This window comes from Pteronotus mesoamericanus, unplaced genomic scaffold (genome assembly GCF_021234165.1).
Source record: "Pteronotus mesoamericanus isolate MK-2021 breed Mesoamerican mustached bat unplaced genomic scaffold, CSHL_Meso_final contig_169, whole genome shotgun sequence".
Taxonomy (NCBI): domain Eukaryota; kingdom Metazoa; phylum Chordata; class Mammalia; order Chiroptera; family Mormoopidae; genus Pteronotus; species Pteronotus mesoamericanus.
This window is the reverse complement of record NW_026555068.1, coordinates 20,599,356-20,871,838: the sequence shown is the minus strand read 5'-3', so window position 1 is coordinate 20,871,838 and position 272,483 is coordinate 20,599,356. Positions and strand designations below refer to the sequence as shown.

The window sequence follows — 272,483 nt, the reverse complement described above, 5'->3', positions numbered from 1 at the left end:
TTTGTTAGTTGTAATTTTTATTCATGCGCCTCTCAGCAGTGCACACTCTGTATGATATTCACGGGGCGCGTGTGCATCAACGCCTGACCGAGGGTGCAAGAAGCGCGGTGGCGGCCGGCAGAGCACCTGGGGTTTGCGTGCCTGTGTCATGTCAATGTGCAGAGAAGGAAGTGCAGAAACCGGCACCAGGAACAGTGAAGCGTGTAGAAAAGGAAAGATTTTTAAAACTGGTAGAGGGACACACACACGTATACTTTTATTTGAGGGGTGCATTATTTATGATGACCATTGATTTTTTAAAATCATTATTGACTCTTTAATTTTGACAATACAGTACATTAGGTGGTTTCCTGTGAAACAACCCCTCCCGCCCCCCAACTCAGACATGAGGAGTTAGGAGTTACTGGACACTGGCATCCTATCTTGTGACAACTCAGGCATCGCGGTATCTCCTGTCCCATTATGGTGCCTGTATGACTTGAGTAGTTTCCTGCACCCACCATGAGGGAATAATGGAAGAAATAAGCTTGCTTAGCAGCCGTTAGAGTCTGCCGTGAGTCATCCAGCCATGCCTCTCTAGGCTCAAAACTGAAACCCAGACCGAGGATGCCAACCCGCTCACGGAGGAAAGGCTTAATGTTGAGAGAGACCTGGACTGACACTGGGACTGGAGAGGAAGTTGAGCACCAGCACAGCATATGTTTTAGAAATCTTACCTTGCTTCTTCGGGGGCTAATTTTTGAAGAAAGCAATAAAATTGATTAAACGCTCCTAAAACTGATAAAAAAGGAGACCCCCCCCCAAATTACCAATGTCAGAAATTAAAGATGGGATATCATCACAGGTCCTCTGGATATTACAAAGATAGTAAGAAGCATTATGGACAACTTCATGCCAATACATTTGAGAACTTGTATGAAATGTACAAATTTCTCAGAACATGCAAATGATCAAAACTGACTCAAGAATAAATAGGAAATCTGAATTGTCCATATCTATGCATGAAATTGATTTTGTAATGTAAAACCTCCCCATTTGGCAGACTCCAGGGCTTTTGATGAATTCTATTACATATTTAAGGAAGAGCCAATAACCAATAGTACCAACCCTACATGGGTCCTTTCAGAAAATGGAGGATGAGGGAACACTTCCCCTCCAAATTTATGAGGCCAGATTTTCCTGGTATCAAAACCAAATAGAGACATTACAAGAAAGTAATATTGAGACCAGGATCTTTTTGATCATAGGAGAAATCCTTAACCAAACATTATCAAATTGAACCCAGGAGTGTATATTAAAAGGATAACACATGACCTGGTGGAGTTATTCCAGCAATGCAAGGTTGGTGTGATGTTTCAAAAGCAATCAATGCAACTACCATATTAACAGATTAAAGGGGAAAACATACCTCAATAAATGCAGAGAAAGCATTCGATAGAATCAACAAGTTTATGTAGTGGGCAGTCCTGGAAGCTCGGGCTAGCATCTCCCCTGGAGCAAGGGCAGACCTGCCAATGTCCTACGTGACACAGGTAACATTTCCGTCTAGAGCCGAGGGCAGGCGTGCTCACTGCACTTATGGGTAAGACTTGGGTTCCCTCACCTCAGAGCTCTCCCCTGTAATCTAACTGACGGTGGCCCTTTTCACGTTCCCTATAGGAATTGGGGCTTGGAGAACCAATGCGGAAAAGAAAAGCTAGCATTCTGGCCACTGCCGTAGCTGCGACGAACCATCCTTTATCTCTGGCCCGGGCGTCTCATGTCTTCCACTGGAACTCATGAAACTGTTAGGCTCGCATAACGGCTTACCAGTGGGGTGAAATCTCAAACTGTTTACAGCTCTTGACTATATATATATATGTGTGTTCTTTACTTACAGCTCTTGCCTATATATACACACACATACACATATATATGTATGTATGTATATATTAGTTTTTTAATTAGAAATGGGAATTAGGTATATATACTTAATTCCCATTTCTAATTAAAAAACATCTACTCATACATTACAGAGTACTTGTAATCATATGTAAAGGCAAACTTAAAATTATTTTGTAGAAGAAAAGTTCTTGGACAAAGGATTTTGAAACATTGATTTTTGAAATTTATTTACATATCTTGGATGGAAGCAATTGATACAGTTTACTTGGAATTCCTGGGGGAAAAGAAAGAATTTATTTTAAGGCAGGAGTGCTAAGTGTCATTCAGAAAAATAGTAATTAAAAAAACCCCTGCTCCCTCCCAAACTTGCTTTGTGCATATTCAATGTACAGAAGTAATTATAAATAAAACAACATGAATTTTATTAAAACAGTAGAATCTCTAAGTAATTCTACTATATAATAGATTGGATGCAAATTTTACAAAACTGTATCATATTCATCTTAAAAGTTTCCATCTTATTAGTGTCCTCTGACTAGTGCCCAGTAGGCTAAAGGGATCTTAAAAACTTTCTACGAATCCTCCAAAGTATACATACCTTTCACATCAGGAGCTAAAGGCCTGTACCTGGGACTAGAGGTATCTTCATAAGTATCATAGTTGTCAAAATGGAATTTCTCTCTTCTTGATATGTAACCCATTTTTGATAGGTCACCATGCTGACCACAGATTTTTTCACTTAGATTTAAGTATTCCCTTCGAAGATTCCGCATCTCAAATTCCAAGGTATCCCGTTCATTCTCTATACTTCTTACATAGTTTTCTAAAAGTATTTTGTCTTCAGCTAGCCTACTGATGCTGTTTTCAAAGTTTATATTTTCTTGGCTATGTTTTTTTAGTTCTTCTTTTAGAATCTGATTATCTGCTTTAATTTCCATTACCATTTTTGATAACATTTCACATTCATTGCTCATTTCTGATAAACTATTCTTATAAATACTTGCTTCTGATTTTGCATTTTTTATTTCATTCAGAAAATTCTCTTCTGCAGTAGATTGATATGTTTGAATGTTCTCAATTTCTCTTTCCATCATTTGTCTAGCAGCAGTAGATTCTTGTAATGTTGTTTCAAGATTAAGTTTATCATTTTTAACTGTTTCTATTATTTGAAGAAATGTCTCTTGTTCAGTTTTTGCCAATCTTTCTTTCTCCTTTAGCTGCATTATCTCTAGCTGATTTTCTTTCAGTTCATTTTCAAGTGAGCTATTTTCCTTTAGAAGCTGGTGTGTTTTCTGCTCTAACATTTCTTTTTCTTCTTGTATCAAGAGAATATTTGTTTTCATTGATTCCATTTCTATACTCATGCGGTTATTTTCATTATTGACAATGGCCATATCATTTTGAGTTTTGTGTTCTTTACTTTTTAGTTGATCTAATATTTCTATCATTTGTTGCTTCTCCAATGAAAGTTGACTATTTTTTTCCTCTAGAGTTTTATTTTGTTCTTGGAGAACATTATATTTACTAATTATTTTTTTCAATTCTTTAAGACATTCTTTGCCATCTTCTTCTGTTTTAATTAATTTGGATTGAATAGTGTTCTTTTCTTCAAACAAATTCTTAAGTTGCTTTTCATATATTTCGATTTTCTGTATCAGAGATTGTGTGGTGAAGACAAGAGATTTTATTTTGGCCTTAAGGGTTAGATTTTCATTCTCTAGTTCTGTTACTTTTCTCTGTATCTGCATAGATTCTTTTAGGTAATTCTGTAAGTACTGGATTTTTGCAACACACTGCTCAGGCACAGAATGGACTTGGGATGCTTTCTCATTTTCAAATGTTATTGAGCCTCGTTTGGCTGTAAATGGTTGTCCCTCTTTGTCTGTCATTTCATATTTTGTTGGGTCAAAGAACGGCAGTGTATGTTTTGGGAGTCTGGAATGGAATTTTAAATCTGTAGTATTCTTGCTGGTGATAGACATTTCTTTATTGTTTTTCTCATTCTTCTTTCCCCTGTGTATTTCACTCCTAGATAATTTTTTACATTTCCTACAAAAATTCAAATGGAATTTTGACACTGTTCCCCTGAGTGGGAGTAATTTGTTTACTAATGCCTCTAATTCTAAAATTCTTTTTGATTTTATATCTTCATTTAAGTTACTTTTTATATTTTCTTCTTTAATAAAGTTAGTATTTTCCTTGTGAGTGGGGGGCAGGTCATATGTCATATTACTTTGAACATTTGTATCTATTTTGAAAGTTTGAAGTTCATTTGTAAGCGCCAGTTCCTTGTCATGTGACTGCTGAAGCTCTTCCTTCATTCGTTTGATAGAATGGCAAATTTCGTCTAAATTTTCACAAAATCCATGCTTGAGGAAAGGCACAGTAATTTTGGATTTATCCAGAATTACTGTATCAGCTTGAGACATAAAATTTTGAGGTGAATTAGGTAGAAAACTATAAATGTTGTTGTAATTCTTCAACACATCAGGATTTTCTGAAGGGTTCATAATTATGTTTGAAGCTGAATTATCTGTTGAAGTTCTTAGAGTTGATATGTCCTTGGAATGTATCTGGGGTGGAATATTTATTCCTTGAGAGAGACTGTTAACACAATCACTACTGAATTTTTCTTCTATTGAATGAAGAGTCCTTGAATCCTCAAAATGATGAATTTTCTCCATAGAAAGGATTTCTTCTTGATTCTCTATGGGCTAGTAACAATAAAAAGCACACTATAAATGTATTGTCATTTGCCACATGACCAAAACAATTAAGATAATGTTTTGTGGAGGATTTATTTTTGCAAAGAAGTGAACATTTTAATCATTTCTACAGTGAAGGAGCCAAACAAGTATGACTGATTTTCTCCAGGAGATCTAACAATAGTTGAGGTCTGTAACTCTGGCCTTCACAATATGCTTAGAAATTGTCCTTATTTCCTTAGCCAATGAGATACATGGGCCAACCCCTCAATTTCAGAAAGAGACATTGAACATCTCTCAAGAGACCATCACTGATAGATGGGAAAGATAGAAGCAGTGGGCCAAATGGAGGTTTAAGGAAAATGGATATTTGCACGTCTGCGCTAGCCGTCAACCTTTGCTTGCATTCCTAGTTTCAGATGACTCCAGGGCTGTGGCTGCCCTGGAAAATGTGGGTCCTAATCATATAGACACAGTGACTCTGCTGTGGACGTGTCCTAGGGAATTCGCTCCAGGTCTAAGTCAGTCCTAAAGTAGAAAAACTCAATCAAAAGTGGACAGATAGGCTATAAAATTGCCTTGTATGTCATTTACTTGGGAATCTTTACTTGGGAATCTGGGTGAAGTTAAACCCCCTCATACACTCTCCTAAGGGAAATGGGGTGCTGCAGAGGTATGGGGGTAAATGCATGCCTTTTAGGGTTTTCAGGACAGGAATTTCCTTATTTTCATCTCTGACAGTCAAATTGCCCTGGGAGGAGGTGGAAAATGTAAAGTTGAAGATGAACTGGTTGTAGTAATATTTTTGAAATTTCTAAATATACAATGATTTTGTACAGAACAACATACCTTTTCAATGTGTGTGTCAAATACTAGATTTCTTTCTGAGCTAAATTGTGGGTTTTCTACTTCAATAATACTTTTGTTCAATATTTCACTGATTTCAGACTGTACCTTTAAAAGATAAATTGAGAATGTTAGAATTTGATTTCAGGTTTATAAATTTATGAAGGTCAAAGAGTAATAGATATTATAATTAAAAGATACCTTTTAATTTCCTGCACATAATTCTTTCCCATCACATAAAATATAAAATAAATTTAATTTGTTATAATCTCTATAATTAAAGATATCTTTAAGAAAATGATACTTTTATTATGTGATTATAAAATTAGAAAGACTCAACTTAGGAAAACAATAAATCTTAATGCAATTCAAATAATTTTATATGTTTGACTTCTACATTGTTGAACACATCAGAGACCTTTGATCTCTGATATCAGAAAGGAACCTATTCTGTCACCTTCAGGAGTTTAACTTCTCTTCCCACTTCCTTGCAATTGGTTTTAGTACAAGAATATTGGGGTGGAGTTTATATTGGGTCTTTAGTGAATATGTGTGGTGTTCTGCCCCCCACCCCAGTATTCATACCCTGACCCTGTCTTAACACCACCCTGTATTTCTCCTGGAGTAAGTCCGTGGGCCTTTGGTGACACTGTCCCCACCACACTCCTAGCTCCAGTGTGGTAGGTGGCTCAGCGCCAGCCAGGCATAACATTGCCTCCCTTTCCACAGTGATTGGTCCAAGCATTGTGTACGACCCGGTCTGGGGCAATCTGAAGCAGGCCCAGAACCTCAGCCTAAACTGGTGAGAGAGAAAAGCATGGGCCCTCTTCTGTCTTCCCAGAATCTGGAGTGATAAAGGCATGGATGGAACTTCTAGCAGCCCCTCTGTGACCACATGGGGCCTGAGAATCCATTATTGGGGAGGGCAGATGGGACTGTGGCTGGTTCCTTGAGGGCATGGGTGTTTCCTATATGTTGATTAAGGGAAACATACCATGCTGACGTTCTGCAAAGTCTGTATTCGGAGAGCCTGAAATGATTCCAGCTGATGCTGAAGGGCCTATGACAAAATGGAGCAAGGTGCCAGGCTGAGTATGTCTAGATAGGTGAACATATACTTCAGTTGTTATATTTTTTTCTATATCCCCAGATTTGCCATTGACCAGAAAGGACCCCATTGGGAGTCAGATGACTCATATTCTTAATCATTCTTGCTAACTCTCCATTGCATTTTCATGAAGTTTTTTGTGGAAAACCCATATGCATTTAGGAAGTGTTTATTCTGAAAAACATCAGCCTTTACATAAACTTTCAGAGAAAATAAAATGAAATATACTCACTTTTAATGCTGATTGTGGTTGAATTTGATTTTCTGATACTGATACGCAGCCATATTCTAAAGAGAAAATTGGAACAACCATGTGATTTAATTCTTAAGCTTTGTTTTTAAACAACTGCAATGGAAAGCAGGCTCCTAACTTTTTTGGATGATGGTGAGACAAAGAGATGACGAGACTCTGAGGTTCACATTAGGAAGAACCTAATGCTAGTCACATAATAAGTTTAAGAAATAATTATTTTTCACTTAAAATATCTAGTTGAGGTTGTAGCAGTGGTTTTACTTTTAGAACTGTTAACTTGTAACACCAAACTTGAAACTTTCAAAAATTCAAATATCTTTGTTTCTAGGATTTTTTTTTTTTTTTTTTTTTTGTAAAACTACTAATAATCCTCACGCTATGACTCTTGGCAAACTTCTGATTAGGTCTTAGTGTCTATGAAACAGCCGTGTAGTGTGTTATCTCCTTTCCTGGGAAACAAGTAGGATAAACAGAGCATAATTTCTGTTATGCTCTTAAAGTGGTATAAACATCCATGTTCCTTCCTACGCAATAGATTACAGAGCTGCTCCAGGGGAGAGATGGTATGGATTTGCAGACTCCCATCCCTCTTTGTTCAAATGTTTGACTACTTGCTTTGTAAATTTTTATTAAAGAATTAAAAAAAAAAACATGCAGTGTCCTGAATGAAATGAAAGTTAGGATAGAATGTGCCCTTAGGCTGACAATTTCTGCCTTAAGAGATGCTTTGAAAGAGGTGGGACTGTCCTCTTCTTTGGAATGACAGCCTGCCAGATCTTACAGAAGTCGGAGGCAGAGTATAACCTGCCTGCCACCTCCGGCCCTACCCGGCTCCCCTCCCTGCCACCAGCTCTTCTCACTGAGAGGCCAACTCCGTTCAGAGCCTGCGGTTGGGTAGCCAGCTAAGAATCCCACCTTCATCGCAGGGCAGGGGCTGAGGGGCACAGTGAGTGCCCTTGGGTGTTGCTCAGCTTTGTCCCTCACTGGGGAAGAAATGGGAGTCTGAACTGCCTGTCTCAGAGGGAGAGAAGGGAGTCCCCATGAGCTCTGGGCAGCGCAGCAAAGCTTCCCAAAGCTAGTCCGACTCCGGACAACCTCCGCTGATGAACTCAAGCAGCTCAGACTGCAAGTCACAAAGAACAGATCGCCTGGAATCCTATGGCCCCGAACGAGCTGTTGTTAATTTTGTGCCTCGCCCTCCCCTGTATATGTGGGGGAAGAAAGGAATGATTTTAGAACGGTGGGACCATATTATGCATGCTGCTTTTAAACAAATTATATTCACTTAATAGGATAAACACTGCAAATTAATGCTGTATTCAGATGTTTTCCTCTACATGAGAGATTATTTCCTATGAGATTAAACTAACAAAAAAGAATCATGAAAAGGACTAAGAGATTGGAATTTTAATAACAAACATTTCTATTGTATTCAGTGTTGATTTACTCCCTGCCAAGAAACGGAGTAAGTTATAAGGAATGAGCATCATACTTCCTCCCACAGCGCATCCCTGCTCTTCGCGATATTTGCTAGTGACAGTTTCACACCGTGAAGTTTTATGATGTTTAATTTTGTTCTGTGTCCATAATTCCAACACAGCTATTTGAGCACAAAGGTGGAATATTATTGTAATTATTTTCGGCCCCACTTTATTCTTAACGGAGTTACTGTCCCGAATTCCGCCCCCTTCCTGTACCCGCAGCCAAAGCCTCCGTTGCTGCACAGATTCCCTTTGTCTCATAAGGAGGACCTGCAAGTTCAAGGCTCACCGCAGGATTTCTTCTGCGGAAACCGAGTAAGAAATGTTGGGCCAAAAGAAATCTAAAGGCGTCGTCAAAGAATATAGTAGATAAAAGATTGTAAAGAAGGAACATGGAATTCATATGCTGGCTTAGATTTCCCGTCGCTTCTCACGGGAGAGCCTCCCCATCCCTTCTCTCGACCACGGTGCTTGCACGGCGCCCTGGCTGCGGCTGTTCACAGGGCGCCTGGCAGCCTCAGCCCCCTGCTCGGGGTCTCTGTCCTCTCGTAGTCCTTCCTGAGCCCCTCTGGTCACAGGAGCCAGTGTGTTTTCCTTTGCACTTTTCTGTGGCCTCACCGTTCAGTGGGGGGACCTGGGGGAGGGGTTTGGGGAGGGGAGATGCTTTGGAGCCTTCGTGGGAGGGGGTGACCTCGGCTGCCCTGTTGTCCTTCCCTGAGACTTGTTAGAAATCTAGTGGGAGGTGTACCCTGTTCCCACAGGGGCGCGCTCCCTTGATGGGGATCATCCCTCGGTACAGCAGGGAGCCCAGGGCCTGGGATTGCCCCCAGTCATCCTGCAGGTTGGTCGCGCACAAGGGCTCCAGGCCAGCAGGGCGCGCGAGCGCTGAGATTCGTCCCGCGCTCGGCTCCACTCCGGCAACTGCGCTCTGCGTGGGTTTACCTCCGCTGGGGAAGGCTATGCGTTCCCCGAACCACACAGAGGGCCCTCCGCGGGCGGGTGGCGGCCCTGCCCTGAACCTTTTCTTCCCTTCAAGCCAGGCAAGCACCTGCTGGTGAGCCTCTAGCTTTTCCCGTCTATTCTAGCAGCAGCTCCGCTCTACCCACCCGAACCCCGACCCACCGAAAGACTGTCCTTCATTTGTTTCGTATCCACACGGCGCGGGGTGGTGGTGAGAGGCGCTCACCAGTTATTTTCAGGATTTCCACTTGCTTTATTGTTCCTGGAGGTCAGAGGCCGAGTTAGGAGCCAGGATATAGTTTGCCTGGTTACGATCTTTTCTTTTTATCCTTGGCTTCTGGGTTCTAATTTTATGTCCTGCGGGGGTACCCCCTTCCTTCTTCAGTTGCTACTGGAGATGTTTTTACTGGTTTTCTAGCTGTTCCCCCCTTTTTTTTGGTGGTTCATTTCATTTGGTACTGGGGGCGGGAGGCCTGGGATCTTGCGTGGCTCTGAAATCTCTATGTGAAAGTGTAGAAAAAGTTTTACGAGTTAATGATTTAGCCTTAAGTCATGTTTTAGTGGTTTTGCGTGGCTCTAAAATCTCTACATGGAAGTGTAGGAAAGTTTTTATAAGTTCATGATTGAGCTTAAGTCATGCTTCGTGCTCTCGCGGGTCATTCCTTCACACGCCGAGCGGCCCCTCTGCGGTGCGCCTGCTGCGGGTGCCGCCGGCATGGCAGGAAATGAGACAGCCAGGGCCCCTGCCCTCACGGCGTGTCCTGAAGGAGCAGAGGGGAAAACACGCGGACAAAGAATCCAGCCAGAAATACTCAAATAGCAGTAAATTACCCAGAGAAAATGAGCTAATGCAACAGTGAGTAAGGATGGTTAGGAAAGGCCTCTGTGCTTATGTGACTCCTGCGTCCTCAGAAGGGGCCAGCTGTGGGAACATCTGGAGGGGAAGACTGGGAGCAAAGGACACAGCCAGGTCCTGAGCAGAGCAGACTTCTGCCTGCGGACCAGAGGAAGGCTGGTCTGGCTGCCACTTACCGAGGGGATGGGAGCTCGGTGAGGTAAGGTCGGGGGGAGCTGGCCCAGGCCACGCAGGGCCTCGCAGGCCAGCCCGAGGGGCCTGGCTTCTATTTTCAGTGAAAGGGAAGTGTTGGGGGTCTCAGTCATGAGGGCGACTGGATCTGACATGCTGGGCCTGGGCAAGGGCAGTTCCTTTGCGGTGACAGGGGCAGAGCCCAAATGGAGTGTCCTGAGAAGAGACTGCCCTGTGAAGAGCTGCTCAGCGTTGGATACAGGCAACTCTCTCTTGTTTACTGTGGAAGGCAATACAGTGCCTACAGGAATAAGGTGCCTGTTGGACGAGATGTAAGGTCAAGGCTTTTTTAACCCTGGGAGTTCTAGCTTGCCTGCTTGCTGCCGGAATCCCGCGGTAGAAAGGAGAAGAAGAATTCTGGAGAATGAGGGAGGCTAAGTGCAGAAGCTGAGGACTTGAGAATGCCCCAGAGAGAGGATCTGGGGACCGTGACCTTGGATGTGGGTCCCTCGGTAGGTAGGTGGGCTAGCAGACCTGAAGGCTGAGGGCGAAGGGGTGTGAGTCGACTGCTTTTTTTTTTTCCTCTGGTATGAGATCATGTCACAAGTTGAGAAGCAGTGGCGAGAGGTGTTGACACAAGAAGAGTGAAATAGTATCTTGGAGAGGGTTTGAAAGAGCATTTTCTGGGAAATAAAGTAAGTTTTCCAAACAGCGCTGAGATCCATGGTGTGACTCAGAAGGGCGTGTTTTTCCCAGCAACGTTCAGATGATTCAGAGAAGATACAGAGCAGGCAGAGAGGTAGACTTTTCTGCTTTTGAAAGCTACTAAAATGATTGTTTGGTTTTTCTTAAGAGTTTCTTATGATTGCTGCTTATGCCCAAAGGAAAGACAATTTTAAAATTCAACAATACTGAAAAAACCACCTAGAATTATGGGACTCTAGAATGGGAAGATAAAGTATCAAAGAATCACAGGAGAGAGAACACAACCCCATGTAGCCATTTGCTAATTCCCTGCTACACGTACAATATTGGGAGGTATACAGACTAAGTAGAGGACTAGGTCCCAGCCCTGAATGCAGGAAATATTACTCATATTAATCTTAAGTTTTCTAAGCTGTTTCCTATTTAAGAGTTAGAAGTGGAAGATAAAATGATCACCAGTGGAATGGCTTTTGGGGGACTTATGCAGAGGTATGGGGAATTTATTTGGGAGCTTACAGAAGGTTGTCATCTTGCGTGTACTCGGGAAGTATTAAGTGCTCACATACAGCTGTCAGATGAGTTTTTAAAATGGTGCAGTGTTCTCTGATCTGAAGACACACTGTAGCCAAAGCTGTGCCACCCTCAGGTTCAAATACTGGGGTTTTGCTAGGACAACTCCGAGTCATTCCAGGGGTAACTGTTTTGCAAAGCCGTGGGAGGTGGGGCGCGGTCTGCCCTAGGCCTTGCGGTGGGCCCCATGGGCTTGAATCCTGGCTTTGCCGCATATGCGCCATGAGGGATAATCCCTGGCAGTGGCCAGCTTCTAGGTGGACCCCTTAGCACGGGGCTTGGTCCATAGCACACACTCAACCAGCGTTTCATCGTACTGCAGAGGCAAGGGCGTTATCAGTACGATGGTGCTTTGGTAAGTTTAAAATTTCCCCTTGACGTGGAGAGGAAGATGGCGGCTCAGAACTCTCAGAGGCACCCCATTCTGCTCAGAGAAAAACCCCAAATCCATGTGTGGAACCACCAAGCTGCTCTCCAGCTTGCTCTCTGACCTCTTCTCCCTGCCCCCCCCCCCCCCCCCGCCGTTCTGCTCCGGGCCCCTGGCTGCTCCCAGACATGCCAGGCACTCCCGCCTCAGGGCCTCTGCGGTTGCTGTGTGCTGCCTGGGCGTTCGCACTGATCCCCCTTCCCCTCTTCCTATCTCTGCTCACATGTCGCCTGTTCAGTGAGCTTTGCAACTACCCTATTAAAAGAGAGTTGCACACTGCCAACCCACCTCTGAGTCCCCTGTCCCCTCTGTGCCTTACTTTTCTGATAGGATTTACTCCCTCTTACACAGAGTATCCTTTGTTAGCCCCTCCAGAAGGTGAGCTTCGTGTGGACGGGCGTTTTACAGATTTTGTTCAGTGCTGGATCTCCAGTACCTGGGACAGCGCCTGCTCAAAAATATGTGTTGGATAAATGAACAAATAAAGGCTTAGGTGGACCAAGGGTGCTCAGAACAGCACATTGGACGTCCTGAAGTTCAAGAGCATCTCACATCCCCGCTCCAGTAAGTCGAGAGTTGGTTAGGCTAAGCTCTTGTTCTTTTATTTTTGTTTGTTTATTTTTATGATGTACATTTTATTTTTTTGCTCCTTTAAGATCAAAGAGACCTCAGAAATGTTATAAAACCTCTTGTGACTTGGCATTATATATGTGAATCAGGTCAACATTATGTTGGTCGGTACTCAGGACATGGATTGCTCAGTGACACTGAAGCATAAGTATAAAAAAACAGAGAGGCAGTGGGGGGGGGGGCAGGCAAAGGCATACCTGCTGATTTGGCCCTTAGTTGTGGGCAGGAAATCACTGTTATCCTTGGCAGCGCCTGGCGCAGAAAGTGTATCAGTTATTGGACCTGCCCTGCAAGGTCCAATGCTTGCAACCACTGTGCTCTGGCACAAAAGGCTGTAACTCTTAAGCTTGGGTGTATTTCGCATGCAGCTGCATTTTCTATAAGTGCTGGCATCTTTCTCCAGAGCCTTAACTCTCCCTCACATTGGAGAACACGCAGTCTTGCCAAATTAGAGAACCTCAGCCCCTTCTGACCTTAGATGCTCCCTTTGAGGTAAATGTTGAGCTGACTCAGTGTCTAAACTCTCGATGAGGCCTCTTCCTCCCTTGTTGACAGGTTCCCATTACCCCGCCTGGCTGCCTGGGATGCCTCTACGTCCTCATGGGTGCCGGGGTGCCAAGGAGCTGAGAGGGTGATGCCGCCGGGGATCCCTGGGCACCCAGCTGTCTCTTGTCTACCGAGGCGTGGCTGAGCTAGCCCCTTCTTCCAGTGCCCTTGGCAGGGCATGTGCGAGGTTCCCAGGTTCAGGAAGGTGCAGAAGTCCTGTGCTGACTGACCTCTGGCCTCTGGTTCATCAGTTTGCTCAGCGCCACTGTGTTCGGATTTCCCAGGCACCGCAGGCAGGCTGTGTGCACCGGGGCGTCCGAGCTGGGCTCTCAGAGTAGGTAGCACCTTCCCCGCACAGTGCTGCGCATTGTCCCTGGCATGTCACACTGAGCGCCAGACCCTCTGAGAGGCTTCTGTCGATGAGAGGAGACGCCGATGTCCTCCCATTCCCCCAACTGGATTTCCCCTCCACAGCTTATTCGTGGTTTTATGGGTAGCTTGAAAACTGGAGCTCTTGGGTTATTTCAAACACACTCCCACAGAATATCCTATAGTCTGCAAATATTTACTATAAAAAGTATTGCTTTGGGAAAAAGCATGTATCTTTTCGGTGTCTCTAAAATGTCAACAGTTCTTATTTGGTGTTGAGGGAACCAGTATCGTCTGGTGTGGTGCTCAATGCCTGGACTCTGGGCCTACCCTGCTGAATACCGGGTTCTCTCACTTGCTACCTGTGTGGCCTTGGGGAGTTTGTTAACCTGTCTGAGCCTAAGTTTCCCCACTTATAATGTGGGGATAATGGTAGTACCTACTTCATAGGGGTGTTGTGAGATTAAATGAGTTGATACATTTAAATGCTTTGAACATCTGGCACCAAGTAATGCGTCACCACATATTTGCTATTATAAGCACCATATAATCGTAACCTGAAGCATGTGTGTGTTGGAAGGCCACCAAATGAGCGAGCGGACTTGGGCAATCTACCCGTTACCTGTAGTAAAAGGGAGAACCGTTTCTCACCGCCTTCGGAGCTTCGGTCCTGGAGACTTTACCTGTTTCACTGCCACCGCTTTCCTTTATGCCCTCAGGGGAATTGAGGATCTTGGACGCTGAGAGGAGGACGCAGTCAACTTCATCCTTGTCCTGATGATGATTTTCTATAACAGAACCAGACCTGGCTTTTGGTTTTGTTGGGGGAAGGGAGGCGAGGCATGGGGATTCGGGACGCCGGCTCCGTAAGTGGCCACGGGAGGGCGCGCTGGGGCCACGCAGCGGCGGTTGGGCCAGTGGCAGGAGGCTGGAAGCTCTAGCCGGCGCGGGGACGGAGGTGGCTCCTTTTTCCGGCCGAAGCAGGTGTGCAGCTAGTCTGGAAGACCGCACTCCAGGCTGGACAGGTCTGGGGGATGGAGGGGTGGGGCTGGGGGAGGCGGCGCCCTCCACCGCCGGCCCACCGCCCGCAGGTCCCCGTGAAGGGACAGCACCTCGTCCGGGCTCTTACCGGGGCTCATTGCTGCTGCCCAAGCTCTCTTTTCTTCCCAACTGCCTTCCCCCCCACATTCCGCTCAGTTGCTTCGCTGGGGCAGTCCGTTGCCTGGTAACGGGGTGGCCAGGATGCCACGAGCCACGTGGGCGCGAGCCTGGGTGGGGGGTGGGGGTGGAGGAGGAAGGTGCGCTGGAATCAGGCCCTGGGTCGGGGTCCTGGGTGCGGGGTGCCCTGCCGGAGCCGCTCCCGGGGGAGCCGCGAGCTGAGATGGTCACACCCTTTGCTAGGCCCCGTGGAGCCCAGGGACAGCCTCACTAGGGCGCGTTCCTCGCCTGCTGACCCAGAACTTCCCTCCCCTGTCGACCGAAGCTGTGCCGGGAAGGGACTGCTCGGAGACCGGCGAACAAATACCTAGGAACTTTTCGCCTTCTTTTCTTATCACAGTTTTAATGTTTGCTTCACTCTCATTCCGTCCTCTACTTTCAACCCATCCATCCTAGAGAGGACTTTTGTTCGCCGTGGTGAAAAAGAAGACCCCTATTTCCAATAATAGATGTAAAAATAACGATGTACTAAAATACACGCATGACAGCTGTCCCAGAGGCGCTGGCCTGCCTTTGGCAAAGCGTGCAGATTGCCCACGGGCCTGGGTAAACCCCTCGCCAAAGATGGATGTTGCCTTGGCAGCTGGTGCGGCGGTTCAGCTGAGGACTGGTTGGCCCGCAGCCAACTCTGCGCTGCTCAGAAAAAGGTCTCTTTAAGGAAACATTTTAAATGAGTGGATGGGTCGTTTTGTAATAACAACCATCACGGATTTTGAAGGGAAAACGTAGACAAAAACCCCCCGCTACACAATGTCTCATTACTCCTGAATACATTAATGTGTCTCTTATAAGGACTCTCTTCAACATGGGCACAAACAGCCATTACAATTTGGAAGTTAGTGCTGACACATTAGTACCATCTCATCCTCAGACCTCACTCAAGTCTCACCCATTCCCCCAATAACGTCCTTTATAGGAGCTAAAGGGCTCAGTCCCAAATCGTGCATGCATGTAATTGTCATGACGTGTCACGTCACTCAGTCTTGTGGACCCAGCATTTCCGGTTTTACTCAGTGGGTTGCCTTCTGTTGTGAGCATGATCCCATTGCTGCTTAAATGTCCCTCAGTCCCTGGGGCCGCGGGAGTGTCTCCAGCTGGCGTCTGGGGAAGGCTGACCCGCTCCTTCGCTACCAGAGCGTGTCTTCCTTTCCTCGGCAGACGCAGGTGCCCAGGCTCCCCCTGTGCTCTGCCGGCCCTGCCTGGAAACGGCCGTTGCTCCAGGGAGCCTGTGTTTCCTTTACAGGAGAATGGCCTTCGGCAGCCAGGACGTGAGTGCTCGGCGTGTGTGCCTGTGGCTGTCGGGGCCTCCTTCTTCCCCGGGGGTGGCTGCTCTCGGCCACCTCCGGGGGGCGGCCTAGGGAAGGCCTGCACGTGTGTGTATGTACATTTACACATACAGACACACATGCGACCTGTGTTATTTCTGTATCTATCTATACTGAGTTCCGTGAGTTCACCATGCCTCCCATTCCCATCCAGCATCCCGGTGCTCGCTCTTGTCTTCTCCATTTCCACGTGTGTAATTTCCCTACCAACAGCAAGAAAGTGGATTCCCATTATCCTTTGTGTGTTTACTTGTATGGGCCATGCCCCCATCTGGGTTCATTCTCCCACCGCCAGCCTCTCGCCATGGCCCCCACGGGGGTGCCTGGGCCCTCCCGCTCGGGTCCCAGTGCACTACATCCTACCTGCCCTTCCTGCCCTTCTACTCCGTTTAGACTCTGGACCCTGCGTTGGGCCTCCCTCCTCCCAGAACATACCGGCCTCCCCTCTTGAGCTCTCTTACCCTGTGCGGGTCCTCCACGCGGTGTAGAAGACCCGCACATCCCCGCTGGGCCTGAAACCACGTACCAGCCGGCCTCATGCAGGCGCGCTCCGCACCTGTCCAGCTCCGCACACGGGTGCCGGAGCGCCCCACACGTGGTGCCCTCCTTTCCCTCCTGGGGACCGGACGCCCAGCACCTCCTCTCGCAAGGCCATGAGGTGGCTCTTCCATGCTTTTTTATAAGCGCCATATTGTTTTACTCTTCACGTTTAGATTTATTATTCATCTGGAGTTGATTTTCATGAGTCTGAGGCAGGTGTCAATACCCATTTTTTATGGTTATTCTCTTGACCCACCATTTATTATAAAGAACACGATTTCTCACACCAGCTCTCTACCTGAAGACATTGTAAAATGTATTTTCTTATGTGTGCGCTCTCCTTCTACCACCTTGACCCTCAAGCTCCTCATTGCTAAGTTGCTCAAGTCAAGTAAAATGATATTCGCTTGTCAAGAGCATACATTGGAATTAGTAAAGGGAGCAGTGTAGTGAAATTTCTTTTCGATTCTGACATGGAGGAAACCCCATCCTGCGGAGGGAGCCCAGGATGGCCGGGGTCCTCTGGGACCCTCCTGGGCTCTTTGCCTACCGTGGGGCGCTCAGCACCTTCGATAGCACGCGGGCATTTCATGCACGGAAAGGACGATCTGGCAAAATGTGCGTTACACTTGCCGGGACCACCTGTCCCTGTCCCTGCTCCCAGGACACTGACTGGGTCATCTTTCCACTTCAAATCAGTAAACAAAGTTGAGAAGGAAGGTGCCCACTCTAGGGGATGTTAATGTTCTTCCCTTCGTAATGCAATTAGGATCCAGTATTTAAGCTTTTAGTGAACTATTGTTGCTTCTACTTAATGGTGTTGAGATTGCCCCACTTTGTATGGGGAAAAACTGACACATGGGAAGGCTAGGAACTTTTGAAATACTCTGGAACTGACCAGTGCTAGACTTCCTGGTTCTGAGACCCTGGCTTTGCCCAAATCAGTTCATTATAATGTTTTTTTTCCTCCATAATGAACTACAGTTTTAGGAGATAGGACAACAGGTCATCTAAATTTTATAAGAGTATAGAGGTAAATATAGTTAATGCTAGAGCTAAAAGTTCCTGTTTCTGGAAGTGACATCACACTCTGCCAGCACCGCCTTCTCAGTGTGGAGAGGCTGTTGCTGTTTCATCCAACCTTGTAGCAGGTGGACGGTGGGGTGTAGTTAGTCCGGCCAATGTGCCTGTCAGTCCAACTGCTGCCCTGACGGTCTGATTTTTGATTGTGAAGTTCATTGCAAAGGACAGAATTAAAGGCTGTACTGCCAATTAAAAAAAAATCTCTGAATCACAATATTTCAAAATCTTCAAACAGTAGCTCTCCTTAGAGAATGCGCTTTCACCTGTTGACCAACAGCTGCTGATTCAAGAATCTGCAACCAGTTCAAGGGCAGCGCACCCAAACAAGCTGGTCAGGGCTATTCTTAGCAAGGCGTTAGCCGGTTAAAAGACTTCTGCATTCTTTAGCTTCGGAAGATCCTGAATGTTGAGATCACAAGGTTCGGATTAATCGTAGCTGAGATCTATAGTCTATGCAAAAATAACCAAACTGCCCCTGGGATATAACAAATTGGGGCCTTTGTCCTAAGGCTAGTGCTTTGGTCAGGGAGGGGGACCTATGTGCCGGTGACTAGGAAGTCTTGGGTGGGTGGCGGGCCCCCGGCCGCTGGAGGGCTTGATTGAAATGCGACCCCCTCCGCATCTCGCCTTGTTTCCTCTAGTGTTCATTGCAACTGCTTATGTCTGAATAGGAGAATGAACCCCACAACTCACCAAGGATAGCCACTAGCTTCAGCTCTTAGGAAGCTGACTGCCACTTTAAGAAGACTTGTTAATAGCAGTATGGTGGGGGTACTGAGAAAGGCGAGCAGGCCTAAGCCTAAGGCCCTGGGTGTGCTAAAGGGATCCACACAGATAGGAAGGGAGCTTGAGAAGGCATAGGTGATAGGGAGAGAGGTATTTTTTAGCATGGCTAGAGTTTTTGAGCATGTTTGCAAGCTGAGAAGGCTGAGACAGAGAGAGGCAGAGTGGGGAAAAGAAGCTGGAGAGAGGACCTCGGGAACAGAGCAGTGAGCCTGATTCGCGCCGAGCAGCCAGGGGTGACCGGTCTCAGTGCCACGGGAGGGCTCGCATTCCGCGGAGGGGAGGCGTTCCGGAGCTCTCCTCACTGGGACAGGGCCCGAAGCCACGGGAATGCCCTTGCTCCCAAGCGAGGCTCTTGGGTCAGATGAGGGCTCTGTTTGTGAAGCTGACGGAGAGCAGGTGAACGCTTTTGTCAGGAGCCAGTAATTCTTACTTAATGTAGAGCCCCTTTCAATGGGGTACACGAGCCCTCCACTGGGCTTCCTGCCTCCAGGACAGGGGTGCTGGGTTAGCCTCTGCAGATACTACGGAGCTGCTGGCATGCGCCCTGGGGTGTGACCGTGTGGGGCGGATGGGGACACCCCTGGGGCGAGGGGCTCCTCCCACAGCTACTGCCGGAGCCTCCTGGCAGCAGTAACTCCTCCTTCACCCTCCAGCCCAGAAATGCGTGGTGCCCTCAAACACCTTCTCAAGATTCAGGAGAGCAAATTGGGTTGCTTTTCAGTTTCCTCTCCCGCTGCTTTGGGTGTTAACTTTCTCAGGTTTTCTAGGTCAGTTACCATTCATTTGCTCTCTGGCTTCCAAGTTTTTAAGTTTGTATCTTTCCCACAGCAAAATACTTCCAAATACCATCGGAACCCAAAATGTAATGTATTTTGGATCCATTCATTTCTCGGACCTCAAAGTTTCTTTCTTTTTTCTTTCTTTCTTTTTTTTTTTTTATTTTGGGAGCTGTTAATGAATTTAGGCTTTGGCGCACGAGTTTCCATTGTAATCTCAAGTGCCTGGAGCTGCAGACAGGTGTTCTGGCTCCTCTCACTGGCCAGGGGCGGTGGTATGAGAGAAGTCTGGGCGAGTCCCGGAGCAACGCGACCTGAGCGCTAGCTCTCATTTCAGCGGACCACGGGAGAAAACCTGCTCCAGGCCTGTGGACAGCGGCTGCAGTGGGCTAGAGGTGACTTTGTGATGAGGTCGCGAGACAAGGGGGCGAGAGACAGGCTCCCCACTCTGCCGGTGCCCCATGTCTGTCCTTGGAGGGGGCAGTTGCAGAAGTTCCCACGTGTCCCCAGTGAGGAGCATGGGAAATAGATAAGACACGCCAGTCAGGGGCATTGTCACAGCCCCGCCATGGGACAGGCCGGAACTCCCCTGGTGGCCATGTCTGGCCCTAGAGAGGGCTGAGCTGATGCTTTGGAGGTGTTCGTAGAGGTGGCGTTATTGCCTAGACCCAACTATGCCAAGAAGAACAGACCACGGGGAGGCACCTTGAACCCCAGGGGACCAGGAGCCCCTCCCTCCCTCAAGAGGTCCCCTACACTGTCTCCTCTTGGAGGTGCCATCTTGCGGAGGAGGAGGAGGAGGAGGAGGCAGTGATCAAGCTCTGGGCACGAAGAAAAGCCTTGATGGAGTCGGATCCTTGAATTGGACTGAATATTTATCTGAAAGAGGCATTTAAAATCAAAGAGACTATTTCAACGCAAAAGAAACTGTTTTAATCTGAAAGAGACTGCGTTACCTTTAACTAGCAAATTTAAATGCCCCGCCTATCAGCAGGAATTGTGAGCACCCAAGAAAGTGCCAATGAGTATTAAAAGCTAAGGAAGCCACGCTTTCTTAAAATACCTGAGTCAGCACATACGATTGGGTCCTCTCCCTGGAATGTTGATTTTAGCTGAATTCATTGAGTGACACTGTGTTAGGTATTTTTAAAAATGTTTTATGTGTTTCCTAGGCATGTTGCATCCAGTGGTATAATTGTTGCATATGAAACTAGAGAAATCCAGGGACCTTCTCCCTGACATGCACTTTAATTGTTAAAGCAGATAACAGATGGCTGCAGGTTGTGTTAGGATACAAGGTGATCACTTGGTATTTAATACAATTGCTAAATCAGCTTGTTAAGGAAAGAAAATTAGTCTCTCCCCAATAGCTTGACGTTTACATGGTTGATGGTCATCATATAAACTTAAATTGTGAAACACGACATACAAAAACATTATTGGTTTAAATGCCATTCGGTTACTGCTAGCTCCAAAGAGTAAGAGTTGCAAAACATAGCTGGCAGTATGTTTGCGCTATAGCAAGAATGTGCCTCCCGTCCCTTCGCTTGAGGACACAGTAAGATAAACATCTAAAAGCCTTGGTTTTAGATTGGGACTCAGCAGTGTGCTATTTTTCTGCCCAAAGTCATTAACGTCTTCCTGTGTAAGTGCGCGTGCGTGCGTGCGTGCGTGCTGCGGTATGCGTAAGACTTAGGCTTTGGGGTAAAGAGTGACGGTGTCGTAGCCCTCCGGCGGCCTCGTGCGGGCTCTCGCGTGCGTTTCGCAGTACAGCTCCCCCTCCACGAAGAAGTAGCCCTTTTGCTTGAGGTTGAGGTTGCAGTCAGCACACACGAAGCAGTGGGGATGCCGGTACTTATCGCGGGCCTTCACCACAGCCCCGCTGGGGAGAGACAGGAGATGGGGTCAGCACTGCAAAGCCCCGACCCCGGGACGGCGGTGACAGCTACAGATACGGCAGGTGGTATCTGTTTCCCGCTCGGGAAACAAGAGCCTCCAGACGTCCAGGGGTGACGCTGATGTAATTGTCAGGGAGTCGCAGGACAGCCAGAAGGAACCATCCCACGTCTCTCTCTGATGTGACTATTGTTTGGATTTTTCAGACAAGTCGTTGACATGAAAATTATGTGCTCTTTGTGATCTCTCCCTATTGTCTCTTTGGAAGAGGGGGATGTGATTCTGCAGTGGGTTTGGATTCTGACCAGGGTTATTGTCTACACCAGCGGTCCCCAGGCTTTTTGGCACCAGGGACTGGTTTTGTGGAAGACAGTTTTTCCATGGACTGGCGAGGGGTGGGGGGAGTGTGGTTTTGGGATGATTCAAGCGCATTACATTTAAGCTCCCTCCTGCTGTGCATCCTGGTTCCTAACAGGCCAGGACTGGTACCGACCCACAGCCCGGAGTTTGGGGACCCCAGGCCTACACAACTAAAAGCCCCTCTGATTGCCCCCTGCCCTGGCGGCCCAGCCTTTGCTCTGTGCAGTAGGGAAAAAACAGATGGAAGAGCCGAGGTGCCATTCACACAGCGGGGGTGGGCCGGGACTCGCGTGTACTGCCCCCGCAGTTTGTCATCACTGAGGAGCGACAGCTGGTTTTTGCTGACATCACCAACTGTCCTGTTTGAGAGCGTCCTCTCTGCTCCTGAGCTTCCTGTCCGGCCTGTTTCTCTCTGTCCCACATCCCTGCCCCCCTTTGCTGTGACCAGGCTGGCGGCCCACTGCCCTCCTGGGATGGACCCTGGGTAGTGGGACAGGTGCTGCCTCCGTGGGTGCTCACGGCAGCAGCGAGGAGCATAGGGACGTGAGAAGTGGCCCCCTGGGGCACCTGCAGGGGAGAGGTTGGGTGACCGGGTTCACCTGAAGGTTTGAACTAGCAAGTGTGGGTTTTCAACCATACAGGCCCTTGAAACAAATGGAAGCTGCCTGCATTTTTAAAAGTTATGTTTGAATATTTCTGCAGCTTAAGAAACTGGGCAAAGAGAATGTGTTTCATGAACAACCTGATGGCCTCGTATTTGTTTCCCTGGTTTATATAGAAAAGGAAATACCTAAAGGCTGTGTACCTTAACAACGGGAGGGCTTCTGGAAGGAAAGTTTTGATTCTTGGAAAGGATTTTTAAAATATACTCTGGGCATTTTTTTTCCATGAGAATAATCAGAAATTATAAGTCAAGACTGCTGACGCACATTATAGGCCACTATCTACGGAATTCTGGTCAAAATGATGTGTAGTGGATGTAGTATCTCAAATCAATGACTAGAAAGGAGAGCTGCTACCGAGGTTTATAGGGAATTCCTGGGAATTCATTAAAAATGAAACTTAGCTCTGGCTGGTGAGGCTTAATTGGTTGGGTGTCGTCCTGCCAAATGAAAGGTCACCCGTTTGATTCCCAGTCAGGGCACGTGCCTGGGTTGCGAGTCCCCAGCTGGGGCGCACGTGAGAGGCAACCAATCAATCTTTCTTTCTCCTATCGATGTTTCTTTGCCTCCTTCTCCCCCCCTTCTCCTCTCTCTAAAAATAAATAAATCAAATCTTAAAAAAAAGGAACTTACACAATGCCACTCCCACATTTGTCACAGAGTGGCATCTTCTGTGTGCTGCCAGCACCACCGTGGGCTTTTGTAACTGGAGCCCTCACACTCCGAGTCCCCGCCGGACGGTCATCTGAAAAACAAAGTGTTTCCATTTATGGCGAGGGAACAGCTGGCTCCAGTTTGCACTTCGCTTCTATTTCAGGGCGTGCACTTTAACCTAAGGAACTCTTAAGCTGCAGCCGTAGTATCATTTCAAAAGGAGTAGGAGCAGCTCAAGCACACCCTTCTCTGAAACAGGGCCTTAGAAAAGAGAATTTGGTCAGGATTTTTGTTGTAGGAGCTGTTACAAAATGCTCAAAGGAGCAGAGAACATTTGCAATTTCCTCTACTGTGGTAAAATATACATAATATACAATTGATCATCTTCATCGTTGTTAGGGCATAATTCGCTGGCATTAAGCACATTTACAATGTTATAAAATTATCACCTATATCCATTTTTAGAATATTGTATCATCTCACACGGAAACTCTGTACCCGTTAATAACTGCCCATCACTGTCCTCGCAGACCGTGGCAACCACTATTGTACTTTCTGTCACTATGACTTGTCTGTTCTAGGAACCTTGTTCTCCCATAAGTGGAATCACAATATTTGTCCTTTTGCGTCTGGCTTATTTCACTTAGAAAGTTTTGAAGCTTCACCCATATTGAAGCATGTGCCAGAATTTCATTCCTTTTTAAGGCTGCGTAACATCCCATTGCCCGCATATTGTTTGTTCTTTCATCTGTCAGTAGCCATCTGGGCTGTTCCCACCGTTCTGCTGTGGGCGATAACGCTGCTACGAACGCGGGCGCACACGTGTCTGCGTCCCTGCCCTCAGTTCTCTTGGGTGCACGCCTAGGAGTGGGATTGCTGGATCGTGTGGCGACTCTCTGTTCAACTTTTTGCGGAACTGCCCCGCGGTGGACCCCCTCTTTTACATCCCCATCAGCAACGTACAAGGGTTCTCGTTTCTCCACTACCCTCACAACACTTGTAATTTCCCCTTTATTTTTGATAATAGCCACCCTAAGGGGGCATTTTGCATTTTTGTGCGACTTGAAAGGACGGTGTGTATCTTTGCGGGGTGGGAAAACATTGGTATGAGACCCCAAAACAGCAGGAGGGGCTGCAGACCCAGCTCTGCTCCTTGGTGGCTGTGTGCCTTTGTACAAATCCACCCCCTCTATGCCTCAGTTTCTCATTTGTTAAACGGAAAATAAGAGCTCCTGTTTCAGAGTTTTTGTGAGGATTAACTGATAATGCACGCAAGGTACGTAGCATAGAATGTGGAACATACTTAAGGGCTTGTTGCGTTACTTGCAAATTTTTATGATGATACGCTGGAATATGGGGAGGCTGGGAAATTTTGCATTGTCTACTTAACACTGTTTAAAATTTGTAGGCTCAGCTAGCCTTTGATAACTGCGGGTGGAATTTGTGTTTGGTACTTTTCTACCAATTTTGTGGCTGCTTGGACACGTTCTGGAAGCTCCTTTCCTAAACCAGGCACCACCCAAAGCCTTCAGGCCAAGATGCATTTGGTTTCTGGATAAAACCAATATTTAGACTTTCTTCCCCAGTCTGTTTGCTGTCCTCCCCTCCCCGCAGCCTTCCAACAGGCTCTGTCAGGAGCGTGGCAGCAGGCGTTCCTGGCGACTCACCGGGGCCGTCGTTGACTAATTCCTGGAGCACCCGGAAGGAGCCCGACTGGCGAGGCTGCGAGGGTTCACCCCGATTGTCATGGAGCATCCGGTACACATCCGACTGTGGGGGCACCGAGGCTGTGGGCTCACTGAAACGCAATGGCAGCAAAGCGGCATCAGGAGCACGTGAGGCAACACACGTGCAAAAAGCCACAAGACACCCATGAATAGTGATCATTATGTCCGCAGTAACTCCTGAGCAGAGATTCAGTGTTTTCAAGTTAATTTCTATTATAGTTAAAAAATAACATTTATTCATATGGGCTGCCTTAAAAAATGCCATTAATTAACCTTGGGGCCGCATCAGTACTTCTGCTTTCAGCAAAATTCTTTAGAGGGCAACTAAAATGTTAGGAAATAGTAATTTAAAAAAAGACTTGTGGCTGATGGATGTATAATTATCACTAGGAAAAAAATAAGCTTTTTCTTAGAAAAAAGACAACATACACACGATAGTGCAGGAGTGAGGCCAGTTCAGTTGTTCTCAGTCATAAAATTGTCATTAAGTTCAGATTCTTTTCTGATATTAAACCGAAAGTATATGGTTTAATTTTGTCTTTAAGATTATTCTGCTTTGTTAACTCCTGGAAACCAAGGTTATCACTTTGCTTATAAACTGAAGAAATTCAAATTGTCAGTATTCGAAAGCACATAATATAGAAACTTACACATATATGTAAGTTATATTAACTACACTGTCTAAATTGCCACATTATAATTAATTTACTACAACAGTAGAAGCTTTATTTTAATAAACTTTCCACAAATATATTCATGATGAGCAATTAAAAATGCCACAATAAAACTACATGTCAGGCACTAAATGCTTTATTATTTTATGTTATTTAATTGCATTGTCTAAAAAAGGTAGTTGCTATCCATACATAATTTTATAACCTACATCATATGTGGAAATAATTATCTTATATCTCTGAATTTCCTTGAAAAAAGGCTTTGAGCTACATTATGCTATTATTATCTTATTGTATTCATCCCAAGAGATAGCTGTGGGATATTGTTGCATAGCACTCTTAAGCATTATACTATTTTAATTTATAAAAAGTGGTTCTGTAATATTGAAAAAAGTAATGGTTTTCTTAAAATATTTTTTTAATTGGAAAAAACCGGATGGCAAAAGTACTTTGAACAAGTATTTATAATAAAGAAGAAATTAGTCAAAATAGAGACCTTTGGAAGTTAAATATCTACATTAATAGCTTGAGATATTCATTTATAAACCCTTATTCATGGCAGAAATTTTAAATAGAAAAGTACCTCTCCACTTGATGTCATTAGAAAAGAAAAGTATCATCTCTTTTAAAACGTCTCAGGACCTCCCATCCCTGCCCAATTTTTGACCCCCAAAGGAGAAACATAGAGTAAACTAGATTATTAATCATTTTTGAGAAGTATCATACCAGACATTTGCAAAGTTCATTGTAGCTTTTCAAAACACATATATCGTACATTTGGTCCTTCCATGATTTCAGTTTATTATGATAGGTCACATAAAGTGCTACTCAGTTAATTCTTCAAATCAACTTTATCATTAGGCCTAGATATTTGCCAAAAAAAAAATCCTTAGTATTTTTTCTTTAAAGCTTCCCACATAGCTTTCTTTCACGTAAGACAATGTTAAAAGACACCCGCCAAGTCGACATCGCGCACGTGTTTAGTTCGCATGCCCGGGGTTCACCAAGACTCGCATTACCTCAGTGGGGGGACTTCCCCTAGCGCTGTTGAAACCTGACCCTGCAGGGTTTCCATAATATTGTCATCTGAGTACAACTGCATAGGTGTATTAAACTGAGCGTGTACAATCTTCACACCAGGAAGTTCCATTTCCAAAGGAATGTTAGGGGCCATCTTAGCAGCGACTTTCAAGTCACCTGGGCAAATACTACTAATGGTGCTGACAGAAGAAGGGGTGCTACGTCCGCTGCCACCGTCAGTGCCAGACGGCGTGCTGCATGCACTGTGTTGATGACCGCGTTACACAGGGGTGGCCCAGGAAGCAGAAAAACCGGACAGGAGAACACAGAGAACAAGTACAGAGGGGTTAAAAGGGGTGGAAGACAAAAAGAAAGAAGTGAGTTAGATCAGAATAAAACAAAATGCCGATTTCTGGCTACGATTTATTTGAAAGAGGGAGGACATTTAAAAATTCCTGCTTGAAAAATGTTTCACAAAATTAAAAGGTACAGGTGAGTTGCATTTTTGGTTCTGTTCTACCAGGTGATATGTAAGGTCAAGGTTACATGTAAACAAGTTGTATATAAAGTAGAGCTTTCACTTTTTAAAAATAGGCCAGATAATTTTAAACTTGACAATATCACAGACAAATGATACGGAGAAATTACACTGGCTGGGCATCCTTTTACATTTCTGAGGTGCAGTATTTAACATTGAAAGATTAATGAATGATCCGTATGTAACTGAATATGCCATGTGAAGATTCAATTAAATATTTAGGCCAAACATTTCAAAATATGTATGTTTCAGAAATGCAGTTTAGTGTAATTGAATAGTAATTAGAAACATGTAGGTTATAGGATAAAGATTATGTTTTAAGGCTATCTCGTCAACATTCTATTTTGACTATTTTAATTTTTCCTACTTTCATTCTTTAATTTTGAGAGGAATACGTTTTTAAAAAATTGTTCACTGATTTCCTACAGGCTCTAGAACAGCCAACAAATGCTTGTCACCTTGAAATTAAAGATTAGAGAGCAAATCAGGTGATCTCGAACTCTTTGAATGCCACCTGGGGCTCAGATATATTTCTTCTATACATAGCTATTTCAGGTAAACTTTTGGAAACACTCATATATTCATGCATATGTATCATTCCCTTTTACAGACAGGTTGAGGGGAGTTCTAATTAAAACATCAGAAAGGTCAGTCATACCCCTTTCAGAACAGCTAGGAAGATGTCTTTTTCTCTCTGAAGCTGGATAGGAGGCTGGTCGCAACCGACAAGCCAAGGACTAAAAAGTCATTTTTCCACATGCATTTTACGTGCAGCATGAGCAATGCATTTTGCAAGAAAATGAAATATACAGAGATTTTGTTTTTTTTAAAAACACAGTCATTTAAGGCAAAGCCAAAAGCAATTTTAGTATTCAAGTAAACTCTGTCATGCCTGCAGGTTAGTGCTGCTGTTAAACTCCAGCCAGGAGATGGTTTATAGGGTGTATTTGCGTCGACGTCAGCATTCTCTTAGGGCTCACGTATGACCTGCCTCTGCATTTACCGTCTAGGGCTGCTCATCTAACCTCAGCTCCCTGCAGGGAGCACAGAGCGAAAGGCTCGGGGCCCCGATGTTGCTCACTTCATCAGTGTCTGCCTCTGCATTTACCGTCTAGGGCTGCTCATCTAACCTCAGCTCCCTGCAGGGAGCACAGAGCGAAAGGCTCGGGGCCCCGATGTTGCTCACTTCATCAGCGTCGCCGCCTGAGTAGCCTGGGCAGCCCTTGTCACTCCATGGATGAGAATTTTGGGTTTGTCTGGCTTTATCCAATTCAACCACCTGCAGAGCCTAAATTAGGCAGGTAAATATGGACTCGCTCATCCACTCCTTGGATTGAGACCCTGTTGAAAATCTGTGAATTGCTTGATCGCATGCCAAAAGCCAAGTGCCTTGTTCACCATTTCTGGTGGCTCAGCACCACACTGGCTCCTGGAATTGACTTCAGTTGGTAAAAGGATAGAGGTAAAATTTCAGTTGTAATGCAGGTTAGTCAGGATCGTATTGATTCGGTCTGAGTGTAATGAAGCTTACTAACTTGTAATTTAGGGATTTGAAAGGAGTTAAATCTTGAGAGACTTGGGCTTAAAGTAGTGAACCCTTTCAACAAGCATTTATGACTACTCTGACCTTCCTGTGCACCAGGCAAAGTGCCAGGCAGTGGATAAGTTACGATCAGTTCAGAACTTACAGATGTTCCTCTTTTTATAGTTGTAATTAGTCATCTTTTTCTGTTGTTAGTATTCTTTATACATGCATGCTAATGTACGTGCCTTTAGTTCAGCAAAGATTGTATTCTATTTCCTAATTTCTTTATCATTCTATTTAGGGGCCCCTCTCTATTAAATAGATAGGAAAGGAACTCTAAGCAAACAAGAAATCTTCTTTTTACCAATTTCTGGGATAATTTTAAAAGTTCTCTTGAACTGACGCTTAAAAAAAAAAGTTTTCATGGACTGCAGTCGCTGTGGACCTCATCCTGGGTCACCATGACCTATTCCTGTGACTTGGGAAGGTAGATGCTAATGAGATTTCTTGACGTTGACTTACTGACTTGGCAAGCCCACCTGTGAGGCTGATGATACCCTCAACCACTTCACTTGTGGGTAGATCATTAAGGAGAGAACTAATTCCTCCGGCATGTGCACAGACTTTTTGGGGCGTGCTTCTCGAAGGGACTTGTCTGACACCATTCACAGGACTGTATTTTATCATTTGGATCTACCAAATGTCTTGTATATATTTTTGATGATAGTTTGGCTTTAAAGATTTACATGTTTGCATATGAAAATACTAGCTTTTTAGTATGCTTCAATTATGATGAAATAATTAAAAGAACTGTAACTAGTAGTAAGACCCTAAGGAGATTAACGTACGAACAATTTAGCCTTTCCAGCTTACTTCTGATTAAAAAGTTGGTCATTAACGGTGTAGTTAGAGCTTGGTATGTAGCCACTCAAAATTTCCCCTTGATGAAGAATCATTTGGTGAGACCCAGAAATGCAGAAGCTAGAGCAAATACTGAGGGGCACAGGAAGAAAGGAAAGATAGCAGAGGCATTTTTATAATTCTTTAAGATGTGTGTACTGGTACGTGTTTTTTTTAAGCAAATCTCTCTTCCTTGTTTCTCCTCTCCCACTTCCAATTTCAGCTGTATTGAAAAGGTGTCTTACAATGGCAGAATTATGAGTGGCTTGTTAGTATGACCGTATTTGAATTAAAATGAAATACAGGGTGAGGTAAAGAAGATTTACAGTTGTTCATATGGAAAATAATACAATAATAAATAAATAGTAATACAGGAGTAAACTCTGCTTCACATCCTCACAACTGTAAACCTACCGTTGCTCCACCCTGTAGAAAAGAAGGGCGTCCCGTACCTGAATTTCCCTGAAGTTACACAAAATTAAATGTTACTGGTCTTTCGCAAAGGCAAGAGATATGTTACTCCAGTGTATCACTTTATCTGAGCTTCTTGCAGTCCTATAGCTCAAGTTGGTGCACTTCAGTTATGCTGACCTCAGAAGAATGCAGGTCTATTCCGTGAACTATGCTTCTTTAGGAAGAGGTATGTGTATATTCAGTAGCAAAATAGCATTTAACTTTTAACTGAGTATGGTTAAGTTATCGGGAGAGGGTTGGGAAGCTGTTGAATGTGGAGAAACAGGGAGAAGCTGCAGAGGAAAATGGAATGGGGACAAAGGGAAGGGAAGAAGGATTGTGTGGAGTTGCAGGCGGGGGTGGGCGCGGGGTGAGGGATCATAGCTGCTGGTCCTTCTCGCCACTCGGGGAATCGTGGGCCCCCGTCGGGTTCTGTTCCTGTATCCAGTGGACACTTGGGAGCTGCTCTCTGTGCCAGCGCATTCGTAAGTGGCGGGCAGGACCTAGCGGCGCGCTCCCTTCTAGTGGGGGGGCAGATTGTATTTTGTAGCAGTTGCCCTTTTAGCACCTGTCTCCTGCTCTTTCTGAGTCTGAGATCACGAAAGTGTCTGGCTTATTTTGAGGTAACCCTCTGCTCCTGACTCCAGCTTCTGGAGAGGTCAGCGTGCGGACATCTCATGGCAGTAATGACTGACCGGTCACCGCAGGCCTCCTAAGCTCAGATGTCTCCGGAGCCAAGAGCGTCACACATACGGGGAAATGGCCCAGGAAGCGTACACGTGGGAGTGACGGGCATTCATTTGAACAAGCTGGAGCATAGGTGTTCATCTTAGAGGCATTTACTGAAGTTCAGTTAGACAATCGGAGGGTTAAACAAAACGTCGTCTGCGCACGAATCCACCGACGGCCCCCCAGGCTGGGCAACCTGACCCGTTAGGATAGCGTGGCCTCACCGCCACCGTCTGCCTCTGGGCTGCCCGATGCGGCTGAGGACAGAGGAGTGGGTGTGAGGTTCCCGAGGCCCCATTTTCCGATGCAGGAATACAGGGCGTTCGTTCCCTCCCTCGGAGGGTGGGGGCAGTTTCTAGAGAACACTTTTGAACAGGATCATCTGAAGACGATCCGTTCCCCTGGCTGACAGGCAGCAATGATGCGCGCTCGTTACTCCACTGTGTACAGTTTTCCATGGAGATAAACAGTCTATACCCCTCCCTCCAACTCCGTCTGTATTACTTAGTTTCCTCCAGGTGGAAAACTTCCTTCTCAAGGAGCCCCTCTTCCTTTGCAAGTATCCAGGAGTATGCAAAATGGTTTTTACTAGTGGCCATAATGAATGGGCCTGCGCAGGGGACTCTGATGGTGGAGTGAGCAGCGAGCAGCGAGCGGGTGGGAGGTGGGCTGGTGAGCGTCTGTCTAACCTGCAAGTTACGCCAGTGTCCCCACCTGTGCCGCGCCTGCTTCCTGGCTCCTGATGGGGGAGCTGGTTGCCACTTTTGGTCCTGCTGGCTGGGCCTTCCCGGGCTGGGGTAGCGCACACCTGCCTGCCCAGAGGTCGCTGTGTTCCGAGCCGGGTCCTCAGGGGTATTCGTTATAAATAGACCTGGCGACCAACTCACATTTCAAGCCTTCTACTCTTGTCAGTGTTTACTCTCAGAAATGGAGGTTAGTTGGCGCTGTACCCGGCTACATGAGTTTGTTTCCTTTGCTTTGGAAATAAGCTTCAAAACAAGGAAAAGTCACTCCAAACACCTCCAAGCTACTTTCTTTGGCAATTAGTAGGATTTATTAAAGAAGCATGCACTCCAAACTTCACAATCTCAAAGCTTATGACCTGTTCCGGCCTGGAATTACGAAAGGTTTGGGTCGAATGTTGTGCTTGTGTTCAAAGTAGTTCACATCCTGTGAAAACAAACCGTTAAAAAGCCCCTCAGTGGAAGACTAGTCTCTGCTTTTTGGCACAATGCGATGAACAGCGAGTCCACAGAGCAGACCGTTTACCACCAGGTGTCGACAGGACTAAGAAGGGTGGCCAAGGCGCCGGAGCGGGTTCTTCCTTGGACCATCTGTTCGCTAACTGCTTGGGAGCTGGCGGATGGGAACCATGATCTAGGTGCCTGTCTCTAAAATAAAAATCTGATCGTGCCTTCAGGAAAGTAAAAGCAAAACAGCAAGAGCTGGACTTTTGAAAGGAAAAGAAACTGGGCTATCACGGTGAAGGACACGTGGCCAGAGACGGAGTCCGCTACTTACCTTTGAGGCGAGCTAGGAATGAGACCCCGCAGTTGTCCGTGCAGCGCGTCTTGTATATTGCTAGTTGAATAGAGCCCAATGGGTGAGTTATAGGAAGCGCTCACTACCTGTCTTTTGTCATCAATGTTTGCTGCTGCTACAAAAGGCTGGGCCCTTCTGTTGTGCGCGGTACCAATGGGTTTGAACTCCTGTACAATGGCAGACAAAATACACAGAGCCACAGAGTGCACAACAAAGCCATTAGTGAGCAAACCGACAGCATCGCTATTGTTAACTCAGGCTTCTTTACCCACTACGAGACTCAAGGCAAGGTTAAAGGAGGAGTTAGTTATAAATCTTTCGGCATTTTCCGTGAAATTTACATGGGCTGTATTCATTTACCAAATGTTAAGGTGCAAAGGAATTGGCCGTATTTAAAGTAGTATAAAATAATTCAAACACTGTATCTTTTGTCTGCCCCCTGTTGACTTCTGTATCTTTTAGAAAATCCTCATGACTCATATGAATAGAGAAGTTTTGTGTCAGAAATGAGGTTTTCAGCTTAGAAAAACTGTTCTACTTAACATTTTCTCAACTTACATTTACTTTATCTCATATTACTATTTTAATAAGATTCTCTCCCATTTTAAGAAATGAAGGAATAAAACAGAAAGGGAGTGAGCATTTGTGAATAGCTATGTTGCATCATTTTAACTAATCTGAGTAAAAGTCCTGTTTTTTCTTAATACCCACAACAACAACAAAAAAACAAAACCCCAAATTCTTAATGTGGATTAAGTTACAACTTAACTTTAGAAAAAATAAGAATTAAAAAATTCTTTTTTTCTTATGAAAGTGTCAATAACATTTATAGAGACCTCCTTTTTTTATTGCGATGATTTCATTGCTGTGTGTTTAAAGAACTCTTCTTGTTTACTCTAGCCCCAAAAAGACTAAAGTCAGTAAGGCAAAGGCAGCTGATGCATCTGATTCACAAAAGGATGTTCACTTTATTGTTTGGGGAAAAGGGTAAAAAATCAGAGTCCTAAACTTTGAATTTAAGATAGGCCTGAGTGATCTGAAACTCTATATTATTACTGTAATGCAGGAATCATGTTTTCTAATTCTCATACAGATTTGTAACTTCATAAAGTTTTTTTTCCTAAGCAAGAGAAGAAAACCAAAAGCGAATGCTACAAGACACATGAGCCAGTGCTCCCTTCAAATCTTTTCATCTGGCAGACTTAGTAAGATGATTCTTTGCTGCCCTATTTTCACTCACACATTCACATCAACTTCATTTACTTTTGTGAATGTCTCACCAGCATTTCACACACATCTCAAGTAGTAAAAACATTTATGGTTATTTGAAATGTTATTGGAAAGAGATTTTTTTAATTAAAAAATAAAAACATCTTGCAATAATTCTTGTTCATGTCATTTTTCCCCCCTTCTTGTCATTATACGTGAGTAAGTTGTGGAACGGTGCTTTATTTTGTTAGAAAAGTGACTGTCTCCCTTTTTTAGGGCGGGATCAGAGTTTTGCATAGAGATTCCTGTGCCGAGAACTCCGGCCGCTTCCTGTGGGGACCCAGGCAGCATGATGCTTGCCTTTGGTCCTCCTGAGCAGACAGTAGCCACACGTACTCAGGCCTAACGGCAAAGCCCACTTAAAAAAAAAAATAGTAACAAGGCAAATGGGGCGTAGCATCAAAGGAGCTTTTGACTCTGGCTGCCCCAAACATCACTGTACCTAAAGCAGTGATGTGGACGTGGCTTCTCTCTCATCAGCCGTGGACAGCGTCTTTTAACAGCCTTCAGCCTCCTGAACTAGACAAAAGGTCTGAGTGGAATACATTAGTCTATGAGTCTATAGAATGCATTACCACTAGCTTATCGATTTCATTCTTTTTCCTCCAGAATAATGGCTCACTGCCTAGGAGTTGTGACATTATAGTCGCTATGTTAGGCAGCAGAATGACTGAAAACAACCAAAGGTGGCTGTAGAGAAAATGCTGAATCCCAGAACATGTGAAAATGTGTGTAGTCAAACACTATTCAGTGATATAATCTGACTGTTTTGGCTGATTTAATAATGAATTAAGATGGGCTCTGTTTCATGATGCACTATTACGATTAGCCATTATGAGGGCATGAAATTGTGACCTGGAAGTAATTTTAAGTAATGACAGTGGCCATGACTAGGCCTCTGTTACTCTTTTTAATATGAAAGAAGACAGAAGGCTAATTGCCTAATTGCCTAATTTAGTTTTGGTGGATTATAAATCTCTCAGGCTAATTAAGAGTGAATCAGGAAGGACTGAAGGGCTCAGGCTATTTGCAACTTAATTTTTTTTTTTTAACAAAGAATGACACACTTTAAAGATCTTGGTAAGTACAATTGAATTTATAAAAATTATTTAACATAGTGTGATGGCTTTATGGGAAAAATCTCTGCCCTTATTTTATGTTTTTAGTTCTTAAAGTGGTAAATAAACATGGATGGTGATTGTCCTATAAGTGAGGGAACTTTTCTGATGACATTTAAGCACTAATGGTCTCTAGTGGTACTTTCAAATAGCAGCACGTAAGTTAATCAGCTCCAAGCTTTTTCTTTGCCATTTTCAGTTTTGGTTATATATTGCAAAGGTTGCAAATGTATAACGTATTAAGGGAAAAATAACCCCTGTATTTTCTAGTCAGATCATAAAAGGAAGTTTTTCTAATTCAGGCTCTAAACATCCATATTTAGGCTTTGCAAAGCATTAGTTTATGGGATGTGAGAGTCATCCCCCCAAAGCGCCATGAAACGTGTACACTGTAGATAAACAAAACATTTAAGATGACACCAAGAGGCAACATTCTCTCCAGGTCTCAGGTCACTGTTGATGGTCAACAGAATCGAGGGGCAGAACCAATGAGACATTTGCTATTCCACATTAATGTCTTTTTATTTTATAGTGGAAAACCATTAGTAACGGAAAGTACCAGTAAAAACTTCATGTAACAGTTAATAGAGTCCAGCTCTTGTGTTTACTCCACCCAGACAAAAGCCTCCAAATGGTTCTTATCTCTTAGGCATTCAATAAATAACCATTGCAATTAATTACATTTTTAAATATTATTTTTAAACGTTAGGAGCTTATATTAAGGAATGCCATTTTGAGCTAAGGAAATGTGAGGGCTGCCAGTGCATAGCAGAGACATGCTAACACCAGGGAGGAAGCAGCTCATGACAACACTTCCCAAGCCCTGGGGTGACCTTGGCAAGGACAGCAAAGACCCTTCACCTTTCAGCTCCTCACACGGAGAAGTTGTCACAGGGAAAGCCTGGCTCTGAGAACTGAGGTAATCGTCAACTCCAACAAACCACTTTTGGTAATATACGCAAATATTTATTTATAAGAAAAAAGGTGGGGGAATAAGGGAAACACGAAGTCAAGTGATCATACATTTGACCAAGCCACACTGATTGAATGGTATTTTATAACGTTCGGAATTTATGAACTATTCCTCCCCCCACCTCACCCTCACCATGCAAATGAGAAATGAAGTCACCCTTCTGATTATTTTATGCAGTGATCTGTGAAGTTTTTCCCATTTCTCACTGGAAGAATTGGAGTCAGGGGCTATGAAAACTTGCTTTGTGTAAGCTGCCATCCAGTTATCAAAACATTGTAGAAGGTTATTTGATGAAAATAGGAAGAACTTCAGCTCTTATGCTGTTTGACTGTATATGTAGTTCGTCCTTACTATCAAATCTTCATGATAAGGATTCAGCCCTCCATATGGAAGTGCAAACAGCTATTTTCTCATTTAGAAGAGACATCATCTCATTTTTTTGTTTTGGAAAAACATCTTTCCTGTCTTGTGATAGCTACATCATAATTTTGAGTTGTTCAATTAACATTAGCCAAGGATGAGGGTGATGCTTTATCTGAGCATGTAGGCTTTGAAGGAAGGAAGGATGTGGGGCTCTGACCTCACTTTCGTCTAGAGTAGCGCCTTGTATAGGAAAATGCGCATGTCTGCTCCTCATCCGGGGTCAGGACTGAATTTGTATGGTCAGTGGCTGGGATCGATCTAAATAACCCTTCAGGTTTTGAGGCTAAATTCATAAAAACAAAGTTTAACCATTTAATAATGGTGTGGAAAAACTTTAAAAAACTAGATATTAAAAATTTTGTATTAATTATTACTTATAGCTGTGTAAGAAAAAGTCTCTAAAGGCTATGCACAGGGAAAAAGACTAGAAATAAATACACTGACATTTTGCTATTTGCAGCTGCACTTGGATGGTAGGATATACAGTAGTAGTATTTTCCCCCAACAACTGTATATTTTTTTTTAAATGAAAAAGAATATTTTATTCCAGTAGCAAAGGCCACATAACTTATAATAAAAGTTTAACTTGGGCTGGGAAACAAGAACTCAAATTGTGTGTTGCTCAGTGGTGTTCTACTATTCATCTGCAAGGGCATCTTAAAGCCTGGTGTAGTAATAGCACTTGTTTCTGAGACTGACACACCTTCGTTGTCCGGAAGTTTGCAGAGTTCTCATTTTGGGGGGGCGGGGAGACATCTCTTTGCATAGCTTTGTGTTAATTAAAAAAAAATAAAAGAAGTTTAGACTACTCAACACCCCAGCTTAGCTTTTCTCCTGTCTCATTGTACAAGTTACAGTCACTGCTTGGCTTGTGTCGCGCATTTTGTTCTAGTCTGTGCTAGGGGATTTCAGAGAGCAGAGGCTGTGCTGGAATTCCGCGGCCTCTCCTGTAGGGGCTGTCTGCCCTGAGGTGGCGACCTAATGTGAGCTGACCATGCAGAAACCTGGCCCGGGGGTGTAAGGAGCAGAAATCCTTTGGTCCATTAGGAAGAGAACCGAAATGGCTCTCATCTCGGAGGGTGTCAGTAAGAATTACTCATGACTCACACTAAAGGAATGTTCAACGGCTCCTTCTGTCTGGCTTCTGTAGCGCTTAACCCAATCTTCACCTAAAACACGCCCCCCCCCCCCCCCCCCCCCCCCCAGTTTCCTTGCCTATCTTTCCCCTGGTGTAGTATCTTTTCTTCTATCAAAGTCAGCAGGCTGCAGGTATTACTCACCAACCCACCTGGGAGGCCAGGGTAAAGCCCCGTCCGCGTTCAGATCTCTTCCTGCCACATTTCGTACCTGTCTCACCCTCTTTATCTTTTCCTCGCGCACCCTGAAGAGCAGAGCCCTTATGTGGCCTAAACATCCCCCTCACCTCGCATGGTCACTTTTCCCTGCAGCAGCCGGCGGTGGCGGCAGAGCACTGTTCTGAGGACTGGTTCGCAGGATCGGGCCTGGGCAATGTCAGAATGCGCAGCCTGTCTTTAGCACCCCTCCCCCGCCCCGTCCTTCCATGTTTCAGTCCGAAGTCGTTTGCAACGACTCTCCGGACAGTAACGAGGAAGGCATCCCTGGTCTCTGGGAAGTCCTGACACGTGGGCAGCATCCTGTGTCGTTGCTGAGAACTGGCCCCAGGGACTTCTGATCCCAGCCTGGCGGGGGGTCAGGGAGGGTGTTACTGTACCAATAGTTACGAAAACTCCCGCTTAATTCAATATCTCTGTGAGCAATTTGATGTGCCAAGTTTTTTTTTCTTTACTCTTTGAGAAGCCCTATGGGATACATGTGCCTACACTTGCTACCTTACGTACTTTACGGAGAAGAGATGGGGGCTTATGGAGACACGTGGGAAACCTGAAGGACCAATGCAGGGGCCGACGAGCCCCGGGGGAAGCGCTGCTGAAGCACCAGTTACAAACACGCTTTTACTCCATCCTCGCTGGATGCCTAGAAAAACTCCACCTTGGGCATGTCGACTCAGCTTAGTAGAAATACTACTTTTGAAAGGGGTATTTAATGTATATCGGTGTCTCGTTCAGTTTGGGGAGCTTCTAATTAGAGGTTCTGAAACCCTTTTATTAATTATATTTCCCGTACAGCTCACTTGAGGGTTGGTTTAATTTCAGATTTGGGGGGCTTTTGAGACTAGACATAGTCAGACAAGCATCCGATTATTCAATTAATTTAGCTCAGTAGATAGAGTTGTGGCAAAGGAAAGTCCTTTATCTTTATAATTCATCTGCCTGAGCAGAGTATCACCGTGATTACATAATGCAAGACTTTTCGTAGAGCAAACGGAATTACAGAATGCCCGAACCGAGAATTAAAGACGGACACCAAATAAGATCTGGGTGAAGACCACGGAGGACTGAAGTTCAAGTAACAGCTTAGAGACACCTGTTCTAAATGGTTGTTCCTCCTGCCCTTCTGTTATAGCATCTTAACTTCCTTGGATTACCTCATGGTCATTTGGCAGAAGTCCACCATAAAAAGTAAAAAAAAAGTTAAGCAGATTGTATGTAGATATAGCCAAATTTTTCCTGATGAGAACATATTTCTGTTTCAACAAGGTGTTTGGCTAGGCAGCCCTCTCTGTTTTCTTGATGTAAGAAAACATGGGTAATCAAAATTAATCTCAGATAGTAAAGACTTATTCCAGTTTTTTATATTTGCCACTTCTTCCTCTTGGAAGTCACCCATATCATTTAAAAGGAAGTGTAATGCGAATATCGTTTACTCTAAAATTCATACCTGTGGTTCTGATTCTAAGTTGATTTTGAAAGGATGCGCCTTCCCATCTTCAGAAACCTGTGGAGACCATAGGCGAGTTTCCGCCCTGAAAATAAAAGCCAGTTCGTGAGCTCCGAAGTCTAACAATACTTCCAGTTCTAGTATCCTTCAGCTCCCAATAATGTTTGTGGAAATACTATTAACCCTTGATAGCTGTAGCAAAAGCAATCTCTCTTGCTCATCACTCTGTGCCCTCCCACCTCGCTGGTCTCATGTATTCAGTGTACTTTTGGGGAAGCGTGAATGGATCAAGTGGACTGAGTGTTTGTGCCTCCCCTCGAATTCACATGGTGAACCCCGCCCCCCCCCGCCCCCAATGTGATGGTATTTGGAGGTGGGGCCTTTGGGGGGAAATTAGGGTTGGATGAGGTCACAAGGGCAGGGCCGTGTTGGTGGGATGCATGCCTTTCTAAAAAGAGGAGAAGCACAAAACCCTCTCTCTGAGCACGCTCCCGGGACGCCAGGCTAGGGCGCACCCAGGAAGGGCCTCTCACCCAGGACTCGAGTGTGCTGGCAGCCTGACCTCAGACTTGCCGCTCCAGAACTGCGAGAAATACCTGTATTTTGCCGTGTATAACACACACCCACGTTTCTGGGCATATCACACACAGGATTATTATACCCATGGTATGTAATCATTATGCCCATGTATAATGTGCATCTTTATTTTTCCCTTAAAAATCTGGGCAAAAAAATTGCACGTTATACATGGCAATATACAGTAAATGTTTGGTGTTTAAGTTCAGTCCATCGTATCTTTGTTATAGTCACCCGGACTGATTGAGGCAAAGACATTGCATGATTTCTGGAGAAAGGAGGTCTCCACATGTGTGGCAGGAGCACAGGCGGGAGGTTCTGCAGGGACCCCCTGCCCGTGACCCCAGGCGAGCTCCCCAGGCCTCCTCTGCTTTCCCCAGGCCAGCCCAGGGCAGCAAAGCAGACAGCGAGAGACCGCCCGGGGCTCGGCCATCGCCCCGAGGAGCTGAGCTGTGTCCAGGCCTCCTATGTGTCTGGGACGGTGTGCTTGACAGAAACTGGGGTCATGCATAGACAGGGAGAGAGTCCCTTTCAGCCCGTCATAGGGCAGGTCAACCGCCTGCCTTCTGTGCCCACAGGGGACATTGAGACCACAGCAGGGACAGGGTAAACACACTAACAACCACTGCAACACAACATTATGCTCACAATTGTTCATACAAGGGCTCTGATGGCAAGACGTCGGGTTCAGTTCCCTAATGTTGTTTTTGGTCAGAAATGTCTCATGACCTAGTGCGCTCATGCGTACACACATCCTCACACCTCATGGGATTCTTCTGGGCTGAGCTCTCTGTCCAAAACGGCCAATGGGATACAGCATATTAGCAACCGATTTTTAACATGACCACATTTTGTCAAGAGATTCTTTTGGGAGAACCTTGAATTCCATTTTCTACCACATGTAGAGCAGCAGGACCGCTAGCTGTGCTCTGCCGTGTTCCTGTAGCCATTACCTTTAACGCTTCTATTTTCATCGTCAATTAACTGGATTAGCACACGACAAAAACTTCCATCAGCATCTTTCACTCTTCTGACATTCCTGAGAATGCCTTTTAGAAATGGTTTGTTAACAACTATGAGGTGGCCTGACTTCAGGAAAGAACAGGCCGGAGTGGCTGTTCTAGAAAAAAGCCAGTGGAAATTCTAGTTTCTGTGACCCACTCCTCGCTGGGAGGATGAAATCATTTGTAGTTTCGGTTCAGGTTCCCCTGCCACACAGATCCCATTTCAACACCATTAGTTAAGCAGCACCTGTCAATTTTGAGGCACAGCTGGTGTGCCGCTGCTTTGATCCTGTCCTGTGCGTCCGCGTGAGTCATGGACTCCGTCCCGAAGCCATCAATGGCCAGGATGACATCGCCAGGGCACAGGTTGGCAGCTGCCGCCTTGCTTCCTGGAGTAATCTGGAAGAAATCACGGCGCCACGTCACCGTCACCATCTTGCGAGAGCTGGAGTTTTCTGCCTGACATTTGTATTTTAGCTGGATAGCGTTTAAAATGTTTTACGGGGCAGGAAATTCTAACTCTAACTCAAACTAACCCTTAGCTGATCAACTGTGGTAGCTCTGTTTTCCCATTATGTTAAGTAATTTTGTTTCTTACTAACCACATTTCATTTATCATGACGTCTCTTATTCCTTTTACACCACCTTCATATCTCCCTGTTTGAATCATATTTTCTTTGCTTTTGACAAAACAATTTGCTTTTTTAGGTTTCTTTTGCCACCCCCAAACTCTCTATTTGGGAATCAAACTTTACTATAGGTAGGGAGACTTCATATTTGAATTGAAACTGCTTTAGCATCCCTATTAGTTATGATTCACATGACGGGGTAGTTGGGATGTAGAGAGCTTGAAAGAGTGAATAAGAAGAAGCCATGTGATAAATAAAATGGTAACTTTTCAAGAACTCTCCAGAGAGCTGAAGTTGCAGAGCAACCAACTAGCCCGGAATTTGAGGAAAGACAGACAGGTGCCTGCAAGGAAAGACAAAACGTAAGCACAGGGTCACCTGAATCAGAGCGAGGAGGAAGGTGGCACCACCAGACTAGCTGTGAAGAAGAATTAAATTATAATTATGGAAAAATTGTTCAAGGCTGAGTGTGAATTAGTATTTGGAGTCTAGAACCTGTGGGAACCTCAAACACAACAAGAATTTATATCCACTTAGTCTCTTCTCCATGAATGGAGGACAGATGGAACAAATAGAAAACAAGATGCAACATTTTAAACTCTATCAGTAGTAATTACATTAAATGTAAATGGTCTAAACACACCACACTTTTTTTAAAACAGAGATTGTCAAATTAGGTAAAAAAGCAAGTTCCATTTTTATGCTATCTATGAAAGAAATCCATGTTGTTTTCTTTTGGGGGGGTGATTTTTAGGAATACTTAAAGATACAGGGAAAATACGGTTGTTACATGTTTAATTTAAAAGAGAAGAGGTTCGTAATTATTATCATGTTGAGTGCTCCGTGATTCTTTGGACTGCTATGCCGACTCTCGGCTTTTCTGGGCAAATCCCACCTATTTACCGTTGCCTGAGAGTCCTCCATCAGTCTTCCCTGCCTGCTTCTCCAACCTCGTCTTGCTCCATTCGGGCTCCCCACCATCGACCGCACTGCAGCTGTTCTGATTTCCTGTTAGCTCTCACTGAGGCCGAGCTGGTACCCCTTTGGGGGTTTGCATGCATCGCTACTTTTGCCTGGAATGCCCCCCTACTCCTTATCCAGTCCTTCCTTCTCATCCTTTAGGTCTAAGCTTAAAAGTCCCACTTTCAGAGAGACGTCCCTGAATATTTGAAGTAGTTTCTCCAGCTCCTACCCCATCCTTCCCCACTGTTCCACCCTGGTCAATTCCTTCATGAAGACAATGTGCACCTTTATGCTGGTTTATTTACTTGCGTATTATCTGTCTTCCTAACCAGACTGGCAGTTCTTGAGACTAGGAATGATATTATGTATATTCTTAATGCTTCGCAGTGTATATTCCAGTATTCGGAATTAATGAATAATTGAGAAATGAATGAAGAGGTCATTTAACTCAGAGTTTATGAAAAAAAAAAAAAAAGCTAGTCTGCTGAACGTCAAGATTCCACGCCCCTCGGACTCTGGAGTCGTGAGTCAGAAGCTCTAGGAGGGAAGTGGGGAATCTGTGTTTTTAACAAGTGCCTCAGATTTTCAGCATGCGCATCAACCTGTTACTTGGGTCTGTTTGAGAAAAAATAAAACATTGATGAAGCATCTATAACGTTCTGTTTACTGCAGGAGACACAAGGGAAGTCCAAGATAAGGCCCTTATGGGACTTTTATGTTACGAATGAAAATGATTGGAATAGTCAGGCAGCGAGCGGCACAAGCGCGCACTGAAGGGCATTGCTGCGGGGAGCGGATCAGAGTGGTGAGAAGCCCCATTGCTCGGTTGTTCTCCATTGTCTACAGATAAACGCGCCTGGAGTTAATCCTCCTAGCACCTGCCTTTCTAGAGCCCTGCCCACACCAGGTAAACCAGAATCTCTGTAGGTGGCACCTGGGCACAGGTATTATCAAAAGTTATCTGGGTGAGTGTAACGGGCAGCCCGAGGTGAGAACTATTTTGGTATTATGGTCGCCATCAGTGGGGCTGTATTATCATCCAGAACTATGATCTCAATCCTCAAGACAATCTTTTACCGTGAGAAAGCGGATGCTCGGAAAGTATGAGAAACTTGCTTAAGATCCCACACACAGTGAAAACCGGGCCTTCCCTCAGGGGTGTGTGGCTTCCCAGCTGAAGCCCCTCCGCTACCCCACCAGCCCCCTCCTGCAGGCGGCCTCTCTCCCAGCGTCTCCGATCTCTTGGTCACATCTCTTTTCACGGAAACCTGGACAGCGTGGACCACAGTGGCTTATGTATGTGTCCTTTCCCTTCTACTGATCTATGAGCTTCTCAGGGTGTAGAAACCAATGAAGTTATAATGGTATCCCCCACAGTGCCTCCCACCTACACTACGTTCTGCACTTCATAGAGACTCATGCGCTGTGTGAATAGGAACCAGCCCTTCCATACAGACGCATCTTTGGTAGAACAAGACTAAATAGGTTTTTATTCACATCAACCTTCTTACTATACTTGAATCCTGGAAAAGGATTATATTCAGCAATAAACATTTCTTTAAAAGGTCAAATTTCAACTATAGTTTATGTTAAAGTAATATACATTTCTATGTTAGAGCCTGCAAAATTTAAGAATGCACTAACATTTTCTACCCAAGTCTAAATAACATTCTTGGTTACAGTGATCTTGAACCTGGGTGTGCTCTCAGTAGGTAGGAGGGAGGAGGCATGAGGGTAAGAGGACCTGAGTGGGCCAGGACACGCTAGCATCAGATGTATACAAGAATTCTACATCATGTGCATAAAAGAAGCTTGTACTTTACTCCAAATTGGGCCATTTGTGAAAACAAATGATCTGTAACTTGGCCTTGATAGCAGATCCTCCTCCTGGGTGGTCCAAACACATCAGAAAGAAAGACTCCTTGGAACCTTCTTGCCAGAAAAAGGAAAGCTGTTCATTTAGAGATGTGAACCTTAAGCTTTACTCTGTGAAATACTCAGGCCAGTCACACACGGTGTTTGCAGAAACGTCCCACTCCCCCAGACTGAACACCACAGCATAATTTTTATGGCATGAAGCCTAAAAATTGCTTTCCTAAAAACTGTGTGTATCACAATCAATTGCTCAATTTTTTGAGACTGTCTTGTATTTGCTTGACCTTACTTCTGGTGTTTTTTATGATGCGAAGATTAACCTGGCTGATGAGCTGGATTGTAAGCAACTAGGGCGTGCCACTTCGGGTGATGGAGAGAGTTACCTTGGTAACCCTGCCCGGCTCTGGCGGAGGGGAGGCCCGCCCTCCAGGAGCTCTGCTGCATCTGGGCCTGCAGAGTGCGGGCCGGGAAGGGACGGGGAGCGTGTAGGAGCACAGAAGCAGGTTTAACTGACTTGAGGAATTGATCTCATTTATGGGACTTTCTGTGGCACTGAGTGCAGGCACTGGTGTTTTAATTCTTTACACACTTAAGAACTTATCTAAAATAGATAAATCAATTCACAAAATAATTGTCATTAGTCTTTATCATGGAATATATTTGAGGACACAATCTGTACTTATTTGTGATAGTTAAAAAGAGAACAATTTAGTCAATCATTCACATTGTGTCATATTTATTCTGTAACGTATATGATGCACAAGGCATGGTGCTGGGCACCGAGTCACCCCCCCCTCCCCGCATTTGAAAGTTCCTGCCCTTGGGGAGCATGAGATTTGTGCGATACAGATGGACGCAAACATCTGTGGTCGAAGGAGGAGAGGTCGTAGGTCAGAAGTGATGGTCATCGAAGGGATCACATGCCATTTGACTGGGTGTCCGCTGGCATAGTGGACAGGGGGGTGGGGGAGGCAGGAGTTCTGGAGAAGCTGACGGCGGAGCGAAGCTATGTGAGAAGAACTGTGAGTAGCCCCACTGCCTGGGTGCGGGGCGGGGGAGGGGAGGGGAGAGAAGAGCCAGAGAGGGAGGAAACGGAGTCAGAGCCTCGGGCTGGGAACAGAGGGCCGAGGCTGTGAGTGTGCGAAGGCTGCCCATGTGAGTCACTGTAATCTGGTGATGCCGTCGAAGGGCGTGGAAGCATGGGGAAGACAGGCGCAAACTTGCACTTCCAAGATGTCTTGGAAGAATAGGCAGGGTGACTTGGAGAGGGAGGCCAACAGCCAGTGGGACATAAGGAATTCTTGAAGAGGGACAGCGGTGGGAACAAAGAAAAGCGGTAGATCTTAATGGTGGAGAATCAGCCCGAGAACCATGTGATGAACTGGATGGCACAAAACACCTGTTTGGGAATAGCTGTATGATAAGCAGCATTTTTCACACGTGTGGAGGCAGGCAGACCCACCATCAAATTGTGTCCCACCACTCATGGTCATTGGCAGCGTAATTCATGAGTCTCTAGAAGCTTTCTGTAAAAAGGGATAATAGTGCCACTACTCTAATTGGATTGTTGTGAGATTTAAGCGAGTCCGTGCATATCAAGGGCTTAGAGGAGACATGGTGAGCAACCTTTTACACTTCTTTTTCACATAATATAAAGATTATCAAAGTAATAGAATCCTCCTACTACCTACTTATAACACTGATGATTATTTTTGTGCAGTATCTTTTAGTCTTTTTTCAAATGCTCTTTAGTATTCTTACAGTTTAAGTGGAGATAATCTCAATTAGGTGTTCACTGAGCAACAAAGCTCAAGTGAATGTGTTTGCATTTGTTCGGCATGAATCTACCATGTGCACGGTTGGGGGGACACCAGAAATCCAAAGCAGTTCATTCTCACCTGCTCTCCTTGAGTTAAATTAATGGAAGTGAAGAGGCATGGTCAGACGCAGTAATCATATATGGTCATGCACTGTTGTTGAATCAAGTGTCAAAGCGAGTCATAGGAATTAGTAATGAGTTAAAAATTAAAACCGGAATTGGCTTCCCAAGTAATAATTGCCATCAAATCAAATACATTTACAAAGAGCGCCTGCAGTCCAATCCCAGCGCATAAGCACAGCTCTAGATAAATGTTGTTTCAAATGTCAACAACTCAAATTTCAAACATAAGATGAATCACAGTGACATGATACATAGTAAAAGCAAGATACTTCCCTTGTAAATCACTTCATTATTTCTTTAGGATGTAATATAAATAATGATTTATCTTTTGTTAGAATTCAAACACTTATTTCCTATAATACAAGCAAATGAAAAGTTTACTTCAGAAACTTAAAAAATATTTCTTAGTAGAGATAATGGAAACTGTTTTCTTTGGTAAACCCATAAAAGGCATTGCTGGCCCAGATCACGGAGCCATTTTCTGCTCACTTTACTTAGGGACATTTTTGGGGATATGTTAAGTTTTCATGTCGCATACAAAAACACATGTCAGATGTGTTTATATGTTTTTGAGAAATGTAAACCAAAGCTTGAAATGTTCCATGGTATGCATCTGTATGATACACGCTTGGAGATATTTTTATAAGACATTGGTTCCCAAATCTCATAGATGTATAAATAGGATGGACTTTAAAAGGTGTACCTTGTTCAAAAATCTATGTGAACCACTCAGATTATAAGGTACAGTATAAGCAGTAAGAAAGAAAAAATAAAAAATATTAAAATGTATTAGGGTTAATATGCTTTATATGCAGTTATTGAAATAACAATTTTCTTTTAAGACAAATACTTGTTAGAAAGAAATCAACCAAAACAACTAGAAGTTTCCTGACAGGACAGAAACCCTGAAGTTTCCATTTTCTTTTTCCCGAATTAGACAACACTTGGAAGACTATTAAGTAAGGAAAGCTTGACTTCAATAGCAAAGCATCATTTTCGGAGTTATTAGGCCAAATGGTGACTTTACGTCAGATAAACTAAACTATCTGACCCGTTTCCTTTGTAGTTTGAGTTATAGGTGATAATTCCTCAGCCAAGTTCCCAGCTGTGGAAAATATTTATTCCAAATGCCTGGAAACGCAGGACTGCAGATTAGCAATACTTTCCCCGTCTGGGCCGATACGAGCGGCTCCAACTTGGAAGGCCCAGCTCGTGCCCCTGAACAGCGCCCGGCTGAAGTTTTCATCCAGGCAAGGACAGCGCCTAGCGGCGCGTGTGGCTCCAGGAAACAGGCGCCAGCGACAGTCCCTTCACTCTCCTCCTCCCCGGCCGCGACAGCTCCCCCTGAGCCCCCAGCACCATTGTTACTGGAAGGAGCGCCAGCCTGGGCAGCCTGGCCTCAGCCCAGAGGAATCGCGCTGCCGCTCCTGCCAGAAAGTTGCTGGGACCTAGGGGGTTGCACACACGGTCAGTTCTCTAAGCTGCCCTGCATCCTCTAGACCTCCCTGTGCCAACGTGCCGCAGCCCCTCCAACTGTGAGCCCCAACCCCCGGACCTACCCAGCGCGCCCACGCTCACTGGCCACTCTGTGCTCCAGGGGGACCTGCCGCAAGCCAGAGTCCCCGGCTTGTAGCAGAAGAACGGAAAACACCTACCCTGGTGATGACCAATGGCTGGTTGAAGTCTATGCCCCCCGAGAGCCTGAAGCCCCAGGGCGCAGGGCCCGGGAGGACCACGTTCTGGGGCATAGCGCCTCCTGGCGCGGCCTTCTTCGGGTGGGGGCGCAGCAAGGGGCCGCCCTGTGCAAGGCGAGTGTTCCTGAGCTGGAGAGCCCTCTGTGCTCCCCGGGCACTGTCCTCGCTGGGACTGTGTCCTGAGAGCTTTATCCCCGCTCCCCAGTGACGTCACCAGCCTACCCTCCTCCCCACCCCCTCCCACCAAGGAGAGCTCCAACTTTGGAAGAAAGAACCGCGCCAGACCCAAGGGAGTTTACAGCCGGGCACCGGCTGGGTGCAGCCTCCAGACCTCCGGGGCGGGGGGCGCGGGAGGAGGCTTCGGGTTACAACTTCCATCGCTCTCTTTCACACCTGTCCTCCTGTTTATTTTCTACTTGAGCTCAGCAGTGCGCCTCATTCGAAGTTAAAAGCAGTTAAACCACAGCCTCCGAACCTTCAATTAAAAGAAATCGCAATCATCATCAAAACAATGAGTTATTTAGCAGATTTGAGTGTGATAATATTTACCCAGTAGCCCTGTGACTTTGCCTAAGTTACTGAAGGTCCTTCGGCCTCATTGTCTCATCTGTAAAACAGGAGTAATAAGTACACTTACATCATAAGGTTGCTGCGGAAATTATTCCTCTGCACAATGAAACGCGGTAAAAACGAGCTACTTCTGCATAGTGCTTGGCACAGCCTAAGTGCTCAAATATGATTACATACAGTCTTACAGTCTATTTGTGGGTATATATGACATAATATATATACAAATACAGTCAACATTTATTTTTTTAAGAAATCTAAAAGTGACAGTGTCATGCAAACATATCCCCAAGCCAACGAATCTTGCAAAAGTCAATAGACTCAACATAGATTTTTCGTTTTGATTGGAGCAGTTGTCACCCTTTTCCAAAGCAGTCCCTAAACTCGTGTTTTTGACACATGAGAAGTGAGCATAACAGAAGCCTAGGAGTTGGGTTGGGACTGTCCCGGGTGGACACGGTGGCCAGGTGAGGGTGGGAGCGGAGGGCTCCAGCCCGGAGGCGCCTGCGCAGGGATGAGGCGCTCGCTCCTGGAGCGCCGCGGTCCACGTGCTGTAGTGAGTGCCTTATGCGTGTGTCCGTCCTTCATTCTCACAAGTCCATCAGATTGCTGTTATTATTCCAATTCCTTTTTTTCCGAGAAGGACGTCATTTCCTGGAAGTTGAGTGGCTTCTGTGAGATCACAGGGCTCGTAAGTAAGTGGTGGGATCAGCGACCCCGGCCTGACTCCAGTGGCCGCCTGGCGTAGGCGGAGAGGCCAGTGGAGTCCGGGAGGGCCTGCCCTAGTCCAGCGCGGATCAACGCTTTCCAGTGTTTGTTACACCCCAGATGCTCCGAGTCCCAAGGAGCGGGGAAGGAGGGGGGAGAGAAGTAGGAAATGCTTAAAAACCCAAGGAGGGTCTTGTACTTCATGCCGAACATGACCAGGGCCTCATGGGTCCAGGACAGCAGGGCTGCAACATACTTTTAATAGAAGAGTCTGTTGGAAAATGGTTTTAAGACTCAAAGAGAAAAGAGATATAGGAAGTTGCATCTCTTCCTATTTGCTCTTGGAGCAAAGCGGACCAGCCTGAGGATTGTGTAAATCACAAAACCAGGCTTGCTGCTACTTTGCCCACTGTGGTGGGGTATACAAAAGTCCCAGGGGATAGATGTTTTCTGGTCCCCACCTATGTTGGGTTATCAGAGACTTAATTCTAATATATTTGGGCTGGTTCTATTATTGTAAAGCACATTTTCTTTGTTAGCCACTATTGTATTGGCTCGGTACAAACATATACACATGCACACACACAAACACACAAAGGCCAATTCAGAAGAAAATCAGACAAGTGATTTGGTATTGTGTAATTGTAATTGCTTATACCTTACCTCATGAGCTGGCTTATAGAACCAGTCAATTACATGTCTTTGCTTTTCTGCCTTTTTGTCATTATTTGGTGGGAAGCGGTATCTACGTACCATCAGTATAACAGCTGATGAACTCTGAAGGCCTCCCAGAGAGCATGGGAGGCGAGTGTAGCAGAAACCTAGGAGCCGAGACCGTCGGGGCGGATGCCGCAGCCGGGGTGAGGGACCTGCTGCCGGTTTGGGTATTGTCCTAGAAGTTCTTTTTGCATGAGTCTTCCATTTCTTTTTATTCTTTCCTTTTAAAAGGATTATGCTCAACTCTTCATGATTCCATGAAGTATTACTTTTGTAATTATTATTTTAAACCATGTTTAGAAAGTTCTTGAACTTTTTTCCTTTTAGAAGAGGGTCTACTGTTCCTTCTACTCTGATAGTACTGGACAATTTCTTTTGTTGTTGGTTAAAATAATCATTTCTCCAGTTTTAATTCTGAAATCTATAATTTTTAACCTTGAATTCTGATCTCTTTTCTGATCCTGTTTTTCTAATCATCTACGGGTGCAAGTGCGATTCTATCTGCGTTTCACTGGACCCGCCATTGTTGTGACTCACACCAAACTGATTTCTTGGCCCCTGTGCCTTTCAATTTCCTTATTTCTGTTCCTTCTTCTACTACTGTTCTGGGTTTCTAGGATTGTGAATTTTCCTCCTATTTTATTTCCTATATAGCCAATGTCGTCTATTGTGGTTTCTTCCTCTCTCCCTCCCTCCCTCCCTCCTTTCCTTCCTTCCTTCCTTCCTCTGCTTCCTTCTCTACCTTTTATTTTTCTTCCTGCCTGTCTTTAAGAAAAGAACATGCCTTTTGTTTGAGTCTGAGATTACCTTAACCAATGGTTCTGGACTTTGATGAGCACTAAAAGAGCCTGGCTGCTTATTAGAAATGCAAACTCCTGGGCTGCACTCTCAAGAGATTTGAATTCAGTTGCTGGGGCCAGAATCCACCGTGGGTGGTCTGTGGACCACCCCTTAAGAAATGGTAATTCAAATCAACACATAGGATTACAATTTCTTATGCTATGTCTTTATATGCGCTGTGCCTCTTTTCTGGGATGTTCTCTTTTCTCTATCACTTCTAACATTCTTTCCACATTTTCTGAGAAGACACTCGTGACCACCTGTATCTACATCAAACTTTCTCTTTCCTGAGCTCTTATTTCTAGTCAATATGTCATGATTTTGAATTCAGCTATTTTCCAGTCTAACCGAGTGCCTGGCAGTGGGCTAGGTGCTAGGGTTAAACAAAGCCGCAAGGCATGGATCTGAACTTTGAGAGGCACGTCATTTTACAAGGATGACTTTTTCATGAGAGCTATTTTTGCATTTCCAACCAGACAGTTGGCTCCTTCAGGACAGAGACTGTATTACTTCGGAATCTATCACAACTGCTATCCAGTGCTGGCTCCGAGGACATGGTCAGTAATTACTGATAAGTAGAAACAGGCTTTGGTCTTGCGATTCATTGGATTGGGGAAGCTAATTGTCCCTTCTCAAGTCTTCCATCCACAATAGTTCTACCAGGAAGTACCTTCCCTGACAGTCGCGTTATACCTGCTGTTACAGCTTCATCTCCCTCACCTGGCCGTGCTGTTGCTGTGTTGGCGTGTACTTGCTGGCCTGGCTGCGCAGACCAGCCTATCCGAGCCCAGGGCAGCCAGCCAGTGCCCCCAAGCCTTTCCTTGCATTGTGTCTAACTTCCTCTTTGGTGAGAGCCCGTGTGACTTTCATGCTCTGGAGGATTTGGGCCCTTGTGAAATCCCTTCTTGGGAATTAGCCACAGTGAATTCCACGCTTTGTCTGCCCTACATGCTGGCAGGGTCCTATACTGTCTCGTTCCCACGTCATCACGCTCCCTGGGACGAGGTGATGGTTCAGCTCGAGTTCATTTGGTATTCCCCTGCGAAATGGCACTGAGTTTGTACTGAATTAACGAATAACAGTCAAGGGTTATTTGTTAGTATGCTGGAAACAGGAACTGAGACATTGGGGGCTGAACAGCAAATAGGGGCCTCTCCTGGCTGCTTCTTTCCCTGCTGGTGGCTGCCATGTTGGTGCTGGTGTGTTTGCGAATAGAGACATGGCACTAGGGCCTTTTCAAATAGAGACATGGTCGGGGGGAGAAAGAGAGAGGGAGAGAGAGGAAGAGGAAGAAGGAGGAAGAGGAGGAGAAGAAAGAGGAGGAAGAGGAGAAGGAGGAGGAGAAAAGGAGAAGAGGGCAGGAGAGAAGAGCAGAGAAAAGAAGAAAGAAGAAGACAAGAGAGGAGGGGAGAGAAGGGGAGGGAAGGGGGGGCGGGAAGGGGAAGGAGAGGGAGTTGGCCAGGTAGGAGGGATTTCAACATGTTTTCCCACTGCAGCAGCTCACCTGGATTATTTTCATCCTTACTGGGTTGTCTTCTGGGCGGACTTCAAGTGGAATGAAGGCATCTTGGTTTCTGCCACTGCAGGCTGAGAAAGAGGCTTCTTTCTTTGCAGACTAACTACCTGCTTCTGATTCTGTGAAGGTGGACTTGATCAGAAGACCTGCCAAAATATGCCTGGCATTGTATTAAGCAATTAATGTGCTGTTTATCTCTAGTTCTTAAGACAGTCCTGTCACATAGCTATTAATATCCTAGGCTGCAGAAGCTGTTAGAAGATGAAGGATTTACCTGAGATCTTACACTGGTAAGTGACAGAGACAGATTCAGACCTAGATCTGCTCCTTTCTGTTGCTTCCTGATTCTTCTATTCCATGTTGCCTCTTAATGCACATTTGCTAGGGTTTATTGACTCCGAGTGCTTTTAACAACCTCTATAGACTGCTCAGTGCAATGGTTTGAGGTCTATTCAAACCGTGGTTGAGTTCTCGTGGTTGAGTCTGGCAACTAAGGGAGAGCCCGGACCGCTGTGGGGAAGGGCTCCTCAGGCGGTCGAAGTCGAGCTCACTCATTGCGGCCCGTTAATGCTGCTGCCAGGATCCTGGCAATTCCCGCCTGAACGTGTCTTGGGAAACCCGAGACCCCATCTTCAGTCCTGTGGGATTTCCCTTGCTCCGGGTAACTGCCCTCCGATTCTCTCTGGACGTATTCAACACCTTCACATTTTTAAAGACATGAGAGAGCAGGCAGAAGAGCCGGGATGCAGAGCTGTCCCGAGAACACATCTGAGCCCCTGCCTCAGTAATGGAGACCATGTGTTTCAGGGCTTTTTTATTTGGAGTCCGTTTATCATCTCTATAAAAACATGTCAAATGAGAGTGGAGCGGAGGAAACTCCGGGAAAGTGCACAGGGAGCTCTCGGTGTGGATGACTGAATGCCAGGCCTGGGCTTAGTCACTCAGAAGGTTTGGGGCAAAGCTCCACCGCTGGGATTTAATCCATCATGGATGCCTGGGCCGCGTCCCCGAGCGTTTCCATGTGCTTCACCACTGGGACCCACGGCCGGTCTCCTAACAGATAAAATGTGTGTGTTCTGCACTTGACGTGTCAGTTATGGCGAGAGAGAACTGAGTTCCATATATAGACATCTTAGTGGTGTCTTGTTTTCTTTTCTTTTTTAAAAAATCCTTTAAGTGACGATGAAAAATGTGGATAATAACTAAAGACTAGTCACTTTATATCATCCATATTTACATGATAGGGAAACTGTCATTCCTATTCTAGAACAATGGGCTCAGCCTCCTCTTGTGTGGGAGACACGTTCAGGAGTGAAGGGAAAAGGTCCTCCTGCCCTGTTTCTTACAGTTACCTGGCGACACTGGGCAGGAAATGAACACGTTAGGTTCCAAGGTTTGGCCAGGTGGTGGTGGTCAGAGGGCAAGTCTTCTCGCCTTAGGAAAGGCTGCCTGCGAGGAAAAAACGCTTGCCGCTCCCCTAGAATAATGAAATTGCTACGCTTTAGGTACAGACTCCAACATTCATGGTACAAATTAAAACCAAACTCAGCAAAGGCTCTGGGTCTAGCCATTCACTTACAAACACCAACCCTTGGATCCTGTCCTACCCGACCTTCTGGGGTTTCCCTGGCAAGTGTCCCTGGACGTCCATCGTAGCTCCTTCAGCAGCCCCTTCTTTGCCTCTTAAATGTCAGAGATTCTCACACTTGTCTCATGATCTGGAACATCACTTGGGGTTTCATTAAAACCCATGGCTTTTTCTACTGAAAAATTAAAGCCTGCCTTTCCCAATCAAGTCTATATCCCATTATTACTTGCTTTTCCTCTCTCTCTCTCTCTCTTTTTTTTTTTTTTGATGGATACAAGCTCCATATATTGAAGTACCTCTTCAACTTTTTGTCTCGGAGGAACTCAAACTCACCTTGTCCAAAATCCGTATCTTTTGCTTCGTTTCCTTCCCTTCCCGTCCGTGCTGGGGAAGGGCCAGAACACCCGCCCTGACTCTTAGTCAAGGCTCTGGCCTGACCGTTGTCCTCCACTCCTGCCCTCAGCCACCCCAATATGTGACTGCTCACTGAGTCTCGTCGATGACATCAGTACTCCACTGGCTCTTGGTCCCCGTGCCCACGCCTGTAATTCAGGCACCCGTGGGTCCTTCCTAGGATGACAAATAGGTTGTCCTCACTTCTCTCCTGGCCTTTGGTTCCCTGCCTCTGGCTCCGTCTGCCTACTGCTGCCAGAACGACCTCTTCTATAATATAAGTGTAATCACCTACCTGACCTGTTTAAAATTCCCCACGGGCTCCCTGGTTGCATTCAGGATGAATATCCAACTCCTTAGCTGAGCCCTCAAGGCCTCTGTGCTCTGCCGTAAACCAGATCTCAAGCCTCAACGTCCATGTTCCTGACCAGACGCCCCATACGACGCTTCTTGTGGCTCCAGGGCTCTCTGTACCGATCAGTGTGAGAGTCTTTGAACACAATGCCTGTATGGCCTGGAATTCATTCATTCATTCATTTATTAAATAATTTATTCAACAAATGTTTGCCAAGCATTTATTCTGTACCGAGCAATATTCTAGTCACTGGGAACATGGCAGTGAACATGACAGACAAAGGTTTTGCTCTCAGGAAACTGACACTCTGGTGGGAGAAGGTAGTGGGAAGCAGACAATGAGTTGCAGGTGCATCGTTCTGAAAGTTATGGAGCCAACGAACCAGGGCAACGAGAGAGCAAGTCCTAAAAGATATACATAGGGGCGTGGGGACCTCTTTAAATAAGGCTCTCCGAAGATGGCTATTTGAACAGAGATTTTTGCTGGGAGAGAACAGCCACCAGGTCTGGGGAACAACAGGCAAAGGCCCTGAGGTGAAATCACCCTTTGCGTTTTCAGGTGGCAATAAGAAGACCAGAGTGACCATAGTTCAGGGATGGAGAGATTCGGTGCTAGGAGGTGAGGATGAAGAGGCAGGCAGGCACCAGGCAGTGTTAGACTTTGTAGGCCATGGCAGGAAGTCTAGGTTTTATTTCATGCAGGACAGTGATAGGGTCAGATTTGTGTTGGCAGGATGTAAAGAAATTGGAAGGCTCATCCACTGCTGCTGGGAACGTAAAATTGTGCAACTGCTGTGGAAATCAGTTCGACGGTTTCCCAATACGTTACCTCACAGAGTTACCATGTGATCTAGCAATTTCAATCTTAGGAATATGCCCAAAATGATTGAAAACAGATGTTCAAGCAAAAACTTGCACAAGAATGTTTGTAGCAACACTATTTAAATAGCCAAAAAAGTGGAAATAACCCCGCTGTTTATCACCTAATGAATGAATAAACAAAATAGTATTCTGCACAAAAAGGAAGACAGTACTGTTACCTGTTGCAATATGGATGAACCTGGAAAATATGCCAAATGAAAGCGGCCCTATGCAGAAGGACGCAGGCCGTACGATTCCATCTATGTGAATGTCCAGCATAGGTAAGTGCATGGAGACAGAAAGCAGATCAGTTGTTGCCAGTCAGTGACTGGGAGAAGGTGAGAAATGGGGAGTGACTACTTAGATAGTGTGGAGGTTCCTCAAAAAGTTAAAAGAACTACCATGTGACCCAGCAATCCCCTTTCTAGGTGCCTATCCAAAATAATTGAAATCTGGATCTCAAAGAGATATGCCTTTCCCTGTTCACAACAGCACTATCGACCACACCCAAGCTGTGGAAACAACCAAATACCTATCAACAGGCGAATGGATAAAGAGAATGTAGTTTATAATACAATGGAGTATTGTTCGGCCTTTAAAAAGAAGGAAATCTTGCCATATGTGACAACATGGATGAACTTGAAGGACATAATGCTAAGTGAAATAGGCCAGCCACAGAAAGACAGATACTGCACAATTCCACTTACATGAGGAATCTAAAATAGTCAAACTCAGCAGCAGAGAGTAGGATGGGTGTGGCCAGGAGACATGGGGAAGAGGAAATGAGAGACTGCTGTTCAGTGGGTGTAAAGGATCAGATATGCAAGATGGATGTGTTCTGGAAATCTGCTATACAACATTGCGCCTCTAGTTAACAATATGCCATTGTGCACTTAAAATTTTCTTGAGAAGGTAGATCTTATATTAAGTGCTCTTAGCACAATAAAAAAAAAAAAGTTGACTTGAATCATGGAAAGATCGGATCCATAATTCAAATGTCATTAATTCAACTTAGAGAAGATGTCCGGTGAGGCAACTGGACTTCTTTCTTGTTTTGATAAACTCAGGGCTCTGATACTCAACTGGAGTTTGTAGTCATCTTGGAAGGTTTTCCGACCTCCCATGGTCATGGAGTGATATCTTTTTGGAGATGATTGTCTGAAAGGCCGCCAAGTACATCAGGCTGACGTGAGCTTTCAACCCTGGGGATAGTGAAAGATAAGCTATGTTCTTGGGGCCATCTATATTCTCAGAAAATTGGAAAAGGTGTATATAAATTGTAAGTACAAAAATGAATGCCTGAGGAGGGGCCTTGAGGAGTTTTTTACCAATGGTTACGGGTTTCTGCTGTTCTGTATACGTGTTCTCATCTGGTTTCTCTTTAACTAGGGACCTCATTACTTTTGGTGGTTGGCTGTGCTCACAGCTGTAGTCTGATGGTGTGAACTGGATTGCAGCCAGCTTGTTAACGTGGTGGTTGAATTCTTTGACTTGCATTTCTTTAGTTCCCTTTCTCCAACTAGCAGAATGACCTGCCACAGATTGCAAACTTTCTAACACTTAAACTGTAAAAGATACTCTGATTTAAAAGATATTATGAGATGTTTCAAGTGTCTTGAACAATATTAGTTGTTCATGTCTTTTATAAGATATCGTGATACCTGAAAGTTTACGCAAAATAGTTTGAACATTATGCTAGTCTGCAAATGATGAATTGTACATTTTCCTGGCTGTATGATATTTAAGAGAAGCCAAGATTGAAAAGAAAAATTTGCATCTCTAAGTGTCAAAGACAAGCTACTTTAAAGACTGCGTGCAATTCATGTGCTATATGTTAACACGTTTAGTGGAGATAGCCCACTAATTTTGCTGTACTGTGTCTCTCTCTCATGGGTTAAATTTATGTCCTTCCCCAGCTGACAGTGTACTTTTAAATATTCCAGGGACTCATCAGAAGCAAGATACCTTTTTGGCTACTGTATTTTGCTGTATATAACACACACCCACATTTTTGTGCTCATCACACAAGGGATTATTATATCAATTATTAGACCCATGGTGTGTAGTCACTATCTACATGTATAATGTGCCTCCTTATTTTTCCCTCAAAAAATAAGGCAAAAAAGTGTGGATTTTACACAGTAAAATAAGGGTAAATATTTTTTGAAGGTAGATGGGATGGTGATTGACTCAAGAGGTTGGTGGGAGGCTTAGTGGGCATCCCTAGAATTGCAGGCACGTTTGATTTTATTTCGCAAAGCAGTTTAGAATAGAAGACACAGAATTAGTCTGTCTAGGGGTTTTGATCCTGCCTGGTCATCCAGCTGTGGTGGGGAGGCCAGGCAGTGGCAACCGCGCACTCAGCGTTGTGTCTCCTTACGGGTCTTTGGTTGGGGCCTGCAAATTAGAAAAGCTCTCTCTTTATCACAGAATTATCTAAGAGAGTCTTCGGGTGCTCACTCTGTTATACCAAATATAATTGAAGTTCAAGTATAAATGATTACTGCAGTTTTAACTGAATTGTCAAGAATGTGGAGCTTCTTTTATTGATGTTAAAATCTTTACCATCTTCTGCTAAGGTTTTGATGAGCTCTCTCTTGGGACTAGGGCACAGATTTTTAACCTACCCAGAGAAAACCATGGTGTTAGTCTAGGGACATAAACAAAGACAACAACAACAACAACAACAACAACAAAACAACCAAGGGGTCAAAATGGATCTGAGAGCTGATGCTGTTTGCAGCTCAAGTTTTGAACTCGGCCTCTCCACCAGTTGGCGTGAATAAAGATAAGACTACTTCTCATTGTCTTGGAAGTAAATGCTCTCAATCAAAGATATTTGCAGCAGGCACATCCTGGAATTCAAAATGACCTGGGCATGTGTGGAGGACTTGTGAGCCCACAGGGGACTAAGTGGCGATTTAAGCGAAGAGTAGTTACTGTACATGAGAAACCCCTTCTGAAGACATTGATCCGAAGAGAAGAGAGGAAGAGAGGTTGGATAAACACTCGAAGGTTGGTACAAGTCCATGGACTGATTTAAAAGGGGAGGACTGAACCCAGTAGTTACCGTTCCAGATCAGCCCTATCAATGTGTTTCTAAACCCTAAGGCAAGAACTTATATGAATGAGAAAGACTAATTTTATCAAAATATCTACATGATGTAAACACACATATGGCCAATTCCACAGGGGCCAGCAAACTGGCATCTTCAGAGAGCAATTGCCTTAGCCAGTTGCACCCTCAGCACTGGGCGTGGCCAGCGGCTGGGCGTGGGCGGCCCTGGCACATGCATAGGTAGACGTCAGCGGCAGTGTCATTGCCTCCCGTGTAGCCATGTTGCCCACTCTCCTGAGCACTGTTATCAGACCAGGGACTCCAGGGGGCACAGGGAGGGAGATGGGAGCTCCCCTGGGCGTTGGTGACTTTGACTTGCATAGCAGCTGGGCCATGATAAAAGGCCTGGGGAGGGAAGTACATGGGAGAGACCTGGGGGGGTGCAACGGAGAACTGGGCAGGAATCCCGGGGATCCCCCCAAAGTTGTGTGGAATTGTGGGGGCAGCCAGTGTCACAGTCTTCTGTCTTTAATGGTGGCCCCCTTTTTGTTTTTTAATCCCAGATTAGAACAACATGAGAACGAGATTTGACTGATTTGGGTCAGGTATTCAATTTAAATTTTGATATTTTGATGTTTTAGGTGTTTAGAGGGAACCCCTGAATAATTGAGAAAGGAAATTTGTAAAGCACCTCTTTTCTTTCCATTTTCTTTCTGTCTGTGTTAAAAATGTTTAAAATTTCCTTAATTTCAAGATTTCCAATTGTATATTAAAAGAAGCTCGGAAAAGCATTCTGTTTACATTCTTCCTACAAATGTAAAAACAACCCAAACAAGGAAGAGTTTTATTGAAGCCCTTCAGGTCAGAGCCAGCTAGACAGATCCTTTAAAAAGATGTTATGGCTGTTTCCCTGGAAACTGAGCATCATCATTTCCCATTTTGCCATTTACTCCTCAGTGGCTCAGCTCCATGTTGATTGTCAGAATCAACATCACCTCAACAAGCAGCTGCTCTATTTGGTTTTGGGCAAAAGGCTCTTCTGGTGAAGAAGGTGGATCTGCTCATTGCAGACAAGAAGGTTTGGATGGCCGTCGGCCAGGGATCGGAACGAAGGGCGTACAGCGCTTGTTCTCTGCGAGCCGGCCCGGGAGCACCGATGAAGTCTATAGACTGGGGTCTAAATGCTGTGTGCTAAGGGATCAAACAGCGGGCTCTCAAGCCAGAAAAACCCAGTCCTAGAACAGTTGCACAGTCTTAGGTCTGGGTGTGTTGCATCATAGCCCCTGCAAACACTCACACACGGAAAAGGTCAGTTATATCTCAATGTCCTTATAGGAGGAGTGTTAGCCTAGTTCCTCATAAAACTCCCTGTCCATATATCATGCTTAATGACCATGGTAAAAGAAATAGTAATTTATTATTATTACTAGAAATATTTTAGATAATATTGTATTGAATTAACCATTAATTAGCCTCTGTGATGTTGCCAGCTTCCAGCTTATTTGTTTATTTAAAAACATCTGTAGGTCTAGCATTATGTAACGACAGATAAAAATAAAACAAGTAATGAAATTCCCTGACTTTGAGAAGACAAGATATACTATATAAATAACTTCAGGGTAGTGCACGGGTCGAGTGAGTGTTAGAGCTTTCAAAAGCAAAAGACAATACTGCCAAAAGGTAAAGGGTAGGTGTGGGAACCAGCCAGGGACGCCTACCTGAATGTTTTGCACATCCTGAGGAAAATGTTTGATCTCAGTTGGCAGAGAAGAGAGGATTTAGCTTTGCAGGCTGGTAAACATTAGCAAAGCTATGTAGGTAGGAAAAAAACATCTTGTATGGATTTAAGGTAATGGGAGAGGAGGTGGGAAGCGGGGCTAACAGTTGGAGTGGTGGGAGAAACACTGAGTAATGAGAAGACCAGGCAAAACTCCTCTTGTTAAGGTTATGGGGAGGAAGTGTTGGATAGGTTAGGTGGATCCATTTCATGGGGGCCCTTAGATGTCTGACAAGGGCCTTTGGGTCATCCGCCGTTCGTTTATTTATCAAATGTTTATGTGTTAGGCACTGGACTAGACCTTGCAGGTGAACAGGACTGATGCTTGTGCTAAGGAATTCATATTAAAGAAAAGAGGCAGGTGAGCAATCATCACCGCAGAATCACGGCACTCAGAGAGGTCTGTAGGAAGTAGCTGGTAATAAAGCCAGGAGGATTAATTTTGCCTGGATTGGAGGCAGGGCTGAGAAATCTTGGGGATAATAAATGTGCTTACACTGAGGGAATGGATGCAAAAAATCGAAAGCAGATGAAGCAGGGGGTGGAAGCTGTGATGGATCAACCCGGACGCAACGAGAACAGAGTAAATGCTGCAACGCAAACTGCAGCGGGTGCCACCAACAAAGAGGGCAGCGGAGATACCTTAAAGGCGCAGCTGAGATAGGGGTGCGCTAGACCCAAGCAAGCCGAGCCTGCAACATCGCAGGAGACAAAAATGACAAAACTGAAGCTGTCCCACTTCTAGCGCCTTCTGAGTGGTGGGGGTTCTTTGGAAGAGACAGTAATGCTGGGAAAACTAGCAGGAGGCTGGGGAAGAGGGAGCCCAACCGTGAGACGCGGTGACTCCATCAGAGAAGGTGGCGGGCATGAGTCTACGGGAGCCCAGCAGGGCTGTTGAGGACGTGAGGACAGGACGTTGTAGGCGTCACCCATTGATAGGGTTGCCAGGAGTCAGGCGTTGTGGCTGACTCAACGTCATGTAGCACACAGACCTGGATGTGGGCTGCTGGAAAAAAAGGCAGTGACACAGAGCAGTTTGGCACTTGCGACGAGAAGCTGCTGACTTGTTGGCAGAGGCGAGGAACTGGCGTCATGGCAAAGAGCAGCTCGCCTGGCTGGAAAAGGCTGTTGGACTCTCAAGTTTTTGTTCACGGAGATGGCATTTTTGGTCCTTTTTTTTGCTGGCCCTCCAACACTGCAGGCATTTGTGTGTGTGCGTGCGTGTGTGTGTGTGTGTGCGTGTAGGTGCTTCTGAATCTGTATTTTACGCCCCTCAACTTTCCCCTGAATACCCTTGTTCTTCTGGGAGAAATTTTATTCACCCAAGGCATTCCTTACTCCCATAGGTAAATATCTCCCCTTCGTCTATGGCTCTGCTTTGGCACTTCTATCTTATTCTGTTTAGTCACGCACATGTAGGTCTTCACTGTAGACTTTCATTCTCAAGGACAGGGGTTGTGCCTTATTTATAATGAAAGCAGGATTGAGCATCCCCTTGGCCTCAAACCCCTACTTTACCACTTACCTGCTCTGTGACCTTAAGAAACATGGTTAGTCTTTTACCCACATCCTTTATTTGTAAAATAGGGCAAATAATAACTACCTAATAAGGTTACTAACTAAAAATTTAGGTAATGTAGGCTAAGCACCTGTCAGAGTGATTTATTCAGACAGTAAACATTAATTGTTTTCTCCTTCCTTTCTCGCCTTTTATATTCACAGTGCTCAGCACAGTGCCTGATGTGTAGTAGAAAGTCAATAAACTTTGGCTGAATTTACAAAATTTACTGTTCACTGAGTGCTTGCCACGTTCCAGCTGCTGGTCGAAGGGCTCTAAATGTGTTAACTCATTTAGTACTCTCCCTAACACTGGGAGGAAAACACTGTTAATAGCCCCATTGTATTTATGAGGCAACCGAGACAAACAAGTAAAGCGCTTACTCAGGGAAGCCCAGGCAGGGCAGAGGCCAAGTCAGAATCCAGGCAGGTGCCACCCTGAAGTCTGTGCTCTTTGTTCCACAGGCTGACTCCATGGAGTTTTCATCTGATGCGGAGCTTCCTGGAAATTTTCTGCTGCTGACGATCTGGCCCATACAGATTACTCCAAAAGTAGGATTGCCATATTCCTGGAACAAATCCATTCCTAGTATACCCCTGCAAGGACTTCTGAATGCTCTTAAGTTCCTAAGAAGTTATTTCCCATAAGAAAAAAGAACCTAGTCTTTCACGGGAACTTCTCCACTAGTGTAACATCCATTCAAATCAGTCTATGAATTAACTAAGTAACACATTCATCAGAGTCCTACTCAGAAGGTGCTTAATTGTTGCACAGCTGGAGAGGTATAAGGCATGGTAGGCGCCTTTGATGAATGACCATCACCACCATGACCACCAACTACAACCTACTGAGCGTCTATATGGCAACTCTATGGAAGAAAACCGAAGCTCATAGAGGTAACCAGTTTGCCCAACTGGCAGCAAAGGTTTATTCCCAAGTCCTCCTGACTTGGGTTCAGTTGGGGAAACAAGAGCAACACAATTGGAAAAGCCGATGATGGCTCCCTAGTGGCTTGTCCTTGGTTTGTCTCAAGAGGAAGAAGAGAATACCTGTTGTCAGTACCCTGGGGGGGGGGGGAGTTTTTGCTCTCTCTACGGCACTCCCGGGACCCTCCTGTTCCTTCAGGTTTGCAGCAGTGTGGAAGAGGAAGAACGAGCCAAAGACGCAGAGCTGGATGTCCTGGGTTTGAGGCTGGCTTCGCTGCTCAGGTCGCTCACTCCTCGATTTATTACAAAAATGAGAATGATAATGGCACTCATCTCCAAGGCTCTCATGAGAACTTGTTGACGTTATGAAGGTGCTTCAGTAAGACAGGTGATCACATGGACATCGATGGTTTTGTCTTTATAAACTTCTATGAGACAGAGAGAGGCGTTCACTTATGTGTGAACACAAATAGAAACGACACATAGTTGTGAGGCAGGAGGGTCCTGAAGAAACTCTGAGGGGCCAGGAGTATGAGGAGCCAAAAGGCACAGAATGAGGATGTGGACTGTTGTCACCAGAATGATAGGAATTGTCATATTTCTGTCCCTGGGGCAAGAAGGTAGCTCAGTGTACTGGTTTTCTATTGCCGAATAACAAACGACCACAAACTTAGTGGCTTAAGACAAATACATATATTATCTCTCAGTTTCTTGGGTCAGAGTCTAGGCCCTCTGCTCAGGGGCTCACAGGCTGGGAGGGCCAGGTGCTGGCTGGGCTGCTGTCCGAGGAGGCTTGGGGTCTTCTTTCAGGTTCACTGGCTGTGGCAGAATTCAGTTCTTTGTGGTTGCAGGACCGAGGGCCTCAGCTCTCGGGGCTGCCTGTCATTCCCTGCCACGCGGCCTCTCCACACCACGGCAGTTTGTGTCTTCAGGGCCAACAGGGGGCTCTCATTCTAGTCGTTGACTGTGGTATGTTGCATAACACGGTAATCAAGTGTTATCGTATATAGGGGACCCCACTTTAGATGCAATATGGCGCCAGCAGCAAAGGCATCTGGGAAATGTTGCACTCTCTGTTGAACTCTCTGTGGCCTCAGACTTGGCTGACTCCCCAGAAAACCGGAATGCGCCCAAAGATACACATCATGCCCCAGGAAGGAGGCTAATGAATGTATAGAGTGTGGTAACTACCTGATGGAATCTGTTAACTTAGGAATGCATTGTTCTTTCTGGTGGGCAAAGTGACTACCTACCATGTGGTTTCACTATTAACCCCCTATATAAAGGGATCCCGTCCTGGGAGGGGGTGGGTTCCTCCCTGGCCGCCACCACTGGGAGCAGCCGCTTTGCCCATGTGTGCGAGTTTCCCCTATGAAACCGCTTATGAATTTGAGTAAGGCTACATGTCAGTTCTTCGGAACCGATCCTGCATTTAGACTTTTGGGGCTTTCCCCCAACAAGTGCCATGCTCAGCTGTTTCCACGCTCAAGGGGAGAGGGTGATTCAGGGGGTGTACGCCGGGGGTCGTGAGCTCCAGGCATCTTAGAATCCTGCTGATCACATCCGGTCCCAGCGCGGCACCGGAATCTTCAGTTCTTGAGCCATGTTCTGGATTCCTGCGCCACTCCTGTCTCTCTTATCGCTAGATATTATAATTTCCCGGGTGAATCAAAACATATGTAATGAGGAAACATAAAAGCTTTCTTCTGATCTGAGAAATGAGCATTTCTAGTGAAAAAGAAAAAAGTATGCTTCGGACATTTCCTTGTACTTATTCCTGATTTAAATATTAGCACTGAAATTTGGACTTGAGTAAAGGAGTGCGTACAGGGCCCAAAACTAAAGTTACTTTAAAGGCAGGCCTTTTCTTAAAAAAAAAGAGGAAATCTTCAAAATCAATTTATTTTCTGACTATTTAGATGGAGGAATATTTTTTCTATAATAAACTCCACTTTAAAATTAGCTAATGAGACTGCAGTTGTTTTCTCTTTTTTACTAACTCACTGTGTAATTTTTCAATTTGTGGGCAAACCAGAAGATGAATTCCTTTGTAGGAAGTGAAAAGTGTGTAAGTATTTTCTCAGAAGGGGCCTGCACAGACATTATTGATTACAAGTGATGAAATGGTGTACCCTTATGACAGCTAATTGTGGTTGTGTTTTAGTGCATTGACTGATGGAGTCCAATTTCCCTTTTATTTTATTTAAACCGCTTATGGTTCATGAGCAGAAAGCTTAAAGCTGAGCAAATGTGATAAATATGATGAATGTACATTCCCTTCCAAACTGGAAAGTGCATACATTCTTCTTTTTTTCTTACTTGGAGAGCTAAGCACAGGCTGTACTTGTGAACATGTCAAGAATAAACTCATAAATGGCAAATACGCAGGGTTGAAAATTAATTGATATGTGTGAGATCGCCTTTAGACAGGATGCCCGGGGAAGTCTGTACTGATGCCAACTAGGCACAGAAATGGCTGCGCCTCTCTGCCCCGGTCCAGGTCTCCTTGTGGCCCTACTTCCCTGTGGAATTAATGTGCTGCAAGAGTCAGCTGCACAGAGATGCCACCAGACCTCTGCCATTGGGAGGACATGGGGAAGGATACGTTTCGAATTTTTTTTTTTTATGTTACTCTTTTTGCAATGGGCCTGTGCCTCCGTCCCTCAGACATCAACTCTCAACACAATAGGGGCCCTCTGCCCCATTTGGTCTTTCCCAGCCTCTTCCTTTCCACCTGAAGGCAGCCCAGATCCAGGTGATGGGAGAACAGCTGCTTCTATTTAGTCCCAGAAGCCCTGGTACTTAGCTGACGGCATTTCCATGACAGGCAGACTCCCAGGGCTCCTGGGAAGGTGGCGGTCTGAGGTGGACGTGAGCACCTCTAGCCCGGTAAGGCTGGCCCTGCACCTGCAGGTCTCCCGGGCTGCCAGCATCTCTCCCTCCCTGTGGGTGGCTGAGGGCACGTCCCTCATGCTCAGGCTCAGCCAAGAACATCACAGAACAAAACTCCTGGGTCCCCATCCTTACCGCTCTTGGTGACGCCTTCTTGCATCACCACATGTGGCCTTTGCCTTTGAGCGCCTGCACAGTGGCGGAGCGGCTGGAGCGAAGGGCCCGGCGCACACCTGGCCTGGGACAGCAGCTCTTCTCCGAGGCCCTGCTGCTGTGGCTGGATCCCCCCTCCAGAAGCCCCTTTGCCATCACCGTGGCGATGTGTCTCTGTCCTTTCCCGTTCTGGGGCCTCCCATGGGATCATGCTCGCTCTTTGGGTACATTTTGAATCTTTGGCCCTTAAACAGAAAGGACCAGGCTCCAAATCCCTCTTCTGTTTGGTCTTCTGCCCCTTTGTAAATTCATGGTTGCAAAATGATACCCAGGGAAAGGCAGCAGCCAGTCATGTCAGCGGCTAAAATGCAGACAGATACGCTGATGGAAAGTGCCACCTGTCCCGTGGGTGGGGCCCAGGACGCCAGTGCTTGCTCTGCCCTGCATTCTGCGAGGGCGACCAAGGGGTGAGCGACGGACCCGTGCGATGACAACGCCGTGCTCCCAGCGTTCTAAGAACAGGGCCACGTTCCTTCAGTCCCAGCGTGCCTGCTCCCAGGGGTGCTCTCCCACTCCACCCCATTCATTTCTCTTCGCGTGTTGGAGCCGCTGGCAAAGGCCAGGAGGCGTTGTGTGGCTCGCTCATCCAGAGGTGTGGTGACTGAGGGACTTCCTCCCCAGCTCTGCCACGAGACACGGGGCTCAGTCTTTCTCCCACCTCCAGGGAGATAGCTTCACATTCAAGTGACAGTTCTCCCTGGAATGTGCCCTCAGTGTCTCCTAAGGTAGGGACCTCTTCCTCAGAGGACAAAATTCAGGCTCTCGGGCCTCAGCAGCATCTTCGTCCGTGTTTCCGTCCCGTGGTCCCAAAGCTCCTTCTGGCTCTTGAGGGGACCACGCAGGCCCTCTGTGCCCCAGGGGCGGGCACTCCTTGGGCCAGGAGACAAGGCGCTGCAGAAGTGTGGCCACCTGGGGCCAGAGGGCTGTGGCTGGAAGTCTCCAGGTAGCTCTTGGGAGAAGAACTGTGCTCAGCAAGGGTAGACTATTGATAGTAGTAGCCTGTCAGTATCTCTCTCTTTTTTTCCTAATTCTATACATTTATTTTTTCTAGACATTTTACATAAATACAATCATACAATATACAGTCGTTTCCCCAATGTTAGAGGGAAAAACATTCAGTCTTTTACTACCAGCTGCAGATTTTACATAGAATCCCTTTATCCGGTTGAGGAAATTCTTTGTCATCTCTAGTTATTGAGACTATCATGAATGGATGTTAGATATTATGAAATGCTTTTTTAAAAAACAGGTATTGAAACGATGTAGTTTTTGTCCTTTATTCATATTAGTCTATTAAAATTATTTTACATTGACTGACTTTTATGTACTAAGCCAAGTTTGTATTCTTGGGATACATCCCACTTGTTGGATGGATTCATTTTGTTACTCTTTTGCTGAGGATTTTTGCATCTAGACATATGAATAATATTGGCCTGTAGTTTTCTTTCCTGTGACTTTTTTTTCTGGCTGTAATATTAGGGCTCTACTAGCCTCATGGAATTAGTTGGAAAGTGTTCTGTCTTACATTTTGTGGAAGAGCTTTGAAGGACTGCTGTTACTTGTCTTTTAAACATCTTCTAGAACTCACCAGTGAAAACATCCGGACCAAGGCTATTCTTGGGAGGAGGGTTTTCAATTACTGATTCAAATTCTTTGCTTGTTGTGGGTCTATTCATGTTTTCTCTTTCTCATTCAGTCAGTTTTATTAATTTGTATCTTTCTATGAATCTCATTTTACCTAGATTGTCTAATTGGTTAGCATCAATCTGTTTATAGTATGCGTGAATCCCTTTTAATCTTATTATAATCCTTTTTATTTCCCTAAGGTTGGTAGTGAGCTCCCGTCTCCCATTCCTGATTGCAGTAATTTGTATCTTCCCTCTTTCTTTGTTGGTCAGACAAGATCAGGTTTCTCAGCCTCGGCTTTTTTCGGGCCCAGTAGTTTTTACTGTGGAGGCCCATGGTTTTTACTGCTCGATGCACTACGTCTAGCACCATCCATCCCTGGCCTCAGGCAACCACTCCTCTGCTTTCAGACGCGGTGAGCTTAGTTTACATTTTCTAGAATTTTGTATGAATGCGATCATGCAGTATGGACTCGTGTGCCTGGGTTTTTTAATTCAACATACCAATTTTAAGATTTACCAATGTTGTTGTATTGATTGTCTGCTGCTCCCCTTCTTCTGCCCCCTTTAAAAAATGCTAAGCGGTATCATAGGGATGTTCCGCAGCTGGTTTCTCCATACTCACTGGTGAATATTTGGGTTGTTTTCAGTTTTTGGTTGTTGTGAATAGTGCTGCTCTGAACATTCACGTGTAACATTTTGGACTTATGTTTCTCATATCTTCTGGATGGATACCTAGAAGTGGACTGGCTGAATCCATGGAAAGTGCACATTTAACTTTTTAGGAGACTGCCCGGTAGTTTTTCCAAGCAGTTTTACCACTTTGCGTTCCTACCAGCAGCGTATGGGAGATCCAGTCACTCCACATCCTTGCCAGTGTTTGGTATCGTCAGTCAATATCACATTTTCTTATGGTGTAAGTTGATATAAATGAATGGCTGCAACTGTACACAGTCATGGATATTACAAATAACCCTGGATAACTTTTTCTTTTTAGTGACTAAAGCAGTTTTTGGAGCTCTGCTTTCCCTTTTTTTTTCTTTTGTTATAGTAAATTGAATACTTAGGGAAGAAAATTTACATTCTTCAAGTCACTAGGGGACCCTTTGACCCACGGTAGCTGAGGTTAACAACTTTTAGTATCCTGACAGGAAAAATTTTATTTCTTAAATCTCCAAACTGCAACTTGGGAGAAATGGAGAAGGAAAAAAAAGTGATAAAAAGTGTGCGTGGGAGTTTGGAACGTGGTGATGTCCACCACAGTTCCAATCCTATGTGGTCACGTCGCTCTTCTGAAACCGTGACACCTCCCACAGGCTTCAAAGCCTGGGCAGGCGCATTGAGCCATGCCACACCTCTGCACCTCTGGCGTGCTTGCTCTCCGGTCTCTGTTTCCCACCTTTCCTCTGGCCACATGAGCAGCGCCTCCAAGAAACCAAAGGTCATGAGAAGTTGGCAGCAGCGCGACCAATTCCCCACTTGGCCCTGTAGGCCTTGATGTTGTGCATTCCTGACTGTGTTATTAAGTTATCAGCAAACAAAGCAGCTGGAGCCAGGGAGAGGGATGGGAGCCTTGAGTGCGTAGGAGGATGTGGGGGGTGGGGGTCCTTGAAGTCCCATGTGGCCACGGAGTGAGTACCGTGGGACGTCTTGAATTCATGTGAGCTCCCCTGGACATGCTGATGGCGTATCAGAATGCGTGAGGCTCCGATGTAAGGTGAATGCACAAAAGAAGAAAGAAAAACGAAAGAGGGAGAGGACAAGAAAACAGAAGCAGCTTTTAGAAAAATATAATATACAACGGAGTTTCCTATTTTTCCATGAAAAATGCTACGACCTCTGCTTGTTTTGGGAGTGGCGTCTTTGGTGGGGTAGGGGATAGATCAGCACCGTACGATGACCTGTTCGACCCGGACGCGTCGGTGCGTCCTTACCGGGGCCACAGTGCGAGCAGGGTGGAGGCTGGCCGAAGGGCTCTGCCGCCCCCGGCCGCAGTCCCTGGGCCTCCGTTTCCTCCTCTGTAACACAGCGGCGAGGGCGCCCTCGTCACAGGGCTGCTGTGAGGATCAAAATGAGACGATGTGAAAGCTGACAAGCAATGAAGGCTTTTCGGTCACAGTATTTTCACATTTTCCAGCTTTGAAGCAATAGTCAGGAGAGTTCAGTTCTGAACAGTCTCTTCACAGGTCTTCAATGGCACAATGGGATTAGCGAATTAAACAGTCTCTTCTGGGTGCCTTTCATTTTTATTGTTTTGATTATTAACAACCCTGATGCTTGCAGCAGGCAGTCCTTGAAGGACTGGGGCTCAGGAAAGTTTAATTCTTTCTACTCATTAGCATATTTTAGTTACACTCATTTAAGATTTCAAACTCTCTAGCCTCCCGAAATGGTACCAATTTCAGCCTTCACTCCTGAGCCGTCTCCACGGGTTTTCTCCAGTAAACCCTGTGCTGGGTTTCAACACCAAGTTGCCTGCTGTTTCCATGCCTACGAGTCCTGTTTTCCAAGCTGGCTGTTCTCAGGCTGGCGAGAGTGAACTGATTTAACTCCAGAAACATTTTAAACTTCCTGAAAGCTGCAATGGCCGGCGGTGCTCCAACGCATCCCCTGCAGCATTCTTTTCTAAGGTCAAGGTTCCTGCTTTCTTTACAAATGTGGTGACTTTCTGTAGTTCTGTGTCGGAAACGCAGCACCCATCAGAGGTCCTGCGTCTGTCAGCGAAAAGCCTGTCTTCCCATTGCCCCTCCTTCCCAGACCCCCTTGAATGCTTTGATCTCCAGCTGCCTTTTTTTTTTTTTTTTCTTTTGGGTCATTTTGGTTTCTAGAACTTTTACCTGTGCCGGAGGAACACGGAATCCTTGAACTGCCTTGTGGTGGCTTCCCAGGACATATGACATAGAAGACTAAAAATAGCCTGATGAAGTCCAAAGCATTCTCCAAGGAAAGAAAATCGAGTAACGTAACTCGAGTATTCTTGGTTATCTTGCAGATATCCTTGTGACAAGATGTCTGCAAATGGCGCTGAGATCATTTCTAGTCGCCTCTTAATCTGCTGGCAGCTGGCTTCTGAAAGCTTCTTGAGATTCTTTTTGCCCCTAAGCCAAAGGCAGGCGTTTTGAAAGTTCCCATATTGTACTGTCATCCTGCCTTTCACCAGTAACTTTGCAAGGTTCGTTTTCCTTTCTTTCCTCGTTTGGGGAGGAGGGGGAGGCAGGGTTCTGCTTTCCTCGGTGGTTGCTAAGAAAGCACCCTCTCTGTTTATAGGCCCCTAACAAACAGCGACAGCTGGAAGACAAGCAGGGTGCAGTGTTCGCAGAAGGTGGAAGGAAGCCAGACGCGAGCAGCCCCGGGCATCCACGCTCACAAGGAGGCCTCTGAGAGCACAACCTGGCGTTCTGCTTCCACAGGTTGCTTGAAATGACGTTAAAAGGTGTTTGCCTCATGCCTTTAAGGACAAGTGCATTTCCAGAGGTCAGCCAGGATCGTGGAACTTGACAGGACTGTACAATGACGTGGCCTTTTCTTTCTCAAAGATGCTTTTGCTGCCCGGGAGCCAAACCTCAGCATGATTTCTGTCCATTTTCAGAACAGGATTCTTTGACCTTTGGGTCACGGGTCGGAGGGTCACAAACCAATAAAGGGAAGCCAGGAGTGTGTCGCCTGTGTTCGCCTTTCTTTCTTGCCCCTTTGTTTTGGGGCATTTACTTCTTGGCCATATTGCCCCAAGGCAGGATGGTGTTGATTCAGCTGGAGGTAGGAAAGATGATGCTGTGGAAAGAGAAAATCAAGTCATCCTTCTATCTAACACTAATGCATAATTGGGTATTTGGCTTCTTCAGTTCATACTTGCGGTATAGAAGGATATCACCTGGGATACAATGGAAGGCCCTGGAACGATATTTTTAGGAAAGGCGGCCTCGTGGATGTGGATGAGCATGTGGTCTTCAGTCAAGGAAAACAGAGAGAGGGCGGGGCGGCCGTGACCAGTGGCGAGGATGAGGATGGCGCCCGCGCAGGAAGGCCCTGTGATTACCCCCACTCACAGGGACACAGAGGCCATCAATAACTTGTCCAGAACCGGCGGTGACTGGGGTCACTGTGGTCTGGCCCCAGGCCTCAGCTTTTGTTCTCCATCTTTTTGTCGGACCAGCAGCACCTCTGGTTCTGGGGTGACTGCCCTGAAAAAGTGTTTTCACCGCTTCGTTGTGAGAATATCTTGCTTGCCTCTCTCCTGCCCCCTAAATGCCCTCTCAGGAAATGTGCGCACGGCCTCCTGAACTGACTTTGGGGGAACCAGGGGGCGCTTAGATCGGTAAAAAGGATTTAATGTTAATTTTCCAATTGCGCAGTATCACTATTCCACGTTTTCTTTTTTTAACTCCAACTCGCCTGCGTGTATTTAGTCTGGAGTCTCAACATGCCAGGAGCCCTAACTTAGGCACATGGTGTCAGGGGCCCAACTCGTCCTCAGTGGAGCAAAACTGGAGTTCCTACCGGAGGGCTTTCCATCCCGATGGAGAGTAGAGCTACGCAGGTGCCAGCAGAAGACTGGTGGAGCTGGCTGGCCCTTGCCTCCAAGACGCAATTCCAAGTCCTCGCCAGCAAGGCCGCCGCTTGCCTTGTCGTGCTGATGGGAGATTCTGCAAATGGGGTTCCTTCTGCAAAACCAGCAGTTAAGAGCATCGCTTCTGAATCATCCTGTCTGCATTCAGACCACAGTGCCATCATTTATTAGAAACTTCTAGCGTGATGTTTCTCTTTTACTAACTGAGATACTTTACTTCCTTATTTAAAAACTTGAGGGAAAAAAATAAAACAAACTCAAAGAGCAAAATACTGGACCAACTAAATGTCCATAAACAGGAGACAATTTAAAATTGTTTGTGGCTGAAGAGACACTTCCTTTTCATTTTATTCCAGTTTGTACCATATGATTATTTAGTAAAATTTGCCTATTACTATTTTAAAAAAGAGATCAAGCTCATTAGAAATATGAAGCCTTCTATTACTTTTAATACATATTGAGCATATTGTTTATGACCTGAGGGAAGCCCCAGAACCCCTCACCTGGGCAGGGAGGGAGGGGGGGTTTGTAACCGATGCGAGGTGGCCCGTGCACGTCAGGGACAATGCAGCCCACCGAGGCTCCGCTTCCAGCCAGACTCACTGTTACAGGTGCACAGAGCAAGCGCTGGTGGGAAAGCATGGGATTATTGATGAAAGGTTTACAGAGGAAACAACACGTTAGCTGAATTTTGAAAGATTTATTCACCTGCTCAAAATATATTGTTGAGGTTCTGGCTGGGTAGAGCGTCATCCCAATATGCCAGGGTTGTGGGTTTGATCCCCAGTCGGGGTACATACAAGAAGCAACCAATGAATGCGTAGATAGGTAGAACAACAAACCAATGTTTCTCTGTCTCTCCCCCTCTCTAAAATCAATAAAAAACCTGTTGAAGGCCTACTGTATGGCAGGCTCTGCGACAGGTGCAGGCGCATGGTGGGGATGAGGGCCCCGGGCCCACCCTCGGGTGGCTCTGAGGTGCTGCGAGGCGCTGGCAGGGGGAGGCGCCGAGGGCCGCGACCTGGGTGGAAGGATGCGGTGTCAGGCTCGGGTGTCAGCGGCGAGGGAAGCCAGCACCTGCCGAGAGCCCAGTCGGGGCCAGCTGCCGTCAGGGGCACCGGTCCAGAGCCCAGGGCCCTCAGGTCACCGCCTCCCACCCTGGCGAGGAGGACACACAAGGTGTCCCCTGTCCCCAGACCAGCTGGGAAAGGATGAAGGGAGGGGAGAGACAATCTGTTATTGAGTGTACTTGAAGCTGAGTGAGCCTTTATCAGAATTAAATTGCGCTAAACTGCAAACCTCAGCGATATTACTGGTTGCTAAATGTGAGCTAACAAATTTTTACTGCCACCCAGCGGGGTGGGGGTTCATAGGGCAATTTGGTTGCTAACATAGGGTATGATTCCATTCATAAGAAATGTCTAAAACAAGCAAATCCATAGAGACAGAAAGTAGATGAGAGGTTGCCAGGGGCTGGGGGGAAGGAAGGGAGTGACTGCTAATAGGTGTGAGGTGACACTTTCTGTGGTGACAAAAGCGTTCTAGAATGAGATAGTGGTGATGGTAGTACAACTACGTGAAAATACGAAAAATAACTCAATTGTACATTTTAAAGGGATATAGTATATGAATTATGTGTTGATAAAAACTACATGAGGAATACAAGATTGGTTAAAGAAAACAAGGAAAATATGATTTTCTTCACACATTTGAGTAGTAGCACTACTACTACTACAATAAAAAGTCCAATCTGTATAATTGTTAATCAGACATGGATATTCCAAACCTTTTAATTGCATACTGTATTGGTGAACAGTCTATAGGTAGCTTTACATTATTTCTACCAAAATAATATATTTCATTTAAAAACTCATCTGGTAATCAGAATTCAACTCAATTACCACTTGGAGAAAAAGTACTTAGATAACTATGCCAAAATAAAGCAATCCCCAAGGTATATAAACTCAGTGTGAGCTGATGCAGGTAAAATACTTTCCAAATACTTTTGGTTAAGTCAGGATTTTACCTTTGGTTTCTTTCATACTTTGAAAATGAGAAATCATACCTGTTATTTTCTAAGTCAGAGTACTTGTTAAAAACATATGCTTTGTCCTTAATGCCATTAAGTGTACTTGTTTAGTACAAAGTTTTGAATTTCCCACGTTTTCTTCCTTTGCTTTAAGCCTACTTACACTGCGGTAACAGAAAGCCTGTATGTGGGAAACACAGCCCCGCCCTCCCATCTCAGGAACAGGCCCGACAGCGGGCCGCGTCCTGTGCGGTTTTTATCATTCCTGCCGCGGCCTTGGCTTGAAGCCCCGTGGGCGTCATGGGCGCCACGGTTTCCTTTGCTTCCTAAAGCCAGTCGGTGGCCGGGCCTTTTTATTTTATTTGTGTCACCCTCCTCGTTTGCGTTCCATTGCTGCCGCCCAAATTGCGACTGTCTTTCCCCCACGGGGAGCAGGGTTGCTTCTGGCTCCTGGGCGTCCCTCTTGCTTCTCCGACAGCCTCCGGAGCCGCGGCGCTCCGGTTTCGTGCTGCCCGGCCGCTTCCCCGCGCTGGCTCGGTGCTGTCTGTGATTAAGTCGCCGTTTCTTCCATACGCCGGTTGATCCCCTTTACAGAGCTGTGTCATTTCCAACTTTTCATTCTTTTCTTAATTCTCCTTTGCCTGTATCGACTACAAAATTTACACCTTGAAATGCCTTTTTAGAAGAATGTTCTTATTGTTTAAAAGACTGTATTTATTTTTAGAGAGAGGGAAACGGAGGGAGAAACACCAGTATGAGAGAGAAACGAGGAATCGAACCGGGGACCTGTTTGCCTTACAGGACCACGCCCAACCAACTGAGCCACACCCTGAGTCAGGGCTTTCTTTTTTTTCTATCTTTTTTTTAAGCTTCTCTATCATTTACTATTCATTTTTCCTGTGGAGTGAGAGTAATCCCCGTCACCTGCCTGAAATCCGTTCTGGAACAAGGTGGTATAGGAGTGAACTAGGGACATTTGCGTTTTGATGGTTAATCTTGGGCCCCCACAAGTGTTGTGCCCATGGCAAGAAGACTGTGTGTGTGACGGTTGTTTCTCTCTGAAGCAATTTGAACAAGTAGAAGAACATCACATATCACGCATAAAATACACAGGACATTTTCATTCTTAGCTCTCTAATTTTCTTTATATTTCTCCCTTCATCTATTTCCGCATCCCCCAAGTCTCAGTTTAAAGCCCTCTCCTCTCTCTCATGGTGTCTCTCTGTTTCGTCTATTTATCGAGTTAGGCTGACCCTCTTCTTTAACTTTATAATGGCAATAAGATTTTTAAATGTTTTTTTTTGTTTTTTTTTTTTGTTTTTTTGTTTTTTGAGTCAAAGCTCTTCATTTCTTCTGCCCTCGGTACTTATTTAAATAGGATTCTCCTAGGGGAAAGGCCAAGAGAAAGACCAAGATACTATTCGCTATTAATATTTTGTGATTCAAAACCAGAATGATGCAAGCTATTGCCTTGTAAACTCTTTCCTGAGAAAGGCCTCCTGTGTCCCTTCAGCCAGTTGATCCCCGATCACAGAGGGCTCCTTCAGAGAAGGGACCTCCGCACACGCAGCAGGAGGAGGAGGAAGGGGGTAGGGTCTAGTGACAGCAAAAGAAAAGCCGGGTCCTGGTCTGCCCTTGGCCGCGGGGGAAAGATGGAGAAGGAGAGAAAGAGTGAAGAGTGTGGGGTGTCTCTTGATTTCCTCTCTGGAGGCCTGAGCTTTAAGGGGAAGCACTTCTAGAGCGCTCTGCACCGCAGCCACCTCAGCGTAAGCTAGGGAACGTGGGTGGGCAGGCAGCAAGGGGGCTCGGGGGCTCCGTGTTTCCAGGCCGTCCCCATCCTTTACCTAATGGGGTGCAGAACTGGGAAGAGAGGGGTCTGCAGGGTGCGCATGGTGGCACCGTGGGGCAACCCCTCCTGTCGCAGAGGCTGAGTGGGCTGGCAGGTGTTGAGGAGGCTGCCGCCTGCAGGAGCCAACCTGAGGCTGAGGCAGCCAGGAGGTGACCCTCCTGCCCCCACACCAAGGGAGATCAGGTAGCCAATTAGACCTTCCTCAGATTTCAGCCCCAAAGGGCAGGAGACACCCAGGGGTCAGGCACTTGGCCCTGGAGACCAGAAGAAGTAGAAGATATACTGCCCACGATCCCAGGTCTTTCCCGCTACCAAGAGGATGTTAAACTCTCCTTCTCACTCACCAGAACTGCCTTAGGGAGGAAGCACAGGAGGGGCAGCTATTCTGAAAGACCCTGTGGTTTTTACCCTGACGAGTGATTCTTTCCTAACATGAGTGCTTACATCTTTGGAATGGATTCTATTAAGACAGGATGAGCTATTGGTTACTTTCACATATATATGTACATAATATATAAGTATATGCTTATATTTTCCCATGAGGCATTTTAAAATGAATACACAGTATTTCATAGTAAAAAGTGCCACAATTTACTTAATCATTCCTCTCTTATTAGATATTTAGTTTTTAAATAATTATTTGATGTCAGAAATAATATGACAATGCATATTTGTAGCTAAATATTTGGACACATTCATAATTATTTCTGTGAATAAATATATATAGAATAAACCTATATAAATAACTACAGTGTGATTATGTAGAAGAAATATATAGAAATGGTATTACTGGATCAATGAGTATAAAATATTTTAAAGTTTCTGTTATGAATGTCAAATTATCATCCAAAAATTTTGCCAATTTGCATTCTCACAAAAACACTATGGAAATGACATTTGGCATGGTTGCCAACTTACTAGGTGAAAAATGACAGTTTATTTTATTCTATTTTTTATTCCTGGGGTTGTATAATTATTTAGATGCTTAGTAGTTCTCTGTTGCTTTTGTTTTTATCTTTTAACAAATTGTCTCTCATGCCCTTGGCTTTGTGCTGTGCTAGAACTATATCTGCTCATGCAGGCGCCTGGCCCACTCTCTGGTTCTCTTATGCCCCCAAAGCAGGATTTTGAGCCTCTGACCCAGGGTTTATGGGTTTCCACGCCTTTGAGATCCATATCCAGTTGTCTCAGACTGCTGGTGTTTTTCACGAATTACCTCCTGTAACTATTGCATGGACAGTTGAGAAATAGAAGGCTCTTCATGATTCAGTTGATTTTCTTCACTTTTCCAATGAAGACGTTGACTCTTGGCCATTCTAGTAACTTCTTAATGTCACGGATGTCGTGGGTGTGGAATTCAGGGCTCCATCATGCTGGGCTGTAGACCTGTCACCTCTCAGTGCTGATGGGGTTTTCTGATGTCTGTCTCACAGATGAGATCTCTGTGTGGGGACCATCAATGCAACCGACGGCTAGTAGCACCCTATCTGATGATCTGCTCTGTTCGCTCCCCAGTTCTAGCTTTCAGCTCTGTTTTTAGGTCATTTCCTTCTTATGTGCTGATTAGTTTACTATGAAAAATGACAGAACCTATTTTATACAAGACAGTATCTGCTTAAAAAACCATATTGATTTAAAGTGTATTTGTAAATCTATATTCTGATTTTCCCTTTTAAACACCTATGCTCTGAAATTTGGCTGAACAGTCTGAGGAGTATCTAATAAGTAAAATTAAATGTTTGATGTTACTTAGAATCAGCCAAAATGGTAACTTTAGAGAGAAAAGGACAGGGGACTAGCCTTTACTTAGTGCCAACTATGTGTTAGATTCTGCTTGTATATTTTATCTCATTTACTCCTTAGATAAACTTACGTGATATTTTTTTTTTTATTGTACTCACTTGACAAATTAACTGAAGTTATCACCAGGTCAAGGCCAGGTTCCTTAGAAAACGAAATGAGCCTGAATTTGAAAAATTATGTTCATTATACTGTTTTAGAGGGTTTGCATGGGCAAAACAAGACATTTACTCCTTTATACTTTTTTTTTCTGGTAAACCCTGAATTCCAGGATGATCCTTAAATATGTCATTATCAGCACTCACATACAGTCAAAAATGAGGCTTAGATGCACTTGGATCTGAAGTTTATACAGTGTGTTCCTTCAGTCTTTTGTAGCAGGGAAAAATGTCTCCTGAGGTAAGAAGACCATTCGTGACCCTTTTAGAACATGGACCATCTCATCTGTGCATGACCGGTGTTGAGAAGTATGCTGTGGTTTTCATACAGCTGTCTAGCAATTTGTCTTTGATAATGAAACACATACCAGGCCCACTAATCCACGGGCAGATGTCTGCTAAGCTTGCGGTGGTGGCGTCGGACAGCTGACCAAAGGCTCCGCCCGGTGTGTTGAGGGACGCTGGGTGCACGGCAGGTCTAGGGAGCACCAGCTGAGTTCATGAGCACTTAGAGCTTTCTCCATTAGGGGAGAGAAGGGGAGAAGGAGAGTGAGGGCAGAGAGAAGATGATATTTTTAGAGGCCCCATTATAAATACTTTGGACAAATAGTCCCAAGGCTTTTCCTAGGGATTATGTCAAAGGTCACCTTGCTAGTTCCAACTCATTTCTGTCAACCATAAACCATCTTTGCTGAGGGGTTTGGAAAAAAAATTGCCAGTAGTTTTAAGGAGAAACCTGTGCTATCAGTAACTCTGAGGAGCTAACAAATAGTTTGTACAGGAGCAGCTGTTGAAGCAGATATTCTTTTTTTTTATAAATTTAAAAGTTATTTTATTTAATTAATGGTACAAAAATCCTTTATACTTTTACTATTTAAAATTTTTTAAAAAAATTGTTATTCAATTAGTCATCCCCACTTTTGCCCCTCTACTCTCCCCTGCCCTACCCGCCCCCCACCTTCCACAGTCAATCCCCCACCCCCACCCCACTGTCCTTGTCCACGGGTCCTTTATACACGTTCCTTGACCTGACCCTTCCCCTTCTTTCCCCCGTTACCCCTCTCCCCTCTCCCCTCTGGTCACTGTCTGTTTGTTCTTTATTTCCACGTCTCTCGTTCTGTTTTGCTCGCTTGTTTATTTTGGTGATTAGGTTCCGCTTATAGGTGAGATCATTAGGTATTTGTCTTTTGCTGCCTGGCTTATTTCACTTAGCATAACACTCTAAAAACATACTTTATTGATCTTGAGTCACTAAGGTGAGCTCAGTGAAATTATCAAAAAGAATCCTGTCTTGCTGTGTCAACAGCTCCAAGCCTCAGCCCCCCACGGAGAGGCGGGCGGCGCTCAGTCAGGGATCTTCAAGCCAGAATACCTTGAGTGCCAAGTTTGAGTGGAATTTTGGTCTTGATTGCACAGTCCTTGTATCAAAGCGCATCTTCAGAATCGAACAGTGGCCCTGGCTCAGATATAGGCTAGTGTCTTTTAGCAATGACAGCAAAAAGGTGATACAGGTTGGCATTGCATTATAGACCCAATAAAATCAATATTTATGCCAACTTAATTTTGAGAACCAATTTTACTTGATGGTTTACAATATGGTTAAAGAATGATGAGTGTAGAAAAGATATACTGATTCCTTGCCATTTTGTCTGAGAGAATTTTTCCAGGATAGGTATTTTCTATACATTTTGAGCTTAGACCTCATTGTGGCCTTACCAGCACTAGCATTCTGTGGAAGAACAGTGGAATTTCATGATTATCCAATGAACAACTTCTGATATTATTAGCTTTCATATTCTGTCTTTTAATGCTTGAACACTACCCATAAATGTACACACACACACGGGGTGGGCAAAAGTAATTTTACAATTGTTCATATGGAAAATATACAATAATTAATCAATATTACAAGAATAAGTTTTCACATACAACTGTAAACCTACTTTTGCCCACCATGTATATGTATAGGTATAGGTGTAGGTGTAGGTATAGGTATAGGTATATATGTATATATATCACACACACAGACACCATGGCCAGCTCAGTTGATTGAATGTTTCAGTGCCATCTATTGTCCCTTTTGGAAGGGAAACTAGCAGACTGCTGACACTTTCTTTGAAAGCTCCTCTGACTGTGTATTTGAGATGGCTTCTTAAAGCAAGCGATTGAGAACAGATGGTGAAGCAAAGTTACTCAAACCATCTGGCCCTGTGGATTAGGTGCTAACTGGAGTTCTCAAGTCTGAGGGCCCAAGACATTACCTGAGGGGATCCGGGCATCCTTGGCTGTTTCTCTTTTGCTCCCTCAGCGCACCCTCCTGTGTTGTGCAGTGAGCATTTAGAAATGTGCTGTGCCTCTCGTGGACGGTATGGCTGTCAGCGAAGTAGCCCTTGCCAAGCTTGGGGACCTAGAGTTTGAGGGCTAAGAAGAGAATACTCCAGAAATCCCCCGAGTCTGTGGAGACAGAACAAGCTTTGGATAACTTCTTGATAGACCCATACAGAAAGCTTCAGCCACCAAGATGAGCTCAGCAAATGTGCCCAAAAGAGATGGTACTTCAGTACCTACTTCAAATCTAAAGGTTCTGCAAAATGTTGTCCAATGACGTCAGGCTCCATAAAGTATTTTATTACTGAACCTTCCAAATGCACTGGAGGTACTTACCAGGCTCTGCCTGTGTACAGACATGCAAGACAAGGGAGGAAGTTAAGATCAGAGATAGGGGCTCATGTCCCAGAGCCCCTGCTGTAGGTGGATTGGTGGTGGGCGTCCTCATCTATGCAAGTTTGGGTGTAATTAACAGCAAGTAAGAAGATCTTGCTAAAGTTTTCCTCCCTGGGACCTAGAATTTAAAAAAGTTTTTATCGTTGATACTATTACAGATGTTCCCCATTTTCCATACCTTTTCCTCCATCCACAAGCCCCCCAACTCTGGCCTTTGCCCCACTGTTTTCTATGTCAATATACTTTGCATATGTGCACATACATTCTTTGGCTAATCTCTTCCAGTTCTCCTACTTCTCTCCCCTCTGACCTCTATCAGTCTGATCCACATGTCCATGCCTCTGGTCGCATTTTGTTCATTAGTTTATCTTGTTCATTAGGTTCCACATATGAGTGAGACCATATGGTATTTGTCCTTCTCTGACTGGCTTATTTCACTGAGCATAATATTCTCCAGATCCACCCGTGCTGTCGCAAAGGGTAAGAGTGCCCTCTTGTTTTCACAGCTGCGTAGTATTCCACTGTGTAAATGTACCACAGCTTTTTCATCCACTCATCTACTGATGGACATGTGGGCTCTTTCCAGACCTTGGCTATTGTATTTTCTTCTAACATTGCTGAATTTTTCTTACATTACTATTTTCTCCTGTTGGGGCAGCTCCTTGTGTAGGTGTGTGTGCAGGCAGGGGAGAGCGGGGAAGGGCATGAGCTGGCCTACCCAATGGTTACTCTGTTCTGTCAGTTTGGAGTCAGTACTTGTGTACTTTGCCCGCCCCCCACATGGTCTGAATGTTGTGCCCGGTGGCTCTGTGGTTCACACATTCCTCAACATCTCTCTCCTGTTAGCCACTCCTTAGCTGGAAAAATGTCTCATGCATGTGATGGCTTATGGTGCAGAGATAATAAATATTATTTTCCTTTCCCTCTGTCTTTTCTTTCCTTCCTCTACCAGTTCCTCAGATTGCAACATTATTAATGGCACTTCTATAATTTTTGTCTCTTGGTTTTTTTTTTAATTAGTTGCATTTCCATGAGTCCTGTGGATTGACTTTGACTTTCCCTTACTGTTTTTATAAACCTTGATAAGGTCAACTTGACTTGAAAACTTGATTTAGTCACTATTTACTTATTTGAGAATTTTTATAAGAGTTTGTTTGCCTCAAACTGACAACATATACGAGGGAGCAAGATCTCAGATGCTCTGTCTGCAGGTTATAAACATTAAGTACGGGCCATAAAATACTGTGTTCAGTTTGATTCCGCTTTTTCCTGCATGCCACACACACGTGCACACACACACATGCGTACATGTGCATATCTATGCATATGCATGAAAAAACTTTGGAAGGATATGTTCTGAACTGTAATCTTTAGTCTAAAAAATGGGACTCTTAGTGATTCTATATTTTCTATTTTTTCGTACAATCTGTTGCTTGTGTAATTGAAAGACACTTTAAAAAATCATCCTCAAGTTTTCTGTGATATCAGTGCAAGATCTGATCCCCGCCCCATTGTCGTTAATGGTAATTTATTTAAATGGTTTATTTGAAACAGCACTTATTTTTGGAAAACACTGGGACTACTGAGTCACCCCTCATATTTTCGGGAAATGGATGAAACAAGAAACCCCAAAGGAACAGGTGAAGATTTACTGGGCAGAGGCCTGTCTTGCACTGAAAGGTTTTTGGGTCAAGATATATGCATGTGCATGAGCTCAGATGGAACTTTTCTGAGCTATGGCTGAATTTAGCAGTGAGCTGAAGCTCCCGGTCACTTAGTGAGTCACCTAGCAGAGAATGGCTAGTATCTATGTCCTGGGCTTTGTAGCGCGCAAAGCTGTCCAACGAGCACACTGTGTTCCTAGAGCACGCTGGCCTTGCCTGTCCAAGGGACTCCACGTTACCAAGCGCTTTCCAAAGCCGCCACCAGCTGCTGCGCCGACTCCCTGCCAACAGCCTCTAGGGCCTTCGTGAATAACAGCTCACCGACAAGCTCAGCTAAAACAGGTCGATGCTTGAAATTATATCCTCATGGGTCACCGTATACTTTTAAAACCGCAGTAGCTCTCCCCGGGAAGACGCTGTTTTACTGGATTGAGCATATGTATATCATCCCATGCACAGCAAGGTGCTGTCGCGCAGGGGTGGGTCTTCATGATGGCAGCGTTCGTGAGAACGGAGGAGAGGAAGGAGGCGGGTGAATGTAACCATGTGACTGGGAACGTGGCTTGACCAGCAGTGTGTTCAGTCCTGAGTGGCTTGGAAGAAAGGATCCAGGCGCAGGAGCCAGACGCACCAAATTCTTAATCCTGCTCCCATCACCTGGTTTGTAATAACCTCACAGCATCAGTTTTCTCATCTCTAAGGTGGGCACAAAGCAGATTTCCTTTTCGATTTGTTGTGAGGATAAAGACAAAGAATGCATGTCAAATAACAGTCTGGTATATAGCAGAATTTCGATATTCCTTCCCTTCTAGTGAGTTCCCAGTTGCTTCCCTTCTAGCCAGGCCAGTTGCTGACAATGAGCATAGAGCAGGGGTTCACAGGCTTTTTGCCTAAAGGGACAGATAGTAAATGGTATTTTAGGTTTTGTGGGCCAGGAAGCAACATTGAGGATATTATGTTTTTACTTCCATAACAAAGAAAAAAACAAATTTCACAAATTTGTTGATGATATTCAAAATGCAATAATAATAGGATAAAGTTTCTCTGATACAGCTAGGCCTACCAGTGAAAAGAAAGGGGTTCTTTTTCTGGGGAGACAACATTTCACTTAACTGGGGTTCAAAGTTAGTCTTCCCTGTCATCCAGCTGATGCTGGTGCTCTTCTGTGTGAGCCATTCGGAACTTGCAGGCCGTAAGAAAACAGGCAGCGGGATGCAGCTGGCCCACAGGCCACACGGGCCAATTCCTGCTGTCACCTGTGCAGTAACAACGCCAGCCGGCTTGTGCTCCGACCCCGCCACCCACGGTGAGTGCACAACTGGCGTCATAACTGAGACACAAACAACTTGGAGGCCTACAATCAGAAAGGAAGACGACTCAGTCTTTCAGTAACGGGGCTCTTGGAAGCTGACAGAGTGCACAGTCTGTTTGATCAAATGACTCTCTAAAGAATCTCTCTCTTTGTGGCTGAAATCTGGAAAACAGTAGGAAGAAATTATCAGTCTCATAAGCTGACCACCTGTGCAGAGATACCAAGCAGTGAATGGGACAGCTGCTCAGAGAGGGGTCTCTCTGCTGTCCATCTATTACGAGGTGGCCATGCCTGTTTTTAGTGAGGCTGTAGTTGTGGGAAGGTTTAAAACTTGGCACATATAATATCAGAGGACCCCTTCCCGGTGAAACCTCTCTGACCCGCATGGCCAGTTCCTGCACAGATGTGAGCAGGTAGAAGCTGACGAATAGCGGCAGTGACTTACCGGCCTCGTTGTACTGTGTTGCCAACAGTGGATCCCACTCCGCCTCCCAAGGTGGTTTCAGTGACGTAAACGGGATGCATTAAGTAATTTTTGGTGTGTAATGATGAGCATGCATTGGCATAAAACCAAGTCAAATAGCTTATTAAGCATCGATTCTGAGGCAAAAACCCCCCAAAACCCTAGTAATTTGGTATTCTACCCAGAACCCCAGCATTCCCGACGGGGAACAGGGCGGGAGGGTCACCGTGGCGGCCGCTGCCTCGGGCCCACGGCAGCGCCCGGCGGCTCGGAGAGCTGGGCGCAGCGCCGCGCTGGTGCCCGCTTCCCCGGGGCAGGGCCGGGATCAGGCTGCAGCCGCGCCTCCGCGGGTTGTGCAGGGAAGCTCGGGTGATTCGTTTCCAGGTGGGACATGGGAGTCTAGATGTTGATGCACGTGTTTTCAGAATCCCAGATTTTCACTTGTAGGGTGCGGATGATTTCACAACAGAGTGCCGTGAAGAGAGAAATGGGAAACAGCCCCTGAGGGCACCAACACGCACCTCACAGTTTATCCGATTCAGGTTTACGTGGTTAATTCCCCGAGCAGTGCGCTCATGAAAACAGGAGCAAAGGAACAGGAGGCATAGTCTTCCCAAAAAGGAAATGCTCATATCTGTGTATACGAGTAAAATGGAAAGCTAGTATATAGAGGAAATTTTCCAGTGGAATAGAGTGGATCAGGGTGAGCATTAGGGTTAAGCAATGTGACCAGCCGTCTTGGACAACTGAATTGCGAACCGAGGAGCGCCAGGCATTTCTGAATATGCACACAGTAGGTGTGGACCAGGGTTGGAACACATAGAGCCAAATGGGACCAGATACGGTAGAAAGGGTCCAGGGAGAGCTCGCTAGCAGTGCACTATTTGTGCGAGAAAAAGAAACCATACCTACCTACTGCCCGTAATTTGAAAGGCTTTGAAAAATTGTGGGTGTTAACGTGAGTCTGACATACCAGTGGTGATAAAGCTTTTTAGGGTGAGGATTTTAAATTTTAAGATTGTTGAGTTGGGAAAGTGCTTACACTCTCTTGTCATTAACTTCTCCTTGGGGGGAAAAAGTTGTTTATGAGGAGGAACTATTTTAATGTGTTGTTTTAGCTGAAGAGCAGTTTTTAGCCAAAGTGTATGTAGCAAATGAGCTTTGGTGGTGGGTTTAAAAAATATCTCCTCTCTGAGCTGACACAGATACTTCCCTCCCCCCGCTCTATTGGCACGTCTAGATAACACAGAGCAAATGCATTTTCTCTTAGTTCATCTAACAAATTGGGATAAACCATACAATTTGTTTAAGGGTAAATGGCAAGAAGAAAGACTAAAGTATACTTCCAAGCAAAATTTATTAGATGTCTATTCAAGAAAAACACAATGACCTTTGCTTGTAAGAATTCAAAGTCAATTACCTGAAAGCCAGGTATGAAGATTTTCCTTTTAAAATCAGATACAGAGAGTAGAAACAGTCATTTTTCTTAAATATGACAGGCAACAGATATTGATATCTTTTCCCATAAATGGCATGGAAGATAATTACTCATTTATCAGCAAAGCCGCATGCAGTTGACCTAATTTCAAACCCAAGGACTTTAAAATAGAAAGCTGGCTGTGAACTTGACAGTATTCAAGGTAGGCTACTCAAAGGTGTTTATCTTCTTCCTGCTGAAATTCCTCTGTCCTCGATATTTATGTCCATTTCAGTTTGGCTGCTAAGATCTTTTAAGTCCGTACACTTTTGCAGAAATGCCATCTTACAGAATCACAATATCAAGGCGTGCTTATGATCTGTGGGATTTGTAAAAGTTAGTCTTTAGCTCAGTTTAAGTAAAGGATAGAGACCGAATTAGGAAATTCCCTTGTTTTCTCAACAACTAAATAGTCTGTACAAAAAAAAGAGCAAACATATGTACAAAATTGTAGAACCTACGCACATTGTGAAAAGATCAATCACTGTCCACAGAAGAAATATCATAAAAAGTTTTATCTATAAGGTGCTCAAGATCCAAATATGAATAGTTCTTATGCAAAGTCATAAGAAATACAAAGCTAGTTCTCAGGGTGTGCGTGATTCAGGCACGATTAGCCCCGTCAAATCTTTCAGGTCCCAATACCGTTTTGTAAATTTTGACTTCGGGGCAGAAAATACAGCCTGAAGGACTCAACATTGTCTCTAAAAGGTGCCTAATGTATTCCAGGGAAATATTGTACACACACCGGGAAAATCAGGCTCAACATATTCCTGTCCTCAAATGTAGCCAGGATTCTGAGTTCCATAGAAGAAAAATAATTATCATAGTAAAAATAATTGTATTGATCATAATCCTTGCTAAAACCAGCCTTAATACTTGTGATGCTTCTAAAGTACTCTATTTCTAGAAAATAATGTGTGGGATTCTTTTACATTTCCATAAACTGTACGACATAAGATGGATTGTCCTCATACAATCGCAAATGTGTATATGCACACACAGTGAAATCTTACCTATGAATATTGCTTACGGATACTTTCAAGTGTCTATGTTAGAATAACTTTTCGCACCTCTCACTAACACTGCTTTTATTTCAATTTTGTCAGATAAATAAAACACTAAGAGCTCATTGTTCATGATGCTGATTATTACATTTTAATATAAAATAGCAATGCAACTTTACAACACAATATTTTTTTTGTAGCCTAGCTAAACTTCTTATATTCTCATGATTATTACCAAAAGCTCTTATTCACTTACTGTTTGCACTTCTAAAAAGTACAAAAGAATTGCAGGAAAAGACTGCTATTGAAAACTCACATTCAGTCAACAAAAATCACACTCATCCGAATTAACTTTCCTACCCTCACTTTAGATTTTTGTTATCACTGTGCATATTACAACATGTAAGTGCAGGCAAACAATAGCTGAAGTACAGTTGTCATGTCGTGTAAACGAGGACACTAGGCAAACTCGTGAAAGGAAAATACACTGCCAAGCTAAGGGTGTGAAAATGCACACCGCCATGTATTTAGTGAAAACCCAACTTCAGCTCGCCTGAGGGGAGGGGCGTACTCCAAAGCGGACCAGGAAGTCTCCTGTTTTGCCTCACCTATTTAACCCTTTCAAGTATAATGAATTTCTTTCTGAACCCAACATGCAGGTTTTCAGTGTAGAGCAGGAAGCGGGAATATGCACGTTCACACAGAACCAGCCTGCCAGTCTCCCCAGGGCTCGCCCCTGGCAGTTACTTTGCTGGTGGTTGGGTGGCAGGTGGGGATGGTGATGGGGGGGGGGTGGTGACTTCTATTGGAAACCATAAGGCATGACAGCGGGAGGCCTGCGGGGACCTTTGAGGGCAGGTTATGCAGATGTGGTGCTGAACCACAGCTTAAGTAGGTGTGAGGGTGGTTCACAGCCTCTTGACATAGTTCCCAGGGAAGGTACCAAAGAATTTGGTTCTTCTCGAGGTTCCTGTGAATAGAAGCGACAAACGAAAGCGGGGTTATGGCCATGAAATATCAGTTCATATACATGGGCTTGAAAATCTTCCTGTCCAAGGCTTCACTGAAGGAGCCATCCCTGTGGGGTTTGGAGAGGAAAGAGCACTCGGAGACGTTAGGCAGGTGGTCAGCGTTTTCTCGGTGCTGCTGGTGGCAGTGGTAGTATTTTAAGGTTAAATGCTCTGCCTCCATCAGGCCAGGCTGGGCAGAAGAGCTCAGCCTCCCGGTCTGGGGGGAGCCCCTGCTGCTGGGAGGTGGATTTTTAATGTTCTCCCGTCTCAACAGAGGCGTCACATTGAGGGCACCGGAGGCAGACCATCACAATCCAGTTTCATTGTCTCACAGAAGACTGTGCTGAACGCCCCATGATTCATTTAGAAATAGCACCGCCAGAGTCCTTAATAAAATACAGAAAATTTGAGCAATTTACAAAGTCACTAAAGGAAGAAAAGATAAACCACCGTTTGTGGATGGGGCTCTATCATTGGGCGTGATTTCTAACATGAGTGAAACCAAATGCACAAGTGGCCATCGATAGGACTGCCTTTGGTCTCCAAGAATGTTAATTCTTTTGAAACTTTTGTAACCGTTGGTGCACTGAATTCATCCTTAGGGTTTCCAGCTCAGATAGAGTGAATGGAGTTGTCATGGTTCCACGTCTCATTTGTGCTCTGTCCCTGTGTAGGTAAGCCTTTTGACTTCTATTTTAAGTGGCGAGTTACTAGAGAAAGAGATAGAGGCTTGTGGCTGCAACATGGCTCTGGTCCCTTTATTATTTCCTTACCGATTGCCTGGCTCTAGAAAGACCTCATTCCCTCATCCGTTGTCTCCTCCGGCCTCTTATGCTCCTTCCTATGTGCCTGGTGTATGAGACTCTTGTCTACAAATGTTCTCTCAGACAACGCCTCATCTTCTTACAGACGATAAGAATGAGGTTGTCTTTCCAGTGGGTGGAATGGAACGTCTGTCTACTTCCCCCACAGATGACAGCCAGGTTGAACCTCTGGATTTGTAGGGCAACTACAACAAACCTAGTAAATGGATGAGTTGTTCACTGGGCTTTGTTCTCAAACTGATCCTCACCGGCGACAACTAACATTCTCCACAAAACAGAGTATTAGTATTTCTTATCTAGGGAGCATTTTTGTTAGTGTTCTTAGATCTTAGTCTTTCCTGGTTACTGCTATTTAAAGAAATCTTCTTCTCCCAGGTGACTGGGAAAGGGAGCTAGCAGAAAATCATATCTACCTGAAGCAGTCAATACTAAACTACATTAGAAGTGCAGTTGCCTTGGAGTTACACAATGCGTATGAATGTATGGAAGGGCAAAGGCATTATAAAACCAAAGAAAGCTCGATTGTCATGTCAGACCATGCCAGAGAGCAAATGCAAGCACGTTTAAAGTGGCCAAGTGTGTCTGGAAAGAAATGCACACATACCCACAAACCATCCATCGTCACACTTTTCCATCACATCGATGACATCGCTCTCTCTGAGCTCCAGCTCATCTTCATTCCGGGGAGTGTAGTTGTACAGAGCCTGGAACCTTCAACAGGACAAATGGACGTGTGTAAGAAAAAAAATCCTTACACCTTTGCAAAACTATAGGAGATACACACTATTAATTTTACCTTTAACATTTCTATTATTGTTAACATATTATAATTAGGTAATCTAAGTCTTTGGTAAACATGTGAAGAGAAGTATTTAGACTCTTATGAGACTGAAATCACTCTACTAGCCTTTCAATACTCACAATGAGAAATATCCATGGCGGATTATAATATCTATGAGTTGGATTGAACGTTCTAAAGTTTGTAAGTCAGACCTGCATTTCAATTGTCCAGTCACAGATATCTAGCATTCAGACCGTTAATTAATAGTACAGAATATGAAAGAAGTGCCAAATGCATTATTCAGCTATATACACATTGGGAATTACGGTTTTAGCTATCTACAATCAGAAAGAAATGATCGCACCGTCCAAGTCGAATTTTCAAATTATTCTAAATTGAGTTGTATGTAAAAAAATGTCTCAGACACATGCCTTCTAAATCACTATGTGGAAATGACTATGAAACAGAATATTATTAGTTTTTCACCAGGAAGAATTCTTTAAAGCAGTTTAGTTTCCTAGTTTGAGTCAGTGTTTGTTGAGGCTTTGGAATTTGAAAATTTGCTATTATTCACCCGTGAAATGAAGTGGATGTATTCTTTGTTGTTATCTCTGACCAGATTTCAAAGAGTATATAGATTATGGGCATATGTTCCTTTCTAATAGGTCCTGGAGGAATTGTGTTGGATGCGAAAACTCTCTCTTGAAATAATTTTACATAAAAAATCCCGGTAGAATGCTACCACTCTCCATTCTCTGTCTGAATTCTTTGAGAGCATACATTTTGGTGACATTGATTAGTAACAAATTCAGGCATTGAATTTGTGGTAATAAAATAGCTTGTAATTAGTGCATATTAACATGAAAAGTGAAGACACACTCTAGCTGCCGAGGAGGTTGGGAAACCCTCGACATGTGGCGAAGATGAAAACCTCACCGCGTTCCTCAAGGATTATCAGCATTGTGAGGGGAGTTTTAAAAAATCAGTGACTGGGTTCTGCTGTTTTCGCAACAGTTATGGAATTCTACCAGCGTGAGAAACTAGGAACCACATTTCAGAGCCTTTTGGATTTTTTTTAAAGTCAACTTTAAAAAGTCGGTGATGTTGACTACTGCTCAGGAATTGGAACGCTTTAGTCCTAATGTCTTTATTCATTTGGAAAATCGTGTTTTGGTCAAACAAAACTATCCTATCACTTGGACTCAAACATCATGTCGTAAGCCGGGGGCATAGCTCCATCGGCATTCTTCTCCGTTCCTGCCCAGTCCGGGACCTTTTTCAGGTTGGGGACCTGGATGAAGAAGGCCTGGGGGGTGCCTGGGAAAGAGTTGGGGCGATGAGGTGCCCAAAACCTTCTCCTAGAAAACGTGTCTTCCCTGGCCTGGGACCAAACCCTGAAGTTGGAACACCGGAGATCTCTTCCCCTGTTACTATTTGGCCTTCCTAGGAAAACTTCACAGCCACCTGTGCTCTTTGAGATTGGGCTTCTGCACTCATCTGTGGAGAGGCAATTCTGACTGTGGGAAGGGCAGAGAAACGCGGCCAGAATCTCAGAACAGTGGCAGAAAAAGCCCAGGAGGGGTTGAATACCAACATTACTTAGGTTTGATGAGTGTGTGGGGCCAGCCCTCGTTGGAGTAGTGGAGTTATTTCGATGTTTGCTTTAGGGCCATTCGCGTGAAGGGATGATGCGTTTTGTATGTCCGTGGGGAGAGTTGGTTTCAACATAGTCCCTTTTGCAATTTCACCCTTGAGAGTGACACCCACCCCCGGGCTGCTGTGTTCAGTGGATAAACATCGCAGGATCTCTCCCACTGGACACACTGGTTCTCTGATTGAGCTTCTCAGGGTTCAGCTGTCAGCCGGGCACAGCTCCAGCCACTTAGGGAGACAGGCCTATTTAAGGCCACAGACCCCGGCTGCTTGGAGAATCTCAAGGTCCCAGGAGCCAAAAAAACCAAAGTTGGCATGAGCTCCTACTTCGCTTTGGTGTGACAAAACCCAGGGCGCTTGTCAAAGTTTACTTACATCCCAGTTCAGTTAGACCACAAAAGTCGGGGAGGGTTGGGGAAACGTAAACCGACGCTTCGGAAGCCCTCCTGCCTCGCCGGGCTTTCAAAGCCAGCGTTGCATGACAGGAAGTGCAGAGGGATTACACCCAGCGTGCGGCTTGTACAGTGTGTCTGTGTCGATGTGTCGGTGAGACGGAGGATGGAGGTGGCGTTCGGACGCCTCGGCGGGGCGGATGTCTTGACTGGAAATGCTCCTCCCACTTCATGCTTTCTCTAACTTGGAACTTTTGTTCTCAGGTGTTTCACCCTGATTCTGAACTGCAGCAATGTAACGCAGTGTCCCTATTTTCGCTCAAAACCTATTTTTTTAAAGGAAAGAGATTAAGTGACACCTCATTACCCCATTAATGGGGGTTGCAAATCCAATAGAAATTTAATAAAGAATGCTTTATAATATCCAAAGTGGGACTTGAAAAGTGTGCCTTCCTCCTTACCTATGAGCTCAGAGTTTCCATAAACATGGAAATGACCCAGGTTGGAAGCCTTAACTCCATATTACATAAAACATTGCACCGTAATGTGCCTGTGAATCCACAAAACCCTTGAAAGCTTCTACTGTGATCTGATGGTAATGCTATAAACCTAAACAGCCCTGGAATTTATTTTTTTGTGATGCAATCCTACCGTCATTTGTGTAAAGAAGGAAACAAACTGAAATGTTAGAATTACAGGTCATATTTAAAATCTTCCCAGTAAAGTGAGATTTTGAATGATTCCTATCTCCAACTCGTTCTTTTCAGTCTTTCTCTTAACAAGACCTTCAGGCCGTATTTGGTGACAGCCAGTCTCAGGTGAGGGACGGCTTCTGGAGAGCATGCTTTTAGCTAAGTTTCAGGCCTGTGATGGGTCAGAGGGAGGATGAGGATGAAGGCACCAGGCCCACACCAGCCGGACTCGCTCGGCTCCAGGTGAGCGGGGCCTGGGCGGTGGGCAGGGCTCGGGGTGTGGGCTCAGGTGTGCCTGACACGCCTCCCTCCGGGGGCCCAGCTCCTGACTCACGGAGCAGGCGGGCGCCAATAGGAGACAGATCGCCTCTGAGCATCTCTCATGGGCAACAATGGAGCAGAAAAAGACACACAAAATATGAGTCTGAAAGACAGTGTCTGACACCTTCAGGATGATTTGACTTATGTATTGGCAAGGAGAGGGAACCTGAAAGTGTGGAAAGGCATTTGACTGAATGGCAGTGCATTTTTAACACTGCCATTTCCAGAGACCCTTCCTAGAAGGTAGCTTTGGAATGGTCACTACTCTGTCACTTTAGGTCTACTATTACACTCTCCTGCTCTCTAAAGACGTGCAAACCCAGTATTAGGGAGTAGAATCTACCTGGCGAGTGAACAGAGAAGGAGAGATTCGTCAGTCTTAGGAATCTCTCTCGCACCTAAGTCAGTCTCCGCCAATCACTGGCTTCTTTATAAAATTAGCTGCTTCTCTCTGTTTTGAAAGATAGAGACTATTGCAATCCCTCTACCCCTAGGAGGTCTCACGCCAGTTACTTTACTCTCTGGCACTGGCGTGCTTGTGCCACCCTCTCTTTGGGTACGTCAGCCGTCCATGTTGTGGGCCAAGGTTAGTCTCAAGTTTAGAAGATAAGAAGAATACTTACGGTTCCCCCCCACCTTGGATGTTTTCATGCGTAAACACAGGACGCTGTGGCTGAAATGAAATGATTTTCAATGTAATCAATGTTTAAACTGGTACGACTTAAAAGATAATCTGGAAAATGGCACTTTTCTTGACATTTAATACTTCCTGTTGTAAAAAACCAAGAGGAAGAAAAAAAACCAAAGGGTTTCTGCAGGATTAATAATTGAAATATTTTGAAGGGTGCTTTAAATTAATTTAAAACCACCAAGGTTCAACATATGTTTTAAACATATCCACAATCTAGTCTGCTCAAGTTTTAAGGAAAAGTCAGGGTTTTGTCCCATTGATTTTTCAAAGGCCAGGAACATGGCAAGAACATAGACGCCAAACCACTTGAACGGGAAGTCTGGACACCTTCATACAACCTTATTCTTCAGCATTTTCTCAGACAAGCAGAAAATAAACCACATTTAGTCCAACAGCAAAGAGTCCACATTCATTCTTATATACTTTTCCTTCACAGACAACATTTTCACATACAGTACAGATGAAAATATCGATAGGCAGACATCCCATGCTACATTTGAATTAACACTCTCTGTTCTCAGTGTGGATAAAACACATGCATTTTTTAAAAAGAGAAACAGAGAACTTTAAATAGAATGCAACAAACAATATCCAGGTAACATGTAACATTTTACCTTAGAAGAGAAATATTGGTGGGAATTCCCAGTGCACTGAACTCTCAAAAGAGTATCCTTTCTTTTTAAACTAAGCATCAAGACCAGTATCTGTAATAGATACTTATAATATTGGAAATGACAAGCCTGAGCATCCCATATATCCACATAAATATTGCAATGAATGAAAGTTAACACATTTGTTGAATATGTAAACTTACTGTCGTTTACACCAACCACCTAAATGTTACCTTTTAAAGAGAAAACTGTTCACAATTTTCACAACAGCTTTCAAAAGCATTCTCTTTTAAATGATGGCTACATGGTGAAATGAGGCACATGGGAGTTTACATGACAGATGACCACTGAATTAGTTATTAGTCAGGTCCACGTGCTTAGACACCAGGGCCAGGGGCAGCTCCTGGATCCCAGAGTTGTGAGTGGGTCCCTGGCAGGCTGGGTGACTTCCCCTGCACATTGTCCAGAGAAACCCCATTGGTCCAAGACGAGATGGGGACTCTGGGGTTCCTTTTAGTATGTCTTACCCTGCTCCCTCCCTAAATTCTGTATCCATTCTCTTTCCATCTAAGCTGTCGGTCTAGCTGAGGAAGAGTAGGTACTTACTTTACTGAATTTTAAGCTTGGACTCTATTAATTGGAAGTTGCTGTTAACAGTAGTTTTAGAAATTTCAGTCCACAGTCTGTGCATAGAATATATAAACATAAGACTGGAGAATGGATAACAATGATTGGACACATGTATGACTTTATAGTAAAATACTTTATTCCTATTAGTCAATATAAATTTACTAACGATGTATTATTAAAATGATAAAATATACTCTTTTAAAAATGATGAAGACTAACCTGTTTTTCAGCTATTTTAAGGTCATTTAATTTAACATTATTAAACCAGTTTAAGTATATGAAAAGAGACAAATATAAGTCATTTATAAGCCTATATGCTATTATATTTCTTCAATTTCTTGTCCAATCATACACATATATGTATATATATAAAACTTTTAATGCAGAATTAAGATATATATATGTTAACTGCTATTAATATTTTGTAATAATTTTCCAGTCTCCTTCCTCATTTTAAATCACTACAGAATAACACTCCCTTACATATGTGTATATATATTTTAGTTCTCTTAACTATTTTACTCTCTTTTGTTTTGAAGTGGAGATTGTTCTAGACTATTTTTGTTATCATAAATAATAGTGCTATGAACAGTTTATACAAAGAACTATTTTCTCCTTTTGAACCATTCCTGAGAATACAATTCCAGCAATGAAACTTCTGGCCAGAGATTATAAACTAATGCCACATCCTATTGAAAATGCTTACATTAGTCACTCAAACATACTATATGTAAAAATATAACTTAAAAAAATCTACACTATCATATTTCAAATCACACATCAAGGTAGGTACTGTTCTCTCACAAGAATAGTCAAAGCACCATTTCCAGTGTGTAACAAAGTTATAAATAATAATTATTACTTATTCTTTCCCAAAAAGAAAATGTTTTGTAAAATATATTTCATTGTGCTTGAAAAAGAGTGTGCCTATTTTCAAATATTTAAATCATTCTAATACTTCTAGAGTAAAAATTTGACTTTTACCTGTGGCACCCAGGGCTTGGTTAAAGTCATTTTATTGCTTCCTTCTGCTAAAATGTGACTGCCACTTTAAAAATCACATTGTTCATTAATATGAAACAATCTGCTCTTAAAATCAATATACACTCCTTTTTTGTTATCGTCATGACAATTTTGCTAGTTTAATTCAATTCATCTCATCTTATGCACCATGTAAATGAATCCGCCCTTCGACGATTATGAAGGTCGGGTTATTGCCAGAGGTCTGCGGCCTCCCCCCCAGTTCCCCCCCCGTCCCTTGTCCCACGGGCCTCCCTGTCTCCAGCCCACGCGCTCCTCGACTGGTAGCCAGTAATGTCTTTGCTTTCACCCACCCTCCCCACTGTGTTTTTTCCTTCATGTTCTTTAAAAGGATCCTCCCTTACTTCCCCCCGCCCCCCCACGAATCACTAGTTTTCTGTACTGTTCACATTCGCAGGCCAGGATTTATCACAGCTTTTATTAGCATAAAAGTTGTGTATCTATTAACAATGGTGAGCTTTAGAGTTTCTCTAAGGTTACCTTTAACAGGAATCATTTCCATGGGAATGTGCATAGCTGGGAACAAGTTTTGAGGAAAGATGACCATTACAGTATTCGAATTAATTTATTTTAAAAGCATTTGGTCAGGTCCTGGCTGGTGTGGCTCGGTGGGTTGAGTGCCAGACTATGAAGCAACGGCTTGCCGGTTCGATTCCCAGTCAGGGCACAGGCCTGGGCTGTGGGCCAGGTCCCCAGTAGGGGGCAGGTGAGAGGCAACCACACATTGATGTTTTTCTTCCTCTCTTTCTCCCTCCCTTTCCCTCTCTCTAAAAGTAAATAAAATCTTTGAAAAAATAAAAGTATTTGGTCAATGGAGGAATACGTAGCATTAATAGATACATTTATGTCTTTCTGGTGTTGGCACTGACTGTATGACGTTGGACACCCACACCTGAGCTCCCTGATCTCTGAAATCAAGGAGTTGGAGAAGACGATGATTAAGATCTTGCTTGTCCCCCGCAGGGAGTCCGTAAAGGAAGCAGCATTTCCATGGGCATGTTTCCTGTGTTATATACCGGTACCATCATCAACCTTAGTGAGTTGTTAGAGAGCCACGACACTCGACATTTACTGGGTCATTCTCAAGTGTCTCAGTCATGTGAAAAAAAATAATAGTAATAACCCAACTTCATTTTGCAAATCAGTAAACCAAAACCCAAAGGTGACTTCTTAATTTCACAAAGAAGTGGAAAGAAGAAACTGAATTATGATTTTGACTCTCACTGTTATTGCATGAAAGGTTACTATGATGGAATAGAGGGCCTTAGCTGGTTAAAATCACCATCTTTATTTTCTCCTTTAGGCAGCTGTTTATGTTCTGTGTGACTCAAGCAAATTATCTTAAGGCCTGTCTTTTGCCTTTCCTCCCCTCGAGGAAGAGATCTGTAATGCGTCTGCGCTCTACTGCCACCCCATGGTGAGGAGTGGCAGCACCATGCTAAGAGTTGCTCATGCCTTGAGTCTGCTCTCACCAAGTTCCTTCAGCCTGCATTCATTTTGGAAGGTATTTGAAAGACCACAGAGCAATGTGAAATTGATATTAATCTGTCTTTCTGACCATGCTTTTCCCTTCCCATGTTTAAAATTCTTGAGACAGGATCACTTTTTAGCCACCAGAATTTCTGGTCTATGATCATGTCTACTCTATCTACTCAGGCATTTCTATTACTCATAACTTCTTAGCAGTTCTGCAATAAATACAGAATGATCTACATTTGTGACATTCAGAACGGCTCACATGAACTATAAAATCATGAATGTGGTTTTACGGTTAATAGATTAGAGACCCCATGCTGGAAATTTTGGGTGAGAATGACATCATGCTTGTATTGTATTATCCTGATGAGTCTTAAGAGTACAATAAAAATTAGAAAACAGAGCATCATGCTATTTTCATGGAAGCCTAAATATTTAACCATTTCTCTTTAGTGTAGCTATTTTTAATGTCAAAAATGGATACAGTTGAGACAAGTTTTAAGCACATGATAATTTTCAAAGCCAGAACCAAATCACAAACCACTGATTATACAGGAAGTTGGTTTGAAATATCCTAAAATCTCTGGCATCAGCCAAATATAGACTTCTGAAGCTCAGAAAGTGAGATACAGTCTGTCCAAAACCCATCTATTCATCTGTAGAGGCATCTTTGGAGTGTTAGCTATATCTAGTGTATAGATGAACTCTTAAATAAGGATTGACTGTTATTTGAAATACTAATGTAGAAAAAAGTCTTTGAAAGAGTTATAAACAGTTCTAGAGCTCTTAAATCAATTCCTCCGCCCCCCGCCCCCAGAAAATGTTAGCTGTAGTACCTGCTAACCAGGATTAGAAGAGATTCTCCTTTTAACAGTACCATGTTTATGCTTAAAGTCTTCCTTTTCCTTCTTAAATTATGACATTAAATCAAACTTTGCATAAATCTAAAGAATATAAAATATTTATGTTCCACACAAACACACATAACATACACATACTGTAAAAATCTGGTAACAAAAGAAATTTAAGGTGACCCAAAGTGGGCCATGTTAGTGACGATGGGAAATTTGTGGAGGGCCATGTATTAATTATGGGAAAAGATTTTTTTTTGGCTCTGAAAAGCCCTTCTGTGGAGTCTAAGAATTTCTTCAAATCAACATTTCTCTTTCTCTATGGCAACACAAATCTCTGCCTTGGAAACAAAAGGTCTTATTTTGCAAAACAAAAAGCACAAAAATGGCATTAAACACAGAGAAGTCTCTGCATTTTAAAAAGCAGAAAAGGAAATTTTCTTTGCAATGGTGCCCTGAAACACTCTCAGACCCACAGTCACGTGACAGGTCATGTGAGGTTAAGCGGCCCCTGAAAACAGAATGGCGAAAGCACCGGCTTATTCAGGGGAGACACTCCCCACCCCCAGCTGCCTTCCTCAGAATTCGCAGGACCATTGAGACCCATTCGTTGTAAAGTGCCATCCATGTTACAGAACTAAGGAGTTACAGGGGAGAAAGCAGTTGGACCCCGAAGTTCAATCCAGGCTGTCGAGAGACTGGAGAACCTGGGTTCCAGAGCAGCAGCGTTGGCTTAAAAAGGGTCACGGGCGAAGGGAGCACCCATCACCAGAGCAACAAGATGTTTTGCAACAAGGGTCATGGATTTAAAAATAATCCAGATAAACTGAGCGACACAGAAGCAAACATTATTGAAAGTAGATGAGTTCAGTAGAGGAGGAGCAAAAGTAGGTTTATAGCTGTGAGTATGCGCAACACAGAGTTTATTCTTGTACTGTTATTTATTAATTGTATTATTTTCCATACGAACAACTGTAAATCCACTTGTGCCCCACCCTGGGGACAGCTTTATCCTCTGCACTGCACACGATGACTGGGAAGTGGTGATTATTTATAGAGAACATTGGCACCGGAGCGTGAGACTGTGTAGAAAGCATAAGCTGCATCTTTATTTGTCTAGTGGGGAATTTGGCCATAATTTTCTGGATCTGGGGGAGCTTACACACACATAAAAGGGGAGCGCATGATGCAGACACTTAGGATAGGAGTTTTGGGTTGATCTGATATCATAGCTCATCATCAATTGGTCTCTCTACCCCAAGGTTGCCTCTACCCTACTTTACTGGCAAAGAACAGGAAGGACAAGGGAGGAGGAGCCAGCCCCCTGAGAATGTGAGCGTGGGGCCAGGTGCCTGGCCCAAGGGTGTCTGTCCCTACCCTGTGGGAACCGCTGAGCCCTCTGACAGGCGAGCTGCAGGATCTCCTAGACATCACTGGGCTACGCGGAGGCTTACCCAAGACAAAGATCTCGCTTTTTAAGTCAGCCTGGAAAAGCCACGAGAAGTCAGTTAGTTCCCGTCTTTGCTTTGCAGCCTTTGGGGAGAGATTTCCTGTTTTGGCTTTCATGCACACACAGCACGCCAGACTGCAGAACACTGGCAGAGCGGGCGGACCACCCCTCTGCAGGCCAACTGCCCTTGCGTACCACAGCATCAGTTCTGCTTCAGTTGGAGCTCGCAGGCAGAGCAGAGGAAGATTATGGGGAAGGTGGCCTGGGAAAGGAGCTTGAATGCAAGGCGCATGGCTCAGAACGCATGCAAGGAAACTTCCGCCTCTAACAGAATGCCCAACAAGTGGGTTCAAGGCACCCTCAGGTCCAACCTGTTTTCTTTGAGCTTATTTGAATAGATGCAAAGCAAGAGAGAGGGAAATTTTGGTTACTCGCCATTCAATTGCATGGAAAGTGCCAATCTTTTGTCAGGGGGAAATATTCTTACAAAACACATAAGAAGAAAATGTGACTTTTCTGGGGAAAGGAATGAAATATAATTAAGTACTGAATATTGTCCTAACTCCAAGCACCTTGCCACTATTTTGGTGTTCTTCCAAAGATTTTAATATGACAGTGAATAAGCAAACTGTTCTTGTGTGTGAGTATGCTTTCTTTCCAATAGTGGATAAGAACTAGCAATGTATCATGTGGTATTTGATTTGGTTGATGAAAACTTCGGCAGGAATAAAGGACTTTTAAATAAAAGCATGGTTTTCTCAACTCCAATTTATGAGAAATTTTGTAATAATTAGAGATGATTGACCCGAAATCTACAGTCTCTGGGGGTGAGATGCATTAGGCATTTTTCTTTTAGGGTTGTGGCAGAGAAGGCTTGGTGGCCTGCAGTATCCCTTCTCTTCTTTGTCCGTCCTCAGTAATGGAACCCCGAATGTCAGGTAGGCACACGGCCATTCTGAATAAAGTCTGTGTCCAAAGCTTTCTTGCATTTAGATGCACTCTTGACTGATGGGATATGTGCAATTTCTGGGAAGTGGGCTTCAAGAGGCATAAAGCCCCTCCCTCTTTTCTCCTGCTGGATGAGGAAGAGACTGACGGAGCTGGTGCAGCCACTTTGCAGCATGCAGTGGGAGCTCCTCTTTCAGAGTGGTGATGTGCCCAAATAAAATGGAATCTCCTGGGCCCTCTAGTGCCTGTGGAGCCACATACCAGTTTGGGATGCTCACATTTATGCATAAAAGAAATATACTTCTACCTTGTTTTAAGCTATAATTATATATTCTGGGTTTTCTGGCACTGCAGCTGCCCCAGCCTTGACTCATACAGGGGAGAATGTCTATAAACATCAGGGCTCATGGGGAAAAAAAATACCATTTAGCTGTTGGAATGATGTGGATAAATAGCTGGTGAGCTCATTTGAACATTTTAGGGAGAATCAGAGCTTGATTTTATGTTGAAAACTGTTCTCAAGGGAATCACCTTCTGATGGGATGGCTTCAGGGGGAGGAAGCTTCCTTCTGGGACCATGATAATGTGTTTCTTAGAAGAAACCAAGAAAGGGCCTTCCTTACCTCTTCATAAAGCGTTTCCATTGAGTCCTCACGTTATCAGTCTCTTTTACAAAATATTCTCTTAGATGGAATTGGAAGCTCAGCTTATAGAAAAGCTGAGGATTATAATAATTCTTATGAAAAACCACTATTTAAAGAAAAAGTGCTCAAAAAGCTAGAGAAAATCCTGGATTCTGAGTTATATATCAAACTCATTATTTATATGTGCGTTTCAGTCTTCTGTCACTTATAAAATGGTGGTAAATTTCACTTCATGGAAAATTTTGGATCACATGTGACAAACTTAACGTGTCAGAAAATACTTTAAAAGAATAATATTGCATTAAATTGAGTTAAGTAAAAAAATTGTATATAGGGGTTGCTAAGATTGTTGTAACGATTTCGTGCATACTATATTATGCCTATTAAAATTATTAAAATTTTATTTTCTCTTAGCTTTTACTGCTTGGTTACTTTCCTTTCCTTGAGATGGAAGAAATGGAAAACCTTTGTAAAGGGGCCAAATCAGCACAGTTTGTTACTATGTCAGCTGTGGGGTTAAAATATAACAATGGTTTAAAACTTATAGTTGATTCCATTTGTATTTATATTTACTAGCACAAATGACTTTAGTCGACTTATAGTCTATGAAAAAGAAATTTATAAGGTTTCAAAAAATCTCAGTGGAGGATTAAAATTAACATTTGCTCTCAAATGGAAGATAAAATAGAGGAAAAAAACTTCATTTTTCTGGAGGTGGTTACTGGATGTAGCTATTAAGGTATTCTTTTAAAACCTCTTTATGGTGAATACCTCTGTTCTTTCCTAGCATTCTGCCAGCAACTGTAACCTCAAGTGTATATGAGGTGAGCTCGGTTCTTGCAGGAGAACAAACCTGTCGAAATCCTGGTTTTGTTCTTTAAACTACAATGCAGAGACCTCTCTCAATTATAGAACCCCGATTCTATTCTAAAGTTCCCTTCCCCATTATTGACTAAGCTGAAAGGCTGGAGAACAAGTAGAGAAAGGCAAGGAACAAATATTTTGGCCTTAAAAAGAAAACCACAGAAAGAGGAGAGAAAAAGCAAATTCTTAGTCTTTGACATTACGCAAAGTATTATTATTATGTTAAAAATGTCCTAATTGTTTCCTGTCTGCTAAGATAAAACCTCAAAGGGCAAAGAGCAATTAGGCTTCAAGTGCTGCCTTTTTTTCCAGGCGTTTCGCCTTTGCCGAGTGAGAGGGATTCACACAGCCGGGCTGGTCCGGTGCACGGAAGGCCGCGCTGCCTGCCCGGAGCCCGGCTGCCCTCGGGTGGTGGTTCTCCCTGGAACAGGGACTCGGCTGCCCCAGAGCCAGTGCTTAGCCGCCTCTCTGCAGGGGCGGCCCTTTCAAGTTCTAAAGGCTGAATGTGAAGGTCACTTATTAGTTAAATCCATCACCTTTTGTAGAGAGGGGAAAATTGGGGGTCATTCTGATCGTAGAAGCCACACTTTGCCATGATGGAACGATTTCATTCTCTGATTGTCCTTAAGGCTCTTCCCAAGGCCAGCCATTCCGTTTTTAAAATCTTTTAAAATGACCTCCTCGGGGAGTTCAACGCCGGCGGAGCTGTCAGGCCTCAGGTTTCAGAGACGGATGCTTTGTGAGCTCCCGCAGAAGGCGCTGCAGCCCTGCATCCGGATACACCGCCTCAGTCCCGTGCGAGAACGAGCCTCGGGGACAGTCAATGCCGCGGGGCACCGCGCCTTCGGCCTCCGCTCACCCCGCTGGTGGCTGTGAAGCACCGGAGGCAACGAGCTCACTAAGAGGTGACAGAGAATGACAGGCACAAAGCTGACGCCCTCGAATGGCAAGGTTCTCCTGCTCACCCTCAACTAGAAAAAAAAAATCTAACGATTACTTCTTATTCTTTCATAAATTTTAGTTTGTTTTTCTCCTTGATATGGGCATAGCTGCTATGCAAATATAGCTTTTAACTTTTTGGATAGAGGCCATGCTGATGGTGTTAAAAGTTAGCAATCAGTCTTTACATGACTTGGTAGATCTCGTAAGATGGCACAAATCTCAAAACATATATCTAATTAAGTCCACTTGAAGACATGCAAGAAACCACACGCAAGATGCAGTTACCTTTGATCTGGGTGAATTTATGTCCTGTTGATAAGAGTACTGGGGGAGGAGAGGAGGTGAGTAGGGCTGGGCAGGCTGAGAAAGCCCAGAGACCAGCTCAGGGACAGAGGACAGGGGAGAGAGGGGGGGAGGGGAGGGCAGACAGCTGGGCAAAGGTGCCGACGATCCGTCCCCCGGAGCAAGTGAAGATGGCTTAAATATTGAGGAAAGACAAGATGAGGTTATGCCTGTGTCCAGAATGAGGTTACCTGGTCTTGAGATAATATCCCCCATATTTAAATAATTTTAAACTTAACTGCCCTGGAAAGTGACATTTATGACAAGTTCTTGCTTTAAAAGCAGTTACTTTTTCTTTTGAGTTTCATTCAAGATTTCCAATGGGTGGGGCCAGTGTAATGTTTCGGATGTGGGAGGGAAGAACCCCGCTAGCCTGTAGGCAGGTAGACAGTCCTGCCCAAGCCCCATATTGGATCATGTTTTCAAATTGAATTGAAGAGAAAATGTGTTATTTAAGCAATCGACTTAGAGCCATACTTGACTGATTGCAATGAATGATCTCTATTATGAAGTCGTGTGTTTAGTTTATACAGATGCAGGTGTGGGTGGGTTCGTCGTCGTTCAGGTGCTATTTTCTCTCTTGGTTGGAGAACGGCCCCAGCCATGCCTCTGGGTTTTGTGACTGTCTGGGGGCCACATGGGCACTGACCGTTATTTAAGCCCAGGAAGACCCTGTGTAGGCCAAGTGCCTCTACGTTTGTTATGAGTAAGATCTTAATAGCACACTATTGGATTTAAAAATGATTTTCATTTTCAGAAGATTTTTCCATAGAAGACCCGTGGGGGATAGTGACTTGCCTAGTGACATAGTATGAATGATTCATCCTTTTTGTTTCATACTTTCAATATTTGCCAGTAATCCTATTTGCTGTTTAATTCACAGGTTACATATTTGAGATGTCAAGTTTTTGTTTTTTTAAGAGAGAGCTTTACAGGCTAAAAAGTCAGGGTATTATCCCTTTTTACTGATTAAAATTATTGCCCAAGTTTTTTTGTGTTTAAAATGAAAATGCAGAACCCAGTTCTTAAGTAGTCAACAATTTGAAGAAAATTACTTCTTCAGAAAGAGTCGAGAGGGAACCCTCCTTTCCTTCCTCCCTCCCTCCCTCCCTCCCTCCCTCCCTTCCTTCCTTCCTTCCCCCCTCTCTCTCTCTCCCTCCTCCCATCTCTCTCTCTCTCTCTCTCTGCCATTATATAAAAGATATGGTAGCTTTCTCATCTGAAATTGGACTAATCTATTTTGTATCAATTTCCTCATTTTTAAAGTGGAAAAAATCATGTAACCCATCTTTTGAAAAGTAAAGATGTGGAGTTCTTAGAATAGTGTCTAACAAAGAGGAAGAACTTACCTATTAGCTATCATTATCAATTTTGGAAAATTAGACAAATTATAAAAACTTTCAATATGAATTTATAGTCGTGAATAAATAATGGAATTATATTATACATCTACGTCATCTTATTAAAATTTGGTGAGTTTCCATACACCCCTCCACCCCCATCTCATGTAGTGCTTGTTTCTTATATGGAAAACTTCCAAAGCAGTGCTGATTAATAGGATTAACGGTACTGGCTAATCGTCATGAGACTGGTTAGCCCTTCAGGGATTAGGTGACAGTAAAATACCTTGCGACCGGTTTGAGCTGCACTGCTGTCTTCCTTCGGGGCTCTAGGGTCTGTGAGGGAGGCTGCCGCACATTGAAAGCTGTCAGACTTCCTTTCCTCCTCCTCCTCCTCAATGTGCAGGCTTGGTGTCACCTCTGGGTCACCAGGGCCCCACCACAAGGCGTCTGGCTCTTGAGATCCTGGCCCTCTTCGGGCGCCTGACATAACCCCCTCACAGCTTTCCTCGTCTTCCTCTCCAATGGCAGGGAGGGTTTGGGGCAGGGGGCCCATGGTAGTGTGTGCGGAGGCCACAAACTTATCGCCTAGGACTTCAGGCACCTTTTCAGGGCCCGCAAAGCCTTTTCTCATTTTTGCCAAATCCGCACACTTGCTCTGAGTTGTCTTCCTGGGACCCTGGGGTGGAATTGCCTCATAAGGCTGTGCTGTAGTTGAAGTCACACCTGAGCCAGGTAAAGGTGGCTGAGAGGAGGGTGCTTTGGCAGGGACACATGCCAGAGGCAGTGGCAGGGGATCTGAGGGTTCCTCCTTAATTTCCAGGGGGATCTCCTCTAGGAAATTTGGTTTGGCTTGGTCAGCTGACAAGGTTAAAGCGCTGAGCTTCTCTAATTCTTCCAAGAAGTTGTCCAGAAAAGGAGGTGGCGATGGGGTCAAAGGGTTTGCTGGCGGACACGTCGCCGTCAGGGACAGCCACCCCTGGGAGATTCCCTGGAGAGCTCCGTTTTCAGGACCAGGGGACGCTTTGGGTGTGAAAGAGGGGCCTCGTTCACCGGGAGCCGACTTAGAAAGGAGCAGGGATTATGAAGTAAAAAAAGAAATAAGCCACGAGAATAATAACAATGCATCAAGACACAGACAGAGAAATGCAGAAATGGGATGGTAGTGAATACAAAAAATATTTTATGCTATGGAGTAGATTAGAAGATATTTTGCTGAATTTAAATACATAAAATCATTAGCACGTTAATTAGAAAGTTATCTGAAAAATGAAATGCTCCTAGTATTTGGAAGAGGTCTGAAGTGTCAAATGACAAAATAAAGATGTCATAGGGATTATAAGGACAGATGGGGAAACCTTGAGATTTAATTTAACAGACTATCTCTTTTAAACTAGGTTCCCAGATATTGACTTTGTAGTAAAAATGACTTTGAAATAATATTAATGTGGAATGGAAATCAATCATTAAACCTCTTTTCAATCTCTGAGCATGTTTAGTGTTCCTGCTTCCTGCAGCAGAGCTAACAGCTGGATGTTTTATGTAAACCTGGGGAGGTGTAATTTATGAAGCTTAATCTTCTGAAGTAAAAATATACTTCTGTGTATCTTAATATTATTGCTATATTCTGGATATATGGAACAGAACAGAATTTTTATGTAAATGTACTTGAAGTTCTAGAAGCACTGCCTAGTGATGTTCTACTATATGAATCTATTGTTTCTGGACTGGAACAAATGGTACAAGCCATACATATGAAGGCCTTGAGAGAGGCTGGTGGGTGGTATCTTACTTTAGTAACCTGGGGCGGTATGTGTGCCAGACCCTGTGTGCTAACAGGTTCAAAGTGCTTAGCTGTACAATGGGCTTGTTTCTACTGGAAGTCAAATTAAGGATTCTGGGATACCCATATCACAGAAATATACCCATGACACAAAAATCATATAATTATCTTCCAGAAGCATTGGAATTGGATTCTAAAGCAGGAATATCAGAAATATTATCAATTTATATTTGAGTTGTCTCTAAAATAAGTATACTGAGAAACGTGATTTGAGTGTGTCAAAGAGCGATTCATAAATCACTCAATAAATTCCTCCCTTTATTTGCAAATATCAGTTAGAAAATAGGATATGTAACATATTTTGGATGTCATCATTTAAAAGTACTTTATAGTTCTTTTTCTGAAACTGAAGGAGCTCAACACTACCGAGAATTGTCTTTCATGAAGCCAATCACATCACAGCGTAGATTGTCAGATGGAATAAAACTATTAAGTATTTTTTTTCAAATTATATATGTAAGCTTTTCAACATATTTTTCCCCAGCAGTGAGAATAAAACACTAATTAGTTATTAGTGAAATGTGTACATTTCTCTATTTATAAAATATAAAATCTGATATTCTAAGAAAAAACTTGGGAGATTCAAAATCCAATTAAGTCATATTCACAACAAAGATTAAAACATTGTGATCTAAAATACTACATTGCCAATATTAATTAGGACATTACGGATGAATTTCTCAAATATTAAAATAAGCCTTTGTAGTTACATGCTTATTCTTATAAAATTTTATTTGAAGGTAGAGTTGCTTTGAAATTTATCTGGTATTTTGTTTAAGATGGCTGAATGGTGGATAAGCCAAATACATGAATGAAGGTTCTTACTTTTCATTTATTGGTCGAATTACTAAAGGCAGAATGTTGATCTCTAAATGTTAAGCTCTGGTGGTAAAGTAAATATATTCAAGAAGATTATGGAAAACTTTGTTACCAATGAACCAAAACTGGATGGTAATGGTCCCATTATTCAATGAGAAAGAAGTGAGAGTAATTACCCCACAACTGAGCCTCAGTCTTCAAAGCGAAGTAGAATAAATACAATGCCTAGCCTTAGCCCTTTTAGAAGAAAATGCTTCTCTTAAAATAGGAGATCCTTACATTATTTGCTTTTGTAATATCCTTCAAAGACTCATTTTCAAGGAGTAGTTTAGGTCACTGTGGATATTATCTTGAAATGACCTTACACTGGAACATGAAGTGATGGTACAGTTTAACAATGTCTGATATGTTGGTATTATTTTGCTAGCTCTAGATGGTTTATTTTCCCATGTCCTTGACTTGATCTTAATTATTTATTAAAATAATTAATAAATTATACAACTTCATACTTTTTTTAAATGTTGGGAAGTACTTAAAATATGTTGGAACTAATTGCTTTGGTAACTTAAAGTTTCATACTTGGAAGTTAATGAAAAAGAGAAAGAAATCCCTAAGTATCATTCATAAGAAGGACACACTATATTATAACTTAATAGAAAATTAAGAAAAAAAATTTCACATTATGAGTAAAAAAAAGTAATAGAACAGCCTTTTCTAATTAACCAGTTCCTTTTTTAGACTAGATATTCAGAAAGAGAATTATCTTTAGCCACTATCTCAACTTAATTAATTAACTGGCACTTAATTAACTGGCACTTAATTAACCTAAAACTAATAAAATATACATGAGGACTTCTAATGACCAATAACATTTCCATTCAAACTCAAAAACAAACTGACTCACGTATCTGAATTCTAAAAGTTTACTCTATTTCTCTTTCTATATTGAAAAACTCTAAGACTTTTATAGAGTTTTTCAACCTAATTCCATGTATTGTTGAAATATACCATTTTGGGGTCTATTCATTTATTTATAGATGCGTATGTATGTACATATACATATATACACACATGATCTATATAAAATATACATATATAAATAAAACTAAGCTTTAGAAAAATTCAAGTTTCAAAAAATTTGAGTTTTTCAGAAAGTAAATATACTTACTCAGTATGTGTGTGTGTATATATCATATAGGGTCTTATGATACTAACGCTCTTCTCTTTCAGTCTTTTAATTCAAAAATGAAATTCTCAAAATCAAGCATTAGACTTTTATGCCAGCACCCATATGAAAAATTAAATTATATTGTCTTGATTTGTCACTCACACTTATAAGCATACCATGTGAATCTTTTGCTTTGCAATAAGGATGATGTTGCAGTCTAATGCCCTAAAATCACCTACTGTGTGTCATGCTCCAAGCTCCCAGATGTTATCCTAATATGTTAAATGTCTTCTTACCTTATGTGAACTTAAGCTGTGGATTCTATCACTCGAATAGCTGTGGGGTATTGGAGGGTCAGGGTAATCCTCAGCACCTTTGCTTGGATTCCTCTTGACGACTTCTACATAGGAAACAGGGAAGATGCCTTGTCTGTTGGTTCCTGGAATTTTACCTTCATACCAGTTTTGATCAACTCTTTTGAGAAGAATAACTCTATCTCCCTGTAATGAATATTAGGAAAATGCATTATAAATAGAGATGTGATAACATTAAAAAAATATAATTGTCAGTGTTTTCTAATACACAATAGTTTTCCATTTGGGAAAGTTTTATACCTCCAGTTTTATTTAGTCAGAAGAATGCAACTAGAGTCTCAGAGTTCATCCCCAAATCATTGCTTATGACTTAATCATCTATTCACGACATCCTTCCCTAAGGCTGCTCCACTAATGCGAATGGGCTTATGTGTGTTCATACTGGTACTGTGTAACGTGACTGTGTAAGTTTATGTCACAAAGCAGAACGGTTTAATAGGCAACAGGTCAGAGACAGCAGTGTCCTCCTGTTGTCTTCTGTTGGGAGAGCCCCAGAGAAGTGCAGCTCAGCGCTCTGCCATGCGGTGCCTGGAAAGTGCTGCAGAAACCCATCTCTAGAGCGACGAACTGGAATGGCACACCGTTTTCTTACTTAACCTCCATGTGCTGCCTAATAACGGAGAGTGAGGCTCTCTGGCGCTCTTCCTGTGGCCGGGGCTGACACCCGCGGGGCCTGCCTCAGGACAGCGGAACACCGGCACCCATTCCGAGTGACGGGTGCTCAGGCCACGGTGGCCATTAAGCATTTTAGTAGGGCCCCTGTCTTGGGGACTGATAGAACTTTCTGCAACTGCTGTTCCTCCTACCTGCAGTGGTCAAGCCAAGGCCACTAAACACAGTGTGCATTTTAACTCAAAACCACACGTGGCCCAGAAATAGATAGGCAAGACGTGCTTAAACAGCAAAACTCTGCAGCTGCATCCAGCAGATAATACAGACGTTTGGGCAGCTGCACTGATAGGATGATGGAAGTGACCCAAGATCAAAGCTGCAGTAGAGGAGGGAGGTCCTTTCCAGGTGGCACTCAAGGTGAAAGTTCTCTTTTTGCCAAAATGCTGGATGGTTTACACAGACCGTCCCACTAAGCAGAACATACCACAGCAAAATGAATCTCCCTGTATCTTAAAATTGCACTGGTTTTCTCTGAAATACACCAAGATGAGGTTGTTGGTAGGCTTTTGCTTGAGCTATGAATTGCTCAATTGGCAGAAGCTTCTCTTTTAAGTATGAAGCATCTGCTGATACACCATGTAATGCTGTGTTGCAGCTTGGAGGGTAGAAGAGGATCAGCTGATGATGTGCAACCAGGATCCCAAGGGAGGAAGGAGATGAGGGTCCAGAGCCAGGACAAGAATGCGCTATTTCCCTTCATTGCTCCTGGCCAAGCACTCGCCAATAGCTGCGGGTGGTCCTGGAGCCTCCCTGTGTGCTATTGCTATCTAGCGTGGGTGGGGGGCACACACACAGTACCCTCAAACAGACACACGCGATAGCTTAGCAAACAGCGAGAATGGCCGTGGAATCATTCTTGTCTGTGTGAGTGGCAAGCTACACGGAGTTGTTCTCCATATTGTGAAGAGGAGGACCTGCAACTGGGCAGGTTGATAGTGAAACCTGGGTCAGCCATGAGGCGTAGAGAAGGAAAAATGCTCCCCAGGAGGAAATGTCTTCATTACTTTATAAACTTTCCTTGATTCCAGGATAAAAGTAAATATTATTAATTTCAAAAATTAAAAGAATTGAATGATAAGGCAGTAGAACAACAATATTTTGGAACATATTAAAGTGCATTTCCTTTTGATGACAAGAATAACTCCATGATATTCAGGTTGAGGCCCCCCTTGGAGAGCATTTCCCCCCCACCCCAGCTACACCATGGATGGGGAGTCTCTCTGAGAAGCTTGGGGTCCCACAGGGACCTCATCTGGACACAGGGAGCGAACAGCAGGAAACAGTGACTCGGGGCAGCCTCAGGAGGCCTTTGCCCTTTCTGTAGGGGAAAACACACAAATGTCTAAGAAGAAGAGAGCCTATTTTGGTTTTGAAAACATGCTGCCCTCCTTTCAAGGCACCAGCAAAGGAAGCAGTCAGGTTACCTTTCTCAGCGATAGCTCCACGTTCGTGTCCGCGTTGAAGTTATATTTGGCGATAGCTTCCCCGATTTCTCCTGGCTGAGCTGGCGGAGGTGGTCTTGCAGGCTGTGCTTTCTCAGGAGGTGTGAGTTTCTAGGAGGAAGATAGTTCTTTATTCTTGACCTGGGAGGGCATTGGAGTGAGCAGCCATGTAAGCAGGAAGGGGCAGGACTCACCTCTACATAGGAGATGGGGAAGATGCCCACTCTCCCGTGGTGTTCCCCCTCATACCAGTTCTGATCGATTTTCCTGAGGATGTAGACAGTATCTCCTTTCTTAAATGACAGTTCCCTGGAAGACACGTGTGCAAATGGGTTTTGCCTGAGGTAGAGCAATTATTCTTAAGACCACTAGACTTGCATTTGGCTGGGGGAGATGTACTTCCAATATAAAAAAAAAAAATCCGTGAAGCCCAGTTGGATAAGGATTTTCCTTACAAATTCTTCAAATTCACTTACAACATCATGACTTTAGAAATGATTTCAAAAAGAACAGGTATAAACATCATGTCTGCTATAAATCCCAGGTAGATTAATGTGAAGTTTAAAGGTAGGGACAGACTGTTGCTATCTAGTCATTAGTTTATAGCAAATAAATTGTAAAGCTTGGCATAAGAATGGATTAATTTTGTACCGATGTTTTTTCTTCTGAAGTTGGTGAGCTGGTGAGCTAGTTAGTTACCTCTCTCTCTCTCTCTCTCTCTCTCTCTCTCTCTCCCTTTTTAACATGTTAAAGCTTACAATAAGGAAAATAAATATCATTGACCTTAGCACAGAAATGCCAGCACCAGAAAAATTTTTACTTGTGGATTTTTAAAGATGATTGATAAGCCTTTAAGAAGGCTACCTTGATGAGGAATTTATTTTGTGAAACAGAAGAGATCTTATATTCTTATTTTTCAGTGGGGCATGAAGATAAACTTATTTTAAGTGCAAAGACACACACAGATTGCTTGTTGCCTTCCTCATATTTTTTTTTCAAAGAATAGAAATGTTTTCAAGGTACTGTGCTTTTCCATTTGGGCTCTTCTAAGAAGACATTAGGTATATTTGGATATTTAGTTTTAAGTTATAAAGATGTTACTCATTTCAAGTAACCTATGACTAAATCCTCACCTTGTCTTGATCAGTTTTTCGTGGCTTCATCATGCAGGTGATTGTGTCTTTGTGGTATTTTGCCTCCACAATTGTGTTTTTGGTAGAGGTCGCTTGTTTCTTGGATTTTCCCAAGATCCCTACTTCCCTACACATCTACCTTCCTGCTCTGAATCCTCTGCATCGTTTAGTTCAGACTTTTGAGTTGGATCATTTTTGTGTGTGAAATATTTCATGGAGAGAGGTATATATCACATGTGAAATATTTTTATTGATTAAAAGAATGAATTGAACTAGCCATTGCACATTAAAAGAATTATTACACATTTAGAAGTGCTAAAATCTTCACATTGAAAGGGCATTACATTTGTAGTAACCTTGAAGATAAAGAAGATTCACAGAGCCTTATACTCTAACACTGTACTTCTGCCTTTTAAGAATGTTCCTGATGTAGAAAACAAAAAACAAAACAAAATATTTCATGTTTATAATCCAATAGTTTTCTTTGTGCCATTAGGTTTTGTTTCTGTAAATGAGAGTAGGAAGCTCAGCTTTTAAAAAGAAAACAAACATGTAAATTAGAGACAGCTGATTATTCTTCTTTTGATTATGAAGAGAAATCGTTTCTATTTGTAAAGTCTTAGTATTTAAAATTTTGAAGTCGCCTTGATAAAGGATAGTAGTCTCACCTAACACTTTTCAAAGCTGTGGTCCTCCTGGGGCTAGAATTCCTAAGTCCCACTTTGATAAGTTCACTCACCCCACGCTCACCCGGCCATTTTGAATAGTGGCCATTGATTGGTAAGACTCTCCCATTTGAGCTTACTCATGTACTTAGCACTAACTTCCCTCAGACTCTTGTCCATCTGATGAACAAGGTCCTAAAGAAAAAATGTAAAAAAAATTTACAACACAGGAGTATGAAAACACCAACAATAAAAGACCAGAGGAGAGAACCTTGCTCAGAACCTCTGAGCTTTGAGTGCTGAGACGTGGAGATTTTACCACAGGCATCTTTGTACACAGTCTAATCTTAAGCTCCACAAACCATCCTTGATACAGTTAGATAAATAAATGTAATCAGATTTTCCCAAGAAGTGTTAATTACTCCCCAATGCTTTATTTTTAATTCATTCTTGACATGAAAATTCCAGAACCAAAGATTCTTAATTTCCCTGTTGTTTAACCTGTCCTCTTGAATTCATTGTGCTGTAATATGTTTAGTGTAATTTAAAACTCGATGACTCTCAACTAAACTCAAAATGAAAATAAAATCACCCACATCCAATTAATTCAGAAGGAACCCTTTAATTAGAGTGGATTGCTGAATTATTTGTAGCACATCCCATTGCAATAGTTCTCTCTTAAAGTATTAGAAAATATTTAAAGCCAACTTAAATCATATGATAAATACTTCTCTTACTTACTTAGACGTCTGAGCCTTAAAATCATAAACAGCTTTTGCAGGCAGTTTCTGAAAAGGAAGACAAATGATTAGCACTAACTTAAAATTTGGTTTCCCTACAAGAAAGCATTTTATATGAATTAAAGAGAAGTGAAACCTCAAGGAATAGGAAAAATATATCATGTAAATTCTACATGCAAGTTATGAATAAATCATTTAGTTCTTCATTAAATATTTGAACTATAGTGGGACTATAATAGATGCTTATTCACTATAACTATTGAAATATCCTATTTCATCTTAGTAACCAAAGCGGGTGGATGGCAGAATAGGAGAACGAAATGCCTGCAGAGGACTCTGTCCTAGGTATCATTTTGGCCATAACCAAGGCATTTCTTGGGATAGCTGTGAAGAGTCAGCTGGCCTATGTCTTGTGGAGTGACACAGCTCCTCCTGAATCATTATAAAAGGACTGGTGAAAGTCAGGAAGTCAGAATCCTGTTTTCTGAACACTTATTAACATGGTAGCAAAAAAATATTAGTCCTGTTGTCACTGGGAGGCTGGCCAGTGGCCAAAAGCATAGGCTCGGTGATCTTGCATTCCCTGGAGGGTTCAGGGATTCTTTGGTGCCCCCTGTAAACCAACACCTCATCTTTTAGCCATGACGGGACACACGCTCCCACCAAACCTCGGGGCCTGCAGGTCTGACTGGGGCGCCCATAAGCGAGTTCCTCCAGCTCTTCCTTCCCTCCTCCCCAGTCATTCCCTTGGCCCCCTCTTGCTCCCTGTGATTCTGGTGGACGTTGGCAACTGGGGCCATGCTTGACTTCTCTGGGGGTCTTGCGGGCACAGACCTCTATCCGACACATATAGAGACACTCCTAGAGGGACTTCTGGTCCAAGACCAGCTTTCAGACTCCGTCAGAACTTTGTAGCTCCAGGGTAGCCTGGCTCAGGGCACTGGTCAAAGAGCCAGTCGGTAGGTGGTTCCCAGGGACAGTGGTTTTTGAGGGATCCTCTCCATCAAAAGCAGGGCAGCAAAAATTATTTATGGAGACTGTATTGCTTTGCAATACAATTGACCTAGTGCTCTCGCTTACATCACTTACATCATCCCTTACATCACTGACATTATTACAGTACCAGGGTGGAACTTCCTTCCGCCGCGAGCGGCCCAGCTCAGGGCTCTTTTAGCTGTTGATTCATGGGAGTGAGGTCAAGATGCAGAGAGGCCTCCCTGCCACGACTGGACCCCAGCTGCGGAAGGTCTGCAGCTGCGGTCGGAATGCGAACCGCTCTGGCCCTTTGCTCAGGCTCCGAGGAAAGCATTTTCAGTTTTTCTGTTGTCATTTTAATGTTTTTAATCTGGGTTCTTTACCGGTTTTGGATGTAACTTGGACTGGCAAGTGCTTTATCAAGTATCGTGTTGGGGAAAAAACTCAAATGCTATTGAACTACCTACCTCTTTTTCTGGAGTCCCTCTTCTCTCCCTTGGCGCACTTCTCCCCAGGTCAGTTAAAGTGGAGTAACTCCTAGGGGACTCGCGGTCTATTGGAAAGGACAGGGCCAGAGTGAGTATCCACCTATTAAAAGCAGACTTGCTCAGCCGTTTTCCCAGGTGGCAACTGATTTTCCCCTTAAATATGGAGACACCACAATGGAGAGCATGGGTATCAAACTCGCAGGTGACCACAGAGTTGATATTAGACACAAAAACAGCATTTCTAAAGGAAGCATACGTGAGGTTGCAGAAGTATTAAATCGTACATGTAAATATACTTGCTGCATTGCTGTGTAACTATACAGCAGCTTCTGGTTCTGACAGTTCAGAGCTGGGAGGATTTTTCATCTCAGACTTTGTAATTTTTTTATTGCTATTTTTTTTGCCTCCAATTTGTAATTACTATTATAAGATCTAAAGAAGATGGAGAATAGCAATAATGTATAGAAACTGAGCCATTTTGTGGAACAACTTGAGGATGTAGTAAAAAAAAAGGAAGAGAAAAATAAAGTAGGACGGTAAGAGAACTGTGGTCGCGCCCGTTCTGTCTCCGTCTCTCCCTGTTGTTAAATATTTATTAGGTCTTGAGATGTCATCGTGAGGCCTAATGCTTCAGAGGCCTTATCTCTGTTCTTTCTTTGTGCTTAACTGGCTATCAGAGAGTAAATATTTATTCCAAGAAACAAAGGGATAAAAATTCTCTAAACAGTAAATCACCTCTCAGTTGCCAAATTGCTTATGAAATATGGAATTGTTTTCAGTCCCCTTAAGACGAAGTATAAAAAATTAATTACTTTACAGAATTATGAAGGCAAGGATCTCTTCATGGTATCGTATATCTTCCACATTTACATGTGGAAATGTAACTAGAGGCGAAAAGTATTCCAGCGGCCTATGTTATAAAATGGTACCAGCGTAACTGGGTCAAAACTTGTAAATTGTCTCTTATCCATTTAATAAATTTAGTTATATTGAATAACAAGGAACATTAAATATAAGCTTAATCCATCTGTAAAAAAATGAAAAGTCCTGATTAATTAAAAAAAACACATCTTTTAAAGGCTTTGACTACTTTGATTACTAGGAAGAATTGTGTGCTCCAGTGGCTGGGATATCAATTACATGACAGGTAAAGATAAATGTCTCAGGAAGGTAATATGGCCATAAATATTTAAGGTAAACTTAACCAGTTATTTTCATGAATGCTAGGGGTTTATGTGCAGTCTAATTTTTCATTGTAAATTAATCTACTTTTATGATCACAGGGCTCTCATAATGATCAAAAATTTTAAATTACCTCTACTAACCCATGGAATATAAACTATTTTTCACTTGGGGTAAACACAATTGGAAAAGTAAATATTTTATTAACATATGAAATACCCTTTAAATGTGTTTCAAAGACCTCTCAAATGATGTTTCTATCTGCACATAAAGTTGAGAAGCGGTTAAACTAGGATTTTGAAAAATTGCACAAGGTAGCCTTTTAATTAAAAAATTAAGTTCTGACATGTCTCAGTTAAATTTTCAAATTAAATTGTTAAATTGTAGAAATTGATTTTTAAAATTCTAATTTATTGTTTTTGAATCATGTTGCATAGTATAAATGGAGCAAAGATAAATACTAATATAGTAAATTTGTGCAATAACAATTGAGCTATATATAATTTTAATATGAAATTTGAATTGTCTCTTTTTTTTGCCTGTAGAGATTATATTCCATATTACAAATTCTGAGGTATTAGGAGTTTGAATCTGTCACTGCTACCTTCTTTCTGAGTGGCCTTGGCCAAATTTCCCATCTTCTCTGGATCTCAGTTTCCTTAATTGTAAAACAGTGTTTATAATAATACCTATAACCTCGGTTCATGCCAGTGTTGATTAGATAATGTATGTAAAACATTTTGCATGTCTGGTGCATAGAAGACTCTCTGTTGGTGATCTGAGTTTCAGCCTGGAATGTTTATTCCAACTCTTAAAATTTACATAGGAAACAGAGGCACCTTAAGAGTTAATGAAAATGACTGTATAAAGATATCAAAACACCTTGTACTTTTCAGTTATGTAAACCTCAAAAAAATGTTCTCTGCATCTGAATTATTATTTGCCTTTGTGCTACCACTTCAAAGTGATAACCTATCTATGAAAGTAGAGTCGAGAGTCACTTTTAACCTACATGGTCTAATTCAAATATCAGTATAGAATTGCTTTAGCTGAAATAGAAAATAAATAAATAATAGAATGGAAGAGAAAATGAATACAATGAGTGATGGAAATGAGACTTTTATATATAAACAGCTTAAAGATACATTCACAAAAATTTTATCCCAATTGTGTCCTTTAAATGGAGAAAATGATAAATCCTAGTCTCTTTTAATTGTCCATCAATTCCTTACATATTTCAGTTTTGCTTCCTGACTGTTTTGATATAGTATCTTCTATACAGACTATGAGAAAATTATTTTCGAGTTTAAAAAAATCAAGGAAAAGACTGTTTGTTACACTGTTGGTTTTGACTCAGTTTCCAACAATAAAAGAGCTAATGTGAAACTGGTAATCTTGTAAGGATACTGACATTCAATTCTAATTGGCCTTGAAATCTTTTTTAAATTGGCCAAATGTTTAATTTCCTGTGTGTCATGACTAACAGTCGTTTCAACCCTAACATTAAGCTACAAAATCGTTTTCCCTTTCAATTTTGAAAGAGGAAATTTTTGTGAATTGAGGATCACTTTAAGCCACGCATGACGCCCACGAATCACCTGGGCAGATGAGAACGGTTCAGTAAGACAGGTTTGCAGGACAGTGACACCGGGGGTCTCCCGGCTGGGGAGTGAGGAGATGCAGGAATGGGCGATGAAGGAGCTGGAGGTGGGGGAGGGGGTGTTTCTGAACCACAAGGAGAAACAAAGAAAGGTTCATCCACCTTGGAGACTCAGGGCCCGCTCGGGGGCTTGGTGGGGGTAGTTGTTGTTGGCGTCCATGTCTTGGAGGGAGGCACTGTGAGGCAGTCTCCCACAGTCGTTTGGGTACCACGGGCAGTGAGTAGCACCATCTTGAGGCAGGGGGTGGTAGTGCTGGTGCCTGGGGCTCCTTTTTAGAGCCTTAAGCGATGAATTCCTTTCGGGGACGTCGGGCATCAGCTCGCTGATCAGACGGTGCAATATGCTGTTGTCTGGCAGACTCCCCCTTCTCTTTTCAGCTTTGATTTGGTCACAAATGTCTTTCAGGGCGGAGTCCAGCGCCTCAAACACAGACTTTTTGCATTTTGCCTTTTGAGCCTGCTTTTTGGGGGCCGAACTTTTTTTCCTCCGGAAAGGCACGGGGCTGACGAGAAACGCAAGTTTGGAGAGGCCGGGGTCCAGTTCCTGTCTTCGGGGCCCCTCCGGGGTCTCCTGCTTGGCTCTTTCGTGCTTCAGCATCGTGGTGAACCGAGTGTAGGAGGCGGGGCACCTGCCTTTGCAGGAGCTGACCAGGTGCCGGTGGTGGTGGTGGTGGTGGTGGTGGTGGCCGGACCCGTAAAAACTTTCCGAGGACGTGAAGGAAAAGTGATCGAAGTCGCTCTCACTGCAAAAGGACGACCCCTCGACGTGGATGCAGTCGCTGTGGTCGGACACCACCCCGTCTTGGTCGCTGTCGGAAAACTCCACGCGAGGCCTCGGGTGGTCGTCGCTGGTGACTTCAATGTGGATGGGCACCAGGGCCGTCGCCGCGTAGCTCTGCTGCGCCCGGCACGGGCGTCGGCTCTGCGTTTCTTCCTCCAGCAAAGACTCCATGGAAAAGCGCCGCTGCGGGCCCAGGCCGTTCTGCTGCGGCCGCAGGCTGACGGGAGACAGCGCGTCGTCGCCCAGGTTCGGCAGGGACTTGGACTTCTGAATCAGCTTCTCGAACTCGGAGATGCGCGTGGGGACCATGTCCCGGGGCACCTCCTCGGCGGAGGGCTGGCTCCAGGCGGGCAGCAGGCCCCGGTCCCGCGGCTCGCTTTCGTACTGCAGGACCCTCGACTTGACGGAGCACATCACCTCGGAGGCCATCAGGTCCCTGCGGTTGATGCGGTGCATCTTCTTGTACAGTTTGAGGAAGCCCGGCGCGTCGTGCGCTGCGCGGTGGCGGAGCCGCGACCGGCCGTCGCCGCGGCCCTCCGGGCGGTAGGGGGACGCCCAGGGGACCGGGCAGTCCGCCTGGGCGTCCTCGGCGCAGAGCAGCGAGCCCAGGCTCTCCGACTTGGCCTGCGGGTCCGGGAAGCCGTCGCAGGCGTCGTTGAGCAGGTCGTCGCAACTGCGGGACTTGAGTTTGGGGGAAACCGTCTCCTCGGTGCTGCTCCAGACCTCTGCGTTTTGCCGGGCCATCTGCCAGCCGTTTTTGAAAGCGGCGGCCCTCGGCGAGTCCCGCGGGACGTCCAGGTGCTGTCTGTAAGGGTTACAGTCATCGGCCTCGTGGGAGGCGCTACTGCGGGGCCCTGAGTAACTGCAAAGGGACGGACACATTTTGCTATCATCCCCACCTTTTAATCCAGAGCAGCGTGGTGGAAGAGAGACATGTGAAGAAGTTAAGAAGTTTCACCAAGAGGAGAGCGCGTCAGTTAGCATCAGAGAGCACAGCAAAGAGAAGGCAGCACGGGCTAAGCTAGACACCTGTTGTTACGTGGGGCGGTTCCACGTGAGAGGAAAAGGTCTCATTCTAAAGCACGATGCTATTTTTCAATGAATGTAGCTTTGCAGATATTAGAGTCTACAAGACCATGTATCAAAAGTAATGGGTGTAGTTAATAAACCTATTTCTATTGAATACTTTATACATCTTTCTGTGAATATTATACACCCCAAATACAACGGCATCTTATAAGCTAATAGCATGACCTGGTAGTAATTAAAATGCTGAACAATTAATGCCAAAAGTGATATAGGTTAAATCAATTTAATAAGGTTAGGATTTGAATCTCATTTGAAATATACAATAGGGAGGCCAAGTGTAATTTATAAATTTCCATTTCATTAAAACTCCCACAACTATATTAATTAATTTTTCATGGGCATTAGATAGAAAAAGGCAAGGTATTTTCTAAAACTGCAAAATCAAGATGCTGCGAACTATTGCTGCTAATGTTTTTCCAAGAAAACAATAAATAACTAGCATCTCTTTAAACAAAACTAATTTACCTCTTTCATTGCTCTACATAGAACCTTTCCTTAGTCAGGTTCTCTTAAGGATAACTGAATATAATGTAAAACTTATATCAGAGGTAGAGGCATCTCGTTTTTTTCCAGGGAGGCTCTTTTTAAAAACTCATTTGCAATTTCACAATAGAGAGCTAAACACGACCTCAATTTGGAACATGTATGGAAATACTCTTCTCTTTTGCTTTGCTTGAATTAACTTATAAGCAAGAGGCCAAATAAATCTAATGGGACATTTTCTTCTTAGAAATCCACCTAGCAGAAGAAAATATCTCTATTAACAGCTCCTGCCTTATAATCTTCCCCAAACTCTTCAAAAGTAGATAAGCACATCAGCAAGTGGATATGGAGTGTTTGGGAGAGGAGGTTGGCTTAGCAATCCCTAAGATAAAAACAGATACCTAAATCAAACAGAATTCTTCTGACTTCTGGGTGGTATCCAAGCATAGTGGATCAATGGTGTTTTATCACCCATGTGTTACCTTAAGCTATTTGTTTGCATAAAGTAGTAGAATCTGATAAAAGCATCCTTGTTAATTTAAGGAAAGATATCATGAGACAGTATTCACAGCTTTACTAGGACATGGAAGAGAGTTAGTGTCTTCCATTTATCCAGACTCAAAGCATCAAAACCAGCCTGTCTTCTGCACACACACCAGCTACCTCTCACCTTGAACTACCATGTGGCAACACTTTTAGTGCCTACATTTGATACATGCAGCTGAATCTGGGCTATTGCATGGGAACTTCTGTTAAAGTTTGCTTCCTTTGCACATTTCAGATTCCTTCTCTGTTCTGTGTGAACCCCAGGAGGCTGAGGGGACTGTGGAGCCCCACATTTGGTATGGGCCCAGGCGCCTAGGGATGCTGGTTCAATCCTGTCTCCTTAGCAAATGTCTGTTCTGGTGCCAGCAATGCAGTCAGTAGTATTTCAGGGACTTGAAGGAGTGACTTGCTCTGGATTTCCAGAGGGGATAGGTCATAGGACAAGGGCTTGGTGATATCTAAATTTTATAGTCGTGGCTAAAAACCAGGGAGTTCTTACTACTGTACTGTCATGGATTGAACATTATATTACATGCAGAACATGGATATTCTACTGTGTATATGACTACGGACCACAATATGCAGCTGACGAGTCAAGAAATGACTTCACAGGTTAGACAAATTTTATCTAGAATTAAATAATTATAAAAAACAGTTTATGCGTAAGGCAACAGTGTTGTCTGTTGCTACTTCTAATTCGTATACTAGAAATCTGATTAATTTTACTAGTTGTATACTATTAGAAAAACTTGACAATATGCGAATGTTTATAAATGTAATCGTTTAATTAGCCTGATGATAAATTGTTTGAGACTTTGAATGTGTTCCCTCACAAGACCACAAATGACATATTTAGAAGGAAAAAAAGTATCAACAGATGATAGTCCTTTATGCCATTCAAACGGCTCACCAGCCTGAGTTAATCTGTGTGGGAAGAAAGTTACTGTTCCAAAGCTATGTTTAAATGCCATCTCAGGACAGTTATCGCTGCACCTGCCCTCACAGGGAACTCTAGGGTAAACCTTAAACTAGTAACCAGTTGACTCTTCCGTTTATCGCTGTTTACCTTTTGCTCTGGATGGGGAGGAGGGGGAAGAACTAATGAAAGACGGCGAGAGGGTGGTGCTGGACCCCAGGAGGTCCGCCCGCACCGGGCTGGTCCTGCGCGCCCTTGGGTCCCCCAGGCCCCGTGGCTGCCCCACGGCGGGCTCGCTCTTCCTCCTTTTCCTGAAGTCGCTGGCCAGGCTTGCAGAACTGAAAGAAAGAATCGGCTTCAGTTTCGTTGGTGCTGGAGAAGGTCAATGTGAATGGGAAAGACCGGTGGAATGTGCCAGTAACAGGGTTCTAACTCTTATCCCCCACCCCTCAAATTGCATTTTTAAGAGTTCATTCCTTGATATGAAACACTATTTCTTTATAATCATCTCTTCAAAAAAGTAATAGATTTTATTCTTTTAGAGCAGTTTTAGGGGACTGGAAAGGTGATTGGAAAGTAGAGAGAGCCCCACCTAGTCCCCTGCACACAGCTTCCCCTATTATTGACATCCTCTATCAGCGTGGCCCATTTGCCACAGTTGATGCACTATACTGATACATTACTGTTACATGTAATTAAATTTCCATAGGGTTCAAGTTTTCTGTGGAACATTCTGTGAGTTTTGACAAATGTGGAACAACATGTGTCCCATCACTCCTGTATCCTATAGAAACTTAGTGTCATTGCCATACCCCCTCCGCCCACAACCAGGTGCTCTACCTCTTCCTCCCTCTCTCCCTGGGAACACCTGGCGACCCCCACTCTTTTCACTGTCTCCATGGTTTTGCGCTTTTTGGGATGTCATGTAATGGGAACCTACAGTATGTAGCCTTTCAGATTGGCCTCGTTCATTTAGCAATGTGCCTTTCAGATTTCCTCCTGTCCTCTGTTTTTTGTTTTTGGCTGATAGCACATTTCTTTTTATTATTAAATAATATTCCATTATGTGGATGTACCAGCGTGTGTTTACCCATTCAGCTACTGAAGGACATCTTCATTGCTTCCAAGTTTGGGCAGTTATGAGCAAAGCTGCCATAGACATTCATGTGCGGGTTTTTGTGTGGATATGAGTTTACAATCATCTTTTAAAGTAAAAATTCTCCATTTAGTGTAATATGTTATAGCTGACAATTCAGTCTTATGATTTGTGTCAGGTATCTGTTGTCCCTAAGGAAGAGTTCTCACAATGTGAACGCGTCCAGAGGAGCGATGCAGAGATGGAGGAAAGGCTTGGAGAAGAGGAAGCCATCACGTAAGACGAATTTCTTCCCTCAGGGCTCCCCTAGGGCTCTTCTTAATACTCGTGGCAGCTTTAAAGACCTTACGCTGGACTTCCAGATTTTTCATGAAATAACGAATTGTCAATGACTGGGTCAGCAAAGAAACTATTAGAGAGTCCTTTCACCCAGTTGTGTTAAATGGTGTCGACAGTCTTAACGGCAGGACATTTTTCTCACGGTCCTGTGTCTGAGTATAGTATCAGAGAAGGCACACGGTAGTGGAGGAAGGCGTGCATCACGCAGCCTGCTCTCTGTCGAGCCCTTCGATCAAATGGCAGCAACAGTGGCAGCAAACGCACACCAGCCCCTGGGAGCCAGCAGGAGGCTGTTGGCTTTACTGACACCAGTGTCTTCTGTACCCCAGTGTCGCCCCTGTTCCTCAAACGAGTGAGTGGAACACACCCATGCGCACGTGCAGAGGCAGGGCCAGACCTCAGGGTCTGGCTGCACCCTTCGAAAGGGGCGCCCCCTCTTCTCCTCACGCTGCTTTGCTGTCATTCTTCTGTCACGTGAGGGTCCGTGTGTCTTTACAGCAACCCTCAGGTTAGAGTAGAGCCCTGAAATGCACACATTTTAGGTGCATATATAGACGGAAAATTATATAAAAGGAGGCGTTCGGGGAGGTCCTTTCCTAGTGACATTAATGTTGTTGGGTGGCACTCCCGAACCCAATTTGCAAAGTCTCCTACTTACGTTGAAAGAAATCTATACAAGGGAACATTAATGTTATGTGAATCTGAGTATGTGTTGATGATACAGTGTGGCTGGGAGTTGCCGAATTATTCAATATTCATATACCGTGTCTGAATTTCTGTAATATTTTAAAGTATGACGTGCGAAGCCCACCAACAGAGCTTACCGTGGCAGACTTTTAAGGCAGGACCAGTAGTCAGTTACCAGCTATTTTTGGTTCGATTCTCCTTTGTATCTGTATTTTTGTCAACTGTGCAAACTTGGTAAGTTACGCAGCCTAAGGGTCAGCTTACTCAGAGATAAAATGGAGGGAATGGTGCTTAACTCACTGCGAAGCCTTAAGGATTAAATATGTTTATGTTTTCAGAATACCTGGTACATAGTAAACCCTCATTTATTAGTAGTAACTGTAATTCTGATTTGTGTGGACAGAGTATAATGAACAAATATGTGGAGAACATAATGTAAAAAAATTTTCAAATATATTCCATGTGCCATATAACAATATTGAAAATTAAATGTTTACAATCTCCACTTAAAGGAAAAAAAATCTGGTTATAGAAAAAGGAAGAATTTCTCAGTCTGTAAAGTAATCCAAAGTTATTTCACTTGACTTTTACAAATTCTTGAGTATGACCACATAAAATAAGGCAGAAACAAAATAAAACCACTTCCTGAAGTATGATGCTGAAATAAAAACACGATATGAAATCCTCATTACTATGTCGCTGCAAAAGAAACCACTAGTATGCAACATTCTAGCTGCACAATGTAATAACATTCTTACCTGCTGGGTCTTTCCAGACTTCTATCTATCGTGGATTGATACAAGGAGGCCTGTGAAGATAGAATGATAGTATCATGAAAATTTCTACCATAGCAACATTTCTTTTGTCCACGAACATTAAATTAGGTATGCTAAAAAGAGTATTGTAAAAAGTGAGAATAAAATGACCATTTATTATGATCATAAAAAGTGTCTTCTGTCAAAGAAACTATGCCAAGCTGGTTTCTACTTTCTTCCTATCTACTCTCTCTTCTGATAGACTGTGCTGTATCTCTCTATTTTACTTTAATTACCTACAACGTAAACATTGCCTGGGGGAAATAAGAAAATCAATAACTCCTCCTTCGTGTAGGACATTGATTATAAATATAAATTTCCTACACAAAGGAATGGTTTGATTTTTAAAAAAATTTGAAGTCATTCGATCGTTATAAAACATAACTCCATAATTTTTGTCATGTTGCCAGGTGTTATCTCTAAAACCTAATATTTAAGCAGGACTTGAAACACCTTTCATCTGTCAACCTAGGCATGAGATTTCAATAAAAACCACAACATTTGCTTTGAAATTAAACTAAATTACTGGTACTTTAATCAGGTGCAGATTATATCTTTCAAATAGTTACATTCCGGGTTAATTTAGAATAAACGATTTAATGAACCAACATATAGCCTTTTTTTAAAAAAAAAGTCAGCGTTTTACATTTTCATTAGAAAATCAACTCTCAGTTGTCCATGGTTGTAGGACCAAAGAAAAATAGAAAATACAAATTGGTAAATAATTCCAAATGCTTCTTATACACAGCATTTTCATATTCCTTTATTCTGAACAGTACAGTGAAACAGATATTAAGCAAAAGTGCTACATAAGGATGTTTTACTTTTTATGGCAATCTACTGGAATAATTGCTAAACTACCTCAAAGGCAAGAGGAGATCAATATTGAACTATAGATTGTTGGAGGTGACTTGATGTCTAGAATATATATGGAAGTGTATACTAACTAGTTTTGGCTTTGATCATATTTAGTGATTACTACTTCATCACAAATGTGCATTGGTCAGATGAAGAAATTCTAGTTTGAAAATGCTCTTCCATATGAATGTCTAAATGTCAGCCAGAAAGGCAGAATTCGACGCAGCTTATCTTAAGTTCTTACCACTAGGAAATATTTTACCAGAGTGCTAGTAAAATTAAACTGCACTTTAAGAACTCTTTCGAAAAGTTCAGTTGCTGTTTTTAAATTAGCACCAATTAACCAGTTAAAATATTAGTATATAATTTTGAGATTATTGATGTAGGTCAGTCTGACAAGCCCCTTTATACAGAACTCTAAAATTGCTTCTATTCAGTTATATTTTCATTTAATTCCATCTTATTAAATGAGAATGGAATCTGGCCCAGAAACAAACGAAAACGTCCTCTGTAAGAATATTTCCCCCCGGGGTTAGACAGAAAAAGCATATTCTAATAATTTTAGTTCCTAGAAGTATTTAGATTTTTAGGTTTTCAACAAATATAAAGTTAGGAAAACTTTGGCCTGCTGATCTGGTAAGTTTACAAGATTATTTTTACCCATTGAACTATGAATCAGACACTGGAAAGGTGGAAAAATAAATACTAAATAAGAAGGTAGGCAAGCAAGGAAATAAATACAACCAGATACTTATATTTCAATTCAGAAGTATTAATTGTACATGATTGCAGAAGGGTAAAGCCAGAGAGCCCTGGAATACTCCATCTGTATGGATCCCCCCCTGTCCTAGGACCCCCAAATGCAAAAGACAGCTGACCCTCCAGAGGTGTCCATTTCCGAGCAGTCTTTGAGCGCCCCTAGAGTGATCAGAAAGTCTGAATTTCCCGCTAGGGATGAGCCTCAACAATATCGTAACATGAGTTAAAACATCGTATGTGAAATGAAGGCTCTACATTTCCTATTGTCTTAGACTTAGGCTAAGAAACTACAGTAACTCCTCCTTGTGTTAGTTTCCACAATCTAAAATAAACTGAAATGAATTATGTGATTTTATATATACTCAAAAGAAAAGGGTCAGTATTAAATTCTAAGAAAGCAGTAAAAAATCTAGATAGTTTTTCTAGTTAGTAGATAGTAGAGACTTCTAGATAGTTGAGACTAGGTGCTCATCCTGAAATGGGAACTGTCCCCAGAAAAGAGGTAACCTATTTTATCTATTATGATCTATTGAGTTTCTACATATTACCATTATTTTAACATTTAAAAGGCCCTAAACAAAGGCCATTTAAATAAAGTGTAGACACTTAATAACTCTTTCTGTTAAGTGATCATGTGATTATATTTTGCTTAGAAGTCCTTAGTTGTTCTTCATTAATGACAGTTTCTCAGTTATATTTATGGATTAGAAAATATGTTGTTCATGGCATATACTAGGCACTTGCTACTAGGTTCTTGGTAGCTAAGGTAATGTCTAATCAGTTATAATTTTTACAAAATACAGTATTTTACCAAAGTATATTTTTTACACTCTGAAGATCCATGATGGGAAATTAATAACATAGTTAATATGCTATCATAATCCTACAACACCCCTCTTAACCCCAAAGAGAATAGCAAACCAGTTTAATCATCAGCAAAGTGCTTTTTCATGTGATTTTTGTTGCCACTGCCATAACAATATAGAATGCACAGGCTGAAGTTTCTACTATTGTTAGCTCAAGAATTTAACAGAAGTCAGTAGTTAGTAAGGAAAAGTATTAAGTACATAACTTGTTTTTAAAAGATTTGAGCACTAAACATATCTCTTGGAAGTGCTAAGAAGTGTGGTATAAAGGAAATAGCCTGGGAGGGAAGGTGAAGAGACCTATTTTATTTTTAATTTGCCACCATCTTACCATGTGATTTTGGACATTACTTCCTAAAATAATTGAGCTCTACTTTTCTTGACTGAAAAATAAGGGAGTTGGATATGGTGATCTCCAAATTCTATTTCAGTTTTCAATGAACCAACTGCCTTAAAAACAACCTAGAAATATCTGACCAGAATATGAAAGAAATATCTGATGAAATTGAATTCCAAAGTAAATAGAATTGCTTGTTGTATTTGATTTTCTTTACATGCCCATCTACAAAAAAATAAGTGTGTAGAAATGCCTGAATTCACAAACCCAAAATGTTCCTGATTACCCTACTTTACTTTTAATTTAATACCTAAATATTTTGGTTATGTCTATTTAACATACACTCTGATACATAGCTCAGGGGAAACATTTGGAATTGCAAATTGGATCTGTAGCAAGTTGGCTATTTCCTTGAGACTGTGCTTGCAATTCCTGTTTTCACCACCATGTGTTGGTAGTACTTCCTGCAGCATAGGCATTCTACTAGCTGCATTTTATTTTCTAGTTGCACATATTTAACTGAGTTAAGATTTTCAATGAAAAGGAAATATTTATGAAGTGTTTTTGTACTCAGAACCACAGAGAAACTGCTGTTCAAACACCAGTTTATTCGTGTCATCCTAGCTGTTTCTAAGAATTCCTGCAGGGAGGCTTTTACATAGCTGATATTTAGCAAAACTGTCACTTTTGCTTGTTACTAAGGAGGCCTAACTCTGTCTTCCAAAATATTTTATAGTTCTTTGTTAAGAGCAGGATAGAAAGATTTGACTCCGGATTATTTCTGCCTTTTTCACGCTCTCTGACCAATTCAGATAACATTTTACATTGCTCGGCATAATTTTGTTTTAGCAGCTTGCCATGAACATTTTCTAAGTAGAGGTGGCCAATGCATTTCATGTCACACGCCAGTCATAATCGATCACAGCGGCTGCCTGAACTGCAGCGTGGAGGAGGATTAGTAATGTCTGTCAAGGATGTGGGACTGGGAAGCTGAGCTATATGTCCCAGTTATCTATCAGCCCTGTTCCGTTTGTGCATTCAGAATTTTTTTCAATTATAGTTTATACTCAATAATATTTTGTATGAGTCTTAGGTATACACACCAGCCCTATTCTTGATTTTATCTGATGCTAAAATGTACAAATTGTGTTTAAGAAAATGAAAGGATTAACATACGTTTTGGGACTTTGTGGGGCATAAACATCTGATTATCTAAGAATCTAAGGGGTCATTCTGCACCTCCATGCATGAGGCTAAAATGGCTCGGAGAGGCCTCCTAGGAACATTTTAGTCTAGTGAAAACAGGTGGTTCCCATACCCCCTACGGCTCCTACTCTTGATTTTTGATGATCACACTCTTGGACACCAGGACTGCACCGAATCATTCAGCTCAGTTATGGCTGAAGTGATTCTTCACCCGTGAAGAAAGGATTTCTGAAGGAGCCCACGCCTTCGGTACAACTAATGTCCGAGGAACGATATCGGCTACAACCCAACGATGCAAACGTCGATTTTCAAAAACAGCTGAGACACTATAGTGCATTGCCAAACACAGATGTTCAGAATCACAGTAACAGGTCCTAAGAGAGAAATCTGAAAAAAAGAATAATTTGTTTTTACCTCATTGGAAACACCAGAAGAATGATCTTGCACATAGTCCAGAGCCTTTTTAGGAGGCTGGGTGTCGGTGCACCACATAAGCAGAGTGCAGAGATGGAATGGAGGAGAGTCAATGGCAGCAAGGAATGAACATGTGGAAAAGGCGACAACAGTTAGAAACCGAGTGACGACAGCATCAGATACACACAGAGTGACGCGCGTGGAGCGCCCTGGGGTGGCCTACGAGGAAGGGTGCCGGGTTCGTCAATATTCTCAAGCACCGGGCAAAATTACACGTGATTCGATTAGTGTGTTTATCAATTCGTTCCATCAAATCAAATTAGCACTCCCAGTTGCGAGCCACAGAGGAATGCAGGTTTATTAAAGGAACATTAAAGGAGCAGGCAGACAAGGAGACAGGCATGCTGGTGAGTTTCTGTGCGTGGCTGAAAATGATTATAGAAAAATGCTGGTGATTTAGGCTCAGAGTAGGAATGGGTAGAGTCCCTATAAGCTGTCTAATCAACAGTAACAATACCTATAAAATCAAGGTAAGAAATTTGTTTTCTCTGAAATCAACTACATTTATGTGATGACTTGGGTGCAAAGTAGAAAAAAAATGGGAGAAAATATTCCTCCTGTAAGGCACAGAAAGTTTAGGGAAAGTTCTTTGGTTTATATTCGTTTACAGTCACTTTTGGTCCAGTTCAATAAGATAATGAATCTAACCAAGTCTCCTTTGCATTTTAATGGGTAGAAGGGACTACTATAACCACCCAGTAGAGAAAATGTGGTTTAGTATACGAGCATATAAATCAGCCTAAGATATGGCAAAAGAATGTTTGTACTCGCTGATTTTTAATAACATTCTGTGCAGTGTAATAATCAGTATGTCCTCTGAGAGTTTAAAATTCAGAAACACCAGTAAAATATAAAAAATATGTAACCGACACTCCTCCGATGCTCTGCTGTTGGTGGATAGAGTTCCCCAATAAAACCCGAGTGGATAAAGGAAACTGTTATTTGAGGCCCGGGTTAACTCTTTCCGCGGAACAGACTGAGTGATTCTCATAAGGCCCGCCTTGGGTGGCGGTGTGGGGATGAGCGTTGTGGTGACTTTTGGGAGCGAGTCGAGAAATTAAGGTCCTGAGTGTTCTTATCCCCGCCCCCCGCCCCGCTCCCACACCCCCTTATATCCCTAAGGTGTTTTAAACAAGGTGTTTTATAGTGGGAGTACTCTGGCAGTATGTTAGAGTGGAAATTGCCCAGAGGTGTTTTTGTCTGTTTGATGGGACTGCGCTTAATACCTGACCCCTCTGGTCTCGGGTTTCCTCTCATTGGAGGGACACTGACCGGGGACCCAGCAGCCTCCAGGCGCTTAGGGAGTGTTCAGCCACAGGGAGCTCTAATAAGAGTGATCGTTATTGTTACAAGTGTCGCAGTGCTGTTCTGAGTCAACTAGACCAAAATGGACTGTAAACAAACCCAAACCTTCTCTAAGTCTGTAATTTTGAATTTGCTTCGACATACAGTAATCCTAGTGCACGACTGGTGGTCAAGGAAAACAGTCTAGCAAGCGTCTGAGCAGGTTTCACCACTCGGCACAGAAGCGACCGCGGGCTAAGCTGTTCCAAATTTGTGTACCTAAGTACACACTCAATTTCTGTGCTCGGGGCGACACCTATCTCCTCTGATAACGGTGTGTCTCCTAAGTCAAACAACATTCTCCTGCTTTTCTTACATGAAGGGGCTAGCCTCACTTACCGGGCGTCCAAACTCCAGTTCTGAAAAGAATTTATACCAGGGCTCATTCTCTAAATCTATGTCATCTGGTCGTATGCGATCAGGCTGGCGCAGACGTGGAGGAAGAGGGAAGGAAAAGGCACACTGAGCGGAGCGAGGGCGGCGCGGCCCAGGCCAGCGCGCACCCTCGCGGGGAGCCGGGGCGGCCGAGTACACCGGGCCGGCTTGGGAGCGCAGGCGGGCTTCGACGGCACCGCTTAGGCCCCAGGCTACCTCCTCTGCCCACCATTTCTCCCGTTTCTCCTTAGCTTGGGGCATTAACCATGCACGACTGCCTGCGACAGCGAGAAGGGGCGCCGACAGGCCACCAGAGTGTTGAAACAGGCTCAACTCGGTCACCGGGAGCCCTTGGTACGGGGACGGGGGGCGTCACCGCTGCGTCCTGGTCTGCAGCAGGTGCATGGAGGTGGAGGGCCGGGGAGGCGGGAGGGACAGGTGGGGAGAGATGCACGGTGGGGAGGAGTGAGAGGTGCTGGGGGCGCTGTCAGGGGTCGGCTGGCGCGAAGAACCTGGGGTCCAGGAGCGAAGAGGAGGGGCAGCGAGGTGGGGGCGGAGGGGAGGAGCCGGCCCGGAGGGTCTCGGAGCCTCGGGAAGACCAGGGCTGCGCCCGAGCTCCCGACAGACCGGCGTCAGGGGCGTGGGAGAAGGAAGGAGCTCACCCAGGTGGGAGAGAGAGCCGGGGTGCTCGGGCCTGGCGTGGGGAGCCCGCTCCTGGGCGGAGGGGAGGGGCTCCCAGCGGCTGCTCCGTACGGTGCCAGAGAAATAGGCTTCCGGCCGGGGTCCCTTGGAACAGGTGTCGGAGCTGTTGGGAGGGGGGGCTGTAAGAAAGAGGGGGAGGCAACGCTGACTCCTGGCGCAGAGGTTCCGGAGGGAACGGAGGAGGCACCACAAGCAGCCTTCGGCAAGACACAAGGGTCCCGGGGGTCGCTCGGGAAGGTCTGGGCCACTGAAAAGATGTGAAGGCAAGGAACCTCCCAGAAAGGGAAGAAGGGTCACGTTTTATGAGGGACCCCAGACATCACAGTCTTCCTGTCGACCTGGGGCTCGGGAAGGGGATTTGGGTGGGGTTAGGGTGTTTTTTTTTCCACAGTCCTGCTTAGGGTAGCTTAGGGTTGGGGAGAGGGTGAGGGAGAAAAATCCTACCCTGGTTTGGGTAACACTCTGATTTAGAGAAAAAGCCAACTTTTACAACGGACTTGCTCCCCTCCAGTGATTTCTGAATATTGTATTTAAGGAAAACGCGGGGTGTTGATAGAAGCAGTTTGAAAAAATACATACAATTACTTCAGTAAGAGAGAAAACAGTCACGGAGGGAGGGTTTACCCAGCGATAGTCTTAGTGCTTTCCAATAGTTCATGCCTGACCAGGTTGATTTGGGCTGTTTATTTTCTCTTAAAAATGGATGCTTAGAGCACTACGTAAGGGTCATTACTTCTTCGATAATTATGACATGGCTCTAGTTAAACATGGTGCAACTGGGCAGTAGTATTTTAAGTCAGAAGAAAAGCCTTTCAGTTCCTTAAAAGCCATGCCCCCTGGCCAGGAGAGGACATAGTGTTTGTAGTACTGGGTGTTTTGAGAGAGCCCACACTCAGACAAAAACCGTCGTTTTGAAATTAGCTTGTCAAAGTGTTTCATTGATCTTTCCCAATAGTTTTGTTAATAATAAATAGCCTGTATTTATTAACCAGTTATATCCGATGTATTTTTAGAGATGTGCTTTTTATTTCAATATTTTATAGTATGAGGTTATAATGGTAGCTACAGACAGTAATAGAAGACTTGAGATATCAGAGCAAAAGAGTGAAAGGGTCTAAGTTATCCAACACGGGTCGTGCTTATCATGATCAAAGCTGCTTGGGAGCCTGGGGGGTGTTTTGGATGGGGATGTTAAGTGATGCGGGCGTAATATGACTGTATGTTTGTACTATAGTTTGTACAATAGTCACAGAGCCTGTGCTTGGTTGAGCTCAGTAAGAAAACACACACATTTAAGTAGTAGCTGCAGTCTATGACTATTTCACGGGCTAGTTCCACTGGAGCTGATTTTTAGGGCAAAAGATACCAGAGAGAATTGTTCAGCAATTTTTGTTCTGTCTACAGAGGCCTAGTAATTCTTTTACAGAAAAACTAAACTTTAGCATTTTTAAGTCTCATAGTTTCTAATGTTACATACTTTAAACACATTATTAATTCTTGGTTTTATCATCTCTGCTTTCAAGCACAGGTTTTGTTTTGCTAAGGGGACACAGAAATTTCTTAAAGGGAAATTTATTTTAAAAACACTGAACAGCAGAGGGCAGCACATTTACTAAACAAATACATGTATTTGCCCATGGCTACAACTCTGTATTGGTGCTCACCTTAAGAAACTATATAGGCAGATATACTAACTCCTGGCTTATAGAAATATATTTCTATTATACAACAAAGAATGGGGGGCAGAATATCTATCACCCTGCACCCCACCTTACAATGGTATTTTCCATGAGTTATGATTTTGTAGATTAAAAATTCAGTTTGTAGTCACAATGGCCAGCTATCTAGATGCCATGCCAATAGGAAATAAAGGAAAGGCCCAAAACAGTGATAATTGGTAACTATCTAGAACTTTGGAATGTAATGAAAGGCACACCTTCACCAAGAGCCTTTCTGGTACAGAAACTGGCAGCAGCAGGACAGGAATGTTCTTTTTGCTGTGGCTGAGGGATGGAATCCCCTTCGGCTGCAACAGTTACCTGCTTTTGTAGCAACAGTTAACTGCTACCTAGCAGCCTAGACCCCCCCGCTGAGGGACAGGGAGGCCTCGCCCAGTCAGTGATACTCATGCAGCAGGTCAGTCAGCAGACACACCCATAGTCTCACTAAATCAACACTTTCTGCAGTAACTTGAAAGTTCCTTTGAGTTGTTTGACATGAATATTAACGCCCAGAAACTCATACAGGAAGCCCTATTTGCTGAATTTGTTTGCTCATAAAAGACAAACGAGAGCAGAGATACTGTTGCATAGCTTTCTACACTTATGCTTTGACTTTTCCTGCTTTGAAACATCTAGCAAACCTGTGCTTAAAACAAAACTTGGGTCATCAGTGCAGCAGGATGTGCTTCAGAAAGTCTTAAGATGATAAATCCCACATGATTCTTATATTAAGGCAACCCCGGGGGAGCGATGTTCAAAGTCGTTAGGGTTTCTACAGCTTAAAAGCATTTAGTTGCTTTTCAGGTTATAAAGATCCCACTGTTCTTATTGCCAGCACATAATTTCTATATGTTGTTCAAATGAGAAGTGCCAGCATCATTTGGTTCTTTATATTTTATGTTCATTAAATTTTTAAGCTTTAATGGCATTGGCTATTATGTTTTATATTTATTGTGTTTCTGCAATAAATACTATACATGTTGTTAGTTGGGGTTATTCTTTATGGTTTAAAACACCAGATGAAAACTCCAAAATTTTTAGAATATAAGCTTTGAATAACCATTTTCATGGATAAAGAAGCTTAAGTTCACTGAGGGTTTAATTGCATTTCAATGCTACACAGTGTTTTCAATGATTATTCCTTTCTGTTTTAGTGATTGCATAGAAAGGTAACATCTTCATATTATTTTCATTTTTGTCAAGCATAGAGAGATCCTAAATAAGTGTTTTATTTAAATATATTTTATTTTCATGTGGCTCACCTATAAATATATCTGATCCAGATGGGAAAAAGTTCCTATTCATGTAACCCTAGTAAGGGTCTGATTGATTGTCTTGTGGAATAAGTTGTGGTTTAAGTCAGTTGAGAATAGATTCCTGGTGATGGAAAAGTCCTTTTCAAGATCAAACATTAGGCCCATTTAATCAACATCGCTAAATATATAGTCAAAAGAGTATCTGTGCACTCTAAAATTTCCATTCACTTTTACTTTAGTGTTAAAGAACATAAGTGCATATTCCAGGAATTTCTAAGGAAAGAAGCCTCTTCCTTAGAAATCATTTTGGCCAGAGTCTAGGGAAGGACTTGTATTTACACAGCTCTGTCCCCCCTATGCCCTATGCCCAGGGACTCTTGGAATTAGTGGACCGCAATTATTAAAACCAGCACATTGACTCTCTTTGTGTCTGTTTTGATGTAGACTTCACAGACAAGCGCCAGAACAGGGAGTCGGTCTCACCAACTTTATCCACTCACGGCAAGGGTAAAGCCTGTGTTCGTTCCTTCCTTCACTCATTCCCTTATTAATTCAAGCAGGATTCGCTTAACACCTATGATGTGCCAGACATTGTGCTAGGTGCCGGGGATACAACTGGTGCACAGGGCATGGTCCCTGCCTTCAAGGAGCTTAACGTCTAGGGAGGGACACTGTCAAGAGGACATTACAATTCAGTGTGGTGACAGCAGGGGGTGCTCTACACCTGGAAGTGAGGAGTCCATGGTGTGGGAGGAGGAGTGAGAGGAGAGGAGGTGGAGGAGAGGCTTTCCTGGTGGAGGCCCGGGTCTGGCAGGGAAGGGATTGCTAGCTCTCCGTAGAGCTGGATAGTAGTGAGTGAGGCAGGGAGGAAGGAGGAGGCGTGAGCCTGGGGAGGTCTGTGGGCCAGTAAACCACAGGCTTTCTGCAGATTATGTGGGATTGCTCTAAAGATACTTGAAGGGCAGAAGGAAGTTTCAAGCAGGGGAACTGATAAAGATTGAAGCATTAGGGAAACGAATCAGGCTGCCAGGCATGGCAGTGCCACTGAGGACCCGCGGGGGTGGGGTGGGGGGGTCAGCCGCATTTCCCTGGGGGCAGGGCTTTGAGATGGGGGAGGGAGAGGGGACTCCAAGAAGACATTTGGGAAAACTGGGAAGAAGGAGGAGTCACCTAAGAGTTGAAAAGGGCAACAGAGAATTACCTCGCTGCTTATAGTTTACATAAAGTGAAATATGAAAAGAGCAAAAGCCTGCTCCTAAACCACCTTGGTGCAGAATGACATGAGAGGGCGTTTGGGACACCTTGAAATCCTTAAGTGTTGTCCGTTTTGCTGAGACATCACAGTCACTAGCAGAGCTGCTGTTCCTCCTCTGCATCTTGTGTGTTGAGACACCTCAGATGCTCCCGTGAGCTGTGTCAGTAACTAGCCAGTGTCTGCAGCACCACTGTGCCCTGAGCTTACCCTCCCCCCGCCCCCATTGAGAGAGGCAATCAGAGTGAATTTAGGGTGCACCACAGCAAGAACAACACAGAGGTAATAGTCTCGTCCTGTAGTAAAAATCCTGGCCACGATGGTACAGAGGACTGGCTCAAATCATTTTGCATATGACTGGCCCTCGGCAAAACTATCCCTTGGGAAGGATAAAAGCTCTGGTTCTTCCCATCCCTTCATAAGACAGCCGTTCCTGTCCCACCTGCCATTTAGGTCCCTTCCGTGGCTGCAGAGACTCAGACACACTGGATTCTCCCGCTAAACCCACGCTCCAGCTCTTACTCTTCTTAGAACAGGGAAGCACCTGGTCTTGTGGCTCAACTATTCGGGACCCAGGTTTCTGGTTAAGTCAGTCAAGTACACTAATTTGGTATGAATTAGCAAATAAACTCAGTTATACTGCAAAATCATCAAATAATCAAGTTGAGGTGATGATGGCGAGCAGCTAAATGTGTTTCCTTCTCAGCAAATCCTGGTGATGCAGCAGTTTAGTTGTGATTAAGTGCACCAGGCCCCAACCCCCACCAGCAAAGTGACCCTGGGCCAAGTCACTCACTGTACAATGGAAGTGCCACATATCTACTTCCTAGGTTGTCAGGGTCATCACACGAGATAAGGCATCTAAGGATCGACGACTAATTACGGGGCCTGGCACATAATGTAGTAAGTGCTCAATAAAGATCTACAACTATTGTTATTATTATTGTTGTCATTGCTATTTTAAAACTAAGAACTTTCAAAGCTTGAACCCAAAGATATGAGCAATGTGGGAATTTCAGTCTCAGTGGCAGGGCCCCCGAATGAGCTGTTAAGGGGGCAAAGGATGGATTCGCTGGGTGTGCCTGTTTTAACCATAGAGCAGATGGTCTATTTCCAGAAGTGCGGGTTTGCCCCGCACATCCATGAAATGATAGGCTCCAAGTTCCTTGAGGTAGAGACTGTGTCTTGTTTACTATTGTGTCCTCAGCATCCAGTACAATGTCAGGCACATAGTTGGTGCTCAATAATTTTGTTGAATGGGTAAACAATAGCAATATCCTGATGGGAAAGCTTCTAAAATCAATCCTATTTCCTGACAGCACATCTATCACAGCTATCAATACAATTACAACATTCGTTATCCTAGGAGCATCATACATTGTCAGAACGATCATTAAAGTATTGGTATTTACATTTAAATGCAAGACTCATTATTTTGCATCATTATGCTGCAATTTTCGATTTTATGGAAGGGTGGCATCATGATTCACTCAGTTCCCATCCTAGAAATCATGCTATTCAATCACATCTAGTAAATAAGTCTGCAATGGAGCCTGCAAATCAGTGATGTTCCCTTTTCCCCCCTGATTTTCTGCTATTCTAAAAGATAGGAGCTATTTGAAGGCAAAAAAAGCTTAGCTACATACCACGTATGAATTATGTGATTATAAGGTTTTTGAACGTGTTTCTCAAGAACATAACCATAAATACAGGGTTTCAAAAACTAAATCAAGGGCTCTTACGGTGGGCGTGGCATGGCCAGGGTTTCTAAGTCAAGGTTCAGGGCCGGCCTTGCATTACAGATGATAGCGTGGTTTCTTGGACGCTCTTGAAGGAGCTAACCAAGAAAACTCCTGTTCACTACAATGCTTTTTAAGGCAGGACAGAGAGCACATGCAAATGACATCAGCTGTTTCTCTGGAGGCAGATTTTGACAGACGCAGAGGAATTAGTTTCAACGAGATCCTGAGCGCACTGATCGAGGAGGGCAAAGGGCTCGGGAAGGAGCACCGGGGCCCTAGGAACAGAGGGCTGAGGAGCCGCCTCGTTGTTAAATTGCACTTTGGGGAAGCACATGGTTATTTTCCAGCTTATGTATCTTTGTTTGCACATGATTAAATCATTGTACAATACTGCAAAGTTAAGTATAATCTTGATCCACTAGATTGACAATCAAACAGGAAGCTTGAGGCTTGGTAACCTGAGAGAGATTTAATAAAAATCAATTAAAACAACTTGTTATAAAAAAAGGCATTTGGAAAATTTCCCTTGATGCTGAAGAAGTATTAATAAATCTATGTGGAAAGGGAGGGAAGGAATTGCCAGGGTCCATTTGGATCGAAGAGAATATTGAATGGTTTTTCTCATTAGCAACGTAGACTAGCAATTCAGTGTTGCATTTATGAGTGTTGTTCCTCACTTTTTAAAAACTAAACTCAGGGCCATGATTAGACATAGCTATAGTTACATGTAAATAAGTCCTATATTTGGTCTGTAAGGACAGTACATATTAGAGATTGCATCTTCCCTTCTGAAATAAGATGCACAAATCATGATACCAAATAAAACATGATTTCTAAATAATGCCAAATAAATATTACCTTTGTGACAAAAATTGTTAAGCGATACAACATTTGGGTTTATTTAAGAACCCAGGAAGCCTAGAGAGCTGGCATTGTTTAATGACAAGTGCTTACTGGTCTTTCATGCTGCAGAATTGATGACTTCCCGGGTTCATATTCAAAAATACTTCTGGGTTCAGAACGAAATCTCCTTGTGTCGACTTTTCTGTCTGGAGGATCCCAGTCATGTCTGGAAATAACCAACAAATCACGCATGAAAATACTTCTCTATGTTTAAGACAGCTGTGTATAACTAACTACTCGCTGTTTTCAAAGTTAATTTAAGTTAAGATTAAACAAAAAAAGTCTCAGGTTAAAAAGCTCATCTGTCCAAAATACCACGTTTTACATAAGAGAGCTGATGAAAGTCCTTTCTTTTATTTCATATTATGTTTTCTTCTTCTTCTTTTTCATGCAATGACTTTCCTCCTTGGGCTCAAACACTCACACAGGGGACTTGTGGCTATGTGGCCAGTGATCTGCGAGGACACCTGGGGCCCCACGCTGAGGCAGCTCTGTGTGTCTGCGTTTAGCGTAAGTGGTGGTTATGCTCCATGAAGTTGTGTGGGTTTATCCCACCAGTCTGACCTGGCATCCTTGATTCAAAGTGACAAGCAGTCGCGCACATGCCATGTTTGGTCTTGTTCAGCTTGCAAATGGCATCAGAGCGTGTGAAAAGTACTGAAGTATCACTGGGGTCACTGTCGACAGGAGCAAGCTGGGGGGATGGGTGAGCCTTCACTGGTGCTGCTTTTGAAGAACCAGCGTCACAGGAGACCCTGGAACCAGCTCTCCCCTGAACTAATGTCCTTCAACATGTGGTCACAGAAGGACTACGAAAGTAGAGCTTTTTAGGCAGCTGGGGCTAAAGAATGCTTCCTGAGGAGGATCACTCTTGAGAAAGAAGGATTTTCTGACTATAGTCGGGGGCAATTCTGACCCATGGAATGGGGTGGAATTTGACTCCATGGCATGTTGGAAACAGAGGTGCCCTAAACGACAGGAGAATTAGGGGCTAGGACTGGCTTTCTAGTAAACAGATGAGTGATGTTGAGAAGACGTGTTTTCAGTGTGATACAAGACAATGTATATGAAAGCCATCTAGAAATTATTAAGAGATTAGCACATTTCTTAATGAGAGATTTATTTTTACGAAACACATAGAGCAAATGATACATTTAAATCTGAGTTCATTTCGGTTCTTTTTTATGGCAGAAATGCCATTTATGGCTAGACAATTATTTCTAGATAAATTTGACAAAGATGTCAAATTTAAGACATCACAGTTCTAAACTATATTTCATCACGATAAGATTGGTATTAAAATGAGAATCTTCTCACATATAATTTGTGTCCATTTTCATGATATCTTTACCCTATACAATATCATCAGTTACTCTTAATGGTGCAATGTGGAGTTGAATATAATATTTTTGAGGTGGGTATGATAGATGAATGACTAATAACCAATATTAATACTGAATAATTCTTATATCCTTATTTATTAATTGTTAGCATAACATGAGCTATGATGTTAGGCAGAGGTGAATTTCAGTCCTGGCGTGGACATACCAGCTGTACAAGCTGGGTAAGTTGCTTTAACTTTCTAACTCACAGCTTCTTTCTCTCTAAAATAGGTTGAAAATAAAACCTATGTCATTGTATTGTTCTCAGAATTAAAAGATATAACAGAGGAAAAGTGCTTCGCCTAGTGCTTGGCTCATAGCAAACTCCCAAGAAAGATTACTTATAAGTAGGATTATTAGTCATAATAACTTTTAAGTGGCACACAAAAGTGTGTTTATTTTTGTCAAAATTTTTGTGTTTATTGTTGTTGTTAAGTTTCCATAAAAATATTTCACTGGGGAAATGAAAATTAGTATCTCTAAACAGCGGTGGAAATGATTCACAGACAGACACTAACTAATGCCTTATCTATAACTTAGGAATAACCTTCCTGCTTTCAAAAAGATATTTTTGTATATCAAAGGGAATTTTTACATTGTTAATAGGTCTAACATCTCAAATCAGAGGAGACTGAAAATTAACTGCATAGTCTCTGACCTGCTTTGTGAAAGGGAGTATGTCAGTTATTTCTATATATTTGCCTTCTTATATGCATTTATTGATTAAAAAGTAGAGCTTGCGCCCATGTTACACCAGGTCTAGCTTAGGTCACTTCAATACTATGCACCAAGCTTGCGAAAGGGTTTACTATAACCTCAGTACATGGTACATGTATTGACTAATAAGATTATACATATACTATCTCCACCAATTCTTCTTCCGAAATCTACGTGTCTTTTTTCCTCTTGATCTGAGTATAGGCCACTGTGAAGGGAAATGACTTACTTTTCTGCTGAAGACCGATCTCTTGGTCGAAGTGGTGGGACGGGAGGGGGAACGTGCGGGGGCGGGGCAGGGGCAGTGGCGTCCTTAAGGACGTCTGTGCCGTTGTCCGAGTGGCTTTTGGCGAGGGGTCTGTATGTCTGCGTCTTTGCAGCCGGGTGTGACTGAGCGCTGTAGGGTGAGTTGTACAGGCCTGTCGTGAAACACGACACAACAAAACAAAACAGGAGCAAATGACATTTTAAAAGTGTGTTAAATTATTTGTAACCCATAAAATATCCAATGATTTTTCCAAAATTAATAATCAATAAGCATATTCACAATGCATGCGTTGGGCAGTATGATCTTTATTAATATATTAATATTATTAATTTATTAACCTTTATTAATATATTAATTTGTTATTGCTTTATTCTGTACACAAGCATTGATTACAGTAAATCTTTGTCAATTACTTTAGAATTATCAGCAATTCAGACTAGTACTAGGAATAACTTACAGTTACTCATCAAATTTTTTCCTGTATAACATAAACTAACGACGTTGTTAAGGTTCCAGAGGAAGATTAAAAATACTTAACAGAATCATTTCCAGATATCTTCTAGGACTTTAAAAGCTCTGATTTATGCATGATAATTGACATGTTAATTGCAATCAAACAAAATACTGAGCAAGTTATACATGTGCTGTGCAAGGCGTAAGGAAACAGACTCCCTCAATGAGCTTATATAGCACATGTGGGAAATGAGACACAAATAGAACTATGATTGGAAATAATTGGGAACATGATAAAGGCCAAGTGAGGAAAATGTATGCTGGGGATTAAAGGATTTTAGAAGATGGTGATGGGTCAGAGAACACATTATGGAACCAAAGGCCCTCGAGGGCGCCCTTAGGGGCTGGTTTGGTGGGTGGCAGAAAGGGGTTGTAGAGATGGCGCAGAAACCAAAAAGAGGCAGAAAGAGCAAGGCACACAGCAGTGGGAGGGAGGGTTAGTAGAAAGGGAAGAGAGGTTGTAGCTGCTTTGTCAACTGATTAAATGGTAAAACTCTCTCTAAAGAGCTCTGCAAGGTTATATGCAACTTTTGTTCGACTTACTCATAACTAATGGATACAAAACATCAATCTTAAAGACAATTACAAATATTCTGTATTTCCTGCAACCTCAGGCTTTTGAGCTAAGTCTGTTTTCACTTATCTTCTTCTCCTGAAGTTCCAGGCCGATTGCCATGACAAATAAGAGATGATGCCTGCGTTTATTGTTTTGCCTGAACTCTACAGCCCGGTTTCAGCTGTAAAGCTTGGTAGAGACAGGACAACAGGCGCCAAATGGAGTTGCTGAGGCAAAGCCCACGTCCCCACACCAGGCTTAATTATAGTTTAGGCCTCTCCCAGAAATGGAATCTTAAACCGGCCCATCAGGAACCACCTGGTCAGCGCTAGTTAGGTCATCTGCCCGACAGGACCCTGCTGTCCCCTAAGGGAAAGTTGCCTCAGAAACCGATCCGCCTGTTCACCTAGTATCACTTCCTTGTCTTTGTAAAGTGTTTCGTTTTGTGCAGTTCCTCAGAGTTCCTCGCTGGGTTGCTGCCCGATTCATGAATCATTGACCAAAGCCAATAAGATCTTTAAAATTTATTCAGTCGAGTTTTATTTTTTAACAAGAAGAGTTTGGGGTACCTGTGGCCAGGAATAAAAGTTGAGGCAACATCCCAGTGGGTCCCCTGCTATCACGTGAATATTGGGGACAGAAAACCAGGGGTCTTGTCACTTCTAAGCTTGGTCTGTTCGTTTTTGTTGTTGTTACTACTGCTTCGTTTGTTTTCCCTCTACTTGACTTTGGAGACCAGTAGCGGAATCCCTAAGAGGTCAAGGGCCTGCGTGCTGGCCTTCAGGTGTCCCAGAGGGGAGACCCTTGTGCAATGTTGAGCAAGGTAGGAAAAGGGACCCCAAGCGGGGCTGCCACTGGGTAAGGGGTTTGCGGGGGAGGGAGACAGGCCTACTGAGCCTGTCTAAAGAAAGGAAACACAGATACCATGCAGCGGTCTGGAGCCTGAGGCTGAGCGGGGCCAGGAGCCCTGTGTGGGGTCCTCCTATGGGACATTTAGGAGAGAGTGATGATGAGAAACATCTTTAAGGGGTTCCCTCACGGTAGCCTGCAACCACCTCCCAAGATCCCAGGACACTCTGATACAAGCAGAAAGGCCCGCAATTGAAGTCGGTCCATTACGACCACTGGCAACTCTGAGTCAGAACAGGAGCCAGCAAAGTGGGATTTTCAGAAACCCTTCAATGAATGGTCGCATTCTGGAGCAAAAGCATGGACAAGGTCACAGAATACTGTGCTGGACTTGTCTTTTGTGGAGTGTATCTGAAAGATCTTACGCAATGGTAATCGCTCTCTGCGCTGATAAAAGGAGATCTTTATCTTGTTTTGTGCCCTGTACAGTATGTTCTTTCAGGCCGGCCTTCACACTTGGGTTAAAGATTCCTGAAGCTGAGAATGAACCAACAGTGGGAATGAATGAGATAAAAGAGTATTAGTTCTCATTTCCATGAGAAAAGATCAATCCTTTTGTGAAGCATGCTCTGAGAAAAAAAGGGGGGAAGGCATCCTCCTCATTGTGGAAACGAAGACATGCACTCAGAGTGGTGGAGAAGTGGCGTGAGGTTCTTCCAAGCACGGCAGGGCGTGAGGTATGCATTGGGAGCAAGGAAACCCGTCCTACCTGCATTGTATGTATAAGGAGTATTATACATGTCTGTGTCATCATCTAGAAAACGAAACATAAATATTACGGTAATACAGTTTCCGTCACCATATCATAAGAAGACAGGACGTCAGAGACACAACAGAAATTTGTTAGGAAACAGGCGTATTGTTCTTTGCTGGGCCTTTGCAGTTTGGCCTCACTTGTCTGTAACGTATTTGCTCTGTGGCCCTCTTCACAGAATCCAAGGTCAGTCCCTCTACCTCCCTTCCCTAGGGAGCCTTTTCTCCTGGGCTGTGGTTTTTCTTTGGTAAGTGCTTTAACTATCTCTGTCAACTCCGTGGGACCCTGCTATGGCCACTCTCTGGAGAAGGAGCAGACACGGGTGGACAGAGGAATCACGAGTGTCTAAGCAGCAACGTGCCACGCTGGTGCAGACTGCGGGTAAAGAAGGATGGAGGGAAGAGACCAGAGCTCCCGGCACCTCTGCAACGTCCCCTTGTAAAGGGCTTCTTGGCAGATGGGACGGGGGAGGAGCACAGGTGCCGGTGATTTGAGGGGTGTGGTAAGGAGGAGTGTTCAAAAGAAGGGGTGGGAGCCAGGGCATGTGCTAGGGTCTTGACATTTTGGGTGAAGTAACACGGTGCAGAAGGGGAGGATACATGCACATCCTTCAACCCACAGGGACCTGGTCAGAAGGCCGCAACAGACGTACCCGGCTTGTGCACCATGTGAATTTGCTTGAACATCGTCTTGTACCAGTCCTTCGGTCTGTCCACCGTCTGTAAGAGAGAATGTGCGGCAGTCACAGACTGCTTCCAAACAAACGTTGTTCCTTAATGTGTTTCTTTCTATATTTTATCTTTTTTAAATAGCAAATTTCTGGTCTATGATAAAAAAGTCTATTTTATGATGACAGTACCAATAATTTGTCCAGTTATGCATGCCGTGCATAAATATATTACACATTTTTTTGAGTTGAGGCTAAATTGTAACATTATACATGCTATGGTTTTATTTTATCCAAATCATAGTTTTGCCCAGCACTAGGCAGTTAATATTTGCACAAATGTATTTATATAAAAATCACTGAATAAAAGTTATAGTGTTATAATAATGTGTTCTACTCCTTTTGGTGATAATTATTATTCTCCTTAAAGAAGTTTTTAGTGAATGTTCCGTTTAAGCATTATTTTTGACTCAAACAAGATTCCGGTCAACTTAGACTCAGAGAAATAAAAAAATGGATATTTCCTAGTCAAAGTTACTAAAGCACCAAATATAGTGAGTGGCACAGGCCAGAGTCTGAGAGCAAATCTAAAAATGTAGATATTGTTTCAAACAATGTTGAACCTGGGAATAAAATGCATACATCATTTGCTTTGCTAGATAGTAAATCCCTTGAGAGAAGAAGCTTCTCCGAATGCAGCCCTGGCTCTTGACATGACAGAGACCGTGGGCTGCAGTGTGAAGACAAAATCAATGTCAGAACAACCTCGATTCAAAGCTTGGTTCCCTCAAGTACTGTTTCCTAGCAAGATGAACTTGGATAAGTTAGGTAACCTTTTCCACATCATGTTAAGTAACAATTCCACATCATGGAATTGTTATGGAAACTGAATGAGTTGATATATACAAAAAGGTCTAGAATAATGCCTACAATCTAAGAAATGATCAATATATAACAACCATAGGGAGTGTCACATATTTATGGGATAAAATAATCAATGAATCCAGGTTATTGGATGGAAGTCTACTGTGTTGTGTACCTGTGAAAGTAGATAGGCACCTTTATAACCATAATTAAAGATTTTTCTTGGAAAGGTCTTTATCTCAACATTTTCAGAGCTGCTAGGGCAAGAAGCTCAATCATTCTGTGTACGGTAGCTAAATATACCAGATTTTCCGAGGCAATTCTCTTGATTCAAAATATTCTGTTAGGACTGCCACAGAAATATTCTTATACTTGTTAGGCCGAGCTTTGGTTGCCATTTTCTATCTTAATTTCTATCTCAGAAATGCGGTCATTGCATTTTTCATCCGGACATTGTGGGTTTTGTGCTATATCCAACTTTGTTTTGGTGTCTAGAAACCTATGATTCTGGTAATGACCACAAATACAGATGAATAGTAAGGGCTACTTTGTTGCAAATCACCTCTTCATTTATTCTAGGCTCTTTCTACAATGGAAAAGTGAGGGGGTTTTTGGCTGACCTTACAGTCAGATGGTGGGAGCCGGTGGGACGGGGCACAGTGGCAAAGCAGGAGTCCGGCTATTATTTGCCCATCAAGTATCTTTAAGGGGCATTTCTTTTCATAAAAGACTGACTTCTCTTTCATTAAGCTTTATTTCCTTTACAGTGTTCAGCCACAGAAAATAAGGCACCACCTTGTGCAGAAATGTTTTCCAGCCATACCTGGACACAACCAAAGGCAACGAGGATGCCTAATGAGTAAGTCACATCCCTGTATATGGCAATGCGTCCTGACAGACAGGAGTTTTTTCTTCCTTTGCTGGAAGGCACGTGCCAGGCAGGATCTCAATTCTGCCATTGGCTCGCTTTATATGGCTAGCACAGAGATGCCAGAAATGCCCCGTCAATTGGCAAAGGGGAACGTGAAACTGGTAAAAGGGTTACAAAAACTCTGTCCCGTTCTAAATGGAGTCCTCTGCGCATTTCAAGTTCTTTCTATACATGCCAATGTGGAGACTGTTATGGCTAATACTGGGATTAAGTAAACAGAAGTCTACTCATATTTGAAGATGTTTACTTTTGTATGTTTCCTTCAAAAATTATCTTGCACAGACACTAACTACTCGAAATTCACTATGCAGTTGGTTTCTGTAACTTCAGCTGAACATACCTGGATTTTTACATTGCTACAGTTTACAGAACATCAGGACTCTACATCAATATATCATGCAGGGATTTTCAAAACGGGGAAATACACATATTTTCTACATACCAGCATAGAGCTATTCTATTCTATTTTTGCTCCTTCCCAGCTGAAACATGTTGTATTTGAACGGGAAGAAAGGAGTCTTGTATTTCACCTAACTAGCTGGCCGTAATTAGACAGTCTCCTGGGATCTGAACCCTAGTGGTGGTGGTTGTTGTTAAGAATGGCAGTAAAAGGCTAACACAGACGGCCCAGGTCACGTGAGAGAGGGCAGTCGGGGGGGGGGGGGCTGCTTCCCGTCGGTCAAATAACTCAAAGGTACATTTGTCGACTCTTGGCTTTCTAGAGCTTCTGGGTTACTTTACACAATTTTGTTTCCTCAGTATATGCTGGTTGTCTAGAATGAGGCTCTTAACACAATACATTGCTGCCTTTGGTGTATAACCCAATAGAATGTCTGTGTGAGCAATTTGAGTCTGATAATCATTACTTTCTATGTGGGTGAGAAAGAAAAACAGCCCAGGAGATTCCTGGCCCTGCTTTAGCTCAGAGATGGCCTGATTCGACATTTATAAACACAGCTATACTTGGGGATGTGCTCAGCAAGGCTAAAAAATAGGAAGTGTGAATAAGTCTTCGCAGGACTATACCTTCTTTGTCAAGTTTTCAAAGTCCAGCTAGAAGCACAGCTGTGCCTAAGAATTATATTTTATTTTCTATTTTATAGAAGGGAAACTAGCATCAAGTGCTTACCTATGCATGTCTAAACCTGCTTTGGGTTTGGCAGCACATAAACGATATAAAACTTTAATATTACTTGATTTTCACTATCTACAACATCTCAGTTTTTTTCCTTTTAAAAACTAATAAACAAGACCTTGCTTTTTAAGAAAATTATGTTTTGTGGATTAAAGAAAGGATTACATTGAACAGTCATTTTTACAAGTCATCTATTGACTTAGAAACACACCCAGAGGTCTCAGATAAAACTTTTTCAGACAGAATCCATAACTATATAGAATCAGGGAGCTCCTAACTTGTGTGTGTATTGTGCCTCAAGGACCAATTAAACCAAACCAGTGACACCGTACCTGACAGCACACCTGTCTGACACATGAGTAGGAAAAATATTTAAATGTCACCATTTTATGTTAGAAATCTTAAAGGGGAAACAAACAACAAAACAGCATCACCAGAACCATGTAGTCACCATAAGATTAAGAATGTCAGTCATGACCCCTGAACTTTTCCTGTCCCTTAAATATGACAATCATCAGTTCCAATATAGATTCTTAGGACTTTCTAATGAGTGACATTCAGTCTTTATAGAATCTGACAAGTATGAAACCCACAGGAATGGCTGTACAGATTTACTTTTTGGCTTCTGATACAGAAGCTTGGAATAGTTAATTTCTAACTCTTCTGTCTGTGTATAGAACACATAATCCCCCCAGAATACATGCAAATTCAGAGAGAGAAGAACCCCCCCACACTGGGTCTTTAGTGCAGTTTGAGTGTGTCGTCCATCGGACCGCTGCTTTTTTTTCTGATTTTTTCCCCATTCTTTTGCTCTGTCCACTATTGCCTGTGGCCCCCCAGGTTCGCATCCCAGGGCAGTAGCCCTTGGCGACATCCCAGCCAGGTCCGCGGGAGTCGTGCGCAAGCACAGGCCGCCTGGGCGCCGCTCTCCAGCCGCCCCCCAACATCACCTGCAAAGGCGCTGCCGCCCTCATCCTGGCTCCCACGTCCTCCGTGCGCGGCCCGCGCAGACCTCGTCAGCGAGGGGACTGGCTCGGCGAGCAGCTGCCTGCCCCGCCAGCTCTCAGTCCTGCCTCTGCGACTGCTGCGCTTTGCCAGAAGGGGCTGCCCCGGCACTCTGAGCAAAGCTTTGGCAGAGTTTAAAGACCAGAAAAAAACACACACACACACACACACACACACACACACACACACACACACACAGAGAAAAAAAAAAACCCCAAACGCTTTCACTTAGCATCCCCAAGAGCTCTCAGCAGACACAGCTGAAGAGGGACACTAAGCTGTGGGTTTTGCATCGGCTTTTTTCTTTCCGTGACCTTAAGTCCTTTCCCTCAATCCTCTCGCCTCCCGGCTCCCAGTTCCCAGCTCCCCATCTGCTGATGTGAACACACATCCACTCCAAGCAACAAAATCCCCGGGCTATTGCGACGCGGAGGGAGTCCAAGGCAGCCCCGGAACTCCTGGGTCCCCCGTCCCTGTCTTTTCTCTCTAGCGCCCTAATGCTCCTTGGTACAAGGTAAAACAGAACGTACTTTGGTCGTTTAACAAAATCACCATTTCCATGATGTTTAATGAAGCTGGAAAAAGCAGATTGTGTGATGCTCTCCAATTGACAGTCCTCTCTCTGCCACACATAACGGTCATGAGAACTCGGAGGGCACCGAGGACGATCCTCGTTAGCTAAGACCAGGGGGGCGCCCGAAGCGCCCGGCCAGCCCACCCTCGCGGAGTCCCTGCCCAGGCGAGGGGCGCACGCTGGCGCCTCCTACCGTTCTGATTGCGGTGGGGATTCCGGATTCGTCCACGGGCCCGATCCCCGGGTAATGCGGCGCCTTGATGACGGTCACCCTCTTCTCCTCCTCCGAGGACCTGTACAGCGGTATGGAGCTGCCCAGGGTGCCGTCCAGAGATTGCGCATGCTGGGGGTATGCCTCTGTGGCATCTGGGGGGACACAGAATGCTTGTGATGCACAGGGGATCGCAAAGGAATGGGGCCTCGGGCACAGTTACGCCACATGCGACACAGTCTGCGTTTCCATCCCTGTCTCTTTTAACTCATGGACCTTACACGTCAGCCGCTCGCTGTTAACCTGGGAGTGTGCACTGAACAGACCTATAACAGGACCCTCGCGAGTTTATGAAGGTGGGGGAGGGGATGTAAACATTTTGTGAACGACCTTGTGACCTGGGGCGAGCCTCTGGAAGAAAGCGCTTTACACGCACGATCTCGTCTCGTCCTCCTATAGTGATCTTGAGGGGGCAGAGGCCGAGCCGCGTTCACATTGATCCTATAGTTGTGAAAGTGTGAATTCCTCACTGCCGATGTGTAAACGTTCTGAAATGTGCTCTTAGGATGAAAGATACAACTGTTGAGTCCCTGACCGTGATTTTATAAAAGTGAAGTGAAAACAAGAACCACAGTAAAACAGCTTCATAGCCAAACATATATTTGGATGTGAAGGCTTACTGGTAAATAAATGATTTTAAATTATTAGCATTAATTTTTATTTATGTAGCCATGATGGTCATAATATTTTTTTTTATTTTAAAGTACCAAAAACCATGACTTCTTGAGTATAAAAATTGCCTGAAGTGTATAAATTAGATGAAATTTATAATGTTTCTATCTTCATGCTATGTTTATTAACTTTTGCTATACTTTCACAAAGAAGGGGAAACTTAGTGTACTATATATTCCACTTACTCTTAGTTCACAGATATTTATGAGAATGAACACTATTACCATTCATCTGGTATAACTGATGATACAATTTCCTATTTTTTCTTTTTCATTTTCACAAGAAATTTCAAAACTTTGGTGGCCAAGAATGATTCTTTGCCATGATTTGTCAGATCTGTCGCTCAGAAAGATCTTTTTTCAGGTAGCTGCTGAAAAGTCCTAATATTTCATCACACACACACGTACAGGGTGCGGCAAAAGGTTTACAGCTGTTCATATGGAAAATATACACAAATAAATTAATAATAATACATGTTTCATGCACTCCCAACTATAAACCTATTTTTGCCCCACCCTGTATATATCTCCAAAGATATGACTGTATTTTTGTAGGAAATTTACATAAAGCATCATAAATAAGATTAAAAAAATTTAACGCATCATTATAAGGTTAAGTAGAGATAAGCTAAAATCCATTATAACATTTATTACCATAATTGCTATTACTATTATGGCTATTTTCTATTTAGTTTGCAACAGAAAAGCACTTTCAGTGCACTTGTGGTGAGGAATGAATAAGGCTAGGAATAAAACTGCTTTATGTACCATTGTATATAAAAGTAATCTTCTCAAGCAACTCCAAATGAAGACGCAGTGTGATATTTGACTCTGACTTGCCATTTGATTCTAAAAATATTTGAGTAGTCAACCATGATCTAGTGTTCCTATCAAAAAGCAGATTTTTTGAGCACCTAGTATGTGCAAAGTCCCAGCATAAGCAAACACTATTGACTTCTGCCTTCACTTATGGCTCCTGAGATTCTATGACCTTACAGCTCATTTACTACAAGTTAGCCTCTTATTTTATTATGCTCCTACATGGTCCACTAACTCCCTAGGGCAGGATAGATTTGTACATTCTCCTCAGGAGCTATCTCAGCTTGGCCAGCTGAAATCTGTTCAATGTTTATATAGAGAATTTCTCTCCATATATAGTTTACGTGTAAAATCTACCCATTGGTATGTTCTAATGTAAAACCCTGTCTACATTCAAGTATTTACATATTTTGTTTGTTGAGGTGGCAGGAAAAAATTGTGTTCATTAAAATAGCAATTGGGGAGAAAGAGTCAGACTTCGACAATAATTATTTGGGAAAATATTATGGCTAGAATAATTTGTAGAGTTTTGCTGCAGCTGTGTGATAATGCATAGTTCTGTAAAAAAATCTAGATATAATGGACTCCCATTATAATTCAACACCTGTAACATACTGTTTAAGGGCCACATTTTGGCACAAGGACGTTCTGCTTTCTTATACTCTAAAAGGACATCATCGTAAGAGTTACAGGTGATCCCAGGAGCAGCATTAGAAAAGGTGCAAGTACATTTAGACTTTCCTTTAATGAGTCTCCTGGCCACGCGTGAGTTGTGTAGAGGTTTTGTTGACATGGAAGTTGAGTACCACAATGCACAGGCTGACTCTCCCTGGGTGAACTAATAGCGTCATGTCCTTTCAATACACAGCCAGCGTTGGGGAAGAGAGGACGCTGCCTGCTGGCAGTGAGGAATGGAGTTAAAGCCCTGTGTTGCAGTTCCTGTCTCTCTGTGCTTGGCTGGTGGCAGGAGACTGGGTCTCCTCCCACTTTTCGGGGAGCTGTGCTGCGATCCCGTGTTCCCCTGCCTCCCTCGCTGCTTCCTGCCGCCCAGGGAACCCTTGGTCAGCCTCATGACATCATCTTCAGCGTGACTTCAGATGATGGTTTGATTTAGTCTGTTTTTTTTTAAATGTTCTGCATTAATGTTTTACATTTTTAAAAACTAAGAAATATTTATGATGTTATTTTCTATAGTATCTTTTGCCACATAAAAATGTTTCTATCATTAGATAGCACAGTTTCTTTTCCGGGAAGCTTTGAAGGGTTCATGAGCCCCGTGAAATTACATGCTGGAAAAGTTTTTATAAATGTTCAAGGGTTTATTCTGTTTCTGGAGGAAAGCTGTATCTTTCACCCAATTCTTAATTCCCAAAAGATTAAGAACGATGTCTCTTTGAAATTCTGGAATCATCACTTAAAGGAACTCCCATCCCTGACTGATGGTCTTCTGGCTTCAGTTCGAACAGTTTACTGCTTTGTGAGGCAGTCCGCCCCTCATCCCCCATTAGACTGTGTTAACTGTTAACCAAGGCTTCTTTATATACATCTAAGGACTTTTCTATAATGAAAGTTTTCCGTCAAAGACCAGGGTGCCTTGAACATGGGCGGTATTTACTGTGTGAACTGCCCCTGGCGCTGTGAACGCTCTTTGCCCCACAGGCCCACCCTCTCCTTTCCACCCACACCCCAGGCATAGAACAGCCTTCTCCAGAGTCGGGTACAGAAGAAGCCTCATTGCCTTGAATAGCTGGGTGCCTATTTCTTCCGATGCTGAATTTACACAGTACCTAATTCCTCCCCGAGAACAAGGTCATTAAATAGTGATGTGTTGAATATTTCTGCCTCCTTTTTAAAAATTGCTTGGGTGCTTTCTATTTCTCTCATGTGGTTTGTACTTGCTATTTTGAAGTTGTCATAAAAATCATGGCTATCAGATGACTTACCAAGTGACCGGCCATGCGGCATGATAATGCTGGAATTGAGTGAGCCTGGTAGAGAGTAGGCTGACGGGGAAAACGGCCTTTGATAGTAACTCATTGGACTCACGGCGCCTCCAGAGCTTCCATTCACTGTTATCTGGCTCTGAGAAAAGTGCAGAGACACCTGGTTAAAACATGGTCCCCCTGCAAACATCGTTCTTTCAGGTGACAGTAAAAGGCCTCATCCAAATGACAGTAATCAGTTGTCAAATTTTTACTTCCTTTGAAAAGTGAGGTCTAGAGGGGCAGGGTGCATATTTTCAGTGTCTTCTTCAGCTTCCTTTATTTCTGAAAATCACTCTTTTGTATGTCAGAGGGCATAGGAGGTGATTAGGAACAGCTGGCTAGTGGGCATGCCTCTCTGCCAACAGAGATGCCAAAGGTATCAGTAGGCGTCAGAATAAAATAAACCGGGAGGGCAAGTTGTGCTACAGCCCTGAGTTAAGCAGTCAGAACGCTGTTGTGCCGCTCCGTGTGTGAGACTGGCAATGAATGATCTTTGACAGGGGGAAAGGGTTGGTTCGCAGCCTCAGTCAGGGATATCCTCTATGGAATCAATGCTTCTGGGGAGCGCAAGGTGATCATTAACATAAGGAACACACGTGTTTTGATTTAGGTATCATAAATTAATCTATTCTAGAAGAATCATATACCTGGGAAAGCATCAAAAAGACACGTTAAACTGCGGGCTTCTCCCCTCTCCAGTTGCATTCAGCACTTGATGTGCCTCTTGTTTCTTAATAATTTATTGTTTTGACTGCTTTATGTTTGACTATTTTATAACCCCGAAGGTATTTCAAGCTTCTTGTTGGAGATGGCCATACATATATATAGATATCTATATACATCATGTAATAACATGCATCCTGGTGCTAATGACATAGTAGATATGCAATAGATACATATTCTATTTGAATTGAATCAGATTAGTTCACAGAGGCGGAGCTCAGCACTGTGATACATGCCTGTCTGTCCACAGCACTGCTTAGAGCACCATGGAGGTTTCATAATGCTCGCGGATGGGACAAAACATTAGTAAGAGCATTTAGTTAAAATGGCTTCCAAGCTGAGTACACACACACATATACGCATAGATAAAGAAGTAGAATTTGTGAATGTTTTCTACTCATTTTAATACAAAACAAACTTCTATTATACAGGCCTGGCACATAAATGCACGATTAACTGCTTATTTCCACGATTTTTTCACTTTAAAACAGATGTTTTCCAATGACCTAGAATAAACCTAGTTTCATTACTTTATAGTGATACCACATCTGGCCGAAAGTCAATAACCATTTCATTACCACAGTCGTGCTTATTGATTAAGTACTTCTCTAAGCTGGTAGGGGAATCACTCCCACAGCATAATTATCTGAGGATCCTCCACCCGAAGGGCTGTGGGTGTGGAAGTAAGTGGGAGGCTCTGGCACACCCCGACGCTTCCGAGCTCCCATTTACCTTCGGTGAATGATTTGAGGATACCTTTCCCCCTTGCCCAAATCGAGTCTGGTTGATCTTCGTAAATATAATTTGAATACTGTTGTTATCGTTGTGTCATAATTATTGTTAAAAACAGGAAAATTCTTATTAAAAGCCATCATGTTACAATGTTGCTAAACTTAGGAAAGTTGCTCTAAATCCTACTTTGTCTATAACAATGCTTATTTTAAACTCCATTATAAAATCAATTTTTAGGGAAAAATGCCCTTTTTTTTGGCTTTTATAAAGTTATATGCCTTTCGAATTGAAGTCATTATTTATACATTAGATGCAACTGAAAACCTGTGTTGAAAAATTTTGAAGCATTTTAACCATTCATATATTTTCTGTTAGAGACTGCTTGTCATATAGACATAGTTAAATCATATTATATACATGAGAAAGATATATCACTCTAAGTGGAAGATAAGTTATCAATATATAAAACAATAAATATATTCATAGATTTCTATACTGGAATGGCTCAGGAAAAATAATTTCAAAAAAGCATGGGTTCACTTTCTGCAGTGTAGGTTAAGATTGCTTACATCATTCAGTCCTGTAAGACAGATGGGTTCAAAAGACGTTGAGTGTTAGTGAGAAGGGAGCGGGAAGAATTAGCATGACATAGTCAGTAGCCACGTATGTGAGAGAGGAGGATATGCAAACTACTCACGCAGGGCAGTTTCACGCGGCTCTCTAAGTTAAACTGTTATCTACCAGGATTTAATATCGGGTTAAAATTTTTGAAAAAGTTTACTTTCTCTATAACCTAAGCATAATAATATTATATGTGTACTTATCTAAGTTTCTGAGATAACTTCTTATGAAGGCAAATCACCGTCTAACCCATTAGCTAGAGCAACCCAGTGTAAACAGAAGCGACTCTGAAATGAATGCAGAGAGTGAGACTTTTTCAGCCCAGAGTGGCTTTGTGAGGATATCCCCGGCAGACTATGGAGAATGGGTTTACTGCTAGTCAATGCCTGTGCGAATGGAAATGCTCAGCAGCAGAATGAGCTGGTAGGCGATCTCCGTCCTTTTGGCCTTGGAGATCTGTACAAAAAATGATGGGGTCAAAGGGCCGGAGGACAATGCCATGCCTGGCAGCAGGGCCCACGCAGGGGCTGCCCTCCATCGCGCAGACCTCCGACCCCAGCCCGGGAAGGTGTCTCCGAGGTGCCCGCGCCAGCTGTCCCCAGCTCCTCTGGGGTGTCTCCAGGAGCCCTGGCTGGGGCAGCGGCGGCGCCTGCAGTAACGGGGCCGGGGGTGCCGCGTGGCGGCGGAGGTCAGGAGCAAGGGCAGGGGTTGCTGCACCGCCGGCAGGCAGTGGCAGGCTAAGGGCTGCCGGCCTGGAGCCTTGGTTTGGTGACTGTGTTTCGGTTAAGAGGTACCACAGACCCGGGCGGGAAACAGGCTCATGGCGTGGCGTGCGTGTGTGTCTGCGAAGCATTTACCTCCGGCACACTGGCAGCTAAGCTCTGGCTTCCAAGCTGAGTTTGAGGAAGAAATAATAAGAGGAGATATACATTATCCAATGAATAAAACATCCTTTTGTCATGTGGCAGAGAAGGCAAATCATTGGTTTCATTTGCAAGCACTTTAAGGAAACGCATTCAGAGAGTTAGGTGCCCACCACACAGTACAGAAAAAGCATGAAAACACGAAGAAAGGGAATCCAGTAAGTGTGGTGTTTTTTGTTTTTTGTTTGTTTGTTTGTTTTCTGAGATGAGACCAGGCTTCCCAGAGCACTGCATTGTCATTCTGGGTGGGGGCTTGAGAGTGTTGGCGGAACAGATTGTTCCCCCCCCCCCCCCCCCCTGAAGTCTCAGGTTTTGCATTTCTGACAGTAAAATGATGTCAGGTTGCTGTCTGTTGCTCAGCAGAATTGGTTTTCCCTTCACTAGAAAAATCTTTGCAGCATACCTACTGCCCCCTCTCCCTGGAAAATGTCCCAAAAATATAAGTCAGTTTGCCTCATTTTTTTAATGACTTACAGATAGAAAGCCTGATCAAAACTAAAAACAAGTAAATGGAAAGGGAATCTTGCTTTCTTTCCACTCACTGCATCTCTTTCTTGATTTCTCTACAACATACTAAAAGGGTTACACTTTAAAATACCCTAAGCATGCAAATCGTGGTACCTTTGTGTGCTGATGAAGTGGAAAAAAAGCAGCCACTGATGATGGTTAGACTACCCCCTAGCTGGTTACAACTACTCTTGGTTTACCTGCCAAATCAGAGGCAAAGGAGAAAGAAACCGAAGGAGAAGGAAGAGGTTTCATTCCCCCCCAGGCGGTATAACCCGGGAGGCTCCGCGTGGTGCAGGCCTGTCTGGGGAAGGAAGAGGGGCGATGGCGCGTCCGAAGTTCGTCGCTGTGGTTCTAACCGCGATGCTGTCTGTGCACACGTGTCTGGTAGGGTGATAAGCCTCAGCCCCGACACGAGTGAATGAAACGCGGCACCTTCAGAACAGAGGGTGTTTTTGAGGGTTTGGTGTGGTGCCAGTGGTGAGACAGACAACCGAGAGCGGGACAGGATGGTGCCCCAGGATGGGGAGCGAGCCGAGGAGAACAGCGGCGGCTCGGGGCGCCCGCCTCGCGCAGAGGTCGGGGGCGCTGTTCGCCGGTCTCTGCCCGCCGTCACGTTTTCCTAACAGTTGATGTCAAGCAGGCCGTTGACCGTATACAACGTCATCATTTTTTCCCTCAGGCTTTTCCCTGAATACTTTAAAAGAAATCCACCATATGAAAGGTCTCTCAATGATGGACACCTGAAAAATCTGATGGAAACTATTTATCCTTCTGTTAGGAAAAAACGCACAAATTGGTATAGGTATACACAAAATTCTGCATAAACTTTGGGGGTTCACAGATACTCTAAAGCATGTCCTGAATCTAACAGGTTAAGAAACTCTAACTCTGGATAAAAAGATTTCCTTATTCTATTTTCATTTAATAAGATGTTGTTGTTTAATCATACTCCTTATTAATGTGATATCTTTTTTTTAAACTGTACATGGTTTTAAAATCTCGAGACCTTAAAAATATTTTTGTAGCATGTATCTTTGTTATTAGTCAGTTTTAATAATAATTCCAGATTTTATTACAAGTAAAATGATAGTAGCATGGACCTGTAATAATTACAACTTAACAGGTCGGAATTTTGCTGCAAGTCTGAGTGTATAGAGCAGTCCTGGCCTCCCAGTGAAAATGGGATGCTTCCTAAGGATGCAGTTCCACTGAAGAGGTTTCCATAGGACATGAATCTCTTTAGTTTCGCTTCTGTTGAGTGAAAAGTCTGTTAAACAAGACTTTTAAAATCATGCAAAAGGTTTTATCTTCTCAAAGGAGTTTTTCCTTTAAAATTAAAAGGAAAAAGTAAATGCTTGTCATTTTCATGGGATTGGCTCGCCCATGTCCTTTGAACTAGAGAGATGTCAAAAGCTGAGGCCGCCTGTAAGAGCCATCCATGCGGCGCGTGATACGATCGGTTTGTGCAGAGCCGTGTCCATGAAGGGTCTGTGTCCATTTATTTGTCCTTCCAAAGAGACAGTCTACAGAAAACAGAACCCTTTCAATTTTTAAATTTCTCTCACCACCACCTGATATGCTCACAATTTTGAGTCTTTGTGTGTGTGTGTGTGTGTGTGTGTATGTGTGTGTGTAAGAGATGAAATCCTTCCAGGGGAAACATACCACACTTACATTCTATAGATAAAACTCCAAAGTTCAAATCTATTGGTCATCTGCACAAAAGCTTTGAACTATTTTGGGAAAAAGATGTAAATGACCTCTTAGGCTAGTTTGGGGCTCCTTTTATATAACCCTAAGGGCCCCGTTGCAGAAATACCCTCTTAGACACAGGAAGAGAGAGAACCACAATATATATATATTTCCCTGAGGGCAATGTGAGAGGAGTAGGAGGAAAGAGGAAAGCGTGAAAAAGGGAAGATGGAAAGATTTTCTCAATCTGGACTAGCTTGAGGTAGGAAAAACAAATTTAAAACAAGAAGAGGGTTTTGTGTGCATGTATTTGCCTTCCTGGCTGAATTGTCAGCAGATAGATCACTGCTGAAAGTCATCCTGGTGGTTTGTGCCTCTGTCTTTTCAAGACCAGATAAGGTCAAGGTGTTTGGATGGAAGCCAAGTGTCACCAACTTGCGGGGAGTTTAGGTTCCTTTTTACTGTTGAACCCCAAGGGAGGGAAGAGCTGGGAACACCAGGAACACCAGGAACACCAGCCTGCTGCTGTCTTGTCTCTGCAAAGGAAAAGGCTGTGCTTCAACCTCAACACGCGAGTGTTCTAAGAAAGAGCACCTGGTTATTCATTCAAAAGAGCATTGAGCCTCGTGGTCCAAGTGGATTTAAGCCAGAGTGCCAAGGAGCACCTGTGAGTGAAGGGGTTCACTAAATTCAGGTGGAATCGGGGTGCCAGGGGACTCAGGAAGGGTGAGTAGAAAATGTATTTTGGGTTGGAGGCAGGCATCGCAAGCTCCAGTGCCTGCCCTGGGCCAAGGATGGGTCCGGAACACGCAGGCCAGGACTTAGACAGAGGGAATGAGAGGGACTGAGGTTGAATGGAAAAGCACGGCCCTCCTTAAGGTGGTGAAATTAAAAATAAAGTCAGCGGAAACGAACAAAACGTATCTGTCATCATAAGCCCCCAGACCATCGCTCGGTTGATCCAGTAGCTGTAAAGGTGGTGGGGGAGGTGAGTGAGGCACTTATCGTAGGGGCAAAATTTAGTGGAGGGACTAAAACTCAGTGAGAGAAACGTTATTTTAACATCATCGTTAAAAAAAAATCAGTGCCCAAAATATGGATACTGAACAAAATCTCAAAAATTTAAATAATGACCAGTGCCATATCAAGCCACACTGAAGACAGAGGAAAGGGAAAAATTTGTATCCTGGATTTTTAATGGAAGCAATTATATTATAATAAAGTAGTATTTTCAAAATCTGTGTTTTCCTGGTCTTATTTGAAATGGAGAGAAGAGCCATGTTTGACAATTTCCCCTTGACCAATGATGATCTTAAACAATTTTTAACTAATATGATGAAGTAAAATTATAATAAATTCTGTTTTGGTATAAATAAATTATTTAAACTTGAAAGTTCAGTTTGAATATGCCTACTTTTCAACTCTTCAGGATTTTTTGAACTACTGAAATGTTCCAGGAAAAAAATTAACAATACATAAATATACATATATATACATATATGGGATACTTTTTCTTTCTGTCTCGGGTTCCTATTGGCTTAACATGGTACTGTGGTCTGGGATCTTAACATCCCCCTTCTAACCTTTTTGATGGCTGAGCTTCCAGGCCTCATTTCTCAAGGAACATACAGAATATGCTAAATATCAAACAAATGGACTTGACAGGTTTTATTCTCCTTTTCAATAAAGTTGACAGTAATGTACTTAAAATACCTAGGAGGGAGTGATATTTAAAAATAAAATCAACCTTTGCATTAAGAAATTATTTGTATTTAATTAGGTGTCATAGTGGTATTATCATTATTTTTTCTCTTCACCTGCTAGGTATAGGTATTCCAATTTTGACAAACTTAAGGATTTTATGTTGCCTTTACTACCAAGATAACTGGAGTTGCCAGTTGAAAACAAATGACAAAATAATAAAAATTGCTGAAGCCTCGTGATGGATAGTTATAATGGCTTTTATTACAAAGTTATCCCTATCGTTGTTAAGATTTTAGATCTCCTTGATAATTTTAAGCAATTTAAGAATTTTTTGTGAAAAAAAAAATCTTTTCCTCCCACCCCGCCTCCTTTGTGACAGCGCCCTCTGGGGGATGAGGTGAGGTCTGGCAGCCCCGTGTGTACCGGGCGACTCCGTCCCACCAGCCGCCACTGAGTGTTCGGAGGGGGATGAACGGACGAGCCCGGGCCAGGGAGGCACTGCCTCCTACCCGGGAATGTGAATCGCAGATGCCCCAGTCGGGTAGTTTTGTGCCCCACAACCCCAGGTGCATGTTGACATGTAACTTGGAGGCAGAGAATGCTATGGAAATTCACAGGCAGCTTGAAGTAATAAGAGAGCAGAAGCTAAAGAGGAGAATGAGGTCAACTCACAGAGAGGAGAGACAGGACCCAGGCGGCATCTGAGATGGAGAAAGAGGGAGTAGCTAAAGTCCTTCTCCGGTTCCCCTAAGGCCTGGCTGCTCCGCCTGCGTTTTGTGATACCAGGTTGGCCTGTACCCTCATAATAAAAACCCTTTTACCAGAGGTCCGAACAGCCTTATAGTGTCTGCCCAAGGCCTGAGTGACAAGTGATCTAAAATGGTCACATGGATTTGGGTATACTGATGGAGTGTGGTGTCTGAATCAGGCGAGTGAATATTTAAGAGATTTTTACACATGTAAATAAAGTAAATCTAGGTGCTAAACGACCTCGCATGAAATGCATTTTTTTAAACACTTGAAAGTACTTTCAGCACCTAAATATTTTGCAGGATGTTAAGTGGTAATTGACCATTGATGGTTTCTAATAAATACCTAGAAGGAAGAAACTTTTAGAACATAATTTATGGATAAGAGAGCTGTCTACTTATATATTCTTTAAACTAAAAGAAACCTAGGCATCGATTGATGAATTGATAGGGTTTTTTAAACAGGGAGATGGTTTCTTTCTCCTTTCCCTTCCTGATGGGGCACAGACAAAGCAGTGGGTTACGCAGGACGTCCAGAGCAAAGGAGTTAGGGCCTTGCAGGACACCTGTGAGGAGAGATTGGAAAGTGTAATGTATCACCCGGCAGTCTGGGGACTGAGAGGTCGCAGCAACTGCAGATTTTTGTCTCTCTGGCTGAGGCGGTATCTTTGTCGTCTCTGGAGAAAGCTCAGGTAGCTGTTTGTGGCTTTCAGGATCCTGTCCTGGAGGGGGAGCTATCTGAATGGAAAGAGATGCTGTGTGTTTCCCAGGCGCTGGGTTAGGGGGCGGGGAGCAAGGCCCTTTGAGAAATGATGGTTCAGCAACAGATTTGGAAAACTGCGGGCTCTCAAAGGGGATGTTACTTCCTAGGTCCTGGTTATGGATTAGTTTCAGTGTAGAAATTTTCCGAGTTTGAGAATCTTGCGTGTAGTCCTCTTGTAGAAATGGGGTGCTCATGTCAGCATTAGGTAGGGGACCTGTGCCGGAAGCTGATGGTAGCAGATTAGTGATTTTCTGTGTATACGACACAGTTGTGTTGGATTCTTCAGAATATACGATTGTCTGGTTGGCGTTGTCTTCATTAGAATACATAGTTCCCTGAGGAGGTCTTTTATTAGTGAAGTACTGTGTATAGGAGGGACCTTGTGTGTTAGTTACTAATTGGTCTAAAATGTCACCCTTTGTGTGACTGGTTATCAAAGAGCTACCAAAGCTGTCTGTTCTGGGTGGTGGAAGGGGTGCCTGGATTGCCAAAAGCATCCGGAGAAAGAAATAATATTGAAGGAAAAACAGAGAGAAAGTCAGAGTTAGTCATTGAAGAAACCAGTGGTAACTCCATCCTTAAAGAGAATAAAGCATGTCATACTTCCTTCTTATGCTATACATTTTGTTGGCTAGGTTGATCAATTTTATTCCATTTAGAATGAGTTTTATTTTATTATCAAAAGCTGCCCTCTAGGGGAAAATAGTTTTTAATAGAGAATACATTACAAAGTTTGTGTCAATTTACATCCTGGGAAATGATGTTAAAAGTGAACAAACGGTCTCTTACATATTTTTAGACCCTGAAGCATATATATAGTTTTGATAACACTTTTCATGCCACAGCACAGTTTTGCTAATATCTCCAACACAGAATCCCTTTAGTTGATATAATGAACAGTTGCATTGCTCATATTTATTAAGTATATAATGTGTTGCTGACCTCATAACTTTGAAGTCTAGATCATCAGCTGACAACTTTTTAAGAATCTAACCATTTTGTTAGAAACTAACCTGCTTTTATCAGATGACTCAGGAAGAAAAAGAACCTGTTTTGAACTTATGACTTATCTTTCATGTTATAAATACAAGTCTGACAAGCAATACAATACAAAAGCAAAAATGTATTAAAAGAAAATGTATCAAAATAGGCCTATATTACTAGAAAAGAGACACAAAAAGCAGTGTTCTAATAACTTTGCTTTAAAACAACACAGGAGACAAGAGCGTGCAAGAATACCTGGGTTGGTGATCTTTTTTCCTGTAGGTTTGGTCGGACGCTTCTAAAACCTTTTGCTGCAAGAGAGGAATATGGAGCATCTCTGTTCAGTGTCTCTTGATTTTGCTCATTGTAAGATCGCCAAGCTTTTATTAGGGGAACACAAATTGGATACAAAAATATCTACATTCACTTTTAACATTGTTTGAAATAAAAGTAAATATGGAGTTTTCTTTAGGAATTTTCTTTAATATGCAAAACAGTAAACACAACTAAACTTTATTGTGAGGTTAACAATGTGGTTATGAATATGTTTTAAAAAACAGCTCACAACAAATAGAATGGTTATACAGAATAGCTTTTTGGTACCTGAGTCTGGTGACTGAGAATCACGCCCTAGAAAGAAAGAGAAATGCTGAAATTAATATGAGGGTAAAGGAAATGAACATTCAAGTAAAGACCACTTGCCAAAGAACTACATACATTTTTTTTGGCAACATTATCTCAGCTCTAAAATTCTGGGTACATAAAATATGCCAAAGAGAAGTTTGCACATTTATTTTTTACTTCAATTAGAATATTATTCAGTATGTAACTGTAATGTATAATTAACACACATATCAAACACTGATCCCCCCAATGTTATTGCAACCATGTAATTTTAACTTATTATTGCCCAAGCTGAATGTATGAATTTCTAAATATCAGATTAAAGCATCCAAAGGTATCTGGTTTGTATATACAATCGGTGTTTCTTGTAGCATTAAATCAAACCTCCAGATCCTTAGCTTTTGATGTCCTGGTGTTCTATACTCAACTCCCATGTTAGATAGCAATCCATTTTTTTGTTGTTTGCATTTTTTTAACTTGAAGAAAGTGTAAATGTGTCTACCATATTATGGAGTATTTCAAATCATTCTCTAGACTTTGAATTTTTTTCTTATTGCCATTGTAAGTCCTTTTATATTCAAATACAGAAGAGCCGTTATGATATATTCCATTGTCTTGCAGTAAGCTGTGGAAAACAAATTTCAGTACTGAGAAATTGCTTTTGATAATGCAGTAAGAAAGTAGCTCAATGACATGTTTACTCTCAGTTTTATAGGACTTATACTTTCGTGAATCTTCTATAACTTATGCACGTTTGAAGTAATCAATTTATATTGCTTGGTTCCATTATACCATACGGCCAGCCTCACCTCAAATCATAAAGCTTTGAATTTGGAATGGACTTTAGGGGTCATTCAGCTTAACCACTGTCCTGGTTCTGGATTCCTTCTAAATGTTCCTTGATACCATCCTTAAATTGCCGCTCTTTCAATGACTAGTAGAACATGAATGTTACATGTAAAAAGGACTCTGTGTTCTTTTTCCTGCTTAAGGAATAGTTATTTCAAAATCTAAACACATGAATTTGGAATGATAAAAATTAGCTGAGAAGTGCAAGAGTTTGAATTTAGATAAAATATCTGATGTAGATTTTTTCCGAATCAGAGGAAGAAAAATAAATGTGGCTACACCAGAATGACTCCAGCTCCAGTGAGTTAGAGAAGAGTAACAGAGCTTCGTTGTTTATGACAATTGCTAATTTAGTATGGATTGCAGCTCCAGTGAATTCAAAACCAGAGTAATGAAATGGGCATCGTAAAGTGAAAATAGCTTTGAAGAGTCGTTGGAAATATTTACTAGACTGTATTTCTAGGATTTGATGGAAGCCGAAATGATTGAGAAAACATCCTGTAACGCGAGTTCTGGGACCCTGCTGCGGGGCAGTCGAGGGGGGAGTCTGTAACCACCTAGTTACCACGCACTGCGTGTGGACAGGGAACAAGCTTTGGGACGTGGGAAATGGCGACGGGAAGACAAGCGGTATTAATAGTCATAATTATTAGTTGTACTATAATTATTTGCACGAGAATAGGGATTTTGTGTTACTCTGGTTTGATAACTGAGCTCTCGTAATGAAGGGTGTGTGGGGAGGGAGGTTCCAGGAGCCCGGTGCTTGGGGGTGCGAGGGTAGAGGTGTGGCGAGGAAGAGGAGGGCATGCTGAGAAGAGCTGAAGGACACTTTGAAATAAACATTCTCTCATTGAGAGTTTGCAGCGGCCAGTTCTTCTTCTTACTGGTGACCACATTAGAGCTTTTGGAGACTTGAGTGGGATAAACATTAAGTGTGAGAATCAGGGGTCAGGCATTCTAAGCTCAACTCGGGGCTCCCCCCGCCCGCCCCCCACACTCTGCCCAGGGATTGCCAGATGACGCCGTACCTCTGCTACAGGAAAATGTAAGATATTAATTACGGTGTGTTCTACGGAAAGGTCCTGCTTAACACAGTAGACATGAATGCATAGAATTACGAGAAAGGAGAAAGGAATAAAAGTGGCCAAGGATTAAAACTTCAGAATGGATCCATATTTTAATGAAGTTCGTTTTAGTGATTAAAGCCCACACCTGAGAGGGTGGTCTCTTTAAGACACTCAAGTGTCCAACATTGTATTTATTTCTTTAGCATAAATACAATTATAGTATTTGACATGCTTGGTTCTACAGAGGCTGAAAGATAAATTCCTTCTGCATGGACACTGTTGACCTCGGCCCAGCTGTCCCTTGATCTCTGCCAGGAAAGCTTAGGAAAGGGAGTGTGGGTGTGGTCAGCAGCAGGTGGCAGAAACCATGAAGGCTGCCTGGATCCATGACAAGTAACAAGAACATAGGCTTAAAAAAACATGGAGCAGGTAAATGACTTGCCAGATGCACGGGGAAAGTGGTTTTGTCCAACATCTTGAATGTTATTTATGATCATTCACTGTGAAAAAACAGAGTGAGAATTCTAGGGACCAGAGCCCTAAATGTCTAGTGTTCTTTAGCAGATGGTCATTGCTTGTCTGAAAATTTTAGAACAGGTAAGCGGGGCAGATTTATTGTTCGCTGGTTTTTATTTCGCCTGTGAACATGAATCAGGTCTTTGAGATTTAGGAACTGTCGCCTCTCCCGCTGGAACAGGGAGCGCTCCCTGGGCCCAGGTGGAAGGGGGCCCTGGGGGAGAGGCTGTCTGGGCTCCTTCCGGGCTTGGCGTCAAGGGTTGGACTGGATGTCCTCGGAGGTCCTTTCCGACTCTGTGATTCCAACACCTGAATCCCTTTCAACGATGTGCTATGTCAGACATTGCGAACTGTACTTTTCTTGAAAACTGTGATGATTTTAATTCTTATACCTCCTTCCTTTAGAGGGTTCAATTACTCTGCAAGAATTCATTTAAACATATTAATTAAATTCCAGTCAACTAACTGTGTGCCTACAGTGTCTCTAAGTAGTGTGGCAAGCCTCTTTATTTATTTTGTTCATTTACCTTCAGTTTAATTTTGACAAACCTTTGGGAGTCCAGGAAATGACTAAGTTCTCAGAGAGATAGGAAATGACACATTCTATTTTTATGGAAAGGGAACCCGAGTTACAGGCAGACGAATTTTCCTAAGGGCGTAAAACATGCACGGTGTTTGTTGGCACAGTGGCCGGGTCACTGCAGCACATCATTGTTATCAATGTTACCTCAGATGGCCAGGTGGTTTCGGTACGAGCACGTGTCCTTCAGAAAGGCTTATTGTATCTCTAGACTCATTGTTGTTGTTCTAGCTTAGATCGAAAATATCAGTGTGTGTATGAATTGTCCAGTGGGACTCTACTTCTTGTAAGAGGAAAAGAGGAAGACCGACTCAGGGGACAGATAGGTGCTGACTAGAAGCTTGTAGGGACTTTCCATCTAAGAGGTGGGAGAGGGAACCCTAAAACCTTTTGTGGAGAAGCCTTTCATGGAAAGGCTCTGCTGCTTTCACATTATCTAATACAATAAATATTTATGAATCCCTGTTTGATTCACAAAAAGACACTGTGTCAAATAAGTCCTTATGAAACCTACCGTATAATGTGAAGGGCATGAAAAGAGGGTGATTTCTTTCTTCAAAATGTAATTAAAACATTAAAGGAATCATAACTATGTGTCTTAATGCAAAAGAGGTCTCTTTCTGATATAACAATTGAGTCCAAAATTCAGAGGACTTCATTCTCTAGAAATCTTTTTCCTAATAATAAAAATTTAAAATGGCCCATAGCCACAGCATACTTATTACTGAAGATTTATTTCATATTCCTAAAGTATCGAATGTTTTCTATTATTTTGATTCTGAAGCATTAAGTGTTTTCTTTTATGTTTAGTGATATGAAATTGCTGATGTTCTGGTGTTGACTCTCCAAAATGGCAGTCTCTAATTCAGTCACTATTATTGTGGTTACTTTTATAGATAAGAGTTTTATAGATAAGAGAATATGGCATTGTTGAATCAGTGCCACATTCCCTATCAGGTGCGTCAGCGACTGGTCCACATCTGGGTGGCTTGGGCTAGAATTTTACTTGGTTGAAATGTCAGTGATATTCATGGTATAGGCATTTCGATTGCCTGATGGCTCTGGACTTTATTTGATTAATTTCCTTATTTCCCTTTATTCCCATTTGCCTCAGCTATTCCACGTAAACATACTTGTAGTTTTTCTAATATCTTTTCATCCTCATATACACATGAGCAAACATGTACAAATACAAATATATATAGATAAAGATTTTTTTAACCAAACTGAAATTGCACTACATACATTGCAATGAAACTAGTATTTAAAAAAACCAAAACCCTCTAGGAACCATGTGGCCTGGTGTGAAACCTGGACCCTGAAATCCATTTGTGGACTGGAGGTGGTGCGCAGGGGTGGAAGCTTGTTTTTCCTCAGCAAAGCTGGGTAGTTCAGGATCGAACTACCCAGCTTTGAAAGGCAAGGATGTCTTGAGCATTTAATTAACTACTAAATGTGCATGTGCAAAAGACAGTGGCATGCACAGTGAGAATTACAATAACTTAAACCCCCTCCATGCCTTTTCCACTTCTGCTCCCAAACCCCACAAATAGAAATAAAAACGAGGAACCACCCAAATAGCCAACTGACGATCAAACCAATCAGTCACCAAAAGGGGCAGGTGGGTTTCTGGGCCTAGAGTCACGGGGTCGGCAGGCCCACTGAGACCCTCCCCAGCAGCTTCCCTCTCGGAGCAGGCTGTGCCTGCAGCGCAGGCAGTCACGGCAGACGTCATCGTGACTGATCCCCACCTCAGGAGGGGCTGAAACAGCGTGCCGCCAGTTACTTCCCACAGTATTTTCTACCTGTGGTTGCATGTTAGTCTTAATTGCACCAAGAGGTTTAAAAATATATATTAGAAGGATCTTTGCTGATGGGATTAAAGAAAGGCTTAAGGTCTCTTTCAGAACATTCTGTCGTTCTGCTTGCAGCCTTTGGCAAAGAAGTGAATTAATAAATATTCAGTTTCCCACAAATCCCTCTTTCTGACCCTCTACGTCCCCACCCCTCAACAGTTTTTGAGCTTAAAAAACAACAAAAGCACTTAGGAGATGTAACTTTAATTCATAAGAGACAAAAACTTAGATAGTTATTAACACTTGCAGTTACTCAACACATTTTGGCAAGTGACTGTTGTTTTTAATTAGATTTAAAAAATGTTTTCTACAAGATATCAGTTTCCTTTGGCTTTTTTATTTTTAGAACAAACACAGAAGGGAGAGGAGCTATTGTTGAGACAAGAAAAATAAGAACTTGTGGGACATTAAAAAGGTATTTACAGTCACTTTCTTCATCCAAACAAGATAATTCTGGAAAGAGAGAAAGGTCAGATAAAGCCATTCAAGTGTGACATTCTGTGAGTTAGTGATATTATACCTGCAGCCAAAAGGTTTGGAGAACTTTGAACTCTCTTCACAGATGTTAATGTGACAGACATGGCAGCACGTTTGCGAGCACACCCACCGCTATCTGGAAGCAAAACAAATGATATAGCAGAGGCCACAGCAAAGGAGAAAGCACATGCGATATCATGCATTTTAAGTGAAATGTGCCAGACATCCATGAGGGAGATGAACAGTCAGAATTAGTAACCATGGAACCCATCTGCAGATTTTACAACCACCCCAAATGAGAGCAAACAAAACAGAACCAAAGAAAAAAAGCAGTGGTCTGTTTTAGAAATAAATGCTAATGCCTTAGTTAAAAAAAAAAAAAATCAGATTTACTTAACATTTTATGGCTTTTCTTTAATGAAACACAAGTATAAAACTCTACTTTGTTTATACCACTTAAATGCAATTATTAAATTTATAAGCAGTGTAACTAGGTTTTAGAGTGATGGAGAACCTCTACTTCAGGGTTGAGAGCCATAGTATAATATACTTTTATATCCATCATTTAGGTTTACTGTATTTTAGCTGTTATGACTCCTAAAGATAGTTTTTAAGTACCTCTTGAAGTAAATATTACTAACTGATGTAGGCATAATATAGTTGATATACAAGCTTCATAAAGAAACATATAGCATTATGGAAATTATATGTCTTCCCACAGTTATTATTAGTTGTGGAAATAATTAGCCTAACTGAAATCAAAGATCATGTATATATATTTATATATATACAGTATTGAAATGATTATGTTTAAAAATTTAATTTGTTCTTTTTTGTGTCTTATACTTTTGAACATGTGGATGATGATCTGTATATTTACATGTATGCAAATCACAACATGAAGCAAAGGAAGTAAAAATGTATCAACTATTATAATGTGATATTAGTTTAGAATTACAAGACTTCTAAAATGGGAAGGTTAATGTTCTATTTACGAACATATTCCAATTCCATCCCCACATTCCTTTGTATATGGAATGTGCAATAAATAGTTTTTCTCATTCTCCTGGGATCAAAATAAATTTAAATTTAATTCTTTTTCAAAGTTATAACAAGAGACCCAGATAATGTAACCACCAATATGATAATGTAATCATTATATATTGCCACATGCTATTCTCATTTTTTCTTTCTTTTTTACATATTTTTATTTTTCAATTACAGTTGACATACAATATTATATTAGTTTCATGAGTATAACATAGTGATTAGATATTTATATTTTTTCTTTATTTCTTAAGGGAAAGTATACACTTTTTTATTGGGCATGAGGGAACGTAAGAATGCTTAAAAGTATGATTTGAATTAATTATTGATAAAATCACAAGTAGTAAGGTCAGGAGACCTTAAAATTAGTAGAATGATTCTCATATCAAAATGTAATTTCTTATATATGTTTAAAATAACAATTTTCTAACAAAGATAACGATTAAAATAGAAAAATGACTTGAAACAAGAGAAGAGAGTACGTCAAGTATATCAAAGACTATAATCCAAGACCAAACATAGAAAGACATAAATGGTGGAAACATACAGCTGAAGATGCCTTTAGGAGAGGCCCCAATAGGACTTAGCAAACTCTGCAAATGGAAGAAAGCGATGAGGAATGAGGGTTTCTGATCGAAGGGAGGCAACGTTACCGACTACGCGTGCGTGGCGGCTATGACGGTCTAACAGGCTGGGGAGTCGAGGGTGCAGAAAGTGCAAACTGATGGCTCTGGAAGAGATTTTAGTTTTTGGTTCTATTGATCTGAGCATCTGACGCCAGGCAGTGAGATCGATGGAAAGGGGGGATTTCAGAGTGAGGAGATCCGGGTCACTGGTTAAACCCATGGCTCCCGGACTGTGTTCAGGTGCCCCAGGCTACCTCCATTGATTCACGAGGGTTTTGAGGACTATTTTACATTTTTGAGGAAAACTCAGTGACATCTATCAGATACTGCATGAACTGCTAGCCTGAGGTACTTCCCAGTTGGACCATAATAAAAACTGTGCTATCTTTCTTTAGATGATACCCTATCTTTGAAAGGTTGGGTTTTTGGTGATTGCCGTGACAAAAAGCAGGAGCCCTGTAGTTATGGAGCAGGAAGTGAGATTGGTGACGTATAATCCAACTCCGAGGTCTGCGGAGCTCTGCAGTGCCCAGCAAACACCCACATTCCATTCATGACCGTGGTCATAAAGAATAAAATGAAATAATTATTTTTTTCAATTGAAGCATGTTATTTTTTCAAATTGCCTCTGAGTTGACAGAACATATGTACTCATTAAGTTGTTTGCACCTAGCTACCTAGTAAATGCAACTGTTGGATATTTCTTTTGGCTTGGGAGTGCAGGGAAACATTACTGAGATACCTTCACACTGCAACCCAAGAGAGTGTGGAAACCTCTGGGTTAAATAATTTCTGCATTCTAAGTAACTCAAGATCAGGATGAAATACATGGAGAATCTGTCTTTATCAACAGTTTCATAAAGAGCTTAATTTGACAAATTGAGGCATGTGTCAGATTGCTGGAACAGAGAAATCTATTATATTCCGCTTCCACTTGCTTGTGTGTGTTGATACTTTCTGTGATTTCTTGAAGACATTTTTAAGATCTCAGAATGAGGATGCTGTTTTGCAGATTTCGGGTCGTCCCGAATACCCTAGTGCTCTTCTCACCCTCATGCTCACGGATGACCCACAGGACTCCAGGCATCAATGACTTGCACCCTCTTCCTCCAAGATGTAAGACTCTTGGAGGCTGTTTCCAGGGCTGAAAACACTCAGCTGGGTAAATCACGTACAATGGGTTATTTCGTGTCTTCTCTCTTTCCTTCTTTTCACAGCTAATATTTGCCTTAGAAAATTATGGTTCACAAATTCTTGGAGTGGAAATATACCATGTTTTATAGATATACAGGGTCTGGCAGAAGTAACACTTGCTTGAGTGTAGTTGGTAGGGTCATAATATGGGTGTAATAATTTATAGTTTTAACTTGAACGTTTTACCTAAAATGTCATATGGTGTGCTTGAGTGTGATATTGCTATGCTACAGAATGACATGCTTATGATTTTTGTAATAAAAGGTTTTGTAATAAAAAGGGGTGTTTTCGTGCTGGGCCCTATATTTTCATACATATTTCAGATACTTCAGTGTGAAAAATGAATATATTTCCTTTGGTTCATTTATTATGTATTTGCTTTAAAATAATCCTTTTTAAAAAATCTTAGTGACTGACATGGATATTTAAATAGTAATATATATATATATATATCTTTAATGATGGGAAGGTAGATAATAAGATGAACTTTATTTATTAGAGTTAAGTATAATTTTTACTTTGTTTTGTAGATAAAGCAACAATGCTTTCTTCATCTTCCTATGGCAATGATTACACATATTTTTTCCAAGTGGTATGTTTTTAAGCAACACCATAGTATTAGTTTGAAAATTTGAACAAAACATTGATCTCTTCTTACCAATTTTGTATGTATAAGTTTGAATATCATATTTTACATACAAATGTTTATGTAGGTCCACCTATGTGAACAAAATAACTGTGCACATTAGCATTCTATGCAGAGCCACGCTCATTCCTTTTAAAGGAGAGGATGCTTAGTTGGTTATATTCATGCTGCCATAGCGGTAACTTGGCTCAAGGGCCCCAGAGACATAAACAAATATATGAATTTCTATTTGCCTACTTTGCCATTAGGGATTGAATTCTATGACTAGGAAGATTAATTATTGAATGCTTTGTACATGAATATGGTATCTTCAGTATAATCACATATTATAGCTCTGTCATAATAGGGTTATAATAAATAGGAAAATCAGCAATCCACAACATGAAAGATATATTAGCAAGTTATGTCTTAAGACAATGTAAGCCTGTAAGAAGATGCCTCAGAAGGATTATGGAAATTCTGTGACTTCCCAGAGTTATTAAAAGCTGTGGAAACACAACTACCTCATGTGGACGCTCTGCTGCTGGAGGGACTGCATTTTCACAGCATGACTTATCCTTGTTCAGCTTTGGATTGCCTATTCTATTTGCTTTCTTCAATCTCCTTTGCTTAATATTATTTCTTCTTTTTATTTTTCCACGTCCAATTCCCACACCTCCAGTTGTCCAAATGCGTTTACTTGGTTCATTTCTAGGGTTAAAATTTCTCTTCATTTCTGGGTCTTCTTTGCACATTTTGACTCTCTCCAGTATCCTATCTTAACTGTTGGTCTATGAATCTCTGAGTTGACTACATCCTTAGGGGCCAGCTGGTCTAGAGTTCAGAGGTCAGTCAGAGCAGGTTTCTGCTAAGGGTGGCCGCAGAATAATAGGCAGTGAGTGGGGCATGAATCTATACTTGATCTAGGGATTAGACTCTGGTTCTTACCAGTGGTTGCTAATCCTTCCATGAGGCACTTTGACAACAGGAGACAGCAAACTTTCCAGTGATTACTTGTAGACGGGAGACAGTATGAGAGAGTTGTTTTCCAGATTTACTTAAGAATGATTATAAAGATTTCAGGGGGTGGGAGGAAGGCGAAAATGCATGCTAACACATTTCTACTATGGAAAAAATCCATATGTACATAGCATGTCTCACAAACACTTTTACAGTGAATCTGTAGAGTTCGGAGGCATTTAGGTTGTTATACTAATTGAAGATACTGTTCTCACAACTAAAAATGTAATGCTTATGACTTTAGGTGTAGCGTGCCTATGGATTAAGTTGATTTCACATGAACCTTTGGCAGTATCTGCTGACTGTCAACATAAAGGGTTAACAGAATGGAAAACTTTAAATATTTTCTACTAGAGCAACTTGCCTTTGAATTTAACCCATTCTAAGAGGGATTTCAAATGTATGCATGCAAATGACGTACTACCTCTTCCTAGGATATGCAGGAATAAACTTCATGATATGATTTACAGAAAAAGGGAGTAAGAGTAGATAAAGCCACAAATTCTACTGTTGGTTGCTAAAAGGTTGAAGCACAAAGACGAAGAAATAGAGTAATGGATTTTTGCTACCCATCTAATCAGAAACTCAGTGTCACATTTAGGATCAGCAGAGCTAGTGATTGAGGGCCAAGGTGACTTAGAGAGCAAGGCTGAAAAGTGGGAAACTAACAGAGAGGGCGTACCTGTATTCATTTTGACCTTGGAGGGTTTGTTATTAAAGTCTTCAGTTTTCCTGTAGGAAAAAAATGATGTATTAATTTGTTCACCAGCATGTGGAACAAAATAGCATGAACGTGTGATTGGTTTTTGTTTGGTTTTTGGTCTACCTGTGAGTTAATATCACATTATCATTGGTCTTATTTAAATCAGGGTTTAATAAGGTGAGCAGAATTGATAATTCTGTTGAAGTTAAATTTCTATTATTATTGGTCCTACGATCGTAACCATAAACTTAAGTTACTTAATGGCGACCTTTAATGGATGAAAATGGAGAGACATTCTCATTTTAAGAAATTCAGTTTCTTTCATAAACATTTATGCTAACAGGTTTTGTTTTTTAAGCTTGAAAAGACCATTAGTTGTTAAGTGTCATCTTTCAGAATTTTACAATCTGAACTTTGAAATAATTACTGTACATTATTCAAATTATTGTATTCAATTTATTACTGAGTTAATTTATTACTAGGGCATATTTAATGTATTTAATATATATTTTGAACAAATAGTCAAGGAAAGTAAGATTCATCTATTCTTAGGATGCAGGAAATAAATGGTTACTATAGAATCCATTTCTGTTTTAGTATCAGATACTATGGTTTTTCCCTACAAAGTGTTTAATATATAATGGTTGACAGAATAGTACTTGTTGTAGAAAAAAGGTTTTAATGGTGTGTATTCTTTTATGACGTGTGAGATGACATAGTTCTTTCCTTGGCATACTGTCTTAGCCCATTTTCAGAGTTTCCGATTTATCCAACTCAGAGGAGGACATGCTGTCACAGATAGGAAGGAAATCTTAGAAGAGCAGGAGCTCCCCAAAGATGCTAAACCCCAGCCATGTGCCTCTGCTCCTGGGTGGGGCCTACTGTCAGATGGATGTGAACTTCCCCAACACCACACTGAGTCTGTAGGTACATTAGTACTCTAACACCTGAAAATTTTATCGATTTATTTATACTTTTTGGACAAGTGTGGGTAACGCTGACATGAAATCATCTGCCATGATTTGTCCAGAAAGACTTCCGATAAATACGTTTTTCTTTCGTCTCTTGATAAAGAGCACCAAATGAGCTCCCTGGCTTTCTTGTCTCTGTCTGCCCCGGTGCTTGTCCTCTCCACCTTTCAGAATATCCCTCCTGTCTTCGTGTGTCTGCTCTAGTCATCGTCTATCATTTTCTTTCAATATGGCCATTGAAGTTCACCTCTGATAGAACGCTTGGCTTTGCTCATTACTACTGTGAAATTCTAATGATAAAGTCAAAATGTGAACACCTGCTACATATAAGAATACCTATCTTTTCTTCTGCAGGGGGGATGATGACATAAAATAACATGAAAAAATACTCTTAAATAATATGAGATAATTCTGAATGAAGAGGAAAAGGATTTTATCTTTTATGACTAGATTGAATTAACTAATACTTTGGTACTCAAGAAATACTAGGGCAATGAACATAGAGAATGAATAGAATCACAGTATTGATATTCATCCCCATTTATTTTTTAGAGTTATAAACTGAGAATGATGCAGATGGTATTCTTGTTTTGTAGTGTTTTGGTATCACCTGGTTGTGTTCAGTGTCATATAGAACACTGAATGTCTAGTACCATGATGTTAGAGTGGATTTTACAATAAAATTTCATAGGCCAATTGACTTCAAAATGTGATAGGGGGAAACTTTATCATGACAAATTTTATCCCTTATTTTACAGTGTGTACAAATAACCTGGCACATCCCCCTCCCCCACTTTTTCCCAAAATACACAGAAAAATATGACACATTGCTAAGAGACTCTCCTTGGTAGCCTTCACACCACCTGTATCAGAGAAATGCCAATGAAGCTGGGGTAGGAGGCAGCAGTCCATGCAGGAGCCTTGAGAAACCTCTGTCAAACTATTTATTTCAATCTCTCAGTAGCAAAACTCCTAATATGTTAACCTTAAATGGACAAAATAAATGAAAAGGCCTCAGGGGATGTCTGTGACCAAGGCGCAGGCCACTGCTGAAACAAGAAGGCATAAACATTCTCACGAAACTGAGGGCTGGAAGGGCATTTCCCAAATTCTACTTGATCACCCCTTTTCATAAAGCTTTATGTTTAAAACTGTATTAAGGTTTAAAAACGAATGACAAGGAGAGTCGTCTGGGACAATGTTGATTGAGAAAATACCAAACCAGCTTCGAAAGTCAGGCTCTCAGGGTACAAAATCTATGAGTAAAAAATAATAGTGCTTTTAGACCAAGTTAGGGAACTAACTGTCAACATTTGTTGCTTGAATTCAACTGCGCATGTTTACAAAACGTCTCACACTTAAAAAGTAAAATGGGATTGGCAGGAACAAAGACGGGCACCACAAATCCTTGAGCTTTCATCTTTAAAGCGATGGATCCTGTTACTTATAAACGTAATTTGTGAGGTTTTCAGACTTCATGATGGTTTAGATGTCAGAATGTGAAATGACTAACTTCCTAATCAGGCAAGACATTTTCCGAGTTGTTAAAAGAAGAGCCATGGTAACTGAGCCCTCTAGAAGGACCTGAAGCTGGAGAGCTTCTTGGGTGACTAATAAAAATGCATGATTCTATTTCCATTATTTGTACTAAAGCCATTAACAAATCCACAGCTGAGAACTCTCTTTAGACAATTTAAACTGAAGTGAGTCTCATCTCTTTTGTCCTGTTTCTGAAAAAGAATCTTTCTTTTACTTATATAACAAGCACAGATTATTCTGGAAAGCCTCAAATTCCTAGAGTGTTTGCATGCTACCAGAAGAGACTATTTCAAGTATGTCCTTAAATTGGAGTTGAACCAGGTCCAAGACTGTGAAAACTGACAATAAAACGCAGACTACCTTGAACCTCAGCGGAAAAACCCAGAACAAAAACCCTGTGCCTTGGAGTGTCAAAATAATTGTCAACAGGGGTTGTGGAACTGTATTTACTTAAATTTAGTTCTTGCCAAAGTTATATATAAGAGGCAACTTTGTATGTATCCTAATTTGTGTATAGCAGTGGATTTCCTTTTTGTTTGGGTTAGAGCAACTTGGTTCCCAGTATGCATGTGGCAATAGATTGTGTCCGTTGGTCCCGTAAGGGCGACAACATCAATTTGTGTCTATAGTCTTTTAATTCTGCTTGAATTTCTTTCCGTTATTAGCCACCCCATTTCCTCTATGGATCAGAGCAGCCTTATATCCCCAACATGTATTTGACAATAGACTGGGTAGCTGAACTCCTGAATGAGGGTCCTGCAGAGATGTTTGACTGCTCTTGCATAGGCACCAACATGACTTTGTGCCCGTAATCTTGTTCTTCTGCTTGAATTCTTTTGATTTTCAGGCAGCTTGTTCTGAAGGGGAGCAGAGGCAAACCCTTTCATCAATTTTGGCCAAGATTTTGTGTGTCAGTTTATTTTCACAGACTCGAATTTAAGCACCGAGGCCATCTAAGAAACTTCAGGGCAAAGTTTTGGCTTGGTTCATGTGAGAAGCTGTCCAAGAGATTTTTCATGGAATAATTTTAATCCAGTAATGGCTAGTGTTATTTTGAAATTAATCCATTTACAGCTCATACATTGTTCAGAATGAAGGACACACCATCTAAGTGGTAAGAAAACATTGAGGGCTGTATAGTTTTTTTTTAGAGATATTTTAAACAGAAGTAACAAATGGCGCCTATGAAGGTTATGCCCCAGGTTTAACCTGAATTTGCTTAAAATGGGATTGTGTGTACTACTCTTCCGGGGCAAGCTACCTGGGTGGTCAATGCATTTCTCTCGCTCCCTCTCCTTCTCACTGTACAGGGTTTCGTGCCCAATGTGCCCAATGATTTCATTTTGTGATTAGAGTCAAATGACTTAGTTGCGGTGGATGACATTTATTTTTATTTATCTTTTCTATTACTACGTCAAATATGCTGCTTTGAAATTCGCACAGGAAATACCCCAAGTAGTCTATTTTGTCCTTTAGGCTCCCTGAGTTTGGAAACCTTAGCCCCTCTCCGGAATGTTTACTCTTAATTGACAGCCAGTGGACGGTGCCAACTCCCAGATGGCTCCACCTCTGCCTGGGGGGCTCCATCGTTACAGTCACCAGCGAGGGCCGGCCTGCATGCTGGGCCCCACGGTGAGAACTTCAGATTCTTTGACCGCACCTGAGCTCCTGCTGCCTGAAGGTGGGGCCTTAGTATCCAGGAGCCAAATGATCCATAGCCTTCATGTGTGAATGCCGTGGGCCGAACACATTCAGCATCGTGTGTAGGAATAAGAAGAAGCCACCATGAATAGTGAAGAACCAAAGCACACGAGGCCACTGATTATTTTTACAAGAATATACCAAGTATTCTTTTTAAATATACCGAATTTCGCTATACTTGGAAAAATTTTCTGAGGAAGAGCACCATGTGTTTTTCCAGGAAACTAGTCATTTTCCTTTTGAGTCTTTATGAATGCAAGCTAGTGAAAAATACAGATTTTCCATAAAGATTATACTGGTTAGAAGTAAGTAGTCATCACCTGGTAGATAATTCTCTTTCTGATGCTATTCCAAAGCCTCCGAGCCTGTGAACCACTCTCTTATTTAACTGTGAAAACATGCTCACTTCTGTACACATTAATGGGACTTGAGATTTAACGTCGCTCCAGCACTTTACTTTCATGGTATCCTTCACTCTCATATTGTCATACTTAAGGACGATTATAGGCTACATCTAACTATGTACAAACACATTTTCTTTCCTAAGACAAAGTCATTTGTGTAACATGATAGTACAGTACTAGAACAATTCTACTGGCTTCTATTATGTCTATTAAAAGCCAAAGGGAATCTTAATGAGAACAAATCAGATACCTAATGGAGGTCCAGTGAGTCAGGCACATTATCAGAGTCATATGAGGAATTAGCGTATAAGAACACGCGCTGTCGGTGAGCTGAACAGCGTTGGAAGGAGAGGTCTGAGAGTCAGGCAGACTTGGAGTCAAACCTCAATTCTGCCACACCCAGCCATCGAAATGCCTTATAGCAATGTCATTGTCATCTTCCTCAGCAGCAGCAGGATCAAACCTATCCCCTCCCCCACTGCAGCAAGCCATCTCCAATTCGGCAAATACATGGGACATTATTTTATTGCTTTAGATTGAAATGAGCAATTACAGTTTATTAGGTTAATTTGTATGTATTTTCCCAGCCACTGATTTTCCCACCCCCAGCTTGGCAACATAATGGAACTGAATGAGCATCCTGCTTTCCAGGCAGTTTTCTTTCTTCCGTAAACAGAGCCCTCTTTGATGGAGGCTTCCCCCCTCTCCCACGTTGCAGGGAACAGAGGAGACCGCCTAAAGAAGTAGTTGAATCAAACACTTGCCTCCCAGCCCCACTAAGTCACTGCTACTGAACCTAAAAGAATGTGACACTTTAAGGTTGTGACAATTAGTCTTTTAAAAGCCCTTTCATTACCTTTGACAGCTTATAACTCAAGGTGATGGCTGGAGGAAAGAGATGTCTATAAAATGTCACATAAAGAATTCTGTGACAAATTGCAGCATGATAACCTCGTGATATCAGCTGTCCTGTTTAGTTTGCTAAGTGAAAGTTTCTTCCTTTCTTTCCACATTGTAGAGAGGACCATACATTTTAATTTTGAGCAGCAAATCTCTGATCATTTAAAGGAACCATTTACTTCTTCCTTCCCAATCTGGAAGAAGTAAAACTGTCTCTATTTGTACATAATATTATATATAGTACTGTCTAAGACTCCATCAAAGAACTGTTAAAACTAATAAAGAACTGCAATACAGTTGCAGGATACAAAATATGGTAAAATCAGTTGCATTTCAATACACTAATAATGAAATATCAGAAAGAGAAATGAATAAAATATTCCTACTTACAATTGCATCAAAAAGTACTTAGGAATAAATTTAACCAAGTTGGTGAAAGATCTAGCAAGAATTTTGGCAAAATTCTTCATGACACCTCGGTGTATAGGTATAAAAGTGTTGGGGTGATCCCACGTGAATGAATTTTCTGGAGTGCCTTTTGCTGGTTGTGTGTCTTCAACATTTTTATTCTGGGGAAAAATGGGGGCAGTGTGCTTATCAATTCTATAGAAGGGCCACATACGAGAGATGAATAGATATTAAGTAGAAAGACAGATTATGTTGACAGGCTGAATTAAATTTCAACAAGGATAAACAAGAAGTTCTGCAGCTTGATGAAACCAAATCATTTCACGATTGGGTTGAAAAGATTGATTTCTCACAACCTTATCTAAAGTCTAGGGACTTTAGTGGGCTGTGAGCTTAGTGTGATTAAAATACAATTAAATCAGTACATAAATAAACAATTATATAAATCAAGGAAGATTTTGGTCCCACTTTCACAGCCATGTTGGGGCCACGTTGCCTCGATTTAAAAATGTCCCCTTTTGTGGTTGACCATGAACTAGCCTGGCATGGATGTGACTTCCTGACTGGACTTTGGGGGCCGTCTCTGCATGCTGGAGGGGGCCTAGGAGAGGGCCCTGCGTGTTTGGTGGGGTAGACCAGCCTGAGCTGCCACGTGAGTGTTGGCAGCAATAAGAAAACTTACCGACATGGACTACCCTGATTTTTTTTGTTGTTGTTGTTTTCATTTCAGGGAGTTCGTCCCAGTGGCTTTTAGGGTTAATGCTCTTAAATAATCCAGATTTATGCTTTGCATTGGCAGGAAGACAGATGGATAACAGGAGCTGCTGGAAGTTTCTATATTCCCTTAAGATGTACCTGAATTTAGGAAATATGATGTCCAAATGAGACTTTCTCTATGCTGGGGTTTTTGTTTTTGTTTTTGATGTTATTTGTATTACATTTACGGGGATGATGTTGGTTAATAAGATTATATAGGTTTCAAGTGCACATTTCTATGATACATGATCTCTGTATTGCATGTGTGCCAGCACCCAAAGTCAAATCGTCTTCGACACCATATATTTGATGTGTGCTGTGTTTCTGACAATCCGATTTACAGCTCTCATCAGAACTAAGTGCTTTAACTCTTCTGAATTATCTCGTTAACCGCTGGGTGATATCTATTGCCCTTTGGTTCAGCCAAACGCCAACCCCAATGACCTCACTTCTAGTTCTTGCCCACTCGCATAGTCCCAGCATTCTTTGTTTTTTATACCTAATATAGTCCTCATACCCTGCCACTATTTAAAGCTAAAACTTTCGCTCAATACACCAAAAATAGGCAAAGAAAACAATATACAAATTTATACTTAAATTATAGCGGAGGACTAGCAAAAGTTACTTGAACAAAGTTTTTGTTGTTTCATAACACCCTTACTTATTTAACATGGTGACTAAATCTAGAAATGGTTAAAACACTTTTTAAGATGTTGGGTATATTTAAACATATGCAGTTAACTTTTATTTGATTTATTCTCTATTATTCTTTTTTCCCCTCTTTTTATCTATGGAAACAAGTTCTCTACTTTCTTCCTTTTTTCCTTGTCCTATTATGGTCCGACGAATGCCTACATTAAACACTTCTTATATTTAGTTGACTGGTATTTATTGAACTTTTACGTGCACACCCACGTGTTTATGAATATGATTGGAGTCTATGATAGCAAGCTGACTCTAACTGGAAGTCCAGATTTTAATGACATTTACATATTAAAATTCAGAAGAAAGAGACTTTTAAAGATTCCTATTTCTAATAGCATCAGAATGAGATGGATGTGTGAGGACATGGGTCCACGCCGTCATCCAAAGCTGTCTCCCCTCTTAGCTGCCTGGTTTACTAAATCCAGAAATAGGACCTACAGAACTTTCTTTATATAGCACGTCTTTCCATATTACCTCAAGGGCCTTTCAACTGAGGTTATCAGTTTAGGATTTCACTTGCCTAAAATAATATTCACTTTATAAATCTACACTGCAACAACTTGTATAAAAGTAAACTTAGGTCAAAAAGGTATCATCACCTTTTTAAAACTTTTCCATCGTGGGTGGTGGTTGGGGACACTAGGGGTGACGAGAATCATTGATTGTTTTGTTCCTATTAGAGTCGCCAGTAGAGAAGACCTTCAAAACAGACAAGTCACAGGGCAGTTTTGCATTCCAAATGTCACATTCTTTTGCATATCTCATATTTCAAAGTGTAAAGGCTATTGGCCTTTGAGGAGACAAAAGGCTAAAAGATCCAAGCACATTGTGTTCCAAGCCAATATTTTCATTACACTTCTTACTGGCTGACTCGGTTGTGTCATCGCTTGCTAAATTACAACAGCATGGGAAGCACTGTGACATCTCGTTATTTTTCATGTGGCTGATGCCAGCCTCACCCATGACCTGCCGAACTTCCAATCAGCCGGTTCCGCTTTGCAGGAGTTTCGGAATTAGGATGTTTACTTAACATGCATTGTGACTGAATACATGTAGCTGTTTGTAAGACAACTATGTGATAAGTGTATCATTATTTAAAATGATTGAGAAAGACAAATTAGGGAGAAGTATGAATTCTGGAATGTTTGTGACAAAACAATTCACGTTCTTCCAAAAAACACAGATTAACTCTAGGTCAAGGAAATAATATAAAATATAGGTCCCTTAGGTTGGTATTTTAATGAACACATAAATGAACACATAAACATGATTTGTACATATGACATTAATTTACATGTAGTAAATATTTCAGAAGGCTTATTTTGTGTAGTTTAAGTATTTATGCTAGGATTTTGCTTAGGATTCTAATATAATCAAAAGTATATACCAGCTTGGACCTTCACTGAATTATCCCAGTTTCTAAATTGGTGTGTCTCAACTGTAATCCAAATATAATTCATATTTATTTCCAAGTTTATGCTGGGTTCATGATTTTCCCTGCTCCTCAAACCTCACTCCATTTTCCCAGTATTCCCTACCTGAGAGAATGGCGTCATTATTTAATTTATGAATAAAAATTTTTGAGAGTCAACCAGAACCTGGAGTTCACCCTTGACATTTCCCTCTCCATTAAGTCTGTGTATCTTGGGAACAAGAGATACTGAGCTCTGGAAGGGACAATATGCCTCTACTTGGGCTCCAGTGCTCATTTGGCCAAAAGATTTGGGTAAGCGAGGATAAGGCTTTCCGGTTCTCTGGGTTTTATGTAGGCCAAAGGCAGGGTGAGCTTAATGTGACACCCAGAGTCAGGGAAGGGGAACCCAGGGAAGTTAAGGGTGGCGCAGGGGCCAATGCCATTGTGTCATGTCCCCAGGACAACAATGGACACTAAATGGATGGTCTCCTAATGGTATATAGGTGGGTACACACACACACACACACTCACACTCACACAGTCTGCTCCCCTGCCCCACTGTCTCACAGGGCGCCTGTGTGCGGATATTTTTATCTTCCTGGTTCAGCCAGTGACCACCTCAAGGCAGTCAGATGTGAAAGCCTCAGAGAGAAACGATTATCACTCTTGGTCAGATTTATTATGCAGGCCTCTCTTTGTCTTAGTAAAAACTCCTAGGAATACATTCTCTGAGATGTGTGATCTAAATACTGGACCTATTTATTACCAAGGAACTTGAAGTTTAATACTATACAATCTATATTCAGACACTACTAATGTTTTTTGTTGTTTTTTTTTAAACTGCCATCCCTCCTTTATCTCCTACCAATATCTGGTAGGTAGTATTTGCTCAGTAAATATTTATAGAATCAAGGTGTCCTCATTTATAGACATGATAGAGTGATCGCTGTCACAAAGCAGTTTGTCACCGAGAGAGAGCCAAGCAAAGAAGTTTGCAGGTGCCTGCCCTGGCTTTTCCTAGGTTCTCTGTGAGCGTTCTAAGTTTTTCTTACCTGAATCTAATGGAGTTGCTAGACATTTGCAGTCTCTTCTGACATATGAGTACATCCCTTGACAGCTCTCTGAAGGAGTTAGAAGGACCAGGCTAACAAAGCCACACTTATTCCTGAAAATTATCAGCAAAGGTTGAGGTTGACTGAGTTGCAATTCTGGCAGTTGGCAGCATGGTATTGGTTGAAGTGTGAAGTGTATTTAAGAAGTGATTTGGGCTCTCTGAATATCAGTAATAGTCATAAACATACTATGCTTGCTACATTGATTTAACCACTAATAAATTACTGATTTCTATCATACCTTTAAAACAAAACATCTTTGCTGTCCGAACCCTAAACACTGACATGGCCTGTCATTTTGTTTTTCCAAGAGAGAGGACTAATAACAATATTTAGTTTTCGAAAAATCCTCAGTATATAAGATGTTTATATGTATCTTAGAACTCCAACCAACAATGCAAACAAGCAATCTCCGGACTCTTTTTTTAATCTCTTCATTATTTGTAATATAACATTAGTGGAATTGAATATAGCTATGGACAATGATAGCTGTCCTTTTGGGAGGTATGTTTTAAATGGGAATCTTTGGTTCAGGACAAAGTCTTATCATAGGTCCACCTATCTCTTCCTCCCTTTTTTTCTTATGACTGAACACCACTGACACACCGGCCATCTAGAACAAAAGGTAGGCTTTGATAAGAAATTACACCTGCCCGGATGGTCTCAGCTGTTACTGAATCCTTCCCCCCGACAGTGGAAGTCACTGTCCTTCCAGATCTACGTGGGTCATTCTCTTGCTTTCCTTTATACATGGCTTCATGGAATATATATATATCTTCTACAAGCATGTTTACTTCAGTTGTTTTTATCTTTATAATGATGCCATCATGCTGGATATAATTATATTGCTAAGATTCATTCATATTTGTGCCTGTTTCTATAGTGTTCATTTTGCCTCCTGTATAATGTCCTATTGTGTGAATATAATACAGTTTGTGCATCTACTTTCTTACTTATGGGCCTTTGGATTGCTTCTAGATTTTTGCTGTTTTGAACAGTACTGCCATGAGTATTTATGTACAAGTTTCTTATGGCTATGCTTGTTGATTAACTGCTTGCCAGAGAACTTAAATAATAATAATAATAGCTCTTACTCAAGTGTTTTCCATGTGCTAGGAACTGTTCTGACAGTATTTATGTATATATTAATTCATTTGAGCCTCACAACAATCAAATGAAGTAACTGCTATTGCTATTTTACAGGTTAAAATAATGAAAACTCAGAGAAGTTAAGAAACATGCTCAAGGCCACAGGCTATTAACTACCAGAGTCAAGTTTGGGAACCCAGGCAGTTTGGCTTCAGAGTTTGGGTTCTTAAACACTGCGTTATAATGTCTTTCTCAGATCTAAGAACTTGAAGGGTTACAAGAGTTTATAATACATAACTTGGCTCTTGACCAAAACTTGAGTGTAGGCCTGCTGTAATTTGGATGAGTCAGTGTACTGTTCACCTGCTAAAGAGCAATCCTAAAAATGCTCATGAGTATCACAGCTACCCTAAAACACATTTCACGCGGGAACAAAACTCTTTGCTCATCTGTTTCACTGGGCGGCCGCCGTTTTGGGGGCTGACGGTGTGCTCCCACGGCGGTGGTGGCAGCCGTCTGATGCCATGGCTTTCCCAGGACATCTCTGAGCACATCGCTCTAGATCACTGTGACAGGCTGCCCCGGCGCATCCCCGTGCCCGTCCCTGGGCCCCTTCCGGGGGCCCAGGCTTCTTCCCCGCCTCTGTGCAGAGGCGGCTAGCACACGATCAGACAGCGAGCTGGAGGTCGCGGGGCCGCGGGCTCTCACTTCCCGAGGAGGAGGCAGAAACGCGCAGAAGCCTGCAGAGCCGCGCGTCCTCAAGAACGCGCGCGCGGGGGGCTCATGGCGCCCGCTGACCGCACGCCGGCCCTGAAGCTTGTGTACGTACCCAAAATAATAAACGCATTCGGCCCAGAAAGAATGTTGTCCCAGATGCCCGGGAAACACAAAGGCAGGAAGCTTGGGCGGCCCTTGTTTACTCCGCAGCCCCAAGCCCTGGGCAGCGCCCCGCCGCCCCGCCGAGGCTCCCCTGATGGCTTGTTCCTCCCGATTAGGAAGGTGCAGCCGCGGGAGGAAGACGGAGCCATCAGACGGGTGAGTCACGGGTTCGTTAGGATCGCAGACACATTCAAAAGTGAGATCACGCTATTCAGCCGAAAGAACCTTATAAAAAGTAAATTACTTCATATACGTTTGGCAGAAGAATGACCAGCTATTTTGAGTTCTCCTGGACTCATCTGCCGGGTTCGTTCCTCCAGTGGAGGCGCCCACGGCTGTCTCCCCCTCCCCCGCCCCGGTGCTTTCCTGGTCGCGCTGACGTGGACCTTCAAACCGGTAAAGCCAGCGGGCGAGGCCCTGCAACAGGAATACTTTCAAAGTGAGCATCTTTCAAAGACGCAAATGAAATCCTTTCAAGACAGTTTAATACCGCCTTTATCACTGCTTTTCTATACTATCTTTTGAAATCTGTATTAGAACATTATGTCAGAATATCCAAACTTTAGCTATATTTGTATCCATCTCTACCTGTGTGTGAGTGTTTCTCTCTTTTATTTCCCTATGCAGATTTTTCAATATATTGTATATCAACATTTAAAACAAAAGTCAGAGCTGATTATGTATAAACTTGAATTCCTCTCCTTTTGTCAGAAAGTTCAAGTCCCTTCTTAGGATGAACCAAGGATCTCTCCAGTCTTTTTTTTTTTTTTTTTTTTTTTTTTAATAAAAGGAAACTGAATTTACCATAAAGGAGCTTACATTTTCCTGAAACTAAGTGGCAGGTTTCAAAAAAAAAAAACCTAATCATTTGTAATAGAGTAGGAATAATTTTATTGGTGACTTCTCCAATTGTCTGTGTTTGTGATACATTTTTGTTACTTTTTAAATGAAATGAAAATAAGCATGTAAGTAAATTATAGCCCACCCACGTACCTTCATTTAAAAGAATATGAAAAAATATATCCATGTGACGTGGCAGAAAAGTCGACCTCCTTGTCCCTATCATAAACCTTCATGCTCCCTCTCATATCTTTGATCGCCTCAAAAATCCCATCTTCCCTTGTTAAAGCGACACACACTTGTTTTTCAGAGTTTGGTTCAGGCTCTTCACATCTCCCCAGTCCAGCCCAATCATCCGCTTCTCTGCATAGTTCTACAGGCTTAGCGCATGCGCCCTTCATCCGACGTTGAATCATACACTCTCTTGCAGCTTCCTGCCATTTTATTTAGCTTTTTATATATACCACCTTTCTTACTATGGCATTAGTGCCTTGAGGGGACAAAGTCATGTAAAGGTTTTGGCTTCCATTTACTTGTCTGTAAAACTAAGGGATCTAGGCCTCTACCTTTTGTTAACTCTAGCATGCTGTGCTCCTTGTCCCTAGGACGGAGAGCCACCACTGCCATCTTAGCTCCGCTTTCACAAAATTGTCTCTAGCCCAGAGAGCTGGAAGCCTAACCCTTCAGATGCAGGGTGCCGCTGCCTCAGTCCTGAGGCCTGGCGGCTGTGGGCACCTTACTGTTTCTCATCTTGGGACATCCAGCGACATCATGTTAGCGGCCAAATGGTATAGTGTTCAAACTTATTACTGATGTCATTTTTTGTTCAATAAGCAGAAGGGAATTTTCCTGTTGCTGATTGAGTCCGAGTTCCCATATTTTACCCTAGATCTTCATTCACCCTAAATATTCAAGACAGATTAAATGTGTTTTCCCCATAATGACCACGTCAGTCCTTTCATGCATGTTATTTGCATTCCCGTAGTTAGTTTCTGGTGGTTTTTTGTTTTTGACTTTGCTTAGTGTGTGAGATACCCTGTCTGACCAGTTATGGACGCTGAGTCGTATATGAGCGGTGACTGCTAATGACAAAGTGAGCATTCGCAGTCTGCTGCCCACACTGCGCGGGAGGCGAGCGGGAGGCTGGCGGTGGAGCTGCCCAGCAACCGCGCGGCCTGACGGAGCCTGGAGAAACCCAGCTCTGCCAGGAAACGCCGACGGGCTTCAACAGACACAAAGCTGAGTCACCACTCTATTAGAAAACTGCAAATAAATATGTCTAAAACATGGCAAGGATGTTTCTAATTAGCTATTTGGGACTATTTGAAAACCAATTTAATGCCTTCTACAAGCCAGTAAGATAGAAATGCGTAAGAGATCGAGATAACTTGTTGGTACAGATATTTTGTTTCTCAAGTCCAACCGGAGTATTTGGTAGGAATTTATGGGTCTCATTGATGTCTTAGTTCACATGGCCTCTTGCTATACAGCCTCATCCCAGTGAGTGCTAAGGGACAAAGCCCAGTGCCAGACTGGGAATGTCCATTGTTCACTGTGTCCACTGAGGTGCCCACCAGGCACGTCAGCCTGGCCCCACGTTCCCCACCCCACCATCCAGCCTTCCTGCTGTGGCATCTCGCTTTGTCTGGAAACAGCATCACCATTTCGGTTGCCCAGACCAAAGCCATGGTATTGACTCATATTTCCTCCTACATCCCAACCCCTCATTGATGAGCAAATCCTACTCTCTCTGCCTTCAACATAGACCCAGAATCCAAATACTTTCCATCACCTTCTCCAATACCACTTACACCTGAGACTAAATCCGAAATATTTCAGTAGCCTTACGGTTGGTCTTCTCATGTCTACTTATATGACCTGCATTTTTATGTTCCCAAGGCCCTCAGAATGATGTCTCCAACATCTGCGCGAGATCACATATTCTCCTGTTCAACACTGGTCAACGGCCCCCCATCTCCCACCCTTACCAGGGCCTGCAGGGTCCTTCATGCCCCGAGCGCTCCCTCTGCCCCTGGCCTCATTGCTCCCACTCTCTTTCTCTGCTCATCCTGCCCCAGGCCCCCTAACCCTCGCTGCTCCTTGAACACGCCGAGCGCACAGGATCCCAGAGTTTTTCCTCTGCCAGGAACGCTTCTATATATTGCCAGCTCTCTGCTTTTGTTTGTCAGGACCACGCTCAAATGCCCCCTCTCAGAGACCGTTCTTAACCATCCCATATAAAACACCCTCCTCCATACTTCCCTTCTCCTGGAGTTTTTTCTTCAGAGCGTTTCTAGCCGTCTCTCATCGTATATGTTTATTATCTCTTTCCCACCGTAAGCATGTAAACCCAGAAGACCAAGGACCATTATCGGGAGAATGTGATTCAGAGGCAGGAAATTCAGTCACGGGGTGGAGTCTACAGAGGGGTTCCGCCCCACACTGGCATCCGGTGGCACGCAGGGTTGTTAGGGGAAAGGATGCGTATTATGAATTGCTGAAATCATTTTTGTTTTCCTTTAGGAAATGCGAAGAGGTAGTCAACTTTAAGGACCTGACCGCGTAGGGAGCTGCAAGAAGTATCGCTGTTGTGGACAAGGGGGCATGAGAGAGTCAGAGAGTGGAGCAAGTCAGTGCTTTCTAACTTGATCAGTAGGAGCTGTAGGCATTATTATTTGTCGTTGCTCACTGTTACTGTATTGCAGCGTTGCATTATTAATACTGCCCTGTGGCATCCTGAACGCCATTATTTGCCGCTATTGTCTTCCCACCTGAAACTAGACGGTCATGACCGCACTCCAGACTCGGATCCTGGGCACTGGTTCCAAAGCTGACGCAACCCCATGCCCCTTGGTGCTGCCACCACTGCTCATGAACTTAATTTTCAGTCCTGTGAATGGGATAGCATAACCGCCGCCTATCCGAAGTGTAATGAAAAAATTACCTTCTCCTTGATGCCAGCCCTCATTACTTAAATGCATACATGGCAGATTTCCTATCCTACGTTTAATTTCTTTGAGTTTTGTTCAGAGGAGTGCTGAGGTATTGCCTTATAAAAATGACGCACTTGCATTTTGACAGGTTATCTTCAATTTCCTTCCAAAGGTGTGTCCCCAATAATGGGAGGAGCCCGCAGCGGGCTGGGGTGTAGGACGTCCCCACGCAGGGCCTTAGAGGGAGCCTCGGCTCGGGCCGCTGGACCCCGCTGGCGCTCCGACTCTGTGCCTGGCCTGCACTCGCGTGTCAGGAGGACACTACGCTGGCATCGTGGAGAACAACGGCAGATTGCACGGACTTAATGTTCATCCATTTTTACCTAAATTTGCTTATGGCTCTTTTCTACCTCATCCGCACACAGGACTTACAACCTAAAATTTGCACAGAAAACATATGTTTCACAGCAATGATTAGTAATACCATCTTGCTACCTGTGCACCTCAAATCGTTTTAAACTTCCACTTAAGTCATATCAGAACACATGATTCTATGAAAAGATAAGGAATTGTGTTTTGGGACCATAAATGAAAGGCCTGTAAATCATTCATTAAAAATATACCTACTTTACAGTGGTGTTTCTCTTGAAAGTTTTTATGAAATAGCAAGATTTTTCTTACTTATGTACATGAATTTATTTGCAACTAAAGACAAATTTAGTTTGCTTAATCATTAGCTTTGTACTGCTTTTGGAAAGCATTTATATATAAAGGGGGTATCATTATATTTATGCTGACTTAACAGGCATAAAACTGGATTATTTCAGGCAATAAGGCAAAACAGAGGTAACTTAACAAAATTTATTCTATTTTAATACTAACTTTATAGCTTTTTAAAACAATGTATAGCTTTTCTCTCCAACAGGTAACTTGTGCACTTCAAAAAAGAGATAATGAAATTGGGAAAAGGCCCGAGGTCAAAGGGACAGATGAAAAAACTAAACAAATAACTTGTCAGATTAAAGATGAAGAATTTTGATTTTGCCTGGACTAATGAAAGCTGAATAAAAATGGGACTGAAATTCTAAAATCAGAAAAAGCACTGGTAAAATTAACTCAACTTTTTAAAGTCAGCTCTAACTTACTAACTAACTTATGTGATACTTCCAAAAAATTATTATTTTTTTTATATAAGTAGATTAAAAACTATTTCGTGTAGCGGGCAGAAAATTGCTGGCACTCAGTAATTTGAAGTACAAAGGACTGAAAATGTAGACAGAATCAGAGTCCTTTCGAAGTATGTCTGCGTGAGTGACAGCCCCCTCCCGTGGCTATAAATGCCTTAAGGACAGAGATCTTAAATGATCCATGAAAAGTGCTCAATGCTCACCAGATAAATCCTAATACTAACTGCTCCGTAAGTGTGCCTGGGCTCTGTGACAGAACAGGTTTTGAAGACCTCACCGCACGCTCGCTGCACCGCGTCCCCTAACACGACTGGAGGGCATGGAGCACACCTAGCATCTGTCTTCCGTCTCTTTAGTCGGCTCAGGAGAATACTTTTCTACATACCAACCACGCCTCAAGACACCTGACAGAACGCAATCCTCTTCCTCTGAATAATAAACAAAAACAGACACAATTTCTGAACTGATGTTTATGTTCCTGATCCTTCAGCTATTTTCAAGGCCTGGAGCACGGGCCCGGCCCTCGGGTGCCAGACAGAGATGGCAGTGGCGTAATGCTTGTGCCTCCCACTGGGACGGGCAGGAGCAGGGATCTGGAGTGTAGACTTTGGGGCCAAGACAACCGGGTTAAAAGCCCATTCTGCCATATCTGCGTGGATGACTGCAGGCTACTCACCCTCTCCCCGAGCCTCTGCTGTAAACAGGGGTTACAGTGGTGCCAGCCTCCCAGGGTTGTAGGAGGATCCAGTGATGAACATACATGGGCCCCTGAGAGGCGGCCCTGGCACACAAGGCCCACAATGTTACTATTGCTGCTATGAAAAGCGGGCGTTCCTTTGGTGTTGCTACACGTGACTAGGGGCTGAAGCATGTCTTGCCTTGGTTATTCATTCAAATAAATTCTCTAGTCAGGTTTTCTCTTTTTATAACCTAATGTTTAAGGACTGTGCTCACTCTTTTGTGAGGAGGTGGGGCGCATCCTCCGAGAACCACACTGTGCGTTTCACGCACAGATGGCCGAGTAAGTGGGTGTTGATTGCACCTTGCTTTGCGCGCGCAGGCCCCAGGGGCGGCAGCTTTTGGACGCAGATGAGGAGCCGAGCTTGATTGATTGGACTCACCAGCGCACCAGACTGCGGGGGCAGGTGAGAAGCCCATGGGAGTAGACATCAGGGCAGGCCAGGATGCCCCGACAGATGTCCTTCATATCAGAGAGCTGGGGAGCAGGCTCCAGCAAAGGGAAGCTGCGGGGCAGCCACATGATTGTGATTCCCAGGGAACTGCGGTTAGATTTTTACCAACTACAAAATAGATCATAAAGCTCTTCAGTCTCTTTCACATATAACTGTCCGTGCTTGGGACATTTTAGTGCACATTGTTCCGGCAAGCTCATCAAAACCAAGTTTATTGTATGTGCAGGACACTGAAGAGAGTTAATGGCCAGTGTAGGAACTCTGCTGGCCTCTGAGTTTGAAATTATACCGACTCGGACTTGGCCACACAAATTATTCCCTGCCAGTAATCTTCCGTGAGTTGCTAGGAGATGACCGGTTTATATTTTCCTTTGATTATAGGGCATAACCGCCCACTGTCAAAACGCCAAAAGGAAAATCAAAGGCAGTGATTGCCAAAGAATTGTTTTCTTTTTCTTTTATTTGCAGTGGGTATTGAAACGTAGGCAGTTTTACATGAAGAGAGGAGAGTGAAAGATCTGTGTAGTAGAATGCTAAGCATTGTTATCTGAGCAAGGGCAGTTTGTCTCCATTTGGGGTGGGCATTGAATCATACTTTCTTGGTAATTCCTTTTAAAATAGTGTTATGTGTGGATACGGTGGGTGCCTTATGGTTTTAAAGAAGCACTTACACATGCACGTAGGAGCCTAGCATGGGTCAAAGGAGAGAAAGTGCCACAAACTGAGAATTATAGTTAGCTCAGCCCTCTGGATTGAGGGCAAATAAAAAGAGAAAAGGCCGTAACTGCTCTGGCTCCGAGACCAGGGCTCTCTCCATTGTGCGACCCACCATTAGTCCCCTGTACGTACAGTTATGAGATACATACTTCTTTTTCAAGAAAGCTGACATAGTGTCGTGATTAAAAGTAACAACCCGGATTTAAATAGTAATTCTTCCAACTTATTAGGTGTGTGACTTGAGATGAATTACTTACAGGCTCTGTCCCTCAGTTTCCACAACTAGAAAATAGGGGAAGTAATAGTACAGACCTCATAGGCTTAATGTGAGGAATTAATATATGTAATTCTAATGAAATAATATACTTCAAAAATTATATACTTAGAAAAGTACCAGGCACAAAAATGTTCAAAGAGCTATAACCTATCATCTTCACTGTGATTATTAGAATTATGAATGCCCTGAGTACCGCACATCGCTACCCAAGAGTTTGAGGATCAGGTATACGAAACTTCAGAAAGTTGGAAAGCCACAGCTTAGATAGATAGGCAGACTAACCAAAGTAGGCAAAGTTCAAGGATACCAAGAAAGGTTTTCTTAAGTCTCCAGTTTTGTTAGTTGTTGACTCCACCTCTTCTCAATAATTTAGTGTTCCTGTGCTTCTGGCAACTTAAGGTTGGCTACACATCCAGCAGATCCCATGCACAAGGACATGTATGTTTATTCCATGTTGTCCTGAGGGCTGGTCAGCAGACAGTGCACTTCTCTGGGATTTGGGAGTTCCAGGTTCTGGTCACCGACTGGGTGGGTGTCTAGAGAATCTTTCTACCTTCGTGGATTTCTGTTTCCTCATTTGTAAAGAAAGAGTTGGAACCTTTAGACGATGTTTTCTTAATCTCCACATGTTCATAATTTTAAGATCTATCTTTATAAGAGCAGTTGTGTGCCAAAATTTTCTTTGCAGGGTTAGCTCTAAGCCAAAATGTAGAAACAGATGATTTATTTTTGCTCTACAATTGAGTTATACTCTCTACAGATGGATTATCAGAGTCCATTAAATAGCATGTTTGCCCAATGACTCAAACTAGAATCTGATCATCAAAAAAAAAAAAAAAAAAAAAAAGCTTGTCTTGTCCGTTGATTGTATAAGGAAAGGTATGTGCCAGAGTTGTTAAATGGTGCATTTTAAAAACTACTCTGGGAAATCGTTTTCTTAGAGAGCAGTTACTAAGAAAGAATGAAAAGAAAGAGAGAAAGAAAGAAAGGAAGGAAGGAAAGTTCGATCTTTCTGGCTCAGAAAAGCAGCAGGTGCAACTCACAGCTCTGGTACTGAAGGGAGAAGCCTCCTTGGAGGATGGCATAACCAGACTTGCCAGTATTATTTTTATGCTCTCAGACCAGTACGAACCGTACACTGGAATTAATTATTAAATGGGATCCAGGCCAGGGCAGACTGTGCTAACACAATTCAGATACGTTTTTCTCTCCAGCATTTGGTTATCAGTTATGTGATATATAGAGTAACAGTCAGAAGGATCAGTTTCTGCAACTTCATCCCTCAACCTACTTTTTTATTGTAAATAAACCAGATGAGGGGGAAAAAAGGCAAAGGAAGAAAGTGCCATGTTTCAAGAACATTTGTTTCGATATTTTAGTGACAAGCTTACTCTAATTAATTATATTTGGCTCTGACTAGCTTAGCATAAGGTGTTAGTTTTTAGCTGCAAATGTGTAGCACTTGACAAGGTGAGAAATCCCCCCTTGATTATTGAAATCGTCCAAGGTGCCTCTCTCATCTGTGTTTTGAAAATGAAAGCCCAAGCAATGTGTGATCAGAAAACTCTTTTATCTCGTAGGACGGACGACTGTCCTAGGGGACTGCAGCCTGGTTACTACACGTGGCAGAGATAACGAGCTGTCCTCTCCTCCTCCCCATTCCGTCCTTCGGACGTTGTGATGGAAGTTTTACCTGGGCACACAGCTCTAGCCAGGCTAAGAGGGCATCTCTCAGTGTCCCTTGGGTCGTGACCACACTTTGGCTAGGGTGTGAGAGGGAATGGTGGGTAGGAAGGGACATGGCTTCTGCTTCACCCTCCCCTCCTCTCCGCTGGCTGGAACACAGGCCTGGTGCTGGGAATGCGGGGTGAGGAGCAGAATCCTGATGATTCTGGAGATACCCTGCACCGCCAATTTGTTCACCTGAGCGGGCAATAAACATCTCTCTTGTTTAAGCTCTGTTCCTTGTTATCTCTGTAACAGCACTGAGCTCTGATCCCAACTAATGGACTACTTAGTTGGAACCCAGCAAATTTAATACTTTCATTCAATTTATATTTATGCATAGTTATAAGGAGAAAGTCACCAGTTTTGTGGTCAATTTTAGTTTCCTTCTGGCATATACTGAGTGTAGTGTTGGCTACTAAACATTCTTGGTGGCACTATAACCCCTGCACTTTTTTCAAAGATCTTATTCCTTCCTACCCTCCCTCCCTTCCTTCCTTCCTTCCTTCCTTCCTTCCTTCCTTCCTTCCTTCCTTCCTTCCTTCCTTCCTTCCTTCCTTCCTTCCTTCCTTCCTTCCCTCCTTCCCTGTATACTTCCTTGAATGCCTTATCATCTCCATTGGATTGTAAGTTCCTTAAGGACAGGATCTTTATCCTATCTTTCACAGTGTTTTTATTCCATAGACTTAATACAATGTTTTGCACATTAAAAGTCCTTAGTGAGCCTTTGTTAAAGTAATACTTGAAAGAACACACATTTCCAGAACTGTATTAATTTTTAATGTTATCATGCATTTAATTGAATGCCTGAAATGAACAATTTAACAATAAGTGCCTGCACTGAATATAGAATTTAATTTCGAAGTTTCCAGGCAGACATTATCAATCACTAGAAACAGCCTTAGGCACAAGAGCAACATGGTATATTTAATATGATGAAATTCTTAAATCCATAAAGACTTGAAGTATGAAGAACTTCAAATCCAATGTTTATTCCCTTATTGATCATTTCTAACAAAAATTATCTGAAGATTAAGAGAACCTAAAACCATAAAAGACAAAATATCCATGGAATGTCTTATAGGAACAGAAAGATTAATTCTGAGGTTGAGAAAACACATTGAACAAATGCCTTAAGTTCCTCATTTTCTCTGAATTCCTCATTTTTCCTCAGTTGCTATTATAACAGTGGATTCAGATTTTTCACATATAATGGAAATATTCTTTATAATGAAAGACTGCTGCAACCAAATGATGCATTAAGTTGTATTTTCCTCTTGTATCCAGCATGGAAAAATATAGGGCATTCTGTCATTACAATCTAGAAATAGGGACAATGGTAAGGTTTCTAGACATTTTCTTAAAAAAAAAAAACCTTTTCAGAAACATATCTCAGCCCCAAAAGCCCTGGGTTGCAGGTACCCCACCTTGCTAACGCCCCTTCTGGGGACGGGGATGGAAGATATTTTGTTTACTATCCTTTGATTCCCAGACCTAGACAATGCAATTTCTGAAGTTTTGAAAGGTATTTCCATTACCACCCCAAAGAATACATTGAAGGTATTGATAAATCTACCCTTTGGACTGAGGCAATATGGGATGGGGGACCAGAGCTTTAAAAACTCAAGAGTCTGATGAGTTGTTAAGAGAGTAGAACTTTCATGTTCACACACGCACACGCACACAAATGTTAATATGTGTGGTGATGGATGTTTTAATTAACGTGATGGGCAAATCCTTTCATAACATACTTGAATACATACAGCAAACCATCACATTGTATGATTTTATTTGTCAATTGTATCTCAATAAATATAAAAGTTTAGGCCCTAGCTATGACTTCAGCACCTAATTACCCATGTGGCCATGTGCACATGAGTTGGTCTTTCTGAATGAACCACAGAATCGGTAACAGTGGACTTTTTGAAGCTCTTGTAAGCAACCTTTCTGGAGCTGGCTTGTTGCATCCCTTTAGAATTTTGAGGCCGGTGTGAAGTGCTAAGGAACCGGGAGCCAAACTCTGTGGAGAAGGAGCCATTTGTTTGGTCTACCCAGAAGACGAGCCCTAGCCCACAGCTCCAGAGAAGCCCAGTGTTCTGCTGTAAAGTGGGAGGCGAAAACGCCCCACACTTCCCTGCAGAGGAGAGTGGTTTCTGTCTTAGCACGCACATTGGAAAGGAAGGGGGAACAAGAGCCGCTTCAGGCGACTCCGTCAGTCCCCTGAGGAAGGCACGGGCCTGAGGACTCTGGCCTCTGAGAAGCCAGACTTGTGCTCCTTACACCCAGGCCTTGCGTTGCTCAACTTCCAAATAATTGAGAGGATGCTACCATGTGCGATTATAACTTTTCTCCAAAACAACCTTCTCAACATGCAGCAAAATGTAGTGAGGGAGAAAAGGGAGTGCTTTAGATTTTAGCCAAGACAATAATATAATACATTATTACAGAAATGAACACCCTGGATACCTGTTAAAGGGTCATGCGTTCTCTAAGAGATGTTAGGACGAACTACACTTCAGAAATACCCGCAAGCAATTAATGAAGACGAGATCATGCTTTGTCACTGGGCCCTGAACGGGTGATAACAGCTGCGATCATGTATAAGCTTCGCCTGCTACTCTGGAGAATGGTGTTGGGGAAGGATGCAGTACTTCCAGGGTTTTGTTTTAAAAAAAGTGAACAATAGCCGTGAAGCTCTAATAAGATGAGAGAGTTCTTAAGTCTTTGGATTTCAAATGATTCTTCAATCCTAATGAGCTGTGGGAAACTATATTTACTTTAAATTGTTATTATTATTGATGTGGGTATTTAGAAAGTGGCATTATCTGGAAAACTGTTTCTGCAACTTTTAAAATAGAGTTTAACATGACACAGCTATGTTGCATTTTTGGATATTTATAGAGGTGTGAACATCCCTAATAGCACTTCAGGCTTTGCAGAATGTTACTCTACAATGTATCTGTTTCTGGCATCTGATTGGTGATAAAAAGAATCAGGAAGAGATCATTAGTTATCTTGGGGAAGAATGTTGAGAAAGCTCTTGAAAGCGTGGGCCTCAGAGAGACCAGTGTCCTTTTCCTTCATCCCTAGGCTCACTCTAAGAACTTTGTCTTTGCTTTCCTTTAATTAAAGCTGAAGTATTGACAATACTTCTGATATTAAATGTTTATTTATGCAGAGCCCTGGCTGGGTGGCTCAGTTCGGTGAAGCACTGTCGCATGCACCAAAAGGTTGTGTGTTTGATCCCCAGTCAGGGCACATACCTAGGTCATGAGTTTGATCCTTGGTTGGGGCACATACAAGGGGCAACTGATCAATGTTTCTCAAGTCAGTGTTCCTCTTTCCCTGTCACTCTGTCTCTCTCTCCATCTCTCTCTAAAATCAATAATAAAATATCCTTGGGTGAGAATTTTTAAAAAAGTGTCTATTTACAGGAAAGCACCTGAGCTTTTCTTAACATTCCTCTAATGTTACCCAATACCTTAACCAAAATGGGCACTGAAAGTGCCAGGAAAATATCCGGTTTTCTAAGATTCAGCATCACTTTATTTTGTTTAATAGCTGACGTGGGCCAGAGCCGAATTTGCATCATCAAAGGGGAAAGAAAGAAAAACATCTGAGAAATTAATCCCTCCCAGAGCCACTTAAAGGTACGTCGTATTTTGGGCACAACTTCGGCCGTAAAGGTAAGCACCTGAAATAACACAGCTGTCTTCTTGCTGTGGTGTGACAGCACCTTCCTGAAAACACAAAAGGACCCTTTTGCTCCAAGTCCCTTAAAAACCTGGAAAACAATCTTCTGTTTTTAGAAAATAAGTACTAATTAAGTTTGAATTATGGATCACCTATGACAGAGTATATTTTAATAAGTTTAAACTGAAGCAACATATCCTCATGGAGCAATCAGTTTCTAGGAGGATTAGGAGAAAATAATGGGGGCTTTAAGGGGAGCCAGGAGGGAAAAACATCCAGGACACCGGTACAGGGTGTGCTCCATCCCCGCGAAAAGCAGAGATGCCGATTGGCTTCAAGCACTGCTCCGAGTCGTAATTGTTCTACTCATTTCCTTAGAATATGTAATTTCTAATATTTGTTAAGGCGTACAGGATATGCGCGCTCCAGGTGGGGACTGTCTTATCTGCATTGGAAATGTTACAGCTTTTAGAGTTTTGTAGTGCCTCTTTTACAAGCGTGCACCCTTTGAGTCCACTTGTCTCTGTAGAGTGGAGGAAAAAGCAGAATCCGTAGACACAGAGCAGGGTGCTGACCTTGCTTCAGTGCGGGCCAACGTCCTGGGTTTGTAAGGAATGAGGAACGAGCACCCACAGTGTATTGACCAGCAGCATTCAGCTACATAGTTTCAACCACTCTGCTTACTTTAAACTCTCGTTGGCATGCCATGGACGCTAACACAAGGGCAGGTACCTAACGCATTACAGTTTTCAGGGTTTTTACCATTTACTTGTTAGCAACTGATATTCAAGTAATTCTGCTCCTCTCTTCCGTATGCCAATTCCTTTACAATTTGACAGCAAGGATCAGTTTCGAGAGTATGATAGGTTCACCCTTCATTGTTTTGCTGCCTCAGGAGAGCTGCCAATGCAAGGTGCTTAGTATTAAGAAGATCCTGGGTTTCTCAACTTTCATGTAGCCTCTTTGGATTTTGTGAGGATGCTTGGGTTTTTAGGGGGGAAATGTAGATATTAATAGAGATATAATACAAACGCTGATATTAAGCTGTGCTGGGACAGCTTTTGTGTGTTTTTATTGAATACTTCAAGCACAGAGACTGAAAGAAAGACAAAGGAATGAGCAGCTAGTTAATGGTCTCCATGCTCCCAGGAGGAGCTAGTTATCCTTCAACCTCAGCTATGGTCTGGTTACACCTGCAGAATCCCCCCTGTAACCGTCTCCTAATGTGCCATCCTGTGACCAGATTCACAGTTTGTCTCTCAGATCTGAAGTACGTGTCCCCAACTGAACTTTCCTACCTTTCGCCGCAGCGCTTTATCCGCTGGCCACAGGGCCTTTCCTAAAGCCCAGCCCAACTATTGTTCTCTCTGCTTCCAAAGCCTCTCAGGGCTCTGCGTTGCCTGAGAGGTCAACCTTTCCCAGTATAGTCTGGCCTCTGGCCGTCCGCCTGATCTGACTCCATTTTCCTTTCTTAGTCTCATCGTCCGCCACACCTCTCGCTTCAGCCGCCTCTCTGTTCTTCCTGAATGTTTTCCATTCTGGATGTGGAATTTCCTCAACCTTCTCATGTCCCCGAACCCCACCCACCTCCAAGGCTTCCCTCCCCCTGAATGAATTACTCTCTCTCTCTCTGCATTTTTGAAAGTGCTCTTAATCTGTTTAGATCCTGTCACGTGCATTTTATTTTTGCCAGGTCCATAACGGTCCCAGAAATCATGTATGTCTCCCTCAGAGCCTCGAACATGGACACTTAAACTAGCTAGTTCGGGTTTGCAATGTATGGACTGTAATGACCGTTTCTGTGTTTTCACAACCCTTTTCTAGAGCAATGCTGGAAGACCTCCTTCAGGTCTGTCTGTTTCTCTCACTATAATATCTGTGAGATCAAAGCTGATTTCTTTTTCGGGATTTACCTCTCATTGCACCTAGTTCAGCACCTTGAACTCTTTAAATGCTCAGTCTGTTTTTAAAATATGAATCACATATAAGATTGTGTTCCCAGTTTATATTTTAATGGAGAGTTTTTAAAAAAGCAATTATAGTCAATCTTTGGCTAGTTCCTTAAAAAGATTTAGACATCTGTTTTCGAAGATTTCTCCTGTTAATATTTACAAGGAACTTCAGTCATTTATGGGTCAATAGCTCCAAAGCATCATTGCCTGCTATAATCCCGCAATTACAGAGGCGGGGGTTATCTTGCCAAGGAAAAAGAAAAGAAAAAATAGTACCATGCTGCAGAGATTCTAGTGTGGATTTATTACCACTGATTCTGGATATTCTAGCTAATCGTTTGTATGCCAAGGAGAAGTTGCATTTGACAAAGCTTGTCGGTGTGGGTTTCTTACCCCTAATACACAGAACTCTGTTCCAAAGGATCAAACAAAACTGAGTGTCCTAACGTTGCTTCTAGCAGAGCTTCCTTGAGGAAGCTACTTAATTTCTCCGAGTCTCAATTTCCTCATCTATAAACTGGTGAATTACAACTTTGTTTTCAGTGCCCCAAGAAGTAATTCATTGAAATTGTACTTAGTTCTTGGACATAGCGTTAGTCATTGTTTTTGGCTGTTTCTATAGTGCTTGTAACTACTGCTACTAACTTTCAGCTCATCATCTGTCCTTTCAATTTTATTTTACCATATAAATTGTTATAATAATCTTCTGATTGGTTTTCTTGTCTCTAGTCCTCACCCCTAATCTTTCTCTCTCTCTCTTTTGATCCCTTGGTGCAGTTGTTGCAAGGTTAATATTTTGAAAAGGACCAGTGACTTCATATTATCTATTAATAAATTCCCAATCGAGCCTAGCACAATATGTTCCCAACCGAATTTTCAAGATGTTCTAATCTATCCCCCTTCTCATATTCTGTTCTTTAGTCAAACTGGACTTTTTGCTGCTCCTCTTTTTGTATCTCTTATATTTCAGCCTTCATCTGAGTTTAATCAGCACATTTTAACTGGACGCCTCCCTCGTGCCAGACATTGGTCTGGATTTTAGGGGTGCCAAGACAGTCACAGCCAGGCCCTGCCTTCCCGGAGGGCAGGGCTCGCGTGGCCAGGCAGATAGCATTTTTGAGTCATATCTTTTGTGCTGTTTCTTCCATCGGGATCACTGCTAATTACTCATAAAGTCACGGCCATTCTCAGAGGCCCATCCCCCAGTGGCGCCCTATGGAAACCACAGAAGCTGCTCCCTCTCATTTGAACTAACCCAGCTCCTTGTCTCCTTATGTGATGTTGTCTGTGCTTATGTCCCCTTGACAGCCAGGACCAGACTTGACTCAGTTTTGTGCTCTCCACTGAGCCTTATACATGGTAGGCTTCCCATAAACACTTGCTGAACAGCAAAGGAACACAGCAGTCAATTTGGAGATGAGTAGAACATAGTGAAAAACAGAAAAAATGCCCAAAGTTTTCATGGGTCATTTTTTTAAAGATTTTATTTATTTATTTTTAGAGAGAGGGGAAGGGAAGAAGAAAGAGGGGAGAGAAACGTTTGTATGTGGTTGCCTCTCGTGTGGCCCTTACTGGGCACCTGGCCTGCAACCCAGGCACGTGCCCTGACTGGGAATCCAACCAGCGACGCTTTGGTTCTCAGGCCAGTACTCAATCCACTGAGCCACACCAGCCAGGGCCATGGGTCATTTTTTAAAAGACCTTCCCAAAGGTACCGAATCTAACAAAGCTCACCCGACAGGAGCTCTGTGCTACTTAAGCTGAAGAGATGAAACAACATTAAAAAATTTATATATACATTTGTTTTCAACGTAGCTAGACTTAGCTTGAAAGAATAAGGGGATTGGTTGCTTATTTTCCTGATATCCTTTCCTTTTTTTTGTATTAATATATTAGAAAATTATGGGAACAGATGCCAGAAGAATAGAGACACAAATATATAGACAAATATAGCAGGGAGCCTGGACATTGCCCAGGGCTTTCAGAAATAGAAGTAGCAGAACTGTGTCTGGGAGGAGGGTCTGTTTTTAGCACATTTGGACATGCATCTTTAAATATGAGACACATTTCTGGAAAGAACATGGGGTCCTAGGAGTGAAGTAGTGTGTTGCCTTGTTTCATACCTCCTTGAGGCTGTTACGGAGACTCAGTGCAAGTGTGAAGGGAAAGCAAAACCAAATGAGTTTGATTTTACGAGACATTAAGTGCGCTTCTGACACGTTTGGGTCCCAGCACAGATGCGTCCACAAAGGCAGCCGCCTGGGAAGTGTGCTCACGTGTTCCTCCCTTCATCCTCCTTGGCTTCATTTCCGTGGTGACTAAATGAGTCGCTGCTCACAATCAACCCTGATGGGATGGAAATGGCTTCATCAAAGCTAATTCTCTTCTGCTCGGAAAAGTGGACAGATTATTAAGAAAAGTGGACAGCGTTTGTGTTAATGAACCTATTACTTATGTGATCAAAATTACATCTAACTAAAGAGGTGTCAATCAACATGCTGTGTTACTGACTTATTATCGAAGTAATAATACTCACATAAAGAAGTTAGGAGGACTTAGTAAATTCAGTAATTGCCTCTTTATTATACTCTTGGGTAGGGCATTTTTAATGAGCAAGTCTTACTTGTTTATTTCAATGCTTGCTATTTTTTTTTTTGAAATTAGCAATTTTGCTCCCAGATTACCAAATTAAGCCTGGTATCAGATCATGACTATGTTAAGAAAGAAAAGCCCAAAGAGATCCATTTCTTTCAATAAGTTCCTTTAAATAAATGTGTTCATTAGAACACAAGCCTTATTTATCAAGGTTATTAAACCATTACGCAACAATAAAACTTGATTTCCAAATAATGTCCCATGGTTAGGCTTATTTTATTGTGATAAAACCAGGTTTGCTACACATTTTAAGATAAAGCAAGAAAAACAGCTTGTTCAGGAAAGATAATTACAGCCAAATAAAACCACCTCAGTCACTGTTTTGAATTACTGGTTAATGTTTGTCCCTGAATCTGCTCCAGACAGGTTTTATGCTTTTTTTAATGATGAATTCTCACAGGAATATGACTGGCTCTGAAGATTAAACCCATCCTGGCGCTATAATCCTTGACTAGGAGTCCACTATTAAAAAAACAATTGAAATACACCTAGTCCATTTCTTATAGAGTTTTACTAAACCTATGGAAAATAACTTCTGTGGACAAGATTAGAATGTTCAAAAAAAAAAAAAAACCTTTTTATTCCAAAAACAAAGTGCTTGTTTTTGGGGTCTGTGGGCCTACCCAGCCAGCCCAAGGACAGGACTCAGTTAAGGTTCTCTTGCTCACTAAAAAAGCCTACTGCACAGTTGTCATGGAAAGAATGTGGCCATGGATGGATACTTTCAATCTCAGGTTCTACCATCTGTCACCTGGGAAAATATTTTCACATGGCCGTGGGTTCCTAAGGGCTCTTGGGTTAAGAGACAAACAAACAAACAAACAAACAAACAAACAGCAGTGTTCATGGACGCGGACCACTTGGAAATATTTTGCTAAGGTCTACCTTTGCCATTCTGCCTAACTGGTAATTGTGGTGATGGTGTGTTCTGGGTGAACGCTGGTGAGGATGCCTTTCACTGCTTCTACCCTGGAAGCATTCCTGTTTCTTCCCTGGTGGTGAAGGAGGCTCTTCGGTGAAGGAGCAAAAGCGCAGGGCCTTATTTCTAAGTATGCTTAACCAACTGCCTCCTGCGTTCACCTAGTCTTCGCAAAACGATGCGTGATAGCACAAATTATTTTAACTCCTAATGGGAAGGCTTAATCACGGGGGTTCTCAAATCAGGAAGAAAATAAATTAAGGTGCAGGATTATTTACTGCTCTCATAGGCTTCTTATTAAATTGCACTGTTAGTCTTTGGTTCAGCAGTTTAGAGACAGGCAGCTGGATGAAAATCCAAGCTGTGGGTCCCGTCGGCTCCACCAGGAGGCACAGCTGGTGACCCTGTTCCTAACCATATCTCAGATGGCACTCAGACCATGCTGGCCACACGTCAGGAGCCAGGTACGTGTTTTCTGAGGGAGTTAGTGCAAGAATGAATGAAGTCAGCCCTCCAATCTTTCCCTTCTCTGCTGTGGGATAGAATGAGGGTGTCTATTTTCCACTGGTTGTGTGGGAAAGAAAGAATGGATGTAGAGTGTTTCGCACAGAGAATAACGTATAAGAATTCTATGGTTGGTCATTGTTATCTTCCTACAAGAAGGCCGTACCTCTGGTTCAGAGAAACTGCTTTTTTTTTTTTTTTTTAAATTTCCCACACTCCTTGATTTTCTTACATGGTAGAGTGTAAGATCTACTGGTGTAAACAAGTAACGCTCTTGTTCAGGATAAAGTTGCTAAAAACCTTCAGGTCTGCATCGATTTTCATTGACTTTCTACGTCTCTCTCTGAGCCAGTGGAGCAGAACTCCCCTGTTTCAGAAGACTCCCCTCTAAGACCTGCAGATGGGGTTTTCTCCTGCATTTTCGTTTTCTGAGTAAGTAAGAGCAGAACTGGATGCTGGGCTGCTTCTCTGTGCACCTTGTCCTTATGATAAACTGACTTAGGAAGAACATCCCTCACTGCCCAAACAACTGACAGCTGCGGTTCTGTGGGGATGCGAGTTATGAACCCTCCAGGCCGGTTAATTCTAGAGAGTCGTGCAACCTAACGGTTGCCCGGAGCCCTGGTTTCTAGCCCATGGAACACAAGGAATAACGCAGATCTTCAGTTTCCCAGGGAGGCACTGTGTTACTTTTTCTCTCTTTCTTCTTGCTTAATCTAATGACTCATGCTCCAGATGGTTCTGCCCAATTTTAGAATTATCATGATCTACTTTGTTGAAAAAAAAAAAACAACCCATAACATTTCATGTACAGTAACTTACGTAATTTTTTTTTCAAGGAATGAGAAAAATACAACACTCACTGCACAGGAATTTCTGGCTCATTTCACATTAGGAGATATAAAATTCTAATATCATATCATGGGGGTGTGCTGCAATTTACTTCTTTACTTATAGTTTCCTGTGCAGCTAATGAGTTTACGTTCCTAAAGAATATTTAATGATATAAAAAAAATAGTCCCAAAACAATGAAGTACAAGGCAAATAACAATGCAGACAGTGTAATTCCAATTTTGTTTTTAAAAGACATCACTATGAATTAAAAAAAAAGAGGGGAGAAGTGTCTCCAAATGTTTATTTTATCATCAAGGTAGATGAATTTTTGTAAAAGTCACTTCCTTTTTTTTTTTTTTTTTTTGTGAAACATGCCTTCTCCCAGTCACAAGGACACTGTCGGGGCACCCAAGAAACTTGACTAAGCCGTGTTTCAGCACATAGACTCTTCAAAACTCAAGGCAACGCATGCATGCCGTGAAATGTGACAGAACACGATGACTCAGCGTTTCTGACAGGAAGTCCTGAGCGAGCGTTTTTTTTAGTCCCTGAGAAAGGACAGTCAGAGATTCCTCACGTGAACAGCTGCGGGCCTTTGGGCGGAGGCCTGCGACGCGGTGGACAGTCCGCTCTGGGCTGCCTCAGGGCTGGGACAGGGATCAGCTCGGCTCAGGGCCCTGCCCCAGGGGTTGCGGGTCTCGTGCATACCCAGGCGTTGAACGCAGAGCCTCCCCGCCCTGCTGCCGTTGGAGCTGGGCCCCAGGCCCTTGCCCAGTCGGCTGGGACAGGTGAGCAAGTGTCCATCGGGACACCTGGAAGGGGCTGTATCCTGACTTATCTACAGACCAATGTTCTACCCCAAACCATTGTTACTGATAACTGTTATACTAGTATATATATATTTTTAAATTGACGTTATCCGCTTACTGAGTAGTTTTCCTAGAGAAACTATTAAACAGGTCATTTTCTTATATTAAGGAACAAAGGACTCATGCCAGTCATTATTTTGCATGTTTTTCTTCTGGTCAAGTATCCATACTCTTTTAATGGCTTTTTAAGCAGAAATCTCAGCCTCCATGGTTAACTTCAGTCCCTCCCTTCGTGCACGGTGCATGGGGCTTCCGCGCACAGTCTCACCTGGGCAGGTTCAGGTGCGGAGGCGCTGCCGGCCTCATGGGAGGGACTGGGAGTAAATGGGACCTCCCCCCAAACAGAAAACAGCTCAGACGGTTCATGTGAGTTTCACCTGACTTTGGACATAGCCTAATGCAAAACAACCACCTCATAAACTGCTTTCTTTTGTATCTACTTATCAAAATATTGATATAATGTCTTTGCCCTGTCAAGCCTAATTAAGCCTCCTGGTGTCTACTTTTTTGCTAGGCTTCTCTGTGTCCTTATACAACGTCTCTGATGCAATGACTGAGCACCGACTTACGGAAAGTGGACTCTCTCTGCCTCTCTCTCTCTGCCTTTGTCTCTGTCTTTTTCTAGTTATACAGTCAAATCCATGTGCAGCCGGCAGACTAAAAGCATCACACAGCTTATTATTGTAGATTGTGGATAATAAATTATACAATCTGATAACTGTATCCTGATATCTGATCCCCTTTCTTGAAAAAATATGCACACTTAAAACCTGATTTACAGTTAAGGAAGTCCAGATTTTCCTTTTAAAAATAACATGTCAGTAGGAAACAGAAAATTCAGTGGAGATGGTGACCTTATAAGTTGTTTGCCTGGGAATAAGTAACCCCAAGGATGCAGCTCCCCAAAGTCAGAGCAATCAAGGGGACACACAGCCGGCTATAGACAAGCTCACACCCTTGGAAGACAGTCTCAGTATTGTGTGTGGATAGAAAGGGCACCAAAGTGACAGAAAAGATGTCAAAGAACGACATGTTACAAATATGATCACAGTACTTAGGGAGAAGGTAGGTACATGTTTCAAGTTCACGTGGATGCTCTCCAGGGCTTTAGTAGTTCGTGATTTCTCAGGGAGACCCAAGCGCCGGGGTGGCAGTGTGGGGTGATGAGCCCTCGGCGTTCTGGCCTCACTCAGCAACAACCTGGGCCAGGTGCGCCAGTCCTGCCCCAGGACGGGCAGTGAGACTCGCGGCCATGGCCCTCGGTAGCCCCTGCAAGTGTGCCGGTTCCGCGGATGTGGGACCAGGTGAGTGCGGAGTCTGGGGGCTGATACGTATTTGTTAGGGGGCAGATAGATAGAGCTGCATATATTTGTGATATATGTTTGCTATGCTATATTATTCAAGTTTAGATGAGGTAATATTGGATTAGAGGGGCCCTAAATCCAACACCTGGTGTCCTTATAAGGAGAGCTTTTGGGAGACAGACAGACACATGAGAAGAGAGCACATCATTGGGCCATGGGAGGAGACCAGAATAACGATGCCGCCACAAGCCCAGGAAACTGAGGGGTTCTGGCCTTCACCAGAAGCAGAACAGGCGAGGAAGGGCTCTTTTCCAGAGACTTTAGGGGCGGCACGGCCCTGACAGTACCTTGATTTCAAACTTCCAGGCCTCACAAAGGTGAGGCGGAACATTTTGTTTGTCGGGAGCCACCTAGTTTGCTGTGCTTTGGTATGGAGGCCCTGGGAAACCGTCAGTGATTTGATGCAATAATTGAAATACGTCCTCTAGGCTTTTCTTCTTGAAATCATGTACCCTGAGGGGTAAGGGAACTATGGAAATTTGCTTTTGGGGCGGGGTGGATTTGGGTCAATTTCTTTCATGATGATGAGACGAACAATATATGGTGGGATAAAATCTAGAGAATATTTGACCAGGGCAATTTCAGAACAAGAGAGAGGGCCAAGAAGCCCCGAGAGTCAGCAGCTGACACCCAACCAGCCCGAGGCAGTGGGCGGCGACTCCCAGGGGCAGGGCCTGGCTGTCCTGTCCCCGACCCCCCTAGCAGGTCAAGCCGAGTGGGGAGCCAGGGAACGTGAAACAGAGGTGGCTTTGAGGGGCTTCACAGTCCTGCTACAGGTGTGCGTGTGTTGCTAAGGGCAACCCCTGTGCCCCAGGGAAGCGTCCTTGAGCGGGAGGCCTCCCCAGGGCAAGGGGGCAGCATTGGGGGTGGCTGCGGCTGAACAGCAGAAGGAAGGTGTTGTAGGACCGGAGTGGGGGCTCGCTCAGTGATGGCTTCCTCACAGTGTTCCTAAGACTCCCCCGCAAAATATTCCATCGCAAATGGAGGCAGTGGAAAGAATTCCAACACAATCATTCCGCAAGGAAAAGCTCGTGTTGTCTTAAAACCCCTTTTGCCTGGCCGCCCTCCTCTGGCTTCTCCCCACTGCCTCCTTTTCGTCGAGGGCGTCTCTGCCGAATCTCCAGACAGAACGTCTGCTGGGACCAGGCTGGGCAGGAAGGCCCCCGAGAGGCCAGAGGGCTCTCGTCCTCCGGGTGCCCATCGCTTCCTCTCCCTCCCTTCACGGAGGGACCTTTTTGTTGAAATACACGCAGAGACATCCTCCTGGCCCCGTCGCCCGAGCCCAGGCAGCCACGGCCCCCCGCGAGTACAGCGTACCTTCTGAAGAAATGCACCCAGATCAGAATGGTATATGAGTCTGTCCTATTCTGGCTCTAGAAAAGAAATGTCACAATAAATAGGTGGGTGGGATCTGCCCCGCAACACAAAACCACCAAAATAGCAGTACAGTCAAACTGAGGACGATGTCAATTTACCATCTCATATATATATAGTATCTAATGGTCAATTAATGTATATATTATATATATAAAATGTATTAAGGTTTGATACCTACTTATCAGGAAACACCTACGAAAAGGAAACTAAAAACAGGGGTGGGCAAAAGTAGGTTGATGGTTGCAATATGAATAAATAATACAATAGTGAATAAATACTAACACAAGAATAAACTGTGTTTCGCGTACTCAACTGTAAACCTGCTTTTGTGCAGCCTGCACTTGTCATTATCTTTAGCTCGTTACAGACCACGAGTCACTGTAATTACCCGGAGAAGGGTAAATCAGGGCTGTTTTCCCCGGGCTCGGACTCAGGTGGGGACGCACAGGCAGTGTGACTTGGTTTGCTGATTCATTCCCACTCTCCTTGCCCCTTCATTTAAAACAGGTTTCCTCTAACACAGCGTCTCGCCACTGATCAGCACTGGGTACCATGGAAGCACGCAGTAGAGCAAAGACCGTAGTGTTAATGTGCTTTCTACCTGCCATTCCCCCCTACTCTGTGCCTTTCTGGGCCTTTCCAAATCGGCGTGGAGCAGGAGGCAAGGGGAGGCCGAGCTGAAGGATAAGAGGGAGCAAGCCTGAGGAAGGCTGCCCTCTCAGCATCCCCCTTCCCCGCGGGGTGCTTTGGTACCTTCTTTCCACCCAAAGCGGCTTCCTTATGTAAAGAGACCCTCCTCATCGTCCCCCTCCTCAAAGACTCCACAATGTTTACACCAGCCCTCCATCTGTTCTTTCTCTGCAACTTGACTCCTTGTTGCCCAGACTGTTCACACATGGAAAGGCACCTGTCAGGTGTCTGCTCTGGCAACGGAAGGGGTGCAGTAGTTTCTCTGACCATTTAAGGCTCTACAATGTGCTGATAGAAGGTGAACACCCTCTCCTCTGGCAGGTAAACGGTATCTTAAGTGAGATATTTGTATTTTCCCAACACAGGAGGGCCCCTGGGCAGGGATTTCAGCCGGTAGGAGCGAGGCTCATGGGCGATGGGGGCTCCGTGGGAGCTGGTGGGAACTCAGGGGTCCCCACGTCCCTTCCTGAGGCAGAGGCCTAGTCATTCTGTTTCACGGGATGGCCCTGGTTTTATGGAGAGAACCAGTATGTGTTTCTGCCGATAAATCCATCTGGTCACAGCAATAAATACTCCATTTTGACATCCTGGAAGATTTGCTTCAAGTGACTCCTTGTGAGCTGTTTTTTTTTCCTTCTGGGCAGAATACTATTTGCAGGTATCTGCAAATTGGGAAGAGAATGTTTTTCCTAAATGGAGCTATTCTGACAACAAGGAGAAAAAGGCAAACCGCACAAGCACGCACATGCGCACGCACACACACATACACACACACACACACACACACAGGAAATCCCTCCAAGCCTTCTTTCAAATGCACCTGCTTCTATGTTAAATTTCAGTCCAATTGCTATTCCTGGTCTATATTGCCGAATGCATGCACATGTGTACTTTTGCCTCTTTTGTCTATAATGGATCAAAATAAATGTCGACTGCAGATAACTAAAATTCTGTGCTTACGCCTTGCTGAGGTTTAGATTATTTAACAGTGGCAGTTAACACATTCTCATAAGATATTTATAATTTAAATTTAAATACAATGCTAACGTGGCCAGGTTCTCTGCACTAGAATTGGAGTATTTATTGCAGCCTACACCTGCCATGCTTACTGTGTGCCAGGCCCTTTTCCAAGCTTTTATAACAACTCAGGAAATCCTTCCAATAATACAAGGTGGGGCCACTGACAGGCGCCAAGGTCCCCAGGACTCAGTGACAGGCAAGACCTCCCACAGGCAGCCTGGCCCTGGACTCAGCGCTCGGGCGTACCCGGCTACGGCTGTGTTAAACGTCCCCCTTTGTCCTGACCCGGAGTAGTTTGCTCATCATGGCTTCTTGGGCGCTTAGAGGCTGAGTCAATGAAGAGGCAACCTCCATCAACTTTGTAGTTGTTTCGCCCTTAAAAATTACCACTACGCCTCGTGCAGGTGCTATAGTGCAAGCCTGGGCTTGTGCCAAACTAAAAAAAAAAAAAAAAGTATGCTTTGCAACTAAGGTGGTCCTAGGATTGAAACAAACCGGAAATTGATGTCCTCGCCTAAAAGTGAAGGGTAGCAGAATAGGTCACGCCAAAATGTGACTGTAGGAGTTCAGGACATGCCATCCTGAAATATGCCACTTTGGTATAAATTGGTTATTTTGAGCTGTAGGCACTGCGAACACAGCGAATACAGAGAGAGGCTTCCTCTGAGCTCCCTTATCTGCTTAGAGACAGAACCTCCAAGAGAAACTCAATTGTCATAAATGTTTTTGGGCGAGTTCCATCATCTAGGGAGGACCGAGGGAGGCTTCCCACAGGACAGGAGACCAGAAGTCAATGCCACTCTGTCGCCCACCATCAGACCTCCCATCTGTTGTTCTCAGCGCTCATTCATCTTCCCTAAAAATCATTTCCTCTCCCCTAAGAGGCCCACATCTCCCCCGTTTCCATATGAAGATGGTTTTTAAGCTAGAATTCTAAGCCACGTGGGGAGGAACTCAATTTTCTCTGAGTATCTCCCATGTATAGATGAGGTACCTGTGCTTTTGTTTGTTTTCCTCATGTTAATCGAGCTGTCTTTTTGACAGAAGCTCAGCTTACAATTCAGAAGGGTAGAGGGAAATTATTTTTTCCTCCCCTGTGAAAGTCTTCCCTGACTTTCTGAGAGAGCCCTGGGAACATTAAGGTGAAAGAAGTCTGTCCATGAAGGAACTGGATATTCTGGAGATTCCCTGAGCAGACTAGGATCTGAGAGAAAGGAGAATGGGAAAGTGAGTTTTACGGAGCGGCTGGAGCTGATGGCCTTCGATGATCACAGCATTAATCTCCATTTGGACACTTTAACGTCTGAAGATGAGGCTTCAGACAGTGTACCTTCCCCACACGGAGCCGACGCTGGGCTAGGCTCAGGCCCCGGGTGTGTACACATGGGGGACACCGGCCCCATCGGGTCTCTGGAGTCGTCCTGGGTGGCTTGTTCAGCCCAGGGCCACTCTGGCACAGCCTGCTCCAACCCAAGGGTGCAACAAACTTTCCTCTACCCTCAAGGGTCTTCTGTCTGAATAAAGAGACATGAGACAGAGGAGCAAGAGAAAATGACCAAGTTTAATACATGCATATGGGAACCTGGGACGTGTGAGAGAGTCAGCTATCCCACAGGCAGGAGGGGTTCCGGGACAGGAAGGGTGACTGAGATCTATAAATCATCCTGGCCTAGGGGTGAGGTAATGGGCCTTCGGGGCTTCCAAGGGTCACTGCAGGACTGTAAGAAGAGCAGATGTTTAGTAAATAGAAGTGTGCCCTGCCCTGTAGGTAGGTCCAGTGAGGCCATCTCTGATAGTCTGTTATTACAGGCGAGGCCCCTGATCCCAGCTCCTCTCGGTAGTTAAAGGGAGGGGCAGATGTTTCTCTAGAGCCCGAAGCTAAAATTGCCTTCAGTGCAAAACAGCACACCACAGAAGCCTATCTTTGGGGTGCCTAGCTCTGAACCCCCACAAGTTCAAGACCGCACTCAATATTCATTCATTCACATTTGACACCTACTTGTCCCACAGCCACTGCAGAGCAAACAACAACAACAAACAAGTCATCCACACAACAGCTCCCTCTGGCCAGTGGTTGGGAATCAGAGAGTGGCCGTCCATGTTGAAGGAGATTGAAAGATTTCCCAGCTAGGGAGGCTGCCCCATTGTGCCGAACAATTCCACACCTTCTGGCAAAATTCCCCTTTTTACTCCAAGTTAGCAGGTCGGGTGAGGTATAGGAAAACATCCGAGTTCTGGGTGTCTGTTAGCAACATCTATTAATCTGAGCTTCTAACCTCCTTTACTAAATAAAGAACAGTAACCAAGGTAAGAATTGGAGACAGTCATGGGCATCGAGATGGCTCCCAATTTCTCCCTTTTCAGTGATCATTTAAGTGCCTTAAAAAACACTGCTCCTTTCACTGGTTTTCTGGGCAAGGTGGAAGGAGAGGTTGATTTTCCAGTGATTGTCCTGACTTGGCACTTAGGCTTAGACTTTCCACTGCTTTCAAGTCTCAGGTTTGGGGCTCAGAGAGGTTCGTGACCAAGGGCAGCAGCTGTCCAGCCGATGTCTGCTCCAGGACAGGCGGGGACAAGGGGGCGGGGTGAGGACACTGGGATGATCCGAGCCAGGTCTCCTCTTCCCTCAGCCAGTGTCAAGACGGGGTCTGCCCCCTGGGACCCGAGGCCCAGGCACGGCTGACCGGGGGAGGGGCACCTGCGCTGAGGGTACAGGTGCAGCGAGAACGAGATGAGACTTTCTTGGGAGAAGCTGGGGATGGGGAGAGGAGGGGGATTCTAGCCTTTAAAAGAAATAGTTAAAACACTGTTTTCAAAAAAGGAGGTGGTCTGTAAGCCCCCTGACAGCTGAGAGGTCCTCGCTCTAAAGCACAGGCGGGACACTGAGGTCCCTGTGCCGTGGCCCTGGCAGGGGAGAAGGTGCGGCACCTGCCCGAGGACTCGTGTTTTACACAGCGGAACGGCACGTGTGCAGAACTAAAAGACCTTCGTTCCATCGATAAAGCAAAATCCCTGCCCATCAGCCTCTGCCTTCCGTCTGAAGGCCTCTACCCGCTGTCGCGCGCTAAGGTAAAAGGGAGGAATGAAAAGGCAGTAATACAGGGATGCTCCCTTTTGATAAACCAACCTTTCCTCTCTCCACTCAGCACACAGATACTCTGGGCTCCAAACGGGAGACTGGTTGGAAGGACTAGTCACTAGTTGCTTAACACTCTCATTGAAACCGCTCTGCAAAATACAACGTGCTGAATGGCAAGACGGAAACCTGGAGCGAGAGAACCCACAGAGCGAAGGAGGCGCAGCGGCAGGACGCTCCTGTGGCTTCCATGCCTTCTCCTCCCACGTCTGCCCTTCTGCCCACGCCCCTGCTGCCGCTGCGGCAGCTCATTTACGGGAAGCTGTCCGCAGGCCCAGGCCCTCGGCTGACCCTAGAGCACGCTGGTCACGCCGGAAGCTGTTTTCATGCCCGCGCTTGTGCCGTTAACCTTCCAGGGTCATTCAAATATTTCCTGAGAAACTGGCTGCTTTCTGTTCTTTCTCAGAGCGCCGTTTTTCGGGGCAGCATGGATGGCAGGCTGGGCATTCCTAGGGGCGTTTTGTTGATGTAACTCAGCCCTGTCAGAAGAGGAGGATGGGCCCAAAGGCCGGCCTGGGCCCGGGGCTTTTCCTTCTTCCCTAACAGAAAAAACAAGACGCGCTGTGGGGGTTTTGCCACGGAGCAAGTTTAGAACTATGTTGAAGCCTTCTGCTTTGCCGAGTGTTTTAGAAAAAACGCTTTCCTTTCTATTTCATGCCAGAAAATGTTACCCCTTGAATATTTGTTCCCTTATCTGGCTACGTGTCCAGGAATTCTTTTCTAAGAATAATAAATTTTTTTTCTGGGACGTAAAAATGTCACTTGCTCTATCAGATCAAACATCTCTTTATATAGAAAAAGCATTCGAAACATTCCACCAGTGGGTCTAAGGAAGGGTTCTTACTCAATATGAGTTTTTAAATTAAATTTGATTAAATGTTTGGTCTTTGAATTCCTTTTGTGACTCTCAGTGGAAAGTTCAAGCTTGATTTATAACACTTTCAACTCTACTCTTCCTCTCACTCCCCGCTTTCTAGAAAGCATTCAGCAAGAATTAATTTCTGGTTTTGACCAACATAATACCTCGGAAATGGAGCCAATGCCAGGGAACTCAGTGGGCTCCATCCTCTATTTGTATATTTAGCTGGAGTTGGAGGGTTCAGCTGTCCGGGTTTCAGGAGCTCCAGCATTAGAGGAGTGTGAACGTGTAAATTAGCTGTCAAGTTTAATAGAAAGTGAATAGTGCAGCCCAGAGCTGACTTGTTTCCATTGCTGGTGTCCTGCTGATCTTGTTTGGTAAGGCAAGACACATAGGAGCACTGAGAAACAGCAATGTGTAAGGAGTTGGTTTGGTAGGTTTCTTTTTTACCCGCTAAAAAATGGTCATTGCATTCACCAATTCAAAAAGCTAATAAACAGTCTTAGAGTCGAGAATATAGGACAGAACAGCATTATGCTTGAAGAAGCAGTAATAGTTGAACAACTTAAATGTGATCAGTATTCACAAGAAGTAAATTGTAGGGCATTAACTCTCATAAAACCACCAAGAGCCTGGTGAAATACGCTACAGGTTTAAAGCTTAACGTTGGGTACTTAATAGAGGGTCATTAGTTACTGGCATTTAATGAATCATTGTAGGTAAATCCACTGTAAGCAAAAAGCATTCCAGGCTGATATATAGTGTTATTGCCAGTTAACTGGTTAATTTTGAAACTCTGCGTGTATGTGTGAATTGGAGGCAGGGGTGGGGGGAGCCATGGTCCTTTATAGATGGTCCCCTCTAAACTCCCTGGCTTGTGAATCTCTGTTACCCTTTTTTTTTTTTTTTAAATCTCGAAACATAAGCATCTTATACTTGGAGAGCACACAAAGATGAGGACCCGGAAATATTTCAGAGGGAGCTCGTAACAATATGATTCTGAAATGTCACCAGCTCGCCTCAGAATAAACTGAGATTTTCTCAAAGATTGACGACATACTGGGGAACCGTAGGAAGTAGCACGTCGTTAGGCTTGTCTTCAGCCCACAGTCATGCTGCCCCAAGTCACACCAAATAAGATTTCCATCCCTCTCCCAGTGTATTATTCCATGGCCCTTTCCCCCTCACGCAAGGGGAAGCAGGCATTTCCATTTTGAAATGTCAGGCATCTCACGACACTTACGTTTTGCTGAACCAGGTCTCCCATGGCGAACGATGAAACCCCGCACAGTGCGCCTGCCTCCCAGGGCCGGCAAATCAGCATCATGGTGCACCCACGCCAGAAATAATACCCTTCATTTGCCGCAATTGGGTTAGTGTCAGTGCTATAAAAAATAGATGACGGAAAACCGAAGCCCTTGACAGAAATACAAGTCTGCCGTGTGTGGCTTCGGCGGGACTGGAGCACAGTGAAGAGGTGGTCCTGTCTCTACACTGAACTGGGGCTTCGCCTGTGCTGGCCAGCACATGCACCTGCACAGCATCCTCACATGGTCTGGGCACTGATTCATTTGCATAAATGGCAGAGCTAGACACAGGCACTCCCACTGGTTGTCACCCGGCACTTCAGCCTATAGAATATCACTGTGCAGGGGCCAGGCCAAGTTACTATGGTGCTTGCGTTTTTCTCTGCTTTTGCAAAAGAAGGTGATTTCCCACAAAAGAGTGATTTGTGGCTGTGGCATGGGAAAGCTGGACACTGGGGAGATGAAGGCTTGAAGGGCACGCAGGCTGCACTGCAGCGTGGGGTCACGTGGGAGGCCAGATGCAAACGCAGCACCACCGACCAGCCCTGACTGTGTGGCCTGGTCCTTCGGTTTACAATCGGAGTCCAAAAGTGTGCAGAGGACATCTAACTAAAACTTGCAAAACAAGGCCCCGTATCTGTACATGGTCTATGAATCCGGGAATGCATCACTTGAAAACTCTAACATTACATAAGGGAAAACAAGAGGAGTCAAGAAAGAAAAAGAGAGAAATGTATGAAAAATACCTTCTGCTTTCCAGTGCTGTGGCCGCTTTAGATGCCAAGCCTGAGACTTCTCCCTTCTCCTTACCTTTACTATGCACCTTTGCTTTTGTGTCTGATTGGGCACTGCTCTAGAATCTACACAAAGTAAACTAAAAATGCATATTTGTTTTTTGTTATCTCCTTTCTTTCTGGCCGACCGAGTTGGACTAACCCAGCCACAAACCATACGTTGGCTAGCTCCCAAGAGCGAACTTGAAAGCCTGGCCCGAGAGGAGATTATTCAGATACTTATCGCTTCCCGCCCCACCTGGTCCTGGTCTGTGTTGGCTTCCTTATCTCCTGCACTTCAGAATCCCTGCACTTTGATGCAGCCTCTGGTCCCTCCAAGGTGGGAGGCCTTTCCCGATTCCCCCACTTGCCTTTCTCTGGAATTGGTACCTCAGCTCCCTGGCATTATTTCTGATTTAGTTTGCCCCACTGGCTTCTACTCTCTGCTTATTGCTGGTGAAAGTAATAATTTCTAGCCCTCAGGAGCCAGCCCTGCCTCGAAGAGTATGGCTATAGAGTCCAAACTACCCTCGAGAATTTTATCTTTCAGGTCTGTCACCTGGCGCTTTGGGGCTACTCAGTTCCTAAAGCAAATGGTAAATAAAAACAAAAACCAAACCCAGCCCAACCCACTGACTTATGTAAAGATTGTCCCTATTCACATCAGCAACCCTGGCTGTGGGGACAGGTGTCTGGCTTTGCATCTTGTTCTCACCTGTGATCAGCCACCTAACCTTAGACATTGCAAAATGGGGACAATAACAGTATCTACTTTATAAGCTGCTCTTTCACTCACTCGCACCTTTGCTCATCCCTTCGGCAGATGTTTGTTTAGTACCTACTATTTCCCAGGCAACAGGCATCCAGAAGAATCCAGAACAGGTAAGAGTCCAGGCCCTCATGGAGTTTGAAGATTAATAAGATAATTCACCTGAACCATTCACCTTAGTGCCTTTGACATAGTAAATACTCAAGAGTTGTTGGAAAGGTTTAAATATTGGGAGAAAGGAGATGTATCTGCTCTCGTTACAGGGGAGAGAAAATATAAGGAAGTCAGGAAAGAGGAGTATTTTCTGAAATTACTCATGCGTCTGGCATGAAGCAGGTTCTGAGCGTCTCCTAATCCCTGAGCTGTGCTCTCTTATGTGACATTGCACATCTGGGAGCACTTATTTATAAGGTCCCTGCCCGTATGCACACTGTCTGACAGCACCACACAACTGCACGACCTTCAGCACGCCTCAGTGCCCTCCTCACTCTAGAGAGCCACCACGAGAGGGGACAGGCCACTCTGAGCCCTTCGGGCCTGGCCTGCACCAGCTCCGGTTTCTGAGGGGGGATCTCATTTCCACCCGTCCATGAAAGCGCCCTTGATCTGAACCTGAGATCGCAAGATCAGACGGTGGGGACGATGGAGGTTTCACTGCTCTTTTTAAGTGACCGTAGTTTTACAATCATTTCCCTTTAATATGACTTTTTTTGTAGCACCCTAGTAAGGCAGGGCTGATTTTACCACATGGTGTGTAGAGGCAGTTTGTGATTGCTAAGCCACGTGACCTCACAACATGTCGGCACACAGCATGAAAGCCGAGAGCGTTGTAGCTTCTCCTTCTTGCTTGCAGACCCACCCGAGGCCTGATAGCTGTGACTTTGCAAAGACCGCGCCGCTTGCTACCTGACTGCTCCCTAAAGTGACGGTGATCAGGGCCAATGATCCCTCGGTGAAGCAGTCTCACACCACTCCAAGTCCTGTAATTGTTTACTCTACACTGTCTTTCTCTCCTGAGGATGCGATCTACGATGATTGACACCTCCTTTTACTCCATACACACCCAGTAGTTTGGATCTTGGTTTCTTCTCTTCACAGCCTACTCACTACTCTGCATTTTCCTCGCCCCTCCCACAAAGTCTATGTCAGACGGGGTTCAGGTATCAAGTGCATGGTTGGACAAGGCAAACTTAAAATGCGCTGTGTTCACACCGCCTTCTCCTTCTCCTTCCCCCCACTTTCCCCTTCCTCTTCCCTCCTTCTTCTTTTTTATTTTTTTCTTGTTCTGTCTCCCACTTTTGCTTCCTGAAAGTTCATGGGGTTGGAGGCTGTTGTCACTCTACGCTATGGTCATGTGTGGGCTGGTGGCCCCAAGCCCACGTGACCCATTGTATAAGTTGCTGCATTTCGGTTGCCTTCAGAAACGTAGTGGTCCTTATAGCCTTTTCCAGGGTCCTAAGAACGTTGGTGGGTGTTGGGTCCAGTTTCTTTATTAGTCAATCAGCATATAACTCTGATTATATTACATTTAGTAGAATATGTAGCTTAATACTTGGGAAGAATTTAAATATTATTTTAACAGGTAAAAAACAAGGTAGGAAGAGACAAGTAGCATTTCTCTTTTTGCTTCTCTCTAGCCGATGTATTTTATTTTTAAACATACACGACCCCTTCACCCCTCCCCCCCCACACACACGATTTGAAGAACGTGTGTGCAGAAAGCCTGTTTCCTTGATACCTACGGTTAACTGTCTCCTGGCCAGGACTCTTACTGCCCTCTGTCCTTTCTGGGAAATGGGGCAGCCCCAGCCGTCATAAATGTGTCTGCCTGGTGGCATCTTCGTCTCCCCCGCTCATCAAGCCAACCTCGGCTAGGTCCTCCTACACTGTAGATGACGGGAAGAGCAGTGGGAGCAGACATCAGAGGAGGAGTCCCAATGACAGACGCCCGGGGCGGGGCGCGGCAGGTGGCTTTTCCCCGGGGTCACTCCTAGGCAAGACTTACAGGGCAGAATGTTCAAGACATAAGTGTCTTGAACAGTTACAGAAAGATGAGCCCGTCGTGACCGGACTCATAGACATCCGGCTGTTTCTGGCGAGTCCTGCGCCGACACCACCGCTGGCGTGCGCTGCGGGCTGTTTTTCGGAAGCGTGATGATGCAGCTCTGGGAACCCACATGGCCTCTTGCATTTGATTGGCCTCAGGTAGGAATGGAGGCTGTGGCTACAGGTGGGGACGGCCATGACAAGCTCCGGCAAGCTCAGTTGATCCTGGACTGACGTGGGGTTAGGGGTGCCCCGTAAAATGTTCCTGTGTGGGGTTCCCGCTCTGCGAGAAAACACCACTTTGTCAGGAGACTCTCCGCCCCCACCAGCCAGGCTGCCCCCTACACTGCCTGCAGCCTGTAGGCTTTCAGTAGAAGCATAAGACGCAACTTTTTGTGATGTGATTAATTTGAATTGAGTTGCCAGTGCTTGAATGTGGGCTCACACGGGCTTTTGGTGATCTGGCTGGAAAGGACCGGAAGGGACCGGCTTGTGGGCTGTGTGCTCAGCGTGCCTGACCTCCCCGCGGGGGGAGCGCCATGGGGGAGAGGGCACTCTGCCCTCTCTCAGGGACAGCGGGAGGGGCCAAGGCTGCCCCATGGTGGCTGAGTCAGACCCACAGGTACTGGGGCAGTGACTCCTCCTCGTCCTCTCCCAGGCTGCTCCGCTCTGTGCCTGTAGGCGGGAGGGCTGACCTTCTGCCGCCTCCTGGGCCAGACAGCCTTGCGTTTCTCCCCCGTGTGGTCCGAGCTGTGGTAAGAGTGGAGGTGTGTTTTGTGAGTTCCGGGGCGGCCCCTCGGGCATGCAGGGGATTACTCTCGGTGGCACCGCGGAACGAGGACATCAGCGCAGAACCAGCCGACATCTGGACACGTGACCCTGGACTCATCGGCGAGGACTGGGCTCTGATGCACCCCGAGGGGCTCCCAGTGGGAGCAGTCGGGTTGCTGGGAGCGGCTGCTTCTGTTTTCAGGAAACCCCACAGCCACGTGCGCCATCAAGCAGGCTCAGTCCTTCGCGGAAGCCCTTTTGGATCATGCTTTGATTTATGCAGTTTGTCCTTGAAAACATATTCGGAGTCAAGCATTCATCAATATTATCCTTCCGTATTTACACCTGCTGCTGGGATTGGAAGTGGGGTGAATGGTGAGCAGAACCGGTGAGAGATTTATTATGGATTTCCTATCTGCAGTTTGACATTAGTGACATTTTAGGCGTGGAGTCGACTTGTTAAACCACCTCCAAACAGTTTTCCCATCCAATTAGGTTTGTCAGTGAGTTTATTCATTTTTTCTTTTTTTTAATCCAAGCAAGGTATTGGAAAATGATAGCTAAACCTGGCTTCTTATCAGAGCTGGTTAACATTTTACCTTTGGCAAATAGAGGTTTCCCTGGGCTGTTTTCAGAGCCTAATTTATGGACGAGTGCCTCTGCCCTCCTGCACGAAGAAGCATCTTTGCACCTGCACAAGTGAGAGGCTCCACCTGCAAAATCCTTGGGAGGGAACTGGAGGGAGAAGACAAGAGAACCGCAAACAGGGTGGCGTTCTTTCTCACAGGCTGGCAGGAGGTGGCCACAGCGGCGTTGAGAAATCCCGCTCGGCTTGCTACGGTGAGGGCTCGTTTTTATTTAATGCACATTTAGGGGACTTGGAGAGAGGCCCTCTTTAATAAAAGCTGGTCCTTGTTATAGCCATGGAATTCAACAGCCACCCCAGGGACCAGAGACCGCGGTGCCAGTGGCTGACTTCCAGAGCGGGTGCCGAGGGAGCGCCCCCGAAGCACCCGGGCCTCCGGGTGCAGAAGCCGCCGCAGGCCATCAGAGGAGGACAGAGCCCTCAGCAGGGAGCCACAGGCTACTGCCAAGCGCACAGGCTGGGACGGCCGCCAGTGCCACAGCGGAGGGAAGGAGGCCTCGTGGTGTTGCCAAGGGCAACTCCGGGCCTTGCCCTGCTCTGAGCTGCCCCTGGGAAGAGCAGAGACTGCCGGGGAAGACGCAATTGCTCCCAGTCCTGCCTTCTTGATATCCCACTGAGAGTCAGCCTTGAGCGAGAACAACAAGAAAGAAAAAAAAAAAAAAAAAGACAGTTTTCACTTAAAATCTTGATGGGATGGGATGCCAGAGTTGATTATAGACCACTTAATCAATCACACAGACCTCTGATTCCTGGCCGTTCTGGTTCACAATGATGGGGATGAATGTGTTAAGTTGTGTAACCAGCTGCAGGGTGTACAGACTTTTGGGCCTGCAGCATTATAGGGGGGACCCAAGCTGTAAAGATAAATTAGGCATTGACAGATGAGGGATAATTCTGGAGATGGTCCAGAGGCCAAAGCAGAAGGGGCCAGAGCAAACTGGTCTGCCAGTTTTTGGATCTAGTAGGAGACTTTCAGTCACCCATGTAAGCAAAACAAATACAGAGATGGAGAACAAACCTCTAATGAGGCAGCAACACAAAAGAAACTGTATGCCTCCCCAGTGGGTACCCACTGAACTCTCGTAAACAGAGACCAGAGGTTATTCTCCGGGGGCTGTTGCTCATGTGCTGCCCGGGCTGAGCACTATGGCTTCGTTTTCTGTCACCACACACTGGGCGGGCTGGTTGCTGAGCGTATTCATCGGGGAGATAGTAAACTGTTCAAGTGTGATTGTTTTTACGGGTACAGGCAAACACCGCCCTTGGAGGCCATCAGTATGTAGGGAGAGACCCTGTGTGGGAGTGGCTGACCCTGCATGCTGGAGCGTCACGCATACCTGGCTTCGAATCCCTGCTCTGCCCCTCACTAGACATGTGACTACAAGCAAGTTATTCAGCTCCTTGGAAGCTGTCCCCCACGTGTAAGTGAAAAAGATGATACAAAGTATCATTTTAAGTGTCAACCAGGTATTTCAATTAGGTGCCATCATAAAATCCTGTTTGATTTCATCACCGTTGAGCTGTGGGTTTCAGTTTGACCGTAATTCTAACTGTTCTGTCTCTCTCCCATTGGAAGATATCAAGAATGTAGTGCCACCTGCATCCAGGATCTGTGCCCCTCAAATCATACACAGGGTGGGCAAACATAGATTTACAGTAATTCATACAGAAAATAATACAATAATAAATGACAATACAAGAATAAACTGTTTCGTCTCAAAACTGTAAACCTGCCTTTGCTGTGTCCTGTACTTGAAAAAAGTCTCCCAGATTCTGTAGCCTCATATGACCTGTCATAACATACGAGCTAAGCGGATCAGTGTGCTCTGTCCCAGTCCAGTGGCCGAATAGAAGGGATCAGTGGCAGCTGTGGAGTCCCTGACCCTTGATCTTTATTGAAGTTCACAGATAAACTTGGCACACTCTTTGCATTGTTACATAAATGAACTGATTCTAAAATACCAGAAAGCTCCCCTCTCAACCACATTTCCTGATCAGCTGCTTGTTTGAGAATTAAACGCTCCCTCCTGGTGTGGACAGTAGTGCTCATGAGTGACAGGGAATTTGGAGGAGAAAGTGGGGCTCTTTATTCTGTTCTGTGGCTCTCACTCACATTTTGAAACTTGGGAGTCAACTACAAGTTACTTAGGAGCACTTATTTCTTCCTCTTTTTTTTTCCTTTTCATATCCTTTCTCTCTCTTCTTCTCCATGGTCTTCGGTGGGTGTTGAAATTCCAATCACACGAGCAAGCGACCATCAAATTCCCATGTCATAGAAGGCACTTCAAGGGATGCAAAAAAGATTACAACATGGATGCTGTCTCAAGAAATTTGTAGCCTTGTTTGGGGGGGAAAAAACATGCCACACAAGGAGCTCCTGATACAGGATTTAAACAAGGGCTCAGGTGAGTCACGGAGGAATCATTATATAACATGGACGCTCACATTAACTGCCGAAGGAAGGCTATTAGCTCTCACCTCTCGGTGAGAGCAGAAAGGAGAGCTCCGCCAGCTTCCCTCCAAGGCCGAGCTAGGGGCAGGGGGAGCTGAGCCGACGGGAAAGAAGTCAGGGTGGAAGTGAGGGCTAGTCTGAGCCTCAGGGGGTGAGGAAGGCCACGGACAAACTGAAATGAGACGGGCCTGAGAAAATGAGAGATGGACAGAGGTCAGTGACCATTGTGTCGACCTTTTGTTTAATGAAGTGGCAAAGGGGCTAGTAACAGGCATCCTTAGGCAACGTCCCTCTCTGACCCCGCTCAAGGAGGGCAGACTGAGGGGCCGGGGAGGCAGCTGCCAGCCGTCCTCAGAGGACGGTTGAGGCTCTGGATGCAGTAGATACATGTTGACCACAACAGAGATGACGTGTGTGTGTGTGTGTGCGTGCGCCCATGTAGCACATGTGCGTATTAAGAGGATGGGATGCCCGAGAGCAAAGGGGATGCAGAGAGAAAAGAAGCCAAGAACAAATGCCTGACATTCCTCATGGGGAGCTTGGGCATAGGAACAGTTGGGACAAGTCCAAGATGCTTCGGAGAGGGGTTTCTGCCAGAGTCAGTATCTGCACACAAGCAAAACCGCCTTTAGAAGGAGGTGCAATTCAGGGATGTTTGGTTGTCTAAGGCAGTGGTTTTATTATCTAAGGCCAGGGCAGTTTTGCGTCCTGAGGATCATTTGACAACCTGGAGATGGTTTTGGTTGTCACAACGCAGGGCGGCTGTGGGGCAGGGGAGGCTGCTAACTGGCCTCTGGAGGGTGGAGTATGGGACACTGCTCAACACCCCGCTGTGTGCCCGAGAGTCCCTCACGACAAAGCGTTATCTGGCCCAAAATGTGTCCAGGCAGAGAAACCTGATTTAGAGGATCCCAGCACAAACAGGACACTCTCTTACAATAAACTACACTTCTTAGTTGTAAAATAGCACCGTATCATCGCCAAATGCGAACACCGAGTATTTATTAAACATGGATCAAAGCAAAACTTATTATTGTGCTTAGAATTCTTTAATATAAACAGCTACTGCAACAGATGTTTAAAAAAATATATTCAGCTTCATCACCCTTTAAAAAAAAAGTAAACATACTTCTGTCTAAATCATGCCAATGGAAAGCAGTGATATGCTGAGTGCAGTCCTTTTCAGAAAGAATTCAAATATGGGGTTGGCGAAAAAGTCTGTATGGTTTTTTCCGTAAAATAAAAGACATGTTTTTCATTTTCACCAATAACTTTATTGACTTGAGTATTTTGAGTGTGTCAGCTCTCTCCCACTGTTGGCTTCTAGTGTGTGGAGGCCAGGGGTGCTGCTAAACCTCTCCCATGCGTGAGACAGCCCCACAGCAGAGAATTGTTTGGCCAAGATGTCAGCCGTACTAAGAGACTTTGCAAACCACCTTGGCACGTTTGATCAGTCACAGCACCTTCTCCATACACCACACAAGTCTTTTCTGTGTGTTTCTGTTGCATTTTTACCTTTCTTGAACGAATAAAGCATGATATGCTAAAAGTGCAGTGTATTTTCTTCCATCTTCAATATAAAGATGGCTGCACAAAAATTCACCAGTTTTGATAAGTTTTTTTTTTTAAATGCACGCTGATATGACAGCTGTCACAATACAATTTAACAAAATTGTTTCAGATGAAGTTGAAGACAACTAAGCGCTACTAGAGCCATCGTATGGCAGAAACTAAATGAACTTTTTGGCCAACCCATACAATGAGTGGAAAATTGCCTTTAAAAAAAGATTGAAAGAGGTGATATCTTAATTAAACCCAGCGACTGGCCCATTTTGTGTGTGTCTTTCCCAACTGCTAATGAGTTCTGACCCATTTAGTCAGGAGGAAACGTGTATCTTGAGGAATTTGTATCATTTTTGAGGTAATTAATAGATGCTATCACACAAGAAAATATTGCGTGTCTATGTTTCTTCTTATTTAATCTTTAAAATGGCATTCATGGGCCACATGTGGGACGCGAGGGGAAGCCCAGCCACATGTATGGAGCAGCAGCCGAGATGAAAGGTGTTCACAGGGGACCACCTGTCGCAGAGCAGTTAGCACAGCCGGGTGCCTGCGGGTTGTGCCGCACATTAGCCACGCAGTTTCCATCCTAGAACGTGCACTTAGTGCAGCTAGTGGTGCATAATAAATATTTGATCCTGATTCGACCTAACGAATGAATTATTATTCTGTATCCATTACGCTTTTGTAGGACACTGGCCCGCAAATACAAAAAAAAAAAAAGAAAAGGTTTTGGGGTGTGTGCAGAAAACCACAGCCATTTTAACACCACCAGTAATGTTTTTCATTGCTCTAAGTCATTTAACGATGCTGAAGAATTGTCTGGAAATCTCTTTAAAAGATTGTGATAACACACACACACACACACGCACACATACATTATCAGGAGAATTATAAATTGCGTAAGAATTCAATACGATGTACTTTGTAATAAAATTTCTCTGTTTAATATATTTTAACTCACTGAGAAGTTCAGGTAAAAATATGTGCTATAAAAACTTAATCTGGCAAATTTTAATTAGGGTACCAATTTGAAATTTGACAAGTTCAAGTCTATTTTTAAAGATGATTCATAAAAATGCTCCTCTCAGGTAAAGTAAAAGGGTAACAATTGAATTCAGGGGAACTAAAAAAGGAATGTCTTGTGCCTTCTTTACTTTCGATAGAATAACTCTTATCCCCTTAAAAGGTAGAATATTTAATCAGCACTGCCTAAAAGACACATCTGTAACTTAAATACTTTCAAATGAGATAAAAAGTTAAATTCCATGATGTTTTTTTCTCTTCTTGTAAAATGATGTCACCATCAGGCCCAAGTTTTTTATCTGTCTTTTTGAAAATTTACCCTGGAGAGATATATCTTCCTATGTAATCACAAAACTAAGGTATGTCGACACATTACATTGCAGAGCCATTACAGTTTCTCCACTGTGTAAGGTTGGCCAATGTCTGAAATCCACAAACACCCGATTGTAGTGGCTTAACACAAGATAGTTCAATAGCCGGTGCAGGTCAGTGGGGGGCGAGAGCGGGGTGGGGTGGGGGCAGACCTGGCTGGTTAGGCCCCAACCACCCCCTTGCTCTTTCAAGCAGTCATGCTCTTTCCCCCTTGCAACTGACAGTCTTGCTTCCCGGAGCAATCACAGCTAGTTCATGGGAAAGATTTGGTTCCATGGCCTCCAACTTTGTCTTCCCTGGGGGAAGACTCACTGTCACCCGGAACAAGACTATACAGATTCCACGGTCCTTCGATTATATCAGAATTATGCTGCTTTAGGGGAAGGTCACAAGAAAAAAATAGGCACCAGAGCCGGACATGAAAGACAGTTTTTTCATTATAAAACACACAACTTGAAATCCGGTAGAAGCCTCCGATCCTGAAAAGTGCCAGCCATGTTTTTCCTGGCAGATGTTGGCAGAAGGAGATAGAAGAATGGGCCTGGACGTAGCAACAAGTCTTGGAAGCCCAGATCTGACTACCGAACGAGGGCTGGAGCATCCATCACCTTGAATCACAAGGGCAACAGGACTCATGTTGACCTTTTCATTCAGCAAACATTGTTCAACACCATTTGGGACCATCAACACCATTTGGGACCAAGAAGAACTATCATCCTATTCCTTCTTTTAAGACCTTTCCTTCTACTTAAAAAGAAGGAAATGGCCTCTTATTTCTCATATCTCACATGTCAAAATCTTTCATTTGTCCATTTCACTTATCCTGACCTCATGTGAAATCACATTTCTTACAAGAAAAAATTTAATTTTGAATGTCGGAAAACAGACTTGGAGTCAATATCAGTGTTTTATCTGAGGGTGATTAAAATGCAAAGGAAAAATTTAAAAGCCCCAGATTTTTCCACAAATGTTATTGTTGTAAAGTGACCGCGAAATCAAAGCAGTTTGATGTCAAACCAGTGAAGACATTTGGGAATTTTAATGCTGTGCAAATTATTTAAACCGGTCATTGGCAGCACAGAAGTTAAATCAGCTGAACTCTTAATATACAGCTTTTTGGAGAGAGGATGTTCCGAGAATATCAAATAGAAGATGCTCAACAGAAGATCTCTGTCCAGCTCATGACTGTTATTTTGTGTTTGCCATGAAAATTCATTATTCACATTGGAACACGTCTCTCTGTAAGATTTAAAGATTACTGCAAATCAAACAAAAAATTTCCCATCCGTACAGCATGATCATATAGTACAGCATACTTTTGCTGTTTACATGCATTTTTAATGATGTTTTCTAAAAAACCTAGGCAATTTCTGAAAAAGACTATCTCACAAAGTTCACCCTTTTATTCTAGGATCCTGGTTCTAGGTTGCTCATTCTCCAGAAAGAAATCACATTAGACCACAGGATTAAATATATACATACACCAACCAAAATCTCAAGTCCTGCTCATTGTCGGGTATGGTCGGAACTAACTTTCACTACGTGGTCAGCCTGCAAAACTCCTACCTGTGCTTGCAGGTAAGACAGGTAACACCCAGAGCTGGAGCCTGAAGAGGGTTTTTATTTCTTTACTTTTGAGATGGTTTCCCTACTAAACAGCCTGGAGAAGCAGGGAGCTCACTGTTCAGGGGGCCTGCTCTTGTACTAGAAGACTTTAAAATATTGTCAAGTTTGGTTCACTTTTCTGGACTTCAGTGGCTTCTATGATAACATAAGATACCTACATCATACAAAGCCCCTTTAAGAAATGTATTTTATAAAGAGAAACATCTGATGGATTATGTTGTCATTTTATCATTAGCCTCAGAAAGGAGGCAGGAAATACTCATCTACGTGAGGAAGGCACAGCAGGGCAAACAAACCCTTGCTGTGTATTCAAAGTTTGATTTCTGGGTAAGAAGAACATGTACCTAACCCTCATATCGAATTTAGTTGTACATTCTAACTTTCAGAGATTTTGGTGAATGCCTCTTTTTATTGTTAACTTGATATTCAAGAGACTTCCGCAGAAACCAATGCTTTCAAGAAATGAAAATAGTACTTATCTTTAGTGTCACTTGCTTTGCACCAGCATCGTAACTGGATTTCAACAGTTACTATTCTAAGTCCTAGGAAAGTAAACCACTGTATCCTTCAAGGTAACATAATCAAAACAAAGGGCAAAACAGGCGAGCAGAGAGAAAGCTATTTGGTCTAGGATTGCTCTGTGTTGTATAACCTATCACAGAGACACGGGTATAAATCAGCTCAGCTATTTCAAGCCCTTAAAACATCTGCTTCCCCTCCAGGTAGTGCTATACAGCAGGATTGTACATAATGAGCTTATGTGTTTAAAAATGATCTCCATAATGGTGATTGTCTTATTTGACTCTTACCAGAGTCTTTTTTTTTTTTTTCCCCAGCAGTAGCTTTTACAAATTGGTTGGCCCACTGGTGTGACTGAGGGTTATAAGTGGAACCTGCTGGAGGCTGCTAACATAGAGGTTGATGACAGGAATATTGACATTTATGTGTGACATAGCTCAGCTTGTGTTGGGGCTGCTCTTCGCAGTGTTGCTGGCATCGAGGCGTGCGCTTGTGTACACGATCAGGGAGACAGGCGGTGCATGAACTCTCGGGCCCTAAACAATAATTCGCAAATTGCCAGTGAAGCAGCATAATTTTGCTTGCATATTTTTTGGAGTAAATGCACTTATTGATACCCATGTTGATGAAATAATCTCTAAGTCCAGAGTGTTTGTCTTTTGATATCACCGTGGTCCATGTAAACATTCAACCGTCAGCATCACCTGCAGGAAACTCTCCAAGTCACTCTTCGAGGTGTACAGACCTGGACACACATCTGTCATTGGACAGTGGCCTTTATGTACTAAGGTGGCCCAGGGGCGTTGGAATATGTGACCACTGAGCATGAGGGGTCAAAATGTGTATGTTTAAGTCAGTGGAAAAGGTATCAAGCATGAACAAAAAGAAACACTTTTGTTTTCTATGAAACGTCATGCAGAAGACTTTCAAGAATTATGCCACTCCACCCAGCTGCCCTCGTCGGGGTCCCCAGTGATCCCCAAAGTGTGAAATTCACTAGCCAAGGCCCGGCCGTCATCCCACTTGACCCCGCCTCCTCCCGAGACCCTCCGTCCCTGGGCTCTCAGCACCCTGTGCCCTCTTGCTTGCCTGCCTGTCTCCCTGGATGCGCCGTCTCAGGTGCCTTGCTCAGCTTTTCCTGTTGTCCCTGATCGCTCAATCCTGAAGTGTCCCGGGCTCTAGACATGCCCGGAGGACCAGCCACTGGGGGTCACCTCCTCCATCTCCACCTTGTTCCCAGCCCCCGTCCTCTTTCACTGGCTATATTCATAGTTACAGTTCTATTAATTGCTTTCATCATCTTATGTTACTATTATATTATTTTTTCCAAAGTCTATCACATTTTGTAAAGTCCTATGCTTATTGTCAGTAGTTTGAGTCAACTTTAACAATCAGTTAAGGGTAGATCTTCAACTTCTATGAAATACTCCATGCCATAGCCCTTTGATATTCCTGGGTAGCAAATTTCTGTTTTCTGCTGTGAGTTGGCTCATTGAAATGGCATATACTCAAAGATAGCACAGTTAGGGGTCTTCAATGGCCCTCTTGATTTCTATTTTATTAAACATTATTTCCACTTCCCATCCATGCCCAGATTTGTCAGCGCTTGGGTTCCACTCTTACCAGGAACAATGATATGTACTTTGTTTACATATCATTATTCATTGAATTGGAAGTGACTGACCTTTTATTACTCTCTTTTACTCCTTTTTGTTATTGTCCATGGTTCAGCCAAATATGAGAAAGGAATAATCTGAAAAATTAACAAAACCTTTCTTTACAGACATCTACTTTGTGATTTCAACCGTGTTTTCTAGATCAATACTGATCCCTGGGAAAGAAATGCTATAAAACTGCTTAGTTGCTTTTTACAAATATGAGTTCATGAACATGGCCAGAAAAATAAAAATGTGTAATGCGTTAAAAACTACATTTCCCTCTTTTTAGTTGCAGCAGATATTTTTGTTTGAAAACACTGACATCCTTAAAAGAAAATGTGAATGAGTATAAGGAGCAATAGAAAAAATAGTTATCAACTCTACTCTGAATAATTTATTGTTATACTATTAAAACAGAAAACATTCTGTTTTAAATGATTGTTATCTCAGTTACATAATAAAAATGACCCAAACACAAGGTTTAATTCGCGTGCGCGCGCGCACACACACACTTAAATAAACACACACGTTTGTGTTGGTGAGTGGAAGAAATATATCTTTTACCACAAAATTATATATTTCTTTGAAATGTAGTTCAAAGTGAAGAGGAGAACTTTAAACATTTTCTTTCATTTCTAACTCCTTACATGCTTCAAAGCAAACACCTGAACATATGTCAGAATACTTGAATTCATACCTGCAATCAGTAAGGTCTTTATTCATTGAGAAATTTTGTTTCAATACCCCTCTGTTAGACGTTTCCTTGGCTGTTTATCTTGAAAACCTTTACTCAAAGCTCAAGTAAAATTTTCTCAAAGTCACATTCATCTTTCATAGATCAGTTCAGAAAATCAACCTCCTTCCATATTTAAACAGGTGCAAATACCATACTATCTCTATAATCCATGGAGAGTTTATATACACTAGTAGCTGGCTGTCGTTCTAAAGATCTTGTCCCCCAGAGAGAAGGGCCGCTACACGAATTCACTTATGTTAAGCAAGTGGGTGTTCATGGTGATGCCTGATACATCGGTTTTGGGAGGAACCGCGGCCTCATCTCGTCACTCTTCACTCTCAGCTCCTGACCAAAGGCAGCCCTTGTGCTCAGCATGGAGCAATGCGTCTTCACATGCACAACCCTCCCCCACCCCCACGTAATTCATCTTCCTGATACTTCCCCGAAGACCCAGATCTAGAAGCCCTGTTGTCACTGACCTTTGGGTCTCAGAATTGTAGATTCTGCTCATCGCCTATTGCATCTTTCTGTCATAGCTCTTGTTACAGTTTTAATTATGTGGCTACTTGGGCAATTACCTTTCAGTAACTGTCTCCCGCTGCACTGGAGACTCCGTGTCAAGGGGAAGAACTAGTCCCCGCCTGCCCCAGAGGCCAGGACACGGCACCGTGTAGATTCTCAGCAAACGAGTACTGACTAAATGGCGTACAGACCAACGATGTTGTAAATGTTAAGAGGTCCTGAGGATTGGTATTTAGAATTTCATCCTTCATATCAGGCTAATCCGATAAAGTTATACCTGCTTAATTATAGCAATAATTCAGTGAGCAGGGTCTTTATGCTGTCCTTGGGTATGATTCCATCCCTTGTTTTTCTATTTTTTACTGAACATTATAGCTTGGTACACTTCACACTTGGCTGTGCTTATAGTTAAGACAAGTGATTTTACATATAAATCAGAAAGGAAGGAAATTAGGACTTGACTAGTAAAACCAAATACCATTTTAAGTGTTCACAGATGACTTTTCATGCCTTAAGCAACTTCATAGTCACTGAATGAATATCGTCATAAGGATCTAATTTTATATTGCTTCAGTCATTGATTTCTTAAAGACTCCTGTCAGTATCACATGTGCATCACATGGAGTTAGTGGTTTGAAACTTTTTATTCTGACTATAGCGGGATAACAAAATGTTCATCAGTTAGCATTTGCCTACAACCGTCTGATCAGCACACAGTGGCAATGAAAAGGGCCATCTGTGGACAGAGTCATTGCTCTGGCAGAAGGAGAATCTGGGGAAAAGGGTTCTTTGAGATAAGTACCAGGACTGACATAGGATCTCTGCTCTACGCCTGGCACCGTGAGCCACACCCCTTCCTTACTACCGAGTCTGGAAAAGTTGCCAGCCCTGCCTTTTATGTGGGAAAACACAGGGCTATTTATGCTTCAACACCATGTGCTGAATGGACTTCCTTAGGTCGGCATGGTTGTCTTTCTTGGTCCCTGTCGTGTGAAGAGAAAGCAAAGTGTATGTATTTGCTAAATGATACTGTGTTTGGGAGATGGGAAGTCTACATGCAAAGCGTGTTTCTTTTAATAAAATAATCTGGCCTCAAGGGGTGAGGCTGGAAGGCAGAGAGGATAGTCAGGACACTCCTGAGAAATCCTCATCAGGGGTGTTTCAACAGCTTTTTAGCTAGCACAGTGGGGGAGAGTGCGGATGCACACACAGGTGGAATCAATGAGGAGTGACTATGCAGGTGTGTTGAAAAATCTGAATGCTCAAGATCCTAGTCCTGAGTAATCAGGTGACAGGTATTGAGATAGGGCCCTGGGGAAGAAGAGCAGGTTGGGAGCTGAAAGACGATGAGTTTTTGACCTATCGAGTTTGAGGTATGTGGCGCACATTCAAATGAGAGGTTTACCAGTTTCTTGGAAATGTGAGTCTGGAACTCCTGAGAAAGATCAGGGATAGAGGCATAGATTCTGGGATTGTTGGAAAGGAGGAAACAGGTGAACTCTGAGGAGATTAGATAAGAGTGACAGGACCCAAGAGAATAGCTTTGAAGACAAGCAAAGAAAGAGACACCTGTAAGTGGAATTCAGGAGGAATCAGAGATTGCAGGAAAATCCTCCTGTCCCAGAAGGCAAAGGAGGAGAGATTCAAATGTAGGTCAGAGAATCAACCAGGTCTAATCAGAAGGTCTTCTCACATTCGTTTCCAAATAGTACTTTGTGCTGATTATGTAATGGTTGGTTTCTCATCTTTAGTAATGACGACATGAAGAAATTCAGTTATTCTCTGTTACTAGAAACTTCACAATTTCTCCCAATGTGTTTGTTTCCCATTCAAAAGTTTTTATATACATTCATGGACTTTACCTGAAAATGTAGAAAATCTCTTTTCTTTGAATTTTATTATTTAAAATGATGAACTTTTGGCTTATGCTGAATTTTCAGACTAAGTAAAATGACTTGTCATAAAAAAAAAAACACAAAAAAAATCTTTCCATATTATCCACCACTTGTCAAAACTCATAACAAGACAGAGATGCTTTCCAGCTTTTCCATTTTAGCATACTGGAATGACTCTATGCATAAAACAAATAGGAAACATCAAAATAAAAATTCTCAAAGTTAGGCACTGATTCTTGCCAAACGGTTATGAAAAATCATTAGGTTCCCATACCCCGCCCCCCGCCCCGGTATCAAAGAAAAGTTAAGTGTAAAAATGAAGGAACAGTTGCGTGTATGTAAATCTTTTGAATAAAGTAAGTCTCAGGAAGTGTGAAGTCTCTGTATTAAACATAAGCAGCCCTGGCTTAGCACAGTGTCCTATTAACTGACCTATGTCACTGCTCTATGGCCCCGGGGCCACTGGGAGGACTTGCCCGTACAAACGCACTCTTCACACATTTATTGCACAGAGCATCTTAAAACAGGAAGCTATAGGAAGCTTATTCACCACTTTATTCAAACCCCATTACCAGTTCTCATAAAGCATGATGCCAGATTATTTAGTAATTTAAAGAGATGATACCACATTTAGAAGGTTCTAAGAATCGTGTGTAACAAAGCCTCGTGGGATTATACACACTACAGAAGTGATCTTCAGCGGAGGTTTACAATAGACACTTGTCTGCAGAAGAACTAACTTCATTTTCTTTTCTAGTCCACCATGTTTAGAAGTTTTGGCCCCTAGGCAAAAATATAGAAATATAATCCAAACATGATAAGAGTTGTCTTATTTCCTCTTTGTAAATTTTCAGAAAATCTGGGCTGCCTTAAGTAAAAAAAAAAAAAATTAATACTGCCTCTCAGTAGCAACAGCTGAAATATTTATTCTGTATATAGAATGCATCTTAAATTTAAGGCATGGGAGGTAGAGGAAAAAGACTTTTTGATGCAGGTCTTTATTCAGAGGTTTAAAAGTTACAAGGAATAATATAACTAATATACATGTGCCCATCATTCCTCTTAAAATATAAGACATTTTGAACTCAGTTAGAGCCTGTTGTATATACCTCTCTGACTGAAATAGCTTTACTGCGGCCAGAGATAACCATTATCTGAATTTCTTATTTCTCAGTCCATATATTTCTGTACACTCTTATGACATAGGTCTTTAACTGATGCTTTTTAAAAAAGGTTAAAGCAGTTCCTTCCTATGTTTGGTTGTGAATTTTTTTTCTGAAGGGTGTTTTGGATTTTATCAATGTTTTTTTACATTGAGGTTCGTCTAGTGTCTGAGTTTAAAGTATAAAGTTTTAAACGTCAAGCCCCTGAGTCCTGAAACAATAAATGAGGCGACATAAAAAGGTTCTTTTGACAATATTTCATTCAATAAATATGAAATTGTTTAAGACAGTAAAAGTTATTATCTGTGGTCACTTAAAACATTTGGTTCTACTGGGAAACTCCTAATTTCCTTCCTTTCTGCTTTATTACATGTAGAGTGTTCCTCTTAATAAGCACAGCCGAGTGTTAAATGTACCAAGCTATACAAAGTGGTCTCTGCCAAGTGTTTTTACACATATGCTCTCATTTAGTCATTCAGAATATTGATTAGAAAAAGGATGTATGTGACTTATATAAAATTATGAGGTGCACACAGGTGACTTTTAATGCTCTATGCTTTTTGTTTAATTTCAATATCCAAAATAGCTAAGGTAAGAAGGACAAAAATCCTAACTGCAATCAAGTTTTCTCACCTTAGCATAAAAATTATCACTTTGTTTCCAGACAAGCTTGTGCACGTTTTACGGCAGCTGGGGTTCCTGCACGCGTCTCTCGCCATGTGAGACAAAGGGAACCTAAGAGCCGACTCTCAATTAATTTTGGAACGAGAGCTGCTGGTTCTGAAAGTTGCTCAAACACAAGCTAAAAGGAAATATATTTTGTATTGAAGACCAATAGTCATCTTATTATATTTTTTTTACTAAGAAACAACTTTCCTTGTTCTTTGTACAAAAATTGTCTCTAACTGAATTTACCATTTCACTTAGTTTTTTATTCTTTCACCTGGCTTTTTAAGAAGTTTTCATCATAAGCTACTATCTTCTGTGACACTAATATAAAGTTTATAAAGTTGTTTGTATCTAATTTTGGCTTTATTCTGCCTTGAATAAAAATAATCATAATTGATATAAAAAGCAAGTTTTAATGATTTACTTTGGTCAGAAATGGTCTTAGTAAACTATAAATTTTCATTTTAAATAATTTTATAAACAACTGTTTACATATCATATGTAAATCACATATTTCAAATTATAAAAACAATGTATAGATAAATTAATAAGAAAATGATCATTACCATTTTATATTTAACTAAATAAAATAAAAATGTAAAGCAATGCACGTTTCAAATTATAAAATGATTTTTATGCTAAATAATTTGATTTCTTATTTAAACTCAACCGCTAAGCAGTGACAGAGCTGTTGACGGCTTCCCAAAGTTCGCAGTTTACTGCCCTGCGCAGGCAGGGACCACGTCCGCTCCTGCTTCCGAAGGAGCCCCAGGCCCCTGGCATTCACCCCCTTGCAAGCATCAGCACAGCACTTCCTTCTTTATCTCCAACACTCTCCTGCTGAACCCTCCCGTACAAGCTCTCGGTGCTGGTCTGTTTGCAGATGTGCACATGAAGGTCGCCCAGATGCCAGGCCATACCTTCTGGCCCTTAGCTCTGCTGCTGCCACAGGATGTGGTTCTAATCTAACTGCCCATTTAGGTAGCCCTATTTGTTTTTGGATCGTTTTCCATTTGTAACCATGGTCTTTAGTCTCTGTATCATAATGACTTTTTTTTTTTAAGTGAATATTTGCACAGTGAAAATGATACTGTGGAAAAGAAAATATTCTTGATCTATAGATCAAAATTATATCTGTTAACTATAGTTGGTTGTATCTTCATTAAATTCACATAAAATATACCCATTCACAACTTTTTCAACATCGTTGGATGTCTTTAACATTAAGAATTTGTTCTAAAAACTGAGTGCTGCATAGTTTTAAAGTATTTAAATGGCCAGTTTGAAAAACACAAAATCTCTGAACACTACTTGGAGCTAAATTTGAAACCAACTGAATTTCTTAGGTTTGCAAAATTGAAGGAGAGAAGTACCACTGAGCTGAAAGCATGTCAAGAGAAATGGCCCCACTAGAATTAAACCATTTCAAAGCTGTGCTTGGACCAGCATATGCAACAACAGTGAAAGTAACCCAAATATAATTCTTTAAAAACAAATGTTGTGCATGTGTTTTTTCACTAAATTAAATCCAATTTTTTTCAGGCCGAAATTTATCTTTAGAACGAGAGATTAATATTTCTATACTATCCTTTTTAAAATTGAACTGAGCTTTCATAAGAGAGTACATACTTTATTTATACTGCATCAAGTTACTAACCTGATTCTTTTTGCTGTTCTGTATCTTTTGTTTCAATCAGCCAACTCATAGCTCTCGGTTCATAAATACCATGGGCCCATTCACATCTTTCTCTGTAATCCTCACCTCCCTTTTGCTTATGTTTTTCTCTAAGAGGAGTATAGAAAATCAAAACTTGCAATGATTAGGAAGTATCTCCTTTATCACTTGGACCAATAGTTTTCTTATTACACGTTCTTTGGCTATTATTTCTAAGCTGTCTATATATTTGTGTTTTATAACTGGGTGGCATGGCGCGCTTTGAGAGATCCTGACATGAGAATCAATCTGCCCTGCACTCTTTACTCGGGATACAAAGCGGATGGCGCAGCAACTGCTCTGGGTGTTGGTGTCCTGGCCTGTGCACCGGGCGCGTGAGCCTGCGTGCCTAGCCCCATAGTAATGGCAATGCTGCCCTCCGTTAAAGTAGATGATTAAGAAAATCAACATCGTTGTCGAATATGACATAGCTATGCATTGGATGAAACAATAAAAATACAACTTATTGTCTCTGATAATACCGAATATTAAGTACAATTACAGATGCAATTATTTTGCAGGTAGAGCCTTAGTTTCCAGGACAAAGTCCATCTGGAGGGCAGGCCTGATGCCTCCCGCTCCACACCGCTGACCTCACCTTTGCCCCCCTTCTTCCCAGTGACATCTGCTGAGCAGGTGCTGTCCACGGTTTCCTCTCTCCCGTCATTTTGAACATTGATCAGCAATAACACTAACATGGGGACCTAATGGTGAGAACTTTCTTCTCGATCGATGAGTGCCAACCCAACATGCCTCTTTCCAGGGACACGCCCATCAGGCCTAACTTCCTGTCCTGCCCGGTGTCTGGATATTCCCTGAGTACAGAGCCGTCTCTCTTCTGAGCCTATAGTCACAAGCACCCTCTTCCCTTTGAACGCCCTCTTGTCTGACCCAAAGTCCCAATTCAAAAATAGCTTTTCCCTTTGGGGTAGCATCGCGGATTTTCAAGCCCTGGAGATGCCTGACTCCCATCCCCAGCTCTGTGGTCTGACAGCAACTGCTGCCACCTGGCTGTCCCACCAGACCGCTCACCACACTGCGGCACAGCTCTCAGTGCACAGCAGGCGGCGGGCTTGGCAGCAGAGCCCCTCATGCATTTGATGGCCTTGATCAATCACATTTTAAATAGTGCAGGATATCTTTACAATTATTGAAGGAAGGAACAACAGGTTTCTGCCTTTTGGGACTTCATTTAAGACTTTTGAGGACCACATCTAAGACTGAATCTCTTACCACAATTAACAATAAAAAACAGATTTGATCATATTTAATTGAATCTGTTTCCAAATGAGGGACAGGGGAGTATGCAAGGGCAATATGTAGGCTGTCAATCTGAAAAAGCAAGAAAGATTATATGCCACGTCGAGGTATCACCAGCTACAGACTGAAAATCCGCAAATGCTCTATACTGCAAACGCTGCACAAGCGAAGTCAGTGTTAAAATGCAGCTGCTACCAGGAGGACCCACTGGTTTTGTCACTGGCAGCTTTTCAAATAGCTTCCCTTAGTATGGGATCAATCACAGTCATTTTGCAAATCACCTGCTAAAATGCAAACGGTATCTTTAATAAAAAGGCTATTTTATAAAACGAAAATATGACACCAAAATTTTCAAGATGAAATTTGATGACAACTTTATAATAAATAACTATAAATCTCACTAAATATAGTCTGACTAAATCTTTAGTGAGGTCCCAAGTTCATGTTTATGAAAATCCTTCGAAGGTATTCGGAAACCCTCCAACTAATACAATGACACGTCAAATCGCAGATTCCTGCGCGTAGCATCTCCGATGGGCGTTGGCACCATGGAGGTCTTTCTGAGACTGGCTCTAGCAGCTTCAGTGACAACTGCATGGGTCTCTCAGTTGGTCGTATTTTCATTGGAGGGTATTTGCCATTTCTGGAATTCTATGATTCGAACGTAATCTTTGGTATCCTCAATAAGAAAAATAATACCACAAAACCCCCCACAATATTCAGCCAACACAAATTTAGATGATCAACAAAAGAAAGGAATGTTTTTGGATCCTGGGCTTGATTATTTTTGCTTTATATGTGACAGGTTTGCTGAACAAAGTTTACAAATCTCCTTCCTTTCTACCCACCACTACCCCTGTTGAACACCCCCCGCCCCCCCGCAATAACCCTGCCTGGTCTGTCTATTGGCACACATATCAGCTTTAAGTCACCAAGCTTTTCTGAAGGAAATCGACTCTGCTGAGTACTCCTTTATTCTCAGTATACATTACAAGTAGTAGTACTGAACCTTTCAATGCTTACAATGTTCCCAAGGAGTATATCACTTGAGCAGGCAAAAAAAAAAAAAAAAAATATATATATATATATATATATATATATATATATATATATATATATATAGGGAAGTTTATTATTTTTTTCCACCAATATATTTGACACCACCTTTGGAGAGCGAACAAAAAGCATACTGTCGAGTGGATAGACCAGGACAAAATGTTACTGTTTGTTCCTCACAAGCACAGAGGTATATTTAAGCAAAGAAAGACATTCCATGGCTCTCCTGGGACTTCCTTCAGCTGAATTATACCAACGTGTTCACACCACTGTGGTTCAGACTGTGCAGGAATTTAAAATGCAGACTTGTAGTTGCCAATGCTTAAATACCACAGCTATAAAAATTCATATTAGGATTGAACCTGGCTTTCAAACCTCATAGAACAAATGGGAGTTTATTGGGGGAAAAAAATGTGTACACATGAAATTACATCGAAGATATGAAAATAACAGACGTCCTTGTTTGACAGATCCTATACTTCTACAGTTAAGCCTCAAAGTCGCTAGAAGTCACCTGGCTTTGGATTATGTTTCAAATCCAGGCTCGCTGACATTCATGAAACTTTTGGCAAAACATGGGCCAAGTTTCGAGCAAGGCTGGATAGAATACTTCTTTCATGTGGAACCTGTGTGAAACTCCGTGGCTTTGGCTGGGTTTCACATTCAAACGATCCAGAGTTTTAGGGTTTAGGGGTAAAGGGGCACAAAGAAACAACACAGCACAACAACAACAGAGGGAACAATGGCTTGCCAGAGACTGCCTGCCCTCTTCCCAACTTACTTGGCCCTAGTGCCCCTTGAGCTTGCGAGACCTGTGTCAGCACGTTCGCACCAGTGACGCCACACCAGGGCTCCCTGATACTAAGGGGGAGAGTAGGCTGGACCCCCAAGGACAGGGAAGTACATGCCCCAGATAACTGGAGGGTTTAAAAGTTTGACTACTTACAATGCAGATTCGAAGGTAGAGAGGGAGTGGCAATGAAATGTCCAGATTTTGGAGATAAAATTTGGACTGAACATCTGTAAGTTTTCCTGCTATTGGCCCCAATTCTAGAGATGCTCTTGCACCTAGAACCTCTCCCTTTGCCTCGTCCTAGCTCCTCCCTCTGCAGCCTCCTCGGATGGCCACTTGCATCTTTCCTTTTCTTCAAGGGAAATGGGCAGCTCTACGGAGCCAGTCCTTGACCGGGACTTGAATATGTCCCGACAGGATCAGGCTCCTCCCGGCCCTAGCCTTCCACAGAACCGATGGGGACAGTTTGCCAGGGACGTCAAACTCAGTGTCCAGTTGAGAACTTTGAAACTGGCCTCTCTTTGCTGGGGTGAGGAATACAGGGTAACAAACAAGTAAAATAATACACACAAATTTTCTTTAAAGAGAACATTTAAAAGTCGACTGAATGGCTAGAAAGTGCTACAATGACTATTTTAGGAAATACATGTTTTTCATTCCTTATCCCTCATTCAGCATAAGTTTCATTCACATAACAGACTTTTGGCTTCAGAGGGATTTTTTTTTTTTTTTAATTTCCTAGTTCTCCTTTTTAAAAATTTCTTTTTTTTTTTTTTAAGTTACCCAGGAAATCAGTGGGTGTTTAAAATCCATGCTTTTCTTTTGGCATGTGAACTATGATATCAATAAACTTTTTTGGAACTGAGTATCAGTAAATACCAAGGATTTCTGAGTCTGGGTAAAAAAAGCAACAGTTAGGCCTGAAGGCACATGGTAATTTTGAAGCAGCCGTCATGCCAGGGGCTGACGAGTCAGACTCTGCCCTGCCCTTTGCTGCCTGAGGGGAGGCAGAATTTGCCCTAAAGTCCCCGTAGGGAGGGAATCGGGCTCTAACACGGTCCCATCCTTGCACTTAGGGCCTCCCTACAAGCAAAACCTGAGACACATCAGTGAGAGAAAACCCAAAGCTCAATGGATTATTTAAAGAAAATGATTGAAAAACATTCGACAGAAAGACTTTTCCCCGACCGCTGTAAATACCCACAATCAAAGTAAATGTTGTGTTTGAAGTTAAAGTCCACAGATCAAAGTACTTGGCAAAATGTTAAGTGCAAGCATGACAAGGGGTGGGTGGGAGGCATGGAAAACCGTCCGGAACGTTACATTGTCACGTCAGAGAGACCTGCCAGCAAGAGACTTTCAGCCAGGTAAGCGCTTCTTCAACCCAGGCCATCCTCGGACTGTGCCAGGAACACACAAAAAGCAAAACAAACAAAATGCTGTAATTCCACACTAGGAACCAGCAAGCAGTGGTTGATCAAAGGACAAAATAGAATGGAGCTTGCTCACTGTCCTTGAAGAACAATGACTGATAGGTTTTCTTTACTCAGGTGGTTGCATCTTTTCCTTAAAAAAAAAAATGCCCTTAGAAAGTTAGACAAAAGTCAGCAGCCTGACAACAAAAGTGTGATGTCTCCAAGGCTTGCTGCCCTGCGATCGGGGCGATGGGAGCTCTGGGGCCGGCAGCCGGCACAGGCGGGTCCCTTCTGCAGGTCAACGTGAGTCAGCGAGGTTTGAAATTCCAGCCCCCCAAATGCACAGAGGCTCCTGCCGTATTGGGGAACGCCGTGTTTACCTGGACATTGTTCGCGGCCCCTGCTTATTTTCACTATAAATAATCCATCTAAAAAACATTAGTCATAAACCTATCCTAAACCAATGAAATAGTTCCAGAATGAAAACTCTTACCTCCGGGCAGCTGGGTTCAACGGTGGCTCTGAACAGAGGAAGTAGGAGTCAGTGGCCTTTACATGTAGAGATTGTTTATTTAGCCCTTTTTAAAAGGTCTTGAACTCCAGAGGTTTCAGATTAAGTCCAATCCAAGTGTCTGAAGGGGGAAAAAAGGCAAGAGAGAAAGCAAATAAGAGAGGGAAGGAATCCCAGCTGCTTGCCGGGTGGTGCTACTGTTCTGAGTGCATTCGGGCTATTTTCAGCATTAACAGCAGCCGGAGTGGACTCAGAAGGATGAAAAACTCAAGCCTGAGTCGCCACACCCCCCAACCCCTACCGGGGCGGGGGAGGGCACAAACCAGGAAACCCACAGCCACTTGGTTTGCCGTGCAAACATTCATTTAAAGTTTGAGGAAAACTGCCCAGCACTCCTGAAAACAAACAAACAAAAAAACACACTGGACTGGAATCTTAAAGAAACAGTGTGCCCTGCCATAATCCTCAAGTTTTCAAAATGCTTTACCTGATTCATTGGAAAATAGGATGTCCCATTGACGCCTTCTGGAGAGGGAAGGCTTTAAATCTGATATTTTCTTGCTCGTTTATATGTGGGTCTTAAAAACTAGGCTTCTCAGGGAGGAATATCTGTTGTGAGCCTACCCTTCTTAAGACTGAAAGCAAGCGGTTCCTTTCTAGTGCGTACCCACATTTCCAGTTCCATTAAGTGTGCTATTTTTGAAAGCTTCTTGGTTAAGCCGTTGACACTTCTTATCTGTGGGCAGATACCGGGGACCATTCAGTGACATGATGCAGACAGATGCCAATCCCCCTGCCTCTCCTCCAAAGGCCGATGAGAAGCAGTTCACAACGACCCGCAAGCTTTGGCCTTTCCTATTGTTTCTGGAATTATAAATTAAGATCTAGGGATTGTATTCAGGCATTCGTTCACTCTGCAAATATCTGTGGCAAGTACTTTTAAACCTAGCCTATGCCAGGCACTTGGCGAATATAGTGGGCAAAGCAAACAACATCTTTGCTTCCAACGGTTTACAGCACACGAATGCAGCAAGAATAAAAACTTAAGACAGAATCCGTTACAACCTTTTACAGTTTCTTTTTTTTTCACACAATGAGACTATTCAAACCATAGCAATTGGAGGTGAGATTTCCTTGGGCTATGGCTGAAGGAAGATGCTACGTGTCTCAGATCAATTCCTACCTTCCTTTGCTTCATTGTGCCTTTTACGTCCCGAAGAAGGAAAGCTAGTTGCTTCCGACAAAGGAAACACTCAAGTATTTTTATAAAAACCTTTATTCTCTGTAGTGAAACCCTGAGTCCTTTCAACTCCCTGCAAAGAAAATGCTGAGCAGTCAGTGAGTTCTGCTGAGAGGTGGGAGATTCTATGCACTTAGTCCAGTATAAAAACCACCATGATCTAGTTTATAATTAATATGATGGAGGTTGGTTACTAGCTGCTCAGATCAAATCCGATTCTTTCCTTGTAATTAAAGTTAAGACTACTGAAACTGAGTGTAGAAAATACTGAGGATTTTGCATGATGTTCAAAAAAAGATACAACTCCTATTTCAAATACTATGATGAAATAGTGAAATCCTTCAACATAATACCCTTATATTAAAACTATGCAGATAGTTTACTATACCAAAACTACAACTTAAATTTGAAATATTTAATCAAAATTTTAAAAGATTAAATTTATTTTAAAATATATACAACAGAGTTTAATAATTCCCTGTAGAATAATTCATTTTTCTGTTCATTTATTTTAAATGATCACATTTTGATATGTCTTTAATATCTGTCAGTTTAAAATAGGATAAATAGGATATTTACATTATTTGTTCAAAATGATAAATGGTAATTCTGGCAAAAAAAAATGGAAGCCTAGCCTCAGATGGTACATTTTAAATTGTCTTTACTTTTTCCTCCTTATAGTAGTTTATAATAAAAAAGGAAATACATTTAAAAATTGGCCTTCCCTGAGAAAATATGGAGATTAAGGGAACTAATAAAGATGAACTATTTGACTACTAAATCAATCATTATTTTTAAATTCCAAACTGTCTGTTTCCCACGTCAATGCATTGCCTCGCGTTTGACTCCAATCCCAGGGGGCTGTCTTCCGAGAAATCTGCGCTCAGGCGGCTTGGTTGTGGGAGCACCATAGGCAAACCTAGCCTGCGACTCACCTCGGCCATCTGCTCCAAGGCTGCGGACCTGCACAGCAAGCTATTGTACAAAACAACTAAGATTAAATCAAGCACCAGAGAAAACTGACGCTATCAAGAGATGCGATAAACACAGGACACGCATGGGGCTACCGCCTGTGTCACAGAGCGACACACTGCTTCACAGTGTTAGAGGGAAACCCCGGGCCCAAAAGGGCATTGCTCCTGCTAAAAGCCCATGACACCAAACGAGATGTAATACCTGATCTAACTGCCATTTCAGCCTCTCCCAGAAAAGGAATCTTACTCAGCCAGTCTGGAATTTTCTGGTCAAGCACCAGTCAGGTAATCGGTCACATGCGCCCTCTCCATCCCGAAGAAAGAAGAGGCAAGCTGCATGATAAAACCCTTTCCTGTTCTCTTTTCCCAAGGAAAACGTGTCCTGCCCCCAAATAATCATTTTTAATAGCTCCCCCGTCCTACCTTTCTTCCCATATGGCACAACCCCCCACAGCACCCTTCTAGTCGCTAGATGGGAGGCTGCTGAGCCATAAATCACTTAATAAAGCCACTTAGATTTTCACATTTACTCAGTTGAGTGTTGTTTTTTTAACAACAGCAAACTTTTTGTAAAAGTAGAAAGAGTACCGTTTAAAATAACAAAAGGTATAGTACAGAAAATACATAAACCAGTCATATAGCCATTTATCATCAAGTATTAGGTACTGTACCTAAATGTATGTGCTGTACTTTTATGGGACTAGCAGTGCAGTAGGTTTGTTTACACCAGCATCACTGTAAACATGTTAGGGGGTTGCTATGACATCACAAAGGCTGTGGCATCAGTAGGCCATTGGGATTTTTCAGCTGCGTTATAATCTTGTGGGACCGCCAATGTATGTGTGGACCATTGCTGACCGGCACACCATTATGTGGTGAATGGTTTTATTGGTAGAGTGATCTTCTATCAAAATCTGCATTTGAATGAGTAGGTTATGACCCTGCTAGCTGCTTCTATTTGGGATCAATTTAACCCTGCCATGTGACTCATCCAAGGTCTCCTTTGTTCCCCAAGGGTCCCCATTGGTCAACCAGCCTGCCAATAAGCACGCGTTTTTTCACTAGATTTGATGTCACAGAAAAGGACATGTTGGACTTTGGGCATATTTTAAAAGGTTAGAGGAGAATAAAGTTGGACTTTTCTACTTACCCAACTACTATGCCTTTTATAAGCTATTGATGTCTTAACAATTGTACTAAATGCAGCAATGCTAATTATTTTATTTATATTGTTTAAATCTTTCTCTTTTTTAACAAATACATTGATTTAAAATAATTGGGAAATGCTTATATTAGAGTGCGCTTCTTATATTGGTGAAACACTACATAGGGCTTTGGGCTTTAACCCCTCCTCTGCATACAGTGGGAATAATAACAGTACCAGTCCATAGAGGGGGGTAGGGCTCATATAAATAATGCACATAAGATGCTTGACTAAGTAAGGCCTGATACATAGCGGGCATTCAATAAAAGCTAATGCTGTTATCACTGCTGTAAGTCTAGAACTTGCTGTCCAATATGGTGGATTCCCGTGGCAACTGAGCACTTAACATGTGGCTAGTCAGATCGGAGACAGCACATAAGTGTAACATGCACCCTGGACTTTGGAGACTTAGCATGGAAAAAGAACATACACGACCAAGTTAATTTTTTTATATTCATGTATGTTGGAAGGATATTTCTGACATTGGATTAAATAAGTTATTTTGTTAAAATTAATTTTACCTGTTTCTTCTTACTTTTTAAAACATAACTAGAAAATTTTAAATAATCTATCGAGGTTGGCATTAGTTTCTATCGGGAGCACTGGGGAGGCCAGGGGGTCTCTAACTGTCAAAACACAGATTTCTGGGTTCCATGCCCAGGTTCTGATTTAGTAAGTCAAGGGAGGGTCCTGAAATTTTGCCTCTCTACAAAGTCCCCAGGAGGTTCTTGGCCACACTCTGAGAACCACCGGTCTGGAGCCTTACCAACATCAAAGCCATCACTTGGGATCTTGCTCCCAAGTGCAAAATCTCAGGCCCTACCTATACCTACTGAATCAGCAAGTACACTTTAACAACATTCCCAGGTTATGTGTGTGCACATGGAATTTTGAGAGGAACTGATATAAAGTAGTGTCCCTGGGTACACAGGAGACTTCTCTGGAGAATTCTTTTAAATACGTGTATCCTGGACCTCCCTCTAGAAAGCCTGCTTTAGGCAATCTGGAAGAAACCCAAGCATCTGCATATCTAAAAAGCTGCCTCAGTGATTCTACTGTAAAAGCAAGCACTGCGAGTTTGATGGGCCCATCACACCAGATGCACAGGGGCCAGGATCCAGAAACCAGACACAGGTTTGGTAGGGGCCGTTGCTTGGGGGATTGTCAGGTTCTAGGAGGACAAGGCCTGAGCAGATGGTGGGGACAGTGGAATCCAGCAGCACGGGGCTGGGTGGGCGTTGCAGCCAGCAGGGGGCGCTGGGCAAGACGCGCTCTATGCCTTCTCAAGCCTGACAGGGGTCCCTACCTCTCAAGACTGAATAGAACAGAGCACAGCCTAGGTCTCAGAGGAACTAGAACCCTAGGCAAGTTATCTGGGCAGAGATGCTGGGTCCAAAATATAAGGACTATGTTACAGGAACACAGGTGCAAGTCGTGAACGTTGCACCTGCCACGTTGACCGAAGTCTGACACTCTCCAGAAGGAGAGGATTGGTTTGGAGGCTCAAGCCGGGACCATCTTTTAGAGATGAGGAAAAAACGGGGACAGAAGTGTTGAAAGTCGGTTTGGTCCTACATTTCCTTCTCTCCCTCCACAGTACACGATAAAAATTGAGATTGCTCTCGGCTAAGTGTTGGTCGAATTAAAACCGTGCCTGCTGAGGCATGGTTGGCATAGACCACAGTGTCCAAGCGGGGGTTACATCTCAGGTGAGGGCCTGATTAACTCACCTCTCCAGCTGTTAGGACCAGGGAAAGATGGGGATTTTGCAGTAGAGAGGCCTGTTGCCCCTCAGCACACTCCTGTCCTACGCTTAGCTAAGGGCGCCCACTATTTTGTATGATCTCGCCAGTTTGCTAAGGGACTCCTCGCTTCTTCAGGCAGTCACCTGAGCACTGTGTGCTCCTGATGGCTTCAAAAAATAATAAAATCTTCACTGTAAGGGAGAAAGTCACCCTCCCTGGTAACATCTCAAACTCCCTGTTCTGCACGCAGACACCATGTGTCGCTTTTCTTCTCACTTACATGGTTGGTTGTTTCAGAAAAGTTTTTAAAAAATGACAAAGTGCTCAACAGCAGAGAGTTTGGAGACGGCATGTCTGGGTTTGCATCCTGGTCCTGCCACTTTTGTGTAACCCTGGCCCAGTGACTTCATCTCCCTGTGCCTCAGCCTCCTTCCCCAGCACAGGACCCATCTTGTGGGGTGGCTGTGAGGATTAAGATAGTTATTTTAAAGGAATCTAGAAAAGTCTGGACCGTTGTAAATGCTATTGTTGGTTAAACAATTAAAATATAGTGGAATAACCATACAGGTTGCCATACATGGCCAAATGTAGTAATTTTTTTCAGATACCATGATGATTGCCAGGGTCTTCGGGTGCGTGGTTTCTTGAATACATGTATTTTAAGAGCTCTTTGAGAGCTGTTTAAATTTTTTTCCCGAGAGAACTCGGAATTCTCAATTGATTCCTCATCACTTCCTATTATTTGAGAGGATCTCAGGAGGAAGGAAGGCAATGGAGTTTTCCCATGAATATTGTTTTCTAGGTTGCATTTTCACCCCCGAAGCCCTGTGAAAAGTGAGTTGTGCTATAAATGCCTGAAGGCTTTCGTGGCCCACGTCAGTTCAGTTGCATTGTCTAATATTCCAGGAGAACAATGTGTCATTCTCTTAGATATTTTAGTGCTGAGGGAGAGGCAGTAAGACCGCCTGAAACACTGGCGAGAGTTTCAAAGACGTATTGAAAAGGCTGTCAGACTCTCCTACGATAGAGACTAAAGGAACAGGATAATGCTGTTTAAAGGGATAGGGGGCCCCTGAAATCAGGCGTGATGGACGCAAAACGCAGGCTTACACGTCTAGTGACATCCTTTATGCTGGTTTGCATCCACCACACGAAACAAAGCGAAGCACACGCAGCAGCGACGATGGCACTTGGTGTCGTCGTGCGCTCAGCCACAGCCAGGCCGTCTCCGGGAACCTGCGTCTGCCGAGAGCGCAGCGAGGAGCCCATGCCCTTGAGAAGGGAAACTGAGCTGAGTGATTTCAGGCCGGCCCTGGCGGTCTCTACGCGTGTGCCCTGGATCGCAAGGCACAGGAACTGGGCTAAAAAACCTTCCTAACTCTGAGGTCTGTGCTTTTGCGTGGACTTACGTAAATTACATTGGGCACCGCCCCCAATCAACACTCCCCACCCCCACCAAATAAAGTTCGATGATTTGGAAGTTGTTAAATCATATGTCCAAGAATTTCTACGACCTATTACTGATGTGGAGCGAATGTGTTTCAGGAGGGGCTGTGCCATGCCATGTGCCGGAAGGCGCTGGGCTTTGCCAAGTAAGGCGGCGATCGTAGGAAACGCTTAAAGAACTATTACTGAGTACAAGAGGCTATATAGAAATAACTTCTTGAAACCTGTTAAAACTCACTTTTCTAGTTGAAACTTTTGATTTTAAACATACCACCTGAATCCCATAGGCATTAAAAAGTGCCTCTGCTGTTTTACATAACCATGACTCAGCTTTTCTTGATATTTATCTTCCATTAATATTGAGCATATGCCACAGTTGCTAGATATGGTGTAAAAATCTTTAAGAGAAGCTTTCTTAATGAGGGCTATATAAGGCTCTACATGATCTGGTATCTTCTCACATTTCTACCCACTTCTTCCAACCTCTCTTCTGGCTCCAGTTCTTCCAGCCTCTCTGGTCTTCCCTCGGTCCCCGGGATGGGCCACATTCAGGGGTGAGCGTGGCTCCCTCCTGCTGGAAAGGCGTCCCGCTCGGCAGTTACTGCGGTGCCTCCTTCAGCCCTCAGCTGAAGTGTCCTCTTCTCAGGAAGGGCTTCCCTGATCTAGCCAAGGTCAAGGTCATGTTTGTTTTTGTTTTCGTTTTGCCTTAAATTCTTGAAGAATCATATTCTTCATTCCCTTGAGGGCCAAACTCCACTGCATTTATCGGAGTGGTTGATTTATGTATTTCTCCTCTGTTGTCCTGTAAACTCCTCTTTCCCCTTCCGTGGAATGTATTCCCCACACATGTATTTGTGCCTGACACAGAATAAGTGCTCAGTATGTATTTGTTGAATAAGTAAGTGATTAAATAAGTTCTGCAGAAGGCATTAAGCAACATGCAATGACATTTTTGTTATATATGTGTCAGAACTTGTAAAATAAGTATTTTCTCCTGTGAAAAGCAAAAAAAACTATAAATTCTAACTAAGCAGCTGTTCCAACTAAGAGGACTCTAAAACATATGGCTTGGTTGCTACATGTTTGGTATAAAGCTGTCCTATGAGCCGATGCTGCCTACTCATCCCTCAGGATATGATATGTTCTATTAGCTTAATAATTTGCATCTCTCTTCTAAAGTAGATTTGAAATGAGTCAGGTTACCTGCCTCAGGCAGCATGTCCCAGAGCTTTTTCATGAGCATGCAATACTCTGTTAGAGTGTCTTAGTCACTTAGCTGAAGCGCCTGGTAAAACATTCTTCTAATCAAGGTTGTCAAGAGAATTACTTATTTGTCTATATATTGCTAGACAGTTGTACCACCTGGATCTCTGCAAGACATGTCTGATACTGTTTATAAGATACTTCATGAGCAGACAGACAGACAGACATGAAGTATCACGCCAACAATGCTACCTGGTCAGTCCATTGTCATGATTGGGGCACGAAACCTTTCTCATGCCCTTATTCTGTATTCGTTATCACCATACAATGAAGTCCTGATCACTGACTGAGAAGCTGGGAGGTTTGCAATCTTGTCCTCTGGCAAAGGGTCACATGACCTCAATAGGACAGGAAAGGAGAGCTTTCTGTGGCCGAAGCTACGGAGCGAGAGTCCGAGGCTGGGGTGGGTCTTTGCCTTCTTGTTTTGGAAGAGGCTGTGTAAGCTCTTCTGCCCTGGGCAGAGGAACGCTTGCTATAGCTTATGAATGTCTGACAATGTACTATTCGTACTTGTTGTCATAAATTTGTCAAATACTTTGAAATCACCAAGGCACAACATGAAGTACATCTTTTCTGAGGTATTCAGAAAATGAATTAGTTAAACCCACAATCCATACCTATTTCCATCATGATTATGACCACAAAAGTTAATTGCACAGGATAATCCCACACATAACTAAGACACAAAATGTTAGAAAAGTGTCCTTGAAACACAGATATGAATGATGAATAAAGAACCATGAGGAATTGATCAACATTCAAGGGTTTAGAAGGAACTAAATATTCATTATATCAAATGCATAAGAAAAACAGCTTCCTACATGAATGCAGGCTGGAAACACATTAACATTTTCTGTCCTCTAATCCAGACCTTCCTACCTTCCTACTCCTTTGTGAGACCTACGATGTTCCCTAAGTGGGTAACAGATGTTGCTGCAGTACAGATCCCCTCAGTTTCAGGTGACCAGGTGAGACGCAGGGTGGCTGGAGCTCCTGGACCAGTCACCTCTGGCTATGAGCAATCCCATTGGCTCACCTCCCTGGGCCTACAAATAGTCTCGCTTTTATGGTGCCAGATACAGAAAAACTGGGGAGGGAAGGCTCTGCCCAGCAAGGTCAACCTGCTTAAAAAAGCAACAATAGTCTTAGTCACAGAAGGAAACGCAAGAAATAAGATGGTATGGGAGAGGCATGGTGGAAATGTCAAGAAATGAGTAATGATATTTCAGTTTTACCAAAAAAAGGAGGGGGGGAATCTTGGGACTAGACTGATCCCCAGTGGAAGGTTCAAAAGTGCCGATCCTGTGAGCCACCTTGGCTATGCCCTCTTTTTCTCAACAAGTATTTCTTTAAGGATCTTTTTGACTGAAGTTTCTCAGTGATACGTTTTATTTTACAATCAAGTCACTACTTCCATACTCATCACACTTTAAAAGACACAATAACATACATAACACAGTTGTGGCAGACACTGCTGTCTAGCTATTAAGGGCCCACTTTCGCTTTGATCTTTACTATAGACCCCTGATACTAGGCCTATCTAAAAACTTACCTCCCCAATTCCCTGGCAGTTTGTTCAGGCCAATAAGCTGCAGGCAAGACACTTGCCATATACGATAACACGGACCCACCTTTGCCCTTTAACCTCACTGATGGGAATGCAGATGCCACTCTGGGAGGCATCATGCTGAGGGACGGGTGGCAGAGTTGAACACACTCAGGGGTCCTTGTTGTTTGAGACTGACCAGCTCTCTTCCCCAGTTACATGGCTCTCTTGAGGAAACCTGTTTCTTGAAGCTGGAAGCATCCCTGACATAACCATCTAAGAACTACTTCATCACATCATGGGAAAGACATCACATCTGAAAGACAGTCATGGACTATTAGGTCTGCCATAAAGACATCATGTAAAAGACTGTTTCAGACGTTTTGAAGGAACTTCTGGGCAATAACCACCAGCCTTGCAGCCGTTGGGCATTCGGTTTCAGGCTCACTGGCAGCTCCTAAAGGAGTGAGAAGTGCCGTGGAAAACAGGGCCCTGGTGTTCCAAGCCCTCGGAGCTGCATCATTTGAGTATTTTGGGCTCTAAATATAGTGAAGTAGTTAGTTCCTTTTTCCTTAAACTAACATTTAATGATCAGTCATATCAAGAGAAATAAAAACATAGTAATAATGTACAGGAAATACAAAACAGGAACCCATTGTTTATCCTGTTCTCGGTGCGCATGGCCAGGGAGCATTGTTCAGAGAACTTTGAACGGGGTCATGGTAATGTAGTTTATTGAGCTTTTTAAAACCTAAATTGAATGCGGGAATTTGTCTTTGTTAGAGAAAGTTTTGAAAAGATAGTCAAGGCCAGTAATGTATTGAGTTTGAATATTAAATAGCCTTTACAAATACCACTTAACAATTTCTTGAAATTGTAAACGCCATCAGAGGCAAAGGTATGTTGGATTAGGAAGTCAATAAGTTTCCACTTTTAAATAAAACGAAAGACACATACAAATGAGGAAATTCTTTTAAGCATAGCTTGTCTCATGGCTTCTGATGAAGTACCACACATTGAAGAAAGGAATGTAAGTCAGAATACATGTCAGTTCACAAGAGGTCATTAGGTGTGAGTCGTTTGTCTTTCTGTCCACATTTGCCAAGCACATAAGGACTGCGGGTAAGGCTCTGGAGGCCAATGGCACCGTGGAATCTGACTCAGCTGCCTCCAGCCAGGCGGCTCTCCCGAGTCTCCTTGAGCTTCAGTTTTCTTATTAACAAAATGCATTAGTGTATGCAAAGCTCTTCAAACAATGCCTGAGGTGGCCCATTGGCACTTGTTAATGTCAGCCATTACTGTCATTATCTCATTGATGCTTAACACATGCAGTTAAAGGCATGGGTTTTGAGAATAAATAGTCCTCAGCTAAGTTTTCTGGTTCTGCCCCTTATATTTGGGCACTATTGTTGGGTCTCAGTTACCTCGTCTTAAAAGTGGGGATATTCATGACCTTAGAGCCTCATTAAGAGGCTTGAAGGAGACAATGCGTGGTGACCACACCTGGCACACAGTAATCATTAGTAATTTTTAAAAATCAGGTAGAAAAAAATGCTTTGTAAATATGTTAATTGGTCTTTGCAAATATCTGTACTTTTACTTTGCTGATGGGGAAAATGAAATGGATTGGCCAAGTGTAGATACGGAATACAATTCCCATATATTTTACTTTAGAGAACGCACATTCGGAGTTTTATAGGTTTTTTGAATTTTAATTATTAAACAAGGGTTCATGGAATTGCCAAACAACAGGACTAAGAAAATCTCCATCTCTGCCAATGACTTTGTCTGTGGTTGACCTGAACAGCCTCCTTAAAACAATGTTATTATTAACTTACTTTCTGAGTAGAAGGTTGACAAAGAAAGATACTGGTATTAAAAGGAATGGCCTGGAGGAAGCAGAGGAGACTTGACCTTGTTAGTCTCTGTGAGCCTCTGTGAGCCTCTTTCTAAGGGAATAACCCTTAGAAAGTTTGAGGGACAGCTTATAATCCTATTCATTCTTGTAGCAAACACTGACTTTTATCCATTAACTGCAATTATAATGAACAGTAATTGAAGCAGTAGTATCCCTTTATTCTGGCAAGAACTGCATCTCAGGAAAAAGGCACTGAGGCTTTGGAATCAGGCAGAGCGGACCTCAAGGCTCAGCTTCCCCAGCGGCAAGCCCTGCCACTCTGGGCAGGTTACCTAAATCTGTTGGAGGCTTAATTTCCTCATCCATAAAATACAAGTAACATCGCCTGCCTTTTGGGGAGCTTTTGAGAGGATTAAATGAGACTCTGTGTGAAAATCAAAAACTAGGTCAAGTGCCTGTTATGGAAAAGGGTTTACTATATCGCTGTTGCTATTTGCCTGTCTTTTCTTATTAGACTGTAGGCTCCTTGAGGCAGGACACCCTTTAAAAACGTGACGAGAGCCAGTTCCTAGCACAGCGTCTGGCTGCTGAAACATGCTGAGTGAATATATGCTGAACAAAGCAAGGCAGGGCTCCCCTGAATGGAAGACTGAAACCCCCACAATAGTGCAGAGAAGGCTGGACTCATCTCAGCAAAAATGGCTGAGAGAGGCAGGCACTGACAAGCTGGACTGATGTTCTGAGGAACAGACTTCAGTAAAAAAGTAAATAAAAGACATTTGCCGCGCATAGCATATTTAGGCAGGACAGTCAAGCTGCAAAGGACCCAGGAAGGTGGTCACAGTGACCAAGATGCAACCTGAGGGGATGGGCAATAGCATCTTCGCATGGGCCTATTTCGATTTATCCCCTCTGTTTTGCAGAAAGTGGTAATGACTTTACGCCTGTGATTTCTGTTAACTTTGTTCGCTTCTTTCACTCACAGGAATTTTTATACAAAACTCAGATCTTCTGATTTGTCTCTGAGTCCCCCGCCCGCCCCCCCCCACACGCAGTGTCTCCCCCCGTTTTCTGCACAGGGTGCGTGTCTGCGTCTTGGGACGTCGAGGTTCTCTGCCTAAATCCAGAGTTGCTGACCCGAGGGGGCAGGCTTTTTGGGCTGGTTTTACCGTAGGTTCCCGTCTCCAGCACTTCGACGATGCAGCCTGGAGACTTTCAGCACCAATTCTGGCTTCTCCGATTTCTTACCTTTCTTTTCGCTGGAATCATAGCGGGAAGGAACATTACAAAACCTACCTAATCATTCCCTTTACATTTAGGAAATCGGGGTGCAGAGAATCACTTTATAGAAAAGCCACTGATCGTTACAACCAGCGTCTGAGACACACTGTCGTGGGAAGCCAGAGGGGAGCAAACAGTATCAACTGCATATACTGTTGCAGTCGATCTGAGATGTGACGAGGATTCTCGCTGGGTCCTGTCAGTCCGGACCAGGAGCACCAGTTATGATGGCACCCACTGCTACTCTCTCTGGCTTGAGAGCAGCTTTGATAGGAACTTGCTATTCAAACCCCGATGAACTTAGTTGGAGGTTAATGCTACCCACAATAGTAGACTCATTTAAGTATCAGGTGATAGCTTCAACTGCAGCAAAATAGGTTTTTAGAGAGAAAAGAAAACGGACACAAAGAATAGAGAAGATGAGATTCACAATAATTTTAGTGAGAGGGGATTCAGTGGGGGAGAGAAATTAATACACCATGTCCTAAAGAGAAAAGCAGTACAATTTGGAGCTTCAACGTTTAATATCAGGGACATTTTAATTGAGGCACTCGAGTAGAATAAAGTGATCTCGCAATTAATTATCAAAGGAGAATAATACTGTTTAGGGTAATTAGAAAAAGGGCTCAAAAAATGAGATAATTCTCAGTGAGAAATTATTTTTATTAATGCAGGGCTTGCTTAATCGAACTTTCCTAGAAAAAAAAAATTAGACACCTGCGGCTGAGTTCATTTTATAACATTATATTAGGGTGCATTTACTTGGCAAGTTTTACAATTTCACCCTGTAATGGATGCCACCTGCAAAGACAGATAAAGAGACCAAATTGAGGTCACCTTTAGATTTGCACATACAATGTTGGGTAAGAGAAGGAGGAACTGGGAAGGTCTTAACGAAAGGTGCCCATCACTGTGGCCAGATCTGAGCTATAAATTGCAGTAGCCCTACCTTTCTGTAACCTGAACTCTGTTTTTGTGTTACCGATGAAGATCTATCCACTTGGCCTCTTTTTAAAAGACTTGCGCACATTTGAACATGCCTTGGAGACTCCACATTGAACTTCTGCATCACGTTCTATTTTGGGTAACTAATGAGGTGCTGGAAATTTCAAGTAGTAACAAACACCCCAACCTACAAACTGCAGAACCTGAGCTGCCAGTACCTGACTCCGGGTTTCGGAGCGCACCTGGCGTGGGCTCTGGTTGTGCTTCGGGCTCTCGGGCTTACAGATGTAGACCAGGGTAGGCCATCTTTGTTGCGATGACTTTATTCTTCCAGTGAGCATAATATGACTCTTTTTTCCCCTGTTCCCCTTTAAACTTCAGCTTAAGGTCCATTCCTAACGCTTAATTTCATGCTGCCCTGAGAGGATGATTAGATACTTTTACTGTTTGTAGAGACTTTCACTGCCTTCTCTCCACTCTGAACCAACCCTGTAGGGAACTCATGCTCATTCGTACAGTTTATCTTATCTGGATTTGAATTACATATAAAGATATAATGATGCTCCTGCAGAAGTCACTCAAAATATAATCACAGTAATCTCATCTGTCCAAATATAATTTATCCAATCAGTTATAAGTTATACTTATAATATATATTATATAATTATACAAATATATTAATTATATATTAGACAAGCTATATTTACAAGCTACTTATGAATAATTTACTATCATATAAAGTCATAATTTTATTTGCAAAGTCATCTCTCTTTTTATTCTTAAAAGGTTAAATCTATGTGGTGTCATCAGAGTACCTTGGTATTTACAACAGAGTCATTCAAGTTTCTTACAACAGAATCATCTTGATTTTTAATGCAACATTTCACTAAACTCCTTTTTAAGTATTAAAAATTCTTGAAAATGTACAAAGTAAGGAATGGTTATGTAATTTTGCTGCTATTCTTGCTTCTCAGCCATCTTCTCACAGTCTTAGTGCATTTGGAAGTCAGTTTTGAACTTGAAGTTTCTTCCTACGCATACAAATACATATACACTCTTGCACCATTTCCAAATCAAAGCGAGCAGCTTTGCCTGGGCTATGTTTGCCATTTCTGTTTCAACAAGAAACTATATAGCTTCTGCGGTGAAAAGGTTTATGAATGGTCCTTGCTAATTTCTAAACTGATGAAACATGGCTCCAGTTTCACAGACTTGGAGGAGATAGGAGATTTCAGGTCCTATTTCTCATTACTTATCTTCACTTACTGCTTCAGTAGTTCTGTTAACTCGGTTCTAAGAGGAACTAGCCTTGGGGTAAGATGTAAAACACAAAAACACTGAGGTAAGTAAATCAGTCTATTAACACATACTGATTAGCGTCCAGACCCACACACAAAGACACATTTAAACCAAAACAGCCCTGATTCTCACCTTACATGATAATCACTGTGGCTCAACAAGGAAAATAAATGTATCTTTGTCGTTTCATCTGTTGGATATGTGCTAATGGTTTTGTCCAAAATAGATACGGAGCATAAATGTCAGGAATTATTACAAGATACCTGAGTAGCTGTACCTGAGTAGCTGAGTGACTCTAAAATGGGAATTGTTTCAGTTTTGACAGAGTCAAGAAATCTATGGACTCATTATTTTACTTCATTTATCTGCACAGTCATGCTTATGGATGGTCTCTTCATGTAAAAGAAACTTAACCATTTTAATGTTAAGAATGTTAACAACTTGCTTTATTAATTTAGGGCACAATCAAGGTTCCCTGCCACTATTTTCCTGAAATGAACCACTTTTGTTAACACGGCATTGACTCTGTGTCATGGGAATTGCTTTTCTCCTCCACATCACATAAATGAAAAGAAGAGCTGATTGTGGTTCGCAGTTATAAATAGTCCACAGTTTCGGTCCTCTGAAAAAACTGAACATTGCGTTGAAAACCATGAGTATGAGGGAAGGTGATAAAAGATAATCAAGGTGCTTTTAAGAGCATAGCAGCAGGGCATTGCAGCATGATAAAGGTGCTTATTAAAATAGCTTTCCTCATAAACAACTTTAAAGGTTTTTGTAAGTACTAATCCTAAACTCTATGCTCATTTTTAATACAACTTAAACACTAAGTCTGTTTAAATTAGAATGAGTACACCCTTGCCACGTGCCATATTTTATCATCGTCCAATGGTAGGCCTAAATTCACCCCCTACATAAGAACAACATAGGGGAAATGCATTTATGAATACAGCACATGTTTAAGAGACTTCATATGCTTTGCTTATGAGGCTCATATATTCATGAGTTGGGCAGAGCAGCCTCATATACAAAGCATAAGGAGACCTGGAGAGTATGACCTTCATGAGGGCAAGAATTTCTGCTGTGCTCAAGTAGTTCAGTGCTGACTCTTAGCAAAGGTTGCCTGACGGCAAAAAGGGAATGAGGTGTTCCTGGGCGAACAAGGCAAGGCCAGGCCAGGCGGGCTATGTCATGTATACCGAACAGTGAATGCTTTGAGCATGAGCTCTTGAGCTGTTTTTTTTTTTAAAAAAAAATTCTTATTTTTTTTATTATAAACGCCTTGGGCAAACTCTTTCCGCTAATCTGTTAGGACTTACCCCTGAAATGTAATTTAATGTAAACATCAGCTCACACTTGCTCTTGATCCTCCTAGGTACTCCTTTTAGGATGTGAAAAAACAAGATTGTTTTCCCCCCAAAATCCACACTCTCAGAGTGGCCACTTTCTGTTTTAGATCAAAGTGCAATTGTTAACAAAGGGAAATTGTTCGGCAGTTACATCGCGCAAGACTCTTAATGCCTTTTGAACTCCAGCTGAGCTGTTTTTGGCTCCAAAGTAGAACTGATCATTCTCAATCACCAGAGGTAAAACCATTTCTGTCTGTAAACAGGCCCACTGACAGGGAGCACAGAGACCCCGGTTGGCAGTGATCGGTTTTCCTGGGGTACACCTTCCAGAAGTTCTCCTGAATTAAAGTGGAGGCAAATTATGACAACAAAAAGGAATTGATAAAATATTTCTATCTGGAGATTTTCTTTTGTTTTCAATTTCTTTTCCATAATATTGTAACATTATAATTAAATTTGTAAACTCGACTGGGGCCACACAAATGTTCTTTGGTGCTCATCTATATGTGTCTCCTTATTTTGAAATTTTCATAACTTAAAGCAGATTTGGAAAATATGGACAAGCAAAAAAGAAGAAAATCATCCACAATCTCCTCACAAAGAAATAATCAGTATTGACCATCTGGATTGTCTTTCCTCTTTACCTCTGTTAATTGTTATGCTCTTTCTGGTATTTGAGAATCAAGAAATTGGGTGTAGTCTTATAAATAAATGTTTTCACAGAGCACCAAACAAAACTATAGAGGGGGTGAAAAAAAACAGGAGTTATAACATTTTCTTTTGGCTGGCCTGTAGTCCCCACAAATAGGTCTAGAAAAATGCTAGCGTGCAGGGTTTGGAAGCTGGCTGACTCCAGTTGAATCCTACCTTCTTCACGTGTATGACCCTGTGCAAGCTGTTTAACTTCTCAGAGCCTGTTTCCTCTTCTATAAAATGAGAATAATACCCTCATCAAAGTGCTTTTGTGAACAGTCAATGAGAGGTATTTGAAGAATTTGGCAAGCCGCCTGACCCAGTATGCATTCAATGAATTGTAGCCATATTATTTATAAGAATACCTACAGTTATTTTGCATTCTTTGCTAACCTTGTAGATCAACACCATGTAACGTGAAGACTAACTTTAGATCAACCCGAGGAAGACATAATTAAGCAAGTAAACCTATTGCAAAAAGATCATAGAACATGTTCTTAAGCAAGTACTTTAAGATTGTAGGATTAATTAAAATTCTTCTCTGTTAACATTGTAAATATCAGGATGGCTATCTGCAATTAGCACCTTTACAAATAGTGATCTCGCCCATTCTATCCTAATGTCATGTTTACAGTTAATACTCTGCACAATTTACGACGCACAGATTAGTTGGCCTAAATCTGATGTAATTCAGTCAAGACCAAGAGGTACTTTTGCAAGTGTGTTAGAATCTCAGAAGTTTCTTTGAGTTTTAAGTTAATCTTCAAGTTCAACTGTGTGATCAGTGAAAGCCTGGTGGGTTTTTATATTACGAAGTTTTAAAATTATTTATCTACTCCGGGAATTAAGTTTCATTTTATGCAGTTTTTGCTCAGGGCCCAGTCAAGCCTTATTGTGTCAGGCCCTCTGGGAAAGTCCCATTTCCCTTCCATCTGGGGAGAGTCTTACTGAGGGCCTAGGCGTTGTTTACTGGGAGTCAGTTATGTGCCAGGCATGATTGTGTGTACTTTGTGTGAATTATTTCATATAACAGAACAAGTGGTTCTATTATCTAGACACAATATCTTCATTTTTCACAGGCACCAAACCTGTGGCTGAAAGATATTAAGTCACATGCCCAAGAAAGCCGGGTCCACACCTGGACCTCACTATGCAGGTCCCTGCCAGCTCCTGTTCTGACTGACCCCTCCTTTCCTGCAAAATCAGAGGGACGTTCATACAGAATTGGAGGAGCCTTGATTTTGACAAGGAACATACAGAGGGAAAATCAGTTATGGGATATCAATACATTAGAAAGCAATTTATACTTCCTTTTTTAAAAGAAAAAAAAAAAACACTGACTTTTGAAACTAAGCAACCAAGAATAAATAGTATCTATAATCTGGATTTTTACAGTAATCTGTGAAGGAATGACATTAGGTTGGTGAGACAGGTCAGGGGAAGGAGGAAAGATGGAAGAAGAGAAAGGCCAAAACGGGACCAGAGGAAGGGGGTGTGGGGGCCACACTGATGTTTAGGAGTGTCTGGGGCCACGCTGGTGGTTGGTGCTGGTCAATGAGGCAGATCCCTATTTTCACATGTAACACACTACAGGGAAAGTCTGACATTAGTCATTAAATCTGATGATCAGTTTACACTCCTAAGGTAGGGAGAGTTCCATCCACAGAAAGCCACAAATATGAAAATCCCAATAATGTGCCTTTAGACATTAGCCCGGAACTAGACCTGCAGAAGCACCGCCCACCCCAGTCCCTCCGCTATTCTGGATATCGGAGGAAATTCCAAGTTCTGTGTCTGTAGTCTAGCTCTACTTCCCCTTCCTCAGTCTTTTGAGTTCCATGTTGCGATGCTCTCTTACCATGGGAAGGGGTGGAAAAAGAGGGTTGTTGAGAAGGGAGAATGAGAATGAGAAGCTGCTACATCCCTACCACTTTGGTGCGGTGAGTGCCCGCAACGTGAAGCAGGGTTCAGGGTGTTCTGGGGTGACTGAGGTCCTGCCGGTGTGGGGTGTGGGGGAGGGGACAGCGGGCCCCAGCCTGGGGAGAAGCTGCTTTTCCTCCTGCAGGAAGGGTGGCCACCAGGAATGACAATGACACCTCACGCTAGATCAGAATCATTGACCGTCTTATTGAACACATCGAATTTGAGCCACAAAAAGGCAAGAGTGTTCACGTATCACGCATGAGATACAAGTTAGGTGCAGGGTTGTCCTCATGGGCCTGTGGCCTGAGCCTCTGCCCCTGACCTTGTGCTTGGAAAGGACCAGGTACTGGGTTTAGTACTCCGTGGTCATCATCTTGAAATTATTGATGATTTTTGAGTAAGGGATTCCCCATTTTCATCTTGAACTGGGTTCTGTATTTTATGCAGCAGTTCTGGTTGGATAAGCATTCAACACAGATGAATAACATCTCCTGAAATTCCTGAGACTCCAATCTCACCTCCCACATCTTTAAAAGACAGGTCAAGGTCAACAACTATTGCGGCAATTCCTTCCTCTCTCCTGGTACCACACAGGCTCTCTCTATCCTCCCCCCGCCTTCCCTGCACCTTCATAGAGGACCTTCAGCCTGGTCACTCGTGAACAGACGTGTCCTGTACAGGCTCTAAAGGCCTGGAGCTCTGGGGGCCAACGTGGCACCGCCAGCCACAGGTGGCTCCTGAGCCCCTGAAACGTGCTGGCTCGAAGTGAGAGACTGTAAGTGTCAAAACGCACTGTGGACACACACACACAGAATGCAAAGTGAGTCATCACTATTTTTTATACAGATTATGTACTAAAATCGTATATTTTGGATATATTGGGTCACATAAAATAGGTTATAAAAATCAAGGTCTTCTGTTTCCCTGTTTTCATGAGTCATGCCCCTCTGTTCCTGAGACTCCACACTGAAGTCGGACCGGCTGCCTGTAAGACTGCTTGGCAGTCACGGTTTTAGACGCATTCCACACTCTCAGGCTTGTGACGGACACACGGTAGTCTGGGCTGAACAGACCCCTCACTCTCTTCTCCCTGACCCACCACGTAGGCTCACGCCTGTTTTCCTGTTGCCTGAAGTATCGAAACTGTCTTTCTATAACCATTTCTTGCTCTCTTCATTTGATCTGACATACTGGTACAAGTTATATTTCTTTTTTTTTGTTTTGTTTTTTTCCCCCACACAGACAGCAGCATGACTGTTCCCCACTTAAAGGAATTCCAACGTTTTCTTTTTTCTCATAATGAATCGATCCAAACTACTTAGCATGTGTGAGGCTGACGCCGATGCCGGTGACAGAAATAAGCGTGGCTGCCTTTCCTTCGGTGTTCTCGGTGTGCTGGATGCTGTGCCAGTCATTTATGATCCTCTCATGTAACCTTAGTTGGGATGCTCAGAGAGGGCGCTATCTTCTCCCCTCCACGGGCAGTGAAACAGCTCTTGGCAGGCCCAGGGACCTGGTCCCGCAGATACTTAGCAACCGTAGAGCCACCAGATAAAATTGGGAAGGCTGTGACCAGCCACCTGACTTTAACACAGCAGCAATGGAGACACCAGTCTTTAAAAGCCTGGAAAAGGGAGGGCTAGGGAACTTGTCATTGGGTCGTCAAGACCATCTACAGGAAAGGGTGACACCAGATACCCTAACCCACGTGGCACTCATGAGCTCGTGGCTCGGGCCAAAAGAGTTTGATGGTGGTCTTAGAATCATTTGCTACCTGGCGTTATACTCGCCAGATGAACTTCTGATTTTATTTCCCCAAAGAACACACCGGCCAGTTAACAATCTAGCCTTTTAGGACATGATACCGCTCAATGTTAATCAACAGGGGGCCATTCTGATTTGTTGGCCAGATAAAATACTCCTACTCTCTGATATGCATCGGTTGGCCTGCATACAGATTTCTCAAAAAAAAAAAAAATGCTTTTACTTGTGATTGGAAATCAGGAAATGTGAATTTCAAATGAATACTTTCCCTAATTTCTACTGGACTCGAAAGCCCTTGCGGCTGAGCGAGCCCATCGGATAGTGAGTGCGTGGAGGACCGGGTTCTCCCAGGCGCTAGCTGTCAAGCCCTGTCCTCCCCCCAGCAGGCTCCGGCTGGACCCTGGAGACCAGCACCCCTTCCCACAGGCCGGGCGGGAGCAGGTGTCTTAAAGTGGCGAGGAGTGTGGGAAGGAGGCTGTCCATGAATGGAGCATACCCTAGGAAACTTACTTTTATGACCATAATCTTTTCGTTCCTGACAGTTGCAAAGTCAAACATCAGCGCCCAAGAGAGTGAACCAGAGTTTTGATGGTGTGTTTTTTTCATTTCATTCCAAGGAAGCTTAAGTTTAGTGTTTAAAATGATTAGGATTTGTTAATATACCACATAATAATAACTAGATCCAGTTAAATTATTTTAGGAGAGAGCTGTCAACCTGAGGCCCTGAAGGGACACTTGGGATATCAGGTTAAAAGGGAGGTGATTTTCAAACTAAACGAGATTATTTATGACTTTCATTATCATTTGCTTTTATTTATAAAATGAGGGAGATGGAATGCTCTACTACCAATAAATCTAAATTTTAATTTAAAATATATTAAAACACTGTGCATTTCATAAGGGAGTTTTTAAAATTCAAGAAAGAAGTCCTGTAATTATTATATAAATCAGTCAGTTATGTTAGTCCTACAAAATTAAATCTATGGTAGAAAAGGAGTCAGTGATATAATTAGCTTTCAGACCACATATCATATGAAAAGTTATGTTTCTAAATAAAGTCAGTGTCAAAGAATTCAGGATATATTACCAGTCATCTGAATTATTGACCTAAAAAGTCCTTTTCCCAAAGCAGATACATTTTCAACAAATGAATAATAGTTTTTCTGGTGGAGGAGATAACTGCACTTTTCCACATATTTATAGCTTTTGTGATTGTCAGAAATAACTAATACAGTTAAGTTGTTCAGAAGATTAAATTCTGGGGGAAAAGTCTATCGTGCTTAAAACGAGCAAGGTCATTTTTGCTGAAGAAGTCTGATGCGTTTAGAAGGATTTCTCTGACATTTAGCTTAGTGTTTGACATGAAAAGCATGCTAACCAAAAACAAATAAAAAACTAACAAAACAAACAGACACTTAAGGATGTGTAGACTGCATTAATTTTCTCATGATAAAGGTTACATGGAATCACATTCAGTTTATAATATTACTTTGCATCTTTTTCTTTTCCTTGGTGTGAATTTTATTAGTCATCCTTTGGTAGAGCAGCCTCCTTGGGCTCATCACCAGCCGTCCCTTGTTGACTTTTGGCCGGACCCATGACAAGATGAGAGGGGTAAAAATAGACACTATTGGTCTCTCATGGAGTTCACTTTCATATGGAAAGGTTAGACATGCAAATAAACTTCATTAAAATGAGATAAAAGATAGGATAATGAGCATTTAAGAAGGAGCCATCAGATGTGTTGTTCGTTAAACCTCTCTTTGGGGAATAATTTAACATCACATGTGATACTTCCAGAAAATTCCCATTAAAATGTCCTTCAAAGTTTTGTGATTTCCCACATTCTTCGTTAAAAGTTAATGTATGTAAAGCTCTAGGGACAGTAGCTAGCACACAGTAAATCCCACATGTTATTACCAGTATCTTTTGGATTGAAGAAATTGAATAACTTTTTCCCATAGTTATTGAAACCTAGTAATCAGGTTTTTATTGTTTTCTTGAGTTTCATCAGAAGTAGATATTTTTATGGACTATATAAGGTTTTCTAGCTTTTAAGGTTTTTAACTTGAAAAGGTCTTGTAGATTGATACTATTTTCCTATACTGAGTTCTCTCTTTAACTATATTCTAAAAACCTAAAATAAAGATCTTAAATTTTGTAACTCTAGGTTTAAACTTTTCTGTGGTATGCTTTTTTGAAAAGGACAGTTTAACTCTTCAGTGTTCATCACATTTCTTGATGGATGTGACCATAACCAGAGGCTTTAAGAAAGTTGAGTAGAAATCGATTTTTCTTCATGCCTGAATTCATAGGCACTAAATTCATAGGCTTCTGAGAATATTCCTGTTTCATATTATGGTTAAAATATAGTGCCTCTCACCTACATTTTATATATTTTAAAATAATAGCATTGTCTAATTTTTTCTTCTCTTCTGTTTTATGATTTCAAAAAACCAGAAAAACATGTAAACTATCATTTGACCTCTGCATTCAAGCAGCATCTTTTAATCAGCGTGTTCGTATTAGGACAACACTAAGGAAAGAACTGATTCGGGTGCCCCGTTCTCTCAGTCAGCACACACTGGCTGAATGTGTAAAATATCGACCTGCTTGCTGTGTGCGGACGTCGTCCCAGCTGCTATGCTCAAGCGAGCTGAGGTTTCCCTGTGCTCTCATCCTGCGGGGCCACGTGTCCCTCCTCGCGCCCTCTGGGCCTTGCCACCCTCATGCCTTCCTTTCCCTAACCTGGTGCAAGCCGGTGCTGGAGATGCATTAAAAAACACAAATCTATTCACACTGTTCCAGAACCCCTAAGTGGTTAGAAGGTTTTATCTTCACTACTAGTAATGCTCCAAATCGAGGTATTGAGAGGCAGGATCTTTGAAAATTCATTTATCCCCACAGGCCATCGTACAGGGCATTTACTACACTGCAATTACATGCGTCTATGGGAAAGAGTAAGAGTGCTTGTTCAAAGTGCTCAACTGTTCCCCAGATAACGCAGTTAGCAAAGAGCAGCTGAAGTTGTGACCTAATCTCGTTTTCTTTGTTAACTTTAGCACAGAGAAGTGAAATCGTTAGGTGTGAAGGCACCTTGATAATCTACGAAATAGCTCACTTTTAAGCAACCAAGTGTTGCTTTGTTAAACTTCATTTGGTTAATAGCAGAAAGGGTAGGAAATTCTTATTAAGCACTCAAATCTGATACTAGTGCTAATCAAAGAGGCAGAAGTGGCTGATTTATCAATGGGTGGAGGATGGATGATTTCCCACAGCCAAAAGCTTACTCCGGCTTCTTTTTATCAAGGGGCTGCTGTCTCTATTTTCTTAGAGGACCACGTGTCTGAAGAAGCTAACTGCCTTTGACCAGAAGTACACGGAGGAACTTAAGCGTTTCAGAGGACAGAATAAACATTTATACTGATACGTTTTCTCTGACACGGCCAATAATCCCTTAGATTGTCTTATTTGCATATGTTTTTATTCTGTGCATGGAAAAAACCTGCCCTTCTTCATCCTGCTTGTACTCTAGGGATTTTTACAAGTGGTTCATGGTTAGAAGCTCATTTTTGCTCTAGTTTTTTGGATTCCTTATGGCTGATCCTTAAAACCATGCTAACCTCTAAAGGATCGTGAGTTGAGTTTAACACCAGAAGGTGTAGAGCCTGAAAGGTTCATGCTGCCCCTTATATTCAGCCATTCCTGGAAAAGTTTACTAGGAAAAGAAATCCAAAAAGAATGATTTCTACACTGATTCGACTCTCTCTCTTACTTAAAACAGGGGATACAAGTCATCAGAAGAAAGTATGTTTAATATGCGATTTACACCAACTCTGAGAAAATATCTCACAGGAGACAGAGTTAGAAGAATTGAGTATCTAGGTTAAATTAAACAAAATCAAAGTTTTCAAAATAAGCCATAGTTCATATAAAAACCCCTCAAATGTCACAGACATTTTCTAATAATGTTCTTTATTAAAAATAAATTTCCCTTAAATTATAACGTGTATATAAAAATAACTTAGGAATTGTAATGAGAATATTGCTAGATTTATTTTGTTTTGTTTTGAGGTAAGAAAATTTTCCTTTGAAGACCCGGGGTTAAATTCAGGAAAAGTGAAAACTTTCTGGATTTTTTTTTTTTTTTTTTTGCTCAAATAATGTTTTTTAAAGGTGCAGAATTAATGCTGGATCTAAGGATACCTGACCTGAGTGGGGAAGAGGGAGTCACTGTCTTTTTGGCTGAAGTTTCTAGCTCGTAAAATAGTACACCTCTGTTTTGCAGACTAGGGCACAGCGAAGTGTCAGATAGCTTCACATAGCCATGCTATGCTGCCGGAACTCAAAACACAAACTTGCCTTTGCGGAATGTCTGTCATTTTTTCAAGTAAGATCGTCTCAATTGAAGTTAAGCTAGAATGAGAGTTCTTATCCGTCAATATTTGGAACTCAGAAGTTCCGGCAGTGTTTCCTTATAGCTAAATGTATACATCTTAACTTTTTCAGAAACGGTGTAGGTAGAAAGATTTTGAAAATCTCCATATAATTTTTTGCAGTGATAGTTTAGAATTTAAAGGACATATCCGTAAATAAATTACTAGCTTGAGAAATATTTAGAAAATCATCTAAAACAATCATATATACATCATTAGAAAATGCAACAAGAACACACTCATTTCATTTGAATAACAAATATGTTATACTACATAATTTAGGCCTTCAAATTATATAACTTACTTAAAGTATGAAATATTTAAAATGATGCAGGAATACTATTAAATCATGTTTCCTGAAATCTAATAACTACACACAATTTAAAATTATTGATTCAACATGATTAGTCTTTAAGATGAACAGAACCAATTTCAACTTTAGTTATTTTTTAATTAGCATGTTATACTTTAAAATCAGCTGGAAATAGCAGCCAAAATAAACAGTTAAAGGATAGTGTGATAATTGCTATTTATCTTATTTGTAATATTAAACATTTCAATACTTGAATATGTAAAAATATGTATAATTATGAATTTAAGTGATTTCCTAAACATTTGCTTTTTAATTCCAAACACTTGGATATTTTAAACTTCTTAATCTGATCCATTCTTATTTTTGATTACAGCATTGTGGCAAGTTTTCTATAAAAAGCTATAGAAATTTAAGCTTATTAAAATAATAATAATCATGCCATCTAACAGAGAAAAAAGGTGGGAAGTCTGTATAACTAAAAGAGTGTCTATATCAAGAGAATTACTAACAGGAACTCAATGTGTAGTGGAGTATAATGTAATCAGTGATTACCAGCAACCTTTCAGGTTTATTTAGGAAAATTAAAAGAACTTCTACAATTATAGACTTTACTTCAATTACTTGGTCTTTTCCCAGTTCACAAGTTCTACTTTTTTTCTGGCCTCACTATGAAAAACAATTCTGTAAGTATCTCTGTTATAATCAGCTATTAATTATCATTAATTCAACATTAATTTTAAATGGTCCGATTTTAGAGCAGATTTCTAATAGGAATAAGTTACTATACTTACTTGCCCCTACAAGTGTTACAACAGCGGTAAATAAAAAACCAGCATCTTTTAGGTAAAAAGAGCCCTCCAGCTCTTTTGTTTGAAACTTACATGTTGCAAAATTTTCCCTCAGAAGATTCTGATATGGGGCATTTATAGCTTTTTTCAAATTGTGCCCCTAAAGTCATATTTTCATATCAGGCAAATGTAAGCCTCATTGCTGTTTATAAATGTTTTGAGTTTTCTCTGACAAAAGGCAGTATCATAGATAATAGGACTTCTATTTCGAGATCAAGCCTATATTTACAGTAACTAGTAAGACAGTAGTGAAATCCAAGGTGACCAGAACATGCCTGAATGCCAAGTTCTAGACACTAGACAAAGTGCATGTAGAGATCAAGAAAATGCTAGAAGCCTGTGAGCGGAGACACAAGCAGGGTGGTGCCGTGGACAGACTATAGGCACAAGATTAAGATAAGCCGGAGGGGGAGGTGAGGAATTGTCTGGGGAGACAGCCAGCCTAACTGGATTACGAAGCAAGCGGGGGACTTTCGAGAAAAAGTCTGCAGGGTGGCTTTGCAGAAGTTTGCTCTAGTGCATTTGGGACATCACACAGTATGTGACATGCTAGCAGGCGAGCCAGGAGTGTCGGCACAGAAGGGTGCATACGTAGGCAAAAGCCAAGGTGCACAGTCTTGAACTTTGGGGATCATATCTCTGCATCTGATCCTGAAAGTTGTTGAATTAATAACTCTGTCGATAATACTGTGCACAAGGGGACGTCAAATGCTCATCTTTCATAGCATATCACCTTGGGAGGTTATTAATGTAGAATAATAACCCAGGTATAAAGTGTGCGTGTCATGCTGAAGGCAGGTGCGCCTTCGTATTTCCTCGCCTTGTTCTTCCAAAACTCTCTGAGGAAAAACTAATACAAAATCGTTTTTCTTGCTGCAGGTCTTTACACTGCGCAATTAAATTCTGAGAATTCTTTTTAGCAGTGTAAAGCTCTGAAGGAAATTCACTTGGCATCTCATTCTGCTATCACAACCATTTTGGGGGCTGATATTTTTATTTCTAGAATTTGACTCAAAACTAAGTCTGTTTATTTAGCTTTTTTTTTTTAAAGTTAAACCTAAGTAAAGTACAATATCATCCTGCCACCGCTTTACCCCATGCGCTGTCTCACACCCAAATCGGCACATTCCTATTGGTTCTCCGTGTTAAACATTTGGCCACCATTCCCTAGGCTAAGATTTACTGGTTCATGTCTTTATATGTTGACTATTGGAGACCTTCAGAACAGAAGTTTGGAAGAATTTTCTCCCTGGGCTTTGTAATTCTCTTATCTTAGGGCATATTGACATTTCTGTGAACAAGGTGATGTGTGCTCGTATATAGCAACAAAAATTATATTATTTGACTTAAAATTAAAAGATGCCTCCCATGTTACTCATATTTTGGGGAAAAGTAGCAAATAAAAGTATTTCTTACAAGTAAATCTAGGATTTACTATTTTTTTTATATTTTACGGTAGATTCAACTTTTAGTAGGGGTTTTTATTCAAAGCTTTCAACAAAATATTTTTCCTTAAATATTTTCAATAGCAATGTAAATAATCTGATGTTCGTGGTAAACCAAAAATAGACTTGATTTGGGTAAATGTGAAATGATACTGAAACAGAATTTCATTATTATTTGCTCATTTCCTTACCAAGGGTTTCGATTTGACTGACCAATTTCAATGCACAGTAACAGCTTTGTTCCTAAGAGACTATAAACCAAAGAAATACTCACTAAGGGGCAATTCCTACTGCAATTCAAAGTCTGTGCTATCATCACGTAGCAATTGACAGCAAAGATCACTGCGAATATTACAATCCTACATTTGGAGAAGGTATGCAGTGTTTTTGGTTTCACTCTCTATCTCTGAAACCTATCTGCTTGTGAGAAAAACTGTGCAATAAAAGAAGTTTTACCACCACGTACTGTAGCTGTACTTGAATTCAATGTGCAGATTTCACTTCCTTTCTTTCCTGGGATTCCCAGCCCGGGGTGCACAATGGGGGTGTTGTGCTCTGGGCTAGTGTGGCGTGCATGATACTTGGAAAGGACGCAAGAGCTGCTTCCAGTACCTACGCTATTTGCTTTACAACTACCCCCAACCAAATCCCACAGCACACCGAGACTCCGAGCTCAGAAAAAGAAAGTGCAAAATCCACCGGCTATTATGAACTACACACGGAATGGAATTCCTTATCTTAAAAGTATACATAGGTGTGTTAAGAGTTAAATACATCAATGCTGAGGCTTAAAAGTAAATGCTTCCCAATTTTCATGCCTCTGATTTTCCACGTAATTCTTTTAAAATAATGTCAGCGTAGTTAATGAAAGAATCCATTGTTTGTGAGGGAGAAAGGTTGTTGGTTATGAAGACTATCCAGAATGACAAGCCATTATGGTTTGTTAAAATAGTAAATATTTTATTTAAAACGCAAGGCATATTAGTAATGTTTGTTTGTTTGTTTGTTTTATCATACGACTTCTAGGACCTAAACTCACTGAAAGAAGTCTGTGTCTTAGAAACTTTTGTGGAAGTCTCTGTGTGTGTACGAGTGTACTTGGTAAAGCAGTTATCACAAGGTGTTTAAATTTTGAGGTTAAGTTTTGCTCAGAGCTATGGAGTCTGCTGTGCGTTAAGAAAGGCAGAAAAGCTTACCTCTGTCAGTCCAGTGGCACACAGGGACCTCCTTCTCAGCCGCGGCCTCAGCGAGCGGGCAGATGCTCCCGGAGCCAACAATCTGTTAACAGGAAGCAGGTAAACCTGAGAGCGTCCACCTGGGTTCCAGTCCAGCGCCCATCGGAGCACGCACCTGCCTCTCCAGACCTGCCCCTCAGAGGCAGCAGCCGTGCACAGCGCCCGTGTTCGCAGACGCTGACACCCTCCTCGCAGGTCACTAGCTTTCAGCCTAAGCAGCTAGAGAGCTTCTGAGATAATATTGCAGGGAAGGCTTGCCTTCCCAAGACAAAACCCTTTTCTGCTGTCTGATAGCAGATATGCAGCATTATCTCGCTGCATTCCAGTTTTTCAAATCAGCTCGTAGGGACAGCAGTCAACAGCCTGTCAGGCGTGCTTGGCCCTAATCATTGTATCCTAACATGCCCATCACTCCTCCCTTCTCTGAATAGGTATTTAAAAAAATGCCTCTTCCAGGGCAACTAACGCCCAGCAGAATAAGCCATACTGCTTTCCATAAGTAAAATGGCTGGTCCTGCCGGCTCTGCTGCCGACAGCCCATTGGGTTCCCCCGGCTTTGCGTAGTCATAGCAACAGCCAACAGACAGCCTAGACAGCAAGCATGGCCGGTCATGTGCAGCGCCCCGATACAGCTTGTTAATTTCTTTTCATCGAACTCATCATTTTTTTTTTTTTTTTGAGGAGGGTAGCTTTTGTTATCTTTCTAAATATTTCACCAATAACACAAGTGCTCTGAGTTTTCCGCTTCTAAGAGGAACTTAGGTTGTAGGAGTCAGTGCTACATGTGAAACTGAGAAATGGAAGCCCTTCTCAGAAGAGAGATTCCGTCTCGCCAGGTTAATAATATGCAAATCACCGTAGAGATACTAATCGGAACCGTTGTCAAAAGAGGTACTGCCTTCAGGTCCTAGAATGAGCCTCAAAGAGATTGACATATAGGAACAGTTTTACTTTTTGTTTTGTAAATGATAATCTTGCAGTCACTTAATGGAAACAAAGCACTGACTCATTATATGTGGCCAATATAACAGTCAAATCAGATAGAATATGTTAATAAGATGTTACCTCAGGATTCCATTTATCTAATTATTTTAATACACTTTGCATTACATAATTAAAAGTAGAATTTTAAAATGCCTATTGTTTCCTACTGCAGAAAATGATGAACTCAATTATAACTTATTTGTAATTTAAAAATATTTAAAAAAGTCCAAACCAAATTAAAAATCCTTTGCTTTAAACATTACCTCAAGGCAGGAATGGTTTTACGTGCTCAGTAAGATGGATCGCATCCCTCCCTTCCTTAAAATTCCACCTCTTCAGGGACTTTCCCATGATTAACAACGTTAACCATTTAAACTTCCCCCAATTTTTTTCTTTAGCGCCGTGCGTCTCTCGTCATATTCTCTTTGATGTAGTGCCAAGACACCGTCTGGTTTATTTTTGTTTCTAGCAACCTGTTTGAAATAATTGTGTTAACACTTTGAACTTGTCCACAGAGATGCTCCGTTTGCTAGGAGGCACGGGTGGAACATTTCTGTTACATTTTGCATTTCCTTCCCTGTGTTGGCGGTAACTGCCCCCCTTCAGGACACAGAAGAATCCTGAGGGTGCAGGTCTGGTCGTTCTCTTTTCCTTCCCTCTCCAATCAGAATCCCATGCGGTAGGTTGGAGCCCCTTCGGGGTTAGCATATCTACTGCTGGAATGGCTGGGCCTTTCCTCTGGGGACCTTCCTCACCTGCTTGCCTGTCCTCATTTAGGTCATCTTCCCTTGAGTTCTTTTGAGTGTGCTACACTTGGGCTCGCCCCTGACTTCAGCCTGCTCTTCCTTTTTTCATAATTTATTGACTTATTTTTTATTGTATTTTTTCATTCTCATTTATTCCCCTTCTCTGTCTTTCCCCCTGACCCACTCTCTTCCCTCCTCTCTGAAATCCCTGCACTGACGCCCATGTCCTTGAGGCCTTTTTCTTGATCGCTTGATCCCTCCACCCCCCCGCCCCCCGATCCCAGAGCTGTCAGCTGCTCTCTATCTATGATTCTGTCTCTGTTTTGCTTCTTAGTTCAGTTTGTTCATTAGATTCCACACATGAGTGAAATCATATAAAGTGGGAGGCGGACTGGGATGGAGGTATAAGGTGCTGGGTGGATGGCGTCTGGTTGGGAAGCTTTTAGCCACAAGGAACACCTGTAAGGCAAGGCAGCAAGAACGGGGGTGTAATTCAGCATTACTGAAACATGGGGGGGGAGGCATAAAATAGAGGTATCTTTCAACACTGCCCTCAAATCGGCCCCCTCTCTAACGGCAGCCCAGGTGGGCGGAGGGGGCGGGGCCGCCTCCCTGGCCGGACCTGGGACCTGCGTCTCCTGTGATAGCACCACTGCGGCCCTGCTGTCGTACTGGCGGTTTCCCTTTCGTGGCTGACTCCACGCTGCTCTGTCCACTCCTCGCAGGCCAATCTGGTCCGTGTCTCATTTGTCTCGCTTGCCTGGAATAGTCTGATTTCTCAATCCGTTTTGTATCAGGACCCAAAACCCTGCCTGAACAGGCGCTGGATGACTGGATAGTGTGAAATCTGTGCTTTAAGTCACTTTTTCAATATCCCGCATTTTTTCGATATTATAACTTCTAAGACTTGAAGTGATTTTGAGTAAAGGTTGGCATGTTAAAAAAAGTTATCAGGAAACACCCTACATTCATTTTGTGTTTGCCAGTGGCTTTTCTTTTCCTTATATGTCTGAGAATGTCTTTATTCTACCCTCAGATTTGATTGATTGTTTGGCTGGGTATAAGAATCCTTGAAGTCGTTTTCCTTTGGGATTTTGAAGGCCTTCTTCTTTTATCTACATCCCAAACGGCCATTCGCCCTCCACCCCCGCCCTCCCCCAAAAAACAGAACTAGAAAACACCCAAGCCACCCGGGACTAGGAACAGGGAAGCCGGCGGGAAATGAGACAAAGTGCTTTGCTCATATCACGTCCCTCGTGGCACCTCTCTTGATGGTTACATTTCATGCGGTGAGTGGCTCCGCCCTTTCCATGCTCTGGGGTGTCCTCACCTGCCCCAGTCCCTCTCCTTGTCACTCTGCTGCTGTGGCCCATTTGCTGTGACCTGTTGGCTCTGCCCTACCTTATGTCTCTGACTTTATTCTCTCCACTATCGCTGGTCAGCCTTTTGGCTAAGATTAATTGTATCCACCCACCCCCCCCCCAATAACTTGTTCATTTAAAAAAAAATGCTACATACAGAGTCCCAAGACACAAATATGGTTTTTCAGTTCATTGTTCTGGGTTAGATGAGATACCACATAAGGTGCCGGCAGCGTTGTCCTTGGACTGCCCTGTGTCAGGTCCCCATGCTTGGTCCAATCAGCTGTGGTAGGGACTCTTAGCATCACATTTTCAATTTTTTTTTTTTTTTGCCAACACAATAGGTGCAAAGTAATAGCTCGGTATTATCTTAATTTGCATTTCTCTAATTACCGAAGAAATTGAATATCTCTTCATGTGCCATGTGTCTTTTGGGCTATTGCTTCTATAAATTTCCTGTCCATAGCTTTTTGCCTGTTTTCTCTATTGAGATTGTTGTCTTAGTGTGGAATTTAAACAAAATGGTCATGAAAAGTTTTTCAAAATTTTTATATATTTGAAAATTATAATTAGATCTATTACATGATGAAAAGTTAATAAAAGATCCATTGACATATAAAGAGAAAACAATAATTCGCACTGCTGGTTTTTTATTTTTATTATGCAGAATATCACCATTCAGAAATTCTTTTCTGTATGAGAGTATATACTAACACTAACATACTTCATAATATGAAGTATGATTTTCTAAAACAAAGCCTAAGGTCAGACACATCATGTCACCAAAAAATACTGTTAGCAAAAGTGCCTTGTGAGATGAGTATAACTTTCATGTTTAAAATAGTAAATAACATGAAAGAAATAGAAAGGCTGAGGACCTAACACCGATGAGAGGAGACCTCAAACGGAACACCGTGTGCAATCTGGGGTTGGATGCTGGCGCAGGAAGAAGATGCCAGAAAGTGCATTATTGAGCTAACTGGTGAATTTGAATAAGGACTCTAGGTGAGATACTGGTGTTGTTTGCATTTTAAATGTCCATAATTTGATAATTATA

At 42.9% G+C, this 272,483-nt stretch overlaps 2 protein-coding genes across 7 annotated transcripts; both read right to left on the bottom strand.

Annotated features, from left to right (window-relative positions):
* Positions 1-20,520: 20,520 nt before the first annotated feature.
* On the bottom strand, positions 20,521-47,360 carry PDLIM3 (PDZ and LIM domain 3). Of its 2 annotated transcripts, XM_054566153.1 has the most exons (8): positions 47,146-47,360; positions 40,329-40,480; positions 38,502-38,586; positions 31,480-31,547; positions 26,232-26,495; positions 24,479-24,609; positions 22,791-22,902; positions 20,521-21,121 (listed from the first exon to the last, which is right to left on the bottom strand). In XM_054566153.1, exons 1-8 carry the CDS (start codon positions 47,236-47,238, stop codon positions 20,932-20,934), a joined length of 1,095 nt encoding a protein of 364 aa, XP_054422128.1. In that variant the 5' UTR covers positions 47,239-47,360; the 3' UTR covers positions 20,521-20,931. The 2 variants fall into 2 exon arrangements, with proteins under 2 accessions (XP_054422128.1, XP_054422129.1); XM_054566154.1 differs by lacking the exons at positions 26,232-26,495; positions 31,480-31,547 and adding an exon at positions 31,899-32,086.
* A 37,331-nt stretch (positions 47,361-84,691) lies between these two features.
* SORBS2 (sorbin and SH3 domain containing 2) lies at positions 84,692-239,759 on the bottom strand. 5 transcript variants are annotated; one of them, XM_054566148.1, is made up of 25 exons: positions 239,511-239,759; positions 171,624-171,673; positions 166,473-166,565; positions 161,064-161,090; positions 160,716-160,771; positions 151,018-151,156; positions 147,507-147,679; positions 142,790-142,856; positions 142,093-142,137; positions 139,367-139,556; positions 137,090-137,204; positions 130,125-130,283; positions 129,427-129,510; positions 127,684-127,740; positions 123,187-123,236; positions 120,457-120,644; positions 116,594-118,171; positions 113,629-113,714; positions 112,188-112,234; positions 109,843-109,957; positions 109,631-109,759; positions 107,457-107,660; positions 92,124-92,173; positions 88,266-88,372; positions 84,692-86,797 (listed from the first exon to the last, which is right to left on the bottom strand). In XM_054566148.1, the coding sequence occupies exons 2-25, from the start codon at positions 171,631-171,633 to the stop codon at positions 86,736-86,738; spliced, it is 3,831 nt and encodes a 1,276-aa protein (XP_054422123.1). In that variant the 5' UTR covers positions 171,634-171,673; positions 239,511-239,759; the 3' UTR covers positions 84,692-86,735. The 5 variants fall into 5 exon arrangements, with proteins under 5 accessions (XP_054422123.1, XP_054422127.1, XP_054422124.1 ...); XM_054566152.1 differs by lacking the exon at positions 116,594-118,171 and having other exon boundaries at positions 160,716-160,840; XM_054566149.1 differs by lacking the exons at positions 129,427-129,510; positions 147,507-147,679; positions 151,018-151,156; ... (3 more) ...; positions 171,624-171,673; positions 239,511-239,759 and adding an exon at positions 146,685-146,842.
* Between the last annotated feature and the right edge of the window lie 32,724 nt (positions 239,760-272,483).

Bases quoted from the DNA above. Each gene is read 5' to 3' on its own strand.
- PDLIM3 (XM_054566153.1), bottom strand. From the start codon at position 47,238: ATGCCCCAGAACGTGGTCCTCCCGGGCCCTGCGCCCTGGGGCTTCAGG. The intron at 24,610-26,231 runs GTAATGCGAGTC...ATTGCGTTTCAG, and splicing joins GGGGAAGTCCCCCCACTGAG to TGAGCCCACAGCCTCGGTGC. The intron at 22,903-24,478 runs GTGAGTCGCCAG...TTTGTTTTTCAG, and splicing joins ATTAGTCAACGACGGCCCCG to ATGACCGTCCGGCGGGGACT.
- SORBS2 (XM_054566148.1), bottom strand. The intron at 160,772-161,063 runs GTACCAAAAAGC...CCTCTCTTGCAG, and splicing joins TTCTCAGTCACCAGACTCAG to CAAAAGGTTTTAGAAGCGTC. The intron at 142,138-142,789 runs GTACGTCTGTTG...TTCGTTTTCTAG, and splicing joins TCACATGGTGCACAAGCCGG to ATGATGACACAGACATGTAT.